The sequence below is a fragment of the Phalacrocorax aristotelis genome, chromosome W, assembly GCF_949628215.1.
Source record: "Phalacrocorax aristotelis chromosome W, bGulAri2.1, whole genome shotgun sequence".
In the NCBI taxonomy this organism is placed as follows: domain Eukaryota; kingdom Metazoa; phylum Chordata; class Aves; order Suliformes; family Phalacrocoracidae; genus Phalacrocorax; species Phalacrocorax aristotelis.
Window position 1 is genome coordinate 15291335 of NC_134310.1, and position 288358 is coordinate 15579692.

At 44.7% G+C, this 288358-nt stretch overlaps 2 protein-coding genes across 22 annotated transcripts; one reads left to right on the forward strand and one right to left on the reverse strand.

The window, feature by feature from the left end:
• Window positions 1-37784: 37784 nt before the first annotated feature.
• Window positions 37785-169169, forward strand: LOC142049874 (adenomatous polyposis coli protein-like). Of its 21 annotated transcripts, none has more exons than XM_075078015.1 (16): window positions 37785-37892; window positions 41106-41258; window positions 58589-58673; window positions 59636-59837; window positions 71058-71166; window positions 77918-78031; window positions 100470-100553; window positions 129082-129186; window positions 134774-134896; window positions 141311-141689; window positions 142966-143061; window positions 143944-144083; window positions 146398-146475; window positions 157379-157495; window positions 158482-158696; window positions 159153-169169. In XM_075078015.1, the coding sequence occupies exons 2-16, from the start codon at window positions 41124-41126 to the stop codon at window positions 165682-165684; spliced, it is 8514 nt and encodes a 2837-aa protein (XP_074934116.1). In that variant the 5' UTR covers window positions 37785-37892; window positions 41106-41123; the 3' UTR covers window positions 165685-169169. The 21 variants fall into 21 exon arrangements, 20 of the variants coding, with proteins under 20 accessions (XP_074934116.1, XP_074934118.1, XP_074934126.1 ...); XM_075078017.1 differs by having other exon boundaries at window positions 134774-134872; XM_075078013.1 differs by having other exon boundaries at window positions 37809-37892; window positions 59606-59837.
• Window positions 169170-236494: 67325 nt separating this feature from the next.
• LOC142049419 (adenomatous polyposis coli protein-like) lies at window positions 236495-245702 on the reverse strand. The gene is made up of 3 exons (XM_075077116.1): window positions 245595-245702; window positions 244394-244608; window positions 236495-243937 (listed from the first exon to the last, which is right to left on the reverse strand). Exons 1-3 carry the CDS (start codon window positions 245619-245621, stop codon window positions 237406-237408), a joined length of 6774 nt encoding a protein of 2257 aa, XP_074933217.1. The 5' UTR covers window positions 245622-245702; the 3' UTR covers window positions 236495-237405.
• Window positions 245703-288358: the final 42656 nt, after the last annotated feature.

The following is a 288358-nucleotide window of genomic DNA, read 5'->3' on the forward strand; positions in this document are numbered from 1 at the left end:
GAAAGCTATGGAAGGAATCCTCCTGGGGGCCATCACAAGTCAAATGAAGCACCTGATTGGGAAAAGCCAACATGGCTTCACTAAAGGCAAATCGTGCTTGACAAACCTGGTGGCCTTCTATGACAAAGTGACTTGCCTGGTTGACATGGGGCGGGCGGTGGACATTGTCTACCTGGACTTCTCCAAGGCCTTTGATAAGGTCCCCCGTAGTCTCTTCCTGGAGAAATTGATGTGTTAAGGCCTAGACAAGTGGTCTGTGCAGTGGGTGGGGAACTGGCTGACAGGCCACACCCAAAGGGTGGTGGTAAATAGCTCTTTCTCAAACTGGCAACCTGTCACTAGTGGAGTCCCCCAAGGATCGATATTGGGCCCATCTTCATAAGTGATCTGGATAATGGCATCAAGTGTAGCCTGATGAAGTCTGCAGATGACACCAAGTTGAGTGGGGAAGTAGACACTCCGGAAGGGAGAGCTGCTCTGCAGGGAGATCTGGATAGGCTGGAGGAGTGGGCCAGCAAGAACCTTATGAAGTTCAACAAGGGGAAGTATAAGGTCATACACCTGGGAAAACATAATATGGGAGTGCAGTACAGACTGGGATCCACCTGGCTGGAGAGCAGCTCTGTGGAAAGGGACCTGGGGGTCCTGGTGGACAGAAAGCTCAACATGAGTGAACAGTGTGCTGCTGCAGACAAGAAGGCCAACGTGATACTGGGTTGCATCAAAAAAGGCATCACCAGCAGAGAGAAAGAAGTCATCATCCTGCTCTACTCAGCGCTTGTCAGGCCACACCTGGAGTACTGTGTGCAGTTCTGGTCCCCGCTATACAAAAAGGATGTGGACAGGCTGGAAGGGGTCCAGAGAAGGGCCACCAAGATGATCAAAGGACTGGGAAGCCTGCCATATGAGGATAGGCTGATAAAGCACCACCTCTGCACATTAAAGAAGGGAAAATATTACGGTCTACCTGGAGAATCAATTATATTGGTCCTTTAAAAACATCTGCTGGGTATAGATATATTCTGACAGGTGTAGAAGTGGAGTCTGGACTTTAAATGGCCACTAAGTGCCGAAAGGCTGATGGTCAAAACACCATCCAAGGCCTTTCCTCATGGTTCTCAATTTTGACTGTTCCTGACTCTATTCAGAGTGATAATGGCTCACATTTTGCTAACAAAGGAGTACAAGAATGGGCAAAACAAGAAGGAATAAAATGGGTGTTCCACACTCCATACTATCCACAATCTAATGGTATGGTTGAATGGGCCAATGGGCTACTGAAAAAATATCTTAAGCCACATGAAGGACAATGGGATGCCGCCTCTCAAAAACCCTACACTAGCTAAACGATAGATATCGTCCCTATGAAAGCCCAGTTACTCAGGCTTTCCTGACGGTTCCTTTAGATAAACTCCTAGATAATGGGCATAGCTGGTCTTCAATGAAACCAGGACAACCCGTCATGGTAAAATGACTGTCTATTGGAACTGTACCGATGACTCTAACTAAACCACGAGGAACAATGGCATGGGAAGCTATTGACAATAGTGGAGCAGAACATAAAATCAGTGCTAGATGGATTTATCCTGTATCATAAAAGGAGTAATCCGTCCGGCCTTCCCCACCAAGACTCTTTCTTTCTTTTACACGAAACGATGAACTACACTAATGACACCATGAGAACAACTATTATACTAGACACCAGCATCTTCACGTCAGCAAGCACAGAAAATGGAACAAAAAACTCTTCTTACAGTCCATCAGGATGGGGAAGAAATACATCAAGTATTGGAAAGAGTTAAAAGGATGGAGAACATCAATGGTGGGAAGTCCTGTTTGGGTGGTCTCCAATGGCAACTGTAGTGCTGAACCTGATATGCTGCACCCCATTGTGATTTTACTCACTCTTTCTATAGTATGTATGTTGTTAAATATTGGTTTATACATCAGAGTTTGGAGAATGGCTAAACAAGTTATACTGTCGCAAGGCCCCCCCACATATATAATGTTGTCTAACCACATTTAATGAAGCTTTAATAGTTATGGAGGTTGATGAAACATGAAAAAAAATCCCTCAATTACAGTTGGAATGCAGCATTGTCCATTTATAGGCACAGAGGCAAGAGGTGACCACATCACCACTTTGTGGAGAGATAGATTGACTTTGGTCACTGTGGTGGTGCAGCCCCCCCCACTCTGCAATCCCGGAATGAGCCCTATTGTGTTGTTATCTTAGTCATAGACTTGAGCGCCAGGCAATCTGTCCACAGCTAGGCTATCTACTGCCTGACTTGGGTACCAGAATTGTGGCCAGAATGTAAAATATTGACCAAAGCCAATCATCTCAATCCTATAAATAGCAATCCAAGAGGGAGACCCTTGGAGCTCTCTGGGACTGCAGGGGGCTGTGTGACCCTGTATCTCCCCCTGAGCTAGGACACCTCTCAGGGTAGATTTCGCAAGGATTGAATGATTGTCTGCTGACGATTTCACGAGGACTCAAAGGCCTGATTTCACAAGTTTTTCCGGCTGTGCGCTGATGAATGCCAGCACGTAAGAGTGAATAATTTACAAAACTCACAAAAAGGGACATTTTAATCACAGGTTAACCTTGGTGTGTGTGTGTGCAATTTGACTATATATATATAATTCCTATTCACTTAAACAGTTGACCAAGTCTGAAACTAAGATTGTACCTAGCCACACCTAGACATCTCTCTGAAAGAAGTTTAAAAAGCAAGGGGGTCTAGTCTGAACCTTGTGACTCAACAGGAGGGCCCTCCTTATCCCCGGCATCCACAGTCCCTTTGAATCATTCTAATTTGAGTATACCTCAATTTCCCTTTGTGCACTTCTTCTATGTAAGTAATAGAGTGAACCTTGCCATTCTTGAATCTTTAACTAAGTTGCTATTGTAACCAAAGTGATGAAACTAATCAACCAGGGATGTTGTTATATTATGGGAACATGGAGTGTACGAATCAGTGTATCTGTTGATCTGTATTTTAGTCCCTAGGTAATCATTAATGTGAACGAAACAATAGACAATGTGCTTCTGTCAGAAAAGGATGACAAAATGTGGTTTCGTGTAGTGGACTGAGAAAGCTGGCCAGGACTGCCAAGATTAAGAGCCCAGTAGGTAGAAGGTAATTCTGGCAGGGGGAGATCGTGACCACTGACTCACGGACCACTGACCCAAGTAATACCACCTACTCAAAAGAAAACAATGAGAAAGGACAACTGAGTCTGCACAATAATTTACATATGAAGCGAGCAAGTTTGTACCAATCACCAAAGAGAATAATATTGAATATGTATGGAGAAAATAAATATGTATATTTTTAATCTATAAATCACATGAGAAGAGTGTGTAAGGTATGCATGTTAGGAGGAGCGATCCCCCGTGCATCCGGCGCCGTGAATAAAGAATGCCTGTTCTTTAATACTAAATTGGTGTTAAAGAGTTGTTTCTGATTTTACTGTGTTTTTCAGTAACACTATGTTGACTGTAGAAAATTCCATCAAATTGCTGTTTTAAACTGGCTAATGCTGTTAAGAATTATAAAACTGTGATCCATCTCAAAAATAATAATAAATCTTAAATTGATAACTAAATCTGTGTAACAAATCATATTCCTGAAAATTTGGTGTAGTTGGCAGGATACACAAGGTGGTATTTGTGACAATTTGGTGTAGTCAGCCATGTCCACAAACCTGTATTTGCAACAGAGGACCATAATATTATTTATCTGTGCAACTAAGCAACACACAGCCGCTCTCTCACTTCCCCCACCCCAGTAGGACGGGGGAGAGAATCAGAAAAGTAAGAAAACTCGTGGGTTGAGATAAGAACAGTTTAATAATTAAAACAGTAATAGTAATAATAATAAAAATAAACATATAATGAAAAGGAAAATAATGAGAGAAAGAGAGAGGCGAAACCTGGGGGGGAGGGATAAAGCACCAACCAAACAACAAGTGATGCAAATGCTCACCACCGCTGAGCGATGCCACCAGTCCCTGAGCTGCGATCACTCCTTCCCCATGCCAACTCATCCCAGTTAATATACCGGGCACGATATCATATGATATGGAACATCGCCCAGGTCACCTAGATCAGCTGTCCTGGCCGTGGCCCCTGCCCACCCGACCTCCTGCACCCCCGACAGAGCACTAGAAGCTGGAAAAGTCCTTGACCAGTATAAGCACCACCTAGCAACACTCAGCAACACTCAGCACCTACTTAGCAACAAGATCAACACCATTCCTACACTAAATCCAAAACATACCCCACTAGCTACAGCAAAGAAAACGAACTCCATCCCAGGCAAAACCATGAAAGTATCCACCCCTTATTCCATACTATTTCTGTCATGCTCAGGTCCCATACTATCCAATACAACCTCAATAACCACCCTCCCTGCTTCCCATCCTTTGATAAAATACAGAGATATCATTCCCTTACTCTATGGACCACCCCTATAAACTGTCTGGAAAATATCCACAAATGACCACAAAATGTCCACTGAGTTCATTTAGTCCATGACTTTGGGCTCCATCTATCATAACAGTCTTTCAGAGCAGGAGGGATGGTGTGTGTAGTGTTGGGTTGCTGCATGCAAGTCAGTCCTTGTTCCATCACCGCTGCACTTGGCTCAGTTTAATCAAAGTTCATTCTCCATTAATTTGGAAGACTCCTACTTTGATACCATTGATATGGCATATAGCAACCATAGTAGAGATTACATACAATATTATACAGCAATTAACAGAATCATAGAATCATTAAGGTTGGAAAAGACCTCTAGGACCAAGTCCAACCATCAACCCAACACTACCATGTCTCCTAAACCATGCCCTGAAGGGGCCACACCTACACATCTTGTAAATACCTCCAGGGATGGTGACTCTACCACCTCTCTGGGCAGTCTGTTCCAATGCCTGACCACTCTTTCAGTAAAGACGTTTTTCCTAATATCCAATCTAAACTTCTTCTGATGCATCTTGAAGCCATTTCCTCTCGTTCCATCACTAATGACCTGGGAGAACAGACCAAAACCCACCTCACTACAACCTCCTTTCAGGTAGTTGTAGAGAGTGATGAGGTCTCCCCTCAGCCTCCTCTTCTCCAGGCTAAACAACCCCAGTACACTCAACCTCTCCTTATAAGACCTGCTCTCCAGACCCTTCACCAGCTGCTTTGCCCTTCTTTGGATGCACTCCAGCACCTCAATGTCCTTATACTGAGGGGCCCAAAACTGAATAAAATATTCAAGGTGTGGCCGCACCAGTGCAGGGGCACAATGACTTCCCAACTCCTGCTGGCCACACTGTTCCTGATACAAGCCAAGATGCTGTTGGCCTTCTTGGCCACCTGGGCACACTGCTGGCTCATGTTCAGCCAGCTGTCGACCAACACCCCCAGGTCCTTCCCTACCAGGCAGCTTTCCAGCCACTCTTCCCCAAGCCTGTAGCTGTCGTGGTTTAGCGGCAGCTCAGCCCCACACAGCCGCTCGCTCACTCCCCCACCGGTAGATGGGGGAGAGAATCAGAAGGGTAACGCTCGTGGGTTGGGATAAGAACAGTTTAATAATTAAAATTAAAAGAAACAACAATAGAAATGCAATGGAAAGGAGAACAACGAGAGGCGCAAAGCCCCGGGGGAGGGGGAAGGGAGGGGAGAGGGGGAACGAACCGCCAAAACGAACCGCACGCGCCGCAGCCGCCCGCCGACCCGATGCCGCGCCACTTCCGAGCCGTAACCTGCCCCCCCTCAATATACTGGCCATGGTGTCACATGGTATGGAATGAACCTGCCATTGGCGAGTCGGGGTCAGCCGCCCCCACCATGGCCCTGCCCCTCCCAGCCCCCCCCCCCCCGCCACGCGGCAGAGCGCGGGAAGCTGGAAAGGTAGCCGACCCCCACAGTGAGGAGAATTAACCCCTTCTCAGCCAAAACCAGCACAGTAGCATTGCATGGGGTTGTGACCAAAGTGCAAAACCCAGCACTTGGCCTTGTTAAACCTCATAAAATTGGCCTGAGTTAGCAATTAAGCACCACACAGATGCTCGCTCACTTACTCCCCCCAACCCAGTGGGATGGGGATGAGAATTGGAAGAGCAAGAGGAAGAAAACTCATGGGTTAAGATAAGAACAGTTTAATAATTAGAAGACAATAGTAACAGTAGTAATAATAATAACAACAATAATCATAGAACTAAAAGGAAAATTACAAGAGAGAGATGTGAAACCTGCGGGAGTGGGGGGTGGGAATTAAAACAGAAACAAAAAAAAAAACCCCAAGTGATGTAACCGCTCACCACCCACCAAGTGCTACCACCAGTCCCCAAGCCACGATTGCTCCTTCCCCCCAGCCAACTCCCCCTAGTTAATATACCGGTGTCATGGTTCAGCCTCAGTTGGCAACTAAACACCACGCAGCTGCTTGCTCACTCCCCCCACCCCTGTGGGACGGGGGAGAGATTTGGAAGAGCAAAAGCACAAAAAAAAACCCTTGAGGGTTGAGATAAGAACAGTTTAATAATTAAAATAAAGTAACAATAATAATAATTATTATTATTATGATAATAATAACAATAATAATAATATAATAAAAAGGAAAAGGGAAAAAGGGAAAAAAACAGAAACACAAACGATACGACTGCTCACCACCTGCCGACCGACGCTGCCCATCCCCAAGCTGCGATTGCCGCTTCCCTCCCCTGGCCAGCTCCTCCCAGTTAACATACTGGGCATGATGTTACATGATATGGAATATCTCTTTGGTCAGTTTGAATCCGCTCTCTTAGCTGTGCCCCCTCCCCTCCCAGCTTCTGGTGCACCTGGCAGAGCATGGGAAGCTAGAAAAGTCCTTGATTATTATAAGCACTACCCAGCAACAACTAAAACACCTGTGTGTTATCAACATTGTTTTCACACTAAGTCCAAAGCACAGCACTATGCCAGCTGCAGTGAAGAAAATAAACTCTGTCCCAGCTAAACCATAACAACTGTGCATGATGTCATATTATATGGATTATTCCCCTTGCCCAGACAGCCCAGATCAGCTGGCCCAGTCATGTTTTCCTTTCCATTGCATTTTTGTTCTTGTTATTTTTCTTATTTTAATTATTAAACTGTTCTTATCCCAACCCACGAGCGCTACCTTTCTGATTCTCTCCCCCGTCCCACCGGTGTGGGAATGAGCGAGCAACTATGTGGGGCTGAGCTGCCGGCTAAACCACAACAGTCTTTTTGGCACCCAACGTGGGGCACAAGGGTTGGAGATAATAACAGCTGCTGGTCACAGCACCATGTTCTCGTTTTTGCAGTTGGTGTTAAAGACTGGTGTTGGTTTGTTTAGCCTGCTGTGTTCTGCTGTGATTAGTAATGTTTTGCCTACAAGATTTGTTATACAAACACTCGTTTTCAGCTTTATCTGGTATTTGGGGTTTTTGCTGAAACCGTTACTGTACTTTGGATACCAACTTGCTGAGGCAATTAGCAATTATACCTCCTCCTCTGAGAGATTTTATATGGAGGAAATACAGAATGGTATCTTTGCAACTTTCTTCTATGAGGTCTCCGCCTTCATTGCAACAACCTTTTTGTATCTTGAACATCCTTGGGTGGTTAAGGTGCACTTATTGTTAGTTTTTGGGCATGTTGTTTTGGTTTTGACTAAGCAACTTAAGAATATCACCCAGAAATCTGCACCGAGGCTTGGTAGTTACGAGTGGCAGGGCATGTGGGAGAGCATGGGCAAATACCTAGGGCAGTGGGCACCCCCAGTGTTTTGGAGTTTCACCCCCGAACAAGTGCAGAATCCTGAAAAACTAGTAGAATATTTGGAGAAAGTATGTTGTTGTGCTGGGAACTCCAGAGAGACACAGATAACTGCAACATGCTGGGGCCGGGCCCATGCGTACCGATCCCTGCTCAAGAGTATTCAGTGCTCCCAAGGGGAAGAGAAGGTCTCTGGATTGAAAGGCAAAGTGACAGGCACTGTGGTCACTCCAGCCCCGACAACAGGCACTGCAGCCACTCACACCCCAGGACAAGCACTGTGGCTACTCAAACCCCCATGACAGATACTGGAGCTGAATCAGAGAATCAGCCCATGCCAGTATCAGTTGCCCCCGTATACAAGAAAAAATCTTGGAGGCAGAAGTCAGCTCGTTTAGAACGGGATGATGAAGAACCAGGGCCATCACGAGGTGAAGAGGAAGAAGAGTAAGAACTCATACAAGAAACAGAAACTACCCGATCCCTGTCCTTGAGTTGCAGGATATGCGAAAAGATTTCAGCCATCGTTCAGGTGAGCACATTGTCACGTGGCTGCTCCGATGCTGGGATAATAGGACCAGCAGTCTGGAATTAGAGGGGAAGGAAGCCAAACAACTGGGATCCCTTTCTAAGGAAGGGAGCATTGACAAACCATTGGAAAAGGGACACAAGCCCTCAGCCTCTGGAGGTGACTCCTGTCCAGAGTGAAGGAAAGGTATCCCTTCAAAGAAGATGTTACATATTGCCTAGGAAAATGGACACCCATGGAGAAAGGAATCCAGTATCTAAGGGAACTAGCTGTGCTTGAGGTGATTTCTGGTGACCTGGATGATCAACGGTCATCCAAAGATCCAGATGAAGCCAAGTGCACACGACCCATGTGGCGGAAGTTCGTATGGAGTGCACCATCCTTGTATGCAAACTCACTGGCAGTAATGTCCTGGAGAGAGGACGAGGCACCAAGGGTGGCAGAGGTGATTGATAGACTCCGGGATTATGAAACAAATCTCTCTTCCTCTCTCGTCTCTGCTATGGAGAAACTATCCCGAGAGGTCCAGCAACTAAAAGATAGGTCCTACTCCCCACCTCCACAGACTAGTGTCTCAGCTGTTAGGAATAAGCGTCCTTTGGCTCAAAGGAGAGGATACACACCACGGGCCACCCTATGGTTCTACCTCTGTGACAATGGAGAGGACATGAGGAGGTGGGATGGCAAGCCTACCTCGTAACTAGAGGCATGGGTACGTGAACAGCAAGGAAGAACAATCACTCAGGGAGGTTATTCCAGGAAATTTCCAGTGAGCAGGTCCCCAGACAGAGGAGTAGAAGTGCTGATTTTATTTCTGAGCTTAATAGAGAGAATCTTGAGTCACATTGACAGGAAGTGAGTTGTGACTACCATGATCAGGACTAGAGGGGCCCTGCCTCCAGCCGGGTGGAGGAAAGGGATAACCGGGCTTACTGGACTGTGTGGATCTGATGGCCGTGTACATCCTACCCACAGGAGTATAAAGCTTTAGTGGACACTGGTGCACAGTGCACCCTCATACAATCAAACTATATAGGGGCAGAACCCATCAGTATTGCTGGAGTGACAGGGGGATCCCAAGAGCTGACTGTATTGGAGGCTGAAGTGAGCCTCACCGGGAATGAGTGGCAGAAGCACCCCATTGTGACTGGCCCAGAGGCTCCGTGCATCCTTGGCATAGACTACCTCAGGAGAGGGTATTTCAAGGACCCAAAAGGGTACAGGTGGGCTTTTGGTGTAGCTGCCTTGGAGACGCAGAGAATTAAAAAGCTGTCTACCTTGCCCGGTCTCTTGAAGGACCCTTCTGTTGTGGGGTTGTTGAAGGTCGAAGAACAACAGGTGCCAATCGCCACCACAACAGTGCACCGGCGGCAATATCGCACCAACAGAGACTCTATGATCCCCATCCATGAGCTCATGCGTCAACTGGAGAGTCAAGGAGTATCCAGGAAGACCCGCTCACCCTTTAACAGTCCCATATGTCCAGTGCGGAAGTCTAATGGAGAGTGGAGACTAACAGTAGACTATCGTGGCCTGAATGAAGTCACTCCACCGTTGAGTGCTGCTGTGCCAGACATGCTAGACCTTCAATACGAACTGGAGTCAAAGGCGGCCAAGTGGTATGCCTCAACTGATATCGCTAATGCATTCTTCTCCATCCCTCTGGCAGCAGAGTGCAGGCCACAGTTTGCTTTTACTTGGAGGGGTGTCCAGTACACCTGGAATCGACTGCCCCAGGGGTGGAAACACAGTCCTACCATTTGCCATGGACTGATTCAGACTGTACTGGAACAGGGAGAAGCTCCGGAACACCTTCAGTACATGCCATTGGCCAGTCGGGGTCAGCCACCGCCACCATGGCCCTGCCCCTCCCAGCCCCCCTCGACATGCGGCAGAGTGCGGGAAGCTGGAAAGGTAGCCGACCCCCACAGTGAGGAAAATTAACCCCTTCTCAGCCAAAACCAGCACACAAGTCCTGTGGCAACATGGCACCCTAGAAAGGACTGAGTTGGGCAACGGGACTCATTTCCGAAATAACCTCATAAACAACTGGGCCAAAGAGCATGGCACTGAGTGGGTGTATCACATCCTCTATCACGCACCAGCCTCTGGAAAATTGGACGGTACAATGGACATTTAAAAACTACACTGAGAGCATTGGGGGGGGTGGGGCATTTAAACACTGGGATACACATTTAGCAAAAGCCACCTGGTTAGTCAACACGGGGGGATCTTCCAATCAAGATGGCCCTGCCCAGTCAGAACCCTTACATACTGTGGAAGGGGATAGAGTCCCTGCAGTGCACGTAAAAAATATACTGGGCAAAACAGTCTGGGTTCTTCCTGCCTCTGGCAAAGGCAAACCCATTTGTGGGATTGCTTTTGCGCGAGGACCTGGGTGCACTTGGTGGGTGATGCGTGAGAATGGAGGAGTCCAATGTGTACCTGAAGAGGATTTGATTTTGGGTGAAAACAGCCAGTGAACTGAATGGCCTGCTGTTAATTGCCATATAATGTTTTATGTCATCACTACTATGGTTGCTGTATGCCATCTCAGGGATATAGTATAAGTCTCCCAATCCATGGAAGATAAACTGTGAAACAAGAAGTGCAGCAGTGATGGAACGATGACTGAGTTGGTATGCAGCAACCCAACGCCACGCACCATCTCTCCCACCCTGAAAGACTGATACGAGAGATGGAGCCCAGAGTCATGGACTGGGTGAACTCAATGGAGATTTTAATGGACATTTTACTGGGAAGGTCCATAGACTAAGGGAATTATGTCTGTGTATTATGTTAAAGGATGGGAAGGGGAGGGGTGGTGGTTGATAAGGTTGTATTGGATGGTATGGGACCTGGGCATGGTGTAAATGGTATGGAATAAGGGGTGGAGAATGGGCTGGTTTTGGCTGAGAACAGGCACTGTGGTGCCTGTGGTGGTTGGGGACCTTTCCAGCTTCCCATGCTCTGCCGCGTCAGTGGGAGGGGCGAGGCCACGGCCAAGACAGCTGACCCCAACTGGCCAAGGAAGGATACTCCACTTCCAGGGAAGGAGACTCCACAACCTCCCTGGGCAGCCTGTCCCACTGCTCTGTCACCCTCACAGGAAAGGAGTTCTTTTCTCATATTGAGGTGGAACTTCCTGTGTTCCAACTTGTGCCCATTGCCCCTTGTCCTGTCATTGGGCACCACTGAAATGAGTCCAGCCCCATCATCCTGACACCCTCCGTTTAGATATTTATAGGTATTGATGAAATCCCACCTCAGTCTTCTCTTGTCCAGGCTGAACAAACCCAAATCTCTCAGCCTTTCCTCGTAAGGGAGATGCTCCAGTCCCCTGATCATCTTGGTAGCTCTCAGCTGGACTTGCTCAAGGAGTTCCCTGTCCTTCTTAAACTGGGGGGGCCCAAAACTGGACACAGTACTCCAAATGTGGTCTCACCAGGGCAGAGTAGAGGGGGAGGATAACCTCTCTCGACCTGCTGGACGCACTCCTTTTAATGCAGCCTAGAATATTGTTGGCCTTCTTGGCCACAAGGGCACGTTGCTGGCTCATGGTCAGATTGCTGTCCACCAGCACTCCCAGGTCCTTCTCAACAGAGCTGCTCTTGTTGAATTTCATCGCGTTCCCCTCGGCCCAGCTCTCCAGCCTGTCCAGGTCTTCCTGGATGGCAGTGCAGCCTTCTGGTGTATCAGCCACTCCTCCCAGCTTGGTATCATCATGCTGAGGTTACACTCTATACTATCATCCAGGTCACTGATGAATATGTTGAACAGGACTGGATCCAGCACAGATCCCTGGGGAAAACCACTAGTGACAGGCCTCCATCCAGACTCTGCTCCATTGATCACGACCCTCTGAGTTCTGTTGTTCAGCCAGTTCTCTATCCACCTCACTGTCCACTCATCCAACCCACACTTCCTTAGCTTGCCTGTGAGGAGGCTATGGGAGACAGTGTCGAATGCCTTACTGAAGTCGAGATAGAGAACATCCACTGCTCTCCCTTCATCGACTCAGCCAGTCACACCATCATAGAAGGCCATCAGGTTGGTCAAGCATGATCTCCCCTTGGTGAATCCATGCTGACTACTTCTGATAACCTTCTTGTCCTCTACATGCCTGGAGATTACCTCCAGGATGAACTGCTCCATCACCTTTCCTCGGGGATGGAGGTGAGGCTGAATGGCCTATAGTTTCCCAGGTCCTCCTTCTTGCCCTTTTTGAAGACTGGAGTGACATTTACTTTCCTCCTGTCCTCAGGCACCTCTCCTGTCCTCCACAACCTTTCAAAGATGATGGAGAATGACTCAGCAAGAACATCCACCAGCTCCCTCAGCACTTGCAGGTGCATCCCATCAGGGCCCATGGATTTGCGAAGATCCAGTTTGCCTAGATGATCTCTAACCCAATCCTCCTCAACCAAGAGGAAGTCCTCCTTCCTCCAGATTTTTTCTCTCTCCTCTAGGGGCTGAGATACCTGAGGGCCAGCCTTAGCAGTGAAGACCGAAGACCAAAGCAAAGATGACATTCAGTAACCCTGCCTTCTCTGCATCCTGTGTCACCAGGGCCCCTTCCTCATTCAGCAGCGGACCCACTGTATCTCCAGTCTTCCTTTTACTGCTCATGTATTTGAAGAAGCCCTTCCTGTTATCTTTGACATCCCTCACCAGATTTAGTTCCAAGTGGGCCTTGGCCTTCCTCGTCGCATCTCTGCATAACCCTGACAACGTTCCTATATTCCTCCCAAGTGGCCAGTCCCTTTTTCCACATACTGTGAACCTCCTTCTTCCATTTGAGTTTCCCTAGAAGCTCTTTGGTCATCCATGAGGGTTTCCTGGCTCCTCTGCCTGAATTCTTCCTCCTAGGGATGCACCGATCTTGAGCTCGGAGGAAGTGGTCCTTGAATACTGTCCAGCACACTTGGAGCCCCCTTCTGCCTAGAGCCCTAGCCCATGGGATTCCTCCAAGCAGGTCTTTGAAGAGGTAAAGTTGGCCCTCTTGAAGTCCAAGGTTGTAATCCTACTTGTCGCCCTGCTTCTACCATGCAGGATCCTGAACTCCACCAGAGTGGCTAAAGTCCCCTATGAGGATCAGGGTCTGCGATTGCGAGGCTACTTCCAGCTGTCTGTAGAAGGCTTCACCAACTTCCTCTTCCTGATCAGGTGGCCTGTAGCAAATGCCCACAATAGTGTTGCCCATATTTGGCTGTCCCTTAATTTTTACCCACAAACTCTCAACTTGTTCTCCTTCCACTCCAAGGCAGAGCTCGATGCATTCCAATTGCTCCCTCACATAAAGAGCGACTCCCCCACCTCGCCTTGCTGGCCTGTCTTTCCTGAAAACCCTGTAGCCATCCACGACCACATTCCAGTCATGCGAGCTATCCCACCATGTCTCTGTAACTACAATGAGCTCATGGCCCTGTGACCACACACAGACCACTAGTTCCTCCTGTTTATACCCCATGCTGCATGCATTGGTGTACAGGCATTTCAGAAAGGTGCTTGAGCATACAGGTTTCCTTGGAGGGGTGCATGAGGATCCACTATAGCCATGCACACCCTTGAGGTGGTTGGTGTCCTGATTGTCATCATGCGAGCCTGCTAAGGCACCTTTAGCACTACTCAGGTTGTCCTGTCTTATTCCTCCATTGTGTGTGATGGCATTAGCATTGCCACTTTGGCCCCCACCCGCCAAGTTCCTCAGTTTAAAGTCCTCCTCACCAAGTTTGCCAGCCTGCTGCCAAAGATTCCCTTACCCTGTCCAGACAGGTGGAGTCCATCCCTCCCTAGCAGCCTATGGTTGTTGAAGAACATCCCATTGTCATAAAAGCTAAAACCCTCACATTGACACCAGCCACGTAACCAGGAGTTGATTTGCATTATTCACCTATTTCTAGTCGCCCATTTTTCTCCAACAGGTGATATGGAGGAGAAGATAACTTGGGCACCAACATTTTTCACTTGCTTCCCCAGGGCTTTATAGTCTTCCTTAGTTCTGCCCAGGCTCTGGCTTGCAGCATCATTTGTGCCCACATGGAAGAGTAGCAGAGGATAGTAACCTGTGCTCTTGACAAGTTGCGGCACACTCTCAGCGATGTCTCGGATCTTAGCTCCCAGAAGGGAGCAAACCTCTCATGACTCCCTGTCAGGTCGGCAGATGGGTGCCTCAGTGCCTTTCAACAGTGTCACTCATCTCTTCTTTTTACGGTATCCACTCTGTGCTGCTGGTACAGTTGCACCTTGCAGACCTTGCTTGTGAGTGTTTGCAGCCACTAAAGCTACAAATCTGTTGGTGGTGGTGATACTAGGAGGTGGGGGCTGAAGCAGAGCCCTGCTTTTACATATCACCAAGGTCCAAGGTGTCTCCTTCTCAGTGGTGTCTGCTAGAGGAACATGGTTCTGAGACCACCTATCTATCCCCACATCAGCTCTACTAATACTATGCAGCCTTCTGTCTCCTGCAACTCAGCCACCTGGCACTTGATTAAGTAATTCACACAGACTAATGGTTTTCAGATGAAAGACTGTGTGTTACATGTATAAAAGACAATTAAAGGGGAGAAACAATGCAGATAAATCAAAAGTTATTAGTCCAAATGTCAGAAGAGCAGGTTATAATTTCTACATTATTCTTGTGTAAATAACAGTAAGTGAATGCTGAAAAGTTTTCAGAATCATTGCAAAAGGAAACAAAAAAATAGTGGGGTAGCAGCAGCAATTCTGGTTTGTTTTGATATTCGTTTTGAAGGTTTTGCTACAGATCCAGAACATGTTTACTGCTTTTCCTCTACTAGATCATGCAGCACTGCAAGTTGTTTATATTGCCTCAGGAGGTCCCTGTCGTGGTTTAGCCCCAGTCAGCAACCAAGCACCACGCAGCTGCTCGCTCACTCCCCCCACAATGGGACGGGGGAGAGAATCAGAAGAGTAAAAGTGAGGAAACTCCTGCGCTGAGTTAAAGACAGTTTAATAGGTAAAGCAAAAGCTGCATGTGCAAACAAAGCAAAAGCCGCATGCGCAAGCAAAGCAAAACAAGGAATTCATTCACTACTTCCTATCAGTAGGCAGGTGTTCAGCCATCTCCAGGAAAGCAGGGCTCTGTCATGTGTAATGGTTACTTGGGGAGACAAATAGCATAACTCCGACCGTTCCCCACCTTCCTTCTTCTTCCCCTCAGCTTTATATACTGAACAAGAAAACTTGTGGGTTGAGACAAGAACAGTTTAATAATTAAAATAAAACAGTAATAGTAATACTAACAATAATAATATAATGAAAAGGATAAGTAACAGGAGAGAGAGAGAGAGGCAAAACCTCGGGGGGGGGACACCAAAAAACAAGTGATGCAACCGCTCACCGACTGCTGCCGATGGTCCCCGAGCCATGATTGCTGCTTCACCGGCCAACTCCCCCCAGTTAATATATTGGGCATGATGTCATATGGTATGGAATATCCCTTTGGCCAGTTTGGATCAGCTGTCTTGGCTGTGCCCCCTCTCCTCCCGGCTTCTTGTGCACCAGGCAGAGCATGGGAGGCTGGAAAAGTCCTTGACTAGTACAAGCACTACCTAGCAACAACCAAAACATCGGTGTGTTATCAATATTATTCTCATACTAAGTCCGAAGCACAGCACTATGCCAGCTGCAGTGAAGAAAATTAACTCTATCCCAGCTAAAACCATGACAGTCCCTCTTTTGTAAAACGTGCATGTTGGAATTGGATCCAAGTCATCACCTGAAGGCTATGTGTTCCTGATAGAAACATCATTCTGTCTTGGTTTTTGAATATAAGAAAATCAGAAGCTCAAATGGGGAGTTGTAATGTAAATAGTTCACTGAGTTAGTGTGCTGGTTTTGGCTGGGGTAGAGTTAATTTTCTTCATAGTAGCTAGTATGGGGCTATGGTTTGGATTTGTGCTGAAAACAGTGTTGATAACACAGAGATGTTTTCGTTACTGCTGAGCAGTGCTTGCACAGAGTCAAGGCCTTTTCCGCTTCTCACACCACCCCACCAGCGAGTAGGCTGGGGGTGCGCAAGAAGTTGGGAGGGGACACAGCTGGGACAGCTGACCCCAACTGACCAAAGGGATATTCCATACGTCATGCTCAGCATATAAAGCTGGGGGAAGAAGGAAGGGAGGTATGTTTGGAGTGATGGTGTTTTGACTTCCCAAGTAACTGTTACACTTGATGGAGCCCTGCTTTCCTGGAGATGGCTGAACACCTGCCTGTGGATGGGAAGTAGTGAATGAATTCTTTGTTTTGCTTTGCTTGTGCACACAGCTTTTGCTTATTAAACTGTCTTTATCTCAGCCCACACATTTTCCTACTCTTACCCTTCTGATTCTCTTCCCCATCCCATTGTGGGGGGAGTGAGCGAGCAGCTGTGTGGTGCTTAGTTGCCAGCCGGGGTTAAACAACAACAGTTAGCTGTAAATACTTTGTAAAATTACTTAAAAAATAATAAAGAAATCAAGATGCTACCAGAAGATTAAATTTGTATCTTCTGCTGAAAATTGTATAGCCCACAATATGAAGAATTTTTTAATACATCCTGTCGTTTAGTCATATCCATATGACTAGCAGCATACCATGCTGCTAGAAACTTATGTCCTAGTTGCCATTCCTGAGACTTGGTGGGATGAATCCCATGAATGGAATGTGGCTATAGGCTGTTCAGAAGGGACAGGTGAGGAAGGAGGGGCAGAGGCATTGCCCTCTACATCAAGAAATTGATACAGTGTGAAGAGCTGACCCTGAAGAATAACCACGAGCAGGTCGAAAGCTTATGGGTAAGAATCAGAGATAGAGGCAACAAAGGGAACCTTGTGGTTGGTGTCTACTACAGGCCGCCTGATCAAGGGGAGCCTACTCACGAAGCGTTCTTCCTCCAACTCCAGGAGGCTTTGTGCTCGCAGGCTCTCGTCCTACTGGGGGACTTCAACCACCCCGACATCTGCTGGAAAAGCAGCACGGTGAGCTGTAGGCAATCCAGGAGATTCCTAGAATGTGTTGAGGATAACTTCTTGAGCCAGATAATAGACAGCCCTACCTGAGGGCATGAAATACTAGACCTGATGGTCACCAATCCAAGTGACCTCATCAGTAACGTCAAAATTGGAGGCAGCCTGGGCTGCAGCAATCACGCATTGGTGGAGTTCACACTCCTGAGAGATATGGGAAAAGCAAGGAGTATAGTCAGGACCCTAAATTTTAGGAAAGCAGACTTCCAGCTCTTCAAGGAGTTAGTCAGCAGGACCCCCTGGGAAACAGTCCTCAGGGGTAAGGGAACAGAAGAGAGCTGGCAGATCTTTAAGGATGTGTTCCATAAAGCACAAGAGCTCTCAGTTCCCAGGTGTAAGAAATCAGGCAAGGAAGGGAAGAGATCAGCATGGCTAATTCAAGACCTGCTGGTCAAACTAAAGAGCAAAAGGGAACTGCACAGGTAGCAGAAGCAAGGACAGGTACCCTGGGAAGAGTATAGCGACACTGCCCAGTTGTGTAGAAATGGGGTCAGGAGGGCCAAGGCGCGGCTGGAGCTGGATTTGGCAAGGGATGCAAAGAATAACAAGAAAGGCTTCTACAGGTACATGAACCAGAAAAGGAAAGTCAAAGAAAGCATACCCTCCCTGATGAACAAGAATGGTGGCCTAGTATCAACAGATGAGGAGAAGGCTGAAGTACTCAACAACTTTTTGCCTCAGTCTTCACTGGTAACCTCTCTCCTCATCCCTCCCAAGCAGATGGACTGCAGGATGGAGACCAGAGGGATAAAGCCCCTCCCACTGTAAGGGAAGATCATGTTCATGACCACCTGAGGAACCTGGATATACATAAGTCTATGGGACCTGATGAGATGCATCCCAGAGTCCTGAGGGAACTGGCTGATGTAGTCACTAAGCCACTCTCCATGATATTTGAGAAGTCATGGCAGTCAGGTGAAGTCCTTGGGGACTGGAAGAAGGGAAACATTGTACCCGTATTTAAAAAGGGTAGAAAGGAGGACCAGGGAAACTACCGACCTGTCAGCCTCACCTCTGTGCCTGGGAGGATCATGGAACAGATCCTCCTAGAAGCTATGCTAAGGCACATGGAGGACAGGGAAGTGATTCAAGGCAGCCAGCATGGCTTCACCAAGGGCAAGTCCTGCCTGACCAACCTAGTGGCCTTCTATGATGGAGTGACTGCATCAGTGGACAAGGGAAGAGCTACGGATGTCATCTATCTGGACTTCTGTAAGGCCTTTGACACAGTCCCCCAAAACATCCTTCTCTCTAAACTGGAGATATATGGATTTGATGGGTGGACTGTTTGGTGGATAAGGCACTGGCTGAATGGTTGCATCCAGAGGGTAGTGGTCAATGGCTCAACGTCCAAATGCAGACCAGTGATGAGTGGTATCCCTCAGGGGTCCATACTGGGACCATTACTGTTTAATATCTTCATCAATGACATAGACAGTGGGATCGAGTGCACCCTCAGCAAGTTTGCAGTTGACACACCAGAAGGACGGAATGTTATCCAGAGAGACCTAGACAAGCTGGAGAGGTTGCCCTGTGAGAACATCATGAGGTTCAACAAGGCCAAGTGCAAGGTCCTGCATCTGGTTTGGGGCAACCGCCTATATCAATACAGGCTGGGGGATGAAGAGATTGAGAGCAGCCCTGTGGAGGAGTTGTGGGTACTGGTGAACGAAAAGCTGGACATGAGCCAACAATGGGCGCTTGCAGCCCAGAATTCCATAATCACGGGTTGGAAGGGACCTCAGGGATCATCTAGTCCAACATTTCTAGGAAGAGCACAGTCTAAACAAGATGTCCCAGCACCCTGTCCAGCTGACTCTTGAAGGTGTCCAACGTGGCCAAGTCAACCACTTCCCTGGGGAGATTATTCCAATGGTTGACTGTCCTCACTGTGAAAAATTTCCCTCTCGTGTCCAATCTGAATCTCCCCAAGAGCAACTTGTGTCCATTCCCCCTTGTCCTCTCCATGTGACTCCATGTAAAAAGGGAGTCTTCGTCTTCTTTGTAGCTACCCCTTAAGTACTGGTACATGGTGACGAGATCCCCTCTGAGCCTCCTTTTCTCAAGGCTGAACAAACCCAGTTCTCCCAGCCTATCCTCATATGGCAGGCTTCCCAGTCCTTTGATCATCCTGGTGGCCCTTCTCTGGACCCCTTCCAGCCTGGCCACATCCTTTTTGTATAGCAGGGACCAGAACTGTACACAGTACTCCAGGTGTGGCCTGACAAGTGCTGAGTAGAGTGGGATGATGACTTCTTTATCTCTGCTGGCAATGCCTTTTTTGATGCAACCCAGCATCCTGTTGGCCTTCTTGTCTGCAGCAGCACACTGTTCGCTCATGTTGAGCTTTCTGTCCACCAGGACCCCCAGGTCCCTTTGCACAGAGCTGCTCTCCAGCCAGGTGGATCCCAGTCTGTGCTGCACTCCCGGATGATGTTTTCCCAGGTGCAAGACCTTACACTTGTCCTTGTTGAACTTCATAAGGTTCTTGTGAAGGCCAGCTGTATCCTGGGCTGCATCCAAAGAAGCATGGCCAGCAGCTCAAGGGAGGTGATTCTGCCCCTCTACTCCGCTCTGGTGAGACCCCACCTGGAGTACTGCATCCAGCTCTGGAGACCTCAGCACAAGAAGGACATGGACCTGTTGGAGCATGTCCAGAGGAAGGCCACAAAAATGATACGAGGGATGGAGCACCTAACCTGTGAAGAAAGGCTGAGAGAGTTGGGGGTTGTTCAGCCTGGAGAAGAGAAGGCTGCAGGAAGACCTTATTGCAGCCTTCCAGTACTTAAAGGGGGACTATAGGAAAGATAGGGGCAATCTCTTTACCAAGGCCTGTTGTGACAGGACAAGGGGTAATGGTTTTAAACTAAAGGAGGGTAGATTTAGACTGGATATAAGGAAAAACATTTTTACAGTGAGGGCGGTGAAGTGCTGGAATGGGTTGCCCAGAGAGGTAGTGGAGGCCTCATCCCTAGAAACTTTCAAGGTCAGGTTGGACGGGGCTCTGAGCAACCTGATCTAGTTGAAGATGTCCCTGCTCACTGCAGTGGGGTTGGACTAGATGACCTCTAAAGGTCTCTTCTAACCTAAACCATTCTATGATCCTATATCTAGTGCTCTGTGCCCCTCCAACCTATAGGAAGCTGAGGGAGGTACTAGAACAATCTTCAACATGGTCCAACAAAATAATGTTTAATTTGCAGAATCTGGAAAATTTACTTTCACGTATTTTATGCCATGCAGAGAGATAGGTAATGCGGGGTGCATTGTAATACACCGAAGTCTAACCCACTAATATAATTGTTTCTTTTTATATTACAGTAGCATCAAAAGCACTAATTCAAGATTGAAGCTATACATGTAAACAGACATGGTTCTTTTCTTTACCTGGTCATATTAAAAGTAAACTTGCCTTTAGTTCACTGAGGAGCAGGAGTGTGGGAGATGAATTTGCAAGTAACTTAGTGCTGTTTGACACGTCCTTGAGCTGAAGCAGCGTGGCAGTAAAAAACAGACAGGAGCGTGGGAATGCCAAGAAAGAATTAAGTAAGCTAAAACAAATGAGGTAACGCAAATAGAACAGCCTATTAGAATGTAGCATAAGGTGCGTGCTTAGAGCTAGCTGACGAATAACAGAAACTGTTTGTGCGCGTGATCGCGTGGAGAATGTGTCGAAAAGATATAAAAGCAGTGAAAAGCTGGCAATAAAGGTCTTCTGAGGAACATCTGTCAGGAGTCCGTGACATTCATCCCTGCAAATGGTGACCCCCGACATGGGAGAGCAATGCTGACGAGCAGCGTCCGCAGGGATCCCAGCCGGACAAATCAAGCTGACGGCAGGACCGCAGCTCTAATCCCGGGACATCACCTTAATATTAAAGGTGAGCGGCTGAGGCAGTAAGCATGGGAGCTAATCTCTCTGCTGAAGAAGAGACGATTGTTAAGTTACTGATTCAGTTATTGAGCAAACGAGGCATTAAATATGATACTTTTAAAGTAAAGTTATTACTGAAATTCCTGCAAAAGCATGGGGCTCCATCAACAGTCTCAGCAGTGTTCGATGTTAAAACATGGGAAGAAGCAGGGACAACAGTATGGGAGGCCGCCTCCTGAGGGGATGAGACTGCCAAGGAGGCGATGACCACCTGGCAGCTTGTGTTGGAAACATTAAAGTCCTGGCAAGTGGAGAAAAGAGTGGAAACCGTTGCTGTGCAGACAGTGACCAGAGGCGTGGATGGGGGCGATGAGACTCCCTGTAGGGAGTCCCTGCCAGAAAATGACTTAGTAGATTTAGACGCAGACACCGAGCCTTTGCTATCACCCCTGTTAAAGCTGACAGCTCTGCCATCCGTACTCTCGTGACTCCCTGTCAGGACGGCAGATGGGTGCCTCAGTGCCTTTCAACAGAGTCACTCGTCTCTTCTTTTTACGGTATCCACTCTGTGCTGCTGGTACAGTTGCACCTTGCAGACCTTGCTCATGAGTGTTTGCAGCCACTAAAGCTACAAATCTGTTGGTGGTGGTGATACTAGGAGGTGGGGGCTGAAGCAGAGCCCTGCTTTTACATATCACCAAGGTCCAAGGTGCCTCCTTCTCAGTGGTGTCTGCTGCAGGAGTGCAGTTCTGAGACCAGCTATCTATCTCTGTCTCAGTTCTACTAATATTACTCAGCCTTCTAACTGTCTCTTGCAACTCAGCCACCTGGCACAGCAGATCATCAACCTGTGCACACCTTGTGCAGGTACTTACCTTCTCACCAGGCAAGGGGTTGGGGCACATGTTGCAACCTACCATCTGTACTGAAGCCTCCTTCCTTACCAGCTCCATCTGGGTGGATGCATCAGACATCTCTGGGCCTTTTGCCATGGGGACACTGGTATTAGCTCTTCAGTGAGTTCTCACCATCCTGGCAGAGACCTAGAAAACTTCCCAGGCTGTGGGCCTACAAGCGGGATGCAGCACCCTCCCTGCTCACTCTGCCTGCGCAAACTGCCGCGCCACACCCTGTCACTCGCGCTCCCTGGGGCCGTTTAAACCTCCCGCGGTTGCTCGCGGCAACGCCCAGTCCGCGTCAGCCTCCCTCGCGAGAGCTGCCGGGCCGCTCTGTGCTTCCTCGGGCTTCCCTGGCTCCGGGAACTCCCTTGTCCTCCCCAATCTAGCGCCCAACCGCGGAACTTACCGTTGCCACCGACTATTCTTTGTCAGGTCAAACAGACACATGTATACTATCAATTGTTTCCTCCAATAGGAAATATTCTGTCTTTATATATTTACATAATGCATGCCAATTATAGCTTATGTAACAAACAATGTATTAGTGGTTATACAAGGTAACCTAAAATCTACAGTTCGATAATTATCTTTAAGAACGTTATACATGTCAATAATTAAAATTAATAATGCTGTGATATTATTTGTAAAACACATCAAGATTTAAAGTATCGCAGCCTTGCATTACATCAGCAATTTTTAAAAAATTATTTAAAAAGAACTTAAAAAAAAAACACCAGTGGACATGAATACCTTAATGGCAATGGATTTCAGTTTATCCAGAACTTTTAACCCTAGTTCTCCTTCAGAAATGTTGATTCTTGAAGACAGCTACTAAGCTTTGAACAATTCTTACAAGTATGTGATGACTCAGAGAGTGGTTATAAAAAAAAGAGCAAAAATAAGTTCTATATAATGTATTAACATCACTGTGCTTGCTCACCTCCACCCTCCACTACCACTCTGGCTAAGTGGGCAACAATGCAAATGATACAGAAGTTATTTGTAATTATTAAGCCATAATAAAAATAAAAATGCTATTTTTTTTCTTGAATGGAAATCTAAGTTAAATTGGACTTTAGAATAGGAGGAACATCTCTCCAGCTCATGTTCTATCTTCTCAAAAAACTATAAGAGGAATAAATCCAATGAAGAACTCCTTAGAACTTGTAACTCAAGACGGAATACAGTGTGTGACGGGGCAAGAATCTGTGACAGCTGGATCACTTTAATAATGTAATAATTTTTCAGCCTTCTAACGCCTATAAAAAGCAGATTGAAAAAAATAAATAAAAAGCATATTTCCAGGGTCTCCCAACACAATTTAAAGTACCATAAAAATCTTGTGTTCAGACAAGCTTCAGCCATTACATGCTTTGGAATTGCCCTGAAGTTCCTCTAACATGCATCAGTGGCCGGCATTGCTCATGAAAACTGTCTTTTCCAACTTCACCTTACAAATTCAGCTGAGCTGGGCCTCTTCATCTAAGAAAGATTGCAGAGGAAGGCATGTGTTGCAAATGTGTAAATAAGTTTTAATTGCACTGCTTTGGGGGGTTGTTCTGACTTGAAAGAAGCCCAATCTCAAAATTCCTCACAAAACAGAAATGTCAGACTTCCAAAAGACCCTTCTCTTAAAAAAAGAGAAAAATGAAAACAAGCATTCTGCAAATTCAACACTCCCGGATTCTGTGAAAAACAATCAAGCATGAAGTAACAAGTACAGAAACTCTGTGAACCAGTGAAAGCATTCACTTAAATGTTCAGACACACTGTAACCAAAGTAAGAGGAACTGTTATAGAAAGAGGAACTGTTATAGAAAACCACCACAACAGTGCACCGGCGGCAATATCACACCAACCGAGACTCCCTGATTCCTATCCATGAGCTCATTCACCGACTGGAGAGCCAAGGAGTCATCAGTAAGACCCACTCACCCTTTAACAGTCCCATATGGCCAGTGCGGAAGTCTAATGGAGAGTGGAGGCTAACAGTAGACTATCGTGGCCTGAATGAAGTCACTCCACCATTGAGTGCTGCCGTGCCAGACATGCTAGAACTTCAATATGAACTGGAGTCAAAGGCGGCCAAGTGGTATGCCACAATTGATATTGCTAATGCATTCTTCTCAATCCCTCTGGCAGCAGAGTGCAGGCCACAGTTTGCTTTCACTTGGAGGGGGGTCCAGTACACCTGGAATCGACTGCCCCAGGGGTGGAAACACAGTCCTACCATTTGCCACAGACTGATCTAGACAGCACTGGAACAAGGTGGAGCTCCAGAACACCTTCAATACATTGATGACATCATTGTGTGGGGCAATACAGCAGAAGAAGTTTTTGAGAAAGGGAAGAAGATAGTTCAAATCCTTCTGAAAACTGGTTTCGCCATAAAACAAAGTAAGGTCAAGGGACCCACACAGGAGAAGCAGTTTTTTAGGAATAAATGGCAAGATGGCCGTCATCAGATTCCAATGGATGTGATCAACAAAATAGCAGCCATGTCTCCACCAACCAGCAAAAAGGAAACACAAGCTTTTATAGGTGTTGTAGGTTTTTGGAGAATGCATATTCCAAATTGCAGTCTGATCGTAAGCCCTCTCTATCAAGTGACCCGGGAGAAGAATGATTTCAAATGGGGCCCTGAGCAATGACAATCCTTTGAACAGATTATACAGGAGATAGTTCATGCAGTAGGCCTTGGGCCAGTCTGGGCAGGAGAAGATGTAAAAGATGTGCTCTACACCGCAGACAGTTTTTTACCCAGCAAGGAGTACACCTGTCCAAGCCATGAGCGGCCAGCTTCTCTAGGAGGATGCTGTGGGAGACAGTATCAAAGCTTTACTAAAGTCCAGGTAGACAACATCCACAGCCTTTCCCTCATCCACTAGGTGAGTCACCCTGGCATAGGAGGAAATCAGGTTGGTCGGGCAGGACCTGCCTTTCATGTACCCATGCTGGCTGGGCGTGATCCCCTGGTTGTTTTGCACATTCCTGGTGAGCTCACTCAAGATGAACCGCTCCATAACCTTCCCCATTACCAAGGTCAGGCTGACAGGCCTGTACTTCCCCGGATCCTCCTTCCAGCCCTTTTTGTAGATGGGCATCGACTCGGCAAGCCTCCAGTCATCTGGGACCTCCCCTGTTAACCAGGCCGGCTGATAAATGATGGAGAGTGGCTTGGCAAGCTCCTCTGCCAGCTCCCTCACTACTCTTGGGTGGATCCCATTCAGCCCCATAGACATGTGACTGTCCAGGTGTAGCAGCAGGTCGTAAACTGCTTCCTCCTAGATTATGGCGGGGGTTTATTCCGCTCCCTGTCCCTGCCTTCCAGCTCAGGGGGCTGAATACCCTTGGGATAACTGGTCTGACTGTTAAAGACTGAGGCAAAGAAGGCATTGAGTACCTCAGCCTTTTTCTCATCCTCAGTGGCAACGTTCCCCTCTGCATCCAACAGAGGTTGGAGATTCTCTTTGGTTCTCTTTTTGTTGTTGATATATCTGTAAACACATTTTTTTGTTATCCCTTACAACAGTGGCAAGGCTGAGTTCTACCTGGGCTTTTGCTTGCCTAATTTTCTCTATGCAAGACTTAACAAGCTCTCTGTACTCTTCTTGTGTAACCTGCCCCTTCTTCCAAAAGCAGTAGATTCTCCTTTTTTTCTTGAGTGTCAGCAGAATCTCCCTGTTCATCCAGGCTGGTCATCTTCCCTACCTGGGAATGTGACGTAACCTTACAACCAGGTTATCTACCCAGGCAGCAATATCTTGCCACAATACTGCAACCTAGATTGGGTTGCCTCTGTGCTACCAGTTGTTCTCCTTCCACTGCTGGTAACCACCCCCACAGGGCATTTGCCACCATCCAGGAATCAGTATAGAGATAGAGCACTGGCCACTTTTCCCGTTCAGCGATGTCAAAGGCCAGCTGGATGGCCTTTACCTCTGCAAACTGGTTTCGATTCACCTTCTCCTTCAGCAGTTTCTGCTACTTGTCGTGTAGGACTCCATACAGCAGCCTTCCATCTCCAGTGCTTTCCCACAAGGCGACAGGACCCATCAATGAACAGGGCATATTGCTTTTCATTTTCTGGCAGTTTGTTATACAGTGGGGCTTCTTCAGCACGTGTCACCTCCTCCTCTGGTGATATTCTGAAATCTTTGCTTTCTGGCCAGTCCATAATCACTTCCAAGATTCCTGGGTGTCGTGGTTCAGCCTCAGCTGGCAACTGAACACCACGCAGCCGCTCGCTCACCCCCCCCCCACCCCTGTGGGATGGGGAAGAGAATCGGACGAGCAAAAGAACTTGTGGGTTGAGATAAGCACAGTTTAATGATTACAATAAAATGATGATGATAAATGATTATGATAATAATGACAATAATGTTAATATAATAAAAGGGAAAAGGAAGGAAAGGGAAAACAGGGGAAAAAACGAAGAAACACGAACGATACAGCCGCTCACCACCCGCCGACCGACGCTGCCCGTCCCCGAGCCGCGATTCCTCCCTCCCTCCCCCGGCCAGCCCCTCCCAGGTAGCATACTGGGCATGACGTTACATGATATGGAATATCCCTTTGGTCAGTTTGAATCCGCTCTCTTAGCTGTGCCCCCTCCCCTCCCAGCTTCTTGTGCACCCAGCAGAGCATGGGAGGCTGGACATGTCCTTGACTAGTATAAGCGCTACCCAGCAACAGCCTAAACATCTGTGTGTTATCTCAACAGGGTTTTTTTCCATGCTAATTTCAAAGCACAGCACTATACCAGCTAGAGTGAAGAAAATTAACTCTATCCCAGCTAAAACCATGACAGTATCCACCCCTTATTCCATATCATTGACATCATGCTCAGGTCCCATACTATTCAGTACAAATTCAATAATCCCTATCCATCTTCTCATCCTTTAACAATATATATATACATCACTATACAGATTTTGATTTATCATTCCACTAGTCTATGGAACACCCCTGTAAAATGCCTGTGAAATGTCCATTGAGTTCATTTAGTCCATGACTTTGGATTTCATCTCTTGTAAGGGTCCTTCAGAGAGGCGGTGTGCGTGGGGTCAGGTTGTTGCATGTCAGTCCTCGTTCCATCACTGCTGCACTGGTAGTTCTTGTTCTCTCACTGCTGCACTTTGCCTGGTTCCATTGAAGGTTCATTTGCTATTATTATTAATTGGGAGATTCCCACCATGATAACATTCCATTGATGCAACCATAGTAGTGATGACATACAACATCATATAGCAATTAACAGCATATTATTCAGTTCATTGGCTGTTTTCACCCAAAATTAAATCCCCCTGAGGTACACACCGGACTCCTCCATCTTCCCACATCACCCACCAAGTGCACCCAGGTCCTCGAGCAAACACAATCCCACGAGTGGGTTTGCTTCTGCTGGAAGCAGGAATAACCCAGACTGTCTTGCCCAGCATATTTTTTATGTGCACTACAGGGACTCTATCCCCTTCCACAGTACGTAAGGATTCTGATTGGGCAGGGCCAGCTCGCCTGCCAGATCCCCTCGTGTTGACTAACCAGGTGGCCTTTGCTAAATGTGTATCCCAGTGTTTAAATGTTCCACCCCCACATTGCTCTCAGTGTCATCTTTAATAGTCCATTGTATCTTTCGATTTTCCCAGAGGCTGGTGCGTGATAGGGGATGTGATACACCCACTCAATGCCGTGCTCTTTGGCCCAGGTGTCTATGAGGTTATTTCGGAAATGAGTCCCATTGTCTGACTCAATTCTCTCTGGGGTGCCATGTCGCCACAGGACTTGTTTTTCGAGACCCAGGATAGTGTTCCGGGCAGTGGCGTGGGGGACAGGATATGTTTCCAGCCAGCCAGTGGTTGCTTCTACCATGGTGAGAACATGGCGCTTGCCTTGGCGGGTCTGTGGGAGTGTGATAGAGTCAATTTGCCAGGCCTCCCCATATTTATATTTCAGCCATCGTCCCCCATACCACAGAGGCTTTACCCGCTTCGCTTGCTTGATTGCAGCACATGTTTCACATTCGTGGATAACCTGCGCAATAACGTCCATGGTCAAGTCCACCCCTCGATCACGAGCCCACCTGTATGTTGCATCTCTCCCTTGATGGCCTGAGGTGTCATGGGCCCACCGAGCTAGAAATACTTCACCCTTATGTTGCCAGTCCAGATCGACCTCAGCCACTTCAATCTTGGCAGCCTGATCTACCTGCTGGTTGTTCCGATGTTCTTCAGTGGCCCCACTCTTGGGGACGTGAGCATCCACATGACATACCTTAACAACCAGGTTCTCTACCCGGGCAGCAATATCTTGCCACAATGTGACGGCCCAGATGGGTTTGCCTCTGCGCTGCCAGTTGCTTTCCTTTCATTGCTGCAGCCAGCCCCACAAGGCATTTGCCACCATCCAGGAGTCAGTATAGAGATAGAGCACTGGCCACTTTTCCTGTTCAGCAATGTCTAAGGCCAGCTGGATGGCCTTTACCTCTGCAAACTGGCTCGATTCACCTTCTCCTTCAGCAGTTTCTGCGACTTGTCGTGTAGGACTCCATACAGCAGCCTTCCATCTCCGGTGCTTTCCCACAAGGCGACAGGACCCATCAGTAAACAGGGCATATTGCTTCTCCTTTTCTGGAAGTGTGTTATACAGTGGGGCTTCTTCAGCACGTGTCACCTCCTCCTCTGGTGATATTCCAAAGTCTTTGCCTTCTGGCTAGTCCATAATCACTTCCAAGATTCCTGGGCGACTGGGGTTTCCTACTCGAGCCTGCTGGGTGATCAGTGCAACCCATTTACTCCACGTAGCATCAGTTGCATGGTGTGTGGAGGGGACGTTCCCTCTGAACATCCAGCCCGGCACTGGCAGTCGGGGTGCCAGGAGCAACTGTGCCTCAGTACCAACCACTTCTGAAGCAGCTCGGACCCCTTCATATGCTGCCAATATCTCTTTTTCAGTTGGAGTATAGCGGGCTTCGGACCCTCTGTATCCCCGACTCCAAAACCCTAGGGGTCGACCTCGGGTCTCCCCACGTGCTTTCTGCCAGAGGCTCCAGGTAGGGTCATTCTCCCCGGCTGCAGTGTAGAGCACATTTTTTATATCTTGTCCTGCCCGGACTGGCCCAACAGCTACTGCATGAACTATTTCTCGTTTAATCTGTTCAAAAGCTTGTTGTTGTTCAGGGCCCCATTTGAAATTATTCTTTTTCCGGGTCACTTGATAGAGAGGGCTTACGATCAGACTGTAGTGTGGAATATGCATTCTCTAAAAACCCACAACACCCAAGAAAGCTTGTGTTTCCTTTTTGCTAGTTGGTGGAGACATGGCTGTTATTTTGTTGATCACATCCATGGGGATCTGACGACGACCATCTTGCCATTTTATTCCCAAGAACTGGATTTCTCGTGCAGGTCCCTTAACATTACTTTGTTTTATGGCGAAACCAGCTTTCAGAAGGATTTGAACTATTTCCTTTCCTTTCTCAAAAACTTCTTCTGCTGTATTGCCCCACACGATGATGTCATCAATGTACTGTAGGTGTTCGGGAGCTCCACCTTGTTCCAAAGCATTATGGATCAGTCCATGGCAAATGGTAGGACTGTGTTTCCACCCCCGGGGCAGTCGATTCCAGGTGTACTGGACCCCCCTCCAAGTAAAAGCAAACTGTGGCCTGCACTCTGCTGCCAGAGGGATTGAGAAGAATGCATTAGCAATATCAGTTGTGGCATACCACTTGGCTGCCTTGGACTCCAGTTCATATTGAAGTTCTAGCATGTCTGGCACAGCAGCACTCAGTGGCGGCGTGACTTCGTTCAGGCCACGGTAGTCTACTGTTAGTCTCCACTCTCCATTAGACTTCCACACTGGCCATATGGGACTGTTAAAGGGTGAGTGGGTTTTACTGATGACTCCTTGGCTCTCCAGTCGACGAATGAGCCCATGGATGGGGATCAGAGAGTCTCTGTTGGTGCGATATTGCCACCAGTGCACTGTTGTGGTGGCGATCGGCACCTGTTGTTCTTTGACCTTCAGCAACCCCACAACAGAAGGGTCCTTCAAGAGACCGGGCAAGGTAGACAGCTTTTTAATTCTCTGCGTCTCCAAGGCAGCTACACCAAAAGCCCACCTGTACCCTTTTGGGTCCTTGAAATACCCTCTCCTGAGGTAGTCTATGCCAAGGATGCACGGAGCCTCTGGGCCAGTCACAATGGGGTGCTTTTGCCGCTCATTCCCAGTGAGGCTCACTTCGGCCTCCAATACAGTCAGCTCTTGGGATCCCCCTGTCACTCCAGCAATGCTGATGGGTTCTGCCCCTATATAGTTTGATGGCATTAAGGTACACTGTGCACCGGTGTCCACTAAAGCTTTATACTCCTGTGGGTCAGATGTGCCAGGCCATCGGATCCACACAGTCTAGTAAACCCGGTTATCCCTTTCCTCCACCTGGCTGGAGGCAGGGCCCCCCTAGTCCTGATCATAGTATTCATCACTCACTTCCGGTAAATATGAATCACGGGTGTCTCTGTTAAGATCAGTCAGGCCATCAGCACTTCTGCTCCTCTGTCTGGAGAATTGCTTACGGGAAACTGGAGCAGCAGCTCTCCTGGAGAAACTCCCCTGAGTAATTGTTCTCCCTTGCAGCTCACGTACCCGTGCCTCTAAGGCTGAGGTAGGTTTTCCATCCCACTTCTTCATGTCCTCTCCGTGATCACGCAGGTAAAACCATAGGGTGCCCCGTCGTGTGTATCCCTTCTCTTGAGCCAAGGGACGATTACTCCTAATGGCTGAGATTCTGGTCCGTACTGGTGGGGAGTAGGACATATCTTCTTTGAGTTGCTGGAACTCTCGGGACAGTTTCTCAACAGCAGAGACGAGCGAGGAAGAGAGATTCGCTTCATATTCCCGGAGTCTATCAATCAACTCAGCCACCGTTGGTGTCTCGTCATCTTTCCAGGACATCACTGCCAATGAGTTTGCATACGAGGATGGTGCGCTCCGTACAAACTTCCGCCACATGGGTCGTGTGCACTCAGCTTCATCTGGATCTTTGGAGGACCGTTGATCGTCCAGGTCACCATAAACCACCTCAAGCACAGCTAATTCCCTTAGATGCTGAATGCCTTTCTCCATGGTCATCTATTTTCCTAGGCGAAATACAATATCTTCTTTGAAGGGATACCTCTCTCTCACCGCGGACAGGAGCCGCCTCCAGAGGCTGAGGGCTTGTGTTCCTTTTCCAATTGCTTTATCAATGCCCCCTTCCCTAGAGAGGGATCCCAGTTGTTTGGCTTCCTTCCCCTCTAATTCCAAACTACTGGCCCCATTATCCCAGCATCGGAGCAGCCAGGTGATAACGTGCTCACCTGAATGACGCCCGAAATCTTTCCGTATATCCCGCAACTCACTCAAGGATAGAGATCGGGTAGTTTCCGTTTCTTGTACACATGGTTCCTCCTCCTCCTCCTCGTCTTCTCTTGATGTCCCTGGTTCCTCGTAATCTCTTTCTAAACGAGTTGACCTTCTCTTCCATGCTTTCTTCTTGCGTATAGGGGCGACTGATACTGGCACAGGTTGGTCCTCTGGTTTAGCTGCAATGCTTGGCACTGGGGTTTGAGTAGCTGCAGTGCCTGTCGTGGGGGTTTGAGTGGCCGCCGTGCTCGTCACCGGGGTTGGAGCAGCTGCAGTATCTGTCGCGGCGGGTTGGGTGGCCGCCGTGCTCGTCACCGGGGTTGGAGCAGCTGCAGTATCTGTCGCGGCGGGTTGGGTGGCCGCAGTGCTTGTCTCTGGGGTTGGAGTAGCTGCAGTATCTGTCGCGGCGGGTTGGGTGGCCGCACTGCTTGTCACCAGGGTTGGAGTAGCTGCAGTATCTGTCGTAGGGGGTTGGGTGGCCACAGTGCTTGTCGCTGGGGTTGGAGTAGCTGCAGAGTCTATCGTGGGGGTTTGAGTGGCCGCAGTGCTTGTCACGGGGGTTGGAGTAGCTCCCTTCTCTTTCCCTTGGGGGTACTGAATAGTGTTAAATAGGGCTCGATAGGCATAAGCCAGACCCCAGCACATTGCAGTGATTTGTATCTCTCTGGAATTGCCAGGGTGACAACATACTTCCTCCAAATGTTCTACTAATTTTTCAGGATTCTGCACTTGTTCAGGGGTGAAGTCCCACACCACGGGGGGTGCCCACCGTCTTAGGCATTTGCCCATACTTTCCCACATACCCTGCCACGCATAGCTATCGAGCCTTGGGACCGATCTCTGGATTATATTCTTAACTTGCTTACTAACCTTAGACAGATCTGATACCACCTGCCAAAGCAATATCAACAGATGTATCTTAACTACACAAGGATGTTCAAGATACTGAAAAGTTGTTGTAATGAAGGAGGAGACATTACATAAGATAGTAGCTACGGTGCCATTCTGTATTTCCTCCATAAAAAACTTCTCAGAGGAGGAGGTATAATTGCTAATTGCCTCCATGAGGTGGTAGCTGTAGTACAGTAACGGCTTCCATGCCAGACCTAAATAACTGATAACAGTCAAGGCCAGTGTTTTAATAACAAGTCTCCTAGGCAAAATATCTCTAATCACTGCAGAGCACAGCAAACTGACACAACCAACAGCAAGTTTTAACATGTACTTTACAATCAGCATGGTAAAGACTGGACAAACTAATACTGCGAGCAGATGAATCAATGCTGTGACCAGCAACTGTTATTATCTCAAACCCTTCGTGCCCCACGTTGGGCGCCAAAAATAGACTGTCGTGGTTCAGCCTCAGCTGGCAACTGAACACCATGCAGCCGCTCGCTCACCCCCCCCCCACCCCTGTGGGATGGGGAAGAGAATCGGACGAGCAAAAGAACTTGTGGGTTGAGATAAGCACAGTTTAATGATTACAATAAAATGATGATGATAAATGATTATGATAATAATGACAATAATGTTAATATAATAAAAGGGAAAAGGAAGGAAAGGGAAAACAGGGGAAAAAACGCAGAAACACGAACGATACAGCCACTCACCACCCGCCGACCGACGCTGCCCGTCCCCGAGCTGCGATTCCTCCCTCCCTCCCCCGGCCAGCCCCTCCCAGGTAACATACTGGGCATGACGTTACATGATATGGAATATCCCTTTGGTCAGTTTGAATCCGCTCTCTTAGCTGTGCCCCCTCCCCTCCCAGCTTCTTGTGCACCCAGCAGAGCATGGGAGGCTGGACATGTCCTTGACTAGTATAAGCGCTACCCAGCAACAGCCTAAACATCTGTGTGTTATCTCAACAGGGTTTTTTTCCATGCTAATTTCAAAGCACAGCACTATACCAGCTAGAGTGAAGAAAATTAACTCTATCCCAGCTAAAACCATGACACTGGGTGACCTGGGTTTCCTATTCGAGCCCGTTGGGTGATCAGTGCGAACCATTTACTCCATGTAGCATCAGTTGTATGATGTCACTGGGTAAAAACATGGCTGAATGGCTGAGCCCCGAGAGTTGTGGTGAATGGAGCTAAATCCAGTTGGCGGCCAGTCACGACCGGGGTTCTCCAGGGCTCACTGGTAGGGCCAGTCTTGTTTAATATCTTTATCAATGATCTGGATGTGGGGATTGACTGTACCCTCAGTAGGTTTGCAGATGAAAGCAAGTTGGGCGGGAGTGTTCAACTTGAGCACAGGAAGGCCCTACAGAGGGACCTGGGCAGGCTGGATCGATGTGCTGAGGCCAATTGTATGAGGTTTAATAAGGCCAAGTGCCGGGTCCTGCACTTGGGTCACAAAAACCCCATGCAGTGCTACAGGCTTGGGGAAGAGTGGCTGGAAAGCTGCGTGGCGGAGAAGGACCTGGAGGTGCTGGTTGACAGCTGGCTGAACATGAGCCAGCAGTGTGCCCAGGTGGCCAAGAAGGCCAACAGCATCCTGGCTTGTATCAGGAACAGTGTGGCCAGCAGGAGTAGGGAAGTGATCGTGCCCCTGTACTCGGCACTGGCGAGGCCACACCTCGAATATTGTGTTCAGTTTTGGGCCCGTCACTACAAGAAGGACATTGAGCTGCTGAAGCATATCCAGAGAAGGGCAACAAAGCTGGTGAAGGGTCTAGAGAGGTCTTACAAGGAGAAGCTGTGGGAACTGGGGTTGTGTGAAGAAGAGGAGGTTGCGGGGAGACCTTATCGCTCTCTACTACTACCTGAAAGGAGGTTGTAGCGAGGTGGGGGTCGCTCTCTTGTCCCAAGTTACTAGCGATAGAATGAGAGGAAATGGCCTCAAGCTGCATCAGGGGAGGTTTAGACTGGATATTAGGAAGAATTTCTTTACTGAAAGAGTGGTCAGGCATTGGAACAGGCTGCCCCGACAGGTGGTAGAGTCACCATCCCTGGCGGTATTTAAAAGACTTGTAGACACGGTACTTCAGGGCATGGTTTAGGAGACATGGTAGTGTTGGGCTGACAATTGGACTTGATGATCACAGAGGTCTTTTCCAACCTTAATGATTCTATGTGGATGCTCACATACCCAAAAGTCGAGCCACTGAAGAACATCCAAACAACCAGCAGGTGGATCAGGTGGATCTGGACTGGCAACATAAGGGTGAACTAGTTATACCTCTGTGGGCCGATGACACCTCAGGCCATCAAGGAAGAGATGCAACATACAGGTGGGCTTGTGATCGAGGGGTGGACTTGACCATGGACGTTATTGCGCAGGTTATCCGTGAATGATAAACATGCGCTGCAATCAAGCAAGCGAAGCGGGTAAAGCCTCCGTGGTATGGGGGACGATGGCTGAAATATAAATATGGGGAGGCCTGGCAAATTGACTATATCACACTCCCACAGTACCGCCAAGGCAAGTGCCATGTGATTACAATGGTGGAAGCAAGCACTGGGTTGCAGGAAACACATCCCGTGCCCCATGCCACTGCCCGGAACACTATCCTGGGTCTCGAAAAACAAGTCCTGTGGTGACAAGGCACCCAAGAGAGAATTGAGTCAGACAAGGGTATTCATTTCCGAAATAACCTCATAGACACCTGGGCCAAAGAGCATGGCATTGAGTGGGTGTATCACATCCCCTATCATGCACCAGCCTCTGGGAAAATTGAACGGTACAATGGACTGTTAAAAACTACACTGAGAGCAATGCGGGGTGGGACATTTAAACACTGGGATACGCATTTAGCAAAAGCCACCTGGTTAATCAACACTAGGGGATCTGCCAATCAATCTGGCCCTGCCCAGTCAGAACCCTTACATACTGTGGAAGGGGATAGAGTCCCTGCAGTGCACGTAAAAAATATACTGGGCAAAACAGTCTGGGTTCTTCCTGCTTCAGGCAAAGGCAAAGGCAAACCCATTCGTGGGATTGCTTTTGCGCGAGGACCTGGGTGCACTTGGTGGGTGATGCGGGAGGATGGAGGAGTCCGATGTGTACCTGAAGGGGATTTGATTTTGGGTGAGAACAGCAATGAACTGAATGGTATGATGTTAATTGCTATATAATATTGTATTTAATCTCTTCTGTGGTTGCTATATGCCATATCAATGAGATCACAGTAGAAATCTCCCAGATCAATGGAGAATGAACTTTGATGAAACCAAGAAAAGTGCAGCGGTGATGGAATCAGGACTAGCTTCGTCACGCAACAGTCCAACAACACACACCATCTCTCCTGCCCTGAATGACTGTGAGGATAAATGGAGCCCAATGTGATGGACTAAATGAAATCAATGGACATTTTTGTGGACGTTTGTGGATATTTTATGGAAATTTTATGGGGTTGTCCATAGAATAAGGGAATGATGTCTGTGTGTTATGTCAAAGAATGGGAAGGGGGGTGGTGGTTGGTGAGGTTGTATTGGATATTATGGGACCTGGGCATGGCATAAATGGTATGGAATAAGGGGTGGAGAATGTGCTGGTTTTGGCTGAGAAGGGGTTAATCCTCTTCACTGTAGCTGGTATAGTGCTGATGGCACATTGATCTTTTGGTTGATTATTCCCCTTTCCCCCCCTCCCCCCGGGTTTTACCTCTCTCTCTTGTTATTTTCCTTTTCATTATATTATTGTTGTTGTTTTCATTATTATTGTTTTAGTTTAATAATTAAGCTGTTCTTATCTCAACCCATGAGCTTTCTCACTTTTACCCTTCTGATTCTCTCCCCCATCCCGCTGGTGGGGGAGTGAGCGTGCAGCTGTGTGGGGCTGAGTTGCTGGCTGGGGCTAAACCGCAACAATGCCGAAATACAGAATTGGACATGCTTTTGCATTTCTGATAACATCTTGCCTGCCCTCTCCATGGTTCAAAACCTACCCAAAAGTCTGGAGTACAAGCATATGTTGTCACTTAGCGCTACAGGGACAGGCAGGTGGTTCTAGGGATTGTTAGCTTATTGTTACACAAAATTTCTAGCAGTTAGCATAGCTTTCATTTAAGCAGAGTTTCTAGTAATCAGCGTAGCTTTCTTACTCTATAGAGTTTTTAGTCACCTAGACTTTTAAGTCACCAGATTGGGTCAAATTCTTAATAAGCAGCGTGTGATACAGTAATCATAATCTAGATTCAGTCTTTACCTAAAAGAACATGGAGTCTCTCAGTCCTTGGAGGAGGAAGAAAATGGTGGAGGCATCCCTGACCACTGGGGGATCATGGGTTTTGCCATCCAACAGCAGTTCTGGTCTAAGTCCCACTTAGGACTTGCAGCTGCTTGATTTTATAGTCAATATCTCACATGCTGTTACGCTTCCCTGTTCCATATCAGGTGGCACCACATCCTGGCAACAGTGCTTGGTAGGCAAATAGTATTGTCCTAATGCTGATGGGGGTTTATCTGTTCTATAACAGGGGTCATCGCATCCTGGTGACAACAACAGTGTTGAAAAGGAGAAGAGAGAAGGGGGTGATATGTGATCAGCACACTTAAATATTATGGCTGTTTGTCTTAGAAAATAGCATTGGTTAAACAAGGAGTACTGGTCACACATGCTTTAATAGAAATCATATTCTGTATTCTGCAATGTGTGTACAGTAGGTGTATTCAGACTGGCAACAGATTTTAGATGGCTTAAGTACTTAGTGGTGTGTCCTTTCCATAGCATTGTAATATTGGTTGAGATTAACACAGCTTTGTTATTCTGGAATGAAAGTGTCTATGCACAGTTATTCAGATGCAAATAGTGCTTTAACTTATCTAGCTTCGTCTGCATTAACTTTCAAGCAGAGGTATACCCTTGGATCCTGCTTTTCACTGTTGCGGCCGAGTGGTGTGGGTTTACTTTTTTACTCCCCCCTCCCTTAACGCTGTGGATGAATCCGCGTTAGAGGAATGCGGTAGCCACTCAGGGTAAGCGCCCTCCTCGTGACAGTGCTGTCCAGTCCGCGCGGCTGCTCGTTAGCCCCTCTGAAGCATTTAATGTCGGTGACGCGCGCTGCGTTTGGCAGGGCTGCTCCCGGTGTCGAGAGCATCAGCTCGCCGTCGTTTCAGCAAGTGCTAAATGCAGCAAAACGTACGTTTTCAGGAAGCGGCTCTCGCCGCAGCCCTCCCGTCTAGGGCGATATCCCGGAGTACGCAACTGTTTTCCAGCGGCGGGGAGGGGTGGGGTGGGGTGGGGTGGGGGGAGGAAGGACGAACGAACGACAATCTCCGGGGTGCACCGCCCCTTGGCTGTGCGGCGGCGCCGGGCGGCACGTGACTGGGGGGGCTGTATTGGTCGTGGCACTAGCGCAGTTGCTGGGTGTGGGTGGGGCTGCTGGTAGCAGGATTGAAGCACAAGCGGTTACAGAGATGGGGTGAGTGTATGCGCGCGTGGCGACACAGAGCCGCCGGATCCTGGTGGCCTTGCTGCGGGGGGAACCGAGGATGGCTCCCTGCGGTGCTCAGCCACGCCTGTGACGGAGGCAGTGGCGCCGGAAAGGGAGAAAAAACGCTTTTGTAGTTAAAATAGGCGGGGGCGGGGAGGAAGAAAAAGGCTTGTTGACATGAAAAGGGGTGGGGGAGGGGAGGAACTGTATCTAAGGAAAGGAGTATCAGATAACGAGGAATGGAAGGGATATATGGCTAGCAGGTCGTCCTGTCCCCTCGCGCTGCCACAGCGGCAGCTGCCGGCGAGGGTCACAAAGCCTCTACCGGTGTGCCCTGCCGCGGCTGTGCCGCCCTGCAGTGATGGGGAGAAGAGGGAGGGGAGGCAGGTATTTCAGGTTGTGCAGCCCTTGCCTGTGGGGTCGGAACATGAACATGTTCCTCTGGGGATGACGCACGTCCCGTTGTGAAACGGTAAGGCGCTCACTTGTGTGTGGCACTAGCCCGGCGTTGTTAGTTACAGGACGCGGCGGCGCCGCCTCGGCGCTTCACTGGAGCAGCTTTTTCTCTTCGCTGGAAAATGAGGGCTGTACTGCTGCACTCAGAAATGCACTGGATAAGTGGCCAACTGCGAGCTATGTAGCAGCAGAAATACTGAGGATTCTTATAAGAGGAATGTTGTATGTTTAACGAACCCTAAAATTCTCTGACTTCTTAAAAATGTATTTAACACTACAAAGATGTGCTTAGATCTGTGCTTTAACCTGAATGCTCTGGGAAATGTTAATGAGTGGGCCCTTTTTCTTTGTCAGATATGCAGCTTTTATTCTAGTAGTTAGGTCATTGCCATCAAAATACACCTTGGTTTTACAAAAACAAGATTTTTTGGAAGACACGTGCTGCCAAATTACTGGATCAGATTTACTATTTGAGTCAAAACTTAATCTCTTCTGTTGACTTAGGTGTAGGACTTTGTGAACTGTAGGGAGTATTTTTCATTTGATAGTTTTTTTCAGTGGATCAGCAAAACTCAGTTTAGACTGGTTTGGATAGACATGTTGAAAGATGCCTTTTAAAGGTGTAGCAGGACATGTACAACTTTAGTTTGTATAGAAGTATTTTTATTGTTGTGCATATATGAATAATACAATATAGATTAATTTAAACTTAAATCCTTTTCCTTTCTCTGTTGTTTGTTCTGTTGAAAGTGCATCTTAATATTTTTATACTTTATTTTTACTATTTAGTTTGCCTTTTTGTTATTTCTAATGCACTTAATTTCTGAATATTTTATCAAAATTACAGTTCTTTGAAAATACATAAATATATGCACTGAAAGTAGTTTCCTGGAGCCAGACTTCTGTATTTTTAAGGAGACTCCAAGAAACTGATAAAACACTTTCCTCCTCCTTAGTTCTGTTAAATGCAACGATGCACAAAAAAGGTTTGACAAAGACAACTCTAACTTACTGAGTTTGCAATGAAGTCCTTGTTACTAAAATGACAAGCTTGTGAATAAGCAAAGAACAGTTTTCAGTGATGGCTGTTTTCTACTCCTTCCCGCATCTCTCTGACTGATGACCTGGGCATGCTTAATACGAGTCTCGTACCTTCAGTTCCTATTCTCGTTCAGTTTGCAACGCTGCTGTTCCATTCATGGACACTCTTATTCCACACTGTTTTCTTAATTCTGTTTAACTATACCCAAAGTCTTAGAGCCCTTTTAGTGTCCTTGTTGTGTCTATGTGCCCACATAATCTAGGTGAGGGGGGAAAAACCAAACCAAACCAAAATAACCTCCCTTCTACTGAGTAGGCATGTTTGGGTTTCAATGCATATAGAGATAGGAAGATAAATAGGTTTACAACAGAAGCTATTTTAGTAAGGCTTAGGCGATACTGGAAAAGGCACAAATATCTTTAATATCTTTGTGCTCTATCTGGAAAGAATCAGGATAATGGGCTTTTATGACCTGAGGAGGATGGAGTATTTTTCAGTGAGTGTACAAGGAGAGTATTAAAACCTGTGAAGGATAAGTATACTATGATAAGTATTTTTAAATTAGCAGGCCTGGAAGACTTGCCCCAAACTGAACTGGATAAGACGTGTAGATGTGGTGCTTAGGGACATGGTTTAGTGGTGGACTTGGTGGTGCTAGGTTAACAGTTGGACTTGATTATCTTAATGGTCTTTCTCAACCTAAACGATTCTATGATCTATTATATCCTTGGTTTCGTATTGTTATAATTAAAGTACTTAAAAGTAAGGATGCTGTCATGGTTTTAGCTAGGAGAGAGTTAATTTTCTTCACTGCAGCTGGCATAGTGCTGTGTTTTGGACTTGGTATGAAAACAATGTTGATAACACACAGATGTTTTAGTTGTTGCTGGGTAGTGCTTGTACTAGTCAAGGACTGTTCTAGCTTCCCATGCTCTGCCGGGTGCACAAGAAGCCGGGAGGGGAGGGGGCACAGCTAAGAGAGCTGATTCAAACTGGCCAAAGGGATATTCATTATCATGTAACGTCATGCCCAGTATGTTAACTGGGAGGAGCTGGCTGGGGGAGGGAGGCAGCAATTGCGGCTTGGGGATGGGTAGCGTCGGTCGGCAGGTGGTGAGCAGTTGTATCGCTTGTGTTTCTGTTATATTCCCTTTTTCCCTTTTCCTTTTTATTATATTATCATCATTATTGTTATTACTCTAATAATCATAATTATTATAATTATTATTCTAATTATTTAACTGTTCTTATCTCAACCCACAAGTTTTCTTTTTTTGCTTTTGCTCTTCCGATTCTCTCCCCCATCCCACAGGGTAGTGGGGGGAGTGAGCAAGCAGCTGCGTGGTGTTTAGTTGGCTGACTGGGGCTGAACCATGACAGATGCTTTTGTATAATGGTATGATTTCCCCTTGTGTATTGTGGCTTCCCCTAATACCTAAAGCAATTATCATCATCTTCCATTTGCTGAATCATGTATCAAATGGAAGCCTACTGAAAAAAAGCTATTGAATTGATGTTAGTTCTAGGCATTAATAGTTTGGTTTAATGGCCTTAAATGAAATGTTTAGTAAGTTGAGTGATAAATGGGAAAGATTGAGGTGTGATTTTATGTTTAGATGTGTATGTTTTTTTGGTTTTTTTTGTTTGGGTTTTGTTTTCTTTTCTAAAACATTTAAATCTAGTATGTTCTCTTACTTTTCCAGGGCTGAGGATAGCCCAGGATGGCTGCAGCTTCATATGAGCAGTTGCTAAAGCAAGTTGAGGTATTAAAGATGGAGAACTCAAGCCTTCGACAAGAGCTAGAGGACAACTCAAATCACCTAACGAAGCTGGAAACTGAGGCATCTAATATGAAGGTATTGCAGCCCATATGTCTGTGTGTATCACCATTTCTGTTATTGCCTTTTGGTTTTGACTATGTATGAATGTTTTAATGGACTGGTATTGCTCAAGAAATTTTATGTGCCTTTTTTTTAGATTCCTACAGAAATATTTTTCCATGCTGTGTAAGGGAAAATTATTAATCAAATCTACTTGATTATGAAAACTGTTTTTTGAAATTTGAAAACTAAAACAACATTTCAAAACAGTTTTTAGATACGCCTTTCCATTTTCATATCTTCTTTTCTGGTCTGTCATGATAAGCCCTACCATTTTACCACTGTTGTACTTCCCAGCAGGAAGTCCAGTCTGTTGACATAGTTTATGACAAAGCGGGCATTGCTCAGCTTTTGAAAACAGTAGAGAGACTAGAGATATTCAGTGTTTTAAGGTAAGTTTTAAAAAAATTTTAGTTTTATTACAATATTTACTTAACATCCCAAAAAGAAAAGCTCATTTTAAAATAATACCACAAGTCTCCAGTCTCTCTCAAGGCCTAAATCTATACTTACTAATTTCACCCAAATGTGTCTGTCTAGTGTTTATTGGCTAGGTGTAAGCCTTTGGAGCCACCTATCCAAGAGGAGACACTAAGCTCAGATGGCGTTTATCTCCCTACTGATCAAAATCCATCTATAGGTGCAGTTGTATTTTGTGTGATACATGGCACTGAACGGGGGAGAGTTTCACAAGCAATGTAGCTGCATTAATGTAGTGCTTTTCCTGAGCTGACAAATCCTGTTTCTTGGTGCTACAGCTGGGAAAACTGGGCTACGTTTGGTACCTAAGCTAACATGACTTAGAAATTGTTGGTATCACTGTATATACTACTGTATAGCGTAGGCATACTCTAAACATTAAACAACATTTGTATGCCCATCTCCTTGCTTTACTGTGTTCATGTGGTAGATTTATTGTTTACTTTATATGAAACGTGCTGATTTGATGAATGTAGCCATTTAAGTGTATATTAAATTGAACTTTCTTTTTCTCTAGCATCTAGATTGAGCTATATATTCATTATAAGAAGAAAATTTTTCTTGTGTTCTGGATTACTGTCATTAGTTATGACAACACTTGAAATAACTACATATTTTTTTAGTTACATTTAATCTTTGCATTCCACTGCAAGATTAAAATTACTCTGCTTTCTGAATTGTAGTGAAATTATTCTTTGCTGGGTAAAAAAAAATGGCTGGATGAGGCCCAGAGAGTTGTGGTGAATGGAGCTAAATCCAGTTGGTGGCCGGTCACAAGTTGTTCCCCAGGGCTCAGTATTTGGGCCAGATCTGTTTAATATCTTTATCAATGATCTGGACGAGGGGATTGAGTGCACCTTCAGTAAGTTTGCAGATGACACAAGTTGGGCGGGAGTGTTGATCTGCTTGAGGGTAGGAAGGCTCTACAGAGGGACCTGGACAGGCTGGATTGATGGGCCCAAGGCCAACGGTATGAGATTCAACAAGGCCAAGTGCCTGGGTCCTGCACTTGGGTCACAACAACCCCATGCAATGCTACAGGCTTGGGGAAGAGTGGCTGGAAAGCAGCCTGGCAGAAAAGGACCTGGGTCAACATCTGGCTGAATCTGAGCTGGCAGTGTGCCCAGGTGGCCAATAGCATCCTGTCTTGTATCAGAAATAGCGTGGCCAGCGCAGGACTAGGGAGGTGATAGTGCCCCTGTACTCGGCACTGGTGAGGCTGCACCTTGGATACTGTGTTCAGTTTTGGGCCCCTCACTACAAGAAGGACATTGAGTTGCTGGAGCGTGTCCAGAGAAGGGCAATGAAGCTGGTGAAGGGTCTGGAGAGCACAAGTCTTGAGGGGCAGCTGAGGGAGCTGGGGTTGTTTAGCCTGGAGAAGAGGAGGCTGTGGGGAGACCTCATCGCTCTCTACAGCTACCTGAAAGGAGGTTGTAGTGAGGTGGGTGTTGGTCTCTTCTCCCAAGTAACAAGTGATAGGATGAGAGGAAACGGCCTCAAGCTGCGCCAGGGGAAGTTTAGGCTGGATATTAGGAAAAACAATTCTTCACCGAAAGGATTGTCAAACATTGGAACAGGCTGCCCAGGGAGGTGGTTCAGTCACCATTCCTGGAGGTATTTATAAGAGGTGTAGATGTGGTGCTTAGGGGCGTGGTTTAGTGGTGGACTTGGCAGTGATAGGTTAATAGTTGGACTTGATCTTAAGGGTCTTTTCCAACCTAAACGATTTTATGATTATAGTCCTTTACACCAGCTACTTGAAGCTACGTTTGGCATTAACAGCTCTGAAAAATATTGCTTGTTTGCTTAACTATGTATCAGAAAATTTGAGCTAGATCTGTCACTTATAGTATTATCTTAAGAAAAACAGTATAACAAATATCAATAATTCTCCCTTTCTCCCTGTCATTGCAGTCTAAAATAAGGGAGTGAAGAGTAGGAGATGTGATTATCTTCCTCATGGTTTGAAAAAGGGACAGAGAAATGTTTGGTGGGTCGTTGTCCTGTGTCCCGTCCCATCTGTCCGTTTCCCCCCCCCCCCCCTTTGTCCCCATATAGTTATCTTTGGGTTTTTTTCTTTTGACTTTTGTGTGTATAATTAAATCTCCAGTGACTTAGAAACAGACCAGCTGTATAAGGTAGTCTCTAGGGCATTAATTTGGGATGTGGGACAGCTTTATGTACTTACTTCATATCTGGCAGATCACCAAACAGAAAGTGATTCTGTCACACTCCACTGAACTGTCTTTATCAGTATACTTTGAGTAGATATTTAATATTTTCTTTTTCTGAAATGCTTTCCCGCACCTGAGGAATGTGTCCTAAAAAACCTCCACCGAACTCAGTATGTTTCTCTTCATTTGGGGTGGAGGGGATTGTTTAGATTAACTTGGGTTTTTTAATTATTTTATTTGTGGGGTTTTTTTGGGTTGGGTTTTTTTTTTAAATCCCTATTCTATAAAAAAATTTCAACCAGCTCTATTCCTCATGAGTGTTTGCTCCTGGACCTGAAGTGAGACACTGTTTCTTCCCTTGTTTGTTTTAGATGCATTTGAAGTGTGTTCAAACCTCGCTTTGCTGTATCTTGAATTTGAAAGATGGTTTAGGAATTATCTTGGGAATTTGAGTCTGTGGGTGAAAAAAAATTGAGATTATTGCAGGATCCTCTTTGGTCAAGAGATAATTTTAGCTTTATAAGCTTTAGGACAAGGCACGTGGTGGCTTTGTTTCACTGAAAGAGACTGCTTGCTTTATGGTTTGTGTAGTTCTAGCGCCATGTTTAAGAACAATTACAAGAAAAGTAATCGGAAGGACTCTCAACTCACTTCTGGTTCTTTAGCTACTGTATAAATAAGTAAAAGTCCAAATACTTTGAAAAACCAATCCTTTGGGATAGCACATAATTATCTCTGAGATGAAATAGAGCCCTAGCAGCCTCTCCCACCCAATACAATTCCAAATATTAATGGGAGAAAGGGAGTTGGTATTGGGGGAGATGAGCTGCGGTTCTATGATGTGTTTATAGCAACATTGTCATTCTTATACCATTTGTTTTGTTCTGTGGGCTAGGGTAGAAACATCTCATGGCGATTCTTTGGACTGTTGATATGTTTACTTGTATCTCCTTTTCTGCCTTATTTCCTTACACAACTAATTAGATAATATACATGGGAAGGGCATTTTAAAGACGATATTGAATATTTCTAAAGAAAGATATTTTGTAAGCAGTAGTGTTAAAAATGTTCTGCAAGTGTGCCTCATTTTAATAATTCCTCTCTCAGAAATGTAAGATAATCGTCCTAGAATTAAAAGCTTAACGTGAGCTCGTCTTGTAGATGCTTTATTATAAACTGCTACTGACCTGTATAAGAATAATGTCTGAATGCTTCATGTTTAAAGCTAAGTTTCATATTTAAAAGTGAAAACTGTCCATTTGCAGACCAGAAGAAATGTTGGGGTAAATGAAGATGGATGCGATATCAGGGGTGCCAAAATGATTAATAAAACAATGTCCACTTTGTTTTTTAATTTGTGTTTTCTCAGGGGTTGACTGTTCAAACAAAAGAAATCCCTTAGAATATTATGACAAACTTGGGAAATGCAGCTGTTGCTATTAGCTTACTGTAGGATGAAATAGTAAGGAAAAAATGTTCTCTTTAAATAAACAGATATGCTATTTTACAGTCAGTGCAACAATGATGCGGGACAATAAATATAGGAGAATTGTTGAAGTCTAGATGTGTAGGTAATGAGAGTAACTACATAAAACACAGACTATGAAGAAATTTAGAAAAAAGATGGAGATAGCAATTTTATTTTTGTTCAAAACCTGTAAAATTCAAAGAGACAAAAATTGGTCCAGTGCTAGTTATATCTACTTTCTGCCTGTAAATGTAGAATTCTTGTCAGAAAGACCTCAATTTTTATATATATAAAATAACAAATGAACACTCTTCTGCTTAGTTTGTGTAACTGACAAGAATTTTTTGTCAGAGCATATATTTCTTTATGTAATATGTAATATATTAATATGAAATAGCTTTTTCCACATGTAAGATCTTGGTGGGAATTAAGTACATGTAATTTAACCTCAGGTATTCAAGAAGCAGCAAAATAATAACTTACGTCATGCTTGATTTCCACATTCACTCTGTCTCTGCTTGGGTTTTACAGTAAAATGAGTAATGTGTTGTCTTGTAAGAAAACAACATAGTACACAGTGTTCTGTGATTAAAAGGCTTTCCCTTTCATCATTATATAATATGTGTAAATTTATATTCTGTATAATATTTTCCAATTAATTTAATTGCCTCTCTATTGTGTCCACATGTATCGATAATAAAATAGGAAGAATGTTATTTGAACTGGTTTTGATTTCTTAAATTATTTGAGAAGCATTCTAATGTATGTCCTAAAGGGAATAAAATCATGTAAGTACAAGCTGCATTTTCTGCTCCCTACAGAAGAGGTTTATGCATTTAACTCTCTGTTCATTCCTCTTTCTCTGCTGTAAGAGCAAAGATAAGCCTTATATTTTGCTCTTTTATGCTGTGAAGCATGCTTGAATAAGTCTTGAGAAAAGTATTGACTGGCTTATTTCTATGATTATATTTCTTACACTGTCCTAAGCCTCACTAATTTTTTTTTAGTGCAGTCTTCATGAGGACATGTTAAAAGTGCCTTGTCACTATTGCTGTTTGGACAATTTTAAACTAATGTTTTGGAGAATACTCCTGGAGAGAATACTTTTTAAAAAAAATTTTTCCTTTTCTGACAGCTACAAATGAACATTTTCAATTTTTTCATTATTTTTAAATATGAATCATGGTTTAGTGTTAAATAAAACCAGTTGAGATTAAGTACTTTTGGTATTCCATTGTGTTAGATAACAGCAAAAATACTTTATGCAGCTATATAAATTCCTTCTGGAAATTTAGGAAAGTCAAACTTCACCAGGAAAAGGTTGTCGGGTTTTTCAGCATCACTGATGAATACACTTTTTGAAGAAGAAAAAAAAAATACTTTGACTATTACAACAGTCGTTGAATAAAAGTCAGTAGTTGAGATGAAAGAATACATAGTATTTCTGCAGTGATTCAGCTTAGCTACTCGTGTTAATTCAGTTAAAAAGCATGACTATAATAGCATATTAATGTTAAAATTATATAATGCTTAGTGGTCTAGAAGACCTCTAGTATATGTTGTGGTAGTTGGCAAAGTAAAAAAAAAAGAAAATAAATTTCAAATACTTATCTGTGGTGGGTTGACCTTGGCTGGCTGCCAGACCCCCACCCAGCTGTGCTCTCACTCCCCCTCCTCAATAGGATAGGGGGAGGAAATAAGATGGAAAAAAAGCTCATGGGTTGAGATACTGTCACAGGCAAAACAGGTTTGACTTGGGGAAAATTAATTTATTGCCACTTAAAAATAGAGTAGGCTGGTGAGAAACAAAGACAAAAAGTAAAACAGCTTTACCCCCACCCCTTTTTTCCAGACTCAACTTCATTCCTTTATTCCCAACTCCTTTATCCCCCGCCTGCGCAGCACATGGGGAACAGTGGGGTTGGGCTACGGTCAGTTCATAAGAATTCCTCTCTGCTGCTGCTTCCTCCTCACACTTTTCCCCTGCTCCAGCGTGGGCCCTTCCCACAGGCTGCAGCTTCCTTCAGGGCACATCCACCTGCTCTGGCTGGGGTCCTCCACAGGCTGCAGGGGAATCTGCTCCTGCACCTGGAGTGCCTCCTCCCCCTCCTTTTTCACTGCCCTTGGTCTCTGCAGGATTGTTTCTTGCAGTGTTTTGGTTGCGGTGGTTTGTTTTGTTTTGTTTTTTTTTCTTTCTTCCCCCACTCTTGCTCTTCTCTTGCACACTACTGCACCTTTTTTTTTTACCCTTTCTGAAATATGTTTTCACGGAGATGCCATCAATATCACTGACTGGTCCAGTTTTGGGCAGTGGTGGGTCTGCTACAGAGCTATCTGTAACTGGCTCTGTCCAGCACCGGGGCAACCTCTGGTGTCCTCTCACAGAGGCCACCCCTGTAGCCCCCCTGCTACCATCTCCTTGCCATCTAAACCCAATACATTATCACAAAGTAGCATTTTAACTTCAAACTCAAAGAGGAAAGGAAGATAGGTTTTAATATAACGTACAGGTGTGGAGTTTTTTGTGGCAGCTATTTTAAAGTAAATTTATTTTGTGCCATTTTGAAGCTGATTTGCATTTTGTGATTTCTTCATTTGATAAGGTAAATTCAACATGAATTGGCTAATTGTCTAGTTCATTTCTTCTTTAGAATACTTGAGATTGAAAAAAAAATCCTTATTTAAATTTTTTAAAGGCAAGAATTTTGGTCACCTGTAGTCTTAAATATACATTCTAAAATCTCCTACTTCAGTGTTTATTTAACTGGTCATGGTCTTAATGTTTTCAGTAGTGTTTTCAATTTTTAATGTTAAAGGTTCATGTTGGTCCATAAAATATGTCAAAATATGTGAGCTGTCTCTTTCTGGTCCAAACACTTTGGTAAGCAGTGATGTAACTTATGTATTTAGCTTTTTGTTCTTTCAGATGCAATTTGTTATTGTCTTGTACAGGATGAATAGATGGAGAAGATCAACAAAAAAAAGATGCAAAAATGGCAAAAGCTTTTTACCTAAATACATGCTGAAATGAAAGCAATGTTTAAACTTTTGTTTTGGGGAAATCATGAGCTGCTTGGTGGTATTTTTATAGTTACTTGGTTTTTAGAGTTTTTTTTAGCAGATCACTGCCCTCAAAGGTTTTAGTTTTAGTAATTTTCTGTGGGATGTGGGGTTTTCATGTTTTGTTTTGTGTGGTGGTTTTTATTTTGGTTTTTTTTTCTTCTTCTTTGATGTCCAAGAATGGTTTATGGTTTATTTTTGGTGTGGATAATGTTTTGTGGGGTGGTTTTTTTTTTGGGTTGTTGGTGTTTTTTTTTCCCCCTGCTAATTAGATGGTAGAGTAACCTTGTGATGCATTGTTATCCTGGATTGGAACGGATTTTGACTAAATACAAAAACAAATGAGAAGATGTCTTGAAGATTGTGAATGTGTTTGTGCAATTTTAAGCAAAGATAAGATAATGTGGTTGGAAATTATTTTAAACCAGTAGAATATAATCTCCTAGATTTATTGCAGTGTCGTATATGCTTCCTGTGGTGTCATGGTTTTAGCTGGGATAGAGTTCATTTTCTTCACTGCAGCTGGCATAGTGCTGTGCTTTGGACTTAGCACGAAAACAATGTTGAGATAACACACAGATGTTTGGGCTGTTGCTGGGTAGTGCTTGTACTAGTCAAGGACTTTTCTAGCTTCCCATGCTCTGCTGGGTGCACAGGAAGCCGGGAGGGGAGGGGGCACAGCTAAGAGAGCTGATTCAAACTGGCCAAAGGGATATTCATTATCATGTAACGTCATGCCCAGTATGTTAACTGGGAGGAGCTGGCTGGGGGAGGAAGGCAGCAATCGCGGCTTGGGAACCAGCAGCGTTGGTCGGTGGGTGGTGAGTGGTTGTATTGTTAATGTTTTCTGGCTTTTTCCCTTCTTCCCTTGTCCTTTTATTATATTATCATTATTGTTATTACTCTAATAATCATAATTTTTATAATTATTCTAATTATTAAACTGTTCCTATCTCAACCCACAAGTGGTTTTTTTTTGTGCTTTTGCTCTTCCTGTTCTCTCCCCCATCCCACAGGGTTGAAGGGAGTGAGCGAGCGGTTGCGTGGTGTTTAGTTGGCCGACTAGGGCTGTACCACGACATGTGGTTGATTTAATTAGTAATTGAATTAGCAGTATTAAAGGTAAGAAGTGTGCTAAAGATGAAAGGCACCATGACATCATCTTGTTTCTGTCACGCTGGGTTTGTGAGAATAAGAAACCTTATTTCTTATTAGAACCGAGTGTGCAAATATAACTTTCTAGAATATCTTTTAATGACTATTTAAGGGGATGAACATACAAATCATAACAGGAATAACAGACTGGCTAGCAATTTAGCATCTTAATGGAACAGAGTAGCTTGGTTGTTTCACTGAAAAGAGAAAAACTTAAAAATAAAAAAAATGTAATACTTCTAGCTTTGAATGTTGTAATGGTTTAGCCCCAGTCAGCAACTAAGCACCACACAGCTGATACCATAAGTCGGCAAATAAAAGAACCCTCTAAAACTCAATTTGTAGTTTTAGAAAGCAGGCATTCTTTATTGCACTGCCAGGCGCACAGGGGATCGCTCCACCTAGTGTGTGCACCAAGTTGCTCTACTACAGGGGTTATATGCAATCAAAAGATACATATTAATTAAATTTCTATGAAATAATTACCATATCCACGCTATTCTTGGAACTCATTAATATATGCAAATGTCCTTAACACACGTGCATTCATGTTCCTTGGTGATCTTCCAGGGTCCTCTGGTGGTCATCGATAGTCTTCCTCACCGTGTCCGCTGGTTGAACTCAGTCTCTGGGCATGCTCAGTTTGTTTTTGGCTTGGTTACACAATTCTTAATGATACTGAACTAGCTTATTCTAGCACATCTCCCTTATTTATTCTACTCAAGGATACAGTGCCTCCAGACTCCCTTCTATATGATCATGTATAGCAAGTTCTAAAGCTGTCTTATTCACAAAGTATTCCAAGTATTTTAAACTTAGCTGTTTTGCTCTGATTAGAGGGGGCTGCATGTTCTTTTGAAGCTGGTATCAGGTATCACAGCCTCTCACTCACTGCCCCACCCCAGTGGGACTGGGAAGAGAATCGCAAGGGCCAAATTAAGAAAACTTGTGGGTTGAGATAAGAAAAGTTTAATAATTAAAATAAAACAGTAATAGTAATACTAACAGTAATAATATAATGAAAAGGAGAATTAACAGGGGGGAGAGTGAGAGAGGCGAAACCTCGGGGGGGGGAACCAAACGAGTGATGCAACCGCTCGCCACCCGCTGACTGCCACCACCGGTCCCGGCTTCTTGTGCACCAGGCAGAGCATGGGAAGCTAGAAAAGTCCTTGACTAGTATAAGCACTACCTAGCAACAACTAAAACATCGGTGTGTTATCAATATTATTCTCATACTAAGTCCAAAGCACAGCACTATGCCAGCTGCAGTGAAGAAAATGAACTCTCTCCCAGCTAAAACCATGACAGTATTTTAGTATAAGTTTGTTTATAAAAATAAAAATTGATGTTCAGAATGTTTCAGGAACGAACTGACTTGCAGTGTTTAGATACTCTGTCATACTTTCTGGACTTGAGGTCTTTGTTAGCCTTGTATGAAAGCAGGACTTAACAGTCTATTTGCCTTAAGAGAACAGTGAATGCTGATCCTTTATTACCAGGTTTTCCAGTGGCTGAATTGCATCCTTTTTTAGAATTTTACCCTTATAGGTACATAAGGTTTCAGATGCTATTGCTACCCTTTATTCTTCTTGCCCAAATGTTAAAGTTTACTTTAACATGACTGCAGAGAAGTGTCTCTTTCAAAACTTGTGACTCCTTTTATCCAGTATCTCCCTGATTAAGTAGGCAGGTGATCAGATTTTCTTTTAACTCACCTTCCCCATTTTATGGCCATTCTCCTGCTTAGCCTGTTCAGTGTTTAAAAAAACCAACAAAAACCCAAACCAAACAAACAACAAAACCCTGCTTTATTCTGATCAGCTGTCTGTTTCTCTGCTCATCAGTGTTTAATGGTCCAGTCCAGGGGACTGGAGCATCTCCCTTATGAGGAAAGGCTGAGAGACCTGGGTTTGTTCAGCCTGGACAAGAGAAGACTGAGGGGGGACTTCATAAATACCTATAAATATCTAAACGGAGGGTGTCAGGATGATGGGGCTGGACTCATTTCAGTGGTGCCCAATGACAGGACAAGGGGCAATGGGCACAAGTTGGAACACAGGAAGTTCCACCTCAATATGCGAAAAGAACTTATTTCCTGTGAGGGTGAAAGAGCAGTGGGACAGGCTGCCCAGGGAGGTTGTGGAGTCTCCTTCCGTGGAGATATTCAAAACCTGCCTGGATACGGTCCTGTGCCCCCTGCTCTAGGTGTGCCTGCTCAGGCAGGGGCGTTGGACAAGATGATCTCCAGAGGACCCTTCCAACCCCTACCATTCTGTGATGCTGTCCTAATTATAATGCACAGAAAGATGACAGGAGATATTTTTGTATCTAGCACAAAACTTAGTTCATTATGTCATGATAAAATACAGCATATAATAATCCACGTGCATGCAAATCAGAATTTGAAGCCTAACATTAAACTAGATACGAAGGGGGAAGGGGATAAAACCAGGCTTGCTAGGGATGAGCCTAGGGGTGGCATGCCTGTGTTGGAGATGAGATCCATAGCTCAACTGAAGTGCATTTACACCAATGCACGCAGCAGGAGGAGCTGGAAGCCATTGCGCACCAGGGAAACTATGATGTGGTCGCCATCATGGAAACATGGTGGGATGACTCGCACAACTGGAGCGCTGCAATGGATGGCTACAAGCTCTTTAGAAGGGACAGGCAAGGAAGGAGAGGTGGAGGGGTAGCCTTGTATGTTAGAGAGTGTTTTGACTGTCTAGAACTCAACAACGGTAATGATAAGGTTGAGTACTTGTGGGTAAGGATCAAGGGGAAGGCCAATAAGGCAGACATTCTGGTGGGAGTCTGTTATAGACCACCCAAACAGGATGAGGAGACAGATGAAGTACTCTACAAGCAGTTGGCTGAAGTCTCACAATCTCTAGCCCTTGTTCTCGTGGGAGACTTCAACTTACCAGATATCTGCTGGAAATACAACACAGCAGAGAGAAAGCAGTCTCGGAGGTTCCTGGAGTGTGTGGGAGATAACTTCCTGACGCAGCTGGTAAGCGAGCCTACCAGGGGAGGTGCCCCGCTGGACCTGCTGTTTACAAACAGAGAAGGCCTGGTGGGTGATATGATGGTCGGAGGCTGTCTTGGGCTCAGCAACCATGACATGACAGACTTTTGATTCTTGGAGAAGTAAGGAAGAGGGTCAGCAAAACCACTGCCCTGAAATTCAGAAGGGCAGATTTTGGATTGTTAAGGAGTCTGGTTAACAGAGTCCTTTGGGAGGCAGTCCTGAAGTGCAAAGGAGTCCAGGAAGGCTGGATGTTATTAAAGAAGGAAGTCTCAAAGGTGCAGGAGCAGGCCGTCCCCATGTGCCGTAAGTCAAGCAGGCGGGAGAGAAGACCGGCTTGGCTGAATAGGGAGCTTTGGCTGGAACTCAAGAAAAAAAGGAGAGCTTACCGCCTTTGGAAGAAGGGGCAGGTGACTCAGGAGGACTACAAGGATGTTGTGAGGTTATGCAGGGAAAAGATTAGGAAGGCAAAGGCCCAGCTGGAACTTAAACTGGCCGCCACCATTAAAGATAACAAAAAATGTTTTTATAAATACATCAGTGACAAAAGGAGGGCCAGGGAGAACCTCCCTCCTTTGTTGGATGTGGAAGGTAACCTTGCCAGGAAAGATGAGGAAAAGGCTGAGGTACTTAATGCTTTCTTTGCCTCAGTCTTTAATAGTCAGACTGGTTGTCCTCGGGGTTGTCAGGCCCCTGTGCTGGGAAATGGAGCTAGTATGCAGAATGAAGTCCCAGTTGTTGAAGAGGTGGCAGTCACAGACCTGCTCCTTCACCTGGATGTTCACAAGTCCATGGGGCTGGATGGGATCCACCCGAGGATACTGAGGGAGCCGGCAGAGGAGCTCGCCAAGCCACCCTCCGTCATTTATCAGCAGTCCTGGTCAACCGGGGAGGTCCCAGATGACTGGAAACTAGCGAATGTGATGTCCCTCTACAAGAAGGGTCGGAAGGAGGATCTGGGGAACTACAGGCCTGTCAGCCTGACCTCGGTGCTGGGAAAGGTCATGGAGCAGATCATCTTGAATGCTATTACGCATCACATGCGGGACAACCAGGGGTTCGGGCTCAGCCAGCACAGGTTTATGAAAGGGAGGTCCTGCCTCACTAACCTGGTCTCCTTCTATGATAAGGTGACCCGCTTAGTGGATGAGGGGAAGGCTGTGGACGTTGCCTACTTGGACTTTAGTAAGGCCTTTGACACTGTCTCCCACAGCATTCTCCTGGAGAAGCTGGCTGCTCACAGCTTTGACGAGTGCACTCTGCACTGGGTTAAAAATTGGCTGGATGGCCGAGCCCAGGGAGTGGTGGTGTATGGAGTCAAATCCAGTTGGTGGCCGGTCACGAGTGGTGCTCCCCAGGGTTCAGTGTTGGGGCTGGTCCTGTTCAATATCTTCATTGATGATCTGGATGAGGGGTTGAGTGCACCCTCGGTAAGTGTGCAAATGGCACCAAGCTGGGTGGAAATGTCAATCTGCTGGAGGGCAGGAAGGCCCTACAGAGGGACCTGGACAGGCTGGATCATTGGGCTGGAGCCAAGGCCAATGGTATGAGATTCAACAAGGCCAAGTGCCCGGTCCTGCACTTGGGTCACAACAACCCCATGCAACGCTACAGGCTTGGGGAGGAGTGGCTGGAAAGCTGCCTGGAGGAAAAGGACCTGGGGGTGTTGGTTCACAGCTGGCTGAACGTGAGCCGGCAGTGTGCTCAGGTGGCTAAGAAGGCCAATGGCATCCTGGCTTGTATCAGGAATAGTGTGGCCAGCAGGAGCAGGGAGGTGATAGTGCCCCTGTACTCGGCACTGGCGAGGCCACACCTCGAGTACTGTGTTCAGTTTTGGGCCCCTCACTACAAGAAGGACATCGAGGTGCTGGAGTGTGTCCAAAGAAGGGCAACGAAGTTGGTGAAGGGTCTAGAGAACAAGTCTTATGAGGAGTGGCTGAGGGAGCTGGGGTTGTTTAGTCTGGAGAAGAGGAGGCTGAGTGGAGACCTTATTGCTCTCTACAACTACCTGAAAGGAGGTTGTAGCGAGGTGGGGGTCGGTCTCTTCTCCCTAGTAACAAGTGATAGGATGAGAGGAGACGGCCTCAAGCTGCGCCAGGGGAAGTTTAGGCTGGATATTAGGAAAAACTTCTTCACCGAAAGGATTGTCAAACATTGGAACAGGCTGCCCAGGGAAGTGGTGGAGTCTCCATCCCTGGAGGTATTTAAAAGAAGGGTAGATGTGGTGCTTGAGGATATGGTTTAGTGGTGGACTTGGCAGTGATAGGTTAGCGGTTGGACTTGATGATCTTAAGGGTCTTTTCCAGCCTTAACAATTCTATGATTCTATGATTTTCAGAGATTCCTGCTACATGGCAAAATTCATAAGCTATATATAGATATGCACACATATACAGTGTATATGCATATATGAGATTCCTCAAGTAGATGGTAGAGGTATGCATTTAATGGAGACCTATTGTACTTTAAGGTACCAGAAACTTGAACAGTTTGCTGGGGGTACTTACTGTGTCAAATAACAGGACTTTTCATTTTTTTTCCAAATGAAGAGTGTGTTTAGCTTTGTCTTGCCTTTTTGCTTTTATCTTTGGAGAAACGATTTTTAGTTGACATCACACACAGTAGAATGTTTCAGCAAGGCATACAGAAATAATGGGTTTTTTGAAGAATGATTTTCATATTACAACATCTTAACATAAAGCATTCAAGACAAGAGAAATGTTTATATTAAATTAGATCTGGAATTGCTATTATTGAATAGGCTGCAGGTACTAAGCCAACTGTGGTGCAACTGAAATGTTTATATTTGAATCTTGAATTTAGTACACTAGTTATTCCTGTGTGCATTCTGTTACACTCTAGGATATTAACATTGTTTCAAAGCTGTCACTGGAAATCTGATTTCCAGGTGATCTGAGATATCAGATATAACTTCTGCTAAGAAATCAAGTCAGATATAGCACAGTGGATTATAGTTTCTTGATGGACCAAAACAATATAGTAAAATCTCTGCAGTAATTGCAGACTTGGAGCTTAGGGATATTTCCGTGCTATAGAGGGAACATGTCTGTTGCCCTGTCTCAAATTTAAGTGTTAACAATAGAAATTTTAGAGCAAAGGGATAAAATAGATATCGTGAAGTGTCAGAAGTAATAGTCATCAAAGTGTTCTAAAGTAACTAGAGTATGAAATTGCTGTACTTTTAACTGTAACATATAACCTGTTCCACCCTCTTCTCTTCAGCAATTGGGAAAAATCCAGGTATGACCCTTTTGGCTTTAAGAAAAAGCAGATTACAGCCTAAGAGAATTCCTTTACTAGAGTAATGAGATTTGGATAATGAAAATCATAGTCATCCTTCTGTCAGCAATCTCATCAGTTCATCAGCCAGTCACATCTTGTTTGTGGATCGTTAAGTTCTTCTGTGATAGGCTCCCTCGCAGCAATTCAAGCAAATATGACTTGTTGGCCATTGGTTCTTTTCTATATAGTCCCCACTATTTCAATTTATTGCTTGAGAGAGATGAGAAATCTTATAACTCTTGGGTACCCCCATACCTGAACTTCTTTGACAAGTTTTCACTTGCTTCCTTAATATATTTTTCTTTTTTTGTTATCTGTTAAACATAAGGGTAATATTATACTGTCAAAAAACAGAATTTAAACTGAATAAAGTTTAGCATTCACTTTCTTATTTTTGCTATTCCACCACACAGATGTCTGCATTACCCAATTTCTGCATATGTAATTTTCCTGCAAGAACTTTTACATATTTAAGTCCTTCGGGTTAAAACAACCACTTGTACATGTCAGACAAAGGTAAAGCTCTAAACCAGAACACATAGCCTAATAACGACATTGTTATCTAAACAGTGTTTCTATGGAAAAGAAATAATGGAGAGTTTTAAGTGTTGACTAAAAATAAAAAAGCATACACGGTTGAAAAAAAGAAGTGGAAAATTTAAAAAATAAAAGTTATAACCCCAACTAATGAATTGTAGCAGAGAAAATTGAGAAATGTGATCTGGTATGCTGATGTTTAGTACTTGCTGTTACCTCATATTCAGAGAGAGCAGTCCTTAGCTACCTGGACATCATTCAGCCATGTAGTTTGGTAACACAGGAAAAGGTGATAGTATTTTTGCTTAGCTGTTAATATTGGCCCTTGAAGCAAGAGGACTCATAATGTAGTAAAGTATCCTGAATATGATCTTTGAAATAGCAGAACTGTCATGCAGAGAGGTGAGAAGATGACTTCTAAGAAGGAAGTGGGAGGAAATGTTGGATGTTTGGGTTGGTTTTGTGTTTGGTTGTTTTGTTGGGTGGGTTTTTTGGGGGTTGGTTGTTTTGGTTTGGTGGGTTTTGGTGTTTTTTTTGTGGGTTTTCTCTTCACTGTCACCTGCGGCTTGTTTTGGTTGTTCATGCCCCCTTCCCCCAACCCCGGGTTTTGCACTTCTCTCATTGTTTTCCTTTCCATTGCATTTTTGTTGTTGTTGTTTTCAGTTTAATTATTAAACTGTTCTTACCTCAACCCATGAGCTTTACCCTTCTGATTCTCTCCCCCATCTACCGGTGGGGGAGTGAGTGAGTGGCTGTGTGGGGCTGAGTTGCTGGCTAAACCACAACAACTAGTAACGACAGTTTGAGTACAGAAAGGCTCAATATTATATCTGTTAAAAATGAAGAGTATCTTGACTTTGTGTAGATGCTGGTTTTGTTCTCTTCGAACAGAGCAAAATGCATTTAAAGTGTACCTGCTGTACAAGCTGCAAGAATTAATAGCATTGACAGTAAGGCATGCTAGTTTCCTAAAAGAACAAGACAGTGTTGTGGAGATTTTTGTAATTACCTAAAATTCATTAGATTTAAGGTCTGAACAGATGATGAACGATTCTAGGTGTAGAGTCTGTGTATGACAAGTATGGAGTATCTCTCATTACTTAGAGTTTTTACTTGACTACTGCTTCTAAAAATATTTTGTTTTCTGTAATATGAAAAATCATATTTTAAATTATAATAAGGGCTTTTTGCCTTGGGGGGCCAGTCTTTTCAATTTATTCTTGCTCAATTTATTTTCCACCTCAGTTTAGGCCACTGAGTATTAGGACCTGGGGACTTACAGGCCCCTTTTAAGCTACTATTAATTATTTACTCTGATTATTTTTATGCATTAGAAGTATTTTCCTTTAGCTGTATAATTTGATCATATGTAGTTTTGATAGCATGCAGGGATATTCTTAGCTTTGAAGCTTTGGCTGCATGAAGGAGTCCTAAATCTTTGCCTCATAGGCATTATGGTAGTAGTAGTAAGCAGAATAATATGACTCCATGAAGGAGCCCTAAATCTGTTCCTCATAGGCATGATAGTAGTAGTAAGGAAAATATGACTCTCTGCTGGCTTACAGTGGTGATAAGGCCTCGCAGGAAGAAAAAAACCCAACACATCAACAACCTACAACAACAAAAAATAAACACCTGGAGAGTGTTTCTCCTGATATCTCTGAGGTCCAAAAAAAATGCACTGTTCAAGACTCTTTAGTAACTTTCAGTTATTTATCCAAATTTTGTATTTACAAGACTAACTTTAGGAACACAGATCAAAGAAATTTGACTGTAGTTTGTGCTTCCATTTCTCCATCTGTAAATTAGAGATATGATACTCACTTTGAGAGGAATTTTTAAATAAGCCGATAAATTGTATTATCAGAGAAGATGATTCATTCAGTATCGACTTTACATTGTGACAGTGTTTGGGGAAATACTGTAGAATATATTTGATGGAAATTAAATTTGTGACACTTGATCACTGCTCACATTAAATAGTTTACATCAGTGTCACAGTAGCTGTTGCATAAATGTGTACTTGAGGGCAGGATAAGATGTATTTAGCTTGGTTTATTACTGTAAGGATTTCTTAATTATGCTTAATTTTTTATAGGAGATGCTGAAACAGCTACAAGGAAGTATCGAAGATGAGACAACGGCATCTTCTGAACAAATTGACTTAATGGAACGACTTAAAGGTAAACTTAGAATTATGCTTTAAGTAGGTTCATTTGTTTCTTAGTTGTTGCTTTAGGATAAAGTTTTCCAACTCAGCTGCATCTTCTTTCCAGTGCTAACTTTGGAAGTTAGGCATAATCTCAGTGTCTGTTATTTTTTGTCAATTATTTTGAGACACATTTTCAAAAAAGAATGTGTTCTTATGTTGCTTTTGTGCTTTTGCTACTGTTACCCCAAGGCTTCATATGAATTGCATTTGATATATCTTACACTTTATTCACTTCATCGTGAAAAAAAACCACCCTAGTTTTAATTGTTTAAATTAGTGGTGGATTAGTTCCACCAATTTTCTGAATTCATTTACATGCCCTGCCCTTTCCCTGTCACGTTACTAGAACTCTATCTGTCATGCTGAAAATTGATGCCCCCCCTTCCATAGAGCGTGTGGTGGAATGTGTACCCATCCTGTTATATGGGATGTGCAGAGCAAGCCCAGATCAATGACTCCCTGCATACATCTGTTATCCCTATCACAGAACCAGAAATATTGTAGAGGATGTCTACATTTAGGCCCCTATGGTGGAAGCACTTATCATTTACATGATGGCAGTGCATCTGTGGGATCCCTGAGAAAGAGGCTATTAGGAAGTGGGACACAAGAGCAATTCATATGATATTTATGTCACACACTGCCCATTTTTTTAAGAAAGTCAGGCATACTGGTGTCATGATACTGTTCTGGTTGGCAGGATTGTAGTTTGGGCATCTCCTCATTTAGAGGATTAGTATTCTCTAACTGTACCATTAAGACTGGTTTTGGTCACATTATGTTCTGTGTATCCCAAAGCAAAACGTTTTAACTGTTTCCATCAAAAAAGTCATGGATATGTTAATGAAATATGAAATTAAGATAGAAATGATCTTTTAGTTTTGTGCTGCTCTTTGTTTTCAGCTCTGAAAATGTCTGCTCTTTATTACCCAGAACTGAACTTGGAAAGTAGTAACTTCCCTGGAGTGAAGTTAAGGCCAAAGGTGTCCATGTGTTCATATGGGAGCTGGGAAGGGTCTGTGTCAAGCCCTTCAGGAGAGTGCAGTCCTGTTCTCATAAGATCGTTTCCAAGAAGAGGATTTATGAATGGAAGCAGAGAAAGCGCTGGTTATTTAGAAGAGCTAGAGAGAGAGAGGTAAACTTCTTCATTTATTCATTCAGTACAGATTGACTTCTAATTTTAACATGAAAATTTACTAATATACCTACTATTTAGCATATGATTTTGATCAATGGTATAGTTATCCTACCAGGCAAGGAAACCAGCATGGGTCCTTTTCCAAGGGATACAGTCTTTCAGGAATGGACTGCTCCAGTGTGGGTCCCCCCACGGGGTCACAAGTCCTGTCAGCAAACCTGCTCCAGCCTGGGTTCCTTTCCACAGGCCACAGTTCCTGCCAGGAGCCTGCTCCAGTGTGGCCCCTCCATGGGCTGCAGCTTCCTTCAGGGCATATCTACCTGCTGTGGTGTGGGGTCCTCCACGGACTGCAGGCTGGATACCTGCTCTGATGTGGTCCTCCATGGGCTGCAGGGGACAACCTGTCTCACCATGGTCTTCTCTGTGGGCTGTAGGGGGATCTCTGCTCCTGCACCTGGAGCACCTCCTCCCCCTCCTTCTTCACTGACCTTGGTGTCTGCAGGGTTGTTTCTCTCCCATTTTCTCACTCCTCTCTCCCAGCTGCTGTGCAGCATTTTTTTTACCCTTTCTTAAATATGTTATCACAGAGGCACTACCAATGTTGCTGATTGGCTCAGCTTTGGCTAGCGGTAGGTCTGTCTCGGAGCTGGCTGGAACCATAATACAAAAACTTGGTGGGTAGCACTTTAGAAACCCCTGCTCTAAAGGGCCTTTCCTGGTGTTTAGTAAAACTTTTGCAATCAAGAGCTGAAAGGGGTACACTTTTCGTCTAAGGTACTATGTCTAGGCCCCTTTCTTTCAGTCCTATCAATGAAATTGAAGCACTTTCCCATGAGTCTGTTCTGATCCTCATCCAGTAGTCATTCAGTTTTTTTCATTTTCCTAGTCAGGGTCACTAATCATGTTTGCTTCCTCTCATAAAATCTAGGTTCATGAAGGGTTGTATGAGACTATCTTCCCTTAATTTAGGAATCTCTTCCCACTTGTTCATTCCAGTCTTTAAGAATCTAATGTGTCTGCCATTTTGAACTAATGGCTATCTTCCCTTCCAGTTTTCCACTGAAATGGTCTTTCTTCGTAGTGCCTAGAGTAGTAGCAAGACTAATGGAACAGAGTTCTCCATGTATGGTATTTCATAGGGACAGGGCACCTTGGTTCTTATTCAGAGTAAGAACCTTGCAGTAGTCTTTGTCCATCTTAACAAAACAGTGTACTTGTTTGTATTTTTTCCAGTGCTGTATTCTACCACATGATAGTAAAATCTTTAGGTGTACTTGGGGCTTTCAGTTAAGCTTCAAATGAACTCCAGGTCACTCAGAACAAGGAGTATTAATTTATAGCAACTGGAGTTTTTCAATGTGGTTAGTACATCTGTTTTATGACCTGTGATCCTTTCCCACTATTGTGGATTCTAAGGTGACAGTTTTTTGGATGTTTTTCTCAATGATAATGACAGCTTAAGCAGTGAACTGATCTTTGTTTAAAATAACCTGGGGAAAAAAAAGGAGAGGGATATTTTAATTTGAGATGAGTTCACTGGTCTGGTTATGAAACACTACACAAGTGGCGTTACTGTCACAGTTCAGGGGGTGAAGATTTGTGCTGCTGAGAACATGATCTGTAGAGACATGGTCAGGTAACATCTGGCTTCGTTATTAGTGAAATGATTAATAATCAAAACTGCCCTATTCATTACGCTGTTTGAGGGGACATGTAAGAACACTTAGGGCATCAGCATGGAACCTGAATAGCCAAAAGAATCAGAATTTGAGGGTGGGGGACACAGGACAGTGCATCTGGAATCACTGATTCCTGAAAGGAAAAGTAACCGCTTATTTTCCTGTGCCCTGTGGTTAAATTTTTTGGCATATTTTAGTAAGTTTCCATGTTTCTAAACATATATTTAACAGATATTTATTTTCTAGTAGATTGTGTTGTTTGTATTGAAAGAGACTTTCAGAGAACTCATGGAATTTGCAAATCTGAATATTAAAACAATTTGGAAAGAAAATGAACATTTTTCAGAGGCCTGAAACGGGAACAGATCCATTGAGGAATCTAATACATTGTCACAATACATGCTGCTTGTGGGCAAACACTTGCGTCCACGTGTTTGGACGAGGACCAAGTCATTTACTGACTGTGTGTGAATTTGGCAAATTCACTAGATGTTTAGCTTGGCCAAAATGGTCTTCTGAAGAGAGGGGGGAAAAAAAAAAAGTATTAAGTTACCAGAATAAATGAAGAAATTGTCTGCATATTTCTCCTTTGCTCATCTCCCCTCTAGTTCCAAAGTGTTTAAAGGGGGGGAAGAGGGTGTATGTGTTTTGGTTACCAGTTTAGAATAGAATTCCTATTAAATGTAGCCTGTTTTCTCTCTAGCTAGTTCCAAATGTATTTGGTTTTACTGAATTAGTGAAGCACGTACCTAATGTGAGTAGCATATATTTTTGTTACCCTTCTTACTGGGAATAATATTGACATATTTATCCAAAAAAGATTTCCAAAAGAAGAAACCACTTTTCTATGATCCTGCATTCATTCAGCTTTACTTATTGTTGTGAGCTTCAAAAAAACCTCACAAACACCAAACCAGCTGGTTTTGGCTGAGAAAGGATTAATTCTTTTCACTGTAGCACCGGCAGTAGTCAGGGACCATTCCCACTTTCCATGCTCTGCCATGTGGGCAGGAGGCCAGGAGGGGTGGGGCCACATCCAAGACAGCTGACCCTGACTGGCCAATGGGATGTTCATTCCATACCATGTGATGCCATGACCAGTATATTAAGGGGGGGCAGTTGTGGCTTGGGGACTGGTGGTATTGGGTCAGTGGGTGGCTGCATTATGTGCAGTTTGTTTTGGTGGTTCATTCCCCCTTCCCCCCGCCCCCCGGGATTCGTGCCTCTCATTGTTTTCCTTCCTATTGCATTATTGTTGCTGCTGTTGTTGTTATTGTTTCAATTATTCAACTGTTCGTACCTCAACCCACAAGTGTTACCCTTCTGATTCTCTCCCCCGTCCCACTGGTGGGGGACTGAGTGAGCGAGCGAGAGGCTGTGTGGGGCTGAGTTGCTGGCTAAACCAAAACAGTCTTTCTTGGTACCAAATGTGGGGCTCAGAGGGTTTGAGATAATAACAGCTGCTGGTCACAGCACCATGTTCTCCTTTTTGCAGTACCTGTTAAAGATGGGTGTTGGTTTGTTTAGTCTGCTGTGTTCTGCTGTGATTAGTGATGTTTTGCCTACAAGATTTGTTATACAAGCATTGGTTTTCAGCTTTATCTGGTATTTGGGGTTTTTGCTGGAACCGTTACTGTACTTTGGATACCACCTTGTTGAGGCAATTAGCAATTATACCTCCTCCTCTGAGAGATTTTATATGGAGGAAATACAGAATGGTATCTTTGCAACTTTCTTCTATGAGGTCTCCACCTTCATTGCAACAACCTTTTTGTATCTTGAACATCCTTGGGTGGTTAAGGTGCACTTATTGTTAGTTTTTGGGCATGTTGTTTTGGTTTTGACTAAGCAACTTAAGAATATCACCCAGAAATCTGCCCCAAGGCTTGATAGTTACGAGTGACAGGGCATGTGGGATAGCATGGGCAACTACCTAGGGCAGTGGGCACCCCCAGTGTTTTGGAGTTTCACCCCCGAACAAGTGCAGTATCCTAAAAAACTAGTAGAATATTTGGAGAAAGTATGTTGTTATGCTGGGAACTCCAGAGAGACACAGATAACTGCAATGTGCTGGGGCCTGGCCCATGCATACCGAGCCCTGCTCAAGAGTATTCAGTGCTCCCAAGGGGAAGAGAATGTCTCTGGACTGAAAGGCAAAGTGACTGGCACTGTGGTCACTCACACCCCAGGACAAGCACTGTGGCTACTCAAACCCCATGACAGATACTGGAGCTGAATCAGAGAATCAGCCCATGCCAGTATCAGTTGCCCCCGTATACAAGAAAAAATCTTGGAGGCAGAAGTCAGCTCGTTTAGAATGGGATGATGAAGAAGTAGGGTCATCACAAGGTGAAGAGGAGGAAGAGTAAGAACTCATACAAGAAACAGAAACTACCCGATCCCTGTCCTTGAGTGAGTTGTGGGATATGTGAAAAGATTATAGCCATCGTTCAGGTGAGCACATTGTCACCTGGCTGCTCCGATGCTGGGATAATAGGACCAGCAGTCTGGAATTAGAGGGGAAGGAAGCCAAACAACTGGGATCCCTTTCTAAGGAAGGGAGCATTGACAAACCATTGGAAAAGGGACACAAGCCCTCAGCCTCTGGAGGTGACTCCTGTCCAGAGTGAAGGAAAGGTATCCTTTCAAAGAAGATGATATATATCACCCATGAAAATGGATGACCATGGAGAAAGGTATCCAGTACCTGAGGGAACTAGCTGTGCTTGAGGTGATTTCTGGTGACCGGGATGATCAACGGTCATCCAAAGATCCAGACGAAGCCGAGTGCACACGACCCATGTGGCGGAAGTTCGTATGGAGTGCACCATCCTTGTATGCAAACTCACTGGCAGCAATGTCCTGGAGAGAGGACGAGGCACCAAGGGTGGCAGAGGTGATTGATAGACTCCGGGATTATGAAACAAATATCTCTTCCTCGCTAGTCTCTGCTGTGGAGAAACTATCCCGAGAGGTCCAGCAACTCAAAGATAGGTCCTGCTCCCCACCTCGACAGAGTAGTGTCTCAGCTGTTAGGAATAAGCGTCCTTTGGCTGAAAGGAGAGGATACACACCGTGGGCTACCCTATGGTTCTACCTGCATGACCACGGAGAGGACATGATGAGGTGGGATGGCAAGCCTACCTTGAACCTAGAGGCATGGGTACATGAACTGCAAGGAAGAACGGTCACTCCGGGAGGTTCTTCCAGGAAAGCTGCTGCTCCAATTGCCAGTGAGCAGGTCCCCAGACAGAGGAGTAGAAGTGCTGATTTTATTTCTGAGCTTAATAGAGAGACTCCTGAGTCACATTTACAGGAAGTGAGTTGCAAATGCCATGATCAGCACTAGAGGGGCCCTGCCTCCAGCCAGGTGGAGGAAAGGGATAACCGGGTTTACTGGACTGTGTGGATCCGATGACCTGGCACATCCAACCCGCAGGAGTATAAAGCTTTAGTGGACACTGGTGCACAGTGCACCTTAATGCTATTAAACTATATAGGGGCAGAACCCATCAGCATTGCTGGAGTGACAGGGGGATCGCAAGAGCTGACTGTGTTGGAGGCCGAAGTGAGCCTAACCTGGAATGAGTGGCAAAAGCACCCCATTGTGACTGTCCCAGAGGCTCCGTGCATCCTTGGCATAGACTATCTCAGGAGAGGGTATTTCAAGGACCCAAAAGGGTACAGGTGGGCTTTTGGTGTAGCTGCCTTGGAGACGCAGAGAATTGAACAGCTGTCTACCTTGCCCGGTCTCTTGAAGGACCCTTCTGTTGTGGGGTTGCTGAAGGTCAAAGAACAACAGGTGCCTATGGCCACCACAACAGTGCATTGGCGGCAATATCGCACCAGCCGAGACTCCCTGATTCCCATACATGAGCTCGTTCCTTCCCATGGGCTGCAGTTGTTCAGGAACTGTAAATTTGGTGAGGAAAATGAATCTGGGAAAGAAATCACAGGTTGGCTGGGGAATATATTTGTATATCAGTCAGACCCAGATATTAAGATATATTTTTCTAAACTTATACCTGGATGGCAGGGCAAAGGATTGTATTAAATAGTCAGCATTTTGATGTTCATGTGTAATGGAAGAAATGAAAGATGGGTGATGGAAAACGAAAAGAACATGAACAGAAAGATAGTCTATTGGCAGCAACATTGAATGGTAATTCTAGACTAAGGGAATGGGGATGTGGAGGTCTTCAAGGCAGAAGCAGAGGGGGAAGTTTTAGGAACAGTGGGGCTGAAGGAACAGGAGGCTGTTGTAATTATTGTGGATAACAAGGTCAGTGGAAATGCGAACGCCCAGTATGACCAAAGGGCTTCCCAAAAGAACCTCTCAATCCTATGGTGCAATCTTTTCCTGTTCTGTGCAATTGGGGCCACTAGGTTTCACCCAGGACTGACAGGAGGGACCTATTGTGCAGTCACTACAGAAGCCTCTGAATACAAAATATTTTCCCCTTCTTATGAGAATCTGGCCTTAAACCTTTTAATGAATGACCCCTATCTAATAGATGCAGGCGCAACTTTTTCTCCCTTAAATCAGTATACCTATTCATCTGGATTCTCAATACCTTTTTGCATTTACTTGGGGAAAGATACAGCTAACATAGGGTTCCCTCAGGGCTTCGCTGGGTCCTCCGCTGGGTCCTCCGCTGTTTTTCTAAAATGTTAGTAAAAGATTTGCAGGATGATGTGTTTAAAAGATTAATCTGTTTTTGATACAGTATGTTGATGATTTATTAGTAGCTAAGGAAAGGAAACCTTACTGTTTGCTTTAGCTGAGAAGGGACATTGAATTTCTTCACATAAGTTACAATTTTTTTTTTATAAGAGAAAAGTGTAAAATATCTGGGTTGCATTCTCCAGCAAGAGAAGTGGCGTTTATCTGAGAACCATATTAAAACCATTCAAAATCTTCTTTGACCAGTTGCTAAAAACGAATGTGAGCCTTTTTAGGAACTGTAGGATTCTCCCCACCCTGGATAGCTGTTTTCGAGGAAATGGCAAAACCACTGATACAGATTACTGCTCAAGATGCTGGAGAACCCATTCACTGGACAGCAGGCAAGGTAAAGCCATTTGAGCTTTTGAAGCAAGCTGCACCTGCTCTGGGGTTGTCAGACTACGGTAAGCCATTTACTTTGTTTGTACATGAAGGGAAAGGAATAGCCTCAGGGATGTTAACTCAAAGCCTTGGGAGATGACAATGTCCAACTGCACATTATTAAGCTTGGTGAGATCTGGTAGCTCAAGGATCCATTGCCTGCACCTGTGTGATAGCTGCTGCAGCACTCTTAGTTGAACAGGGTAAAAATCTAGTGCTCGGACACCCTCCAATGGTACAAGTCCCACACGAAGTTGAAATGCTGCTGTCACAGCACGTTACGCAGGCAATGTCACCACAGCGACTAACTATGAGCCTGTTCTCTTAACAGAAGACATAATGATTAAGCAGCGTAATACACTGAACCCTGCTTCTCTATTCCCTTTACCTGGGTGTCGTGTTTTAGCCCCAGTCAGCAACCAAGCACCACGCAGCCGCTTGCTCACTCCCCCTGCAGTGGGACGGGGTAGAGAATTGGAAGAGTAAAAGTGAGGTAACTCATGGTTTGAGATAAAGACAATTTAATAGGTAAAGCAAAAGCTACATGCGGAAGCAAAGCAAAACAAGGAATTCATTCACTACTTCCCACTGGCAGGCAGGTGTTCAGCCATCTCCAGGAAAGCAGGGCACCATCACGCGTAATGGTTACTTGGGAAGACAAACGCCATCACTCCAAATGTCCCCCCTTCCTTCTTCTTCCCCAGCTTTATATACTGAGCATGACGTCATACAGTATGGAATATCCCATTGGTCAGTTTGGGTCAGCTGTCCCAGATGTGTCCCCTCCCAGCTTCTTGTGCACCCGGCAGAGCATGGGGAGCTGAAAAAGTCCTTGACCAGTGTAACTGCTACTTAGCAACAACTAAAACATCTCCACATTATCACTGCTGTTTCCAGCAAAAATCCAAAACATAGCCCCATACTAGCTACTACGAAGAAATTTAACTCTATCGCAGCTGAAACCAGGACACTGGGGAAGGAACTCCACATCGCGATTATGTAATAACAACCCGTGAAGCCAAAAAGACTCGAAGATTTAACAGATGTGCTGTTTCTAAATCCTGATCTGGAACTCTTTGTAGAGGGGTCCTTGTATTATCAGAATGGCAACTGTATTACAGGTTATTCAGTAACTACTGTGAATGAAGTAGTGGAGGCTTCACTACTCAGTCCAAAGCTGAGTGCACAAGCAGCAGAATTAATTGCATTAACAAAGGCCTGTCAGCTGGACAAAGAAAAGACTGAAAATATTTATACTGATTCTTGATAAGCATTTGGAGTATGCCACACTACTGGGCAGTTCTGGAAGCTGCATGGGTTTATGACTTCTAGTGGAAGTAAAATATCAAATGCTACTCAAATTACGGAACTGTTAAAAGCTATACAATTCCAGAGAAACTTGCTGTCATTCATCAGGCAACTCGTACTGGCGGAAGGACAAAAGAAGAGATAATAAATCATCTAACAGATATTGCTGCTGAAGCTGCAGCATGACTGCTGTACAAACCACTGGGCTTACAAACAGTCCAGTGGTCTGACCTGGTGTTGCCCACTCCTGAAAAGATATGTTTGACTGTTCCTGCTGAAGTAATTGACTCCTGGAAAAGGTATGAAGTGACCAAAGACTCCCAGGGAATATGGAGAGCAGGTATGGAAAATCTTCCCATTTTACCTAAGCAATACCTGATGCATCACCATCTAGGGTGTTTTGGGACTGCTGCACTAGCCCAGACAGTGCTGAAGAATTGGTTTGTGACAGGAATTTATGCTGCAGCCTAATATGTAACCGTCTTGTACACACTACCTTTAGCCTTAATGAACATTTAACAAAGACCTCAGCAAACAACAAAACTGTCTCCCTATGAAATACTATTTGAAAGACTGATACAACTCCCCGGAACTGATGTACCCACTCATGTAACTTTATGAAAATGTGACCCGGTATATTTTACAGGTTCATTAATTATTAAATGCAATCAGGCCCATGCACAGCTAATGCAACCGGTACCTCTAGAAGGGGCTCTGTGCCCCTTCAATCTAGGGAATTATGTTTGGGTAAAAGTACACAAAGGAAAGGATAACTTATCTCCTCAGTGGGAGGGACCATTTTTGGTATTGCTAACCTTTTCAGTAGTAAAGGTGGAAGAACAATAGACTTGAATTCATCACTTCCACCTAAAAGCTGCAGCCAGTCTGGAAGCGGAACCAGGAAACCCTCCTGCCACTAAGGGAACATCCACAACTGCAGAGACTGATTCACCCACAGCTGGGAACTTACGCAGAGCCAGCGGATTGGCTGTGAAACCACTGATCTTGCATAAGAATTGGACAACAGGAAAGTGGAAAGTAATCTGATACTTATGAATTGCAGATGGGCTGAACCATGCCCTTACTTAGAATTAGAGTGCAACCAAGGGATAATTATTTTTGCTATTTGTGTCTGTTTGTTTTTCCTGTTAATAGTGATTTGGAAGCCTAGATCTTAATATGATAGCCTTTTATAATAAGCCTGTGATGGAATATTGATTATATGCATTCATTCCATAATTCGGCCATAGCAACAGTCCAAACTATAGCAGCAGCGGCAAATAAGCCCAACTGTTGGATGTGCATTCAAAGCCTATCCTCTACCGGAAATCAACTCTCCTGTGTTTCTGTCCCATTGAACACTCAGTGGTACAAGGATGGGCATATATGTTATGAATTTTCACTAAAGAAAGGAAGGATACCACCCTTCCACCAAGAAGGATTTGTCACTAGTTTGAAAGGAGACCCCTGGGTACGCTTGGAGAGCAAACCTATTGACAAGCATACTCACTTTGTAGGGGCTGGGAATTGGAAATATATCTTTAAAATCAATAGAATTAATGGAAATGGACAATTCAGATCTTGGGACCACATAGATGAAAGGGGGACTCTTATGCCTGCAGTGTTCCATAGATCTGTTCCTATGCCTGAAGGCAATCAGTATTCCTCCACAGATTCTTCCAAAACCTTACTATATACTACATCCACTGAGTGGGAAGGGAGATTCTCCAAAAGCCCTTACATAAAACCTATCATAATAAGGCATCACGCTGTAGATTTGTTCCTGGATGGAGTTTATCAGATCCTGCAGACTCTGAGACAATGTGGATATTTGCAGATAGATTAACTTGGTATTCTGTAGGAAGCCATAATCAAACTAAAGATAATTATAAAATTTTGTTCTCTGCTACAGGCCTATAGGATCCTGATTGCTCCGAATCCTTTAATCCAGGTCCAAGCTTTACTGGTTTACCTAAACAACCAAACCTGGCGCATGCTAACCCTTTTGCAGGAAATAGTTTACATGACTCAGATTTATTTGAAGATTATGCTACCTTATTTACACGACTACCAGGGCAATATTGGGTATGTGGAGAAAGGGCATTTGAGTGTTTACCCTCAACCTGAGCTGAAAAGAATATTCTAAGTGCATTAATACCATCCGTCCAGGTTAGAACTAGTATCTCTTCTGCCTCTGTAGCTCATAACTACTGATATATATGGGGAAAAGTGTTACAACCCTCTGATAGAATGTGGCACTAAGTTCCACCTGTTAGGGATCATTGAACTAGAAAGAGCTATTGTAAATGTATCAGCAAAAGTAGAAAAAGCTCTTAATGTAACTGCATTAGTAGCCTTACAGGAAGAGATTAAATCATTATCTCAAATGCTAATACAGAATTGATTAACCTTGGACTACCTATTAGCAGCACAGGACAGAGTATGGGCATTATTGAATAATAGTAGTTATAACTACTCAGCTCTGTACTATGCTTATGATGCCCATTTAGAATATGTTAAGCAGCTGTAAATGTATCCTGTATATAACATACAATAGAAAAATACTCTTTGAAAGTGTTCTTAATAATCATGGGTTTATGTGCTTTAACATTGTTTTTTCATGGATGACAGAGTGAGGAGGTACTACAAAGGCAGAAAAGGTAACTGAATTTAGTAATGGGATTCTGAGGTGTATACGCTTCTGTAATATCCAAGCCTTTTCTTAAATAGCAGTTGTAGTTTACTGCATTGTATAAAGCATATTTTTATAAAGCAGCAGGATGCAAGTTAGCACGTGACTAATAACTGCTTAGATTTCACAAAATGCCTCTCAGCTATAGACTTTAAACTGGTTTTATAAAGAGCTATAGGTATTCTTTCTTGTACAGATGTGGATTTGATATACAAGAAGTTAAAGTGACTTGCTTAGCACAGCATAGTTGGATAGTTTGATTAGCTAGGGCCAGAGAACAGAACCCACCTTCTTGACTTCTTGTTAGTTCCGTCTTCATCAAACCTCATTTCTTATTTCACCTTTTATATAGGTTTCAATGCCTATTGCTGTACTTGTATTTGATAATGAAGACTTACTAGTGAGACATTTCTGGCTTTTGTTTTTGATAGATCTCTCTTGCTTGTGGAGCTTGAGAAGGAAGAGAAAGAAAAGGACTGGTATTATGCTCAGCTTCAGGAGCTTACTAAAAGGATTGATGGTATCCCCCTTACTGAAAATGTAAGTAGCTACAGCATGCTCATTTATGTATCTGGTGCTACGATCTCCATTTAGATGCTGTGTATATTTTATGAATTTAGGGACGTTCTCTACTATTGTTTTCATTTAAAGCATTTTTTTGTTCACTATGCAAAGTTAATTCAGACTATATAATGTATTGTTTCCTTTGCAATTCCCTGGTTTTCAGATGTTATTTTAACTGTTAAAGTTTGTACCCATCAGTATGAATGTCAGTGCTAGAGAGAGGAGCATTGAAAAGTTATGACAAATGAGTTATATGTCAGTAGGTTTCTTCTTTAACTGTATCCCCCCCCCAAAGGCCTTTTTTTTCTATCAGTTCTGTTATTTTATGGATTCTTTTAATTTTGAGAGCAATATTAGCCTAAGAAACCATTTACGCAGGAGCTCTTAATTCAGAACAATGAGTAAAGCGGTGCTATAGCCTACACAGATATTAATGCCCCTGCAAAATTTTACCTTGGCATCTCCAAACTATAGTCAAGTCACTGTTTTCTGGGATAATTAAGATCTCTGATATCCTAGATAATACAGGTTTTCCTGCTGTCAGACCTCAGCAGCTTGGATATATTTGCTGTGCATTCTTTAGTACATACAGTTATGGGAAGACTTAGTTGCCCATCTTTACAGAGCCATATCTGTTCAGGAATCAGTTTAGCTGTATTTATGCAGTACTGTCAGAACTAGTGAGCTTCCTGGAAGTAGAAATAGAATATAGAAACACTTCAGTGACTGGGGTGAAACAGCTGGACTTGAGCAAATCTAATATTGAGTCACAGCCAAGTTAATCAGAAAACCAGGAACAAGGGGAGAAAGAAGGAAAAAGGACCTTGAGGAAATGTAATCCATTTCCCAAAGGCATTGTCAGCTGTATCTGTGTCACTCTAAATGTGTCATAGGTTTTAAGGTGAAGTTTCTTCAACTTCATGGGTAATCAATTAACTTACCTCTTCGTATTATTAGAATGTTTTACTTAACATCTATACTAAATCTCTTTTGTGGAAATTTATGTTCATCACTACTTATTCCATCCACAGTGGAAGGATAGATCCCATTCTTTTTTAGCAGTGTTTTACATATTTGTAGACTGTTATATCTCTTGTTAGCTTTCTGAATCAACCTTGGTGAAGTCTTTTGGGAGACCTGCTGTTGGTGACTTGTTTATCTGCAAACTGAATAATTGTCAAAAAACAGTGAAGAGTTGACTTCTAGCAATAATGAAAAAATACATCAGCCAAAACTGAATTTTCTAAGGATAAATAAAACTTTAAAACACTCTCATAGTTTCCTCAAAGTTTCACATTTCTGCCTCTTAGTTAAGCTCATGTTTTTTTTTCATGCTTTGAAGTGCACAACCTTCTCATTTCTGTGCATCTGCCAGAATACAGTTGGGCACTAGGGTTGTGCTTCAAGGTTTATTTTTCTTTTCATATGGCTGTAGCTGAAGGCTTCCTTCTGACCTTTTTAAGACCCTTTTCCAGAACAAAAAAGGGTAATGAATTCTGCCTTCATAAGATCTCAGCATATTATTGGTGGAACAGAGTGATTAATGTATACTGGCTTTGATTTTTCCTCTTTTCATACCAGGAGAACCTCTAAAACAAAGAAGCAAAGGTAATTTCTGTCTTCTGTCAGTGACCATCAATAATGTGGTACTATGGTAACGCCAGAAGGTCTGCCATGTCCCCGTAATACATAGCACTGTTTTAAGATTGATAGTGAAATATAGTAGTGAATTTGGTTTACGTGGCAAGGTTTTTGGGAAGGTGGGCACAGAAGGGGTGGCTTCTGTAAGAAGACCAGAAGCTACCCCCATGTCAGAAAGAGCCAGTTCCAGCCGGCTCAGAGATGTACCTTCTGCTGACAAAAGCTGAACCAGTCAGCAAAGCTGGTGGTGCCTCTATGATAACATACTTAAAGGGTAAAAAATGCTGTGCAACAGCAGCTGTGAGAGAGAGGAGTGAGAAAATGTGAGCGAAACAACTCTGCAGACAAAAAGGTCAGTGAAGAAGGAGGGGGAGGAGGTGTTCCAGGTGCTGGAACAGAGATAACCCTGCAGCCCATGGAGAAGACCGTGATGAGGCAGGTTGTGCCCCTGCAGGAGCAGGTATTCTGGCAGGAACTGTGGTCCATGGGGGATCCATGTTGTTGTGGTTTTGCCAGCAACTCAGCCCCACACAGCTGCTCGCTCACTCCCCCACCGGTGGGATGGGGGAGAGAATCAGAAGGGTAACGCTCGTGGGTTGAGATAAGAACAGCTTAATTAAAACAACAACAATAAAAATGCAATGGAAAGGAAAACAATGAGAGGCACGAAACCTGGGGAGGGGGGGAAGGGGAATGAACCACCAAAATAAACCACATGTGACGCAGCTGCTCACCACTCACCAACCCGACGTCACCAGTCCCTGAGCCGCAACTGCACCCATTAATACACTGGTCATGGCGTCACATGGTATGGAACGAACATCCCATTGGCCAGTTGCGGTCAGCTGCCCTGGCCCATGGCCCTGCCCATCCCAGCCTCCTGCCCACATGGCAGAGCATGGGAAGCTGGAAAGGTCCCTGACTACTACAAGCACTACAGTGAAGAGAATTAACCCCTTCTCAGCCAAAACCAGCACATTCTCCACCCCATATTCCATACCATTTATGCCATGCCCAGGTCCCATACCATCCAATACATCCTTACCAACCACCACTCCCTCCCCTTCCCATCCTCTGACACAAACTAAGGGAATGATGTCTATGTATTATAGACCTTCCCTGTAAAATTTCCATAAAAGTGTCAATTTAAGAGTCGTCTGGACAGGGTGCTGGGCCATCTTGTCTAGACTGTGCTCTTCCCAGAAAGGTTGAACTAGATGATCCCTGAGGTCCCTTCCAACCTGTGATTCTGTGAATTGAGATCACCCAGTCTATGACTCTGGGCTCAATCTGTCGTATCAGTCTTTCAGGGCAGGAGAGATGGTGTGTGTGGCGTTGGGTTGCTGCATACCAAGTCAAGTCATCGTTCCAACACTGCTGCACGTTGCTTGTTTCATGAAAGTTCATCTTCCATGGATTGGGAGGTTTGTACTATGATATCATTGATACAACGCAGAGATGACACACAATATTATATAGCAGTTCGCATTGTACCTTTCAGTTCATTGGCTGTTTTTGCACAAAATCAAATCCCCTTGAGGCTCACATTGGATTTCTCCATCCTCCCGCATCACCCACCAAGTGCACCCAGGTCCTCAAGCAAAAACAATCCCACGAATGGGTTTGCCTTTGCCCGAGGCAGGGAGAACCCAGACTGTTTTGCCCAGCTTACCTTTTACGTGCACTAGAGGAACTCTATCCCCTTCCATGGTATGTAAGATTTCTGACTGGGCACGGCCAGCTCGATTGGCAGCTCCCCTAGTGTTGATTAACCAGGTGGTTTTTACTAAATGTATATCCCAGTGGTTAAATGTTACACCCTGCATTGCTCTTAGCATAGTCTTTAACAGTCCATTGTACCGTTCAGTTTTTCCAGAGGCTGGTGTGTGATAGGGGATGTGAAACACCCACTCAATACCATGCTCTTTGGCCCAGCTGTCTATGAAATTATTTTGGAAACGAGTCCCGTTGTCTCACTCAATTCTCTCTGGGGTGCCATGTTGCCACAGGACTTGTTTTTCGAGACCCAGGATAGTGTTCCGGGCAGTGGCATGGGGAACAGGTTGTTCCAATGGTTTGTCAATGCTCCCTTCCCCAGAAAGGGATCCCAGTTGTTTGGCTTCCTTCCCCTCTAATTCCAGACTACTGGCCCCATTATCCCAGCATCGGAGCAGCCAGGTGACAATGTGCTCACCTGAATGATGGCTGAAATCTTTTCACATATCCCGCAACTCACTCAAGGACAGGGATCGGGTAGTTTCTGTTTCTTGTATGAGTTCTTACTCTTCCTCCTCTTCACCTCGTGATGGCCCTACTTCTTCATCATCCCATTCTAAACGAGCTGACTTCTGCCTCCAAGATTTTTTCTTGTATACGGGGGCAACTGATACTGGCATGGGCTGATTCTCTGATTCAGCTCCAGTATCTGTCATGGGGGTTTGAGTAGCCACAGTGCTTGTCCTGGGGTGTGAGTGGCTGCAGTGCCTGTTGTCGGGGCTGGAGTGACCACAGTGCCTGTCACTTTGCCTTTCAATCCAGAGACCTTCTCTTCCCCTTGGGAGCACTGAATACTCTTGAGCAGGGATTGGTACGTATGGGCCAGGCCCCAGCATGTTGCAGTTATCTGTGTCTCTCTGGAGTTCCCAGGGTAACAACATTCTTTCACCAAATATTCTACTAGTTTTTTAGGATTCTGCACTTGTTCGGGGGTGAAACTCCAAAACACTGGGGGTGCCCACTGCCCTAGGTATTTGCCCATGCTATCCCATGTGCCCTGCCACTCGTAACTATCAAGCCTCGGTGCAGATTTCTGGGTGATATTCTTAAGTTGCTTAGTCAAAACCAAAACAACATGCCCAAAAACTAACAATAAGTGCACCTTAACCACCCAAGGATGTTCAAGATACAAAAAGGTTGTTGCAATGAAGGTGGAGACCTCATAGAAGAAAGTTGCAAAGATACCATTCTGTATTTCCTCCATATAAAATCTCTCAGAGGAGGAGGTATAATTGCTAATTGCCTCAACAAGGTGGTATCCAAAGTACAGTAACGGTTCCAGCAAAAACCCCAAATACCAGATAAAGCTGAAAACCAATGCTTGTATAACAAATCTTGTAGGCAAAACATCACTAATCACAGCAGAACACAGCAGACTAAACAAACCAACACCCATCTTTAACAGGTACTGCAAAAAGGAGAACATGGTGCTGTGACCAGCAGCTGTTGTTATCTCAAACCCTCTGAGCCCCACATTTGGTACCAAGAAAGACTGTTTTGGTTTAGCCAGCAACTCAGCCCCACACAGCCTCTTGCTCGCTCACTCAGTCCCCCACCGGTGGGACGGGGGAGAGAATCAGAAGGGTAAAGCTTGTTCATTAAGATAAGAACAGTTTAATAATTAAAATAAAACAACAAAAAAAATGCAATGGAAAGGAAAAGAATGAGAGGCATGAAACCTGGGGCAGGGGGGAATTAACCATGGAAACAAACTGCACATAACAGCCACCAGCCCACAACTGCCCAAGAACCCCCACACCCCTGCACCAACTGCCCCATTAATATACTGGTCTTGGTGTCATATGGTATGGGATGAACATCCCATTGGCCATTCGGTGTTAGCTGCCTTGGCCGTGGTCCCGCCCCTCCCAGCCTCCTGCCCACGTGGCAGAGTACGGGCAGCTGGAAAGGTGCCTGACTACTACAGGCACTACAGTGAAGGGAATTAACCCCTTCTCAGCCAAAAGCAGCACACCATGCTTGAGCAGTCCATTCCTGATGGACTGTACTCTGTGAACGGACCCACACTGGAGCAGTTCCTGAAGAACTGCAGCCCATGGGAAGTACCCAAGTTCGAGAAGTTCATGAAGGATTGTATCCTGTGTGTGGAACCCCACGCTGGAGCAGGGGAAGAGTGTGAGGAGGAAGTGTGAGGAGAGAGAAAGTGTTATGAACTGACCGCAACCCCCATTCCCCATCCCCCTGTGCTGCTTGGCGGGGGGAGGTAGAGAAATCAGGTGTAAAGTTGAGCCTGGGAAGAAGGGAGGGGTGGGGGGAAGGCGTTTTTAGAAGGTGCGTTTAGTTATTAGTATCTTTTTTGCTGGAGAGTAGACTAGAGAAAAGTCTTCATAAAATTAAGTACAGCTGCCATAATTTGCTTATCACCCCCCTTTTTTTGAAAGAGCTCATGTTGCCCTCTTCCAGAAAGACAGTTCTTGCTCATATTTAAATGATACATCTCCTAATATTCCATGGCATTAATTTCATTTTACTTGCCGCTCCCATATAGCTATTGTATTTTAAACCACTGACCTGACAAGAAATTAAATAGATTCATATTCATCTAGCAAGAACATTTAGAGTGAAAGCTAATCATGTGTATCAAAAGATGGTATCAATTAATTCACTTTTTGAGCAAATATGTTTACTGGACCTGTTACTATTTTCCACATGCTTGAATAACTAACCTGTGTACATATGATGGCATGGTGGAATCTGCCTTGCTGGAAATATTCAAAACTTGTCTTGACTTGGGCCTGGATAATGTAATCGAAGGCCCTGCTTTCAGCAGAAGGTGGGACCAGGTGATCTCCAGAAGTCCCTGTCAGCCTAGACTTTTCTATGTTTCTACAGTCTTTTAAAATAAAGCTTGAGGGAGTTGAACTTTAATCAACTTTCTTGCTCATTTTTAGTATTTTCCCTTAGTTGCAAAGACCTGTTTTTTAAAATAATCATTAAAATTATAAACTAGCTTTCCTGATGCCTTGAAAAATATATTGGTTGGAGTACCTTTCCTTAAGCAACATTGTAGGTTATGAATTCAACAGGTTAGTTAAAAAATGTTAATGAATTATATTGTCTCCATGTTTATATATTGCTTTTAGTTATTTGACAAGACTTGCAGGTAGCCTGTTGGTTTACTAGTATTATGTGTTCATGTTTTTAACAATGTAGTAATATTTTAAGGGTCTATTTTAATGTTTTGTTTATGAAGTTTGGTGTGGAAATATAATTCTTTTGCTTTTGTTCAGAGAAATACATATTTTTTATCAACCTTATTTAAAATGCCTTCTTTGTACTTCAATTTCAGTTCTCCTTGCAAACAGATATGATCAGAAGGCAGTTAGAGTACGAGGCAAGGCAAATCAGAGCTGCAATGGAAGAACAACTAGGTACTTGTCAGGATATGGAGAAGCGAGCACAGGTATAGTTTTTCTTTCATTGGTAGAAGGAATGGGGAAAGGTTTTCCTGTGTTTTAAGTTATTGGTGGTTTATATCTTTAACCTGTGTGTAAGCCCAGTGAATACCTTAGAACATTTATCTAGCCTTTTAAATACAAAAATAAGAATTGAAACACAGAAAATGTCTACTCAGCAAAAAGGACCTTTCTCTCCCTGTTTAAAAGAATGCTTGTGAGTAGGTGGGAGTAGTAGACAATGTTTTGAAAAGAAAGTAATTTTTGATTATTTGGTTGTCATTTATTTCAATTTTAGCTTTGAACAAACATGTAATTGCAACTGCTTTATTTTGTTTGTCGTGTGGTTGTTGAAGTTTGTGCTTTTAAGTTTAGAGTAAATTCCAGTTACTGTTGTTAAGTTTCCTTGACCAGAAAGGAATCAAGGCATAATCTTTGAAAATGAGATATGTCGGCAAAATGTAATTTGCATCCTTACCCATAAATTCTTTATGTATAAAGTATACGTATAATTCTGTATGCAAATCATGTTACACGCATTTGGAAGTATAATTCAGAATGTAATTGTGTGTAAGTGAAATTATCAATTGCATGCTGGCTTTAAAAAATATTCCCCCACAGTAGTAGAGTGAAAATTTGAATTATATATTGCCATCTATTTCCATCGATGTTAAATAGCCAGTTTTGTTATTAATATCCAACTTTTAATAAAAATAGTCTCTTTAGGCTTCATTTTCCTCACCAACTTTACCTCAACACAAAATTCTACATATGAAATATTTCTAATTAATTCTGTTTGTAATTAAAATTTAAAATGGCTTTTTCTAAAGCAAGTAATTTATTAGCACTTTTCAGAAAATTCTTATGGTTATAGTTTTTAGCAAAATATGCATCCTCTAATTGTAGAGCTCACTCTATGAGGTATGTACGTTAAGGCCGTGTAGGGATCTATACTGACGTACTCAGACAGATCAAAGTTCACTCTTGTTTTAAGCTGCTTGGATAACTGGCTCTGATCTGGAAGCCGTATGGCTATGTTATAGAGGTTTATCAGCTATGGTGCTGCCCTGCACTAATACAGCTGTGCTACTTATGTGCAACCAGTTCCAAACGAAGGCAGAACAGACTCAGAATTGTCTGTGCATGTCTGGTTAGCCCTGTTGTAAAAGAAAGTAATGCTGAATCGTCACTAGAGCTTCTGAGCAAGATATCTTCTTACTAACAAGCTGGCTAAACTTTAAGTGCGCTCAGAGAATAAATCAAGTATTTCTAAGATTTGACTGTAGCTATATCGCTATGAAAGTAATTAAGTTGTCCCTAAATGTGTACTTTCCTACACATTCTATTTTATTTTGGGGGTGGTGGTGGTGTGTGGGCACACTACCAAGAGGATGTTGACTTTTTTTATGGTTTTCTGAATTAATGTTTGCATATGGGTTTATCACAACTATTTTATTCCCTATACATATGTATAACACCTATATACTCATGGAAATTAATGTCTACTAGGATTATATAAAGATTATAAAATAGGAAATAACTAATCTGCATTGGTTTTTTTATACTAGGGACAGGTGCCAAAACTGTGTAGAAGTTAATTGTTGTATAAATACATAAAAGTGAATTCCAGATTATTCCACTGTAATGTTCAAATGTGAAAACTGAACTTTTCATATTTGGCAGGTATAGTGAACTTGCTAGTTTTTCAACTGTCATTTTGCTCTGTATTTTTGTTCCCCCATGATTGTGATACAGAATGCAATGCCAAATGAGGAAAAGAAAAGTTGATCTATGTGAAGACTGGCATTTCAGACCACTCTGTATTAATAGTCCTCAAATACTTGTTCTGTGAGAGAGCTGATAACCTGCCGCTGGCCGAGAAATTAATGTACTAGCTGCCCTTTCTCCTGGGCCTTTGGGCCTTAAAATAATAGTAAAATAATAAATAGCCTTCTCCCTCTCTCATCTGTCATCATCGGGGCTTGCTTCCTTTAACCTCCTTCTTCTGAAACACTGTGTACATTAGTTAGCTCACAGCAACTTATTATTTATGCATTATCCTTTATGAAGTTTGTATACAACCACATGCCCAACAGTTATTAAAAAAGATGCATTAGTAGTGTTAGCAATTTATTTTAGCTTATCCATTTAAACTTCACATGGTAGTCCTTGTTTGAAAAAAGAAAAAGATGTAGTTAATCACATTTTATTCTGACTATTCATATATTGTGGTCCAATACTTATAAGCAGAAGTAAAATTTCATTTATGTAAATGTGATGAGTTGACCTCAGCCAGAAGCCAAACACCTACCCAGCCTCTCATTCACTCCCCTCTCCCACAGGATGGGATCAAAGTAGAAGGAAGTTGAAAAGATCCAAATAATGACATTTAATAGGGAAAGCAAAAGCTGCATGTGCAAGCAAAGCAAAAAGAAGAATTCATTCACTACTTCCCATCAGTAAGCAGATGTCCAGCCACTTCCTGAAAAGCAGGGCCTTAGCATATGTAATGGTTGCTTGGGAAGACAAATTCCATAAGCATGAATGTCTCCCCCTTTCTCCTCCTTTCCCTGAACTTTTATTGCTGAGCACAAGGTCTCATGGTATGGAATATCCCTTTGGTCAGTTGGAGTCAGCTGTCCTGGCTGTGTTCCCTCCCAGTCTCTTGTCTACCCTCAGCCTACTTGCTGTCAGGGGAGGGAAGAGAGAGGAAGTCTTGATGCTGTGCAAGCACTGTTCAGTAGTAGCCAAAACATTGGTGTGTTATCAACACTGCTTTAGCCACAAATACAAAGCACAGCACCGTAGGGGCTGCTATAAAGAAAGTTAATGCCATCCCAGCCAAACCCAATACAGTAAAATCTTAAAAAATAAAAAATAAATTCTAATTCAAAGACTTGAAATCATGTTCACATAGAATGTATTTTTCCTTCATGCCAGAACAAAAATGATGTCACTAGGTTTAGAGTTTCTTAAAATGTCTCAGAAAAATTACTGTTCTTGTAGGAATTTATTCCAAGAGCTTTAAAAATTGGCTAAACCAGCAGACCACTAAAGGTTGCAGAAAACTTGCACTGTGGTGCAGTTTGATGCCAGCCAGTAACTAAGCATCCACCAGCCGCTTGCTGACTCCCCTGGCACAGCAGGATGGAGAAGAGAATTGGAAGAGCAGAAGCAAGAAAAACTTGTGGGTCAAGATAAAGTCAGTTTAAGTGAAGGGGAGAAAAAAAAGGGAAAAAAGGCATATGATGCAAAGGCAATCACTCACCACCTCCCACAAGCAGACTGATGCCCAGCCAGTCTCCCAGCAACAGCTACTCTGGAAAGACTACACGCCCCCACCCCCCACCCCCCCCCGGCCCCGAGTTTTATTGCTGAGCATGATGTTATATGGCATGGAATATCCCTTTGGTCATTGGGGTCAGCTGTTCTGGCTGTGTCCCTTCTCAATCTCTTGCCCACCCCCCCCAGCTTACCCACCAGAGAGGGGTAAAGTGAAAAAGAGAAGGCCTTGCGCAAGCACTATTCGGGAATAGCTAAAACACTGGTGTGTTATCAACACTGTTTTGGTCACAAATCTAAAACACAGCACCATATGGGCTGCTAGGAAAAAAAGGTACCGCTACAGATCAATTTTCCTCCTTCTCAGGGTTGACCCCTCCAAACATTCTCACTTGTTTAACCAATTGGGCATAATATTCAGAAGGATGTTTGGCATTTCCTTGCTGGCATTCTTGGACCTTAGCCCAATTCACAGTCTTCCTTCCTGCCAGTTCTGAGGATTTTAACAATTCCCCTCTTGCTCTTTGCAGCATATCTCTATTGGCTGGTAACTTTGGGGGACCAAACTGGGTCACTAGCTGGCCCTGTGCTTCCCCAGCCCACCTGTGATTTGTTTCCCAGATTTTAATTTTTTTCATCAGGAGTAAAAAGTGTCTCAAATAGTTGCTGCATATTAGCCCACGTAGGGTTGCAAATGCAAAAGATGCCACATATACTTTGCATCACCTTCTGCAGATCATCCCACGGTCTGGGCACTTGCTGTTGCCCCAAAACCAAATCAGCAGATGCAAATGGCATGTGGACTGTTGTCACAGAAAACTCTCTAGGTTCCAGTTCTGGCTCTATAATTTTTGTCAGAAAGGTGCTTACAAACCAGAAGCAGTAGCGATAGTTGGAGCAGAAATCAGAGTAAAAGCAGAAAAAAAGAGCAGTAGGATAGGCAGGTAGAGCTAAATGTGGAACATCCCTGATTTTCCCGTTCAGCCAAAGGTTTTACTCAGTTTCTGACCTGAAGTGGAAACTTCTCAGATTGCAAGGGACGCCGGAGCAGTGCGAGGAGCACCAGCAACAGCAAGGGATGCACAAGGGATACACGAGGACAAGAAGAGACTACGACTGAACAGGAGGCATTCCCCAAGCAACTGAGCCCAGACCCACTGATTGGACAAGCCAGCAAGGGGCAGAGCCTGCACCCCACAGTGCAGGAGATGTAAACAGGCTAAAACAATCAGCCCAGCTGATTGCAATGGATGATATTTCTCAGTGGGCAGGTATGTGGCAGTATGGTGACTGCATGACAAAAAGCTGTGTCCTCTGCTTCTCCTGAGCTTCTAGCACCTGGTAGAACCAATGCAGCCACACAGACAGAGCTCCAGTCAAAGCATGCAACCACACAGGTTTCTGGCTGTGGGGTGTGTGCAGGGATATTCCTAGAGATGGAGAGTGACAGCAAGAAAGTCTGTGGGATGTGTGGCCAGGTAGATGAACTGCTCTGCCTGGTGGCCGAGCTGCAGGAAGAGGTGGGCAGACTGAGGAGCATCTGAGAGTCTGAAAAGGAAATTGACCAATGTAGCTGTGCTCTGCCATCTCTGGTACACACAAGCCAACTCAGCTTGTCCACTACAGAGGCAGGTCCAGGATGTGTTTGGTGCCAGGAGGAAGGCAAAGTTACGAGGGACAGGGAGGAGTGGAAGAAGGTTACTGCATGGACCTGTAAGAGAAACCCCTCCTTACCCCCTAAGGTACCCTTACAGAATAGGTATGAAGCGCATAATGAGATTGAGACGGCGCCTAGGCAAGCAGTCTTGCCAAGGTCAGATAGACCAATGCATTGCAACAAGACCTGCATTAAGACCAGCACCAAGAAGAAACAATAGCGAGTTATGGTCATCGGCAACTCCCTCCTGTGTGGAACAGAAGTGCCCATTTGCACACTGGGCCCTTGTTTCAGGGAAGTTTGCTGCCTCCCTGGGGCCTGAATTAGGGATGTCACCAGACAACTGAAAAGCTTAGTACAACCTTCAGACTGCTATCCACTCCTCTTTCATGTGGGTGCTAATGATGTCACAACAAAATGGCTAAGGTCAATCAAAAGCGATTTCAGGGCCCTGGGAAGAATGCTAAAAAATTCAGGAGCACAAGCAGTGTTTTCCTTGATCCTCTCAGTAATAGAGAAAGACCTTGGAAAAAACAGATGAACCTAAGATATCAACACCTGGCTCCAGGATTGGTGCCTCCACCAAAACTTTCGGTTTTATAACCATGGAAGAGTCTTTGAGGCACAAGGTATGCTGGGGCCTGACAGGATTCACCTGTCCCGAAGGGGAAATCACATCTTTGGGCATAAGCTAGTGGGACTGACCGAGAGAGCTTTAAACTAGAATTGATGAGGGAAGGGGGTACCAACAGGATTGCAGTAGGTAAGCCAAGGGCTGGCATAGCATCGTCTGAGGGTGGCAATGCTAGCGGGAACACTTACACTGCTCCTGGGAGCACGGAGGGCTCAGGAGTGTATCTGAAATGCACGCAGTATGAGAAACAATAAGGATGAACTGGAAGTGTTGGCCAGTTCCCAGAGCTATGCTGTCATTGGTATTAGTGAGACTTGGTGGAATAAGTCCCACAATTGGAGTGCTGGGATGGAGGGCTACAGGTTGTTTAGCAGGGGTAGGCAGGGCAGGCGAGGTGGAGGAGTTGCTCTGTATGTAAAGGAGAGGTTTGACTGCACAGCCCTTACAGTAAAGGGATGATGGGGTTGAGAGGGGGATGGAAAACAAGGGACATGTTGCAGTGGGTGTCTACCACTGATCACCCAGCCAGGATGATAGCACTGATGAGTTAGTCTATAGGCAATTAGGAGAAATCTCTGGATCAGTAGACCTTGATCCTTATGGGAGATTTCAACTTCCCATATGTGAAATGGGAATACCATGCTGCTGTGACAAGCAGGTCTTGGAAAGTCTTGGAGTTTGTAGGAGATAATTTCTTGTCACAAGTACTCAGTGAGCCAACTAGTAAAGATGCCGTCCTAGACTTGTTGTCTGTGAATAGAGGACTCATGGGAGATTTGTCACTCCAATCTTCAAAAAGGGCAAGAAGGAGGACATGGGGAACTATAGGCCAGTCAGCTTCACCTCCATCCCCGGAAAGGTGATGGAGCAGTTCATCCTGGAGGCCACCTCCAGGCACGTAGAGGACAAGAAGGTTATCAGAAGTAGTCAGCATGGATTCACCAAGGGAAGATCATGCTTGACCAACCTGATGGCCTTCTATGATGGCGTGACTGGCTGGGTCAACGAAGGGAGAGCAGTGGATGTTGTCTCTCGACTTCAGTAAGGCATTCAACACTGTCTCCCATAACATCCTCACAGGCAAGCTAAGGATGTGTGGGTTGGATGACTGGACAGTGAGGTGGATAGAGAACTGGCTCAACAACAGAACTCAGAGGGTCATGCTCAATGGAGCAGAGTCTGGATGGAGGCCTGCCACTAGCGGTGTTCCCCAGGGATCTGTGCTGGGTCCAGTCCTGTTCAACATATTCATCAATGACCTGGACGATGGGATAGAGTGTACCCTCAGCAAGTTCGCTGATGATACCAAGCTGGGAGGAGTGGCTGATACACCAGAAGGCTGCGCTGCCATCCAGCGAGACCTGGACAGGCTGGAGAGCTGGGCCGAGGGGAACCCGATGAAATTCAAGAAGAGCAAGTGCAAGGTCCTGCACCTGGGGAGGAACAACCCCATGCACCAGTACAGGCTGGGGGCTGACCTGCTGGAAAGCAGCTCTGCTGAGAAGGACCTGGGAGTGCTGGTGGACAGCAGGTAGATTATGAGCCAGCAATGTGTCCTTGTGGTCAAGAAGGCCAACGGTATCCTGGGATGCATTAAAAGGAGTGTGGCCAGCAGATCGAGAGAGGTTATCCTCCCCCTCTACTCTGCCCTGGTGAGACCACATTTGGAGTACTGTGTCCAGTTTTGGGTGTCCCCCCCCCCAGTTTAAAAAGGACAGGGAACTGCTTGAGCAAGTCCAGCTGAGAGCTACCAAGATGATCAGGGGACTGGAGCATCTCCCTTACGAGGAAAGGCTGAGAGATTTGGGTTTGTTCAGCCTGGACAAGAGAAGACTGAGGTGGGATTTCATCAATACCTATAAATATCTAAAGGGTGGGTGTCAGGATGACGGGACTAGGCTCTTTTCAATAGTGCCCAATGACAGGACAAGGGGCAATGGGCACAAGTTGGAACACAGGAAGTTCCACCTCAATATGCGAAAAGAACTTCTTTACTGTGAGGGTGAAAGAGCAGTGGGACAGGCTGCCCAGGGAGGTTGTGGAGTCTCCTTCCCTGGAGACATTCAAAACCCACCTGGATGCGTCCCTGTGCCCCTTGCTCTAGGTGTCCCTGTTCGAGCAAGGGGGTTGGACAAGATGATCTCCAGAGATCTCTTCCAACCCCTATCATTCTGTGATTCTGTGAGATGTGATGGTAGGTGGCTGTCTTGGCCACAGTGACCATGAAATGGTCGAGTTCAACATTTTCAGTGTAGTGAGAAAGAAGGACAGCAGAGTTGCTACCCTGGATGTCAAGAGAGCAAACTTGAAGGTATTCAGGGAGATACTTAGCAGAGTATTCTGGGAATCTGCTTTTGAGGGCTTAGGAGTCCACGAGTGCTGGTCAGTCTTTAAGAACCACCTTTTAAAAGCACAGGAGTAGGCAATCCCATTGTGTCAAAAGTCAAGCAAGTGGGGCAGAAGACCAGCTTGGCTGAACAGGGAACTCCTCTTGGAACTCAGGAGGAAAAAGAAATTGTACGATCTCTGGAAGCAAGGTCAGGCTTTGCAGGAAGATTACAGAGCTGTGGTTCGCATATGCAGGGAGAAGACACGGAAGGCCAAAGCTCAGCTAGAGTTGAAACTGGCCAGTGGTGCATCGGGCAACAAGAAAGGCTTTTTAAAGTACGTTAATAGCAAGAGGAGGTCTAAGGAAAACATTGGACCAGTACTTCTTGAGGATGGTCGCCTGACAAATAGGGATGAAGAAAAAGCGGAGGCATTCAACGCTTTTTTTATTGCCTCAGTCTTTAATAACACTGAGACCTCGGGCTGCCCGGTCCCCTGAGTCAGAGGACTACGAGTGTGGGAACAGTGACTTTCCATTTGCAGGCACTGAAATTGTAAGGGAGCAGCTGTATCAGCTGAATGTTCACAAGTCCATGGGGCCTGATGGGATTCATCCCAGAGTACGGAAGGAGCAGGCGGATGTTACAGCAGGACCCATCTCAATCATCTACCAAAGGTTTTGGGAGTCTGGGGAGGTCCCTGCTGACTGGAAGCTAGCCAATGTTATTCCAAGCCACCAGAAGGACGTGAGGGAAGCCCCAGGAAAACTACAGACCTGTTAGCCTAACCTCAGTACCTGGAAAAACTATGGAGAAGATCATACTGGGTGCTATTGAAAAGCATTTAAAGGACAGTGCAATCATCAGGCACAGTCAACATGGGTTCACAAAGGGAGAGTCCTGCCTAACTAATTTGATATCCTTCTACAATAAGGTCACCCACCTAGTGGATGAAGGGAAGGCGGTGGTTGTAGTTTTTCTGGATTTTAGTAAGGCTTTTGCTACTTACTGTCCCTCACAGCATCCTTCTGGACAAGTTGTCCAACTGTGGGATGAGCAGGCACACGGTGCACTGGGTGAAGAACTGGCTGAAGGGCAGGGCTGAAAGGGTTGTAGAGAATGGGGCTACATCTGGCTGGTGACCGGTCACCAGCGGTGCTCCTCAGGGCTCAATTCTAGGGCCAGTTCTGTTCAATATTTTTATCAATGATCTGGAGGCAGGAGTTGAATGCACCATTAGCAAGTCTGCTGATGATACCAAACTGGGAGGTGCTGTTGACTCCCTCAAGGGGCAAGAGGCCTTGCAGAGGGATCTAGATAGATTGGAGCATTGGGCTGTGATTAATGGGATGAAATTTAACAAGATTCTGCACCTGGGACAGAGTAACACTGGACACAAGTATAGATTGGGAGAGGAGTGGCTGGAGAGCAGCCCTGCAGAAAGGGATCTGGGGATGGTGGTCAACAGTAGGCTCAACATGAGTCAGCAGTGTGCCCTGGCAGCCAGGAGGGCAAACTGCATTCTGGGGTGCATCAAACACAGCATAAGCAGCCGGTCCAAAGAGGTGATTATCCCGCTGTATTCAGCATTGGTGCAGCCTCGCCTTGAGTATTGTGTGCCGTTCTGGGCCCCACAATTTAAGAAGGACGTGAAGGTCCTTGAATGTGTCCAGAGGAGGGCAACAAAGCTGGTGAAAGGGCTGGAAGGCATGTCCTATGAGGAGCGGCTAAGGACGATGGGTTTGTCTAGCTTGGAGAAAAGGAGGCTGAGGGGTGACCTCATTGCTCTCTACAGCTTCCTGAGGAGGGGAAGTGGAGAGGGAGGTGCCGATCTCTTCTCCCTGGTATCCAGTGACAAGACATGTGGGAATGGTTCAAACCTGCGCCAGACGAGGCTTAGACTGGACATTAGGAGGAAGCATTTCTTTACCGAGAGGGTGGTCAAACACTGGAACAGGCTTCCCAGAGAGGTGGTCGATGCCCCGTGCCTGTCAGTGTTTACGAGGCATTTGGACAGCGCCCTTAATAACATGCTTTAACTTTTGGTCAGCCCTGAAGTGATTGGGCAGTTGGACTAGATGATTGTTGTAGGTCCCTTCCAACTGAAATAGTCTTATCTAGTCTATTCTGTTCTGTTCTAAATTTGCATCCCAGTGTTTGAATGTCCCAGCACCCATTGCTCTCAGTATAGTCTTCAAGAGTCTGTCGTATCATTCAGTCTTTCCAGAGGCTTGTGGGAGAATAGGGGATGTGAATGCGATACACCCAAGTCAATGCCATGTTTCTTGGCCCAGGTGTCTACGAAGTTGTTTTGGAAATGAGTCGCGTTGTCTGACTGAATTCTTTCTGGGGTGCTGTGGTGCCATAGAACTTGTTTTTCAAGACCCAGGATGGTGCTTCTGGCAGTGGTATGGGTCGCAGTGGTATGGGTCACAGGGTATGTTTCCAGCCACCCAGTAGTCACTTCCACCATGGTAAGCACATGGCACCTGTCCTGGTGATATAATCGATCTGCCAGGCCTCCCCATACTGGTATCTCAGCCACCATCCTCTGTGGCAGAGAGGCTTTACCTGCTTGACTTAATTATGGTGCATGTTTCACATTCATGGATAACCTGTGCGATAGTGGTGGTGGTCAGGTCCACCTCTCAGTCATGAGCCCATCTGTATGTTGCATCTCTCCTTAGATGTCCTAATGTTTCATGGGCCCACTGAGCTGTGAATAGCTCACCCTTACATTCCTATTCCAGATCTACCTCAGGCACTCCAATTCTGGCAGTCTGGTCTACCTGCTCATTCTTTTGATGTTCTTGGGTGGCGCAGCTCTTGGGCATGTGAGTATCTTCATGACGTACCTTTATAGCGATGTTTTCTTCCCACGCAGTGATGTCTTGCCACAATGCAGCAGCCCAGATGGGTTTATCTCTGTGCTGCCTGTTGGTCATTTTCCACTGCTGTAGCCACCCCCATAGGGCATTTGCCACCATCCATGAGTCAGTACAGAGATAGAGTGCTGGCCACTTTTCCCATTCGGGAAATATCTAGGGCCAGCTGGATGGCTTTCACTTCTGCAAACTGACTTGACTTGCCTTCTCCTTCGACAATTTCTGTGGCTCGTCGCGTGGAACTCCACACAGCAGCATTCCACCTCCGACAGTTTCCCGCAATACGACAGGACTTGTTGGTAAACAGAACATATTGCCTTTCATTTTCTGGTAATGCGTTACACGGTGGGGCCTCTTGGGTACAAGTCACCTCCTCAGGCGATGCCTCTGAAATCTCTGCCTTCTGGCCAGTTCATGAGCTCTTCCAGGATTCCTGGGCGGTTGGGATTACCCATTCGAGCCCATTGCATGATCAACGGCACCCACTTATTCCACGTCATTTCGGTCATGTGATGTGTAGAGGGGACTCTTCCTTTGAACATCCAGCATAGCACAGGCAGTCGCGGTGCCAAGAGGATCTGTACTTCTGTACTGACTACTAATTAAGTGGCCCGAACCAGTTCATATGCTGCTAGTATCCCCTTTTCAGTCCCAGTGTAGTGGGCCTCGGATTCTCGATACCCCCAGCTCCAACATCCTAGAGGTCTGACATCGAGTCTTTCTGGGTGCTTTCTGCCAGAGGTTCCAGGTGAGGCCATGCTCCCTGGCTGCAGTGTAGAGTGTGTTTCTCACATCTGGTCCTGTCCAGACTGTCCCAAGGGCTACTGCACAAGCCATCTCCTGTTTGATCTGTTTGAAGGCCTGTTGCTGCTTGGGGCCCCAGCTGAAACAGTTACTCAGAGAATCATAGAATGTCCTGAGTTGGAAGGGACCCACAAGGATCATTGAGTCCAACTCCTGTCCCTGCATAGGACAACCCTGAAATTCATACCACGTGTCTGAGGGTCCACTCTGAACCTCGTGACTCAACAGGAGGGTCTTCCTTACCCTTTGTGTCTCCGGTCTCTGTGTGAATCATTCTAACACAATTTTCCTTTGTATGTTTCTTCCATGCAGTAATTAATAAGGTGAACCTTGCCATCAGACTTATTGAACCTTGGTAAACCACTATTAAACTTTGTTAAATTCCATCAAATTTATTGAACCCTGTCAAATTATTATTTTACCTCAGAAAAAAACCCACATATTGCTGCTTCTCTCTTTTGAGTGAGGTGCATTCCACTCATCCACGACGGGAGGGGAAATTTTTTTTTTTTGATACCTGATAGACCATAAGACCAGTAATTATCCCAGATATATCAATAGTCCATTTGTAAGGGGAACCAATCCTCCAATTGCTGCCATAAATAGCTCAGCTTAATATCATTAAAAGAACAGGACTGTGGCCATGCTTGGTACACATCACCAAAAGTGGTCACTTCTGGCCAAAGTTCCTGACACAGGGCTCGGGCTTTTGATGACCCAGCTATCCCATCAATAAATTTCCAGTGTTGCAACAATTAATCTAACAGTGACCTCTTCACTATACTTTGTCCGCCTTCCATTATTACAAAAAAAACCCCAAACAAAACAAAACCAACCCCCAAAAAACAAAAAACAAGCAAACGAAAATCACTTCTTTACCACCAAATAAGATCCACAGTTCACTGCCCCCATGCCTGAGTATCTCAAGGTGAAATCACCCACAAGCCAACAATGCAGATCGTCAGGGCTTGGGCAGTAGTGACATGTTGGATCAGGTGAGTCAGCTATGTCTCATCTGGGTCGCTAAAACCATCATGAAAATTTTGCAACTGGCCCATGACGAGTAAGGAGAGAGGCCAGGGTGCAAAGTATAGAATTACAAGAGTAATTCTTTTATTCATACGCCTGAGGTGTCCCATTCAAATCGGAACACAACAAATGCAGTTTTACACAGGGTTCTTACACCTTTCAAGTGTTCAGATACAACATGATTTGACCAATCACTACTTAACACACACACGCTCACATACTACTGTTTTGCAAAGCAACTATAATTCTATGGTGTCATCATCCACCTGCTTCTTTATTGTTCTACATGTCCCTGGAGTCGGTCTTGCTGCAGTTACTTATCTATGATGCCAGATAATGGGAGGGTTTCACAGAGGTGTTAGAGGGGCTAGGATGCTGGCATTATCTCAGTACTTCAGGGGTAATCCTTTATTCTTCAGGGTGCAAGGAAGAGGACAACAGCCCCTAATGAGCTGGGATCCTTTAGTCATGCTGACTTAACCACGACTATGCAGTAAACAATCTACCCTAAGAAACTTCATACAATTTCATACTGTAAAGACTAATTGATACAATAGTTAGGGAATTAGATTTTCCTGTCAACAGCTTCCCTTTTTTCCCCCTCCATGTGTGTCCATGCACTGGATCTGTCCAGATTATGAAATTAAATTTGCAAAAGTATAATTAATTCAATCCTTATAAAAAGTATTTTTATTTGTAAATGCTTTTACTAATGGTATGAGTCAGATTATTCTCATCTGTTGCTGATCATTGCTGGTCATGATTTTGAGGTTAGGAGAGAGTTTAAGGTGGAAGACTTGTTACTGATCAAAGAAAAATTTCAATGGAAATTATTCCATCTTTTTACACCCCAAGATTTTTTATATCACTACTTTCACACTATCAGAATATTCTGTATAATGCAGCAAAGCAAGTGAAGTTGTTTCTTTTTTAACATTATAATGCTTTTATGAGGAAAGAACGTTTTCAATTTGAACTGCTTTTCTACAGGATGAGGATTTCAAAAGACTTGTCTAATGTGTGGGGGGGTGTTGTGGTTTAACCGGCAACTCAGCCCCACACAGCCGCTCACTCACTCCCCCACCGGTGGGATAGGGGAAAGAATCAGAAGGCTAAAGCTCGTGGGTTGACATAAGAACAGTTTAATAATTAAAATGAAAACAGCAGCAGCAGCAACAATAATGCAATGGAGAGGAAAACAATGAAAGAGGCGCGAAACCCGGGGGCAGGGGGAAGGGGGAATGAACCACCAAAACAAACCGCACGTGACACAGCCGCTCACGGCCCGCCAACCCGACACTGCCAGTCCCCGAGCTGCAACTGCCCCCCCTGCACAAGAGATCCAGTTCTTAGGAATAAGATTGCAAGATGGCCGTCGTCAGATCCCAATGGATGTGATCAACAAAATAGCAGCCATGTCTCCAACAACTAGCAAAAAGGAAACAAAAGCATTTTTGGGCGTTGTGAGTTTTTGGAGAATGCATATTCCAGATTACAGTCTGATCGTAAGGCCTCTCTATCCAGTGACCCGGAAAAAGAATGATTTCAAATGGGGTCCTGAGCAATGACAAGCCTTTGAACAATTTAAAGAGGAAATAGTTCATGCAGTAGCTCTTAGGCCAGTCTGGGCAGGACAAGATGTAAAAAATGTGCTCTACACCGCAGCTGGGGAGAATGGCCTTACCTGGAGCCTCTGGCAGAAAGCACCAGGGGAGACCCGAGGTCGACCCCTAGGGTTTTGGAGTCGGGGATACAGAGGGTCCGAAGCCCGCTATACTCCAGCTGAAAAAGAGATATTGGCAGCATATGAAGGGGTCCGAGCTGCTTCAGAAGTGGTTGGTACTGAACGAAGCACAGCTGCTCCTGGCACCCCGACTGCCGGTGCTGGTCTGGATGTTCAAAGGAAAGGTCCCCTCTACACATCTTGCAACGTGGAGTAAATGGGTTGCACTGATCACCCAGCGGCCTCGAGTAGGAAACCCCAGTTGCCCAGGAATCTTGGAAGTGATCATGGACTGGCCAGAAAGCAAGGATTTTGGATTATCACCAGAGGAGGAGGTGACACGTGCTGAAGAATCCCCACTGTATAACAAGCTGCCAGAAGATGAGAAGAAATATGCCCTGTTCACTGATGGGTCCTGTCGCCTTGTGGGAAAGCACCGGAGATGGAAGGCTGCTGTATGGAGTCCTACACGACAAGTAGCAGAAACTGCTGAAGGAGAAGGTGAATCGAGCCAGTTTGCAGAGGTAAAGGCCATCCAGCTGGCCTTAGACATTGCCGAACGGGAAAAGTGGCCAGTGCTCTATCTCTATACTGAGTCCTGGATGGTGGCAAATGCCCTGTGGGGGTGGTTACCAGCAGTGGAAGCAGAACCGGAAGCGCAGAGGCAAACCCATCTGGGCTGCCGCATTGTGGCAAGATATTGCTGCCTGGGTAGGGAACCTGGTTGTAAAGGTACGTCATGTGGATGCTCGCGTCCCCAAGAGTCGGGCCACTGAAGAACATCCAAACAACCAGCAGGTGGATCAGGCTGCCAAGACTGAAGTGGGGAGAAATATGGGGAGGCTTGGCAGATTGATTACATCACACTCCCACAAACCTACCAAGGCAAACGCCACGTACTTACAATGGTGGAAACAAGGACCGACTGGTTAGAAACATATCCCGTGCCCCATGCCACTGCCCGGAACACTATCCTGGGCCTGGAAAAACAAGTCCTGTGGCGACATGGCACCCCAGAGAGAATTGAGTCAGACAACAGGACTCACTTCTGAAATAGCTTCATAGACACCTGGGCCAACAACCACAGCGCTGAGTGGGTGTATCACATCCTCCATCATGCACCAGCCTCTGGAAAACTTGAACGGTACAATGGACTGTTAAAGACTACACTGAGAGCAATGGGGGGTGGAACATTTAAACACTGGGATACACATTTAGCAAAAGCCACCTGGTTAATCAACACTAGGGGAGCTGCCAATCAAGATGGCCGTGCCCAGTCAGAACCCTTATGTACTGTGGAAGGGGATAGAGTCCCTGTAGTGCATGTGAAAAATATGTTGGGGAACAGTCTGGGTTCTTCCTGCCTCAGGCAAAGGCAAACCCATTTGTGGGACTGCTTTTGCGCGAGGACCTGGGTGCACTTGGTGGGTGATGCAGGAGGATGGAGGAGTCCGATGTGTACCCTAAGGGGATTTGATTTTGGGCGAAAACAGCCAATGAACTGACCAGCATAATGCAAACTGCCATGTAATATTGTATGTCATCTCTGTGTTGTGTCAATGGTATCATAGTACAAACCTCCCAATACATGGAAGATGAACTTTGATGAAACAGAAGTGCAGCAGTGATGGAACGAAGACTGACTTGGTATGAAGCGACCCAATACCACACATACCATTTCTCCTGCCCTGAAAGACTGATAGGACAGATGGAGCCCAGAGTCATGCACTGGGTGGACTCAATGGACATTTTTATGGACATTTTACAGGGGAGGTCCATAGGCTAAGGGGATGATGTCTGTGTATTATGTCAAAGGATGGGAAGGGGAGAGGTGCACCAACTGCCCCGGTTAATATACTGATCATGGCGTCACATGGTATGGAATGAACATCCCATTGGCCAGTTGGGGTCAGCTGTCTTGGCTGTGGCCCCGCACCTCCCGGTCTCTTGCCCACGTTGTAGAGCATGGGAAGCTGGAAAGGTTCCTTACTTCTACAGGTGCTACAGTGAAGAGAATTAACCCTTTCTCAGCCAAAACCAGCACATTCTCCACCCCTTATTCTATACCAGCTACACCTTGCCCAGGTCCCACACCATCCAATACAACCTTACCAACCACCACCCCTCCCCTTCACATCCTTTGATATAATACACAGACATCATCCCCTTAGTCTATGGACCTCCCCTTTCATGGACAAAACAGGCTTCTCTTGGGGTAATTAATTTAAATTCTTGCCAATCAAAATCAGAGTAGGATAATGAGAAATAAAACCAAATCTAAAACAATCTTCCCTCTACACCTCCCTTCTTCCCATGCTCAACTTTACACCTGACTTCTCTACCTCCTTCCCCCGAGAGGCACAGTGGGATGGGGAACGGGAGTTGCGGTCAGTTGTTCACACCGTCTCTCTGTTGCTCCTTCCTCCTCACACTCTTCCCCTGCTCCAGTCTGAGGGTCCCACCCATGGGAGACAGTCCTTCATGAACTGCTCCATCATGGGCCCTTTCCACGGGTGTAGTCATTCAGGAACAGACTGCTCCAGCATTGGTCCCCGACAAGGCCACAGTTCCTGCCAGGAAACCTGCTCCACTCTGGGCTCCTCTCCATGGGGGCTGCAGTTCTTGCCAGGAGCCTGCTCCAGCACAGGCTCTCCACAGGGTCATAGCTTCCCTCAGGGCACATCCGCCTGCTCTGGCATGGGGTCCTCCATGTGCTGCAGTGGGGGAATGCCTGCCTCACCATGGTCTTCTACATGGGTTGCAGGGGAATCTCTGCTCCGGTGCCTGGAGCACCTCCTTCCCCTCCTTCTTCACTGACCTTTGTGTCTGCATAGTTGTTTCTCTCTCACATATTCTCACTCTTCTCGCCCGACCGCTGTCGTGCAGCAATTTTTACCCTTTCTTAAATATGTTATCGCAGAGGCACCACCAGCTCCTCTGACTGGTTCAGCTTTGGACAGTGGTAGGTCCGTCTTGGAGCTGGCTGGAACTGGTTCCGTCCGACATGGGGGCAGCTTATCTTCTCACAGAAGCCACCCCTGTAGCCCCCCCACCCGCTACCAAAACCTTCTCAAGCAAACTCCATACAAGACAACTGTAGGGATCCCCCTGGAACTCCAGAAATCCAGATGGCTTCCATGCCCTTATACCCTGATGTCTTAAAGGTACACTGTACACCAGTGTCCACCATAACCTTGTACTCCTTTGGGTCTGATGTTCTAGGCTATTGAATCCACATAGTGGAGTAAACACAGTTCTCCCTTTCCTCTTCCTGGCCAGAGTCAGGGCCTCTCTATTCCCAGTCAGAGCATTCCTTACCTCACTCCTGTAATTGCAAACCAGAAGTCCATTCATTAGGAGCAGAAGCAGGATCAGCCCTTCTACTCTGTCTGGGAAATTGCTCACCATCAAACGGAGCAGTCATCTTCCTGGATGGACTCCTTTTGGATGCTGGGTTTTTGTTTTGTTTTGTTTCTCTTGTAATTCATGTGCACAAGCTTCTAGGATTGAGGTAGGTGCACCGTCCCAATTCCTCATGTCTTCCCTGTGGTCATGCAGATAGAACCACAGAGTGACCCACAGTTCCCTTTCCCTTGAGCAGAAAAAGGCTGATTCCATACAGCATTCTTGAAAGCTAAGACACCACCCTGTAGGGACAAGGAGGAAGACATTCACTTTGAATTGTTGGACCTGTTGGGACAGTTTTTCCATAGCTGTGACGCAGGCCCATAGTGTCAGGGAGGATGAGAGTTCCTCTTTGAATTGCCAGAGCTAGCAGGCCAGTTTATCCACAGTTGGTGCCTCAATGTCTGTCCAGTCCATTATCACCAGGGTGCTGGTGTACAATGTCAGTGTGTTCCGGTACAAACTTCCACCACATGGCCCATGTGCACTAAATTTCATCCAGATTTTTGGAGGCCTGATTGTTGTCCACGTTTCTGTAGATCATCTCTGCCACCACTAATTCCCTCAGATACTGGGCACCTTGCTCAGTGGTGGTCTACTTGCCTTGGTAGTTTACAACATCTTCCTTTGAGGGGTTACCTTGCCTTCATGTTTGACAGGAGCCACCTTCAGAAGCTGCAGATTATTGCCCCTCTTATGATCCCTTTTCTGATTACCCAGTCCCTAGTTAGGGATCCCAGGTGCTGTGCTTCCTTACCCTCTTAATTCCTGACTGTGGGCCCCAGTATCCTAGCATTGGAACAACCAGCTGATAATTCACTCGCCTGGCTGGTGGTTGTAATCTTTTTGCATATCTTGCAGCTCACTCAGGGATAAGGACCAGGTGGTTTCCACCTCTTTTATGATTTCAATCTCTTCCCCCTCCTGTTCTTGTGACTGCTCTGCTGCAGAACAGGCTGCCTCTTCTGATTCTTCCTCATGTTCCGTCTCAGGAGGAGCCTCTTCCTCCCTTACTAACTGGATCAGCCTCCCACCACAGCAGGATGGGGGAGAAAATCAGAAGAGCAGAAGTGAGAAAAGCTCAGAAGTTGAAATAAAGGCAGTAGAGTAAGTCAAGAGGGGGAGGCAAGTGATGCAAAGTCAGTTGTCAGTCTCTGAGCAACGGTGACTTTGGAAAGACTTCCCCCCACCCCCAATTTTATTGCTGAGCATGACATTATATGGCATGGAATATCCCTTTGGTCATTGGGATCAGCTGTCCCAGCTGTGTCCCCTCCCAACTTCTTGCCCATCTCTAGCCTACTCGCTTTGTGGGGGCAGAGTGAGAAACAGAGAAGCCCTTGACGCTGTGTAAGCACTGGTCAGCACTATAGCTAAAACATTGGTGTGTTATCTACACTGTTTTGGTCACAGATCTAAATCACAGCACCGTAGGGGCTGCTATGAACAAAATGAACTCCAGCCCAGCCATATCCAGTACTCCCGGACTCTTGCACAGATCAAGATTTCAGCACTGTTAGATTTCTGCATTTGTCTTGACTGTAAATGTAATACAGACCAACCCATTTATGATTTCCTCACTTTTTATGTTATGTTTTTATTTGAAGAAAATATTATCCATGTTTATAAAACAAAGTATTTTAAAGCAAAATTCTATTCCTTGTTTTTATTTTTAAATAAGTTATTATTTTTCTGTCACTGTGAAGAGAGGATTTTTTTTGTTAGAATTTTTACTATGGCAGTGAAATCCAAATAATTTCTAATTGTAAATGTTAAGATACTTTATCCATAGATCTATGGTGATGATTAATTTAATGAAATGAATAGAAGTGTACTATGAATAAATAGGAATAAAAAGTAATGTTTCTTTTATAGATTTAAAAAGTTAAAACCATTCCTAAATGCATTCAGATACTTGAAAGTTAATTCCTAGTCATGCAAAAGCACAAGTAATCAAATGACATTGTTAACTAATGTAAAAATAGACAGTGTTCACATAATGCAGAGCACAGGTAATGTTTTCTTATTTTATTTAATAATAAATTATTAAATAAAATATTTGTAGATATTATAATTAAAATTATTATTCAATTCTTGTTTATTTAATATTTTTCTTATTATGTAGTTTAGAGCCATTTGTCTTCTGTAATATGAAACTGTTTCACTTTTTAATCATAGAATCATAGAATAGCTTGGGTTGAAAGGGACCTTTAAAAGTCATCTAGTCCAAACCCCCCCTGCAACGAGCATCTTCAACTAGACCAGGTTTCTCAGAGCCCCATCCAACCTGACCTTGAATGTTTCCAGGGATCAGGCATCTCCAACCTCTCTGGACAACCTGTTCCAGTGTTTCACCACCCTCATCATAAAAAATTTCTTCCTTGTATCTAGTCTGAATCTACCCTCTTTTAGTTTAAAACTATTACCCCTTGTCCTATTGCTACAGGCCCTGGTAAAAAGCCTCTCTCCATCTTTCTCATAAGCCCCCTTTAAGTATTGAAAGGCCGCAATATGGTCTCCCTGTAGCCTTCTCTTCTCCAGGCTGAACAACCCCAACTCCCTCAGCCTTTCCTAATAGGAGAGGTGTTGATCATTTTTGTGGCCTTCGAATGGACCTGCTCCAACAGGTCTTTCCTGTACTGAGGACCCCAGAGCTGGATGCCATAATCCAGAGCTGGATGCCATAATCTCACTAGAGCAGAGTAGAGGGGCAGAATCACCTTCCTCGACCTCCTGGCCATGCAAATCTTGTAAGATACTCAGTCATATGGAGATTTTCTTGATGTTTTTGCCTTCCCCTTATCATCTTCAGCTAAGTAAAGCTCAGCATTACTCCTACTGCTGTGCTTTGTTACTTTGTGTTCACGTAGCAAAAAGTATAATTTGTCTTCATTCAGTGATGCTGGAGAGAACTGGAAGAGTAAAAGTGAGGAAACTCCTGGGTTGAGATAAAGACAGTTTAATAGGCAAAGCAAAAGCCGTGTGTGCAAGCAAAGCAAAACAAGGAATTCAATCACTACTTCCCATTGGCAGGCAGGTGTTCAGCCGTCTCCAGGAAAGCAGGGCTCCATCAAGCGTAATGGTTACTTGGGAAGACAAACGCCATTACTCCAAATGTCCCCCCTTCCTTCTTCTTCCCCAGCTTTATATGCTGAGCATGACGTCATATGGTATGGAATATCCCTTTGGTCAGTTGGGGTCAGCTGTCCCAGCTGTGTCCCCTCCCAGCTTCTTGTGCACCCAGCAGAGCATGGGAAGCTGAAAAAGTGCTTGACTAGAGTAAACGCTACGTAGCAACAACTAAAACATCTCTGCATTATCAGCACTGTTTTTAGCACAAATCCAAAACACAGCCCCATACAAGCTACTATGAAGAAAATTAACTCTATCCCAGCTGAAACCAGGACATTTGCTTTACAAATAAATATCTACTTTATATCTTACTATTTGTAACTCCACTAAGTGTTGGTGTTTAGGATGGTTTTCCCACAGCTTATTATCCTGCATGTTTTAAAAATTCATTCTGTTCTTTGTTTCTAAAATGTCTAGATTTTATTGTGTTTCTATTACAATTTACAAATGTATTCTTTGGCATTTGCAGCTTTTTAAAAAGTTTATGTTATTTCCATTTTCAGATTATAAAAATGTTAAATAAGGCTGGTTGTAACGCTGATCCTTGCAGTGTCCACTAGATTCACAAAGCCTTTCCACTTTTAGTATAGCACTGTAAATACTATTCAGGTAAAATGATCAAGATCGTTTTTTTAAACCATGCATTAATTTTTTAAGCTATCCATCATACAAAAATAAATCCTATTTAATCAGTTCAGTGTTTTGTTTCTGTCTTGATATTATTGGGTTAATTATTTTCTGCCCACTTTTAAAGTCAAATAATGTCAATTTATTAGCAAGCTGGTAGAGGGCTAGATATATCACTTATCAAATTCACTTGTGTCACAGAGTCATAATGCATCCTGTGCTCCACAGTACAACTTACACGGAATAGATGCATCCTGTAAAGTTTGGGTTTTTAACTTTCCATTTACTAACCACAGAATGATTGCATTGGGAACTGTCGATATAGCTATAAAAGACTTGCATCAGAAATGTCTAGAAAATCCTAGAGAAACCAAAGAAGCAGTATGTAATTTTCTTTTTACTAACCCTGTAAATTCTTTGAAATCTGTAGGAACAGAAAATATTCAGAGGCTGTGCATAGGCAAATTTCCCAAATCATCATAGTAACTGAAAATAATTGAAAACATTCAGGATTTTATACCTTCAAAACACTCTGCAAATATAAATCTTTCAAATCTCTGTAAGGCAAGTAGAAGTCTAACATTTAAGATGAAATAATTTGCTACAAACCTGCATAGAATGTCAGTTTCAGAAATAGGGAAATTGTGCAAGTTTACTGAAATGTTTTTCTATACCTGGGCTTGTACTGTGTGACAGTCTAATATTATATCCAAATTAGTGTCAGTTTTATTAAAAACCCAACTACCCATTATATTTTCAGTGTTTGCAATCATGCCTGTTTTTTATTGTCAAGAATATTTGTGGAATTACCACATGAACGAAGTAGCTCTATTTTGCAGTCAGCTATATTTGGAATGAACTCTTCTCACTGTCATTCTGTACAATAAGTATAAGGAATTTTTTTAAAAAAAAAATCAAACATGAAAATACATTCATTTCAGGTAAGGGTGATGAGGATTCAACAAATAGAGAAGGACATTCTTTGTATACGACAGTTCCTGCAACCACAAGCAGCTGAAGCAGAGGTTAGTGAGCAATTTCTTGCCTTCTTTTGATTAGAATATGTATCTTTTTTAAAAAAAACAAATCTACTTAAATGAGTATATTGGTGGGCAGCATTATTTGTATCAGCAAGTGATGTCATGGTTCATAAATCAGTCAATATTCATAAGCTGTAGCTGCCCCGGGAATAAAACTTGGTAGCGTGTTACTTGCTCTGTTAGCAATGAACTGAGGGTGGAAAACTTGGAATACTCTTTATGCTACTGTTGAATTTTAATCAATAATTATATATCAGTTAAAAGTTTAACTAGCAATTTCAATGAAAAGGTCAAGGTGCAATGTATTATAAAGGCTGAGCGTTGGGTTTAGCAAATAATTATAACAGTTTTGCATGTATTTCTAGACATGAATCGCTGATAAGCAGCTTCATGGTTTGCTTATCTTTTGAGATAAGAAAAAAATAGAGAATACAGTTTCTGTCAGACTTCATTAGAGAAGACTTGCATGTTTTTAGTGTTTAAGTATTGGGTTCTATATTAAGAAGTACAGGATAATGTTTCCTGTAAATGGCAAAGTCCATAATAATAGTTGTCATTAACAAAACCTGCACTCACAGTGGAAATTAATTTACAAGCTCAAATCTTTCTCATACTTGTAAATTAACTATAAATTGTATGTTGGACCTGAATCACAGAATCACACAATGGTAAGGATTGGAAGGGACCTCTGGAGATCATCTTGTCCAACCCCCCTGCTCGAGCAGTGACACCTAGAGCAAGGGGCACAGGAACACATACAGGCGGGTTTTGAATGTCTCTAGGGAAAGAGACTCCACAACCTCCCTGGGCAGCCTGTCCCACTGCTCTGTCACCCTCACAGGAAAGGAGTTCTTTTCTCATATTGAGGTGGAACTTCCTGTGTTCCAACTTGTGCCCATTGTCCTCTCATTGGGCACCACTGAAAAGAGCCTAGTCCCATCCTCCTGACACCCACCCTTTAGATATTTATAGGTATTGATGAAATCCCACTTCAGTCTTCTCTTGTCCAGGCTGAACAAACCCAAATCTCTCAGCCTTTCCTCGTAAGGGAGATGCTCCAGTCCCCTGATCATCTTGGTAGCTCTCAGCTGGACTTGCTCAAGCAGTTCCCTGTCCTTCTTAAACTGGGGGGGGACACACCCAAAACTGGACACAGTACTCCAAATGTGGTCTCACCAGGGCAGAGTAGAGGGGGAGGATAACCTCTCTCGACCTGCTGGACACACTCCTTTTAATGCATCCCAGGATACTGTTGGCCTTCTTGGCCCCAAGGGCACATTTCTGGCTCATGGTCAGCTTGCTGTCCACCAGCACTCCCAGGTCCTTCTCAACAGAGCCGCTTTCCAGTAGTTCAGCCCCCAGCCTGTACTGGTGCATGGGGTTGTTCCTCCCCAGGTGCAGGACCTTGCACTTATTTTTGTTGAATTTCATCGGGTTCCCCTCGGCCCAACTCTCCAGCCTGTCCAGGTCACTTTTACTGTTTTTCTTTGCCCAAAATAACTACTGTGAAAGTTCAGGGCAACTTTTGTATTATCAGGAGATTGAGATTTTCTCACTGTAGAAAATAAATTATTTCACAGTTCCATTCTTTGGGGGGGAAATCTGGTATTATAAGTGAATCTGACAGTAGTGTGTATAATTAAAGTTGTTCAGTCTTTTGACATGTTAGCCAGTCCAGCTGCAATTCTGTTTGATTTATGCCCTTGATTGCTGCTTTTAAAAATCTCTAAACATTTTGGAGAATTAAATTATCAGTTTCTTTTCCTAACCTTTTCATTTAATTCTGTCAGCATACTTATATTTGCTAAAATATGGATTTGATTTTTTGAAGGAAGTGACTTTTGCTTTCATAGTAAAATGTTTCCTAGTTTGGTTTGTATAAGTCTCCTAAAATCGGAGTAGCAGACTTGCACAGTTGCATTAAGGAACTGAATTAAATTACAATAGCATTGGGTTTGTGGTCCAAAAAGTAATGGAGTCTGGACGTTATAAAGGAAAGCTTTATTGAGGCAGTAGGAAAGATGAACAACACCACACCCATACGGTGACTCACCCAATCACTGACAGCAAGCACAGGATCATAAGCAATGCCCTGGCTCCAGTGAACTGCCAGGGACACTTGGCGTCTGGGTCACCTGGCAGCAACAGCCAATCATGGAAATGCCTTTTGACTGTGGGAAAAGTCATAATGCCTTTTGTCTCCACCAATGGCAGTGTGATTTGAGAGAATTGTACCTTACGTGAATGATGTGGGTGGCATCCTGCCTCTGCTGCCAATGTTGGCAGTCTCTCTATGCTGCCAATTCTGATCAAGGGCAGTGTGTCACTTCCACCCCTTGACTCTCTCAAATCATCACTTGACATGGAGTTATAGGCTAGGGTGTTATTTTTGCGGGTCGATAGCTATATAAAAAGATAGGTGAGTGTCATGGTTTCAGCTGGGATAGAGTTAATTTTCTTCATAGTAGCTTGTATGGGGCTGTTTTGGATTTGTGCTAAAAACAGTGTTGATAATGTGGAGATATATTAGTTGTTGCTAAGTAGTGTTTACAGTAGTCAAGGACTTTTCCAGCTTCCCATGCTCTGCCAGGTGCACAAGAAGCTGGGAGGGGAGGGGACACAGCTGGGACAGCTGATCCAAACTGACCAAAGGAATTTTCCATATCATATGATGTCGTGCCCAGTATATTAACTGGGGGGAGTTGGCCAGGGGAAGGAGTGATCGTGTCTCAGGGGCTGGCGGCATCAGTCGGCAGGTGGTGAGCGGTTGCATCACTTGGGTTATTTTTCCCCTGTGTTTCACCTCTCTCTCTCTTGTTTTTTACCTCTTCTTCATCATCATCATCATCGTCGTCATCGTCATCACTGTTATCATCATCATCATTATTACTATTACTGTTTTATTTTAATTATTAAACTGTTCTTAACTCACGAGTTTTCTTACTTTTGCTTTTCCGATCCTCCCCTCCATCCCACAGGGGTGGGGGGAGTGAGCGAGCAGCTGCGTGGTGTTTAGTTGCTGACTGGGGCTAAAACACAACAGTCCTTTTTGGTGCCCAACGTGGGGCATGTAGGGTTGAGATAATAACAGTTGCTGGTCACAACATTGACACATCTGTTCTCAATATTGGTTTTTCAGATCTGCACCATGCTCTTCTTTTTGCTGTATGTGTTAAAGTTTAGTGTTGGTTTTTGTAGTTTGCTGTGCTCTGCAGTGATTAGTGATGTTTTGCCTAGGAGTTTTGTTATTAAAACACTGGCCTTGCCCGTTATCGGTTATTTGGGTCTTGCATGGAAGCCATTACTGTACTTCAGCTACCACCTCATGGAGACAATTAGCAATTATACCTCCTCCTGTGAGAGGTTTTTTATGGAGGAAATACAGAATGGCACCTTAGCTACCATCTTCTATAATGTCTCCTCCTTCATTACAATAACTTTTCAGTATCTTGAACATCCTTGGGTAGTTAAGATACATCGACTGGTATTTCTTGGGAATATTGTTTCAGTTTTGTCTAAGGTTAATAAGCAATTTAAGAATATCATCCAGAGATCTGCCCCAAGGCTTGATAATTATGAGTGGCAGGGTATCTGGGATAGTATGGGCAAATACCTAGGACGGTGGGCACCCCCAGTGATTTGGGACTTCACCCCTGAACAAGTGCAGAATCCTGAAAACCTAGTAGAATATTTGGAGAAAGGATGTTGTTATGCTGGGAACTCCAGAGAGACACAGATCACTGCAATGTACTGGGGCCTGGCCCATGCCTATTGAGCCCTGTTTAACACTGTTCAGTCCTCCCAAGGGGAAGAGATGGTCTCTGGATCTAAAAAGACAAAGGAAAAATAAAAGCAACAGGCAGTGCGGCCACTCTAACCCTGGTGACAGGTATTGCAGCTGCTCAAACCCCAGTGACAGGCACTGCAGCTGAACCAGTCAAACCAATCCGTGCCGGTATCAGTCGCCCCTATACACAGGAAGTAATCTTGGAAGAGAAAGTCAACTCAGTTATAGAGAGATGATGAAAGAACAGGGCTATCACAAGAACAGGAGGAGGAAGAGGCAGAACTCATAAATGAGATGGAAACCACCCAATCCCTATCTCTGAGTTAGCTGCAAGATATGCAAAAAGATTTCATCCCTCGTCTAGGTGAGCACATTGCCACCTGGCTGCTCCGATGCTGGGATAAGGGGGCCAGTAGCATGGAATTAGAGGGTAAGGAAGCCAAACAACTGGGATCCCTTTCTAGTGAAGGGGGCATTGACAAAGCGATTGGAAAAGGGACACAAGCCCTCAGCCTCTGGAGATGGTTCCTGTCTGGTGTGAAAGAAAGGTATCCCTTCAAGGAAGATGTTATATATTGCCCAGGGAAATGGACCACCATGGAGAAAGGTATCCAGTACCCGAGGGTATTAGCTGTGCTTGAGATGATTTAAGGTGACCTGGAAAATGAACAGTCACTCAAACATCCAGACGAAGCCCAGTGCGCATGACCTATGTGGCAGATGTTTGCACGGAGCACACCATTGTTGCATGCAAACTCATTGGCAATACTGACCTGGAAAGATGAATAGGCACCAACAGTGGGGGATGTGCTTGAACAGAATCCAGGATTATAAAGCAAATATGTTTTCCTCCCTCATCTCTGCTGTGGGGAAATTGTCTCAGAAGGTTCAGCAACTAGAAAAAGATATGTCCTACTCCCCACCTTTACGGAGTAGAGTCTCAGCTTTTAGGGATAAGCATCCCTCTGTTCAAGAGTGGATACACACCACAGGGCCACCCTATGGTTTTACCTGTGGGACCACGGAGAGGACATGAGGAAGTGGGATGGAAAACCTACCTCGACCCCACAGGCATGGGTACACGAGCCGCAAGGGAAAACAGTCACTCAGGGGGGGTTCTTCAAGGAAGGATGCTGCTCCAGTTTCCAGTGAGCAGTTCCCCAGACAGAGGAGTAGAAGCACTGATTTTATTTCTGAGCTTAATAGAGGGAACTTGGATTCACATTTACAGGAAGTGAGTTGTGACTGCCATGATCAGGACTAGAGGGGCCCTGCCTCCAGCCAGGTGGAGGAAAGGGATAACCGGGTTTACTGGACTGTGTGGCTCTGATGGCCTGGCACATCCGACCCACAGGAGTATAAGGCTCTAGTGGACACTGGTGCACAGTGTACCCTAATGCCATCAAACTATATAGGGGCAGAACCCATCAGCATTGCTGGAGTGACAGGGGGATCCCAAGAGCTAACTGTATTGGAGGCCGAAGTGAGCCTAACCAGGAATGAGTGGCAAAAGCACCCCATTGTGACTGGCCCAGAGGCTCCGTGCATCCTTGGCATAGACTACCTCAGGAGAGGGTATTTCAAGGACCCAAAAGGGTACAGGTGGGTTTTTGGTGTAGCTGCCTTGGAGATGGAGGAAATTAAACAGCCGTCTACCTTGCCCGGTCTTTCAAAGGACCCTTCTGTGGTGGGGTTGCTGAGGGTCAAAGAACAACAGGTGCTGATTGCTGCCACAACCAACTGACACTCCCTGGTTCCCATCCATAAGCTCATTCATCGACCGGAGATCCAACTGAGTGCTGCCGTGCCAGATATGCTAGAGCTTTAATACAAATTGGAGTCAAAGGCAGCCAAGTGGTATGCCACAATTGATATCGCTAATGCATTCTTCTCAATCCCTCTGGCAGCAGAGTGCAGGCCACAGATTGCTGGAAACGACTGCCCCAGGGGTGGAAACACAGTCCTGCCATTTGTCATGGACTGATCTAGAATGCACTGGAAGAGGGTGGAGCTCCAGAAAAAACTTCAATACATTGATGACATCATTGTGTGGGGCAACACAGCAGGAGAAGATTTTGAGAAAGGGAAGAAAATAGTCCAAATCCTACTGAAAGCTGGTTTAGCCATAAAACAAAGTAAGTTCAAGGGACTTGCGCAGAAGATACAGTTCTTAGGAATAAAATGGTGAGATGGATGTTGTCAGATCCCAATGAACGTGATCAACAAAATAGCAGCCATGTCTCCACCAGCTAGCAAAAAGGAAACACAAGCTTTATTATGTGTTGTGGGTTTTTGGAGAATGCATATTCCAGATTATAGTCTGATTGTAAGACCTCTCTATCAAGTGACCCAGGAGAAGATTGATTTCAAATGGGGCCCTGAGCAATGACAAGCCTTTGAACAATTTAAAGAGGAAATAGTTCATGCAGTAGCTCTTGGGCCAGTCTGGGCAGAATAAGATGTAAAAAATGTGCTCTACACCGCAGCTGGGGAGAATGGCCTTACCTGGAGCCTCTGGAAGAAAGCACCAGGGGAGACCAGAGGACAACCCCTAGGGTTTTGGAGTCGGGGATACAGAGGGTCTGAAGTATGCTATACTCCAACTGAAAAAGAGATATTGGCAGCATATGAAGGGGTTTGAGCTGCTTCAGAAGTGGTTGGTACAGAACGAAGCACAGCTGCTCCTGGCACCCCGACTGCCGGTGCTGGTCTGGATGTTCAAAGGAAAGGTCCCCTCTACACATCTTGCAACGTGGAGTAAATGGGTTGCACTGATCACCCAGCGGCCTCGAGTAGGAAACCCCAGTTGCCCAGGAATCTTGGAAGTGATCACAGACTGGACAGAAGGGAAGGATTTTGGATTATCACCAGAGGAGGAGGTGACATGTGCTGAAGAGGACCCACTGTATAACACACTGCCAGAAAATGAGAAGAAATATGCCCTGTTCACTGATGGGTCCTGTTGTCTTGTGGGAAAGCACCGGAGATGGAAGGCTGCTGTATGGAGTCCTACACGACAAGTAGCAGAAACTGCTGAAGGAGAAGGTGAATCGAGCCAGTTTGCAGAGGTAAAGGCCATTCAGCTTTCTGTGGACATTGCTGAATGGGAAAAGTGGCCAATGCTCTGTCTATACTGAATCATGTATGGTGGCAAATGCCCTGTGGGGGTGGTTAGAGTAGTGGCGTCAGAGCAACTGGCAGTGCAGAGGCAAACCCATAGATATTGCTGCCCAGGTAGAGAACCTGGTTGTGAAGGTACATCATGTGGATGCTCACGTCCCCAAGAGTCGGGCCACTGAAGAACATCGAAACAACCAGCTGGTGGATCAGGCTGCCAAGACTGAAGTGGCTCAGGTGGAGCTGGACTGGTAAGATAAGGGCCCACCATGACACCTCAGGCCATCAAGGGAGAGATACAACATACAGATGGGCTCGTGTTCGAGGGGTGGACTTGGCCATGGACGCTATTGCACAGTTTATCCATGAATGTGAAACAATGCGCTGCAATCAAGCAAGCTGAGCAGGTATACCTCTGTGGTATGGGGGACGATTGCTGAAATATAAATATGGAGAGGCCCGTCCGATTGATTACATCACACTCCCACAAACCCACCAAAGCAAACGCCATGTGCTTACAATGGTGGAAGCAACCACCAGATGGCTGGAAACATATCCCGTGCCCCATGCCACCTCCCGGAACACTATCCTGGGCCTGGAAAAACAAGTCCTGTGTTAACGTGGCACCCCAGAGGTAATTGAGTCAGACAATGGAACTAGTTTCTGAAACAACCTCATAGACACCTGGGCCAAAGAGCACAGTATTGAATGGGTGTATCACATCCCCTCTCACGCACCAGCCTCTGGGAAAATCAAACAATAGAATGGACTGTTAAAGACTACACTGAGAGCAAGGGGTGGTGGGACATTTATACACTGGGATACACATTTAGCAAAAGCCACCTGGCTATTTAACACTAGGGGATCTGCCTGTCAAGCTGGCCCTGCCCAATCAGAAATCTTACATATTGTGGAAAGGGATAGAGTCCCTGTAGTGCATGTAAAAATATGTTAGGGAAAATAGCCTGATTTATTCCTGTCTCGGACAAAGGCAAACCCACTCGTGGGATTGCTTTTGCTCGAGGACCTGGGTGCACTTGTTGGGTGATGCGGGAGGATGGAGGAGTCCGGTGTGTACCTTAAGGGGATTTGATTTTGGGTGAAAAAAGCCAATTAACTGAATGGTATGATGTTATTTGCTATATAATATTGTATGTCATCTCTTCTGTGGTTGTTATATGCCATATCAATGATAAATACTGTAGGAATCTTCCATATTAATAGAGAATGAACTATGATTAAAGCAAGCCAAGTGCAGCAGTGGTGGAACAAGGACTGGCTTCACTCTGCAACAATGCAACACCACAGACACACCATCTCTCCTGCCCTGAAAGACTGTTGTTATAGATGGAGCCTAAAGTCATGGACTAAATTAACTCAATGGACATTTTATGGATATTTTACAGACATTTTACAGGGGTGGTTCATAGACTAAGGAGTGATATGTGTGTATTATATCTAAGGATGGGAAGGTGGGTGGTTAATGAGGTTGTATTGGATAGCATGAGATCTGAGCATGACGTAAATAGTATGGAATAAGTGGTGGATACTGTCATGGTTTTGGCTGGGATAGTTAGTTTTCTTCATCGTAGCTAGTATGGGGGCTATGTTTTGGATTTGTGCTAAAAACAGTGCTGATAATGTGGAGATGTTTTAGTTGGTTCCAAGTAGTGCTTATACTAGTCGGGGACTGTTCCAGCTTCCCATGCTCTGCCAAGGGCACAAGAAGCCGGGAGGAGAGGGGGCACAGCCAAGACAGGTGATCCAAACTGGCCAAAGGGATATTCCATATCATATGACGTCATGCTCAGTATATTAACTGGTGGGAGTTGGCCTGGGGAAGCAGCAATCGCAGCTCGGGGACTGGTGGCTTTGGTTGCCAGGTGGTGAGCGGTTGTATCACTTGCTTTTTTTTTTCCCCTGGATTTTGCCTCTCTCTCTCTCTCGTTATTTTCCTTTTCATTACATGATATTTATTATTTATTACTATTACTATTTTATTTGAATTATTAAACTGTTCTTATCTCAACCCACAAGTTTTCTTACTTTTACTCTTCCGATTCTCTACCCCATCCCACTGGGGTGGGGGCAGTGAGTGAGTGGCTGTGTGGTGCTTAGTTGCTGACTGGGACTAAACCACAACAGTGAGTTTGGTGTTCCGACACCTGCAGGGTATAAGTTACATAGTCAGAGGTTGAAAGCTGTTACATCACAAGATGGGTTCTATAGAATCACCTCTATCTAGTATCAGTTGTGTGGGCATCCGGGAGGTGATTACTACATCATCTTCCTACTTGCTATGAGAGAGCCTGCAAAGAGAGTACACTTCAGGGTTAGCATCCAATTATATCTAGTGGCCCCTCAACCTGGGTCGGGGAGTGGCTTGACAACGACTGGGAAAATGCTTTACAGCACAGTCTACAACCCCATCCGCTGATACAAAACAAAACATAAACAATTACAATAAGCAAGATAATTACAAAAGATAGAGCTAAAATCTTTTGAAAGCAACCCTGAGATCTTGGAACCAAGAGGTGAGCCCTGACCACAATTTGCCAGTTCCCCACTTGGTATTTTCACTTGTCACCTGATGCAAGGCTTTAGTTGTTCCTGGATTTTCTTAAGGTTGGTCTCAATGTGTTGATCTTGCTTCACATAGACACAGCAGGTAGTATTTACTAACGCGCAAATCCCACCTTGTGTGGCCAGTAAGTAGTCTAAGGCTAGACAATTCTGAGCAGTAGTCTGTGATACTTGAGTGACTTCTTGCTGCAGTGCTTGGATGGCATTGGTTGTTACATTTTCTATATTATCCAGGGTAGCAGAGAGATTGACGGTTGCTTTTCCCAGCTCAGAGACCCTTAGCCAAGGAAGGAGAATCCATGCAAACTGGTGAAATCCAGATCCTCATTTTACCAAAGGGTTAATACCACACCGATGTAACAGGACGTTAGGGTAATTACAGACATGGATCGTGAAGAGTCGTTCTTCAACATGCATCCCAGGCAGTATACATCTGGGTGTGCAGGTCCCCTCTCATCGCTGTGGGAAGGTTCTCATAGCACTGTTGCCACACAGCCAGTATAGGCTGGGGGCACCCGTTGTGCTAAGGTCACAGCAGTCAGTGGTGTCTTTCAGGGAATTGTTGATATTGGCACGGTAGGTTTGCATGGTGTAGGATGGTCTCTGCCGCATGGTTTGTAGTTGATGACAGGACGGATCATAACCCATAAAATTCTGGAGGACATAGAATTCTGATACGTTCTTTACCAAGGTGGCAGTGGATAGTTGGTGGTTGAGAGATTAGCCTGAATGGAGTAATATCTGACAAAAGTTTTTGGTGCATGGCCCCACAATTCCACCAATACCAGAATTCCCACCACAGGAACCCCTTGGTGCCCAGATGAAGGATCTTGTATACAAATCCAACAATTAGTTCCCTTTCTAATATTTTCCAGTGCCCGAGATGTGTGAATTAACAAATTAGAATCCTAACCAGCAAGGCCCTGGTGGACTGTCCCTAAGAATATGTCGTGGTTTAGCCCCAGTTATCAACCAAGCACCATGCAGCCGCTCGCTCACTCCCCCCTGGTGGAATGGGGGAGAGAATCAGAAGAGTAAAAGTGACGCAACTCATGGTTTGAGATACAGACAGTTTAATAGGTAAAGCAAAAGCTGTGCGCAGAAGCAAAGCAAAACAAGGAATTCATTCACTACTTCCCACCGGCAGGCAGGCGGTCAGCCATCCCCAGGAAAGCAGGGCTCCATCACGTGTAATGGTTACTTGGGAAGACAAACGCCATCACTCCAAATGTCCCCCCTTCCTTCTTCTTCCCCAGCTTTATATACAGAGCATGACGTCATATGGTATGGAATATCCCATTGGTCAGTTTGGGTCAGCTGTCCCAGATGTGTCCCCTCCCAGCTTCTTGTGCACACGGCAGAGCATGGGGAGCTGAAAAAGTCCTTGACCAGTGTAACTGCTACTTAGCAACAACTAAAACATCTCCACATTATCACCGCTGTTTCCAGCAAAAATCCAAAACATAGCCCCATACTAGCTACTATGAAGAAATGTAACTCTATCCCAGCTGAAACCAGGACAGTATCCACCCCTTATTCCATACCATTTGCATCATGCTCAGGTTCCACACTATCCAATACAACCTCATTAACTTCCACCCCCGCCCTTCCCATCCTTTGATAAAATACACGGATATCATTTAGTCCACAGCTTTGGGCTCCATCTGTTCTTGTGGTCACTCAGGACAGGAGAGGTGGGGTGTTGCGTGGAGTTACTGGGCACCAAAGCCAGCTCAGGTCGGGTCGCTGCTGCACTTGCACTGCTCCTTGAAAGGCTTGTCCTCCAGTGGTTCAGGTGGTTCCTGCTGTAGTAATTCCTATAACATGCAACTCAAATCACAGGTTACGACAATTTAAAGGTAGAACCATTACAATCTCCACCCCTGGCCCCTTTGGGCCAGGTTATAGGTTTTAACATTGCAATGAACTCCTCCCCTTGCCCTGCTCTGGCTTGGACTTATCCACAGACTGTAGTCCTTTAAGGTTGTACCTGCTCCAAGTGGAGCCTTACCCAGGAGCCACAGTCTCTCCAGGGGCACACCTGCTTCAGCACAGACTTATCCAGAGCCACAGTCGCTTTGACTCAAGTTCACACTGGAGTTCCAGCCTGTCCAGTACAGCAGCACAGAAACAGCAGCTGGGCCCTGGCCATCTGCCAGCCCAGGTGCATCGCCATGGCTGTTATCAGAATGTTCCCAGGCCTGGCAGGGTAAGGTGATAAGCAGTACAGCAAGCAGCAAAAGCAAAAAGTACCACTAATGAGTACTAGATTTTAAGGCATACAGTAAGTCAGGCAAGCCCCATAGCAAGCACAGAAGCCTGCCAATTAATAGCTAAACAGCAATAACCTCTATAAATTCCATCTAGCACATTCCAATCAAATCTGTTGTTATCTCAAACCTTTCATGCCCCACGTTGGGTGCCAAAATGGACTGTCGTGGTTTATCCCCAGTTAGCAACCAAGCACCACGTAGCCGCTCGCTCACTCCCCCCTGGTGGGACAGGGGAGATAATCAGAAGAGTATAAGTGAGGTAAGTCATGGTTTGAGATAAAGACAGTTTAATAGGTAAAGCAAAAGCTACACGCGGAAGCAAAGCAAAACAAGGAATTCATTCACTACTTCCCACTGGCAGGCAGGTGTTCAGCCATCTCCAGGAAAGCAGGGCTCCATCACGTGTAACGGTTACTTGGGAAGACAAACGCCCTCACTCCCAATGTCCCCCTTTCCTTCTTCTTCCCCAGCTTTATATACTGAGCATGACATCATACGGTATGGAATATCCCATTGGTCAGTTTGGGTCAGCTGTCCCGGCTGTGTCCCCTCCCAGTTTCTTGTGCACATGGCAGAGCATGGGGAGCTGAAAAAGTCCTTGACCAGTGTAACTGCTACTTAGCAACAACTAAAACATCTCCACATTATCACCGCTGTTTCCAGCAAAAATCCAAAACATAGCCCCATACTAGCTACTATGAATAAATTTAACTCTATCCCAGCTGAAACCAGGACAGAATAATATCCACAACATTTTCAAAATTGGGGCTTGCACAGAATAACCAACAGTAGTACAAGTAAAATGACTACAGTAAACAGCAGTATAGCAGGAGGATTTTTTCCAAATTGTTTTGGTTGTGATAAAGGCAGTTTAATAGGGAAAGGAAAAGCTGCACAGACAGCAAGGCAAAATAAGGAATTCATTCACTTCTTTCCATCAGCAGGTAGGTGTTTAGCTATTTCCAGGAAAGCAGAGCTTCATCACACGTAACGGTTGCTTGGGAAGACAGATGCTACAACTCAAAATGCTCCCTCCCCCTCTTTCCCTCCGCTTCCCTAGCTTTTCCCCTGCTCCCCCCCCCCCCCCCCCCAAGCCTAGTCACTGGCAGGGCAGTGTGAGAAGCAGAATAGGCCTTGAGGCTGTGTAAGCACTGATCAGTAATAACGAAAACATCCCTGTTATCAACACTGCTTTTATCACAAACCCAAAACATATCACTGTAGGAGCCACCATGAAGAAAATTAACTTTATCCCAGCCAAAACCATTGCACAGATCAGTCCGTCCATCCAGGGTGGTACAGTAGTCAGGGTGAGTTGGCTGCTCAAGGCTCATCATGGAAATTATCACTTGCTAAAATACAAAACTGTTTTTAGGACAGCCTGAAGGCTGTCAACATTGAGATTTGGGCCCCAGTGTCCACAGCAAAGGTGAATGGGTGCCCGGCTATTCACAACAACTTCTAATTGGGGATAGGACATGGGGTAAGCAAAAGGGTCTGCTGGGAAACAGAGCTAGGAGGTGGATCTCTATCCAGTGGCAGAAACCCACCCACCAGTTCTCCAGCAGCACCTCAGAGAGGAAGGAGGGACTGAAGGGTTTAACACCAGAGTGCCGGGAGGTGCTGCAAGGCTCACAGAAAGCAGGGGGATGGGACACAGACAGGACTGGCTGGGACAGGACATGGGGACCTGCCAATGCTTGTTCAAAAGCTGTAAGAAAATGCTGTTTAGCAATTTATCAATTTGTTGGGGGAGTAAACCCCACAAGGCACAGAATCCATTGCCATGGCACCTACCTCTGCAGCCAGGGTGTGCAGATCCTCTGTGTCCTGTACCTATGGTCCCTCTCACTGATGTTAGAGCTGCCTCAGTGTACCAGAGCCTCCTGAACCACTCCACCCAGCCTTCTCCTGGTTTTTTATGAAGCTGGTCACTCAGGGAGCAGAATTATTCCCATGTATATCCCAGGTATAGGCTTGCACACAGTGAGTGCTCAAGGTGGATAGGGGAGGAGCAGGGGTGACTTCCCCTGTAGGGTCAGGAAGAGGGTCAGGGTCAGGGTTGGTCCGGGACCGAAAATGTCCCCGTCCCAATTATCATCCTTATCATCGTCCTGGTGGACAGCAGCCCTAACTTGGGCTGTTGTACTGGGATAATCGCTCTGGGCCTCACGAGCCTCCTGGGCCAAGGGGACTAGCTTATGCTTGTCCCTCTTGGCCCCTTTCTTAGCTTCTCCCTCCCATTTGAGGGTGCCACACAGCTCAGTAATTTCAGCCCAGGCAGTGTTGAGGGCACAACTCAGGAGCCCCATTAAGTCACCTTTGCCCTTTCCCCATTTGCAATGCCTGGCCTTACGCCACTGTTCAAATTCATCCTCAATAGTCTGGAGATCTGTCCAATTATCTCAGACCCAATCCTCCCATTGAGGGGAGCTCCAAACTTGCTCCTTTCCTAAAGCCTCCAGCAGTTGTTGGGAAGACTCCATCCTGTTCATGATGCCGAATAGCGTGGTCTGACTAGTAATGGAGTCAGGCAAGACATTATAAAAGAAAGCTTTATTGAGGCAGTAGGAAAGATGAACAACACCACACCCATACGGTGACTCACCCAATCACTGACAGCAAGCACAGGATCATAAGCAATGCCCTGGCTCCAGTGAACTGCCAGGGACACTTGGCGTCTGGGTCACCTGGCAGCAACAGCCAATCATGGAAATGCCTTTTGACTGTGAGAAAAGTCACACCAGCTTCTCTCCACCAATGGCAGTGTGATTTGAGAGAATCATACCTTATGTGAATAATGTGGGTAGCATCCCGCCTCTGCTGCTGATGTCAGTCAGGGGGCAGGGTGTCAGGAGGCAGCGTATCAGGCTTCCAGTTTCCTAATAAAACTTTTATGTTGTATGGATAGAAATTGTTGCAGAGGTATACAACAACCACAGTGAAGATGCAATCTGGTAGAACTCAGAAATAGGCAATTATAAGATTTAATCTCTAGTTTTGTTATGAAATTAAACTGTACATTTCATAAGTAATTTTTAGCAAAATTGCATATCTTTCCTCCCTTTCTCAAGTAACCTTAATTGAGCAGATACAGTAAATCGCATCTATTAAAGCTTGTTTCTAAAGTAATTAGCTCCTCTATTAGCTATAAACCTTTTTTGAATTAATATATTTAAATGTCAAGTATGTAGTCTGCAGACACCTTTATTCTTCAACCAGAAAAGGAAACTAGGATTCTTATTCTCCAGCAGTCATTTGTCAATGGTTTACAAAAAGTTTTCACATCTTTTTTATTGAGCTGTTTTCTCCATATCTTGGATAATAACCTCTTCCTATTAGCAGACATTATTTTAAGGCAAATCATGCTGATTAGTGCTTTGGATTTTAAAGGTATTTGTTGCTGACCTGGCCAGTGACCAGTGGGGATTGATAAGGTTACCTATGATGGTATTTCTGTTTTCCCAGACAGTGTAAGACATACTTATTTTTACATAAAGCAAAAATATGTTAAAAATAATAAAATTGCTTAGTACTGAAAATTTAGCAGTGTAAAACAACATAGCCTCCTTTAGTGTAAATATGATATACTTGTTAAATACACTTAGTCTTTACTACACAGTATGTAGGACTTGGCTAAATTCAGGGCACTGAATAGAAGGCAAATGGGACAGTGATAAGAAAAGAGAGGATACTCTTCTGTCTTTAAAGCCTTGGACTATAGTCCAGGAAGGTCAGGGTCTTGTCCATGTTCTGCCATGGACTTTTAGTGAGCAATATTATTACAGTATAATTTTTTATTTTCAGACAACTATACAAGACTTTTCTTTGCGTAATGTTTTTTAATTTTCTCTAAAATCAGTGGTACTCTTGTCATGTTACATTTAGACAGAGGTGCCCATCTTTATTTCAGAATGAAAATACATTTCATTTACATTTTTTTGTTCCGCCATTCAATATTAAAGTTGATGCATCTTTTCAATAAGATGAGAGGGAAGCACAGAAATGACCAAGCCAATGTACAGGTTTTCTCTGCACAGAATGTCTGGTTTGTTATTGGGCAGATATAATTAGTATAGCTTTCAAAGCAATTTGAGGATATTTTAAAAAATGTGTTATGAAACCTTTCAAAATGCTTCTGAACAAAAATGTCCAATTTATTATTAGTGGTCTGATTTGTGTTTATTTATTTACTCTAAGTTTAGAGAGAAGTTGGACTTGAAATCTGTAATTAATTCTGATGGGATCATAGTTAGGGATAAGGAAATCAACTATCACCTATGGTGATGACTATGTTGTCACCGTCAGGTGATAAAATTGCCTTTTTACCACCTAACAAACTGTTTCAATCAATGTATAAGGAGGCCACAGTTGACTAAAATGACACTGATACCTTTTGGAGGTAAAATTGTAAAATGAGGCATCTGTGTGTGCACACCACCATGAAAGCAGTTCACTATCATATTATCAAACAGCTGTCAGCTTCCTTAGTAGGGAAACAAAGCAATTCAATAGTTGAAAGCCCTTTCTCTGTCTTTACCACATACTGCCTTACAACCTCCCTGTAGCTGCATTTGAGTGTGCAACAAATACCTCATTCATATCTGCTCCCTTGACATCTCAGATTTCAGTCCAGTAGTGTGGACACAGTTCTGGAAATAATAAAATTTGGTAGAGAAGAGTAAATATTATACCACATAAAGCTAGTCTGATGACGAGTTTCAGAAAAGGGATGGGGATACATTTTGAAGAGCAATTTGGTGGGGACCTGTGTACAGGCACTTAAGAGGTTGTAGGGTAGTGCTGAAAGGAGAAGAATGAGTTGGTCAGCAAACTGAGGAGGTACACAGCCTTAGGGAGAAGGTAATTTACTGGCAGAGAAGTACTATAAGACATGGTACTCTATTTTAAGAGAAGTATTTTACTAATGTTCAGAATTAGTTAAATATGTGTGACATTGTAGTACAAGTGTTATGGACTTAGTCTGAATAGCCTTAAATAATTGACTGCTGTGTTACCATTGCTTTCTCTCATTACAGAATTTTTCTCTCTTATTCTGGAAAAAATATCACAGTATTTTGGACTCACCTCAAGGACTCAAAGAGTAGTTTTTGTCTCAGTTCTTCACTCCAGTTCTTTCTCTTATTTGGTCTTTGAATACATGGAAATTTATAGAATCATAGAATCATTAAGGTTGGAAAAGAACTCTAGTATCATCAAGTCCAACCATCAACCCAACACCAACATGCCTCCTAAACCATGCCCTGAAGGGCCATGTCTACACGTTTTTTGAATACCTCCAGGGATGGTGACTCTACCACCTCTCTGGGCAGCCTGTTCCAATGCCTGACCACTCTTTCAGTAAAGAATTTTTTCCTAATATCCCATCTAAACCTCCCCAATGCAGCTTGAGACCATTTCCTCTTGTCCTATCGTTAGTAACTTGGGAGAAGAGACAAACACCTCGCTACAACCTCCTTTCAGGTAGTTGTAGAGAGCGATAAGGTCATATATTCTTTAAGGTCATATATATTCTTTAATATATAAAAATTTTCTTGTGGTGTATCCTCTCAATAAAGCTTCTGGAAGGGTTGGTTGTACATTTACACATTTTAGGACAGATTTAACAGGATACTGGTGGTTAAGGAGGGAGTAACTACACACCTATTAATACTACATAGCGTGTTTGTAATCATTTTGCCAAAGGATGGCCATCTCCTGTGGGTAGCAACTGGTTCTAGTTCTGAAATTGCCTGGTGGCGAGAAGAAAGTTAGTAGCAGTGAAATTGCAGTGTCCATATAACTGAAAAATATAAACATGAAGCCTTTATGATATTTTTATACTGTGCCTGATATAGTGATACCCAACTTGAATATGCTCTTTAATAATAAATATCATAGCTTGTCTACTGATTCAGTTGTCCACTAATTGTGAGATCTAAGTGCAATATATATTGTAGTATATGACAAAATGTTATACCGTACCATAAAAAATAGCTTTGGGAGATAAATGAGCAGAGAAACATTTTATTATGTCAAAGGATGTGAAGGGGAGGGGTGGTGGTTGGTAAGGTTGTATTGGATGGTGTGGGACCTGGGCATGGTGTAGCTGGTATAGAATAAGGGGTGGAGAATGTGCTGGTTTTGGCTGAGAAAGGGTTAATTCTCTTCACTGTAGCACCTGTAGAAGTAAGGAACCTTTCCAGCTTCCCATGCTCTACAACGTGGGCAAGAGACCGGGAGGTGCGGGGCCACAGCCAAGACAGCTGACCCCAACTGGCCAATGGGATGTTCATTCCATACCATGTGATGCCATGACCAGTATATTAACCGGGGCAGTTGGTGCACCTCTCCCCTTCCCATCCTTTGACATAATACACAGACATCATCCCCTTAGCCTATGGACCTCCCCTGTAAAATGTCCATAAAAATGTCCATTGAGTCCACCCAGTGCATGACTCTGGGCTCCATCTGTCCTATCAGTCTTTCAGGGCAGGAGAAATGGTATGTGTGGTATTGGGTCGCTTCATACCAAGTCAGTCTTCGTTCCATCACTGCTGCACTTCTGTTTCATCAAAGTTCATCTTCCATGTATTGGGAGGTTTGTACTATGATACCATTGACACAACACAGAGATGACATACAATATTACATGGCAGTTTGCATTATGCTGGTCAGTTCATTGGCTGTTTTCGCCCAAAATCAAATCCCCTTAGGGTACACATCGGACTCCTCCATCCTCCTGCATCACCCACCAAGTGCACCCAGGTCCTCGCGCAAAAGCAGTCCCACAAATGGGTTTGCCTTTGCCTGAGGCAGGAAGAACCCAGACTGTTCCCCAACATATTTTTCACATGCACTACAGGGACTCTATCCCCTTCCACAGTACATAAGGGTTCTGACTGGGCACGGCCATCTTGATTGGCAGCTCCCCTAGTGTTGATTAACCAGGTGGCTTTTGCTAAATGTGTATCCCAGTGTTTAAATGTTCCACCCCCCATTGCTCTCAGTGTAGTCTTTAACAGTCCATTGTACCGTTCAAGTTTTCCAGAGGCTGGTGCATGATGGAGGATGTGATACACCCACTCAGCGCTGTGGTTGTTGGCCCAGGTGTCTATGAAGCTATTTCAGAAGTGAGTCCTGTTGTCTGACTCAATTCTCTCTGGGGTGCCATGTCGCCACAGGACTTGTTTTTCCAGGCCCAGGATAGTGTTCCGGGCAGTGGCATGGGGCACGGGATATGTTTCTAACCAGTCGGTCCTTGTTTCCACCATTGTAAGTACGTGGCGTTTGCCTTGGTAGGTTTGTGGGAGTGTGATGTAATCAATCTGCCAAGCCTCCCCATATTTCTCCCCACTTCAGTCTTGGCAGCCTGATCCACCTGCTGGTTGTTTGGATGTTCTTCAGTGGCCCGACTCTTGGGGACGCGAGCATCCACATGACGTACCTTTACAACCAGGTTCCCTACCCAGGCAGCAATATCTTGCCACAATGCGGCAGCCCAGATGGGTTTGCCTCTGCGCTTCCGGTTCTGCTTCCACTGCTGGTAACCACCCCCACAGGGCATTTGCCACCATCCAGGACTCAGTATAGAGATAGAGCACTGGCCACTTTTCCCGTTCGGCAATGTCTAAGGCCAGCTGGATGGCCTTTACCTCTGCAAACTGGCTCGATTCACCTTCTCCTTCAGCAGTTTCTGCTACTTGTCGTGTAGGACTCCATACAGCAGCCTTCCATCTCCGGTGCTTTCCCACAAGGCGACAGGACCCATCAGTGAACAGGGCATATTTCTTCTCATCTTCTGGCAGCTTGTTATACAGTGGGGATTCTTCAGCACGTGTCACCTCCTCCTCTGGTGATAATCCAAAATCCTTGCTTTCTGGCCAGTCCATGATCACTTCCAAGATTCCTGGGCAACTGGGGTTTCCTACTCGAGGCCGCTGGGTGATCAGTGCAACCCATTTACTCCACGTTGCAAGATGTGTAGAGGGGACCTTTCCTTTGAACATCCAGACCAGCACCGGCAGTCGGGGTGCCAGGAGCAGCTGTGCTTCGTTCAGTACCAACCACTTCTGAAGCAGCTCGGACCCCTTCATATGCTGCCAATATCTCTTTTTCAGCTGGAGTATAGCGGGCTTCGGACCCTCTGTATCCCCGACTCCAAAACCCTAGGGGTCGACCTCGGGTCTCCCCTGGTGCTTTCTTCCAGAGGCTCCAGGTAAGGCCATTCTCCCCAGCTGCGGTGTAGAGCACATTTTTTACATCTTGTCCTGCCCAGACTGGCCTAAGAGCTACTGCATGAACTATTTCCTCTTTAAATTGTTCAAAGGCTTGTCATTGCTCAGGACCCCATTTGAAATCATTCTTTTTCCGGGTCACTGGATAGAGAGGCCTTACGATCAGACTGTAATCTGGAATATGCATTCTCCAAAAACTCACAACGCCCAAAAATGCTTTTGTTTCCTTTTTGCTAGTTGTTGGAGACATGGCTGCTATTTTGTTGATCACATCCATTGGGATCTGACGACGGCCATCTTGCAATCTTATTCCTAAGAACTGGATCTCTTGTGCAGGGGGGGCAGTTGCAGCTCGGGGACTGGCAGTGTCGGGTTGGCGGGCCGTGAGCGGCTGTGTCACGTGCGGTTTGTTTTGGTGGTTCATTCCCCCTTCCCCCTGCCCCCGGGTTTCGCGCCTCTTTCATTGTTTTCCTCTCCATTGCATTATTGTTGCTGCTGCTGCTGTTTTCATTTTAATTATTAAACTGTTCTTATGTCAACCCACGAGCTTTAGCCTTCTGATTCTTTCCCCTATCCCACCGGTGGGGGAGTGAGTGAGCGGCTGTGTGGGGCTGAGTTGCCGGTTAAACCACAACACCCCCCCACACATTAGACAAGTCTTTTGAAATCCTCATCCTGTAGAAAAGCAGTTCAAATTGAAAACGTTCTTTCCTCATAAAAGCATTATAATGTTAAAAAAGAAACAACTTCACTTGCTTTGCTGCATTATACAGAATATTCTGATAGTGTGAAAGTAGTGATATAAAAAATCTTGGGGTGTAAAAAGATGGAATAATTTCCATTGAAATTTTTCTTTGATCAGTAACAAGTCTTCCACCTTAAACTCTCTCCTAACCTCAAAATCATGACCAGCAATGATCAGCAACAGATGAGAATAATCTGACTCATACCATTAGTAAAAGCATTTACAAATAAAAATACTTTTTATAAGGATTGAATTAATTATACTTTTGCAAATTTAATTTCATAATCTGGACAGATCCAGTGCATGGACACACATGGAGGGGGAAAAAAGGGAAGCTGTTGACAGGAAAATCTAATTCCCTAACTATTGTATCAATTAGTCTTTACAGTATGAAATTGTATGAAGTTTCTTAGGGTAGATTGTTTACTGCATAGTCGTGGTTAAGTCAGCATGACTAAAGGATCCCAGCTCATTAGGGGCTGTTGTCCTCTTCCTTGCACCCTGAAGAATAAAGGATTACCCCTGAAGTACTGAGATAATGCCAGCATCCTAGCCCCTCTAACACCTCTGTGAAACCCTCCCATTATCTGGCATCATAGATAAGTAACTGCAGCAAGACCGACTCCAGGGACATGTAGAACAATAAAGAAGCAGGTGGATGATGACACCATAGAATTATAGTTGCTTTGCAAAACAGTAGTATGTGAGCGTGTGTGTGTTAAGTAGTGATTGGTCAAATCATGTTGTATCTGAACACTTGAAAGGTGTAAGAACCCTGTGTAAAACTGCATTTGTTGTGTTCCGATTTGAATGGGACACCTCAGGCGTATGAATAAAAGAATTACTCTTGTAATTCTATACTTTGCACCCTGGCCTCTCTCCTTACTCGTCATGGGCCAGTTGCAAAATTTTCATGATGGTTTTAGCGACCCAGATGAGACATAGCTGACTCACCTGATCCAACATGTCACTACTGCCCAAGCCCTGACGATCTGCATTGTTGGCTTGTGGGTGATTTCACCTTGAGATACTCAGGCATGGGGGCAGTGAACTGTGGATCTTATTTGGTGGTAAAGAAGTGATTTTCGTTTGCTTGTTTTTTGTTTTTTGGGGGTTGGTTTTGTTTTGTTTGGGGTTTTTTTTGTAATAATGGAAGGCGGACAAAGTATAGTGAAGAGGTCACTGTTAGATTAATTGTTGCAACACTGGAAATTTATTGATGGGATAGCTGGGTCATCAAAAGCCCGAGCCCTGTGTCAGGAACTTTGGCCAGAAGTGACCACTTTTGGTGATGTGTACCAAGCATGGCCACAGTCCTGTTCTTTTAATGATATTAAGCTGAGCTATTTATGGCAGCAATTGGAGGATTGGTTCCCCTTACAAATGGACTATTGATATATCTGGGATAATTACTGGTCTTATGGTCTATCAGGTATCAAAAAAAAAAAATTTCCCCTCCCGTCGTGGATGAGTGGAATGCACCTCACTCAAAAGAGAGAAGCAGCAATATGTGGGTTTTTTTCTGAGGTAAAATAATAATTTGACAGGGTTCAATAAATTTGATGGAATTTAACAAAGTTTAATAGTGGTTTACCAAGGTTCAATAAGTCTGATGGCAAGGTTCACCTTATTAATTACTGCATGGAAGAAACATACAAAGGAAAATTGTGTTAGAATGATTCACACAGAGACCGGAGACACAAAGGGTAAGGAAGACCCTCCTGTTGAGTCACGAGGTTCAGAGTGGACCCTCAGACACGTGGTATGAATTTCAGGGTTGTCCTATGCAGGGACAGGAGTTGGACTCAATGATCCTTGTGGGTCCCTTCCAACTCAGGACATTCTATGATTCTCTGAGTAACTGTTTCAGCTGGGGCCCCAAGCAGCAACAGGCCTTCAAACAGATCAAACAGGAGATGGCTTGTGCAGTAGCCCTTGGGACAGTCTGGACAGGACCAGATGTGAGAAACGCACTCTACACTGCAGCCAGGGAGCATGGCCTCACCTGGAACCTCTGGCAGAAAGCACCCAGAAAGACTCGATGTCAGACCTCTAGGATGTTGGAGCTGGGGGTATCGAGAATCCGAGGCCCACTACACTGGGACTGAAAAGGGGATACTAGCAGCATATGAACTGGTTCGGGCCACTTAATTAGTAGTCAGTACAGAAGTACAGATCCTCTTGGCACCGCGACTGCCTGTGCTATGCTGGATGTTCAAAGGAAGAGTCCCCTCTACACATCACATGACCGAAATGACGTGGAATAAGTGGGTGCCGTTGATCATGCAATGGGCTCGAATGGGTAATCCCAACCGCCCAGGAATCCTGGAAGAGCTCATGAACTGGCCAGAAGGCAGAGATTTCAGAGGCATCGCCTGAGGAGGTGACTTGTACCCAAGAGGCCCCACCGTGTAACGCATTACCAGAAAATGAAAGGCAATATGTTCTGTTTACCAACAAGTCCTGTCGTATTGCGGGAAACTGTCGGAGGTGGAATGCTGCTGTGTGGAGTTCCACGCGACGAGCCACAGAAATTGTCGAAGGAGAAGGCAAGTCAAGTCAGTTTGCAGAAGTGAAAGCCATCCAGCTGGCCCTAGATATTTCCCGAATGGGAAAAGTGGCCAGCACTCTATCTCTGTACTGACTCATGGATGGTGGCAAATGCCCTATGGGGGTGGCTACAGCAGTGGAAAATGACCAACAGGCAGCACAGAGATAAACCCATCTGGGCTGCTGCATTGTGGCAAGACATCACTGCGTGGGAAGAAAACATCGCTATAAAGGTACGTCATGAAGATACTCACATGCCCAAGAGCTGCGCCACCCAAGAACATCAAAAGAATGAGCAGGTAGACCAGACTGCCAGAATTGGAGTGCCTGAGGTAGATCTGGAATAGGAATGTAAGGGTGAGCTATTCACAGCTCAGTGGGCCCATGAAACATTAGGACATCTAAGGAGAGATGCAACATACAGATGGGCTCATGACTGAGAGGTGGACCTGACCACCACCACTATCGCACAGGTTATCCATGAATGTGAAACATGCACCATAATTAAGTCAAGCAGGTAAAGCCTCTCTGCCACAGAGGATGGTGGCTGAGATACCAGTATGGGGAGGCCTGGCAGATCGATTATATCACCAGGACAGGTGCCATGTGCTTACCATGGTGGAAGTGACTACTGGGTGGCTGGAAACATACCCTGTGACCCATACCACTGCGACCCATACCACTGCCAGAAGCACCATCCTGGGTCTTGAAAAACAAGTTCTATGGCACCACAGCACCCCAGAAAGAATTCAGTCAGACAACGCGACTCATTTCCAAAACAACTTCGTAGACACCTGGGCCAAGAAACATGGCATTGACTTGGGTGTATCGCATTCACATCCCCTATTCTCCCACAAGCCTCTGGAAAGACTGAATGATACGACAGACTCTTGAAGACTATACTGAGAGCAATGGGTGCTGGGACATTCAAACACTGGGATGCAAATTTAGAACAGAACAGAATAGACTAGATAAGACTATTTCAGTTGGAAGGGACCTACAACAATCATCTAGTCCAACTGCCCAATCACTTCAGGGCTGACCAAAAGTTAAAGCATGTTATTAAGGGCGCTGTCCAAATGCCTCGTAAACACTGACAGGCACGGGGCATCGACCACCTCTCTGGGAAGCCTGTTCCAGTGTTTGACCACCCTCTCGGTAAAGAAATGCTTCCTCCTAATGTCCAGTCTAAGCCTCGTCTGGCGCAGGTTTGAACCATTCCCACATGTCTTGTCACTGGATACCAGGGAGAAGAGATCGGCACCTCCCTCTCCACTTCCCCTCCTCAGGAAGCTGTAGAGAGCAATGAGGTCACCCCTCAGCCTCCTTTTCTCCAAGCTAGACAAACCCATCGTCCTTAGCCGCTCCTCATAGGACATGCCTTCCAGCCCTTTCACCAGCTTTGTTGCCCTCCTCTGGACACATTCAAGGACCTTCACGTCCTTCTTAAATTGTGGGGCCCAGAACGGCACACAATACTCAAGGCGAGGCTGCACCAATGCTGAATACAGCGGGATAATCACCTCTTTGGACCGGCTGCTTATGCTGTGTTTGATGCACCCCAGAATGCAGTTTGCCCTCCTGGCTGCCAGGGCACACTGCTGACTCATGTTGAGCCTACTGTTGACCACCATCCCCAGATCCCTTTCTGCAGGGCTGCTCTCCAGCCACTCCTCTCCCAATCTATACTTGTGTCCAGTGTTACTCTGTCCCAGGTGCAGAATCTTGTTAAATTTCATCCCATTAATCACAGCCCAATGCTCCAATCTATCTAGATCCCTCTGCAAGGCCTCTTGCCCCTTGAGGGAGTCAACAGCACCTCCCAGTTTGGTATCATCAGCAGACTTGCTAATGGTGCATTCAACTCCTGCCTCCAGATCATTGATAAAAATATTGAACAGAACTGGCCCTAGAATTGAGCCCTGAGGAGCACCGCTGGTGACCGGTCACCAGCCAGATGTAGCCCCATTCTCTACAACCCTTTCAGCCCTGCCCTTCAGCCAGTTCTTCACCCAGTGCACCGTGTGCCTGCTCATCCCACAGTTGGACAACTTGTCCAGAAGGATGCTGTGAGGGACAGTAAGTAGCAAAAGCCTTACTAAAATCCAGAAAAACTACAACCACCGCCTTCCCTTCATCCACTAGGTGGGTGACCTTATTGTAGAAGGATATCAAATTAGTTAGGCAGGACTCTCCCTTTGTGAACCCATGTTGACTGTGCCTGATGATTGCACTGTCCTTTAAATGCTTTTCAATAGCACCCAGTATGATCTTCTCCATAGTTTTTCCAGGTACTGAGGTTAGGCTAACAGGTCTGTAGTTTTCCTGGGGCTTCCCTTATACCCTTCTTGGAAATTGGAAGGCTTCCAAGACAAATACCAGAAGTACAAGAATCAGTTTTCAATAAATATCAATTTTCTGCTGGCTGTGTGTCATTCTTAGCTCCTTTGGGTTGGTATGCACAAAGTGAACAGCTTATCACTTCAAATTACTTCAGCAATGAAAGCTGTAAAAAGTGTTTTCTGTGAGCTTGAAGGTTTCACATTCAAGCCCTGCTGATGACTCAAGTGACAGTAAAGTACATGCTTGTTTATGCATGTTGTGACTGCAAACATGCATTTAAGCTTAGGTGAACCCTGGTAGTAAATGTAAATAATTTCTTTATAATTATAAATTACTTTGGGTGTTATGTTGACTACTTTTTGTCATGGCGTATTTCTGAGAGCTTTTTCTGGAAATGGGAAGCCACCTCTTTCATAAATAGCATGTATTAAACAAAAAACTTATGTCACTGGGAAGGGAGGGACAGAGAATATAGGAGGGAGTTCTGCATATGTTGTCAGGGCATTAAATGAATCCCTGTTTGTTCTCTAGATGCATCAAAACCATTTAATAAATTACTCCCCCCCACTCCTCAGGCCCCAAACCCGGAACTGTTCTTGGAAGAATAATATATAAATAACATCAACTGGGTGACACAGTAATTCAGAGCCTTGCTAATGAACAGTTCAGCTTTTTGCCTCTAAGTACTTTGAATGCTACTTTCTTCATGGGATTAAAACTTTTTGTTATCTAACAACTGTTTGGAATGTTATGTCCTGTGTTATACTGGTGGCTTAGATCTAGATTTTATTGCAAACTCATCACTTTGCTCTGCTCTACTCTACTTGTGAGACCGTGATAGTCCTTATATGGTATTCAGCATGTAGTACAACAGGGGTTAGCTTGACTGGGTTCTTTAGTCATTGTAATAGCAGCAATAACAATATAATTTCATACGCACTGATAGAGGTGTTAAGTTTTAAAACTACAGATGAGGTTTAAAAGAATAACAACACTGTATCTCCTAAAATATTTTGAGAGTTTTGCCTTGTGGCTATTCATCTTCCATACTTGGAGTATGTGCAGTTGTCAACTTTAGTTGTTGTGTATATACTAATGAAACAGGGAGAATAAATGCAGTCTTAGAGGTTATAAAACAGCAAGTCAACATAGTTAAACAAATGCAGAAGGATGACACGTCTTTAGGGTTTGAAGAAATTTGGTGCTAATTAGTCTCATGTTTACCTGATTAGTCCTGGTTAAAGGAATCATTTCTGTTGTTTTCATTTTAGCTGTATGTATAATTTCCTTTGTAATAGTACTGTGTTATAACTATCACTCCAACCCTTGCTGTAAAAATAGAGAGCTAATATGGTGAGGATTGTAGCTTGTTGGCTAAAAACCCTCAAAAGAAAAGGAGGGATTGATAACTGATATGCCCCCCTCTAATTGGAGCAACACAGCTAAGTTTGAAATACTTGGAATACTTTACAAATAAGATAGTCTTGGAACTTGCTATATGTGATCAGATAGAAGGGAGTCTGGAGGCACTGTATCCTTGAGTAGAATAAATAAGGGAGATGTGCTAGAATAAGCTAGTTCAATATCATTAAGAATTGTGTAACCAAGCCAAAAACAAACTGAGCATGCCCAGAGACTGAGTTCAACCAGCGGACACGGTGAGGAAGATTATGTTGCTCCAAGTAGAGGGGGCTGTATGTTCTTCTGAAGCTGGTATCGGGCATCATTCACCATTTTTTCAAGTAATGAAAGAAGTTTTAGTGTATGTACAGTGAAGAGAAGTATGTTTCTGCTAGATGTTATAGAGGAATTTGCATAAAGCAAGATGAAGCAGACTATGCTGTCATAGGCTGGACTGCTCATAAAAGTTGTAAAGCCCCATAGAAATGGAATTTGATAAACCAGATATAGTTATGCAAATGAAATGAGAGGGATACAAGAGAGTATTGTCTGTTATGGTAGCAGCCTCTGAGACAGAAAAAATGAGGCTTAGTATCAAAACTGATATTATAAGAATAATCCTGCTTTGGAGATAAGGTAATACCTTATGTCCAGTTCCAAGGACAAAGCAGTTTGTGTCATTCTGAAAAACTGGAACATTTTAAACAAATTAGTGGGTGATATTGGGCACTTTACACAGTATTCTAATCAGTTATTCAATTTGCTTTATTAAGGAAATATATAAAGCCCTATTTTTGGTGTTGATCTCATGATCTCTCTGAGTGGATATGACAACAGTTTAATTTTCATGTAGTTGTATCAAAAATTCGATCACCTTGTGAAACTGGAACATGTGTCTGTACTAGGTTGCTGTATCATTTGCTTTCATTTTGATAAAATATGATTAGGTTGATCAATAGCAGATTATTTAAATTTTATTTGCATCAAAGTGGTTACTCCTGCACTGTTTGTCATTAAAATGTATAAAGATTTGTACTATACATGTACCCTTCTGTTCACCCAGAAAGTGTTTGTGTTTGAATGAGAACGTTAACTGTGCTATCTTTGCCTCCAAGTAAATGCACAGATAATGTGACATTGCAAATAAGACAGTTTTTTGCTCCGTCTGTTATGTTTCTGATAGTGATGTGAGCACAGCTGATAGAGAATAATGTTTCTGTGTCTCACAGTAAATCCTTTGTCTTGCAGAACTATAATCCTGAGAGGACATGCTTTGCTTTCATCTTGCAGTTTTTCTAAGACACACTGTCTCAGCTGTTAATTATTGAAATTATTGAGGCTAAGAGTTATGAAATACAAAGCACTACTCAATGGCTTTGTGAAGATTCAGCATTGATGCATTTATAGTTTAGAGAGCTTTGAATGTTAAAATGTACTTCATTTCTGTATATAATTTCATACACACTTGTATTAACAGAGGACACCTCAAAGCAAGCATGATGTGGGTTCCCATGATACAGAGAGGCACAAGGAAAGTCAAGGAATAGCAGAAATCAGCATAGCAACTGCTGGTACTGGTCAGGTAAATTGATTTTCTATGTTGATAGTATAATTAAATACTTGAAATGTACAATGTTTATATTTTGGTATATATCTTATTGTGTTTGTATGCCTGTTCATTTTTAAAAGATTTACACTTTTCTTCATTCCATCTGGAAGTGAGAAAATTTCTTGTATTTATTAGAAAGAAATGTTTTAATAGGATTAAGTGTAAACATTCCATAATGCAAGGAGACATTTTCTTTTATTTAAATTATTAATGAGCCTAATCCTAAGAAACAAAAAGAATGACTATAGAAAATTTATTTTGTTCTAGGTGAACTGTAATATTAGAAGTATGGTTTAATTACAGGAAATTGCTCTAAATTTCACTTGAGAAATTGTCACTGAAATATCAATGATTTAAAAAATGAAAATAGTGAAATGGCAAGTTTATAATTAATATTTTGTTAATACTATTTTAGATAAAACTTTGAAACAGTGTTATCAATGAGATAATCTCCTGGAAGTGTGCTGAAGCATTATATAAATGCTTTTAAATAATCTTTCACTGTCATTCCTTTTACTAGTGAAACACATTAGCACTGTATTTAGAGGGCTATGTTAAATTCTTCTTTGCTTATCTTTCTATATTAATATTTTTGCAAGTTTGGGACCTCTTTCTTTGGCTAAAAATACTTTAATTACTTATCATGCACTAATTAATGTTCATTCACTTTGTAATCTCCAACTGTAGCTGAGACATTCACATTAGTAATTTGGACTCTTAAAACCACACTATAAAATTTTATCGTTTAATTCATGTGTAAAATTTGTGCTACTTCAGTGAAGTAGAATTATTTAAATCCTCCTGAAAGTATCCTGTACAAGAAGACTTATCAGAAAGTATATAAATTGTTTGGCTTGAATGTTTAATTTGATTTAACATTAAGCATGGCCCATATTTGATCACCATTTTGAATTAAGTTCTCTCTGCTATATCCGAACAGTTGCTTGAGATTCGCACTCTAATTCTTATGACAGCTTTATTGCTTGGTGTTGTGGTTTAACCTGGCAGGCAGCTAAACACCACATAGCTGTTCGCTTACTCCCTCCCCAGTGGAATGGGGGAGAGAATCAGAAAAAAGATAAAACTCGTGGGTTGAGATAAAGACAATTTAATAGGACAGAAAAGGAAGGGAAAATAATAATACTAAAAGAATATACAAAACAAGTGATGCACAATGCAGTTGCTCACCACTCACTGACCAATGTCCAGCCAGTTCCCGAGCAGCGGACCCCCGACCACCTTTTCCCCTAGTTTATATACTGAACGTGATGTCATATGGTATGGAATATCCCTTTGGCCAGTCTGGGTCAGCTGTTCCAGCCATGTGTCCCCCCAGCTTCTTGTGCACTCCCAGCCTACTTGCTGGTGGGGCAGTGTGAGAAGCAGGAAAAGGCCCTGACTCCATGTAAGCACTGCTCAGCAATAACTAAAGCATTGGTGTGTTATCAACATTATTCTCATCCTAAATCCAAAACACAGCACTATACCAGCTACTAGGAAGAAAATTAACTCTATCCCAACCAAAACCAGGACACTTGGGAAAAAAATTCAACACTGCTTTGGGGCTGAAAGCTTATATATTTAAATAATTGATGCATTGTGGCTGTATTTTCTTTCTTGATTGTATCAATCAGGAGTTATTTTGGACAACAGATATTTTACATGGAAAGAAGAAGGGATTCTCATATGCCTTGGCACATTATGCAAGTAGACAATGCATTCATGCTTCATTTGAGGTTTTATGTTTAGAATTTGAACAATTTTGAACTTTGCCTCATTAAAATATTTAAAACATTTGTATTCTTTCCTCCTGTAGGTTGATAGATCCAGGGCTCTGAATCTGTGTTCTAAGAGACATCTGGGAATTATTTACTTTTAGGGCAAGTCCAGAGACAGAAGGCTTAATAGATTGGGCATAGCATTTACTTCTGATAAACCAGCTCAATATACCTTGTTTCTTTAAACAATCACTATTAAGTGGAGTGCAAAAAGTTTTAACTTAATAATTTGGGGCTAATTGGTTTTGTAGTCATATGAGCAATGCTAACTGAGAATTTGCCAACTGACGAAATGATTTTTCAGGATTCAGCCATGTCCTTTTCTGTACCATCTTAAAGCTATCTTCTCTTCTGTTCCATAATGCTCACTATTCTGCCACTGTAATGAAATTTATTCAAACACTTATTTTGGAAATGTTATAAAGGAATTCAATAAGGTATTCTACTTTATTAATAAAATATGCCACAAAACAGTGAACACAACCTGATTGACAGAGTAAATAGCAAATATAGTCCAACAAACAAGAAATGAAAGACAGGAAAGTAGAAAAAGAGAAAACAAGATGAAATAGAAGGATAGGAAAAGATTTGGAAAGAGAAGGTTCTACACAAGAAGGGACCATGTACATATCTCTGTCATTTTCCAGTTTCTCAGATGAATGGCTACACACTTCTTATACTACTTTTTTCAGATTAGTCTTTAGGAGTGTCATGGTTTTAGCTGGGATAGAGTTATTCTTCACTCTAGCTGGCATAGTGCTGTGCTTTGAACTTAGCATGAAAACAATGTTGAGCTAACACACAGATGTTTTGGCTGTTGCTGGGTAGCGCTTGTACTAGTCAAGGACTTTTCTAGCTTCCCATGCTCTGCCAGGTGCACAAGACGCTGGGAGGGGAGGGGGCACAGCTAAGAGAGCGGATTCAAACTGACCAAAGGGATATTCCATATCATGTAACGTCATGCCCAGTATGTTACCTGGGAGGGGCTGGCTGGGGGAGGGAGGCAGCAATCGCGGCTCAGAGACAGGCAACGTCAGTCGGCGGGTGGTGAGCGGCTGTATCACTTGTGTCTGTGTTTTTTCTTTTTTTCTTTTCAATTTTATTATATTATCATTATTATCATAATCATTATTATAATTATTTTATTGTAATTATTAAACTGTGCTTATCTCAACCCACAAGTTCTTTTGCCCTTCTGATTCTCTTCCCCATCCCACAGGGGTGGGGGGAGTGAGCGAGCGGCTGCGTGGTGTTTAGTTGCCAACTGAGGCTAAACCACGACAAGGAGCCAGTAAGAAAGGTAATTGCATTTAATTTGCTTCTTCTGGCATCATCAAAATAGTAAGGCCAAAAATGATGGCTTTGAAGGAAATAGTCATTTGGATCAAAGTCGATACTGTTTTTTAGGATCTATAGGAAAAGTATGCTATTTGTGTCTACACTATGCTGGACTTCAATAGGTAGTGCTTCAAACTTGCATCTTTTTTTCCTTCTTGGATAAAATCAGTACATTGAATTTAAGAGTGGAGAATTTTGGCATGTACATATACAAAACCTGTAATCCTCTGAATGTAGTCTGAGGTCAAGATGATATTAAAGGATCAGTCGGTGTGAAAATCTCAGGGTTCTTTCCCGTATTCATAGCACTGAAGATTATTAAAGTGAAATAATTTAGGAATTTTAATATAGTTTTCATTCTGGAGTTTAGGTTTTCCAAATTTTCCCATCCATAACAGCAAAAAGTGCTTGTTTACATAGGAAATATATATTGAAATAAAATAATGTGTGAATTTAAATCATTCTAGTTGTACTTATTTAGTATCCTGTGCTAATACTTATTCTGGAATATGCATTAAATGTTCTGGATTCAAATGGAGAATGAAATGGGTCTGTTTAAATATTCCAGTATAACTAAAATTCTTTTGTTATTTTTTAATAATTTCTACTAGAAATTAAAAGTCAGTGGATTAAAAGACCTGTGTCTAAAATAGTATACATTATTTTGTACATGACCTTTTAAATGTCACTGATATGGTCCAGTAATATTTATGATTTTTGTAGGAGTTTGCTTCTGTGATTCCTTCACAGTTAGTGTTTAACAGTTAGAATATGAAGTAATTTTTCAACTTCCAGAGTTTATTTTTTATTTGGGCTGTTCTGTTAAGAGGACAAACATATTATTCCAGATAAATATTTATCTTATTACCACCTATTTTGATCACAGTGGGTAACATATTCACCTAGGTATATATAAAAGGATTAAGAACTCTTATGAAATTGTCTTTTTTCTATTAGAGCTGATACAGGAAAAAGTCACTTAATACAGTGATATAGGCTCAGGACAATAGAATGTTGGGCAAACTTCGATATAATAAGGCACTCAGCTCAATTTCTAGACAAAATAAAGCTCACCCAGTCAGCAATGAAACAAACAGAACAATTTTCCCTTAAATTGTATACTATTCAAATGTATTTTTAAGTGCCCCAAACTGAATGGAATCTTCTTGTGAGAGAGGAACATAGTAAAGGAAGCTTCACAGGCAGGAAGCAGAGAAAAAGAAAGAACTAAACACACCCCCACACAAAAACACCACTCCAAAGAAGAGTGTGAGAAGATAAAAGGGGGGGATGTAAGTACACAAAATAGATTAATAAAGGGCAAAAGTGTTAATAACTGGGTATTGTTACAATAGGTAGAAACATGCTATCTACTGTAGTTTCTAGAGAAATTGCAGCAAATAATGTCATCATTTTTTATAGCTCTTCATTAAAAAATAGAAGATTCATCCACCTGTGATTTGCTTTTGATAAAGGCAAGTTCAAGTAGGTTACACCTTGTCAAGATGAATCTCTTCTTGTCAATTCCTGCATAACTGATGGTGTTCTGAAGGTAGTATAGGCTTATTCCTACTCACTATATAATCTGACCTAGAAGTAGAGGCTACTTTTTTCTCCTGCTGTAAAAATCATAATTCAGTTTGCCAAGTCCAGTTCTCCTTTTTCTCGATGAAAATAATTATAAAAGACTTTGTCGTGGTTTAGCCGGCAGCTCAGCCCCACACAGTCGCTCACTCACTCCCCCACTGGTAGATGGGGGAGAGAATCACAAGGGTAACGCTTGTGGGTTGGGATAAGAACAGTTTAATAATTAAAATTAAAAGAAACAACAACAGAAATGCAATGTAAAGGAGAACAACGAGAGGCGCAAACCCCCGGGGGAGGGAGGGGAATGAACCGCCGAAACAAACCGCACGCGACGGAACTGCCCGCCGACCCAACGCCGCACCGTGCCCGAGACACAACCTGCCGCCGCCTTCCCCCCCCCTAGTATATGACCAGTATATTGGTATATGACCAGTATATTGGTCATGGTGTCACATGGTATGGAATGAACATGCCATTGGCCAGTCAGGGTGAGCCGCCCCCACCACGGCCCTGCCCCTCCCAGCCCCCCCGCCACGAGGCAGAGCGTGGAAGCTGGAAAGGTAGCCGACCCCCCACGGTGAGGAGAATTAACCCCTTCTCAGCCAAAACCAGCACAGACTTCCATTGAAAATGTAATTTCTTTGAGGTTGAATTTAGGGAAAAATGGATAATAAAACCCAGTTTAACAGTGACATCTAAGTTATGTTGGGGTGGGGAGACCTAACTTAAGCAAAAAACATGCTGACAGTTCATTATTATAAATATGATTTCATCATCCAAGGCTGAAACTGATTTAGGCAATAGTTGGTATTGCAGTTAGACTTTGTGTTATACTGAATTGTTGTTTAAATTTTTAGGGTTCTGCTGCTCAAGTGGACCATGAGACAGCCAATGTTATGAACTCTAGTAATAACTATTCTGTCCCTCGCAGACTGACAAATCATCTGGGTACCAAGGTAACCGAAGATTACAAACCACAGGTTGCTAATGCTACATTTTTACTAATACAATAACCTCATTGTTTCTGCCAGTAGTGCCAATATTAGCTGAATGATCAATAAGGAAAATTTGATTGCAAGAAATTATTTGAGTACCTAAAAAACTTGTGATGTTGATGCATAATCCATTATGAAAACTAACCCTTTTAAAAGCAGTTCTTGGAATACTTTACTGGAGTCTGAGTTGGCAGATGGCATTGCTAAGATATTTAAATAAAGTTTTAAAAAAGTTATGTAAGCCCTTGATGGTAATAAATGTCTGTTCATTGTCTCTATAGTAATTCAGATAATATGACATAGAATAATGGAGAATGGAAAATGCTCATTGTGACTAAAATATTTTAATTGAATGATCATTGAAAATAGGAAATGTGAAGGGACTTTGAGGAGATCATCTAATACATCTCCCAGTAACGCATTAATTTATCAAGAGCATTCTTGACAGCACGTGAAAGCTGTCTAACCTATTGGTAAAAGCTTTAATGAGAAGCAACCTCTATCAGTTTTTCAGTTTTTACTATTAAAATTTTTAATATCTAAACTAAATCTTCTTAGCTGCAATTTCCTTTTCCTCAATGGAAATAGGAGGTACTCTTTCCATCTTTTGAAGTAGCCTTTTATATATCTGCAGTGTATTCTAAAAAGTTACTGAAAAAATAGAGGTGAAGCTTGATATACAGTAGAGAGTGTACTCAAGATATATGGCAGCATGAAGAGAGGAAAAAAGGGCAACTCTGTAACACACAATTGTGTCCCTGAACCACTGAAGTTGATACTATCTCTGACATAAGCAGCAATATAGATATTATCAATGTGGTGCTGATCCCAGTCTTCTGGGAAGCAGGACCTTGATATAGTATTATGCTGGGTCTTAAATCAGTGTTATGTTGTAATTTCTGCCCTTCGTTGTATGTGTACACCAAATGGAGGTGACATTAGTTAGAGTGTCTCTTTGCTACTTCCCATTATAAAGTGTAAAGTAACAAAAGGTGCAGACAAGGGGAGAGCCCTGAATGCAGAGGAAGGGACTGAATGTAGAAGGAAAAAGACAAATATATAGGTCCATCTTAGCGTGCTGTGGGGTAAAAAAAGCTTGACATTAATGCATGAGAAGAAGGGAAAGCAGTAGAGATTTTAAGCATTTACAGATGCAAAAAGAGATGCCTCCATGTGTGGTGTACATATAAAGAATATATGTGTATATTTTAGAGTTTATCCTATACTATATGTGCCACAAATCTGGAGGCCAGATTTTGATGGCTTCTATAGCTTTATTCTCTGACAAAAAACTTCCAAATCTAAATCTAAATAACTGTGGACCAAATCTAAATAACTGTGGACTAAAGCTGCTCTTAAAATGTCTGTCAAGAAGCATGCATAAAACAGACTGAATTCACTCTCATTTAAGAATCCGAGTGGATTGTCTTAAACTGTATTTGATTTTTTTCCCCCGACCAGAAAGTAAGGATCTACAAACTGGGATATTAGGCTGTCATAAAATTAGCTCCAAGAGTATTTCAGTGGATTTTGCATGTGATCATACAATTTTATAAATTTTAAGATTTCTATTGCTTCAGCAATTCTAGTATTTAGAAAGATTCATGGTAACAGACTTATTGCTTAGTCTACCCACTGCTATTCATTTTTTTATAACTTGGTATTTGTACTCATCTTCAGAGACATTAGAACAGTCTCTGAAGAAACCAAAAAAAATAATTCATTAGTCTGGTAACCAGTGCAAAAATGTAGTTATTATTAGAAAACTTTGTATAACAGTCTGCAAGTCCTGTTTCTTCCTTAGTTGGTATATTTTAAAGAAACACGCCCATGGATACTTTGCAATTCACAGAATCATAGAATCACAGAATGGTAGGGGTTAGAAGGGACCTCTGGAGATCATCTTGTCCAACCCCCCTGCTCGAGCAGGGACACAGGGACGCATCCAGGCGGGTTTTGAATGTCTCCAGGGAAAGAGACTCCACAACCTCCCTGGGCAGCCTGTCCCACTGCTCTTTCACCCTCACAGTAAAGAAGTTCTTTTCTCATATTGAGGTGGAACTTCCTGTGTTCCAACTTGTGCCCATTGCCCCTTGTCCTGTCATTGGGCACCACTGAAAAGAGTCCAGCCCCATCATCCTGACACCCACCCTTTAGATCTTTATAAGCACTGATAAGATCCCCCCTCAGTCTTCTCTTGTCCAGGCTGAACAAACCCAGGTCTCTCAGCCTTTCCTCATAAGGGAGATGCTCCACTCCCCGATCATCTTCATAGCTCTCTGCTGGACTTGCTCAAGCAGTTCCCTGTCCTTAAACTGGGGGGCCCAGAACTGAATACAGTACTCCAAATGTGGTCTCACTAGGGCAGAGTAGAGGGGGAGGATAACCTCTCTCGATCTGCTGGCCACACTCCTTTTAATGCATCCCAGGATACCATTGGCCTTCTTGGCCACAAGGGCACAGTGCTGGCTCATGGTCAGCTTGCTGTCTGCCAGCACTCCCAGGTCCTTCTCAGCAGAGCTGCTTTCCAGCAGGTCAACCCCCAGCCTGTACTGGTGCATGGGGTTGTTCCTCCCCAGGTGCAGGACCTTGCACTTGCTCTTCTTGAATTTCATCGGGTTCCCCTCGGCCCAGCTCTCCAGCCTGTCCAGGTCTCGCTGGATGGCAGCACAGCCTTCTGGTGTATCAGCCACTCCTTCCAGCTTGGTATCATCAGCGAACTTGCTGAGGGTACACTCTATCCCATCGTCCAGGTCATTGATGAATATATTGAACAGGACTGGATCCAGCACAGACCCCTGGGGAACACCGCTAGTGACAGGCCTCCATCCAGACTCTGCTCCATTGAGCATGACCCTCTGAGTTCTGTTGTTGAGCCAGTTCTCTATCCACCTCACTGTCCACTCATCTAACCCACACTTCCTTAGCTTGCCTGTGAGGATGTTATGGGAGACAGTGTTGAATGCCTTACTGAGGTCGAGATGGACAATATCCACTGCTCTCCCTTCGTCGACCCAGCCAGTCACGCCATCGTAGAAGGCTATCAGGTTGGTCAAGCATGAGCTTCCCTTGGTGAATCCATGTTGACTACTTCTGATAACCTTCTTGTCCTCTACATGCCTGGAGATGACCTCCAGGATGAACTGTTCCATCACCTTTCCAGGGATGGAGGTGAGGCTGACTGGCCTATAGTTTCCCAGGTCCTCCTTCTTGCCCTTTTTGAAGATTGGAGTGATGTTGGCTTTTCTCCTGTCCTCGGGCACCTCTCCTGTCCTCCATGTCCTTTCAAAGATGATGGAGAGTGGCTTGGCAAGAGCATCCACCAGCTCCCTCAGCACTCATGGGTGAGTTCCGTCAGGGCCCGTGGATTTGCGAGGATCCAGTTTGCATAGGTGATCTCTAACCCAATCCTCCTCATCCAAGGGGAAGTCCTCCTTTCTCCAGATTTTTGTTCTCTCTCCTCTGGGGGCTGATATGCCTGAGGGCCAGCCTTAGCAGTGAAGAACGAAGCAAAGGCAGCATTCAGTAACTCTGCCTTCTCTGCATCCTGTGTCACCAGGGCCCCTTCCTTGTTCAGCAGTGGGCCCACTGTATCCCCAGTCTTCCTTTTACTGCTGATGTATTGGAAGAAGCCCTTCTTGTTATCCTTGACATTCCTTGCCAGGTTTATTTCCAAATGGGCCTTGGCCTTCCTCATTGCATCTCTGCATACCCTGACAACGTTCCTATATTCCTCCCAAGTGGCCAGTCCCTTTTTCCACATACTGTGAACCTCCTTCTTCCATTTGAGTTTCTCTAGAAGCTCTTTGGTCATCCATGCAGATCTCCTGGCTCCTTTGCCTGACTTCTTCCTCCTAAGGATGCACCAATCTTGAGTTCGGAGGAAGTGGTCCTTGAATACTCTCCAGCTCTCTTGGACCCCCCTACCTTCTAGAGCCCTGAGCCATGCAATTCCTCCTAGCAGGTCTTTGAAGAGGCCAAAGTTGGCTCTCTTGAAGTCCAGGGTTGTAATCCTACTTGTTGTCCTGCTTCTACCATGTAGGATCCTGAACTCCACCATCTCATGGTCACTGCAGCCAAGACTACCCCCAACCCTTACATCTTCAAGCAGCCCTTCCTTGTTTGTTAGGATAAGGTCCAGCAGCATATCTCGCCTTGTTGGCTCCTCCACCACCTGCATCCAAAAGTTATCCTCAGTGCTCTGCAGGAATCTCCTGTATTGTGCACACCTCACCGTGTGACCACACACAGATCTCTATTTCCTCCTGTTTATTCCCCGTGCTGCATGCGTTGATGTACAGGTATTTCAGAGATGTAATTGAGCACGCAGGTTTCCCTGGAGGGGTGCATGATGACCCACTATAGCCATGCAGACCCTTGAGGTGGTTGATCTGATTGTCATCTCGTGAAGCAGCTAAGGCACCTTTGTTGCTTCTCTGGTTGGCCTGGCTTATTCCCTGGTTGGGTGTGATGGCATTAGCATTGCTACTTTGGCCCCACCACCACCCGAGTCCTTCAGTTTAAAACCTGCCTCACCAAGTTGGCCAGCCTGCTGCAAAAAATTCCCTTGTCCCTTCTAGACAGATGTATTCCATCCCTCCCTAGCAAGCTATGGTTGCTGAGGAATGTCCCATTATCATAAAGTCCCTTTGATAGTTTCTTTATGTTGTGGTATGATTTTGAAATTTGCTGTATTCTTGACTTTAGGAGTTTGGGTTTTCTAGATAGTATCTAATATTACCTTGTACATCATATTCTACTAAAAGTTCACTAAAAGAACCAAACACATTTCTCAATCTAAAGCTATTACTGAAGAAAATAGAATGCAAAAGAGAAACCAAATAGTGCATTGATCTCTATATTATATGGTAGCCAAAGGAACCCCTCAAAAATGCTATTTTTAAATTTGAAATTTGGTTGTTCTGAGTTAAATGTGTAATGCTGGGGTTTCATGGCTTGATTTAGTTGGACAAATGCTTAGTATTTATACCGTATATATTAAATGAGCATTTGTTTGCTCCATTGGTTTTATCCCTGTAAACTTGCAGGTGTTAAAATAACACTTCAGTTTTTCATTAGCTGTAAATAGTCTGGCCTATATGCAAATCATTCATTATAACAAAAATTCATTGGTTAATTTGAAATAGTTTTAATGGAAAACATTAAAATATATATAAGATTTTTTAGCACAATGTATGTTAAAAATTAATGTAATCAGTCTTATCTTGTCTGGAGTAACTGTATTTAATGCCATACACCAAATAATTTTTCACTGAAGAGCATCTTTTAATGAAAGTATGATTCATAGAGAACATACTCTTCTTAGATAAAATTAATTTTAAATATATTCTTGCATTCCCAAGCTAAAGAACTTTCATTAGTATGTTTCTTTAATCCTTGTGTGCAATGGAAAGTTAGGAATCTTTGCCATTAGTCTTGCAGATTAATACAGTTAGATATAATTACCACCCAGTTATTCTAGCCATTTAACCACCAAGTGAGATTTATTCAGATTATAAATGGTGAATGGTGATTATAAATAGTGCTTATTTAAGTATTTTGAAGCAGTACAAAACTGGGTGATGGATGGGTTGCTAGCAGCCCTGCAGAGAAGGACTTGGGGATATGAGGTAGATGAAAAATTGGATAAGAGCCAGCTATGTGCACTTGCAGCCCAGAAAGCCAGCCATATCCTGTGCTGCCTCAGAAGAAGTGTGACCAGCAGGTTGAAGGAGGTGATTCTCCCCCTCCACTCTACTCTCGTGAGACCCCACCCGGCATATGGCATGCATTTCTGGGGCCCCCAGCACAAAAAAGACATGGACCTGTTGGAGTGGGTCCAGAGGAGGACCACAGAAATTATCAAAGGGCTGGAACACATCTCCTATGAGTAATGGCTGAGAGAGTTGGGGTTGTTCAGCCTGGAGAAGAGAAGGCTCCAGGGAGACCTTATTGCAGACTTTCAATAAATAAAGGGGGCTTATGAGAAAGACAAAGAGAGGCTTTTTACCAGGGCCTGTAGTGACAGAACAAGGGGCAAAGGTTTTAAACTGAAAGAGGGTAGATTTAGATTGGATAAAGAAGAATTTTTTTACAATGAGGGTGAGACACTGGAACAGGTTGCCCGGAGAAGTTGTGAATGCCCCCTCCCTGGCAGTGTTCAAGGTCAGGTTGGACAGGACTGATCTAGTGAAAGATGTCCCTGCCCATGGTAGGGGGGTTGGAACTAGATGGTGTCTTCCAACCCAAACCATTCTATGGTTCTATGATTCTATGAAATTTTTGCACCATTCTATAAATAAATTTTCTTTTTTGCTCATGCATGCTATTGAGAACTTTGTTTTAATTTGATATGTATTTCTAAATGTAATTGTATTTTTAAAATCATTTGACCTGCAGGTGGAAATGGTGTATTCATTACTGTCGATGCTTGGTACCCATGATAAAGATGACATGTCACGAACATTGCTAGCGATGTCTAGCTCCCAAGACAGCTGCATAGCTATGCGTCAGTCTGGATGTCTTCCTCTCCTCATCCAGCTTTTACATGGCAATGATAAAGACTCTGTGTTGTTAGGAAATTCCCGTGGTAGTAAAGAGGCCCGTGCCAGAGCCAGTGCAGCACTGCATAACATCATTCACTCCCAGCCTGACGATAAGCGGGGCAGACGGGAAAGCCGTGTGCTTCACCTCTTGGAGCAAATCCGTGCTTACTGTGAAATGTGTTGGAAATGGCAGGAGGCACATGAAGAAGTCATGGACCAAGAAAAACCCCCAAGTAGGTTCTGTAAACTGTATAAAGATGTTTAAAAGATCTGTTGAAAGCAGTGAATTTACAAAAAAAATCAGCTTTAATCTGACTTCTTGTTGAATGCATGTAAAGTTTCTTTTATTTTTATATTTATTCATTTATTTATGTATATTCAAGTTAAGGTAGTATCAGGAAATAGTATCTATTATAGATATGATATCTCATTTATAAACTTGTTCTTTAAATCATATGCTTTGGTATGCTTTCCAGATATAATTCTAGTGGTTTATATTTATAATCTACAAATTAAACATAACTTTCTACTCATTGCTATTTTACATTTGAATGGATAATGAAATATATCTAAATAAATAATCCCAAATTGCTTTTCATTCAGATGTGTTCAGAAGATAACAATTTCATCTAGGAAAGGGATAGAGGGCACAAATTAAATAATCCCAGTCTATTCAGTATAATGTGAACTATTATTTAGAATGTGATGCCTAAGAAATAGTTCAGTGTTAAAATAACAGAGAAGTGACAATTTAAGTGAATTGGAGTTTTCTCACATAGCAGTTGTTTTTTTTAAAAAAAAGATGTAACCTTCTGGATTACTCAATAACTGCTTTTCTGAAGTAAGGGAGGATTAAAATTGCCATTTTGTAAATACACGCTGTAGACATCTATATCAGAAGTACTACTGAAGTCAGTGGGCTCTGTTTTGGATGTTGGATTTTACTGCAAGAATCACTTTGTATAAGTGGGTCTCTGAATAAGATGTACCAATGCAATTTGTGCTTTAGGGAAAGTCTAGCTCACAAAATTATGAACTTTAAAAGTTCTGTTATGAAACAAAGGGCTTAATTAACCATTCATAAAGATGTAACACCCAAAGAAACTGCTTCACCTTAGGTGTTGTATTATTTAATGCTGCCAGAAAATTTAAACTTACTGATTTGTTTCACTAAGATTATTATTTTTCCAAATTAATTAGATTTTTTTTTGTACTTGAAGTCATATTTTTTACTTAATACATACATTCAGAATTATCCTAAAAGATAGAGTCTTTTCAGCTTCAAGTATATTTCTAGTACATATATGTAATCGTGGTTGTATGTGCCTCTGTGTACTCACATTTATTAGTAATGTTCTTAATTAACTGTCTGTTCTTGAGTTACTGGGAAGATACAAACACTGAAAAAACCTGTACTTTATTTTAAGATTAAATTCTTTTTGGAAAGCTTATGATCCAGACAAAATTATGAACCTAAGAAATACTAATAGTTACCTATTTCTTGATCAGTGCCAGCTCCAGTTGATCATCACATCTGTCCTGCAGCATGTGTTTTGATGAAACTTTCATTTGATGAAGAACACAGGCATGCCATGAATGAGCTTGGTAAGACTAAATGTGCTTCTCTAACTTCCTTTGAGATGCTTCCTGAAAATGTGGACATTCCTTTCTTGTATACCTCACTGAATATGTGGCTTTTGTTTGTTGTTAACCACTAGGTTAAACTCTGATTGATGCAGTTTGAATGAACTTATAGCTAGACTATTTCCTAGTGGACAGATTGTTATGCAAGTTACTCTTATATCTGGCATTAGCTGTGATTTTTGGAAGGGCATTTGTAGCCTGGAAATATTTGCAATTTTAGAAGTATTGGACTTGTAATGGAGACTACTTTCTGAGGGTTTTTTGCATCATGAGTTAAACATATTGATTCCTGTATAACAAACAGCCTGAATACTTTAGTCCATCTTCAGTGAATTCTGTGCGTGCAAGTTTCCTTAATTTGCCACTTTTCATTATCAATGAAAAAATTATATGTATTTTTTTCTGAGATAATAAGATTCAATAATAATTATTAAATTAACAATTATCAGATTTACTGAATAACCTTTTATGTAATTGGTGTGAGTTTATCAGTGAAATGTGATTTTGACTGGGTGGAATTAAAAGATGGGTGTGCTTCTTACCTCTTCATAAATGCTTCTGTTCTCATCTTCCCCCAAAATCTCAACATCATGCTACCATACCTTTCAGTTTGTACTAAGCACACAGTTCAAGATCCAGAGTCAATATTTAACAGTGTATTTAAGAAATTATTATTTACCTTTCTGAGCCTTTTGTTTTTCAGATGTTTGAGAGCTATTCTGTGCATATGAATGCAATTTACTCCTTGATGTGTTTATACTGTATTCTTGATATTACAATTGAAATTTATTAGTAGTATTGTTTATTATTATTATTCATTTTATTATTTATTTATTTTTAAAGGAGGTTTGCAGGCCATTGCAGAACTCTTGCAAGTGGATTGTGAAATGTCTGGGCTTACAAATGACCACTATAGTGTTACATTAAGGAGGTATGCTGGAATGGCTCTGACAAACTTGACTTTTGGAGATGTGGCAAACAAGGTAAAAATAGAATTTCAAACATACAATCATTTCAGTTCATAGTTGTGTTTGACTTGTAGGTCTCAGAAAGGTGATGAAAATCTCTGGGAAAGGATATTGCATTTCTGGGATAGATATTGCATTTTGACTCGACACAGAAATTCCTCCAAAACTTTGCCATTCCATCCTGTTGCTAACACAGAGCACAAACTGAATGTTATATCATAAAAGTATAGTATCAGCTTTTGTATTAAAGTTATTTCTGTTTTGTCACTGAAAGTAAAGATTTTATCTATTGGCTTTATTCTTGTGTAAACAATACACTAGATCTTTCCATAATGTACCAATGATTATGGATAATAGATTTATTCTGAGGATTTTGAACTAAGCCTGTTAATTTAGTAAAATTTTGTAAAGTTATCATTTATTTGCTAATATTATTACTGTATGATAAATTTTTGCAAATCTCTTCAGCCTGGATCCTCTTTCTTAAATGTTTGGAGCATGTCTGGCTCATAATGGGTGCTATTTCATATGACTGGAGAAAATAGATTCCCTAATTTCTACCAAGGACTTAGCTTTCAAAAGATAAAAAGTTTTAATATTTAAGAATTTCTTGCCCCAGAGTTTTCCAAGACATAGATCTTCAAATAACTGCATTCTGACAAGATTTTTATCTTTCTGCTCTAATAGAAGACACTATAAGAGTGAATGAAAATTCCATCCCAACAAGCAGGAAGTCAAGCAAAAATGCCAGGAGGCCTGCATGGATGAACAAAAGAGCTCCTGACAAAACTCAGATATAAAAAGGAAATATACAGATGGTGGAAGCAGAGACAGTAAACCTGAGAGGAATATAGAGACACTGTCTGAGCTTGTAGAGACATGGTTAGGAAACCTGGAGTTGAATCTGGTGAGGGATATCAAAGGCAACAAGAAGGGCTTCTATAAGTACATAGGTGACAAAAAGACTAGGGAAAATGTAGGCCTGCTGCTGAAGGAGACAGGGACCTGGTGACACAGATGATGAAGTATGGGCTGGATGAGCAGTGAGGTGGACTGAGAACTGGCTGAACAGCCAGGCCCAGAGGGTGCTAATCAGTGGCACAAAGTCTAGTTGCAGGCCAGTAACTAGTGATGTACTCCTGTTCTGCACCAGGCGGGGGACTGGGACTGTTTAGCCTGGAGAAGAGACGGCTTGGGGGGGGATCTCATCAATTTATATAAATACCTGAAGGGAGGGTGCAAAGAAGACAGAGCCAGGCTCTTTTCAGTGGTGCCCAGGGGCAGGACAAGAGGCAATGGGCACAAACAGAAACACAGGAGGTTCTCTCTGAACATCAGGAAAAACTTTTTCACTGTGAGGATGACTGAGCACTGGAACGGGTTGCCCAGAGAGGTTGTGGAGTCTCTCTCCTTGGAGGTATTCAGAAGCCATCTGGGCATGGTCTTGGGCAACCGGCTCTATGTGGCCCTGCTTGAGCAGGGGGGTTGGACCAGACGACCTCTGGAGGTCCCTTCCAACCTCAACCATTCTGTGATTCTGCAAAAATAAAACCAGATTTCATACTACTCACTTTTTGCTCCCAGTTTTAAACAGAGTGTAACAAATCCCTCCTACAAATTAAGTGCTTCACAAAATACTGACTCTTAAAACCATCTGATTAGTAATTGCTGTGAGGCTGCAGTTATTGGGTTTATAGCACAAGCTAAAATACTCTGTGATGTAAATGTACGTGTTATCCAGCTAATGAATAATGCATTTCTAACATACATTTGTTTTTTTCAGAAATTTTAATTGTGCTTTGTCACAAACATTTTCTAATGTAAGCCTTACAGTTTTTCAATTACTAGTGTATTCTTAAAAAGTAATTTGGTCTTCAGAAGTCAGGAATGTTGTTGTCTTTGTGTCAGTTTTAAATTGTCACATTACTTTTCATATTATGTAAATTTGAAAGAAAAAGTATGATTTGAGACTCAGTAGACATCAGGTAACAACACATTGCCAGCTTACAGGTGAGTGTCCAGTTTCATATCTGGGACATAGTGAAGAAGGCTTCTAAACTATTAGTGTTCCAGATTTGGTCCTAGACTTGTCAAAAGTATAAAATTTAGCACAATTTCACCACTTATGTATTTCCCAGAATAGAAACTGATATTTATGCTTAACATTTTAATAATTGTAGATCAAATGTCTGTTATTGGAAGTATTTTACTAAGCTTTTTTGAACTTCAGAGATTAATAGCTTAAAATACCAAAGAATTATGCACAAACAAGCCACCTAATGTGTCATTTAATATTCTTTATTTTCTTTTTTCTCCTGATTCCTAACAGGCTACGTTATGTTCTATGAAGGACTGCATGAGAGCACTTGTAGCCCAACTGAAGTCTGAAAGTGAAGACTTGCAGCAGGTACTTCCTTTTGAGATGAAATATTTCCTTGGCTTGCACATTTCCATCATCTTGCATCCCTTCAATTTCATTGAGTTGTATTAAAATGTTGTATTTCTGCTCCCCTTTCTTTCTGCTCATTCGGCCTCTCCATGAGTTATTTTATGCTTAAATTCGTATCTTCTTTCATGACAGCTGGCTGAATATGAGCCAGCAGTGTGCCCAGGTGGCCAAGAAGGCCAACAGCATCCTGGCTTGTATCAGGAACAGTGTGGCCAGCAGGAGTAGGGAAGTGATCGTGCCCCTGTACTCAGCACTGGCGAGGCCACACCTCGAATACTGTGTTCAGTTTTGGGCCCCTCAGTACAAGAAAGACATTGAGCTGCTGGAGCATGTCCAGAGAAGGGCAACAAAGCTGGTGAAGGGTCTAGAGAACAAGTCTTATGAGGAGTGGCTGAGGGAGCTGGGGTTGTTTAGTCCGGAGACAAGGAGGCTGAGGGGAGACCTTATCGCTCTCTACAGCTACCTGAAAGGAGGTTGTAGCGAGGTGGGTGTTGGTCTCTTCTCCCAAGTCACTAGTGATAGGACGAGAGGAAATGGCCTCAAGCTGCTCCAGGGGAGGTTTAGATTGGATATTAGGAAAAAATTATTTACTGAAAGAGTGGTCAGGCATTGGAACAGGCTCCCCAAAGAGGTGGTTGAGTCACCATTCCTGGAGGTGTTTAAAAGAAGTGTAGATGTGGCATTTAGGGCCATGGTTTAATGGTGGACTTGGCAGTGTTAGGTTTATGGTTGGACTTGATCTTAAGGGTCTTTTCCAACCTAAATGATTTTATGATTCTATGATTTGTAGTGCTCTGTTCATAGACCACTTTCTCTTTTTTTAAATTAGGCTCTCTCTGTGAAATGTTCCATCCTTCCCAGTCTGATTCTCTTTTTTTCATACTCACTTATGTTGTCGTCAGCATTAACTTTGATGCAAAGTTTGTATCTGTAGTTGTTCTATAAATTATGAAGTACAACTTTGTGGTTATAAAAATGCTTAACTCTGGGACAAATTCTTTTTTCTCACCAAAGTATATATATATCAGCTATAAAACTCACTTTTATGACCCTGATCTGTTAGTGGATGTCCATTTTTCAAGTTAAGTTTGAGCAATCTGTGATTCGCTGATTTAGTTTACTAGTGATAGTGCTAATGGACTAGGATTACCCTGAGGGTTAATGCAGTATTGTGGCATCTGAGGCTCCTCCTACACTAGCAGAAAATAAATAATGGACTAATAACAGCAGAGAAAGCTCTACTTCAAAGGAGAATCTGTATGACAAGTTTGTTCTCTTAGTACATATATACCTGCTTTTTACACCAGTACCTCCTAGAGGAACTTTGTTCAGGTGTCAGCAAAGTGTTCAGTGTTAAACCAGCGTGTCTCTTCCAGTTTCTCATGCTGTGTAAAGAAAAATATCCTGTAAATAAACAGTCTTTTCTTACATCTTATAAAGTGCTTAGGGTAATGTTGAGAGTTGACAGCACAGAACTGTTCTTCAGTGGTATGGAAATTAAAATTATTAAATATGAAATTCTACTTTAATAAATAGATGATGTAAAGAAATCAAAACAGCTTTTGGGAAGGAAAACCCTGTTTTCTTTGCAGTTTGAGTGAATCATCAGAAAATAGATAAAAGAACAATTTTAAGTAAAATTGACTTTCTGTCTTAAGACACTGTTGACAAAAAGCATTTTCCCACTAGTTGAGTAGATAAGTAATTATGGTTGAGAAAATAGTTAAAATTACAATAAAGGATACTGGGTACAGTCTCTGATTTGTTATCAGGACAGATATTAAGTATATTTAGTACTCTTGAAAAGGAAGTCAAATGCGGGGTGCTAGTGTTGTATAATTATTTAGTTTTATCAAGATTAAAGAGGACTGTGAGGAAGTCCAGAAGTGTATAAAACTTTTTAAAATAAGCAGCACAGGCAATTCATTATTTAAATGGAAAGTACTGTATATTGGAAGAAGTAAATGCAACTGTTCATATGCATTGCTACTTTTCTGAATGGTTGCAGTTCATTTAAAACAAGAGCTTGAAATCACTGTAGTGACAAATCAACAAAAACATCTGCTCAATATGCAGCAAGTGTTTAAAAAGCAAAGAATTATGTTTTATATAATATATAATTATATATAAATATAATTTTATATTATAAATATTGAAAGACAGACTTTTTGTCATAAACAAATGAGGACATGAGAGAGGTAAAACAACATAAGGAATGATGTAACACAGGTAAATTGTGCCAATTACTAATTTTTATCATTGAAATGAAAAATAACAAATTTAAATTAACCATTAAATGTCAAGACCAATAGTTCAGTAATATTTTTAAAAACTTTGTTAGGGAGGTCTGAATTTGGTATCCCAACAGAGGCAAGGCTGTTGCAGCTCCATTGCCCCCAGATCCAACCAGTAGTGAGGCTGAAAATGTATTCCCAGTAGGCACACATACACAGAGGATACGTATACACCACATCTATACGTAAGTACACAGCTGGCCACAAAGATCACAGACAGACATGCAGAGCACTCCCACAAGCACAGCAACAGCCTTATTCTGCTCAGCCAGAGAGGGGAGCAGGATGGAGATCCAGTAGTGAGAATATATATATGCGTATGTGCAAGGTGAAACCCTCCAGCAGCTGGGCTCAGACACTCAGTCTGCCCAGTAGCTGGCTCCTGGATCCCAGTCTCCCCAAATGCTGGCATAGGAGCCCCTGAGACCATAGCCCTACTCCAGTTACTGGTACAGACCCTCTCTCTCGCACGCGCACACACACCCAGAGCTGGCCGGGACTCACCTGGTCCCAATAGCTGAAGCCCCTGTGCTCTTGCCCTTAGAGACACACAGGCACTCACACACAGAGCTGGCCCTTAGAGACCCACTCCCCCCTTGCTCCCAGGCCACTTCACCTATTCACCAGTTAGTCCAGCTTGATACTTGCTAGTGTTCACATGCTGACTTGCATGCCTGTACTCGCTCCTGTTACTGTCATCACAGACACATGGGCCTCTATTGCCCTCACCCAGGGAGTTAGAAAGTTAGAGTTAGAAAGGAATTTAATAAGAAGATAGGACAGATGCAGGAAGAAGAAGATGCTGCATAAGATAGATCAAGTGCAGGGTGTAGCCAGACAATTATACAAACCAACAAACTATATGCAACCAGCCCCTCTTATCCCATTATTTCTCTATTATCCTACACTTGTTTCTCCCCAAATCACCTAGATCTCTCCTTTTCCTCTCCTTTGGTTCCTCCTCTAAACATCCCATAAGTCCTGTGCAATCCTGAAACGCTCTTCCCTTGCATCCCATAATGTGTCCTTTACCCCAGGGCAGTCACTCCTCTCAGTCTGAAAGGTGCTTCAGAGAGTGCTCACCTTGATGGGTTTCACACCTGGATAACGGGGCTGATGGCTCTCCTGGGACAGCCTTGGGAGTGTCCTGGACAGGGGTCCCTTCCTCTGAGTCCTTAATTTGGGTTCCTGCCTGCCATTGTATATCCCTGTGCTCCCCTGGGCTTCTGCAGATGGGCCTGTGATGGGCTGCTGGCTCCTGTGAGGAGCTGGGGCAGGGTATTATTTGGGTCCACCACCTGCCATTGCCTCTCTGAGCTCCTTTGTGGGTGTGCAGATGAGCTTGTATCTCATAACCTAATGAGGTTATACACTTTTGTGACAATGAGAACATCCATAGATAACAGTATTCTATCAAATATATTTTTATGAGGGATATACATGCTTACAGCTGCCCATAAATTGATGGAGTTAAATATTTAATGACTGTCCGCTGTCTTGACAGTTGCACTTTACTTTGAAGCACCTCAGTCCAGCTGCTGCCAAGGACAAGAACCTAGGCTGAATGCCTACCCATCTTTGACGGATAACTATTCTGATTATAAAAGACACAGTGTATTCAAAAAAGCTTGATTAACATTAATAAAGATAATCATACCATACCTCTGAGGGGCAGGTTAGTATGATTGTCCCATTTTACAAGTGGAAAAGCTGAGGAAAAAGATTATATAAATCTCTCTCCTAAGATTGCATAATATGTCTACAGCAGACATCAGAGTAGAGCACAAATCTGAGGTTTTGGTCCAATTTTTCAGACAGTGTGGAAAGCAAAGAACCTGCTTTAAAATCTTCATTTATTTTATACACAAAGGCCAGTACTTCATACTGAAATCTTAGGACAATCTAGCTGGCTGGCAATAGAACAAAAAGTGAATTTCAGGAAAAAAGCTAGTTCAGAGGCTGAACAGTGACACTGTTAATGAACTCTATATTGTTCCAGAAAACCAAGAGGAAATGCAGATAACGTACTGTCGTGGTTTAGCCGGCAACTCAGCCCCACGCAGTCACTCGCTCATTCCCCCACCGTTGGGATGGGGAGAGAATCAGAAGGGTAATGCTTGTGGGTTGAGATAAGAATAGTTAATAATTAAAAAAAAACAAACAACAAAAATGCAATGGAAAGGAAAACAATGGGAGGCGCGAAACCCGGGAGGGGGAAGGGAAAGGGGAGGGGGATGAACCACCAAAACAAACGGCACACAATGCAGCCGCTCACCGCCCGCTGAACCAACACCACACCAACCCAAGCCGCAAACTACCCCCCTTAATATACTGGTCATGGTGTCACATGGTATGGAATGAACATGCCATTGGCCAGTCGAGGTCAGCCACCCCCACCATGGCCCCTCCCAGCCTCACACTAACAGCGGCAGAGCGCGGGAAGCTGGAAAGGTAGCCCACCCCCACAGTGAGGAGAATTAACCCCTTCTCAGCCAAAACCAGCACATTCTCCACCCCTTATTCCATACCATTTACACCATGCCCAGGTCCCATACGATGCAATACAACCGTACCAACCACCACCCCTCCCCTTCCCATCCTTTAACATAATACACAGACATCATTCCCTTAGTTCATGGACCTTCCCTGTATAATGTCCATTAAAATGTCCATTGAGTTCACCCAGTCCATGACTCTGGGCTCCATCTGTCATATCAGTCTTTCAGGGTGGGAGAGATGGTGTGTCTGGTGTTGGGTTGCTGCATACCAACTCAGTCATCGTTCCATCACTGCTGCACTGCTTGTTTCACAGTTTATCTTCTATGGATTTGGAGGCTTGTACTATGATATCATTGATACAACACAGAGATGACACACAATATTATATAGCAGTTCGCATTGTGCCATTCAGTTCAATGGCTGTTTTCAACCAAAATCAAATCCCCTTCAGGTACACACTGGACTCCTCCATCCTCCCGCATCACCCACCAAGTACACCCAGGTCCTCGAGCAAAAGCAGTGCTATGAATGGGTTTGCCTTTGCCTGAGGCAGGAAGAACCCAGACTGTCTTTCGCAGCATACTTTTTGTGTGCACTACAGGGACTCTATCCCTTTCCACAGTATGTAATACTTCTGACTGGGCAGGGCTAGCTTGACTGGCAGATCCCCTTGTGTTGACAAACCACGTGCCTTTTGCTAAGTCTGGATCCCAGTGCTTGAATATTCCACCCCCACATTGCTCTTATCATAGTTTTTAACAGTCCATTGTACCGTTCAGTTTTCCCAGAGGCTGGTGCGTGATAGGGGATGTGATACACCCACTCAATGCCATGCTCTTTGGCCCAGGTGTCTATGAGGCTATTTCGGAAATGAGTCCCCTTGTCTGACTCAGTTACCTCTGGGGTGCCGTGTCGCCACGGGACTTGTTTTTCAAGACTCAGGATAGTGTTCCGGGTGGTGGCATGGGGCATGGGATATGTTTCCAGCCATCCAGTGGTTGCTTCTGTCATTGTAAGCACATGGCGCTTGCCTTGGCTAGTTTGTGGAAGCGTGCTATAATCAATCTGACAAGCCTGCCCGTATTTGTATTTCAGCCATCGTCCCCCATACCACAGAGGCTTTACCCGCTTCGCTTGCTTGATTGCAGCGCACGTTTCACATTCATGGATGGCCTGTGCAATAACATCCATGGCCAAGTCCACACCCTCGATCACGAGCCCACCTGTATGTTGCATCTCTCCCTTGATGGCCTGAGGTGTCATGGGCCCACCGAGCTAGAAATACTTCACCCTTATGTTGCCAGTCCAGATCCACCTCAGCCACTTCAGTCTTGGCAGCCTGATCCACCTGCTGGTTGTTCCGATGTTCTTCAGTGGCCCGACTCTTGGGGACGTGAGCATCCACATGACGTACCTTTACAACCAGGTTCTCTACTCGGGCAGCAATATCTTGCCGCAGTGTGGCAGCCCAGATGGGTTTGCCTCTGCACTGCCAGTTGCTTTGCTTTCACTGCTGTAACCAGCCCCACAGGGCATTTGCCACCATCCAGGACTCAGTATAGAGATAGAGCACTGGCCACTTTTCCCGTTCGGCAATGTCTAAGGCCAGCTGGATGGCCTTTATTTCTGCAAACTGGCTCGATTCACCTTCTCCTTCAGCAGTTTCTGCTACTTGTCGTGTAGGACTCCATACAGCAGCCTTCCATCTCTGATGCTTTCCCACAAGACAACAGGACCCATCAGTGAACAGGGCGTAGTGCTTCTCCTTTTCTGGCAGTGTGTTAAATAGTGGGGCTTCTTTAGCACATGTCACCTCCTCCTCTGGTGACAATCCAAAGTCTTTGCCTTCTGGCCAGTCCATAATCACTTCCAAGATTCCTGGGCGACTGGGGTTTCCTACTCGAGCCTGCTGGGTGATCAGTGCAACCCATTTACTCCACATAGCATCAGTTGCATGGTGTGTAGAGGGGATGTTTCCTTTGAACATCCAGCCCAGTACTGGCAATCAGGGTGCCAGGAGCAGCTGTGCTTCATTCAGTACCAACCGCTTCTGAAGCAGCTGGAACCCCTTCATATGCTGCCAATATCTCTTTTTCAGTTGGAGTATAGCGGGCTTCGGACCCTCTGTATCCATGACTCCAAAACCCTAGGGGTCGACCTCGAGTCTCCCCTGGTGCTTTCTGCCAGAGTCTCCAGGTAGGGCCAATCTCCCCAGCTGCAGTGTAGACACATTTTTTACCTCTTATCCTGCCCGGACTGGCCCAAGAGCTACTGCATGACCTATTTCCTCTTTAATCTGTTCAAAGGCCTGTTGTTGCTCAGGGCCCCATTTGAAATCATTCTTCTTCCGGGTCATTTGATAGAGAGGGCTTACGATCAGACTGTAATGTGGAATACGCATTCTCCAAAAACCCACAACGCCCAAGAAAGCTTGTGTTTCCTTTTTGCTAGTTGGTGGAGACATGTCTGCTATTTTGTTGATCACGTTCATTGGAAATTGACAACGACCATCTTGCCATTTTATTCCTAAGAACTCTATCTTCTGCGCAGGTCCCTTGACCTTACTTTGTTTTATGGCAAAACTGGCCTTAAGAAGGATTTGGACTATTTTCTCTCCTTTCTCAAATACTTCTTCTGCTCTGTTGCCCCACACGATGATGTCATCAATGTATTGAAGGTGTTTTGGAGCACCATCCTGTTCCAGTGCAGTCTGGATCACTCCATGACAAATGGCAGGGCTGTGTTTCCACCCCTGGGGCAGTCGATTCCAGGTGTACTGGACCCCCCTCCAAGTGAAAGAAGCAAACTGTGGCCTGCACTCTGCTGCCAGAGGGATTGAGAAGAATGCATTAGCAATATCAATTGAGGCATACCACTTGGCTGCCTTTGACTCCAGTTCATATTGAAGGTCTAGTATGTCTGGCACAGCAGCACTCAACGGTGGAGTGACTTCATCCAGGCCACCATAGTCTACTGTTAGCCTCCATTCTCCATTAAATTTCCTCACTGGCCATATGGGACTGTTAAAGGGTGAGTGGGTCTTAATGATGACTCCTTGGCTCTTCAGTTGGTGAATGAGCTCATGGATGGGAATCACGGAGTCTCAATTGGTACGATATTGCCGCCAATGCACTGTTGTGGTGGCCATAGGCACCTGTTGTTCTTTGACCCTCGGCAACCCCACAACAGAAGGGTTCTTCGAGAGACCGGGCAAGGTAGACAGCTGTTTAGTTTCCTCCATCTCCAAGGCAGCTACACCAAAAGCCCACTTGTACCCTTTTGGGTCCTTGAAATACCCTCTCCTGAGGTAGTCTATGCCAAGGATGCACAGAGCCTCTGGGCCAGTCACAATGTGGTGCTTTTGCCACTCATTCCCGGTGAGGCTCACTTCGGCCTCCAATACAGTTAGCTCTTGGGATCCCCCCGTCACTCCAGCAATGTTGATCAGTTCTGCCCCTATATATTTTGATGGCAGTAGGGTGCACTGTGCACCAGTGTCCACTAAAGCTTTATACTCCTGTGGGTCGGATGTGCCAGGCCATCGGATCCACACAGTCCAGTAAACCCGGTTATCCCTTTCCTCCACCTGGCTGGAGGCAGGGCCCCTCTAGTCCTGATCATGGCAGTCACAACTCACTTCCTGTAAATGTGACTCAAGAGTCTCTCTATTAAGCTCAGAAATAAAATCAGTGCTTCTACTCCTCTGTCTGTGGACTTGCTCACTGGAAACTGGAGCAGCAGCTTTCCTGGAAGAACCTCCCTGAGTGATTGTTCTTCCTTGCAGTTCACATACCCGTGCCTCTAGGGTCGAGGCAGGCTGCCCATCCCACCTCATCATGTCCTCTCTGTGGTCACGCAGGTAGAAACATAGGGTGGCCCGTGGTGTGTGTCCTCTCCTTTGAGCAAAAGGACACCTATTCCCAACAGCTGAGACACTACTACATACAGGTGGGGAGCAGGACCTATCTTCTTTGAGTTGCTGGACCTCGGGATAGTTTCTCCACAGCAGAGACGAGCGAGGAAGAGATATTTGTTTCGTAATCCCGGAGTCTATCAATCACCACCGCCACTGTTGGTGCCTCATCCTCTCTCCAGGACATTACTGTCAATGAGTTTGCATACGAGGATGGTGCACTCCGTACAAAATTCCGCCACATGGGTCGTGTGCACTTGGCTTCATACGGATCTTTGGATGACCGTTGATCGTCCAGGTCACCATAAGTCATCTCAAGCACAGCTAATTCCCTTAGATACTGGATGCCTTTCTCCATAGTTGTCCATTGTCCTAGGCGATAGGTAACATCTTCTTTGAAGGGATACCTTTCTCTCACTCCGGACAGGAGTCGCCTCCAGAGGCGGAGGGCTTGTGGGTTTTTTCCAATTGCTTTGTCAACGCCCCCTTCCCCAGAAAGGGATCCCAGTTTTTTGGCTTCTTTTCCCTCTAGTTCCAGGCTACTGGCCCCGTTACCCTAGCATCGGAGCAGCCAGGTGACAATGTGCTCACCTGAACGACAGCTATAATCTTTTCGCATATCTCGCAACTCGCTCAAGGACAGGGATCGGGTAGTTTCTATTTCATTTATGACTTCTTCCTCCTCTCTTCGTGACGGCCCTGCTTTTTCATCACCCTGTTCTAAACGAGTTGATGTCTGCTTGCAATATTTTTTGTTGTGTATGGGGACAGCTCATACTGGCACGGGTTGATTCTCTGAGTCAGCTCCAGTACTTGTCATGGGGGTTTGAGTAGCCACAGTGCTTGTCCTGGCGGTTGGAGTGGCCGTAGTGCCTGTCACTTTGCCTTTCAATCCAGAGACATTCTCTTCCCCTTGGGAGCACTGAATACTCTTGAGCAGAGCTCGGTATGCATGGGCCAGGCCCCAGCATGTTGCAGTTATCTGTGTCTCTCTGGAGTTCCCAGCACAACAACATACTTTCTCCAAATATTCTACTAGTTTTTCAGGATTCTGCACTTGTTCGGGGGTGAAACTCCAAAACACTGGGGGTGCCCACTGCCCTAGGTATTTGCCCATGCTATCCCACATGCTCTGCCACTCATAGCTATCAAGCCTTGGGGCAGATTTCTGGGTGATATTCTTAAGTTGCTTAGTCAAAACCAAAACAACATGCCCAAAAACTAACAATAAGTGCACCTTAACCACCCAAGGATGTTCAAGATACAAAAAGGTGGTTGTAATAGAGGCAGAGACCTCATAGAAGAAAGTTGCAAAGGTACTATTCTGTATTTCCTCCATATAAAATCTCTCTGAGGAGGAGGTATAATTGCTAATTGCCTCAACAAGGTGGTATGTAAAGTACAGTAACGGTTTCAGCAAAAACCCCAAATACCAGATAAAGCTGAAAACGAATGTTTATATAACAAATCTTGCAGGCAAAACGTTACTAATCACAGCAGAACACAGCAGACTCAACAAACCAACACCAATCTTTAACACAAACTGCAAAAACGAGAACATGGTGCTGTGACCAGCAGCTGTTATTATCTCCAACCCTCTGAGCCCCACATTGGGCGCCAAAAAGACTGTCGTGGTTTAGTGGCAGCTCAGCCCCACACAGTCGCTCGCTCACTCCCCCACCGGTAGATGGCGGAGAGAATCAGAAGGGTAATGCTCATGGGTTGAGATAAGAACAGTTTAATAATTAAAATAAGAAAAGAAACAACAACAAAAATGCAATGGAAAGGAAAACAACGAGAATCGCGAAACCCGGGGGTGGCAGGGAGGGAGTGGGATGACCCACCAAAACAAACCGCACCCGACGCAGCCACTCACTGCCCACCGACCCACCTCCCCGAGCCGCAAACTGCCCCCCCTTAATATACTGGTCATGGTGTCACATGGTATGGAATGAACATGCCATTGCCCAGTCGGGGTCAGCCGCCCCAGCCATGGCCCCGCCCCTCCGAGCCTCCTGCTGATGAGGCAGAGCGCAGGAAGGTGGAAAGGTACCCCACCGTTGTGAGGAGAATTAACCCCTTCTCAGCCAAAACAAGCACACCACTAAAGGAATAGCTGTTTTGAGTTACGTTATTTTTCTTTCATGCTTTGCAGGTCATTGCAAGTGTTTTAAGGAATTTGTCCTGGCGAGCAGATGTAAACAGTAAAAAGACTCTCCGTGAAGTTGGAAGTGTGAAAGCATTGATGGCATGTGCTTTAGAAGTTAAGAAGGTATATATAAATGATTATGAGAAATTTTTGAGATATTGCATTAATGTTACTCAAAATACCAATATTGTTATCCTTTTTTGATATAAGCAGTTAGTCAAATATTTGCGGTGTTTCAGGTACTTTCCTTTGAGGAAGAGAATTGCTTTGAGTTAACTGGGCAGCAGATCACAACACAGCAATGACATCTGAGAACTACTAGTGTTTCTGTAATTTTATTTACAAGGGTTGATAGCTTTCACTCTTCAGTTTCATGAGCTGTGCTGTTCCAATATAATTTTGGAGTTTTAATAAAACCATCTTCTGATTTTGTGAATTTGTCATTCTAGAGATGTCTACTTGATATCCCAACAGGATTATAGTCCATCCCAGTGTCCCCTGCCAGCTAATCTACATACTTTTTACTGTTATGGCAGCTGACAAGTATTGTGGTGCATACTTCTGAAACTTTCTGGCAAGCAATAGCAAATCCATAGCTGAGGGAAGGAGAGAGAAGCAAACAAAAGTAGTTATGTATGCACTGCTGCTTGCCTCTGGTTTATCAGCACAGAAAGCAGAGCCCGAAACACACTTAATTCTCATTTGTGAAGAAAAGCTAGAGAAATAGTGGCATATGCAGTAAAACAGAAAGCAAAACATTGGTCATCAACATACAACACAATAGAGATTTCATGCCAATCAGAAATCAAATTCTGCAGCGAACTGGACAAAAGCTAAATTCCATGGTGGATGAATTCTGTTATTTGCAAATCTGGATTAGAATAAGTGAGGCAGTTTGCGCCTCTGAGCTCTATTTTTAGACTGTGTGCAGGTTCAGCAGGAATTATTTCTTCAGGTTATTCTTGGTTCACATTTTCAAAGCTATCTTTGCATCCATGAGAGCTAGAAAAACAAGTTTTACACTGCCTCCTTGAAGCTAACTTACATACTTCTGAGGGTTTATGATCAATAGCTGAAAACTCCCTAATTCTGTCATTTTATTGTTCTAGGAATCCACCCTAAAAAGCATTTTGAGTGCCTTATGGAATTTGTCAGCACACTGTACTGAGAACAAAGGTGATATATGTGCTGTTGATGGTGCTCTTGCATTTCTAGTTGGTACACTGACATACCGGAGCCAAACAAACACTTTAGCCATCATAGAAAGTGGAGGAGGAATATTAAGAAATGTTTCTAGCTTAATTGCTACTAATGAGGACCACAGGTGAATATATTTTCTATTTTTCTGGGAATCAGTAGTGGTACCAAAAGTATGTTTAATAGTTCGTATGACTAAGTCTTAATATGAATGCATGTTTTAAGTATAGTAATTAAGCATTCATTTTTTAATGGATTTGATAAGGCAAGTATTTAATTTAGATAACAGGTATATGCAGAAGAATTAATATATGCTGCTTGTTAAAGCAGTTATTATCAGCCATAGGAAACCACCTGGAACGGTTTATATGGAAAGGATAGTGTGGGAGCAAACTGTTCGTATTTGTATAGGATTTGATTAACATTCAGATGAAAAAATAATATAAATTTGCACTGAAGAATTCATAATTATCATTACTATGGATTTAACTTACCTATAGCATAACAGGTTTTTGTTTTGCTTTGTCTCTTATCCTTTTGAAATGCCACTTACTCATTTTTGTTTTCAATCACTCAATACCAGGCAAATCTTACGAGAGAACAGCTGCTTACAAACCTTGTTACAGCATTTGAAGTCACACAGTTTGACAATAGTCAGTAATGCATGTGGGACCCTGTGGAATCTTTCTGCACGAAATGCAAAAGATCAGGAGGCGCTGTGGGACATGGGAGCAGTGAGCATGCTCAAAAATCTCATTCACTCAAAACACAAAATGATAGCAATGGGCAGTGCTGCAGCTCTAAGAAACCTGATGGCAAATAAGCCAGCAAAATATAAGGATGCCAACATCATGTCTCTGGGATCAAGCTTACCATCTCTTCATGTTAGAAAACAAAAGGCACTGGAAGCAGAATTAGATACTCAGCATTTATCAGAGACTTTTGACAACATAGATAATTTAAGCCCAAAAGCATCTCACCATAATAAGCAGAGACATAAGCAAAATATATACAATGAGTATGTTTTGGATTCCAGTCAGCATGATGATGAGAATTCCAGATCAGAGAGTTTTAATGCTGGTCATATGACTGTACTTTCACCATATTTAAATGCTACAGTATTGCCTGGCTCCTCTTCCTCTAGTAGAGGAAACATAGAAAACTCTCGATCTGAGAAAGACAGAAGTCTCGATAGGGATGGAGCAGTAGGTTTAAATAGCTATCATCCAGCTACAGAGAATACTGGAAACTCCTCTAAGAGAATAGGAATGCAGATTACTGCTGCAGCTCAGATTGCCAAAGTTATAGAAGAAGTAACAAGCATGCATATTCCACAAGCCGACAGAAATTCTTGTTCCACTTCTGAAATGCACTGTTTGACAGAAGACAGAAATGTCCCAAGAACAGCTGCTGCCCATACTCACTCAAATACATACTTTCCTAAATCTGAGAATTCAAACAGGACATGTCCTATGCTTTATACAAAAATGGAATACAAGAGAGCTTCAAATGATAGTTTAAATAGTGTCGGCAGTAGTGATGGCTATGGTAGAAGAGGCCAAATGAAACCTTCCATTGAATCTTACTCGGAAGATGATGAAAGTAAATTTCGTAGTTATGGTCAATACCCAGCTGACTTGGCACACAAGATACATAGTGCAAATCATATGGAAGACAATGACGAAGAGCTAGACACTCCTATTAATTATAGTCTTAAATATTCGGATGAACAGTTAAATTCTGGAAGCCAAAGTCCCTCTCAAAATGAAAGATGGGCAAGGCCTAAGCATATAATAGATGATGAAATAAAACAAAATGAACAAAGGCAGTTAAGGAGCCAAAATGCAACTTATTCCATGTACACTGAAAGTGGAGATGATAAGCACGTGAAATATCAGTCACCTTTTGGACAGCAAGAGTGTGTTTCTTTTAGATCAAGAGGATCCAATGGTTCAGAGCAGGGCAGAGTAGGCTCAGCTCTTGGAATGAATCAGAAAGTAAACCAGTCCTTGCGCCAGGTTGATGATTATGACAATGATAAGCTAACCAACTATAGTGACCGCTACTCTGAGGAGGAACAGCACAAAGAGGAAGAAGACAGACCAACCAATTACAGCATAAAGTACAATGAAGAGGAACATCATGTTGAACAGCCTATTGATTATAGTCTAAAATATTCAACAGAAGTTCCTCCCTCTTCTCAGAACCCATCTTTTACTTTTTCAAACAGTTCATCAGTGCAAAGCACTAAAACTGACCATATTTCCTCAAGCTGTGGGAACATATCAACCCCTTCAGGTAATTCAGAGAGACAGAATCAGCTTTACCCAAGTTCTGCACAGAGTAGAAGCAGTCATGCTCAAAAGACTGCCTCCTGTAAGACTCCCTCTATTAATCAGGAAACTATACAAACTTACTGTGTGGAAGATACACCAATATGTTTTTCAAGGTGTAGCTCTTTGTCATCTTTGTCATCGGCTGAAGATGAAATAGGATGTGATCAATCCACACATGTGACGGATGCTAACAACACATTACAGATATCAGAATTAAAGGAAAACAATGAGATTCTGTCTACAGAAGGTGCAGTAAGTGAAGTTGCATCAGCATCTCAGCACATCAGAACAAAATCTAGTAGACTTCAGACTCCTAGTTTATCTCCTGACTCTTCTAGACATAAAGCTGTTGATTTTTCTTCAGGTGCCAAATCTCCCTCAAAGAACGGTGCACACACTCCTAAAAGTCCACCAGAACATTATGTGCAGGAGACTCCACTCATGTTTAGCAGATGTACTTCTGTAAGTTCCCTGGATAGTTTTGAAAGCCATTCAATTGCTAGTTCAGTTCAAAGTGAGCCTTGCAGTGGAATGGTAAGTGGTATTATAAGTCCCAGTGATCTTCCAGATAGCCCTGGACAAACAATGCCTCCAAGCAGAAGTAAAACTCCACCCCCTGCTCAAGGAGCTCAAGTAAAGAGGGAAGTTACTAAAGGCAAAGTACCTAATACAGAAAAGAGAGCATCTGGTCCTAGACAGGTAGCTATAAATGAAGCTGTTCAAAGAGTTCAGGTACTGCCAGATGCCGATACATTATTACATTTTGCCACAGAAAGTACACCAGATGGATTTTCTTGCTCTTCTAGCCTAAGTGGTCTGAGTCTTGATGAACCATTTATACAGAAAGATGTAGAGTTAAGAATGCCTCCTGTACATGAAAATGAACATGGAAATGAAGCAGAACCTGAACAGCCAGATGATATAAAGCATAACCGAGAGAAGAAAGCAGAGAAGCCTACTGAAGCAGAAAAAGACATTATGGATCATTCCGATGATGATGATGATATTGAAATATTGGAAGAATGTATTATTTCTGCAATGCCAACAAAATCTTCATGTAAAGCCAAAAAGCCTTCTCAAGCATCTGCTTCAAAAATACCTCCTCCTGTAACCAGGAAGCCAAAACTGCCAGTTTACAAACTTTTGCCTTCACAAACTGGATTGCAATCCCCAAAGCATGTGAGTTTTACACCTGGAGATGATATGCCATGGGTATATTTTGTTGAGGATACACCAATAAATTTCTCAACAGCTACATCTTTGAGTGACCTCACAATAGAATTGCTACCGAATGAGTTCGCCAATGTAGAGAATGTGGGTACAAGGGCAGAGTCAGGGGACTTTGAAAAGAGAGGCACAGAAGGTATAAGTACAGATGATGCTCGGAGAGCAAAAAGCTCAACTAGGACTGTCCCAGGACTGGATTATGACAAAACAGAAGAGGGTGATATTCTGGCCGAATGTATTAACTCAGCTATGCCAAAAGGAAAAAGTCACAAACCTTTTAGAGTGAAGAAGTTAATGGATCAAATTCAACAATCATCTTTATCTGTAAGTAACAAAAATCAGTCAGAATGTGATAAAAAGAAGCCAACATCACCAGTAAAGCCCATTCCTCAAAATAATGAATATAGAGCACGTGTAAGAAAAAACACAGAGCCTAAAAGCAATATTAATAATGAAAGAAGCTATTCAGAGAACAGAGACACAAAGAAACAGACTCTTCAAAATAATTCAAGATATTTTAATGACAAACTTCCAAATAATGAAGAGCGTGTAAAAGGAAGCTTTTCATTTGATTCCCCTCATCATTACACACCTATTGAGGGAACTCCTTATTGTTTTTCACGGAATGATTCCCTAAGTTCTTTAGATTTTGATGATGATGACATTGACCTTTCAAGGGAGAAGGCAGAATTGCAAAAAGGAAAAGCAAAGGAAACAGAAACTGAAGACTGCACTAATACAGAACAGTCTTCAAATCAGCAACCAAGTAATAGGACACAAGTTTGTAAAAAATACCCAACAGGCAGAAGCCAACCTAAAACTTTCTCTCAGTCAACTAAAGATATTCCAGAAAGAGGAGCAGCTACAGATGAGAAAATGCAGAATTTTGCTATTGAGAACACACCTGTATGTTTTTCTCGCAATTCATCTCTTAGTTCTCTCAGTGATATTGATCAAGAAAACAAAAACAAAGAAAGTGAACCTGCAAAACAAACTGAGGCTCCTGATTCACAGGTAGAATCAAATAGACCACAGACTTCTGGTTATGCACCTAAATCATTTCATGTTGAAGATACTCCTGTATGTTTCTCTAGAAATAGTTCTCTGAGTTCTCTTAGTATTGACTCAGAAGACGATCTGTTGCAGGAGTGCATTAGTTCTGCTATGCCTAAAAAGAAAAAACCCTCAAAAGTAATGAGTGAAAATGAAAAAAATTCCAGAAATATGGGTGATATATTGGCAGAAGATTTGACACTGGATTTGAGAAAGATACAGAGGCCGGATTCAGAACATGGTTTCTCACCTGATTCAGAGAACTTTGATTGGAAAGCTATACAAGAAGGTGCAAATTCTATAGTTAGTAGCTTGCATCAAGCTGCGGCTGCTGCATCACTGGCTAGACAAGCTTCATCAGACTCTGACTCTATTCTTTCATTAAAATCTGGTATTTCTCTAGGGTCACCATTTCATCTTACCCCAGACCAAGAAGAAAAGCCTTTTACTAGTAATAAAGGTCCAAGAATTCTTAAGCTAGGGGAGAAGAGTACATTGGAGTCTAAAAAAGTAGAATCTGAAAGTAAGGGAATCAAAGGAGGAAAAAAAGTATATAAAAGTATAATTACAGGAAAAGCTTGCTCCAATTCAGAAGTTTCAAGCCAGTTAAAGCAACCACAACAAACAAGTATGACTTCAGTTTCACGTGGTAGGACAATGATTCATATTCCGGGAGTTCGAAATAGTTCCTCAAATACTAGTCCTGTTTCCAAAAAAGGTCCCCCACTAAAAAACACAAACTCCAAGAGTCTCAGTGAAGGCCGAAGTTCCATTATTTCTCCAAGAGGAGTCAAGTCATCAGTGAAACCCGAGTCAGCTCCTGTAACTAGGCAACCATCTCAACAGAGTGGATCAAGTAAAGGACCTTCTAGATCAGGATCTAGAGACTCCACTCCTAGACCTCAACAGCAGCCATTAAGCAGGCCTCTGCAATCTCCCTGCCAAAACTCAGTTTCCCTAGGAAGAAATGGTATAAGTCCTCCCAACAAACTGTCTCAGTTGCCGAGGACATCATCTCCTAGTACAGCTTCAACTAAATCTTCAAGTTCAGGAAGAATGTTGTATACAGCACCAGGCAGGCAGATGAGCCAGCAAAACCTTACAAAGCAAACTGCCTTACCTAAGAGTACCAGTGGCATTCCCAGAAGTGAGTTTGAAGCATCAAAAGGATTAAACCAAATTCTCAATAGTGGTGGATCAAAAAAAAAGGCTGAACTATCCAGAATGTCATCCACAAAATCTAGCGGAAGTGAATCTGACAGAACCGAAAGACCTGTTCTGGTTCGTCAGTCAACTTTTATTAAAGAAGCTTCGAGTCCAACTCTAAGACAGAAATTAGAAGAGTTTGCTTCATTTGAATCTCTGTCTCCTTACAGGTCAGGATCTCCCACTAGGTCCCAAATACAGACTCCAGTTTTAAGTCCATCTCTTCCTGATATGTCTTTATCCACGCATTTAACTGGCCAGACTAGTGGTTGGCAAAATTTACCCCCTAATCTGAGTCCTTCTGTAGAATTTGATGGGAGACCAGCAAAACGTCATGACATAGCTCGTTCTCATTCTGAGAGTCCATCTAGATTGCCAATCAGTAGATCAGGAACATGGAAGTGTGAACATAGCAAGCATTCCTCATCACTTCCTCATGTAAGCACTTGGCGAAGAACTGGAAGTTCTTCCTCAATTCTGTCAGCTTCTTCAGAATCCAGTGAAAAGGAAAAAAGTAAAGATGAAAAGCAACATGGAAGTTCTGTTTCTAGACACAAACAAAGTAAAGAAAGTCAAGCACCAGCAAAAGGTACTTGGAGAAAAATAAAAGAAAATGAAATTCCTCAAATAATGAATGATCCTCAGTATTCTTCCTCAGGTGCAACAAATGACTCTGATTCCAAAACTCTAATTTATCAGATGGCACCGGCTGTCTCTAAGACAGAGGACGTGTGGGTGAGGATAGAGGACTGCCCTATTAATAATCCTCGATCTGGAAGATCCCCAACTGGAAATATTCCCCCTGTTATTGACAGTGTTTCAGAGAAAGGGAGTATGAATGATAAAGATTCTAAAGAGATTAATGATAAACAAAATCCAGGGAATGGAAGTGTTCCTGTTCATACCATTGGTTTAGAAAATTGTCCAAACTCTTTCTTTCAGATAGACAGTCCAGCCAAGAAAGGAACGGAAACAAAATCTGTAAAGAATAATCCTGTTCCTGCACCAGAAAATAATGAAAGTACTGTTAGCGAGCGTACACCATTCAGTTCCAGTAGCTCAAGCAAACATAACTCCCCCAGCAGTACTGTTGCAGCAAGAGTGACTCCTTTCAACTACAGTCCAAGTCCCAGGAAGAGTAGTGCAGACAACAGTTCTTCTCGGCCATCACAAATACCAACGCCAATAAATAACAGCACAAAGAAACATGACTCGAAGACTGAAAATACAGACTCCAGCAGAACTGAGAGTCCTAAACGTCATTCTGGCTCTTACCTGGTGACTTCTGTTTAAGTACATTAAAAAATAAATGCAATTGATGTATTATATACAGCAGCTATTTAGAAATTTTGTTTCAAATGAAACTTTAAAAGACTGGGTGTTGATTTTATTTGTTGTTTTTATCTTTTGTAAATAGGTTTGATTCTTGCTAGAAGGTCCTTGTTCTGGAAGCCATATTTGATAGTATACTTTGTCTTCACCAGTAATATTTTGGAGGAATGCCTAACTGACAGCTTGGAACAAAATTGCTACTGCAATTATGTTTGTACAGTATGTTTATCATATTTAATTAGCATCCCTTTAAACATTGCTTGTCTTGAAATCATGAGCATTACAGATAGAGATGATACAGTCATATTGCTTTATGAATTGTTTATGGATTACAGACTGACTAAACTACATCAGGGAAGAATTGGTATTATTTATGCAAAAAAGTAATTCAGTTTTAGTATTTGTTAGTCCTTCTAACACAATAATTAATCATGTGGCTGTGAAATTCACAGTACTATGGTTTCTGCTGAACAAGCTTTCCCAGCCTGCTTTTCTGCATGAATAGAACTGATGGTTCATTTTCTGAAGTAATGATTAACATTTCTGTGGTCACATAATGTGCATAGATAGTTATGGTGTAACAATTTAAACTTTCTTTGTGCTCCACAAAAAACAGACAACTGTGTAACTGTCAAACCTTGAACAAAATTATTTTACCTGAACTAGATTTTATCTTAAAGTAGAATTTTTTTTGCTGTGCTGTAACTTGTTATATATTCTGGTACTTGAGGTGAGGTGGCTGCTCTTCTATTAATGAGACATGGGTGATGTCTCAACAGAGACTAAAATGAGCATTTCAGAATAAATTATTTCTTTATGTAAATTGTATGTGTTAATTCTGCATTACATAAAAACACAGTGTTTTATTTTGAGATGTCACCTTATAATGTGCTGTATAATGCACTTACACTTAAGGCCTGATCCAGCAGAATCTTGCACCACCAGTATTCACTCTTCTTTATCACTGACAAATGGCTGTTGTAGGATGCTTATAACCATTGCAGGATCAGGCCCTAGGTCTTCTGTACTATATTTGTAATTGAGACAGTTTCACACATCTCAGGTTAATTCTATTTGAAATCTTACTGCATCATTTATTTATTTTTAAAATACGATCAGGGAAAATTATTGCAAAAATCCTATGACAAAAAATGTGTTATCATAGTAGAAAAAGTTTTATATGGAAACCAGGACATTTGCTGCCTCAGGCCTTTAGTATGTGAATATGGTTTCTGCTAAAACCTTTAAAAATATAGCCTGAATTTAGATGAGATTTGGTTGAAGGTATAAACACTTAGGAGAGAACATAACATTTGCCTTTTCATGCATGATTAAATGAACCATGAAATGGTATCTCAGTTTTGTTGTATCTTAACTTGACTATTCTAAAGTTAGCATTCTAAATAATTGGTAATCAGGAGTCAAAATGCCGTGATTTCAGGAAGCACTGAAATAGAGCAATTTAACTTTATGGTATCTTTAACACAGTTGCAGACTGTACCACATCTGTGGCTTTTGTACTTCACCTGATATTGAAATGAATCTATTTTTATCTTAAATTCAGCATGTCATGTACTGTTTATGAACAGAAATGAGATGCTATCAACAAACAGAAATCAATTTAAATTGGTTTAAAAGCTAATACCAAAATATCTTTTTGGAGAAGTGCTATCTTATTTGCTCTTTTGTGCTTTGTCTCCTGTCAAATTTGCTTATAGACATGCCATACTTCTGTATCATCTGGTGAATCTGTAAACAAACAGCACCCATCATGTTAGCATTTAAAATATTTTCTATATAGTAGTCCTCACAAAACCTTTGATATGAATGTTATCATCCTTTTAAAGATGAAACAGAGACAGAGAGAGATTATGTGATTTGTTCAAAGTCAAAGCTTTGCATTGGAGTAGAATACAGAGCACCATCCCTGTGTTTAAAATGCAAGAAAGTCTTTCTTATAAATGATGTGATTTTTTTTGTACTGGATTTTTAACTATTAATTTGAAAGTATACCACATAATCCAGGATTGTCAGTTGACATCAGCTTTACATCTACATCCTGTTAATTTAAGAGTTTAAAGTCAAATTGAATCCATATAAAGAAATTCTGATTTCAGTTTTATAACTAAATAATTGTATGTGTATCAGACACCAGAATGTCTTTGAAAATTATAATGGCTTCTCTAGGTAGTCTTGGAGGTACTTCATGATCATTATAATTGGGAAGTTTCTCTTAATATCCTCATAACTAGCCTATATTTGTAGCAAAGATAGGTAAGATGAATTTTCCGACTATAAGGGTAGTGAAACACTAAAATATGCTTCCCATGGGAGTTGTTAAAGTTTCATTATAGAAATTTTAAGAAGAGGTTTAGCAAACATCTCTCAGGGATGGACTTTAGTATATTTCATATTGCCTGTATGCAGAGAGATGGGCTTAGGTGACCTTTTGAAATCTCTTCCAGACCTACATTTCTCTGATTCTATATCTAAAATGCTTAGTACCTATTAAAAGCCTTTTTGAATATTTAAGGACATCCATGACATTTGATTTATGTTAGTGATTAGGATACGAAGTTATATTCTAAGCATAACTATAAAAATGGATGCTGGAAATACAAAATCAGAAAAATGGAAAATGGCTGTAATAAATATATTTGGTTCTTGGCTTTTGTTAATGATGCCTAAGATTAATGATAGCCATATTTCATTTATACTGCTAAAGATTTACTCTTCTTCCTCAGTTTTATTTCTCTGAAGTCACCACAGCAGGTAACGGGACATTATTCATGTCAAGGCAAAAGAAGGAAAAGCAAGGAACTAAGGAAACCAAGACTTGTTTTGCTGTTCTTCTGAGATGCACTGCCTTTATTTCTCTAGATTTTGGTAGAACTTTTGTGATTTGTATGTAGACCTTTAGTTGTCCTTACCATTTCCAGTACATATCAAACTTGTACTTATATTTTTCATGTGCAGTTCTCTATCAGAATATTTCCCCCTATGAAAGCTTAAATATAGTTCTCAAAGCTCTTTGTCAGAGATGTCATCTTAGATGCCAGGATTTCCTGACATGACTGGAATACTGTTTCAAGCAAGACTTGGCTTCAGAATACAAATATAGTTTATACTGTATTCTTCAATGTGGACTATCTCTGATGGCTTTGGGGAAGTTAATTGTTGTGCCTTGGGCAAAGGGGAGAAAATGAAACTGATAATTTCAGAGACTGTCAGCCATACTTCCCCAGGGATATACATTCATATCTTCCCCAGTAAACTGCATAGGAAGGAGAATATTTGTCTGCAAATTAATGAGATTTTATTTTGAAAGTATACTAGTAGGCCATGAAACTGAAAAACTTATGTTAATCAGACAGCTGAATTCTTTGATCTTCATTTCAGAATATTTCTTACCTGTCCATCTGCCCCCCCCCACCCCATCAGAGACAAGAGAAATGGGGATTACCCAGAAGATAGTGAACAGTTTATTAATAGATGTCTTCATTCTTTTTTAAGGGTAAAGGCTGCATGTTAAGTCTGAACTGAAGTAACAGCTTGCACTGTTGAAAGGAGAAGTTTCCTTCTCCCTTCCCATGCTTCTGGCTGCTCATCTGACCCTTCAGTGGGCAAATTGAACTCTTACCTGGCAGGATTGGCAGGGGAATAAGATTAGTGCTGCTTTAGTGTGTTGAATCAGATCAGTGCAGAGTCAGGCAAGTGCCGTGTGAGCCAGCAGAGAGAATTTCAAACAGCTAGGACCAGTGGGAGAAGAGGGTAGAATCATAGAATGCCCTGAGTTGGAAGGCACCCACAAGGATCATCAAGTCCAACTCCTGTCCCTGCACAGGACAACCCCAAATTTACACCATATCTCTGAGGGGATCGTCCAAGTGCTTCTTGAATAGTGTCGGGCTTGGTGCCGTGAATACCTCCCTGGGAAGCCTGGTCCAGTGCTCCACCACCCTCTGGGTGAAGAACCTTTTCCTAATATTCAACCTAAACCTCCCCTGGCGCATCTCCCTGCCATTCCCTCGGGTCCTATCATTGGTCACCAGAGAGAAGAGATCAGTGCCTGCCCCTCCTCCTCCCCTTGTGAGGAAGCTGTAGACCATGATGAGGTCTCCCCTCAGTCTCCAGGGTGGGATAGCTTCCTTTATGGGTGGTAAGTGTTATATTGGATCAAACCATTACATGAAATTTTAAACTGGTATGCCAAGTTTCAGAACTGTTCTTCACCCTTTTTGAGACAGCAAAAACAAATTCAAGTTTTGGACTCTCTCTGTTGTTCACTCTGAACTGCCTAATATCCCCAAGCACTTTGCATTTAAACATATTATGTTCCAGAAAAGTCTTTATCCTGGAAACTCTGACAAGTTTCTGCAGAAGTATTATGTTAGTCTATAGTTTGTGTTCATAGAAAATAATTTTTGTTCATCAAAACTTTCCAAAGAGCCAATTTTTCTACTATATATAAACTTCTGGATGACAAATTTTAAATTTGGAATATTGCATTAAATAAAAAGATTTACTGCAACTAGTTGTTTTCTCAAAAAGGCTTGAAGGGGGAAAAACATGATTTGGAAAATGTTTAGGTAAGCTCTTGTATTCTCTTTTTACTAGATACCTCCCAAACTTTTTTCTCACCTAGCTCTCATTAAATAATATGAACAGCCCTAAGAGCATCTCTAAAATCCCATGAGGACTTCCACCTAAACATATACCTACTGTAATGTCTTGCAGTCTCATCCACCTGACAGCTTTGTTCTTGATGAGATGTGTGATCTAGATAAAGCTGTGAATTAGAAGTGAATTGTCAGTCAATAAGCAGCCTGACTTCCTCCACATGCTTACAACTTTGAGGACTTTCTTGATACCAAATCACCCAAATGTGTTCACTTTTTGCTTCCACAGCCATCTCCTTTGCACTTTTAAGTATAACCAGAAAAAATGCTTATGCTTTTTTTTTTTCATTTCATATCACATTAGAAACTTAATTCCTGCTTCATAGTTTCCTGTATGCAGAATAATAGATTGTATCTGTAAATGTGTTTATAGAGAATGTTAATGTAGTTGAGTTTTTGGTCAAAGTGGTAAGTTGGTTGGTTATGTGTTGTGTTTGGTTACATATTGGAAGTGCAAGGGAATTTGGTATGGGGTTGAAGAGCTTAAGAGTTTACAACAGTACTGTAGGTGTCTGAATGAATTGGTAATGTTCAGATGAATATAAGATGTGTTCTTAATACCTAGGTTTTCTGTTGTCAACTTTCAGTCTACCAGATGTGCTGTTTACTTATTGGAAGACTGGGTAATGCTCCCCTAGCAAAGTTTTGCAAGTGATCTACTTCTCATGAAATTTCCAAACAGTTCTGGGTTTATAATTTATGAATTTCTATCACGTCAAGGTTTTAAGAAACTCTTCTAATTTTGCTGTTTATGCAAGCATTCTTTGCCTGAGTGGCTGTGGAATTGCAATTAGGATATTATGAAGATTTAGAGGGATCTTGGTCACTCAGTGAAATGCACTTCTGTCCAGAGTACAAGACCTATGTCCAAACCGAATCTCTCTTATGCCCTACTTTTTGATGGGATTTAAGATGCATAAAGCTTGTGCTAGTTCTCTGCAAAGACTTAAATTAGCATCCTCTGAATTTGGATGCATTTTCCCACCTGTAAATGTTGCTTCTCTTTAACAACTTGGCCCACAATTCTTTCCTTTGGTTTTGTTGTTTGCTTCTGCCTGAGATGCATTACTGTTTATATCCTAACTCTGTAAATAATTCTTCTTTCAACTATTATAATGTATTTTGTTTCACAGTATACTAATTCTGAATTTAGTCTTGCTATGCATAACTTATTTATTACTTGCAGTGTGTAGCTGTACGCTTCTACGGGAGAACTTATCTTGGGCCGCATATCTCCGGGACACAGGGCTCTACCCACCCTGGGGACAGTGATGCACAGACATCAATATGATGGATACAAAATATCCGTTTATTTAGCTGCGTCACACGCTTATATAGCTCTTGCGCTTCCTGTTCCTGCCACTCCTATGGGGAGGAGTCTATCTTTCCGTCACAGCCCGTGATCTTCCGGTCGCCGATCCCTGTCTATTCCCCCTACACAGTGTTATATAAAATACCCTCTTGATTGCACCTTGTCATTCTTTTCTTGGCTACTACTAAAAGTTATGTGTTGTTTTGCTGTATTAAAATACAATTTAATTAAAAAGGAAGTTGCTGTTAAGGTACTTAGGCAATGATAGAGCGTATCAGAACTATTACTTTTATTACTATTACTTACTTTTATCACTATTATTTTCCCTTCCTTTTCTGTCCTGTTAAATTGTCTTTATCTCAACCTATGAGTTTTACATTTTTTTTCCAATTGTCTCCCCCATCCCACTGGGGGGGAGTGAGCAAATGGCTGTGTGTTTGTGCTGGTTTTGGCTGAGAAAGGGTTAATTCTCTTCACTGTGGTGCTTGTGGTGGCCGGGGACCTTTCCAGCTTCCCGCGCTCTGCCGCGTGGCGGGGGGGGGCTGGGAGGGGCAGGGCCATGGTGGGGGCGGCTGACCCCGACTGGCCAATGGCAGGTTCATTCCATACCATGTGACACCATGAACAGTATATTGAGGGGGGGCAGGTTGCGGCTCAGGGAGGCATGGTGTCGGGTTGGCAGGTGGTGAGTGGCTGCATTGCGTGTGGTTTGTTTCGGTGGTTCACCCCCCTCCCCCCTCCCCACAGGGTTTTGCACCTCTCATTTTTCCTTTCCATTGCATTTTTGTTGTTTTTTTAATTATTATTATTTTAATTATTAAACTGTTCTTATCTCAACCCACGAGCGTTACCCTTCTGATTCTCTCCCCCATCTACTGGTGGGGGAGTGAGCGAGCGACTGTGTGGGGCTGAGTTGCCAGCTAAACCACGACAGTGGTGTTTAGCTGCCTGCTGGGTTAAACCATGACAGTCCCTTTTGGTGCCCAATGTGGGTCTTGAAGGGTTGAGATAACAACAGATCTAACCATAGCAAGTTAAAACAAATTTGTTATAAGCATTCATTTTTAAGTTAACGTTGCTGGTCGCAATGTTGATTTATTTGCTCTGAGTTGTGTTATGCGACACCTTACTTGCAGTATATGTTCACTGTTATGCTGTTTATCACCTCTGAGGGCTGGATTAAGGTTACCACTTTGCTGTACTGGGTAACAGTGGCTTATGATATGACAAAAATACTGGTCATGAGACTAATCTGGTATTTCTACTCAGTGTTGCAGTCATCCCCATACTTTGGGAACCGTCTCTCAGAACTATTAATAATTACACTTTACCTTTTCTCCTCGGAGAACCAATTTATGGGGGAGACAGGGGACGACACTGTTCCCTGCTCCTTCACCTTCCCTTTCTCATTCAGGCTAGTTAAAACAGCTCTTCAGAATTGTGAATATCCTTGGGATGTTCAAACCAGCATGTTCCTATTACTATGTCTCCTGAATGTGTTTCAGGTCTTGTTTAGGGTTAAACAAATATTTAAGGATATCATCCAGAGATCAGCCCTGAGGCTGGATATTTCAGTAGCAGGGTATGTGGGATATTATGGGCAAATGCCTAGGATGGTGGGCACATCCACTGTTTTGGAACTTCACCCCTGAACAAGTGCAGAATCCTGAAAAACTAGTAGAATGTTGGTATGTTGTCACCCCAGCAACTCCAGAGAGACGCAGATCATGGCCCATGCCTACTGAGCCCTGTTCAACAGTATTCACTAACCCCCAAGGGGAAAAGAAGGCCTCTGGATCTGTCCACAAAATGACAGGCCCTGTGGCTACTGCAGCTCTGGCAACAGGCACTGTAGCTGAACCAGAGAACCAATCCATGCTGGTATCAGTCACCTCTATACACAAGAAAAAACCCTGGAAGTGAAAGTCAGCTCGTTTAGTAAGGGAAAAAACTCCTATTAAGAAAGGGAAGGAGGAACAAGTGGATGAGGCAGGCTACTCTGAAGTAGGGCCATCATGAAAAGAGGAGGAAGATGCAGAACTCATAAATGAGGTAATAACCACCTGGTCCCTGTCCTTGAGTGAGTTGTGAGATATGCAAAAAGATTTCGGCCATCGTCTAGGTAAGCACATTGCCACCTGGCTGCTCTGATGCTGGGGTAACAGGGCCAGTAGCCTGGAATTAGAGAGGAAGGAAGTAAATCAGCTGGCATCCCTTTCTAGGGAAGGGGGCATTAACAATGCGATTGTAAAAGGGGCACAAGCCCTCAGCCTCTGGAGGCAACTCCTGTCTGGTGTGAAAGGTAGGTATCCCTTAAAGGAAGATGTTATGTATCGTCCAGGCAAATGGACCACCATGGAGAGGTATCCAGTACCTGAGAGAATTAGCCATGCTTGAGGTGCTTTATGATGACCTGGACAACAAGCAGTTATCCAAAGATCCATATGAAGCCCAGTGCACATGACCTATGTGGCAGAAGTTTGTACAGAGCACACCATCATTGCATGTAAACTCATTGGCAGTAATGACCTAGAAAGCCATAGAGGAACCAACGGTGGATGAATTGGCTGTCCAACCCTGGCAATATGAAGAAAGTCTCTTTTCCTCCCTATGGGTATGCGTCTCAGCTGTGGAGAAACTTTCCTAGGAGTTTCAGCAATTCAAAGAGGGTATGGTTTACTCCCTGCCTGTACAGAACAGTATCTCAGCCATTAGGAGTAAGTGTTCCTCTGCTCAAGAGAGCGTATATAGTGGGTAGACACCACAGGCCACCCTATGATTTTATCTGCGTGACTATGGAGAGAACATGAAGTGGGATGGAAAACCTACCTCAGCTGTAGAGGCATGGATACATGAGTGGGAAGTGAAAACAGTCACTCAGAGGGGTTCTTCCAAGAAAGTGGCTGCTCCAGGTTCCAGTAAGCAGTTCCCCAGGCAGAGTAGAAGGGCAGATCTTACACCTGCTCTTAATAGAAGGACTTTTGATTTGCATTCACAGGAAGTGAGTAGCAAATGCTATGATCAGGACTAGAGGGGCCCTGCATGCAGCCGGGTGGAGGAAAGGGATAACCAGGTTTAGTGGACTGTGTGGCTCCAATGGCCTGGCACATCACACCCACAGGAGTATAAGGGTTTATTGGACATGGGTGCACAGTGCACCCTAATGCCATCAAGCTATATAGGGGAAGGGCCCATCAATATTGCTGGAGTGACAGGGGGATCCCAAGAGCTAACTGTGTTGGAGGCTGAAGTGAGCCTAACCGGGAATGAGTGGCAAAAGCACCCCATTGTGACTGGCCCAGAGGCTCCGTGCATCCTTGGCATAGACTACCTCAGGAGAGGGTATTTCAAGGACCTAAAAGTGGTCCTTACCTTGGAGACGGAGGGAGTGAAACAGCTGTCTACCTTGCCCAGTCTCTTAAAGGACCCTTCTGTTGTGGGGTTGCCGAGGGTCAAAGAACAACAGGTGCCGATCGCCACCACAACAGTGCACCAGCGGCAATATCGCACCAACCAAGACTCCCTGATTCCCATCCATGAGCTCATTCACCAACTGAAGAGCCAAGGAGTCATCAGTAAGACCCCCTCACCCTTTAACAGTCCCATATGGCCAGTCCGGAAGTCTAATGGAGAGTGGAGACTAACAGTAGACTATCGTGGCCTGAATGAAGTCACTCCACTGTTGAGTGCTGCTGTGCCAGACATGCTAGAACTTCAATACGAACTGGAATCAAAGGCAGCCAAGTGGCATGCCACAATTGATAGTGGTTTGGGTTTTTTTATCCCTTTGGCAGCAGAGTGCGGGTCACAGTGTGCTTTCACTTGGAGGGGCATTCAGTATACCTGGAATTGACTGTCCCAGTCTAATCTAAGAAGGGCTGCCTGTCGTGGTTTAGCCCCAGTCGGCAACTAAACACCACGCAGCCTATCGCTCACACTCCTGTGGGATAGGGGAGAGAATCAGAAGAGCAAAAGCAAAACTCATGGGTTGAGATAAGAACAGTTTAATTAAAATAAATATAAATAAAATAAAATAAAATAAAATAAAATAAAATAGTAATTATAACGTGGGGCACGAAAGGTTTGAGATAATGACAGATTTTATTGGAATGTGCTAGATGGAATTTATAGCGGTTATTGCTGTTTAGCTATTAATTGGCAGGCTTCTGTGCTTTCTATGGGGCTTGCCTGACTTACTGTATGCCTTAAAATCTAGTGCTCATTAGTGGTGCTTTTTGCTTTTGCTGCTTATTATACTGCTTATCACCTTACCCTGCATTGCCTGGGAACATTCTGATAACAGCCATGGCCAGGTGCCTGGGCTGGCAGATGGCCGTGGCCTCGCTGCTGTTTCTGTGCTGCTGCACTGGACAGGCTGGAACTCCAGTGTGAACTCAAGTCAAAGGGACTGTGACCTGTGGATGAGTCCATGTGGGAGCAGGATACCCCAAAGTGTCGGTGGCTGTGTTTAAGCCCATGCCAGAGCAGGTATATCTCGAAGCATCTATGGCCTTGGTTATGTCTGTGCCACAGCAGGTATACCTCTGAGGCAACTGTGGCCCAAGGATATATCCATCTTGGCGAAGGTACACCTCAAAGTGTCTGTGGCTGTAGATAAGTCTGTGCTGCAGCAGGTACACCTTGAAGCATCAGTGGCTGTGCATGAGGTCATGCCAGAGCACCTCAAAGTGCGTGGCCATGGATAAGCCCACAATGGAGCAGGTTGACTTCTGGAGGGACTGCAGCCATGGGCAAGGCCATGTTGGAGCAGGTATAGCTCTGAAAGCATTGAGGGCCATGCTGGAACAGGCACATGTCAAAGCGGCTGTGGCTCTGGATGAGTCTATGCTGCAGCAGGTGTACCCCTGGAGAGACTGTAGCTCCTGGGTAAGGCTCCACTTGGAGCAGGTACAACCCTAAAGGACTACAGTCTGTGGATAAGTCCAAGCCAGAGCAGGGCAAGGGGAGGAGTGTTAAACCTGATGGTCTGATCCAAACGGACCAGGGGTGGAGATTGTAATGGAAATACCTTTAAATTGTTCTAACCCGGGATTTGAGTTGCATGTTATAGGAATTACCAGAGCAGGAACCACCCGAACCAATGGAGGACAAGCCTTTCAAGGAGCAGTGCAAGTGCAGCAGCGACCCGACCTGAGCTGGCTTTGGTGCCCAGTAACTCCATGCAACACACCACCTCTCCTGTCCTGCGTGACCACAAGAACAGATGGAGCCCAAAGCCGTGGACTAAATGATATCTGTGTATTTTATCAAAGGATGGGAAGGGCGGGGGTGGAGGTTAATGAGGTTGTATTGGATAGTGTGGAACCTGAGCATGATGCAAATGGTATGGAATAAGGGGTGGATACTGTCCTGGTTTCAGCTGGGATAGAGTTACATTTCTTCATAGTAGCTAGTATGGGGCTATGTTTTGGATTTGTGCTGGAAACAGTGGTGATAATGTGCAGTTTTTTTGGCTGTTGCTAAGTAGCACTTACACTGGTCAAGGACTTTTTCAGCTCCCCGTGCTCTGCCGGGTGCACAAGAAGCTGGGAGGGGACACATCTGGGACAGCTGACCCAAACTGACCAATGGGATATTCCATACTGTATGACATCATGCTCAGTATATAAAGCTGGGGGAAGAAAGAGGAAGGGGGTACGTTTGGAGTAATGGCGTTTGTCTTCCAAAGTAACCATTATGCATGATGGAGCCCTGCTTTCCTGGAGACGGCTGAACACCTGCCTGCCCATGGGAAGTAGTGAATGAATTCCTTGTTTTGCTTTGCTTCCGCGTGCAGCTTTTGCTTTACCTATTAAACTGTCTTTATCTCAAACCATGAGTTGCGTCACTTTTACTCTTCTGATTCTCTCCCCCATTCCACCAGGGGGGAGTGAGCAAGTGGCTGCGTGGTGCTTGGTTGCTGACTGGGTTTAAGCCACGACACTACGTCATCCTCAGGTCCCATAATATCCAATACAACTTCAATAACCACTACCCACCTTCTCATCCTTTTGTAGAATATACAGATATCGTTTATCATTTTCCTGGACTATAGTCCACCCCTGTAAAATGCCTTTAAAATATCCACAAATGACCACAAAAATGTCCATGAAGTTCATTTAGTTCATGACTTTGAGCTCCATCTATCGTAACAGTCTTTCAGGTCAGGGAAAATGGTGTGTTTGGTGTCAGATTGTTGCATGCTGAAGTCAGCCCTTATTCCATCACCGTTGCATTTTGCTTCGTTCAATCAAAGTTCATCCTTCATTAATTTGGGAGATTCCTACTATGATACCACTGATATGGTATATAGCCAACATAAAAATAACATACAATATTATATAGCAATTAACATCATACCATTCAGTTCATGGGCTGTTTTCACCCAAAAGCAAATCCCCCTGAGGTACACACTGGACTCCTCCATCCTTCTGCATCACCCACCAAGTGCACCCAGGCCCTTGAGCAAAATCAAATCCACAAATGGGTTTCCCTTTGCCTGAGACAGGAATAACCTAGAGTGTTTTCCCCAGCATATTTTTAATATGGACTACAGTATGTAATAGTTCTGACTGGGCAGGGCCAGCTCGATTGGCAGATCCCCTCGTGTTGACTAACCAGTTGGCTTTTTCTAAATGTGTATCCCAGTGTTTAAATATACCACCCCCCATTGCTCTTAGCATAGTCTTTAACAGTCCATTGTGTTGGTCGACTTTCCCAGAGGCTGGTGCGTGATAGGGGATGTGATACACCCACTCAATGCTGAGCTCTCTGGCCCAGGTGTCTATGAGGTTATTTCAGAAATGAGTCCCCTTGTCTGACTCAATTCTCTCTGGGGTGCCATGTTGCCATAAGACTTGATTTTCGAGACCCAGGATAGTGTTCCGGGTGGTGGCATGGGGCATGGGATATGTTTCCAGCCATCCAGTGGTTGCTTCTGTCATTGTAAGCACATGGCGCTTGCCTTGGCTAGTTTGTGGAAGCGTGCTATAATCAATCTGACAAGCCTGCCCGTATTTGTATTTCAGCCATCGTCCCCCATACCACAGAGGCTTTACCCACTTGGCTTACTTGATTGCAGCGCACGTTTCACATTCATGGAAAACCTGTGCAATAGCGTCCATGGTCAAGTCCACACCTTGATCATGACCCATCTGTATGTTGCATCTCTTCCTTGATGGCCTGAAGTGTCATGGGCCCACCGAGCTAGAAATACTTCACCCTTATGTTGCCAGTCCAGATCCACCTCAGCCACTTCAATCTTGGCAGACTGATCTGCCTGCTGGCTGTTCCGCTGTTCTTCAGTGGCCCGATTCTTGGGGTACTTTCACAGTCAGGTCCTCTACCCGGGCAGCAATATCTTGCCACAGTGCGGCAGCCCAGATGGGTTTACCTCTGCACTGCCAGTTGCTTTGCTTCCACTGCTGTATCCACCCCCACAGGGCATTTGCTACTATCCAGGAGTCAGTATAGTGATAGAGCACTGGCCACTTTTCCCATTCAGCAATGTCTAAGGCCAGCTGGATGGCCTTTACTTCTGCAAACTGGCTCGATTCACCTTCTCCTTCAGCAGTTTCTGCGACTTGTCATGTAGGACTCCATACAGCAGCCTTCCATCTCCGATGCTTTCCCACAAGGCGACAGGACCCATCAGTGAACAGGGCATACTGCTTTTCATCTTCTGGCAGTTTGTTATACAGTGGGGCTTCTTCAGCATGTGTCACCTCCTCCTCTGGAGATATTCCTAAATCTTTGCCTTCTGGCCCATCCATGATCACTTCCAAAATTCCTGGGTGAGTGGGCTTTCTTCCTATTCGAGCCCGCTGGGTGATCAGTGCAACCCATTTACTCCACGTAGCATCAGTTGCATGATGTGTAGAGGGGACCTTCCCTTTGAACATCCAGCTCAGCACCGGCAGTCAGGGTGCCAGGAGCAACTGTGCTTCAGTACCAACCACTTCTGAAGCAGCTCGGACCCCTTCATATGCTGCCAATATCTCTTTTTCAGTTGGAGTATAGCGGGCTTCAGACCCTCTGTATCCACGACTCCAAAACCCTAGGGGTCGACCTCGAGTCTCCCCTGGTGCTTTCTGCCAGAGTCTCCAGGTAGGGCCAATCTCCCCAGCTGCAGTGTAGAGCACATTTTTTACCTCTTGTCCTGCCCAGACTGGCCCAAGAGCTACTGCATGACCTATTTCCTGTTTAATCTGTTCAAAGGCCTGTTGTTGGTCTAGGGGCCCATCTGAAATCATTCTTCTACCGGGTCACTTGATAGAGAGGGATTATGATCATACTTTAATTTGGAATATGCATTCTCCAAACACCTGTAACGCTTAAAAAAAGCTTATGATTCCTTTTTGCTAGTTGGTGGAGACATGGCTACTGTTTTGTTGATCACATCCATTGTAATCTGACAACGTCCATCTTGCCATTTTATTCCTAAGAACTGGATCTCCTGTGTGGGTCCCTTGAACTTAATTTGGTTTATGGCAAAACCAGCTTTCAGAAGGATTTGGACTATTTTCTTCCCTTTCTGGGGCGGTCGATTCCAAGTGTACTGGGCGCCCCTCCAAGTGAAAGCACACTGTGACCTGCACTCTGCTGCCAGAGGGATTGAGAAGAATGCATTAGCAATATCAGTTGAGGCATACCACTTGGCTGCCTTGGACTCCACTTCAAATTGAAGTTCTAGGATGTCCGGCATGGCAGCACTCAGTGGCAGAGTGACTTAGTTCAGGCCACGATAGTCTAATGGTAGCCTCCACTGTCCATTAGACTTCCGCACTGACCATATGGGACTGTTAAAGGGTGAGTGGGTCTTACTGATGACTCCTTGGCTCTCCAGTCGACAAATGAGCTCATGGATGGGAATCAGGGAGTCTCGGTTGGTGGGATATTGCCGCCGGTGAACTGTTGTGGCGGCGATTGGCACCTGTTGTTCTTTGACCTTCAGCAACCCCACAACAGAAGGGTCCTTCAAGAGGCCGGGCAAGGTAGACAGCTGTTTAGTTTCCTCCATCTCCAAGGCAGCTACACCAAAAGCCCACTTGTACCCTTTTGGGTCCTTGAAATACCCTCTCCTGAGGTAGTCTATGCCAAGGATGCACGGAGCCTCTGGGCCAGTCACAATGGGGTGCTTTTGCCACTCATTCCCGGTTAGGCTCACTTCGGCCTCCAACACAGTCAGCTCTTGGGATTCCCCTGTCATTCCAGCAATACTGATCAGTTCTGCCCCTATATAGTTAGTTTATAGGGCGCGCTGTGCACCAGTGTCCACTAGAGCCTTATACTCCTGTGGGTGTGATGTGCCAGGCTATCGGATCCACACAGTCCAATAAACCCAGTTATCCCTTTCCTCCACCTGGCTGGAGGCAGGGCCCCGCCATTCCTGATCATAGTATTCATCACTCATTTCCTGTAAATACGAATCACAAGTGTCTCTATTAATATCAGAAAGAAAATCAGCGCTTCTGCTCCTCTGTCTGGGGAGTTGCTTACTGGAAACTGGAGCAGCAGCTTTCCTGGAGAAACACCCCCGACTGACTGTTTTTCCTTGTAGCTCACATACCCGTGCCTCTAGGGTGGAGGTAGGTTTTTCCATCCCACTTCTTCATGTCCTCTCCGTGGTCACGCAGGTAAAACCATAGGGTGCCCCGTCGTGTGTATCCTCTCTCTTGAGCAAAGGGACGCTTAGTCCTAATGGCTGAGACGCTGGTCTGGTACTGGTGGGGAGTAGGACCTATCTTCTTTCAGTTGCTGGAACTCCCAGGACAGTTTCTCAACAGCTGAGACGAGGGAGGAAGAGAGATTTGCTTCGTACTCCCAGAGTTTATCAATCACCTCTGCCACCATTGGTGCCTCGTCATCATTCCAGGACATTACTGCCAATGAGTTCCCATGCATCGATGGTGCACTCTGTACAAATGTCCACCACATGGGTCGTGTGCACTGGGCTTCATCCGGCTCTTTGGATGACTGTTGATCGTCTAGGTCACCATAAATCACCTCAAGCACGGCTAGTTCCCTCAGGTACTGGATACCTTTCTCCATGGTCATCCATTTTCCTAGGCAAAATACAATATCTTCCTTCCTACCTTCAAGGGGTACCTTTCTCTCACACCGGACAGGAGTCGCCTCCAGAGGCTGAGGGCTTGTGTCCCTTTTCCAATTGCTTTGTCAGTGGCCCCTTCCCTACAAAGGGATCCCAGTTGCTTGGCTTCCTTCCCCTCTAATTCCAGACCGCTGGCCCCGTTATCCCAGCATCGGAGCAGCCAGGTGATAATGTGCTCACCTGAACGACGGCCGAAATCTTTTCGCATATCCTGCAACTCACTCAAGGATAGGGATCGAGTAGTTTCCATTTCTTGTATGAGTTCTTCCTCTTCCTCCTCCTCTTCTCTTGATGGCCCTTCTTCTTCATCATCTCTTTCTAAACGAGTTGACTTTCTCTTCCAGGATTTCTTCTTGAGTATCGGAGTGACTGATACTGGCACGGGAAGGTCCTCTGATTCAGCTGCAACACTTGTCACCGGGGTTGGAGTAGCAGCAGTGTCTGTCAGGGTTTGAGTGGCCCCAGTGCTTGTCACTGTGGTTGGAGTAGCTGCAGTACCTGTCATGGGGGTTTGAGTGGCCACAGCGCTTGTCACTTTCCTAGTCTTTGTCTTTTTAGATCCAGAGGCCTTCTCTTCCCCTTGGGGGTACTGAATAGTGTTAAACAGGGCTCGATAGGCATGGGCCAGGCCTCAGCACATTGCAGCGATTTGTATCTCTCTGGAATTGCCAGGGTGACAACATACTTCCTCCAAATATTCTACTCATTTTTCTGGATTCTGCACTTGTTCAGGGGTGAAGTCCCACACCACGGGGGGTGCCCACCATCTTGGGCATTTGCCCATACTATCCCACATATCCTGCCACACATAGCTATTGAGCCTTGGGGCAGATCTCTGGATGATATTCTTAAATTGCTTATTAACCTTAGACAGAGCTGAAATGGTCTGCCAAAGCAATATCAACAGATGTATCTTAACTACCCAAGGATGTTCAAGATACTGAAAAGTTGTTGTAATGAAGGAGGAGACATTATAGAAGATGGTAGCTAAGGTGCCATTCTGTATTTCCTCCATAAAAAACCTCTCTCAGGAGGAGGTATAATTGCTAATTGTCTCCATGAGGTGGTAGCTGAAGTACAGTAACGGCTTCCATGCAAGACCCAAATAACCGATAACGGGCAAAGCCAGTGTTTTAATAACAAATCTCCTAGGCAAATCATCTCTAATCACTGCAGAGCACAGCAAACTACAAAAACCAACAGTCATTTTTAACGTGTACTTCAAAAGCAGCATGGTATAGACTGGACAAACTAATATTGAGAACAGATGAATCAATGCTGTGACCAGCAAGTGTTATTATCTCAAACCCTTCGTGCCCCACGTTGGGCGCCAAAATGGACTGTCGTGGTTCAGTCTCAGTCAGCAGCTAAACACCACGCAGCCGCTCGCTCACTCCCCCCACCCCTGTGGGACGAGGGAGAGAATCGGAAGAGCAAAAGCAAAAAAAGAAAACTTGTGGGTTGAGATAAGAACAGTTTAATAATTACAATTGAATAATAATTACTATAATAATGATTATTTTAATAATAACAATAACAATAATGATAGTATAATCAAAAGGAAAAGGGAACAAGAGGAAAAAACAGAAAGACAAACGATACAACTGCCCACTACCCGCCGACCGACGCTGCCCGTCCCTGCGCCGCAATTGCTGCTTCCCTCCCCCGGCCAGCTCCTTCCAGTTAACATACTGGGCGTGATGTTACATGATAATGAATATCCCTTTGGCCAGTTTGAATCCGCTCTCTTAGCTGTGCCCCCTCCCCTCCCGGCTTCCTGTGCACCCGGCAGAGCACGGGAAGCTAGAAAAGTCCTTGACTAGTACAAGCACTACCCAGCAACAACCAAAACATCGGTGTGTTATCAACATTGTTTTCATGCTAAGTCCAAAGCGCAGCACTATGCCAGCTACTGTGAAGAAAATTGACTCTATCCCAGCTAAATCCATGACACTATCTCACAGAATCTACCTGTCTAACTGCCCATCTGACAGATTTGATCTGCCTATCTACCTACCTGTCTGAATGAATCAATCTACCTTATGGAATCGGTCTACCTTTCTTGTGGGATTGATGAATCTATCTACCAACCGATCCGACCTGATCAACGGATTCATATACCAACCTATCTGATGGAATCAATCTACTGACCTGACAGAATTGATCGATCTGATGGAATCTTTCTTTTGACCTGTCTACCTCTCTATCTCGCTACTGATCTGGCAGAATCTATCAGTCTATCTGCCTACCTCTCTGGCAGAATCAATCTAGCTGACAGAATCTATCTGCCCATCTGATGGAATCTCCCTCCCTCCCTCTTGGGCAGAATCTATCTACCTCTCTGGATCAATCTGTCTACCTACCTATATGATAGGCAGATTGATTCTACCTGATGGAATTGATATATCTGAGGGAATCTATCCATCTACCTCTCTTAGGGAATCTATCTATCTACCTTTTTGACAGAATTGATGGATGCGCAGATGGATCTGTCTATCTATATGCCTGCCTACCTATCTGACAGAATCTGCCTACCTGCTGGAATCTGTCTGTGGGATATCTGGAAAGCCAAGGACACGTAGTGAACAATCCAGACTCAGACCGTGTGGACTTAATCTGCCTGTAAACAAGAAGGCCTCAAGGACGTCGTCAAGGTCAACTGCGGTTTTAAAGGCATGAAGCAAGCAGGAAAAGGGGAAGTAACCACCGACTAGCGGAACTAAAAGCAGGATACGGGCAGATCAGGCTGTACGTGTGGATTAAGGGTATAAACAAATCAAAATATAGCTAACAGCGCGTGGCCAAACTCAGCTAACCAAGTAACAATAGACTTGTGCGTGATAAGGTGGTTAAAGAGCTATATTAACCGTGATGTGTCTGCAATAAATTGACATCTGCTTGATCATATTGATCGTGTGCTGTGTCCGTGACTTCCGCGTCAGCGTCTGTCTACCTATCTGATGGGATTGATGTACCGACATATCTGACTAGATTGATTGATCAATCTGTCTGTCTCATGGAATCCATTGACCGATAGATCAATCAATCTAGCTATCTGACAGTCTTCTATCTGTCTACCTACCTATCTAATGGAATCTATTGACCTATTTACCTATCTGATGGAATCAAGTGATCTGATAGACTGATCCCATCTACCTACCTATCTGACAATCTACCGTCCCATCTCACAGAATCTATCTGCCTATCTACTTACCTGTTAGAATATATCAATCCATCTGATGGAACCTATCTACCTGTGATGGGTGTGCTCAACCCCTTGACCAGACTGGTGGTGGTTTGGGGCAGGCTCTGGAAGAGGTAAAGGCCTGAGCTGTAGTTGGGCTGTGAACTCCTGGAGTTTCAATCTGTTCTCTGGAAACTCACAAAGGAGCAGAGTGACACAGTGAGCATCAATGCATATGAGCTTGGAACACCAATTGTGACTAACAGATGAATAGCAGGTGGCTTTTCCAAGACTCATTTATCAAGGAACAAAGTTGTGGGTACAAGGAGTCTCATGTGTACCTCTTCTGTCGCATGTAATTTGACTATGAGCCAACCACTTTATCCCATAAATTGCCGAATAAGTTGCTTTTTTGCCTCAGTCTTCAAAACTGATGGTGGGCACAGGGACCCCCAGAGCCCTGGCCTAGAGAACCATGACTGTGGGAATGATAAGCTCCTAATCAACCCTGAACTTGTGCAGGACTTGCTGGTCCAACTAGATCCCTATAAGTCAATGGGGCCTGATGGGATTCATCCAAGGGTACTTAAAGAGCTGGCTGATGTCATAGCGAGGCCTCTCTCAATGATTTTTCAATGCTCTTGGGATTCTGGAGAGGTCCCAGTTGACTGGAAGCTGGCAAACGTTGTCCCAATCTTCAAGAAGGGCAACAGGGATGACCCCGGTAACTACAGGCCAGTCAGTCTTACTTCTGTGCCTGGCAAAATTATGGAGAAGATTATTCTGGGAGTTATTGAAAAACACCTGAAAGACAACGCAGTCATTGGTCCTAGCCAGCACGGGTTCATGAAGGGAAAGCCCTGCTTAACAAATTTGGTTTCCTTCTATGACAATGTTACTCACCTAGTTGACCAAGGGAAGCCAGTCGATGTGATCTTTTAGGATTTCAGTAAAGTTTTCGATACTGTCTCTCACAGTATTCTCCTGGACAAAATGTCCAGCATACAGCTGGATAAACACATAATGCAGTGGGTGAACAATTGGCTGATGGGTCGGGGCTATAGTAAATGGGGTTACATCGGGCTGGTGGCCAGTCACTAGTGGGGTTCTGCAGGGATCCATCTTGGGGCCAGTACTCTTTAATCTCTTTGTAAATGACTTGGATGCAGGACTTGAAAGAATACTGATTAAGTTTGCTGATGACACTCTCGAGGGCAGAGAGGCCCTGCAGAGGGATCTGGACAGACTGGAGAGCTGGGCAATCACCAACCGTATGAAGTTTAACAAGGGCAAGTGCTGGATTTTACACCTGGGGCACGGCAACCCTGGATGTACATACAGGCTGGGGAACGAGAGGCTGGAGAGCAGCTCTGCAGAGAGGGACCTGGGGGTTCTGGTCGATGGCAAGCTGAACGTGAGCCAACAGTGTGCCCTGGCAGCCAAGAGGGCCAACCGTGTCCTGGGGTGCATCGAGCACTGTATTGCAGCCGGTCGAGGGAGGTGATTGTCCCGCTCTACTTGGTGCTGGTGCAGCCTCACCTTGAGTACTGTGTGCAGTTTTGGGCACCACAGTACATTAAGGATATAAAGCTACTAGAGAGTGTCCAGAGAAGGGCCACGAAGTTGGTGAAGGGTTTAGAGGGGAAACTGTATGAGGAGCGGCTAAAGTCACTTGGTTTGTTCAGCCTAGAGAAGAGGAGACTGAGGGGAGACCTCATTGCGGTCTACAGCTTCCTCACAAGGGGAAGAGGAGGGGAAGACGCTGATCTCTTCTCTCTGGTGACCAATGATAGGACCCGAGGGAATGGCAGGAAGATGTGCCAGGGCAGGTTTAGGTTGAATATTAGGAAAAGGTTCTTCACCCAGAGGGTGGTGGAGCACTGGACCAGGCTTCCCAGGGAGGTATTCATGGCACCAAGCCCGACACTATTCAAGAAGCACCTGGCCAACACCCTCAAAGATATGGTGTGAATTTGGGGTTATCCTGTGCAGGGACAGGAGTTGGACTTGATGATCCTTGTGGGTCCCTTCCAACTCAGAACATTCTATGATTCTAAATATGACAGCCTAAGTGAGCCTTCTTTGAGCTCTCCCTGCTAGGCAGCGTGGCTGCATGTCGGTGATCTCCCCTTGAGCTGGGACACCTCTCAAGGTTGCTCCTCCAGGCAGAGAGACCTTTTACCAACAGCAGATCTTTGGTAAGCGAACGATATAGCACATAACTTTGCACTACGGCAACTTTGATTTTTGTCTTGGTAACTTTGATTGCATGCTGAATTTACGCTAATGAAACATTACATAAATTTTCATAGAATCATAGAATCGTTAAGGTTGGAAAAGACCTCTGAGATCGTCAAGTCCAACTTCATCACCTCTCTGGGGAGCCTGTTCCAATGCCTGACCACTCTCTCAGTAAATAATTTTTTCCTAATATCCAATCTAAACCTCCCCTGGCGCAGCTTGAGGCCGTTTCCTCTTGTCCTATCACTAGTGACTTGGGAGAAGAGACCAACACCCACCTCACTACAACCTCCTTTCAGGTAGTTGTAGAGAGCGATAAGGTCTCCCCTCAGCCTCCTCGTCTCCGGACTAAACAACCCCAGCTCCCTCAGCTGCCCCTCATAAGACTTGTTCTCTAGACCCTCCACCAACTTCGCTGCCCTTCTCTGGACACGCTCCAGCAGCTCAATGTCTTTCTTGTACTGAGGGGCCCAAAACTGAACACAGTATTCGAGGTGTGGCCTCGCCAGTGCCAAGTACAGGGGCACGATCACTTCCCTACTCCTGCTGGCCACACTGTTCCTGATACAAGCCAGGATGCTGTCGGCCTTCTTGGCCACCTGGGCACACTGCTGGCTCATATTCAGCCAGCTGTCAACCAGCACCCCCAGGTCCTTCGCCACCACGCAGCTTTCCAGCCATTGTTCCCCAAGCCTGTAGCATTGCATGGGGTTGTTGTGACCCAAGTGCAGGACCCGGCACTTGGCCTTGTTAAGCCTCGTACTATTGACCTTGGCCTATAGATCCAGATCCCTCTGCAGAGCCTTCCTACTCTCAAGCAGATCAACACTCCTGCCCAATTTGGTGTCATCTGCAATTTTGCTTATATAATCCCTTAGACATAAACTGTTGACCAAGTCTTAGACTAGGTTTGGACCTAGCTGCACCTAGAGTCCTCTCTGAGGAAGTTCAGAAAGCAAGGGGGTCCACTCTGACTCTCATGACTCAACAGGAGGGTCCTCCTTACCTTTCACACCCCCGGTCTCTCTGTGAATCATTCTAACTTGAGCGTAACTCAATTTTCCTTTGCATGTTTCTTCCATGCAGTAATTAATAAGGTGAAGCTTGCCATCAAACTTTCTTAAGTTGTACTTTTACAACATCATATTAAAACCACTTTTGCTAATACCTTTGACAGTGATTCCTTAAGTGAGCTAAATCACTCATTCGTGGCAAATTGGCATAGTCGGCAGGATCCTAAATCAGGATTCATGACACTACCAATCTGATCAACCTATCTATCCATCTATCTGACAGAATCTATCTGCCTGTCTGACAAAATCAATGTATCTATCTACCTCTCTGACGGAATCGATCAATGTCTCTATAGAAGTGACGGAATCTATCTACCTACCTGATGGGATCGATCTACCTATCTTCTTGCCTATCTGAAAGAATCTCTCTACCCATCTAATGGGATTGATGGATGGATTTACTGACCTATCTGACGGGATTGATGGATCCATGTACCAACAAATCTGATGGAATCAATCGATCCACCAAACTACCTGACAGAATTGGTCAGTCTGATGGAAGCTTTCTATCTATCTACCTATCTGATGGAATCTATCTATTTACCTATCTGTAGCTGTACGCTTCTACGGGAGAACTTATCTTGGGCCGCATATCTCCGGGACACAGGGCTCTACCCACCCTGGGGACAGTGATGCACAGACATCAATATGATGGATACAAAATGTCCGTTTATTTAGCTGCGTCACACGCTTATATAGCTCTTGCGCTTCCTGTTCCTGCCACTCCTATAGGGAGGAGTCTATCTTTCCGTCACATCCCGTGATCTTCCGGTCGCCGATCCCTGTCTATTCCCCTACATCTCCCCCTCCCCATGCTACTAAAATTCTACAAAGCTACTTGCGTAAGCGGATACATATTGCGGTCAGGTCTATATTCATGTAACTCTTGCAGGCGCTCTTTGATTTGTCTTATAACACAGCATAACAATGGCAGCCCACAAGTAACCATGGTTACTACACACAACAAGATCCCCCCAATTATTACTATCCAGTCCCAGTTCATATCTCTCTTTTGCCGCCCTTTCCCAGTGTCGCTCTCGTTGCAATATTGCTTGCGATCTTGTCAAGGAGCTCATTTCTTTTCCCAATGGTACGGCTAGCATGAGGATCCATGTCAGCAGACCCTGCAAAGAGACAACTCAGAAAGGGATTATTCATTGTACATCCTTGCACAGTTCTGCTTTCACACACTTTGCAGGCACCCACTCTATGCGCCCTTCATTCTCAACCGCAGCGTAGCCCCTCCCCAGGCATCTCAGTTTCCATCCTCTCTCCCATTGCTCACTGCCTGGGAACCTTACTCGTACCTGCGGATAGCGCTCGCCTGCTTGAGCTTTGCCAAAGTGCTTCTCCACTGCTGTAACTTGCTCCTGCCCGCGTATAAAATGATTAAGCGAATATAATGCATGCAGTAAAATAGTTTGCTGAGCTGCTATGGGTATAGCTCCCTTATACCCCTCCCCCTCCCCAAGCTGTATTATTTTTGGTTTCAAGGTGCAATGAGCGCGTTCAACTATTGCCTGCCCCGTGCTATTGTAAGCAATGCCGTGTTTTAATACAATATTCCAAGCTTTACACCATTCTTCGGTACTTCGAGCCCGAAAGCATGGTCCATCGCCTGTTTTTATCTCGGTAGGCTTTCCAAGCCACACCATTACCGTGGTCCAATGCGCAGTCAAATGCGTTGCGGTCTGCTTCCGATGTTGAGTAACCATGATGACTCCACTATATGTATCAATTGTAATTGCCAGGTGCCGTCCGGGGGCCAACTGTGGACATTCAGTAAAGTCAGTCTGCCAGATAGCATTTGCTTCCAGTCCTCGAGGGTTGACTCCTGCCTCCCACAATGGCGAGTGCTGACAGTAAGGACAGGTGGCTACTACTTCTCTTGCTGCTCTTATTGAGATGCCACACTCCTTTGCCAAGGCTTTAGCACCGAGGTGCAGTTGTTCATGCAGTTTCTTTGCCTCCGTCAATGTCCAGACTCCCGCGGCTGCCTCATCAGCCATGCGATTCCCCTCAATCAGTGGTCCAGGCCCCGTCTGATGACTGCGAATGTGAATTACTGTCACAGTTGCTCCTCGCTGCGATAAAGCAACCTCTAGCATCAAGGCAATTTCCGTGTGTGGTACACCCTCTCGTTTCATGGACATGACTAGTTTATACACATATAAGGAGTCCGTGCACACATTGATATGCCGATCTATATCCTTTCGCAGGGCCATCTCTAGCGCTTTTGCTTCTAGCCACTGCACACTTTTACCCTGCTCCTCATACGTCTGGCGCATCCAACTATTCTCTTGTTTCCACGCTACCGCCGCTCTGTTCGTCTTCGAGGAAGCGTCTGTGAAATATGTTGGTCCTGGGTGAGGGGTATCCAAAACTCAACTATCCACACTCAAATCCACCACTTTGGCTGTCTCGGCCCACCTCTGTACCGTGCCTGTGACGATTTTCCCTGGGTACGAGTATACTGCCAATTGTATATCCTCTTCACTCTCTACCACCTTCCGCCATTTCTCCCCATTCCACGGCACTGTGAGCTTATCTGGCTCCTTCCCAAAGATTCCCTTGCTTTCCCGTCGCAGACGCCAAATCATTCCCCCGGCTACCTTGACTTTTGTGGAGAATGCATCCTTGGGAACCTTCTGATATACCCATCGCAGTGGTTTTTCTTCCCCTGTCCGTATTTGATATAGCAATCCTAATCCTCCACCGGCGGTCAGAATCCAACCTGCGATTAATTCCTCCTGAGGGTCCCACCGCCATACTCCTTCCTTTTGCATTCAACGTTCTATCATCTGCAATTGCTCGACTGCCTCAGCGTCTAAAGTCCTGGGCTCCCATGGGTCGGTCCCTTTCAGCAACGCATAGAAAGGTTGCATCTCCTCACCGGTGACGCGCACGAATGTCCGCAACCACTGCAGTGCTCCTACCAGCTTCTGTACGTCGTGTAAATTTTTAACCCTAGGTGTAAGTTTAATAGGCTGAGCTTGTATGGAATCCCCTTGTATTCTAGCACCCAGAAATCCACACACTGGTCCTCGCTGTACCTTTGCCTCAGCTACCTTGAGGCCCTGTCCCGCAAGGCCCCTTTGGGTGTCTGAAAAGACTTGTTCACACAACGCCTCGGTGGGCGCAGCTATGAGGACGTCATCCATGTAGTGGATCATGTAGATTCTCTCCTGATACTGTCGCCTTACTTGCTGCAATGCAGAAGCCACATACCTCTGGCAGATCGCTGGAGAATTTTTCATCCCCTGCGGAAGTACTGTCCACTGCCATCTACTACCTGGTTCTGCGCGGTTCACCGCAGGCAGAGTAAAGGCAAATCTCTTTCTATCATCTGGATGTAGCGGAATGCTGAAGAAGCAGTCTTTGATATCTAAAACAATGACTCGCCATCCTTTCGGGACAGCACTCAGATCTGGTAGGCTAGGTTGGAGAGGCCCCATGTCCTCCATTTGCTGATTTACTGCTCTAAGGTCATGCAGCATCCTCCATTGGTTTTTATCTTTCTTTTTTATAGCAAATATAGGGGTGTTCCACGGGCTCATCGAGGGCTCTAGGTGCCCTGCTTCGTGCTCTCGTTTTACTATAGCTCTTACAGCCTCTGTTTTCTCTGTTGTCAGGGGCCACTGCTCCACCCAGACGGGCTGTTCGGTTTTCCACACTAACTTGTGCTGACGAAGCCCCTCTGAGGCAGTGGCCCTTATGCTAAATTTTTCAACGCGATCCCCATCTGGGCAAGGGCGTCTCGCCCTAACAAGGGGCTTGCTACCCCATCTGCTACTAGTATGGTCACTACGGCCGTGAGGAGCTTCCCTGCCTCCTCGTCCATGACTTCGAGTTTCACAGGGCAAGTACTAGTCCTCGTTCGTTGTTCTCCTCCTACCCCTATTATACGTTTTCCCATGGCGAGGGGCCAAGTTGGTGGCCACCGTTCGAGTGGCATCACTGTGACATCTGCCCCGGTATCCACTAACAATCCCAGGCATATCCGTGCCGGGCAACTCGGCTCTTGCGGGGTAATCATCACCGCCGCCATGGGTCTCTCGTCACAGCCTATGACCAAGGCCACGCGGGGGCTGTAACCTGCAAATCTTGCTGGTTCTGCTCCCCTGCCTGAAGGTTCACTCCCCCTTGGCCTGCTACGGTGGGCCAAGCTCCTGGCACTGGCACCATGATGGGGGCCATTTGACTCACAGGAGGCGCGAATCCCCCTCGCTTCGCCCTCCTTTGGCCGTTTCCCGGCTTCGTAGTTGGACAATCTCTTGCCAGGTGTCCTGGCTTCCCACACACCCAGCACCTCCCTACTGGGCGCGCTCCTCCTCCATTACGTCCTCCCCTTTCCGCTAGCGGGCACCCAGCTTTAAAGTGCCCTTGCCGTCCACACAAGTGACATCTCGGCCCCGCCCCGGCCGCTTGCACCATCACCCTTTCTTCGCTTCCACAGTCAGGGTTCTGGCAGATGTGCGCTCCCGCACCGCCATGCTGGTTCAACGCCTCCTGGCGCAAGACATGCCTAATGGTTTGACCCAATGAAGCCCCCACTGCCAGGGTGCGGAGGATATCTTGTGTTTGCGGATTTGCTTGATTTTGGAGGCAATCCATAAGGACTGCCTCCTTGGCTGCTGGTGGCAATTCTGATTCTATAATAGCCTTCTGCAACCTGTCACAAAACGTTGTAAATGGCTCTGCTAGTCCTTGCTGTATCTTTTGCCAAGGTTCTGCTTTTTTCTCATACCTGCCCACTTCGCTATACGCTTTGCGGGAACTCTCCGTTACCGCTTGCAGCTCCCTGCCCCTTAATTCTGCTGCTTGCAACTGCGGGGTTTCCAGTCCTTGACTTCTGCCAGTGAGCCGGTCAAGGGTGGTCCCTCTCAGTGGGTGGCCCGGAACTGCCGCCGCTTGCTGTACGAGGGCATGGCAGGCACTGTGCATTGCCTCCTTCCAAAGTATGTACATTGTGGGAGCCAATATTGCTTTCGCCAACTGCTTAGCATCAGAGGGGGTCAACGGCGCTGCATGCGCAGCGTCCAGCAGCAATCCTACTCCTTCGTCTTTCAGCCCCTTTTCTCTAATTTCTCGCCATAAACTTCGCACTAGCTTGGCATCTATCGGCGTTCACTCCACCCCTCCTCCTGGAGCTAGTCGGACAGGGAAGATCCCGGGCATCTCTATCCTTACTCCATCGAGGCTACAATCTCTAGCTATCAGCCGCCAGTTAGGTAACTCGACTGACTGTCGCTGGGGCGCCCCCTTCGTTAAGAGTCCTGTCTGCCGCCGAGTTACTTCCCCTAGTGCGCGCATAACCTGCTGCAGCTGCCGCAGCACGTCCTCCGCGGACCCCTCCGGAGCTGCAGCGCTTCGGACCTCCCCTTTTGGCGGTCCCTCTCCTCCCTCCTTCTGATTGGTCCTCCGAGTCCCTGCTGCCTTATGCCTCTTTTTTGCGTGCTGCAGGCAAGCTGCTCCCTCTTCCCACATGTGGGCATCGGTTTCTCCCCCAATTTCTGATTCGCTGCTACTCGAGGTTGTCCTATACCCCCCCTGTCCTCCCCTCCAGGCACCCCAATCCCCCTCCTCGTCCGACTCCCATCTCAAGCGTTGCCCCGGGAGCCAGTCTCGAGGGTCGGGCAGAGGGCGGTGCCGCTGCCGGCGCTGCTTCCGGCACTGATCATCTTTCTCCTTCCGCTCCGTCACTTCCGCTGCGTCCGCTGCCACGTCCCCCTCCCCGCGCGCAGGTACCCGCGCCTGTGCCAAATTATCCCAGGGGTATGCGGGGGGGGGGGCATTCCAAAGGTCCTGCTGGCTCAACAGGGAACACCGCCGCTTCCCGATCCACCTCCTTGGGAGCCTCAGACTGAGTCGCTGGCCAGGCTACTCCGTCCGAACTCTCCCCTTCTTCCCCATCCCCCGCGATGCTTGCCCCTGCCTGTGTCCCCACTGCTGATCCTGGGTCTATTTCCGGGCTACTGTCGCCTGTAGCACCGTGCAGGCACCGCCGCGCCTGCCGCCACGTCTCCTGATCATCCCGAGCTTTCAATAGTAATCGGTGTATCTTTCCCCAGAGCTGTATGTACTGGGTTTTTCCCATCATAGCCCTTTCGGCTAACTCCTCTTTAATTCTCACCCACTTATCCTTACTAAATATGTCTGCGGGACTCCGTATGAGCCCCTGCGTAATCATCCATTGGATGGCCTTTGAGGTAGGCGCCTTCGATATCGAAGTACCATATTCCTTCCCCAATCCCTTCAGTACCTTTACGACTGATTCCATGGCGCGCCCGCCGACCTGCGGCTCCCCGTCCCACCCCTGCGTGCCTCAAGCTATCTTTTCCCCCCGGCGAACTTGCCGTGTCGCCCCGCCGATCACGTCGGGGTCACCACTTGTAGCTGCACGCTTCTACGGGAGAACTTATCTTGGGCCGCATATCTCCGGGACACAGGGCTCTACCCACCCTGGGGACAGTGATGCACAGACATCAATATGATGGATACAAAATGTCCGTTTATTTGGCTGCGTCACACGCTTATATAGCTCTTGCGCTTCCTGTTCCTGCCACTCCTATGGGGAGGAGTCTATCTTTCTGTCACATCCCGTGATCTTCCGGTCGCCGATCCCTGTCTATTCCCCTACACCTATCTGAATAAATCAACCTACCTATCTGACAGAATCTATCTACCTATTTATCTGACTTTCTGATATAATCTATCAATCTGTCTACTTATCTTATGGAATCTATTGATCTGCCTACCTACCTGTCTGAATCGATCTATCTGATGGGATCTATATGTCTACCTACCTATATGATGGAATACTATTTACCTAGCTACCTACCTGAACTAATCAATCTACCTATCTGACAGTATCGATCTATCTGTCTACCTATTTGATGGAACCTATCTTCCTCTCTGATGAAATCTATCTGCCTACATATCTGTCAGAATCTACCTGTCTACCAACCTATGTGACAAATCTGTCTACCTATGTATTTACCCATCTGATGAAATCTATTGGCCTATCTGATGGGAATGATGGATGGATCGATCTACCGACCTATCTGATACAATTGATGGACCTATTTGACAGAATATACCTACCTATTGGACAGTATCTATCTGACTGTCTACCTGTCTATTGGACGGAATTGTTCTAACTGACAGAATCTATCTAACAACCTATCTGATGAAGTCAACCTATCTACTGATCTATCTGATGGGAAGGATGGATTGATCTGCCAACCTATTTGACACGATCGATGGACCTATCTGATGCAATATATCTACCTATCTATTTGCCTGCTGGACAGAATCTATCTACCAATCTCATGGAATCTATCTGCTTATCCACCTAGCCATATGATGGAATTGATCTAACTGACAGAATCTGTCTACCTACCTATCTGATGGAATCAATCTATATCATTACCTATCTGAAGGAATCTATCTATGTACCTGCCTGACAGAGTCAATCTATTTATCTACCTGTCTGATGGAATTGATCTACCTATGTAGCTAGATACCTGATGGAATCTAGCTAGCTATGTGGAAGTATTTATCTGATTAAATTCATCTATGTGACAGAATCTATCTGATGGAAAATTTCTATCTATCTGCCTGATGGAAATATTCTGAATGTATCTATCTGGCATAAGTTATGTATCTGTCTGTCTATCTGACGGAATGTGTCTATGTGACAGAATCTATCTACCTACCTACCAGACAGAATCTACCTACCTGTCAGTCTATCTCTTCAGATTGTTTCTGTCTACATAACCGATAGATCTATCTGACAGAATCTGTCTGTGTGACATTAATCTATGTATCTATCTATCAATCTGATGCAATTCATCCGTCTGATGGAATTCGTCCATCCATCTGATGGAATCCAGCTGTCTAACGGAATCCGTGTCCATCCATCCATCCGTATGAAAGAATCTGTCCTTCTGTCTGACGGAATCTGTCATCCATCTGCCTGTCTGACAGAATCCATGCATCTCTCGGACGGAATCCATCCATCCATCTGTCTGACAGAACCTGTCCATCCATCCATCTGTCTGAAAGAATCCGTCCATCTGTCTGACAGAATCTGTCCGTACATCCATGTGTCTGACAGAATCCATCTACCTGTCTAATGGAATCCATCCATCTAGCAATCTCTCTGGTGTATCTATCTATCTGTCTATCTATCTATGTCTGTGTCTGATGCAATCCAGCCGTCTGATGGAATTTGTCCATCCATCCACCTATCTGATGGAATCTATCCATCTGTCTGGCTGTATACATCCATCCATCCATCCATCCATCCATCCATCCATCCATCCATCCGTCTGTCAAAATCCATCCTTTTGTCTATCTGTCTGATGGAATCCCTCCACGTGTCTGATGGAATCCATCCATCTGTCCATCTGTCTTAAAGAACCTGCCCATCCATCCATCCATCCGTCTGACAGAATCCATCCATCCGTCTGATGGAATTCCTCCATCCATCCGTCTGATGGAATCTGTCCATCCATCCATCTCTCTGACAGATTCTGTCCAGGCTGCCACCAATCTTTACCTCTCTAATGAGTTCATCTGTGTTGGTAAGCAACAGGTCCAATAACGCTTCTCCTCTGGTTGGACTGTCTATCACCTGGACTAGGAAATTATCCTCGACACACCCCAAGGGCCCCCTGGACTGCTTACAGCTTGCTGTGCTGCTTTTCCAGCAGATGTCAGGGTGATTGAAGTGCCCCAGCAGGATCAGAGCCTGTGAGTGTGATGCTTCCTGTAGTTGAAGTAAGAATGCTTCGTCAACAGCCTCCTCTTGGTCAGGTGGCCTGTAGTAACCACCAACCACAAGGTTTCCTTTGTTGGCTTGGCCCCTAATTTTTCCCCATAAGCTCTCAACCTGTTCATTGCTGTTTTTCAAAGACAGCTCTGTGCAGTCAATCCATTTTTTTACATAGCGGGCAACCCCCTGGTCCCTTCTTCCTTGCCTGTCCCTTCTGAACAGTTTATAGCCATCGATTGCAGCACTCCAGTTGTGTGATTAGTCCCACCAAGTTTCAGTGATTGTAACTTTCTACCTGCACACTGGCTTCCAACTCCTCCTGCTTGTTACCCATGCTGCGTGCATTGGTATAGAGGCACTTCAGCTGGGCTATCAATCTTGTCACCTTTTCAAAGGAACAAACCCTAATTCCTTTGAGGCATTTCACAGGTGTTTTCCTGTTGGTTCCTAATACAACAGCAGCTCCTGGATCTTCTCTGTACTCAAAACTCCGTCCCCTTCCCCCACTAAGTCTAGTTTAAAGCTCTCCTTATAAGTCTGGCCGGCTTGGTGGTGAAGACACTCTTGCCTCACTTGGTTAGGTGAATCCTATCAGCTCCCAACAGACCTGGCTTCTCAAAGGTAGATCCATGATCATAGAAGCCAAAACCTTGAATGTGGCACCACCCACGCAACCAGGCATTTACCTGTTCAATTCATCTCCTCCTTCTAGAACCCCTTCCTCTGACTGGGAGGACAGTGGAGAACATGTTGCGTTAATAGTAGGAGTCTGAGGAGTGGCTAGGGGGACACTTTACCGTTGAGTCGTGAGGTTCAGGCAGGACCCCCTTGCTTTTTAAACTCCTTCCCAGAGAGGAGTCTAGGTGCGGCTAAGTCCAGTCTTAGTCTCAGTCTCAGACTTGGTCAACGGTTTATTTTCTAAGGACTGTAGATGTAACGACCCATCAGAGTATTTGTTGTTAGTAACTAATTTGGCAGCTGCCCAGGCCGGTCGCGTTCAATGAGAACGATCACGGCTAGATTAACGTATAGTACAATTTATTAAAGCAACAGATACATGGGTTCTTTGGATTACCGGTGATCGAATTGCTGGTTACAGGACACACACAAATACTAAGAAAATTAGTAACACTGCTAGGCTACAGGTGCATTAGGCAAATATGAAGCGACTCTAATGCATTGGAGATTTAAAGTGAAGCTATAGAGAGGTCTATAAGTTTTCCCGGGGAAACACTTGGTATAACCAAGTGCTCAAATCTTACCCAAAGGCATCCTAATGGGGGGGAAGAGAGGCTCAGCCCGTCGACTGGTCCCAGAAGTCAGAGTGGTACACGATGGTATCTTCCCTAACACCCTTTTTCTCTTAACCTATTTTATACTATTTTTTACTTTTCAAGTGGAGCTTGAGTGACTCTAGTCATACATACCTTTATTATGATTGGTGTAAAATTTCCCCGCTTTGCTTTTAAAGGTGTAGACTAGAAAAATTCAAAGCGCATGCCCAGTGAGGGGTGGTTGCACCTTAGAGGCAGGTAGCTTTTGGGATGGAGGTGTGCTTTGGTATTATAATGAGCAAAGTTCCCCAAAAGGACAGCATTTTGTCAAAAGCATGACAGACTGTTGGCTCAGGGCAGCATATGTGCAGTGTACCAGCTCCATGGTACCTTGAGTTCCCATTTATCACAGAGCCCGGCCAAACGTGCAGTGTACCAGCTCCATGGTCACAGAGCCTGGCCGCGGTGTCTCCACACTGCTCCACCCTCCAGACAAATCCTCTCAGAGTCAGTACACCAAGTTCTCCTGGCATTGCTGACATCTAAGGTTACAAGCCTAGGGGACTTCAGTGGAATGGATTTCTCACCTGTCAGCTGCACTCTACCCTGAAAGCTTCTTCCATGCTGTACCTTTTCTAAAAACATAAGTTTAATTTCTAAGTCACCTCCAGCGATTATTCCACAGAACAACACTTGTGCTCCTGATCCTTTTAACGTTGCCCTGAGGGACATATAGTCCCTTTTGATGGTTCTGAGTTGTCTCATCGCAGTATCTTTAGGCCCTATGTGGAATAGTAGGAATGGATGATGATCTGTAGGATTCACCAGGCTCGTAATGTCACAAATATGAGCTCCTGGTGGACAGCAGACTTCTCTAGAGAAATCGTCTGATTGACAAAAGGGTACTTCGGTGCCTCTCAGTAAGAACACTAATACTTTATGTGCTTTTCAAGCGTTACTGGTTCGAATGTGGGTGGGTGGTTGTGTTTTCCCAAAAAGTGGGTTCATTCACCCAGTGTGCAAAACACCAAAATACACACAGAGCAAATGCATTTTATTCATTTAATTTCTGCGCAAAGATGGGTGCTAGGTGGTAACTCTACAAAGCTAGCACACCGCACCAAGAAACTACAAGGTATTTATACAGTTATATGTGTCAGTAACAGCTAATATTCACACCCCCCAGCTAATCATTGATTAGTTTCTTTCTCACTTCATCTTAAAGGTACAGCTTCCTTTAAGTTTGCCACGCATGCTCAGAGAGTAAAGGGGCTTATTTGAGTAGAGGGTTTTCTGGACTATGGGCGTGATTTTTAGTATTATCAATTTGTCTAATTGATCATCCAGATTTTCAGTAATGTTTGAGATGTGAACACAACAATCCTTATAATTTACATTTATATACCCACAAAACCCATGATCATGTAATAACATCCAAATACAATTACTTTACCTCCTGTTACTGGCTTATTAGCTATCAAGTTTTCAAAGGTTCGATTTAAGCATGGGAAGCTGAAAAAGTCCTTGACTAGTGTAAGCACTACTTAGCAACAACTAAAACATGTTTGCATTATCAACACTGTTTTTAGCACAAATCCAAAACATGGCCCCATACTAGCTACTATGAAGAAAATTAACTCTATCCCAGCTGAAACCAGGACACTATCAGAGCCAGGGCTGTGTATGTGCAATACTTCAAACGCTGCGAGGGTTTGGAAAACCATATATGGGTGTGCATTTAAAATGAAAGTATCTGTGCATCTGCTCAAAAAGGGGGACCACATCAGGGTGTCTAGAACAAAAGAGAGATTTGAGAAAGGTTATGAGCAGACATTCACAGATTAATTTTCATAGTAGCTGAAACTGTGAAAAATGGGACAGATACCTGTGTACTGATTAAGAGACTATGATCATGGAGCTTGCAGAGCACCAGTTTGTCAGAGACTTTGCCTTTCCTTTATTGTGCTGTGTTCCGACCAGCGGTAATAACAATGAGATCATAACAGTGACATATGGTAAGCCATACTACATGCTGGTAAACCACGAGCACATTGACATGATTAACATTGAAATAAAGACTGACCAGAAAAAGGGTGTCTCATTTCACTCTGGGAAGGTGATTGTGAAGCTGCATCTTCTGCCCTGGAAGCCTCTGATATTCTAAGAAACTGTGCCAAAATGGTAGTGGTAAAAAATTACTGGGAGCTGTCCTTGTATGTGAATTATTACGGAGCCCAGACTGGCAATGGTCTTCCTGGTTTTCAAGGCATTGCTGTGATGTACAGTGTGGATATTGGAGGCATATTCCATAGTCTGTTTAGAAAGGCCATCACATTTTTGAAAAGGGGGTTGGAAATTGGTAAGCCACACATGAAAAGCACTAGTCAAGATATTGCAAAAAATGTGGTTTGACGTGTTTCTAAGGTTGTCATGGACAAGTTGGAAATGCCATCAAATCGGGAGGGCTCGGGACATGCCTATATTCAAAGAAAAAGCCTTAAAAGAAAGAGTGCCATGTCACACTCCCAGAGGGAAGGGCCACCCTAGCCCTTCAAAAGAAAAAGCAAGGGGGGCATCAGCCAACAGTCTGACCAGGAAAAGATGAAGAAAAAGTACTGCAAGCCAGGTTGAACATGTCAAAAGAAACAGAAAACCCAGAGGAAGAGGTCCTGTTGTACCACTAGAAAAGGAATATCCACATTTCATAAAAGTTAACTTCCAGAGTGGAATGCAGTTGGCATTCTGGAAATTGGTTCAGTGATCGTTCCCTAAGCAACCCCACCTGCACTCTTAGATGTTGGGAACACTGAGGGACCTCAGTGTCCTAATCTAAGGGAGATAACTGGAGGAGGGAGTGAAGTGAAGGCTTCATGGCCAAACTCATCCATAAATCACTGCAGATATGGGGGCTGGATGGAACCACGGAACCATGCCCGGACATCATGTCCTGTGGGTGGACTTTGCTCATTATAGCCTCATTATAGTACTAAAATACACACCTCCATCCCAAAGTTACCTGCCTCCAAGGTACAACCACCCCTCACTGAGCGTGCGCTCTGAATTTCTCTTAGTCTATACCTTTAAATCAAAGCGAGGAATTTCTACACCAATCAATAACAAAATTATGCATGACTAGAGTCACTCAAGCTCCACCTAAAACATAAAATAGTATAAAAATGACCCCAAGAGAGAGGGACGTTAGGGAAGATACCATCACGGATGTCATGGTTTTAGCTGGGATAGAGTCAATTTTCTTCACTGTAGCTGGCATAGTGCTGTGCTTTGGACTTAGCATGAAAACAATGTTGATAACACACAGATGTTTTGGGCTGTTGCTGGGTAGCGCTTATACTAGTCAAGGACATGTCCAGCCTCCCATGCTCTGCCGGGTGCACAGGAAGCTGGGAGGGGAGGGGGCACAGCTAAGAGAGCGGATTCAAACTGACTAAAGGGATATTCATTATCATGTAACGTCATGCCCAGTATGTTAACTGGATGGAGCTGGCCGGGGGAGGGAAGCGGTAATCGCAGCTCAGGTACCGGCAGCATCGGTCGGCGGGTGGTGAGCAGTTGTATCGTTTGTGTTTCTGATTTTTTCCCTTTTTCCTTTTTATTATATTATCATTATTGTTATTACTATAATATTAATCATTATTATTATTTTATTGTAATTATTAAACTGTTCTTATCTCAACCCACAAGGTTTTTTTTTTGCTTTTGCTCTTCCAGTTCCCTCCCCCATCCCACAGGGGTGGGGGGAGCGAGCGAGTGGCTGTGTGGTGTTTAGTTGGCCGACTGGGGCTGAACCGCAACAACGGAGTACTGGGATCAGTCGACGGGCTGAACCTCTCTTCTCCCCCATAGGGAGGCCTATTGGGTGTCGTGGTTTAGCCGGCAGCTCAGCCCCACACAGTCGCCCGCTCACTCCCCCACCGGTAGATGGGGGAGAGAATCAGAAGGGTAACGCTCGTGGGTTGAGATAAGAACAGTTTAATAATTCAAATTAAAAGAAACAACAACAGAAATGCAATGTAAAGGAGAACAATGAGAGGCGCAAAGCTCCGGGGGAGGGGGGAAGGGAGGGGAGAGGGGGAACAAACCGCCGAAACAAACCGCACGCGACGCAGCCGCTCACCGCCCGCCAACCCGACGCCGCGCTGCTCCCGAGCCGCAAACTACCCCCCCTCCAATATACTGGTCATGGTGTCACATGGTATGGAACGAACATGCCATTGGCCAGTCGGGGTCAGCCGCCACCACCATGGCCCTGCCCCTCCCAGTCCCCCGCCACGCGGCAGAGCGCGGGAAGCTGGAAAGGTAGCCGACCCCCACAGTGAGGAGAATTAACCCCTTCCCAGGCAAAACCAGCACATTGGGTAAGACTCGAACACTTGGTTATACCAAGTGATCCCCTGGGAAATTTAGAGAACAAACTTGTTATTTTGTGTTTGGTGTTTTAGCACTTTATACTTGTACGTGCTTTGCAGACAGTGTATTTATCACCGGCAATCCGATAAGAACCTGTATTTCTGTTGCTTCAATAAACCGCACTGTTAGTGAATCTGGCCGTGAAGCGTTATTTGGCATGACTAGATTGATAGTGATCGTCCTGTTAGTGAAGCCCTCACGGACTAACAGTGCTGAATTGGGTATCACTCAGAATCTAAGCCCAGCCGCCCCCAGCCCCTCCGACTTCTGAGGACCAGCTGGATTGCAAAGGGGTTTGTTTTCTGCCAAATTTATTCACCTATTAACACAACAGATGGTGAGAAACAAAGGCTAAAAACTAAAACACCTCCCCCTTCTCCTTTTTCCAAGGCTCAACTTCACTCCTTCATTCCAGGCTCATCTACTTCCTCCTTCCCCTGCACCCCCCCACCCCAGCAGCACAGAGGGGACAGGGAATGGGGGACTGTGGTCAGTTCATGATAGTTCCTCTCTGCTGCTCCTTCATCTTCACATTTTCCCCCTGCTCCAGTGTGGGTCCTTCCCATGGGCTGCAATTCTTCAAGAACTGCTCTGCTCCAGTATGGGCCCTCTCCACAGGCTGCAGTCATTCAGGATAAACCTGCTCTGTCATGTGGGTCCTCCATGGGCTGCAGTTCCTGGCAGAACCTGCTCCAGTGTGGGCTCTCCACAGCATGCAGCTTCCTTCGGGGAATATCCACCTGCTCTGGTGTGGGCTCCTCCATGGGTTGCAGCGTGGATATTTGCTCCAGCATGGTCCTCTCTACAGGGTGCAAGGGAATATCTGCTCTGCGCCTGGAGCACCTCCTCCCCTTTCTTCTTCTCTGACCTTGGTGTTTGTACTGCTGTCTCTCACTGTTTTTTTTTCCTCACTCCTCTTTGCTCTTCTGGTGTTTGTGCCCTTTCTTAAACATGTTTCCACAGAGGTGTCACCAGCTTTGGTCTGCGATGGGTCTGTGGTAGAGTCAGCTGGAACGGGCTGTGTCCAGCACAGGGGCAGCCCCATGCCTCTTCTCACAGAAGCCACCCCCACAGCCCCCTCTCCAAACCTTGCCACTTAAACCCAATACCATATACTGTATATAACTATATGTAACATGGTTTAAAAAGGTGAGGGATGCTTTCTAATACACTTTTGTAGAAATCATCAACTTTATCACAAAGTTACCACTAGATTTCCTTACAGATCCTCTAAATTTTGTATAACCTAATTGAATGTTCATGATTAGACATGCTTTTCCCACACAATGACTTACTTTTTGATTGCTGCTATAGAAAGCCTTCAGACACCTCATTGCTAAATATTTTCATTTTACAAAGTGAAAAGTGATCCCTGTTCTATCTCATCACTTGGTTATATGTCATGACAACTCCTTACCCATAATCTTGTGGTTTCCCTACTCTTATGACCACATTTGGAGAGTTTCCAAACTTTTGAAGATATAAATCATATCTACTTCACCAACTTCCTGCTACGCTTATTAAGATGATGATTTTTTCCCCCTGAACCTCATTATCCCCCTTAAAACTTGCCAGCTGAGATCTCATTAAAATTAACAAGTTGAGTAGGGCTTGGCCTGATCAGTGTTGGGGAATTTATACTGTACCCCTTGAGGCAAATTAAACACACATTTGTGCTTAAATATAAAAAAAAATAAACAAACAATGCACTGGTATTGTGGTTTAGCTGGCAACTCAGCCCCACACAGCCACTCGCTCACTCCCACACACCGGTGGGACAGGGGAGAGAATCAGAAGGGTAAAGCTCATGGGTTGAGATAACAACAGTTTAATAATTAAAATAATGATAATTAAAAAAAACCCAAACAACAACAACAAAAATGCAATGGAAAGGAAAACAATGAGAGGCACAAAACCCAGGGCAGTGAGGGGAAATAACCACCAAAACAACCCACACATGACACAGCCACCCAACAGCACTAGTCCCCAAAGCACAACCCCTGCATGCCGACTGCCCCGTTAATATACTGGTCATGGTGTCACATGGTATGGAATGAACATCCCATTGGCCATTTGTGTGTGTCCTGTAACCAGCAATTCGATCACCGGTAATCCAAAGAACCCATGTATCTGTTGCTTTAATAAATTGTACTATACGTTAATCTAGCCGTGATCGTTCTCATTGAACGCGACCGGCCTGGGCAGCTGCCAAATTAGTTACTAACAACAAATACTCTGATGGGTCGTTACATCTACAGTCCTTAGAAAATAAACCGTTGACCAAGTCTGAGACTGAGACTAAGACTGGACTTAGCCGCACCTAGACTCCTCTCTGGGAAGGAGTTTAAAAAGCAAGGGGGTCCTGCCTGAACCTCACGACTCAACGGTAAAGTGTCCCCCTAGCCACTCCTCAGACTCCTACTATTAACGCAACATGTTCTCCACTGTCCTCCCAGTCAGAGGAAGGGGTTCTAGAAGGAGGAGATGAATTGAACAGGTAAATGCCTGGTTGCGTGGGTGGTGCCACATTCAAGGTTTTGGCTTCTATGATCATGGATCTACCTTTGAGAAGCCAGGTCTGTTGGGAGCTGATAGGATTCACCTAACCAAGTGAGGCAAGAGTGTCTTCACCACCAAGCCGGCCAGACTTATAAGGAGAGCTTTAAACTAGACTTAGTGGGGGAAGGGGACGGAGTTTTGAGTACAGAGAAGATCCAGGAGCTGCTGTTGTATTAGGAACCAACAGGAAAACACCTGTGAAATGCCTCAAAGGAATTAGGGTTTGTTCCTTTGAAAAGGTGACAAGATTGATAGCCCAGCTGAAGTGCCTCTATACCAATGCACGCAGCATGGGTAACAAGCAGGAGGAGTTGGAAGCCAGTGTGCAGGTAGAAAGTTACAATCACTGAAACTTGGTGGGACTAATCACACAACTGGAGTGCTGCAATCGATGGCTATAAACTGTTCAGAAGGGACAGGCAAGGAAGAAGGGACCAGGGGGTTGCCCGCTATGTAAAAAAATGGATTGACTGCACAGAGCTGTCTTTGAAAAACAGCAATGAACAGGTTGAGAGCTTATGGGGAAAAATTAGGGGCCAAGCCAACAAAGGAAACCTTGTGGTTGGTGGTTACTACAGGCCACCTGACCAAGAGGAGGCTGTTGACGAAGCATTCTTACTTCAACTACAGGAAGCATCACACTCACAGGCTCTGATCCTGCTGGGGCACTTCAATCACCCTGACATCTGCTGGAAAAGCAGCACAGCAAGCTGTAAGCAGTCCAGGGGGCCCTTGGGGTGTGTCGAGGATAATTTCCTAGTCCAGGTGATAGACAGTCCAACCAGAGGAGAAGCGTTATTGGACCTGTTGCTTACCAACACAGATGAACTCATTAGAGAGGTAAAGATTGGTGGCAGCCTGGACAGAATCTGTCAGAGAGATGGATGGATGGACAGATTCCATCAGACGGATGGATGGAGGAATTCCATCAGACGGATGGATGGATTCTGTCAGACGGATGGATGGATGGATGGGCAGGTTCTTTAAGACAGATGGACAGATGGATGGATTCCATCAGACACGTGGAGGGATTCCATCAGACAGATAGACAAAAGGATGGATTTTGACAGACGGATGGATGGATGGATGGATGGATGGATGGATGGATGGATGGATGTATACAGCCAGACAGATGGATAGATTCCATCAGATAGGTGGATGGATGGACAAATTCCATCAGACGGCTGGATTGCATCAGACACAGACATAGATAGATAGACAGATAGATAGATACACCAGAGAGATTGCTAGATGGATGGATTCCATTAGACAGGTAGATGGATTCTGTCAGACACATGGATGTACGGACAGATTCTGTCAGACAGATGGACGGATTCTTTCAGACAGATGGATGGATGGACAGGTTCTGTCAGACAGATGGATGGATGGATTCCGTCCGAGAGATGCATGGATTCTGTCAGACAGGCAGATGGATGACAGATTCCGTCAGACAGAAGGACAGATTCTTTCATACGGATGGATGGATGGACACGGATTCCGTTAGACAGCTGGATTCCATCAGATGGATGGACGAATTCCATCAGACGGATGAATTGCATCAGATTGATAGATAGATACATAGATTAATGTCACACAGACAGATTCTGTCAGATAGATCTATCGGTTATGTAGACAGAAACAATCTGAAGAGATAGACTGACAGGTAGGTAGATTCTGTCTGGTAGGTAGGTAGATAGATTCTGTCACATAGACACATTCCGTCAGATAGACAGACAGATACATAACTTATGCCAGATAGATACATTCAGAATATTTCCATCAGGCAGATAGATAGAAATTTTCCATCAGATAGATTCTGTCACATAGATGAATTTAATCAGATAAATACTTCCACATAGCTAGCTAGATTCCATCAGGTATCTAGCTACATAGGTAGATCAATTCCATCAGACAGGTAGATAAATAGATTGACTCTGTCAGGCAGGTACATAGATAGATTCCTTCAGATAGGTAATGATATAGATTGATTCCATCAGATAGGTAGGTAGACAGATTCTGTCAGTTAGATCAATTCCATCATATGGCTAGGTGGATAAGCAGATAGATTCCATGAGATTGGTAGATAGATTCTGTCCAGCAGGCAAATAGATAGGTAGATATATTGCATCAGATAGGTCCATCGATCGTGTCAAATAGGTTGGCAGATCAATCCATCCTTCCCATCAGATAGATCAGTAGATAGGTTGACTTCATCAGATAGGTTGTTAGATAGATTCTGTCAGTTAGAACAATTCCGTCCAATAGACAGGTAGACAGTCAGATAGATACTGTCCAATAGGTAGGTATATTCTGTCAAATAGGTCCATCAATTGTATCAGATAGGTCGGTAGATCGATCCATCCATCATTCCCATCAGATAGGCCAATAGATTTCATCAGATGGGTAAATACATAGGTAGACAGATTTGTCACATAGGTTGGTAGACAGGTAGATTCTGACAGATATGTAGGCAGATAGATTTCATCAGAGAGGAAGATAGGTTCCATCAAATAGGTAGACAGATAGATCGATACTGTCAGATAGGTAGATTGATTAGTTCAGGTAGGTAGCTAGGTAAATAGTATTCCATCATATAGGTAGGTAGACATATAGATCCCATCAGATAGATCGATTCAGACAGGTAGGTAGGCAGATCAATAGATTCCATAAGATAAGTAGACAGATTGATAGATTATATCAGAAAGTCAGATAAATAGGTAGATAGATTCTGTCAGATAGGTAGGTTGATTTATTCAGATAGGTGTAGGGGAATAGACAGGGATCGGCGACCGGAAGATCACGGGATGTGACAGAAAGATAGACTCCTCCCCATAGGAGTGGCAGGAACAGGAAGCGCAAGAGCTATATAAGCGTGTGACGCAGCCAAATAAACGGACATTTTGTATCCATCATATTGATGTCTGTGCATCACTGTCCCCAGGGTGGGTAGAGCCCTGTGTCCCGGAGATATGCGGCCCAAGATAAGTTCTCCCGTAGAAGCGTGCAGCTACAAGTGGTGACCCCGACGTGATCGGCGGGGCGACACGGCAAGTTCGCCGGGGGGAAAAGATAGCTTGAGGCACGCAGGGGTGGGACGGGGAGCCGCAGGTCGGCGGGCGCGCCATGGAATCAGTCGTAAAGGTACTGAAGGGATTGGGGAAGGAATATGGTACTTCGATATCGAAGGCGCCTACCTCAAAGGCCATCCAATGGATGATTACGCAGGGGCTCATACGGAGTCCCGCAGACATATTTAGTAAGGATAAGTGGGTGAGAATTAAAGAGGAGTTAGCCGAAAGGGCTATGATGGGAAAAACCCAGTACATACAGCTCTGGGGAAAGATACACCGATTACTATTGAAAGCTCGGGATGATCAGGAGACGTGGCGGCAGGCGCGGCGGTGCCTGCACGGTGCTACAGGCGACAGTAGCCCGGAAATAGACCCAGGATCAGCAGTGGGGACACAGGCAGGGGCAAGCATCGCGGGGGATGGGGAAGAAGGGGAGAGTTCGGACGGAGTAGCCTGGCCAGCGACTCAGTCTGAGGCTCCCAAGGAGGTGGATCGGGAAGCGGCGGTGTTCCCTGTTGAGCCAGCAGGACCTTTGGAATGCCCCCCCCCCCGCATACCCCTGGGATAATTTGGCACAGGCGCGGGTACCTGCGCGCGGGGAGGGGGACGTGGCAGCGGACGCAGCGGAAGTGACGGAGCGGAAGGAGAAAGATGATCAGTGCCGGAAGCAGCGCCGGCAGCGGCACCGCCCTCTGCCCGACCCTCGAGACTGGCTCCCGGGGCAACGCTTGAGATGGGAGTCGGACGAGGAGGGGGATTGGGGTGCCTGGAGGGGAGGACAGGGGGGGTATAGGACAACCTCGAGTAGCAGCGAATCAGAAATTGGGGGAGAAACCGATGCCCACATGTGGGAAGAGGGAGCAGCTTGCCTGCAGCACGCAAAAAAGAGGCATAAGGCAGCAGGGACTCGGAGGACCAATCAGAAGGAGGGAGGAGAGGGACCGCCAAAAGGGGAGGTCCGAAGCGCTGCAGCTCCGGAGGGGTCCGCGGAGGACGTGCTGCGGCAGCTGCAGCAGGTTATGCGCGCACTAGGGGAAGTAACTCGGCGGCAGACAGGACTCTTAACGAAGGGGGCGCCCCAGCGACAGTCAGTCGAGTTACCTAACTGGCGGCTGATAGCTAGAGATTGTAGCCTCGATGGAGTAAGGATAGAGATGCCCGGGATCTTCCCTGTCCGACTAGCTCCAGGAGGAGGGGTGGAGTGAACGCCGATAGATGCCAAGCTAGTGCGAAGTTTATGGCGAGAAATTAGAGAAAAGGGGCTGAAAGACGAAGGAGTAGGATTGCTGCTGGACGCTGCGCATGCAGCGCCGTTGACCCCCTCTGATGCTAAGCAGTTGGCGAAAGCAATATTGGCTCCCACAATGTACATACTTTGGAAGGAGGCAATGCACAGTGCCTGCCATGCCCTCGTACAGCAAGCGGCGGCAGTTCCGGGCCACCCACTGAGAGGGACCACCCTTGACCGGCTCACTGGCAGAAGTCAAGGACTGGAAACCCCGCAGTTGCAAGCAGCAGAATTAAGGGGCAGGGAGCTGCAAGCGGTAACGGAGAGTTCCCGCAAAGCGTATAGCGAAGTGGGCAGGTATGAGAAAAAAGCAGAACCTTGGCAAAAGATACAGCAAGGACTAGCAGAGCCATTTACAACGTTTTGTGACAGGTTGCAGAAGGCTATTATAGAATCAGAATTGCCACCAGCAGCCAAGGAGGCAGTCCTTATGGATTGCCTCCAAAATCAAGCAAATCCGCAAACACAAGATATCCTCCGCACCCTGGCAGTGGGGGCTTCATTGGGTCAAACCATTAGGCATGTCTTGCGCCAGGAGGCGTTGAACCAGCATGGCGGTGCGGGAGCGCACATCTGCCAGAACCCTGACTGTGGAAGCGAAGAAAGGGTGATGGTGCAAGCGGCCGGGGCGGGGCCGAGATGTCACTTGTGTGGACGGCAAGGGCACTTTAAAGCTGGGTGCCCGCTAGCGGAAAGGGGAGGACGTAATGGAGGAGGAGCGCGCCCAGTAGGGAGGTGCTGGGTGTGTGGGAAGCCAGGACACCTGGCAAGAGATTGTCCAACTACGAAGCCGGGAAACGGCCAAAGGAGGGCGAAGCGAGGGGGATTCGCGCCTCCTGTGAGTCAAATGGCCCCCATCATGGTGCCAGTGCCAGGAGCTTGGCCCACCGTAGCAGGCCAAGGGGGAGTGAAACTTCAGGCAGGGGAGCAGAACCAGCAAGATTTGCAGGTTACAGCCCCCGCGTGGCCTTGGTCATAGGCTGTGACGAGAGACCCATGGCGGCGGTGATGATTACCCCGCAAGAGCCGAGTTGCCCGGCACGGATATGCCTGGGATTGTTAGTGGATACCGGGGCAGATGTCACAGTGATGCCACTCGAACGGTGGCCACCAACTTGGCCCCTCGCCATGGGAAAACGTATAATAGGGGTAGGAGGAGAACAACGAACGAGGACTAGTACTTGCCCTGTGAAACTCGAAGTCATGGACGAGGAGGCAGGGAAGCTCCTCACGGCCGTAGTGACCATACTAGTAGCAGATGGGGTAGCAAGCCCCTTGTTAGGGCGAGACGCCCTTGCCCAGATGGGGATCGCGTTGAAAAATTTAGCATAAGGGCCACTGCCTCAGAGGGGCTTCGTCAGCACAAGTTAGTGTGGAAAACCGAACAGCCCGTCTGGGTGGAGCAGTGGCCCCTGACAACAGAGAAAACAGAGGCTGTAAGAGCTATAGTAAAACGAGAGCACGAAGCAGGGCACCTAGAGCCCTCGATGAGCCCGTGGAACACCCCTATATTTGCTATAAAAAAGAAAGATAAAAACCAATGGAGGATGCTGCATGACCTTAGAGCAGTAAATCAGCAAATGGAGGACATGGGGCCTCTCCAACCTAGCCTACCAGATCTGAGTGCTGTCCCGAAAGGATGGCGAGTCATTGTTTTAGATATCAAAGACTGCTTCTTCAGCATTCCGCTACATCCAGATGATAGAAAGAGATTTGCCTTTACTCTGCCTGCGGTGAACCGCGCAGAACCAGGTAGTAGATGGCAGTGGACAGTACTTCCGCAGGGGATGAAAAATTCTCCAGCGATCTGCCAGAGGTATGTGGCTTCTGCATTGCAGCAAGTAAGGCGACAGTATCAGGAGAGAATCTACATGATCCACTACATGGATGACGTCCTCATAGCTGCGCCCACCGAGGCGTTGTGTGAACAAGTCTTTTCAGACACCCAAAGGGGCCTTGCGGGACAGGGCCTCAAGGTAGCTGAGGCAAAGGTACAGCGAGGACCAGTGTGTGGATTTCTGGGTGCTAGAATACAAGGGGATTCCATACAAGCTCAGCCTATTAAACTTACACCTAGGGTTAAAAATTTACACGACGTACAGAAGCTGGTAGGAGCACTGCAGTGGTTGCAGACATTCGTGCGCGTCACCGGTGAGGAGATGCAACCTTTCTATGCGTTGCTGAAAGGGACCGACCCATGGGAGCCCAGGACTTTAGACGCTGAGGCAGTCGAGCAATTGCAGATGATAGAACGTTGAATGCAAAAGGAAGGAGTATGGCGGTGGGACCCTCAGGAGGAATTAATCGCAGGTTGGATTCTGACCGCCGGTGGAGGATTAGGATTGCTATATCAAATACGGACAGGGGAAGAAAAACCACTGCGATGGGTATATCAGAAGGTTCCCAAGGATGCATTCTCCACAAAAGTCAAGGTAGCCGGGGGAATGATTTGGCGTCTGCGACGGGAAAGCAAGGGAATCTTTGGGAAGGAGCCAGATAAGCTCACAGTGCCGTGGAATGGGGAGAAATGGCGGAAGGTGGTAGAGAGTGAAGAGGATATACAATTGGCAGTATACTCGTACCCAGGGAAAATCGTCACAGGCACGGTACAGAGGTGGGCCGAGACAGCCAAAGTGGTGGATTTGAGTGTGGATAGTTGAGTTTTGGATACCCCTCACCCAGGACCAACATATTTCACAGACGCTTCCTCGAAGACGAACAGAGCGGCGGTAGCGTGGAAACAAGAGAATAGTTGGATGCGCCAGACGTATGAGGAGCAGGGTAAAAGTGTGCAGTGGCTAGAAGCAAAAGCGCTAGAGATGGCCCTGCGAAAGGATATAGATCGGCATATCAATGTGTGCACGGACTCCTTATATGTGTATAAACTAGTCATGTCCATGAAACGAGAGGGTGTACCACACACGGAAATTGCCTTGATGCTAGAGGTTGCTTTATCGCAGCGAGGAGCAACTGTGACAGTAATTCACATTCGCAGTCATCAGACGGGGCCTGGACCACTGATTGAGGGGAATCGCATGGCTGATGAGGCAGCCGCGGGAGTCTGGACATTGACGGAGGCAAAGAAACTGCATGAACAACTGCACCTCGGTGCTAAAGCCTTGGCAAAGGAGTGTGGCATCTCAATAAGAGCAGCAAGAGAAGTAGTAGCCACCTGTCCTTACTGTCAGCACTCGCCATTGTGGGAGGCAGGAGTCAACCCTCGAGGACTGGAAGCAAATGCTATCTGGCAGACTGACTTTACTGAATGTCCACAGTTGGCCCCCGGACGGCACCTGGCAATTACAATTGATACATATAGTGGAGTCATCATGGTTACTCAACATCGGAAGCAGACCGCAACGCATTTGACTGCGCATTGGACCACGGTAATGGTGTGGCTTGGAAAGCCTACCGAGATAAAAACAGGCGATGGACCATGCTTTCGGGCTCGAAGTACCGAAGAATGGTGTAAAGCTTGGAATATTGTATTAAAACACGGCATTGCTTACAATAGCACGGGGCAGGCAATAGTTGAACGCGCTCATTGCACCTTGAAACCAAAAATAATACAGCTTGGGGAGGGGGAGGGGTATAAGGGAGCTATACCCATAGCAGCTCAGCAAACTATTTTAATGCATGCATTATATTCGCTTAATCATTTTATACGCGGGCAGGAGCAAGTTACAGCAGTGGAGAAGCACTTTGGCAAAGCTCAAGCAGGCGAGCGCTATCCGCAGGTACGAGTAAGGTTCCCAGGCAGTGAGCAATGGGAGAGAGGATGGAAACTGAGATGCCTGGGGAGGGGCTACGCTGCGGTTGAGAATGAAGGGCGCATAGAGTGGGTGCCTGCAAAGTGTGTGAAAGCAGAACTGTGCAAGGATGTACAATGAATAATCCCTTTCTGAGTTGTCTCTTTGCAGGGTCTGCTGACATGGATCCTCATGCTAGCCGTACCATTGGGAAAAGAAATGAGCTCCTTGACAAGATCGCAAGCAATATTGCAACGAGAGCGACACTGGGAAAGGGCGGCAAAAGAGAGATATGAACTGGGACTGGATAGTAATAATTGGGGGGATCTTGTTGTGTGTAGTAACCATGGTTACTTGTGGGCTGCCATTGTTATGCTGTGTTATAAGACAAATCAAAGAGCGCCTGCAAGAGTTACATGAATATAGACCTGACCGCAATATGTATCCGCTTACGCAAGTAGCTTTGTAGAATTTTAGTAGCATGGGGAGGGGGAGATGTAGGGGAATAGACAGGGATCGGCGACCGGAAGATCACGGGATGTGACGGAAAGATAGACTCCTCCCTATAGGAGTGGCAGGAACAGGAAGCGCAAGAGCTATATAAGCGTGTGACGCAGCTAAATAAACGGACATTTTGTATCCATCATATTGATGTCTGTGCATCACTGTCCCCAGGGTGGGTAGAGCCCTGTGTCCCGGAGATATGCGGCCCAAGATAAGTTCTCCCGTAGAAGCGTACAGCTACAGATAGGTAAATAGATAGATTCCATCAGATAGGTAGATAGATAGAAAGCTTCCATCAGACTGACCAATTCTGTCAGGTAGTTTGGTGGATCGATTGATTCCATCAGATTTGTTGGTACATGGATCCATCAATCCCGTCAGATAGGTCAGTAAATCCATCCATCAATCCCATTAGATGGGTAGAGAGATTCTTTCAGATAGGCAAGAAGATAGGTAGATCGATCCCATCAGGTAGGTAGATAGATTCCGTCACTTCTATAGAGACATTGATCGATTCCGTCAGAGAGGTAGATAGATACATTGATTTTGTCAGACAGGCAGATAGATTCTGTCAGATAGATGGATAGATAGGTTGATCAGATTGGTAGTGTCATGAATCCTGATTTAGGATCCTGCCGACTATGCCAATTTGCCACGAATGAGTGATTTAGCTCACTTAAGGAATCACTGTCAAAGGTATTAGCAAAAGTGGTTTTAATATGATGTTGTAAAAGTACAACTTAAGAAAGTTTGATGGCAAGCTTCACCTTATTAATTACTGCATGGAAGAAACATGCAAAGGAAAATTGAGTTACGCTCAAGTTAGAATGATTCACAGAGAGACCGGGGGTGTGAAAGGTAAGGAGGACCCTCCTGTTGAGTCATGAGAGTCAGAGTGGACCCCCTTGCTTTCTGAACTTCCTCAGAGAGGACTCTAGGTGCAGCTAGGTCCAAACCTAGTCTAAGACTTGGTCAACAGTTTATGTCTAAGGGATTATATAAGCAAAATTGCAGATGACACCAAATTGGGCAGGAGTGTTGATCTGCTTGAGAGTAGGAAGGCTCTGCAGAGGGATCTGGATCTATAGGCCAAGGTCAATAGTACGAGGCTTAACAAGGCCAAGTGCCGGGTCCTGCACTTGGGTCACAACAACCCCATGCAATGCTACAGGCTTGGGGAACAATGGCTGGAAAGCTGCGTGGTGGCGAAGGACCTGGGGGTGCTGGTTGACAGCTGGCTGAATATGAGCCAGCAGTGTGCCCAGGTGGCCAAGAAGGCCGACAGCATCCTGGCTTGTATCAGGAACAGTGTGGCCAGCAGGAGTAGGGAAGTGATCGTGCCCCTGTACTTGGCACTGGCGAGGCCACACCTCGAATACTGTGTTCAGTTTTGGGCCCCTCAGTACAAGAAAGACATTGAGCTGCTGGAGCGTGTCCAGAGAAGGGCAGCGAAGTTGGTGGAGGGTCTAGAGAACAAGTCTTATGAGGGGCAGCTGAGGGAGCTGGGGTTGTTTAGTCCGGAGACGAGGAGGCTGAGGGGAGACCTTATCGCTCTCTACAACTACCTGAAAGGAGGTTGTAGTGAGGTGGGTGTTGGTCTCTTCTCCCAAGTCACTAGTGATAGGACAAGAGGAAACGGCCTCAAGCTGCGCCAGGGGAGGTTTAGATTGGATATTAGGAAAAAATTATTTACTGAGAGAGTGGTCAGGCATTGGAACAGGCTCCCCAGAGAGGTGATGAAGTTGGACTTGACGATCTCAGAGGTCTTTTCCAACCTTAACGATTCTATGATTCTATGAAAATTTATGTAATGTTTCATTAGCGTAAATTCAGCATGCAATCAAAGTTACCAAGACAAAAATCAAAGTTGCCGTAGTGCAAAGTTATGTGCTATATCGTTCGCTTACCAAAGATCTGCTGTTGGTAAAAGGTCTCTCTGCCTGGAGGAGCAACCTTGAGAGGTGTCCCAGCTCAAGGGGAGATCACCGACATGCAGCCACGCTGCCTAGCAGGGAGAGCTCAAAGAAGGCTCACTTAGGCTGTCATATTTAGAATCATAGAATGTTCTGAGTTGGAAGGGACCCACAAGGATCATCAAGTCCAACTCCTGTCCCTGCACAGGATAACCCCAAATTCACACCATATCTTTGAGGGTGTTGGCCAGGTGCTTCTTGAATAGTGTCGGGCTTGGTGCCATGAATACCTCCCTGGGAAGCCTGGTCCAGTGCTCCACCACCCTCTGGGTGAAGAACCTTTTCCTAATATTCAACCTAAACCTGCCCTGGCACATCTTCCTGCCATTCCCTCGGGTCCTATCATTGGTCACCAGAGAGAAGAGATCAGCGTCTTCCCCTCCTCTTCCCCTTGTGAGGAAGCTGTAGACCGCAATGAGGTCTCCCCTCAGTCTCCTCTTCTCTAGGCTGAACAAACCAAGTGACTTTAGCCGCTCCTCATACAGTTTCCCCTCTAAACCCTTCACCAACTTCGTGGCCCTTCTCTGGACACTCTCTAGTAGCTTTATATCCTTAATGTACTGTGGTGCCCAAAACTGCACACAGTACTCAAGGTGAGGCTGCACCAGCACCAAGTAGAGCGGGACAATCACCTCCCTCGACCGGCTGCAATACAGTGCTCGATGCACCCCAGGACACGGTTGGCCCTCTTGGCTGCCAGGGCACACTGTTGGCTCACGTTCAGCTTGCCATCGACCAGAACCCCCAGGTCCCTCTCTGCAGAGCTGCTCTCCAGCCTCTCGTTCCCCAGCCTGTATGTACATCCAGGGTTGCCGTGCCCCAGGTGTAAAATCCAGCACTTGCCCTTGTTAAACTTCATACGGTTGGTGATTGCCCAGCTCTCCAGTCTGTCCAGATCCCTCTGCAGGGCCTCTCTGCCCTCGAGAGTGTCATCAGCAAACTTAATCAGTATTCTTTCAAGTCCTGCATCCAAGTCATTTACAAAGAGATTAAAGAGTACTGGCCCCAAGATGGATCCCTGCAGAACCCCACTAGTGACTGGCCACCAGCCCGATGTAACCCCATTTACTATAGCCCCGACCCATCAGCCAATTGTTCACCCACTGCATTATGTGTTTATCCAGCTGTATGCTGGACATTTTGTCCAGGAGAATACTGTGAGAGACAGTATCGAAAACTTTACTGAAATCCTAAAAGATCACATCGACTGGCTTCCCTTGGTCAACTAGGTGAGTAACATTGTCATAGAAGGAAACCAAATTTGTTAAGCAGGGCTTTCCCTTCATGAACCCGTGCTGGCTAGGACCAATGACTGCGTTGTCTTTCAGGTGTTTTTCAATAACTCCCAGAATAATCTTCTCCATAATTTTGCCAGGCACAGAAGTAAGACTGACTGGCCTGTAGTTACCGGGGTCATCCCTGTTGCCCTTCTTGAAGATTGGGACAACGTTTGCCAGCTTCCAGTCAACTGGGACCTCTCCAGAATCCCAAGAGCATTGAAAAATCATTGAGAGAGGCCTCGCTATGACATCAGCCAGCTCTTTAAGTACCCTTGGATGAATCCCATCAGGCCCCATTGACTTATAGGGATCTAGTTGGACCAGCAAGTCCTGCACAAGTTCAGGGTTGATTAGGAGCTTATCATTCCCACAGTCATGGTTCTCTAGGCCAGGGCTCTGGGGGTCCCTGTGCCCACCATCAGTTTTGAAGACTGAGGCAAAAAAGCAACTTATTCGGCAATTTATGGGATAAAGTGGTTGGCTCATAGTCAAATTACATGCGACAGAAGAGGTACACATGAGACTCCTTGTACCCACAACTTTGTTCCTTGATAAATGAGTCTTGGAAAAGCCACCTGCTATTCATCTGTTAGTCACAATTGGTGTTCCAAGCTCATATGCATTGATGCTCACTGTGTCACTCTGCTCCTTTGTGAGTTTCCAGAGAACAGATTGAAACTCCAGGAGTTCACAGCCCAACTACAGCTCAGGCCTTTACCTCTTCCAGAGCCTGCCCCAAACCACCACCAGTCTGGTCAAGGGGTTGAGCACACCCATCACAGGTAGATAGGTTCCATCAGATGGATTGATATATTCTAACAGGTAAGTAGATAGGCAGATAGATTCTGTGAGATGGGACGGTAGATTGTCAGATAGGTAGGTAGATGGGATCAGTCTATCAGATCACTTGATTCCATCAGATAGGTAAATAGGTCAATAGATTCCATTAGATAGGTAGGTAGACAGATAGAAGACTGTCAGATAGCTAGATTGATTGATCTATCGGTCAATGGATTCCATGAGACAGACAGATTGATCAATCAATCTAGTCAGATATGTCGGTACATCAATCCCATCAGATAGGTAGACAGACGCTGACGCGGAAGTCACGGACACAGCACACGATCAATATGATCAAGCAGATGTCAATTTATTGCAGACACATCACGGTTAATATAGCTCTTTAACCACCTTATCACGCACAAGTCTATTGTTACTTGGTTAGCTGAGTTTGGCCACGCGCTGTTAGCTATATTTTGATTTGTTTATACCCTTAATCCACACGTACAGCCTGATCTGCCCGTATCCTGCTTTTAGTTCCGCTAGTCGGTGGTTACTTCCCCTTTTCCTGCTTGCTTCATGCCTTTAAAACCGCAGTTGACCTTGACGACGTCCTTGAGGCCTTCTTGTTTACAGGCAGATTAAGTCCACACGGTCTGAGTCTGGATTGTTCACTACGTGTCCTTGGCTTTCCAGATATCCCACAGACAGATTCCAGCAGGTAGGCAGATTCTGTCAGATAGGTAGGCAGGCATATAGATAGACAGATCCATCTGCGCATCCATCAATTCTGTCAAAAAGGTAGATAGATAGATTCCCTAAGAGAGGTAGATGGATAGATTCCCTCAGATATATCAATTCCATCAGGTAGAATCAATCTGCCTATCATATAGGTAGGTAGACAGATTGATCCAGAGAGGTAGATAGATTCTGCCCAAGAGGGAGGGAGGGAGATTCCATCAGATGGGCAGATAGATTCTGTCAGCTAGATTGATTCTGCCAGAGAGGTAGGCAGATAGACTGATAGATTCTGCCAGATCAGTAGCGAGATAGAGAGGTAGACAGGTCAAAAGAAAGATTCCATCAGATCGATCAATTCTGTCAGGTCAGTAGATTGATTCCATCAGATAGGTTGGTATATGAATCCGTTGATCAGGTCGGATCGGTTGGTAGATAGATTCATCAATCCCACAAGAAAGGTAGACCGATTCCATAAGGTAGATTGATTCATTCAGACAGGTAGGTAGATAGGCAGATCAAATCTGTCAGATGGGCAGTTAGACAGGTAGATTCTGTGAGATAGTGTCATGGATTTAGCTGGGATAGAGTCAATTTTCTTCACAGTAGCTGGCATAGTGCTGCGCTTTGGACTTAGCATGAAAACAATGTTGATAACACACCGATGTTTTGGTTGTTGCTGGGTAGTGCTTGTACTAGTCAAGGACTTTTCTAGCTTCCCGTGCTCTGCCGGGTGCACAGGAAGCCGGGAGGGGAGGGGGCACAGCTAAGAGAGCGGATTCAAACTGGCCAAAGGGATATTCATTATCATGTAACATCACGCCCAGTATGTTAACTGGAAGGAGCTGGCCGGGGGAGGGAAGCAGCAATTGCGGCGCAGGGACGGGCAGCGTCGGTCGGCGGGTAGTGGGCAGTTGTATCGTTTGTCTTTCTGTTTTTTCCTCTTGTTCCCTTTTCCTTTTGATTATACTATCATTATTGTTATTGTTATTATTAAAATAATCATTATTATAGTAATTATTATTCAATTGTAATTATTAAACTGTTCTTATCTCAACCCACAAGTTTTCTTTTTTTGCTTTTGCTCTTCCGATTCTCTCCCTCGTCCCACAGGGGTGGGGGGAGTGAGCGAGCGGCTGCGTGGTGTTTAGCTGCTGACTGAGACTGAACCACGACAGTCCATTTTGGCGCCCAACGTGGGGCACGAAGGGTTTGAGATAATAACACTTGCTGGTCACAGCATTGATTCATCTGTTCTCAATATTAGTTTGTCCAGTCTATACCATGCTGCTTTTGAAGTACACGTTAAAAATGACTGTTGGTTTTTGTAGTTTGCTGTGCTCTGCAGTGATTAGAGATGATTTGCCTAGGAGATTTGTTATTAAAACACTGGCTTTGCCCGTTATCGGTTATTTGGGTCTTGCATGGAAGCCGTTACTGTACTTCAGCTACCACCTCATGGAGACAATTAGCAATTATACCTCCTCCTGAGAGAGGTTTTTTATGGAGGAAATACAGAATGGCACCTTAGCTACCATCTTCTATAATGTCTCCTCCTTCATTACAACAACTTTTCAGTATCTTGAACATCCTTGGGTAGTTAAGATACATCTGTTGATATTGCTTTGGCAGACCATTTCAGCTCTGTCTAAGGTTAATAAGCAATTTAAGAATATCATCCAGAGATCTGCCCCAAGGCTCAATAGCTATGTGTGGCAGGATATGTGGGATAGTATGGGCAAATGCCCAAGATGGTGGGCACCCCCCGTGGTGTGGGACTTCACCCCTGAACAAGTGCAGAATCCAGAAAAATGAGTAGAATATTTGGAGGAAGTATGTTGTCACCCTGGCAATTCCAGAGAGATACAAATCGCTGCAATGTGCTGAGGCCTGGCCCATGCCTATCGAGCCCTGTTTAACACTATTCAGTACCCCCAAGGGGAAGAGAAGGCCTCTGGATCTAAAAAGACAAAGACTAGGAAAGTGACAAGCGCTGTGGCCACTCAAACCCCCATGACAGGTACTGCAGCTACTCCAACCACAGTGACAAGCACTGGGGCCACTCAAACCCTGACAGACACTGCTGCTACTCCAACCCCGGTGACAAGTGTTGCAGCTGAATCAGAGGACCTTCCCGTGCCAGTATCAGTCACTCCGATACTCAAGAAGAAATCCTGGAAGAGAAAGTCAACTCGTTTAGAAAGAGATGATGAAGAAGAAGGGCCATCAAGAGAAGAGGAGGAGGAAGAGGAAGAACTCATACAAGAAATGGAAACTACTCGATCCCTATCCTTGAGTGAGTTGCAGGATATGCGAAAAGATTTCGGCCGTCGTTCAGGTGAGCACATTATCACCTGGCTGCTCCGATGCTGGGATAACGGGGCCAGCGGTCTGGAATTAGAGGGGAAGGAAGCCAAGCAACTGGGATCCCTTTGTAGGGAAGGGGCCACTGACAAAGCAATTGGAAAAGGGACACAAGCCCTCAGCCTCTGGAGGCGACTCCTGTCCGGTGTGAGAGAAAGGTACCCCTTGAAGGTAGGAAGGAAGATATTGTATTTTGCCTAGGAAAATGGATGACCATGGAGAAAGGTATCCAGTACCTGAGGGAACTAGCCGTGCTTGAGGTGATTTATGGTGACCTAGACGATCAACAGTCATCCAAAGAGCCGGATGAAGCCCAGTGCACACGACCCATGTGGTGGACATTTGTACAGAGTGCACCATCGATGCATGGGAACTCATTGGCAGTAATGTCCTGGAATGATGACGAGGCACCAATGGTGGCAGAGGTGATTGATAAACTCTGGGAGTACGAAGCAAATCTCTCTTCCTCCCTCGTCTCAGCTGTTGAGAAACTGTCCTGGGAGTTCCAGCAACTGAAAGAAGATAGGTCCTACTCCCCACCAGTACCAGACCAGCGTCTCAGCCATTAGGACTAAGCGTCCCTTTGCTCAAGAGAGAGGATACACACGACGGGGCACCCTATGGTTTTACCTGCGTGACCACGGAGAGGACATGAAGAAGTGGGATGGAAAAACCTACCTCCACCCTAGAGGCACGGGTATGTGAGCTACAAGGAAAAACAGTCAGTCGGGGGTGTTTCTCCAGGAAAGCTGCTGCTCCAGTTTCCAGTAAGCAACTCCCCAGACAGAGGAGCAGAAGCGCTGATTTTCTTTCTGATATTAATAGAGACACTTGTGATTCGTATTTACAGGAAATGAGTGATGAATACTATGATCAGGAATGGCGGGGCCCTGCCTCCAGCCAGGTGGAGGAAAGGGATAACTGGGTTTATTGGACTGTGTGGATCCGATAGCCTGGCACATCACACCCACAGGAGTATAAGGCTCTAGTGGACACTGGTGCACAGCGCGCCCTATAAACTAACTATATAGGGGCAGAACTGATCAGTATTGCTGGAATGACAGGGGAATCCCAAGAGCTGACTGTGTTGGAGGCCGAAGTGAGCCTAACCGGGAATGAGTGGCAAAAGCACCCCATTGTGACTGGCCCAGAGGCTCCGTGCATCCTTGGCATAGACTACCTCAGGAGAGGGTATTTCAAGGACCCAAAAGGGTACAAGTGGGCTTTTGGTGTAGCTGCCTTGGAGATGGAGGAAACTAAACAGCTGTCTACCTTGCCTGGCCTCTTGAAGGACCCTTCTGTTGTGGGGTTGCTGAAGGTCAAAGAACAACAGGTGCCAATCGCCGCCACAACAGTTCACCGGCGGCAATATCCCACCAACCGAGACTCCCTGATTCCCATCCATGAGCTCATTTGTCGACTGGAGAGCCAAGGAGTCATCAGTAAGACCCACTCACCCTTTAACAGTCCCATATGGTCAGTGCGGAAGTCTAATGGACAGTGGAGGCTACCATTAGACTATCGTGGCCTGAACTAAGTCACTCTGCCACTGAGTGCTGCCATGCCGGACATCCTAGAACTTCAATTTGAAGTGGAGTCCAAGGCAGCCAAGTGGTATGCCTCAACTGATATTGCTAATGCATTCTTCTCAATCCCTCTGGCAGCAGAGTGCAGGTCACAGTGTGCTTTCACTTGGAGGGGCGCCCAGTACACTTGGAATCGACCGCCCCAGAAAGGGAAGAAAATAGTCCAAATCCTTCTGAAAGCTGGTTTTGCCATAAACCAAATTAAGTTCAAGGGACCCACACAGGAGATCCAGTTCTTAGGAATAAAATGGCAAGATGGACGTTGTCAGATTACAATGGATGTGATCAACAAAACAGTAGCCATGTCTCCACCAACTAGCAAAAAGGAATCATAAGCTTTTTTTAAGCGTTACAGGTGTTTGGAGAATGCATATTCCAAATTAAAGTATGATCATAATCCCTCTCTATCAAGTGACCCGGTAGAAGAATGATTTCAGATGGGCCCCTAGACCAACAACAGGCCTTTGAACAGATTAAACAGGAAATAGGTCATGCAGTAGCTCTTGGGCCAGTCTGGGCAGGACAAGAGGTAAAAAATGTGCTCTACACTGCAGCTGGGGAGATTGGCCCTACCTGGAGACTCTGGCAGAAAGCACCAGGGGAGACTCGAGGTCGACCCCTAGGGTTTTGGAGTCGTGGATACAGAGGGTCTGAAGCCCGCTATACTCCAACTGAAAAAGAGATATTGGCAGCATATGAAGGGGTCCGAGCTGCTTCAGAAGTGGTTGGTACTGAAGCACAGTTGCTCCTGGCACCCTGACTGCCGGTGCTGAGCTGGATGTTCAAAGGGAAGGTCCCCTCTACACATCATGCAACTGATGCTACGTGGAGTAAATGGGTTGCACTGATCACCCAGCGGGCTCGAATAGGAAGAAAGCCCACTCACCCAGGAATTTTGGAAGTGATCATGGATGGGCCAGAAGGCAAAGATTTAGGAATATCTCCAGAGGAGGAGGTGACACATGCTGAAGAAGCCCCACTGTATAACAAACTGCCAGAAGATGAAAAGCAGTATGCCCTGTTCACTGATGGGTCCTGTCGCCTTGTGGGAAAGCATCGGAGATGGAAGGCTGCTGTATGGAGTCCTACATGACAAGTCGCAGAAACTGCTGAAGGAGAAGGTGAATCGAGCCAGTTTGCAGAAGTAAAGGCCATCCAGCTGGCCTTAGACATTGCTGAATGGGAAAAGTGGCCAGTGCTCTATCACTATACTGACTCCTGGATAGTAGCAAATGCCCTGTGGGGGTGGATACAGCAGTGGAAGCAAAGCAACTGGCAGTGCAGAGGTAAACCCATCTGGGCTGCCGCACTGTGGCAAGATATTGCTGCCCGGGTAGAGGACCTGACTGTGAAAGTACCCCAAGAATCGGGCCACTGAAGAACAGCGGAACAGCCAGCAGGCAGATCAGTCTGCCAAGATTGAAGTGGCTGAGGTGGATCTGGACTGGCAACATAAGGGTGAAGTATTTCTAGCTCGGTGGGCCCATGACACTTCAGGCCATCAAGGAAGAGATGCAACATACAGATGGGTCATGATCAAGGTGTGGACTTGACCATGGACGCTATTGCACAGGTTTTCCATGAATGTGAAACGTGCGCTGCAATCAAGTAAGCCAAGTGGGTAAAGCCTCTGTGGTATGGGGGACGATGGCTGAAATACAAATACGGGCAGGCTTGTCAGATTGATTATAGCACGCTTCCACAAACTAGCCAAGGCAAGCGCCATGTGCTTACAATGACAGAAGCAACCACTGGATGGCTGGAAACATATCCCATGCCCCATGCCACCACCCGGAACACTATCCTGGGTCTCGAAAATCAAGTCTTATGGCAACATGGCACCCCAGAGAGAATTGAGTCAGACAAGGGGACTCATTTCTGAAATAACCTCATAGACACCTGGGCCAGAGAGCTCAGCATTGAGTGGGTGTATCACATCCCCTATCACGCACCAGCCTCTGGGAAAGTCGACCAACACAATGGACTGTTAAAGACTATGCTAAGAGCAATGGGGGGTGGTATATTTAAACACTGGGATACACATTTAGAAAAAGCCAACTGGTTAGTCAACACGAGGGGATCTGCCAATCGAGCTGGCCCTGCCCAGTCAGAACTATTACATACTGTAGTCCATATTAAAAATATGCTGGGGAAAACACTCTAGGTTATTCCTGTCTCAGGCAAAGGGAAACCCATTTGTGGATTTGATTTTGCTCAAGGGCCTGGGTGCACTTGGTGGGTGATGCAGAAGGATGGAGGAGTCCAGTGTGTACCTCAGGGGGATTTGCTTTTGGGTGAAAACAGCCCATGAACTGAATGGTATGATGTTAATTGCTATATAATATTGTATGTTATTTTTATGTTGGCTATATACCATATCAGTGGTATCATAGTAGGAATCTCCCAAATTAATGAAGGATGAACTTTGATTGAACGAAGCAAAATGCAACGGTGATGGAATAAGGGCTGACTTCAGCATGCAACAATCTGACACCAAACACACCATTTTCCCTGACCTGAAAGACTGTTACGATAGATGGAGCTCAAAGTCATGAACTAAATGAACTTCATGGACATTTTTGTGGTCATTTGTGGATATTTTAAAGGCATTTTACAGGGGTGGACTATAGTCCAGGAAAATTATAAACGATATCTGTATATTCTACAAAAGGATGAGAAGGTGGGTAGTGGTTATTGAAGTTGTATTGGATATTATGGGACCTGAGGATGACGTAGTGTCGTGGCTTAAACCCAGTCAGCAACCAAGCACCACGCAGCCACTTGCTCACTCCCCCCTGGTGGAATGGGGGAGAGAATCAGAAGAGTAAAAGTGACGCAACTCATGGTTTGAGATAAAGACAGTTTAATAGGTAAAGCAAAAGCTGCACGCGGAAGCAAAGCAAAACAAGGAATTCATTCACTACTTCCCATGGGCAGGCAGGTGTTCAGCCGTCTCCAGGAAAGCAGGGCTCCATCATGCATAATGGTTACTTTGGAAGACAAACGCCATTACTCCAAACGTACCCCCTTCCTCTTTCTTCCCCCAGCTTTATATACTGAGCATGATGTCATACAGTATGGAATATCCCATTGGTCAGTTTGGGTCAGCTGTCCCAGATGTGTCCCCTCCCAGCTTCTTGTGCACCCGGCAGAGCACGGGGAGCTGAAAAAGTCCTTGACCAGTGTAAGTGCTACTTAGCAACAGCCAAAAAAACTGCACATTATCACCACTGTTTCCAGCACAAATCCAAAACATAGCCCCATACTAGCTACTATGAAGAAATGTAACTCTATCCCAGCTGAAACCAGGACAGTATCCACCCCTTATTCCATACCATTTGCATCATGCTCAGGTTCCACACTATCCAATACAACCTCATTAACCTCCACCCCCGCCCTTCCCATCCTTTGATAAAATACACAGATATCATTTAGTCCACGGCTTTGGGCTCCATCTGTTCTTGTGGTCACGCAGGACAGGAGAGGTGGTGTGTTGCATGGAGTTACTGGGCACCAAAGCCAGCTCAGGTCGGGTCGCTGCTGCACTTGCACTGCTCCTTGAAAGGCTTGTCCTCCATTGGTTCGGGTGGTTCCTGCTCTGGTAATTCCTATAACATGCAACTCAAATCCCGGGTTAGAACAATTTAAAGGTATTTCCATTACAATCTCCACCCCTGGTCCGTTTGGATCAGACCATCAGGTTTAACACTCCTCCCCTTGCCCTGCTCTGGCTTGGACTTATCCACAGACTGTAGTCCTTTAGGGTTGTACCTGCTCCAAGTGGAGCCTTACCCAGGAGCTACAGTCTCTCCAGGGGTACACCTGCTGCAGCATAGACTCATCCAGAGCCACAGCCGCTTTGACATGTGCCTGTTCCAGCATGGCCCTCAATGCTTTCAGAGCTATACCTGCTCCAACATGGCCTTGCCCATGGCTGCAGTCCCTCCAGAAGTCAACCTGCTCCATTGTGGGCTTATCCATGGCCACGCACTTTGAGGTGCTCTGGCATGACCTCATGCACAGCCACTGATGCTTCAAGGTGTACCTGCTGCAGCACAGACTTATCTACAGCCACAGACACTTTGAGGTGTACCTTCGCCAAGATGGATATATCCTTGGGCCACAGTTGCCTCAGAGGTATACCTGCTGTGGCACAGACATAACCAAGGCCATAGATGCTTCGAGATATACCTGCTCTGGCATGGGCTTAAACACAGCCACCGACACTTTGGGGTATCCTGCTCCCACATGGACTCATCCACAGGTCACAGTCCCTTTGACTTGAGTTCACACTGGAGTTCCAGCCTGTCCAGTGCAGCAGCACAGAAACAGCAGCGAGGCCACGGCCATCTGCCAGCCCAGGCACCTGGCCATGGCTGTTATCAGAATGTTCCCAGGCAATGCAGGGTAAGGTGATAAGCAGTATAATAAGCAGCAAAAGCAAAAAGCACCACTAATGAGCACTAGATTTTAAGGCATACAGTAAGTCAGGCAAGCCCCATAGAAAGCACAGAAGCCTGCCAATTAATAGCTAAACAGCAATAACCGCTATAAATTCCATCTAGCACATTCCAATAAAATCTGTCATTATCTCAAACCTTTCGTGCCCCACGTTATAATTACTATTTTATTTTATTTTATTTTATTTTATTTTATTTATATTTATTTTAATTAAACTGTTCTTATCTCAACCCATGAGTTTTGCTTTTGCTCTTCTGATTCTCTCCCCTATCCCACAGGAGTGTGAGCGATAGGCTGCGTGGTGTTTAGTTGCCGACTGGGGCTAAACCACGACAGGCAGCCCTTCTTAGATTAGACTGGGACAGTCAATTCCAGGTATACTGAATGCCCCTCCAAGTGAAAGCACACTGTGACCCGCACTCTGCTGCCAAAGGGATAAAAAAACCCAAACCACTATCAATTGTGGCATGCCACTTGGCTGCCTTTGATTCCAGTTCGTATTGAAGTTCTAGCATGTCTGGCACAGCAGCACTCAACAGTGGAGTGACTTCATTCAGGCCACGATAGTCTACTGTTAGTCTCCACTCTCCATTAGACTTCCGGACTGGCCATATGGGACTGTTAAAGGGTGAGGGGGTCTTACTGATGACTCCTTGGCTCTTCAGTTGGTGAATGAGCTCATGGATGGGAATCAGGGAGTCTTGGTTGGTGCGATATTGCCGCTGGTGCACTGTTGTGGTGGCGATCGGCACCTGTTGTTCTTTGACCCTCGGCAACCCCACAACAGAAGGGTCCTTTAAGAGACTGGGCAAGGTAGACAGCTGTTTCACTCCCTCCGTCTCCAAGGTAAGGACCACTTTTAGGTCCTTGAAATACCCTCTCCTGAGGTAGTCTATGCCAAGGATGCACGGAGCCTCTGGGCCAGTCACAATGGGGTGCTTTTGCCACTCATTCCCGGTTAGGCTCACTTCAGCCTCCAACACAGTTAGCTCTTGGGATCCCCCTGTCACTCCAGCAATATTGATGGGCCCTTCCCCTATATAGCTTGATGGCATTAGGGTGCACTGTGCACCCATGTCCAATAAACCCTTATACTCCTGTGGGTGTGATGTGCCAGGCCATTGGAGCCACACAGTCCACTAAACCTGGTTATCCCTTTCCTCCACCCGGCTGCATGCAGGGCCCCTCTAGTCCTGATCATAGCATTTGCTACTCACTTCCTGTGAATGCAAATCAAAAGTCCTTCTATTAAGAGCAGGTGTAAGATCTGCCCTTCTACTCTGCCTGGGGAACTGCTTACTGGAACCTGGAGCAGCCACTTTCTTGGAAGAACCCCTCTGAGTGACTGTTTTCACTTCCCACTCATGTATCCATGCCTCTACAGCTGAGGTAGGTTTTCCATCCCACTTCATGTTCTCTCCATAGTCACGCAGATAAAATCATAGGGTGGCCTGTGGTGTCTACCCACTATATACGCTCTCTTGAGCAGAGGAACACTTACTCCTAATGGCTGAGATACTGTTCTGTACAGGCAGGGAGTAAACCATACCCTCTTTGAATTGCTGAAACTCCTAGGAAAGTTTCTCCACAGCTGAGACGCATACCCATAGGGAGGAAAAGAGACTTTCTTCATATTGCCAGGGTTGGACAGCCAATTCATCCACCGTTGGTTCCTCTATGGCTTTCTAGGTCATTACTGCCAATGAGTTTACATGCAATGATGGTGTGCTCTGTACAAACTTCTGCCACATAGGTCATGTGCACTGGGCTTCATATGGATCTTTGGATAACTGCTTGTTGTCCAGGTCATCATAAAGCACCTCAAGCATGGCTAATTCTCTCAGGTACTGGATACCTCTCCATGGTGGTCCATTTGCCTGGACGATACATAACATCTTCCTTTAAGGGATACCTACCTTTCACACCAGACAGGAGTTGCCTCCAGAGGCTGAGGGCTTGTGCCCCTTTTACAATCGCATTGTTAATGCCCCCTTCCCTAGAAAGGGATGCCAGCTGATTTACTTCCTTCCTCTCTAATTCCAGGCTACTGGCCCTGTTACCCCAGCATCAGAGCAGCCAGGTGGCAATGTGCTTACCTAGACGATGGCCGAAATCTTTTTGCATATCTCACAACTCACTCAAGGACAGGGACCAGGTGGTTATTACCTCATTTATGAGTTCTGCATCTTCCTCCTCTTTTCATGATGGCCCTACTTCAGAGTAGCCTGCCTCATCCACTTGTTCCTCCTTCCCTTTCTTAATAGGAGTTTTTTCCCTTACTAAACGAGCTGACTTTCACTTCCAGGGTTTTTTCTTGTGTATAGAGGTGACTGATACCAGCATGGATTGGTTCTCTGGTTCAGCTACAGTGCCTGTTGCCAGAGCTGCAGTAGCCACAGGGCCTGTCATTTTGTGGACAGATCCAGAGGCCTTCTTTTCCCCTTGGGGGTTAGTGAATACTGTTGAACAGGGCTCAGTAGGCATGGGCCATGATCTGCGTCTCTCTGGAGTTGCTGGGGTGACAACATACCAACATTCTACTAGTTTTTCAGGATTCTGCACTTGTTCAGGGGTGAAGTTCCAAAACAGTGGATGTGCCCACCATCCTAGGCATTTGCCCATAATATCCCACATACCCTGCTACTGAAATATCCAGCCTCAGGGCTGATCTCTGGATGATATCCTTAAATATTTGTTTAACCCTAAACAAGACCTGAAACACATTCAGGAGACATAGTAATAGGAACATGCTGGTTTGAACATCCCAAGGATATTCACAATTCTGAAGAGCTGTTTTAACTAGCCTGAATGAGAAAGGGAAGGTGAAGGAGCAGGGAACAGTGTCGTCCCCTGTCTCCCCCATAAATTGGTTCTCCGAGGAGAAAAGGTAAAGTGTAATTATTAATAGTTCTGAGAGACGGTTCCCAAAGTATGGGGATGACTGCAACACTGAGTAGAAATACCAGATTAGTCTCATGACCAGTATTTTTGTCATATCATAAGCCACTGTTACCCAGTACAGCAAAGTGGTAACCTTAATCCAGCCCTCAGAGGTGATAAACAGCATAACAGTGAACATATACTGCAAGTAAGGTGTCGCATAACACAACTCAGAGCAAATAAATCAACATTGCGACCAGCAACGTTAACTTAAAAATGAATGCTTATAACAAATTTGTTTTAACTTGCTATGGTTAGATCTGTTGTTATCTCAACCCTTCAAGACCCACATTGGGCACCAAAAGGGACTGTCATGGTTTAACCCAGCAGGCAGCTAAACACCACTGTCGTGGTTTAGCTGGCAACTCAGCCCCACACAGTCGCTCGCTCACTCCCCCACCAGTAGATGGGGGAGAGAATCAGAAGGGTAACGCTCGTGGGTTGAGATAAGAACAGTTTAATAATTAAAATAATAATAATTAAAAAAACAACAAAAATGCAATGGAAAGGAAAAATGAGAGGTGCAAAACCCTGTGGGGAGGGGGGAGGGGGGTGAACCACCGAAACAAACCACACGCAATGCAGCCACTCACCACCTGCCAACCCGACACCATGCCTCCCTGAGCCGCAACCTGCCCCCCCTCAATATACTGTTCATGGTGTCACATGGTATGGAATGAACCTGCCATTGGCCAGTCGGGGTCAGCCGCCCCCACCATGGCCCTGCCCCTCCCAGCCCCCCCCCGCCACGCGGCAGAGCGCGGGAAGCTGGAAAGGTCCCCGGCCACCACAAGCACCACAGTGAAGAGAATTAACCCTTTCTCAGCCAAAACCAGCACAAACACACAGCCATTTGCTCACTCCCCCCCAGTGGGATGGGGGAGACAATTGGAAAAAAAATGTAAAACTCATAGGTTGAGATAAAGACAATTTAACAGGACAGAAAAGGAAGGGAAAATAATAGTGATAAAAGTAAGTAATAGTAATAAAAGTAATAGTTCTGATACGCTCTATCATTGCCTAAGTACCTTAACAGCAACTTCCTTTTTAATTAAATTGTATTTTAATACAGCAAAACAACACATAACTTTTAGTAGTAGCCAAGAAAAGAATGACAAGGTGCAATCAAGAGGGTATTTTATATAACACTGTGTAGGGGGAATAGACAGGGATCGGCGACCGGAAGATCACGGGCTGTGACGGAAAGATAGACTCCTCCCCATAGGAGTGGCAGGAACAGGAAGCGCAAGAGCTATATAAGCGTGTGACGCAGCTAAATAAACGGATATTTTGTATCCATCATATTGATGTCTGTGCATCACTGTCCCCAGGGTGGGTAGAGCCCTGTGTCCCGGAGATATGCGGCCCAAGATAAGTTCTCCCGTAGAAGCGTACAGCTACACACTGCAAGTAATAAATAAGTTATGCATAGCAAGACTAAATTCAGAATTAGTATACTGTGAAACAAAATACATTATAATAGTTGAAAGAAGAATTATTTACAGAGTTAGGATATAAACAGTAATGCATCTCAGGCAGAAGCAAACAACAAAACCAAAGGAAAGAATTGTGGGCCAAGTTGTTAAAGAGAAGCAACATTTACAGGTGGGAAAATGCATCCAAATTCAGAGGATGCTAATTTAAGTCTTTGCAGAGAACTAGCACAAGCTTTATGCATCTTAAATCCCATCAAAAAGTAGGGCATAAGAGAGATTCGGTTTGGACATAGGTCTTGTACTCTGGACAGAAGTGCATTTCACTGAGTGACCAAGATCCCTCTAAATCTTCATAATATCCTAATTGCAATTCCACAGCCACTCAGGCAAAGAATGCTTGCACAAACAGCAAAATTAGAAGAGTTTCTTAAAACCTTGACGTGATAGAAATTCATAAATTATAAACCCAGAACTGTTTGGAAATTTCATGAGAAGTAGATCACTTGCAAAACTTTGCTAGGGGAGCATTACCCAGTCTTCCAATAAGTAAACAGCACATCTGGTAGACTGAAAGTTGACAACAGAAAACCTAGGTATTAAGAACACATCTTATATTCATCTGAACATTACCAATTCATTCAGACACCTACAGTACTGTTGTAAACTCTTAAGCTCTTCAACCCCATACCAAATTCCCTTGCACTTCCAATATGTAACCAAACACAACACATAACCAACCAACTTACCACTTTGACCAAAAACTCAACTACATTAACATTCTCTATAAACACATTTACAGATACAATCTATTATTCTGCATACAGGAAACTATGAAGCAGGAATTAAGTTTCTAATGTGATATGAAATGAAAAAAAAAAAGCATAAGCATTTTTTCTGGTTATACTTAAAAGTGCAAAGGAGATGGCTGTGGAAGCAAAAAGTGAACACATTTGGGTGATTTGGTATCAAGAAAGTCCTCAAAGTTGTAAGCATGTGGAGGAAGTCAGGCTGCTTATTGACTGACAATTCACTTCTAATTCACAGCTTTATCTAGATCACACATCTCATCAAGAACAAAGCTGTCAGGTGGATGAGACTGCAAGACATTACAGTAGGTATATGTTTAGGTGGAAGTCCTCATGGGATTTTAGAGATGCTCTTAGGGCTGTTCATATTATTTAATGAGAGCTAGGTGAGAAAAAAGTTTGGGAGGTATCTAGTAAAAAGAGAATACAAGAGCTTACCTAAACATTTTCCAAATCATGTTTTTCCCCCTTCAAGCCTTTTTGAGAAAACAACTAGTTGCAGTAAATCTTTTTATTTAATGCAATATTCCAAATTTAAAATTTGTCATCCAGAAGTTTATATATAGTAGAAAAATTGGCTCTTTGGAAAGTTTTGATGAACAAAAATTATTTTCTATGAACACAAACTATAGACTAACATAATACTTCTGCAGAAACTTGTCAGAGTTTCCAGGATAAAGACTTTTCTGGAACATAATATGTTTAAATGCAAAGTGCTTGGGGATATTAGGCAGTTCAGAGTGAACAACAGAGAGAGTCCAAAACTTGAATTTGTTTTTGCTGTCTCAAAAAGGGTGAAGAACAGTTCTGAAACTTGGCATACCAGTTTAAAATTTCATGTAATGGTTTGATCCAATATAACACTTACCACCCATAAAGGAAGCTATCCCACCCTGGAGACTGAGGGGAGACCTCATCATGGTCTACAGCTTCCTCACAAGGGGAGGAGGAGGGGCAGGCACTGATCTCTTCTCTCTGGTGACCAATGATAGGACCCGAGGGAATGGCAGGGAGATGCGCCAGGGGAGGTTTAGGTTGAATATTAGGAAAAGGTTCTTCACCCAGAGGGTGGTGGAGCACTGGACCAGGCTTCCCAGGGAGGTATTCACGGCACCAAGCCCGACACTATTCAAGAAGCACTTGGACGATCCCCTCAGAGATATGGTGTAAATTTGGGGTTGTCCTGTGCAGGGACAGGAGTTGGACTTGATGATCCTTGTGGGTGCCTTCCAACTCAGGGCATTCTATGATTCTACCCTCTTCTCCCACTGGTCCTAGCTGTTTGAAATTCTCTCTGCTGGCTCACACGGCACTTGCCTGACTCTGCACTGATCTGATTCAACACACTAAAGCAGCACTAATCTTATTCCCCTGCCAATCCTGCCAGGTAAGAGTTCAATTTGCCCACTGAAGGGTCAGATGAGCAGCCAGAAGCATGGGAAGGGAGAAGGAAACTTCTCCTTTCAACAGTGCAAGCTGTTACTTCAGTTCAGACTTAACATGCAGCCTTTACCCTTAAAAAAGAATGAAGACATCTATTAATAAACTGTTCACTATCTTCTGGGTAATCCCCATTTCTCTTGTCTCTGATGGGGTGGGGGGGGGCAGATGGACAGGTAAGAAATATTCTGAAATGAAGATCAAAGAATTCAGCTGTCTGATTAACATAAGTTTTTCAGTTTCATGGCCTACTAGTATACTTTCAAAATAAAATCTCATTAATTTGCAGACAAATATTCTCCTTCCTATGCAGTTTACTGGGGAAGATATGAATGTATATCCCTGGGGAAGTATGGCTGACAGTCTCTGAAATTATCAGTTTCATTTTCTCCCCTTTGCCCAAGGCACAACAATTAACTTCCCCAAAGCCATCAGAGATAGTCCACATTGAAGAATACAGTATAAACTATATTTGTATTCTGAAGCCAAGTCTTGCTTGAAACAGTATTCCAGTCATGTCAGGAAATCCTGGCATCTAAGATGACATCTCTGACAAAGAGCTTTGAGAACTATATTTAAGCTTTCATAGGGGGAAATATTCTGATAGAGAACTGCACATGAAAAATATAAGTACAAGTTTGATATGTACTGGAAATGGTAAGGACAACTAAAGGTCTACATACAAATCACAAAAGTTCTACCAAAATCTAGAGAAATAAAGGCAGTGCATCTCAGAAGAACAGCAAAACAAGTCTTGGTTTCCTTAGTTCCTTGCTTTTCCTTCTTTTGCCTTGACATGAATAATGTCCCGTTACCTGCTGTGGTGACTTCAGAGAAATAAAACTGAGGAAGAAGAGTAAATCTTTAGCAGTATAAATGAAATATGGCTATCATTAATCTTAGGCATCATTAACAAAAGCCAAGAACCAAATATATTTATTACAGCCATTTTCCATTTTTCTGATTTTGTATTTCCAGCATCCATTTTTATAGTTATGCTTAGAATATAACTTCGTATCCTAATCACTAACATAAATCAAATGTCATGGATGTCCTTAAATATTCAAAAAGGCTTTTAATAGGTACTAAGCATTTTAGATATAGAATCAGAGAAATGTAGGTCTGGAAGAGATTTCAAAAGGTCACCTAAGCCCATCTCTCTGCATACAGGCAATATGAAATATACTAAAGTCCATCCCTGAGAGATGTTTGCTAAACCTCTTCTTAAAATTTCTATAATGAAACTTTAACAACTCCCATGGGAAGCATATTTTAGTGTTTCACTACCCTTATAGTCGGAAAATTCATCTTACCTATCTTTGCTACAAATATAGGCTAGTTATGAGGATATTAAGAGAAACTTCCCAATTATAATGATCATGAAGTACCTCCAAGACTACCTAGAGAAGCCATTATAATTTTCAAAGACATTCTGGTGTCTGATACACATACAATTATTTAGTTATAAAACTGAAATCAGAATTTCTTTATATGGATTCAATTTGACTTTAAACTCTTAAATTAACAGGATGTAGATGTAAAGCTGATGTCAACTGACAATCCTGGATTATGTGGTATACTTTCAAATTAATAGTTAAAAATCCAGTACAAAAAAAATCACATCATTTATAAGAAAGACTTTCTTGCATTTTAAACACAGGGATGGTGCTCTGTATTCTACTCCAATGCAAAGCTTTGACTTTGAACAAATCACATAATCTCTCTCTGTCTCTGTTTCATCTTTAAAAGGATGATAACATTCATATCAAAGGTTTTGTGAGGACTACTATATAGAAAATATTTTAAATGCTAACATGATGGGTGCTGTTTGTTTACAGATTCACCAGATGATACAGAAGTATGGCATGTCTATAAGCAAATTTGACAGGAGACAAAGCACAAAAGAGCAAATAAGATAGCACTTCTCCAAAAAGATATTTTGGTATTAGCTTTTAAACCAATTTAAATTGATTTCTGTTTGTTGATAGCATCTCATTTCTGTTCATAAACAGTACATGACATGCTGAATTTAAGATAAAAATAGATTCATTTCAATATCAGGTGAAGTACAAAAGCCACAGATGTGGTACAGTCTGCAACTGTGTTAAAGATACCATAAAGTTAAATTGCTCTATTTCAGTGCTTCCTGAAATCACGGCATTTTGACTCCTGATTACCAATTATTTAGAATGCTAACTTTAGAATAGTCAAGTTAAGATACAACAAAACTGAGATACCATTTCATGGTTCATTTAATCATGCATGAAAAGGCAAATGTTATGTTCTCTCCTAAGTGTTTATACCTTCAACCAAATCTCATCTAAATTCAGGCTATATTTTTAAAGGTTTTAGCAGAAACCATATTCACATACTAAAGGCCTGAGGCAGCAAATGTCCTGGTTTCCATATAAAACTTTTTCTACTATGATAACACATTTTTTGTCATAGGATTTTTGCAATAATTTTCCCTAATCGTATTTTAAAAATAAATAAATGATGCAGTAAGATTTCAAATAGAATTAACCTGAGATGTGTGAAACTGTCTCAATTACAAATATAGTACAGAAGACCTAGGGCCTGATCCTGCAATGGTTATAAGCATCCTACAACAGCCATTTGTCAGTGATAAAGAAGAGTGAATACTGGTGGTGCAAGATTCTGCTGGATCAGGCCTTAAGTGTAAGTGCATTATACAGCACATTATAAGGTGACATCTCAAAATAAAACACTGTGTTTTTATGTAATGCAGAATTAACACATACAATTTACATAAAGAAATAATTTATTCTGAAATGCTCATTTTAGTCTCTGTTGAGACATCACCCATGTCTCATTAATAGAAGAGCAGCCACCTCACCTCAAGTACCAGAATATATAACAAGTTACAGCACAGCAAAAAAAATTCTACTTTAAGATAAAATCTAGTTCAGGTAAAATAATTTTGTTCAAGGTTTTACAGTTACACAGTTGTCTGTTTTTTGTGGAGCACAAAGAAAGTTTAAATTGTTACACCATAACTATCTATGCACATTATGTGACCACAGAAATGTTAATCATTACTTCAGAAAATGAACCATCAGTTCTATTCATGCAGAAAAGCAGGCTGGGAAAGCTTGTTCAGCAGAAACCATAGTACTGTGAATTTCACAGCCACATGATTAATTATTGTGTTAGAAGGACTAACAAATACTAAAACTGAATTACTTTTTTGCATAAATAATACCAATTCTTCCCTGATGTAGTTTAGTCAGTCTGTAATCCATAAACAATTCATAAAGCAATATGACTGTATCATCTCTATCTGTAATGCTCATGATTTCAAGACAAGCAATGTTTAAAGGGATGCTAATTAAATATGATAAACATACTGTACAAACATAATTGCAGTAGCAATTTTGTTCCAAGCTGTCAGTTAGGCATTCCTCCAAAATATTACTGGTGAAGACAAAGTATACTATCAAATATGGCTTCCAGAACAAGGACCTTCTAGCAAGAATCAAACCTATTTACAAAAGATAAAAACAACAAATAAAATCAACACCCAGTCTTTTAAAGTTTCATTTGAAACAAAATTTCTAAATAGCTGCTGTATATAATACATCAATTGCATTTATTTTTTAATGTACTTAAACAGAAGTCACCAGGTAAGAGCCAGAATGACGTTTAGGACTCTCAGTTCTGCTGGAGTCTGTATTTTCAGTCTTCGAGTCATGTTTCTTTGTGCTGTTATTTATTGGCGTTGGTATTTGTGATGGCCGAGAAGAACTGTTGTCTGCACTACTCTTCCTGGGACTTGGACTGTAGTTGAAAGGAGTCACTCTTGCTGCAACAGTACTGCTGGGGGAGTTATGTTTGCTTGAGCTACTGGAACTGAATGGTGTACGCTCGCTAACAGTACTTTCATTATTTTCTGGTGCAGGAACAGGATTATTCTTTACAGATTTTGTTTCCGTTCCTTTCTTGGCTGGACTGTCTATCTGAAAGAAAGAGTTTGGACAATTTTCTAAACCAATGGTATGAACAGGAACACTTCCATTCCCTGGATTTTGTTTATCATTAATCTCTTTAGAATCTTTATCATTCATACTCCCTTTCTCTGAAACACTGTCAATAACAGGGGGAATATTTCCAGTTGGGGATCTTCCAGATCGAGGATTATTAATAGGGCAGTCCTCTATCCTCACCCACACGTCCTCTGTCTTAGAGACAGCCGGTGCCATCTGATAAATTAGAGTTTTGGAATCAGAGTCATTTGTTGCACCTGAGGAAGAATACTGAGGATCATTCATTATTTGAGGAATTTCATTTTCTTTTATTTTTCTCCAAGTACCTTTTGCTGGTGCTTGACTTTCTTTACTTTGTTTGTGTCTAGAAACAGAACTTCCATGTTGCTTTTCATCTTTACTTTTTTCCTTTTCACTGGATTCTGAAGAAGCTGACAGAATTGAGGAAGAACTTCCAGTTCTTCGCCAAGTGCTTACATGAGGAAGTGATGAGGAATGCTTGCTATGTTCACACTTCCATGTTCCTGATCTACTGATTGGCAATCTAGATGGACTCTCAGAATGAGAACGAGCTATGTCATGACGTTTTGCTGGTCTCCCATCAAATTCTACAGAAGGACTCAGATTAGGGGGTAAATTTTGCCAACCACTAGTCTGGCCAGTTAAATGCGTGGATAAAGACATATCAGGAAGAGATGGACTTAAAACTGGAGTCTGTATTTGGGACCTAGTGGGAGATCCTGACCTGTAAGGAGACAGAGATTCAAATGAAGCAAACTCTTCTAATTTCTGTCTTAGAGTTGGACTCGAAGCTTCTTTAATAAAAGTTGACTGACGAACCAGAACAGGTCTTTCGGTTCTGTCAGATTCACTTCCGCTAGATTTTGTGGATGACATTCTGGATAGTTCAGCCTTTTTTTTTGATCCACCACTATTGAGAATTTGGTTTAATCCTTTTGATGCTTCAAACTCACTTCTGGGAATGCCACTGGTACTCTTAGGTAAGGCAGTTTGCTTTGTAAGGTTTTGCTGGCTCATCTGCCTGCCTGGTGCTGTATACAACATTCTTCCTGAACTTGAAGATTTAGTTGAAGCTGTACTAGGAGATGATGTCCTCGGCAACTGAGACAGTTTGTTGGGAGGACTTATACCATTTCTTCCTAGGGAAACTGAGTTTTGGCAGGGAGATTGCAGAGGCCTGCTTAATGGCTGCTGTTGAGGTCTAGGAGTGGAGTCTCTAGATCCTGATCTAGAAGGTCCTTTACTTGATCCACTCTGTTGAGATGGTTGCCTAGTTACAGGAGCTGACTCGGGTTTCACTGATGACTTGACTCCTCTTGGAGAAATAATGGAACTTCGGCCTTCACTGAGACTCTTGGAGTTTGTGTTTTTTAGTGGGGGACCTTTTTTGGAAACAGGACTAGTATTTGAGGAACTATTTCGAACTCCCGGAATATGAATCATTGTCCTACCACGTGAAACTGAAGTCATACTTGTTTGTTGTGGTTGCTTTAACTGGCTTGAAACTTCTGAATTGGAGCAAGCTTTTCCTGTAATTATACTTTTATATACTTTTTTTCCTCCTTTGATTCCCTTACTTTCAGATTCTACTTTTTTAGACTCCAATGTACTCTTCTCCCCTAGCTTAAGAATTCTTGGACCTTTATTACTAGTAAAAGGCTTTTCTTCTTGGTCTGGGGTAAGATGAAATGGTGACCCTAGAGAAATACCAGATTTTAATGAAAGAATAGAGTCAGAGTCTGATGAAGCTTGTCTAGCCAGTGATGCAGCAGCCGCAGCTTGATGCAAGCTACTAACTATAGAATTTGCACCTTCTTGTATAGCTTTCCAATCAAAGTTCTCTGAATCAGGTGAGAAACCATGTTCTGAATCCGGCCTCTGTATCTTTCTCAAATCCAGTGTCAAATCTTCTGCCAATATATCACCCATATTTCTGGAATTTTTTTCATTTTCACTCATTACTTTTGAGGGTTTTTTCTTTTTAGGCATAGCAGAACTAATGCACTCCTGCAACAGATCGTCTTCTGAGTCAATACTAAGAGAACTCAGAGAACTATTTCTAGAGAAACATACAGGAGTATCTTCAACATGAAATGATTTAGGTGCATAACCAGAAGTCTGTGGTCTATTTGATTCTACCTGTGAATCAGGAGCCTCAGTTTGTTTTGCAGGTTCACTTTCTTTGTTTTTGTTTTCTTGATCAATATCACTGAGAGAACTAAGAGATGAATTGCGAGAAAAACATACAGGTGTGTTCTCAATAGCAAAATTCTGCATTTTCTCATCTGTAGCTGCTCCTCTTTCTGGAATATCTTTAGTTGACTGAGAGAAAGTTTTAGGTTGGCTTCTGCCTGTTGGGTATTTTTTACAAACTTGTGTCCTATTACTTGGTTGCTGATTTGAAGACTGTTCTGTATTAGTGCAGTCTTCAGTTTCTGTTTCCTTTGCTTTTCCTTTTTGCAATTCTGCCTTCTCCCTTGAAAGGTCAATGTCATCATCATCAAAATCTAAAGAACTTAGGGAATCATTCCGTGAAAAACAATAAGGAGTTCCCTCAATAGGTGTGTAATGATGAGGGGAATCAAATGAAAAGCTTCCTTTTACACGCTCTTCATTATTTGGAAGTTTGTCATTAAAATATCTTGAATTATTTTGAAGAGTCTGTTTCTTTGTGTCTCTGTTCTCTGAATAGCTTCTTTCATTATTAATATTGCTTTTAGGCTCTGTGTTTTTTCTTACACGTGCTCTATATTCATTATTTTGAGGAATGGGCTTTACTGGTGATGTTGGCTTCTTTTTATCACATTCTGACTGATTTTTGTTACTTACAGATAAAGATGATTGTTGAATTTGATCCATTAACTTCTTCACTCTAAAAGGTTTGTGACTTTTTCCTTTTGGCATAGCTGAGTTAATACATTCGGCCAGAATATCACCCTCTTCTGTTTTGTCATAATCCAGTCCTGGGACAGTCCTAGTTGAGCTTTTTGCTCTCCGAGCATCATCTGTACTTATACCTTCTGTGCCTCTCTTTTCAAAGTCCCCTGACTCTGCCCTTGTACCCACATTCTCTACATTGGCGAACTCATTCGGTAGCAATTCTATTGTGAGGTCACTCAAAGATGTAGCTGTTGAGAAATTTATTGGTGTATCCTCAACAAAATATACCCATGGCATATCATCTCCAGGTGTAAAACTCACATGCTTTGGGGATTGCAATCCAGTTTGTGAAGGCAAAAGTTTGTAAACTGGCAGTTTTGGCTTCCTGGTTACAGGAGGAGGTATTTTTGAAGCAGATGCTTGAGAAGGCTTTTTGGCTTTACATGAAGATTTTGTTGGCATTGCAGAAATAATACATTCTTCCAATATTTCAATATCATCATCATCATCGGAATGATCCATAATGTCTTTTTCTGCTTCAGTAGGCTTCTCTGCTTTCTTCTCTCGGTTATGCTTTATATCATCTGGCTGTTCAGGTTCTGCTTCATTTCCATGTTCATTTTCATGTACAGGAGGCATTCTTAACTCTACATCTTTCTGTATAAATGGTTCATCAAGACTCAGACCACTTAGGCTAGAAGAGCAAGAAAATCCATCTGGTGTACTTTCTGTGGCAAAATGTAATAATGTATCGGCATCTGGCAGTACCTGAACTCTTTGAACAGCTTCATTTATAGCTACCTGTCTAGGACCAGATGCTCTCTTTTCTGTATTAGGTACTTTGCCTTTAGTAACTTCCCTCTTTACTTGAGCTCCTTGAGCAGGGGGTGGAGTTTTACTTCTGCTTGGAGGCATTGTTTGTCCAGGGCTATCTGGAAGATCACTGGGACTTATAATACCACTTACCATTCCACTGCAAGGCTCACTTTGAACTGAACTAGCAATTGAATGGCTTTCAAAACTATCCAGGGAACTTACAGAAGTACATCTGCTAAACATGAGTGGAGTCTCCTGCACATAATGTTCTGGTGGACTTTTAGGAGTGTGTGCACCGTTCTTTGAGGGAGATTTGGCACCTGAAGAAAAATCAACAGCTTTATGTCTAGAAGAGTCAGGAGATAAACTAGGAGTCTGAAGTCTACTAGATTTTGTTCTGATGTGCTGAGATGCTGATGCAACTTCACTTACTGCACCTTCTGTAGACAGAATCTCATTGTTTTCCTTTAATTCTGATATCTGTAATGTGTTGTTAGCATCCGTCACATGTGTGGATTGATCACATCCTATTTCATCTTCAGCCGATGACAAAGATGACAAAGAGCTACACCTTGAAAAACATATTGGTGTATCTTCCACACAGTAAGTTTGTATAGTTTCCTGATTAATAGAGGGAGTCTTACAGGAGGCAGTCTTTTGAGCATGACTGCTTCTACTCTGTGCAGAACTTGGGTAAAGCTGATTCTGTCTCTCTGAATTACCTGAAGGGGTTGATATGTTCCCACAGCTTGAGGAAATATGGTCAGTTTTAGTGCTTTGCACTGATGAACTGTTTGAAAAAGTAAAAGATGGGTTCTGAGAAGAGGGAGGAACTTCTGTTGAATATTTTAGACTATAATCAATAGGCTGTTCAACATGATGTTCCTCTTCATTGTACTTTATGCTGTAATTGGTTGGTCTGTCTTCTTCCTCTTTGTGCTGTTCCTCCTCAGAGTAGCGGTCACTATAGTTGGTTAGCTTATCATTGTCATAATCATCAACCTGGCGCAAGGACTGGTTTACTTTCTGATTCATTCCAAGAGCTGAGCCTACTCTGCCCTGCTCTGAACCATTGGATCCTCTTGATCTAAAAGAAACACACTCTTGCTGTCCAAAAGGTGACTGATATTTCACGTGCTTATCATCTCCACTTTCAGTGTACATGGAATAAGTTGCATTTTGGCTCCTTAACTGCCTTTGTTCATTTTGTTTTATTTCATCATCTATTATATGCTTAGGCCTTGCCCATCTTTCATTTTGAGAGGGACTTTGGCTTCCAGAATTTAACTGTTCATCCGAATATTTAAGACTATAATTAATAGGAGTGTCTAGCTCTTCGTCATTGTCTTCCATATGATTTGCACTATGTATCTTGTGTGCCAAGTCAGCTGGGTATTGACCATAACTACGAAATTTACTTTCATCATCTTCCGAGTAAGATTCAATGGAAGGTTTCATTTGGCCTCTTCTACCATAGCCATCACTACTGCCGACACTATTTAAACTATCATTTGAAGCTCTCTTGTATTCCATTTTTGTATAAAGCATAGGACATGTCCTGTTTGAATTCTCAGATTTAGGAAAGTATGTATTTGAGTGAGTATGGGCAGCAGCTGTTCTTGGGACATTTCTGTCTTCTGTCAAACAGTGCATTTCAGAAGTGGAACAAGAATTTCTGTCGGCTTGTGGAATATGCATGCTTGTTACTTCTTCTATAACTTTGGCAATCTGAGCTGCAGCAGTAATCTGCATTCCTATTCTCTTAGAGGAGTTTCCAGTATTCTCTGTAGCTGGATGATAGCTATTTAAACCTACTGCTCCATCCCTATCGAGACTTCTGTCTTTCTCAGATCGAGAGTTTTCTATGTTTCCTCTACTAGAGGAAGAGGAGCCAGGCAATACTGTAGCATTTAAATATGGTGAAAGTACAGTCATATGACCAGCATTAAAACTCTCTGATCTGGAATTCTCATCATCATGCTGACTGGAATCCAAAACATACTCATTGTATATATTTTGCTTATGTCTCTGCTTATTATGGTGAGATGCTTTTGGGCTTAAATTATCTATGTTGTCAAAAGTCTCTGATAAATGCTGAGTATCTAATTCTGCTTCCAGTGCCTTTTGTTTTCTAACATGAAGAGATGGTAAGCTTGATCCCAGAGACATGATGTTGGCATCCTTATATTTTGCTGGCTTATTTGCCATCAGGTTTCTTAGAGCTGCAGCACTGCCCATTGCTATCATTTTGTGTTTTGAGTGAATGAGATTTTTGAGCATGCTCACTGCTCCCATGTCCCACAGCGCCTCCTGATCTTTTGCATTTCGTGCAGAAAGATTCCACAGGGTCCCACATGCATTACTGACTATTGTCAAACTGTGTGACTTCAAATGCTGTAACAAGGTTTGTAAGCAGCTGTTCTCTCGTAAGATTTGCCTGGTATTGAGTGATTGAAAACAAAAATGAGTAAGTGGCATTTCAAAAGGATAAGAGACAAAGCAAAACAAAAACCTGTTATGCTATAGGTAAGTTAAATCCATAGTAATGATAATTATGAATTCTTCAGTGCAAATTTATATTATTTTTTCATCTGAATGTTAATCAAATCCTATACAAATACGAACAGTTTGCTCCCACACTATCCTTTCCATATAAACCGTTCCAGGTGGTTTCCTATGGCTGATAATAACTGCTTTAACAAGCAGCATATATTAATTCTTCTGCATATACCTGTTATCTAAATTAAATACTTGCCTTATCAAATCCATTAAAAAATGAATGCTTAATTACTATACTTAAAACATGCATTCATATTAAGACTTAGTCATACGAACTATTAAACATACTTTTGGTACCACTACTGATTCCCAGAAAAATAGAAAATATATTCACCTGTGGTCCTCATTAGTAGCAATTAAGCTAGAAACATTTCTTAATATTCCTCCTCCACTTTCTATGATGGCTAAAGTGTTTGTTTGGCTCCGGTATGTCAGTGTACCAACTAGAAATGCAAGAGCACCATCAACAGCACATATATCACCTTTGTTCTCAGTACAGTGTGCTGACAAATTCCATAAGGCACTCAAAATGCTTTTTAGGGTGGATTCCTAGAACAATAAAATGACAGAATTAGGGAGTTTTCAGCTATTGATCATAAACCCTCAGAAGTATGTAAGTTAGCTTCAAGGAGGCAGTGTAAAACTTGTTTTTCTAGCTCTCATGGATGCAAAGATAGCTTTGAAAATGTGAACCAAGAATAACCTGAAGAAATAATTCCTGCTGAACCTGCACACAGTCTAAAAATAGAGCTCAGAGGCGCAAACTGCTTCACTTATTCTAATCCAGATTTGCAAATAACAGAATTCATCCACCATGGAATTTAGCTTTTGTCCAGTTCGCTGCAGAATTTGATTTCTGATTGGCATGAAATCTCTATTGTGTTGTATGTTGATGACCAATGTTTTGCTTTCTGTTTTACTGCATATGCCACTATTTCTCTAGCTTTTCTTCACAAATGAGAATTAAGTGTGTTTCGGGCTCTGCTTTCTGTGCTGATAAACCAGAGGCAAGCAGCAGTGCATACATAACTACTTTTGTTTGCTTCTCTCTCCTTCCCTCAGCTATGGATTTGCTATTGCTTGCCAGAAAGTTTCAGAAGTATGCACCACAATACTTGTCAGCTGCCATAACAGTAAAAAGTATGTAGATTAGCTGGCAGGGGACACTGGGATGGACTATAATCCTGTTGGGATATCAAGTAGACATCTCTAGAATGACAAATTCACAAAATCAGAAGATGGTTTTATTAAAACTCCAAAATTATATTGGAACAGCACAGCTCATGAAACTGAAGAGTGAAAGCTATCAACCCTTGTAAATAAAATTACAGAAACACTAGTAGTTCTCAGATGTCATTGCTGTGTTGTGATCTGCTGCCCAGTTAACTCAAAGCAATTCTCTTCCTCAAAGGAAAGTACCTGAAACACCGCAAATATTTGACTAACTGCTTATATCAAAAAAGGATAACAATATTGGTATTTTGAGTAACATTAATGCAATATCTCAAAAATTTCTCATAATCATTTATATATACCTTCTTAACTTCTAAAGCACATGCCATCAATGCTTTCACACTTCCAACTTCACGGAGAGTCTTTTTACTGTTTACATCTGCTCGCCAGGACAAATTCCTTAAAACACTTGCAATGACCTGCAAAGCATGAAAGAAAAATAACGTAACTCAAAACAGCTATTCCTTTAGTGGTGTGCTTGTTTTGGCTGAGAAGGGGTTAATTCTCCTCACAACGGTGGGGTACCTTTCCACCTTCCTGCGCTCTGCCTCATCAGCAGGAGGCTCGGAGGGGCGGGGCCATGGCTGGGGCGGCTGACCCCGACTGGGCAATGGCATGTTCATTCCATACCATGTGACACCATGACCAGTATATTAAGGGGGGGCAGTTTGCGGCTCGGGGAGGTGGGTCGGTGGGCAGTGAGTGGCTGCGTCGGGTGCGGTTTGTTTTGGTGGGTCATCCCACTCCCTCCCTGCCACCCCCGGGTTTCGCGATTCTCGTTGTTTTCCTTTCCATTGCATTTTTGTTGTTGTTTCTTTTCTTATTTTAATTATTAAACTGTTCTTATCTCAACCCATGAGCATTACCCTTCTGATTCTCTCCGCCATCTACCGGTGGGGGAGTGAGCGAGCGACTGTGTGGGGCTGAGCTGCCACTAAACCACGACAGTCTTTTTGGCGCCCAATGTGGGGCTCAGAGGGTTGGAGATAATAACAGCTGCTGGTCACAGCACCATGTTCTCGTTTTTGCAGTTTGTGTTAAAGATTGGTGTTGGTTTGTTGAGTCTGCTGTGTTCTGCTGTGATTAGTAACATTTTGCCTGCAAGATTTGTTATATAAACATTCGTTTTCAGCTTTATCTGGTATTTGGGGTTTTTGCTGAAACCGTTACTGTACTTTACATACCACCTTGTTGAGGCAATTAGCAATTATACCTCCTCCTCAGAGAGATTTTATATGGAGGAAATACAGAATAGTACCTTTGCAACTTTCTTCTATGAGGTCTCTGCCTCTATTACAACCACCTTTTTGTATCTTGAACATCCTTGGGTGGTTAAGGTGCACTTATTGTTAGTTTTTGGGCATGTTGTTTTGGTTTTGACTAAGCAACTTAAGAATATCACCCAGAAATCTGCCCCAAGGCTTGATAGCTATGAGTGGCAGAGCATGTGGGATAGCATGGGCAAATACCTAGGGCAGTGGGCACCCCCAGTGTTTTGGAGTTTCACCCCCGAACAAGTGCAGAATCCTGAAAAACTAGTAGAATATTTGGAGAAAGTATGTTGTTGTGCTGGGAACTCCAGAGAGACACAGATAACTGCAACATGCTGGGGCCTGGCCCATGCATACCGAGCTCTGCTCAAGAGTATTCAGTGCTCCCAAGGGGAAGAGAATGTCTCTGGATTGAAAGGCAAAGTGACAGGCACTACGGCCACTCCAACCGCCAGGACAAGCACTGTGGCTACTCAAACCCCCATGACAAGTACTGGAGCTGACTCAGAGAATCAACCCGTGCCAGTATGAGCTGTCCCCATACACAACAAAAAATATTGCAAGCAGACATCAACTCGTTTAGAACAGGGTGATGAAAAAGCAGGGCCGTCACGAAGAGAGGAGGAAGAAGTCATAAATGAAATAGAAACTACCCGATCCCTGTCCTTGAGCGAGTTGCGAGATATGCGAAAAGATTATAGCTGTCGTTCAGGTGAGCACATTGTCACCTGGCTGCTCCGATGCTAGGGTAACGGGGCCAGTAGCCTGGAACTAGAGGGAAAAGAAGCCAAAAAACTGGGATCCCTTTCTGGGGAAGGGGGCGTTGACAAAGCAATTGGAAAAAACCCACAAGCCCTCCGCCTCTGGAGGCGACTCCTGTCCGGAGTGAGAGAAAGGTATCCCTTCAAAGAAGATGTTACCTATCGCCTAGGACAATGGACAACTATGGAGAAAGGCATCCAGTATCTAAGGGAATTAGCTGTGCTTGAGATGACTTATGGTGACCTGGACGATCAACGGTCATCCAAAGATCCGTATGAAGCCAAGTGCACACGACCCATGTGGCGGAATTTTGTACGGAGTGCACCATCCTCGTATGCAAACTCATTGACAGTAATGTCCTGGAGAGAGGATGAGGCACCAACAGTGGCGGTGGTGATTGATAGACTCCGGGATTACGAAACAAATATCTCTTCCTCGCTCGTCTCTGCTGTGGAGAAACTATCCCGAGGTCCAGCAACTCAAAGAAGATAGGTCCTGCTCCCCACCTGTATGTAGTAGTGTCTCAGCTGTTGGGAATAGGTGTCCTTTTGCTCAAAGGAGAGGACACACACCACGGGCCACCCTATGTTTCTACCTGCGTGACCACAGAGAGGACATGATGAGGTGGGATGGGCAGCCTGCCTCGACCCTAGAGGCACGGGTATGTGAACTGCAAGGAAGAACAATCACTCAGGGAGGTTCTTCCAGGAAAGCTGCTGCTCCAGTTTCCAGTGAGCAAGTCCCCAGACAGAGGAGTAGAAGCACTGATTTTATTTCTGAGCTTAATAGAGAGACTCTTGAGTCACATTTACAGGAAGTGAGTTGTGACTGCCATGATCAGGACTAGAGGGGCCCTGCCTCCAGCCAGGTGGAGGAAAGGGATAACCGGGTTTACTGGACTGTGTGGATCCGATGGCCTGGCACATCCGACCCACAGGAGTATAAAGCTTTAGTGGACACTGGTGCACAGTGCACCCTACTGCCATCAAAATATATAGGGGCAGAACTGATCAACATTGCTGGAGTGACGGGGGGATCCCAAGAGCTAACTGTATTGGAGGCCGAAGTGAGCCTCACCGGGAATGAGTGGCAAAAGCACCACATTGTGACTGGCCCAGAGGCTCCGTGCATCCTTGGCATAGACTGCCTCAGGAGAGGGTATTTCAAGGACCCAAAAGGGTACAAGTGGGCTTTTGGTGTAGCTGCCTTGGAGATGGAGGAAACTGAACAGCTGTCTACCTTGCCTGGCCTCTCGAAGGACCCTTCTGTTGTGGGGTTGCCGAGGGTCAAAGAACAACAGGTGCCAATCGCCACCACAACAGTGCACCGGTGGCAATATTGCACCAACAGAGACTCTCTGATCCCCATCCATGAACTCATTCACCAACTGAGGAGCCAAGGAGTCATCAGTAAGACCGGCTCACCCTTTAACAGTCCCATATGGCCAGTGTGGAAGTCTAATGGAGAGTGGAGACTAACAGTGGACTATGGTGGCCTGGATGAAGTCACTCCACCGTTGAGTGCTGCTGTGCCAGACATGCTAGACCTTCAATATGAACTGGAGTCAAAGGCAGCCAAGTGGTATGCCACAATTGATATCGCTAATGCATTCTTCTCAATCCCTCTGGCAGCAGAGTGCAGGCCACAGTTTGCTTTCACATGGAGGGGTGTCCAGTACACCTGGAATCGACTGCCCCAGGGGTGGAAACACAGTCCTACCATTTGCCATGGACTGATTCAGACTGTACTGGAAGAGGGAGAAGCTCCAGAACACCTTCAATACATTGATGACATCATTGTGTGGGGCAACACAGCGGAAGAATTTTTTGAGAAAGGAGAGAAAATAGTCCAAATCCTTCTGAAAGCTGGTTTTGCCATAAAACAAAAGTGAAGGGACCCACACAAGAGATCCAGTTCTTAGGAATCAAATGGCAAGATGGACGTCGTCAGATTCCAATGGATGTGATCAACAAAATAGCAGCCATGTCTCCACCAACTAGCAAAAAGGAAACACAAGCTTTCTTGGGCACTGTGGGTTTTTGGAGAATGCATATTCCAAATTACAGTATGATTGTAAGCCCCCTCTATCAAGTGACCCGGAAGAAGAATTATTTCAAATGGGGCCCTGAGCAACGACAAGCCTTTGAACAGATTAAACGAGAAATAGTTCATGCAGTAGCTCTTGGGCCAGTCCGGGCAGGACAAGATGTAAAAAATGTGCTCTACACCACAGCTGGAGAGAATGGCCCTACCTGGAGCCTCTGGCAGAAAGCACCAGGGGAGACCCGAGGTCGACCCCTAGGGCTTTGTAGTCGGGGATACAGAGGGTCCGAAGCCCGCTATACTCCAACTGAAAAAGAGATATTGGCTGGAGAAAATTACCTTGCCAAGAAATCCCCAACCTGTGATAGAAATATACCCTCTGCACCAGAGTGTAAGTTAGCTGATTTGACAGAATCCCAACCAAAAACCTTCCGCTCCCGGGGAGGGCAGTGAGCCACCCTGCTCGGCAGGTTCTAGCAATTCAATGGCTCTCTGATAAATGCTCTGAACCCACCATCGCAATTCCTGTTGGACCCCAGAAAATAACGGTAGATTTTCTTATTGATACCAGAGCCCAGATGTCAGTAATTACTAAAAAAACAGAAGAAACCCTTGGCATACAACCTGGACCACACAGGGTTAAATACACAGGAATTGAGGGTGTGATACAGGAATGCCCCACTGCAAAAATCACTCTCTGGTTACCAGGGGAACAAAGACTAACCGAGGCAGAGATATTAGTTGGTGCAGCACACACTGACATTCTGAGATTTGATATACTGCATGGATAGGTGTGGAAACTCCCAGACAGGACAGTGTGGAGTTTTGCAGGAAATTAAATAGGGTCAGACTTAGTGAGATTAAAGCTCTTAGAAACATCTATACCCTTACCCCCGTCTCATACCACCAATGTCCAGCAATACCCATTACCAGCAGCAGCACTTACAGGTACTGATGGGGTGGTAACAGAATTAGAGGAAAGAGGCATCATCAAAAGAACTCATTCCCCTTATAATTCACCAGCGTGGCCAGTAAAGAAACCGACTGGGCAATGGTGTTTTATGGTGAATTACCGACAGTTAAATGCTAATACTGCACCTTTAACTGCTGCATTTCCAAACATTGCCAAGATCGTGACGCTGATACAAGGACCTGCCCACCCTTGGATGGCTGCCCTAGATGTTAAAGACATGTTTTTTATGATTTCTCTCCTCGAGCAGGATAAAGCACAATTTACTTTTATGTGGAAGGGAATCCAGTATACTTTTAACAGACCTGCAAGGGTATAAACATTCCCCCACTATTGCTCACAATGCTCTGGCCAAGGTTTTAGCAAAGATTTCTGTTCCACCTGACAATACAGTATATCAGTATATTGATAGGGGGAGAAAACCAAGGAAGTGTAAAAACTACTATGAAAATCATTTGGGAAACCTTAATCAGATTGGGATTGGAAATTCCAGAATCAAAGTGCCCGGGACCAGCACAGGAGATTAAGTTCCTGGGAGCCTGGTGGATTAAAGGAGCCACTTCTGTTCCCCAGGTCACCCTAGAAAAAATAGGACATGGGCAAAATCCATCTAGTGTAAAGGAGCTGCAACAAGTTTTGGGAACCTTAGGATATTGGTGTAAACATATTTCAGGCTTGTCCCTTATACGATCTACTCAAAAGGGGAAAAGCATGGGAATGGACTGACCAACATTCGAATGCTTTAGATTGCTTAATAAAAGAATTGAGGCTATTCCAGCAACTTGGTCCTATACAGCCAACTGAACCTATTCAGTGAACACCGTTCTCATTGTAACCTGTGGCAAAAGGGGCCAGATGGGCCAGAAAGGCCTCTGGAATTCTGCTCTCACTCTTTTAATGATACTGAAACAAGATATTCAGACCTTGAGAAAGGTCTGCTGTCTTTGATGTGAACAGTAAAACAGGCAGAACGGATAAGGAGAGGAGAAAGTGTGATCATTTGGGGACCTTTTCACCTCCTAGATGTACTCCATAAAGGAACGGCGCCACCGGCCAGCATTGCCCAAAAGCCTACGGTTCGCAAATGGTATGCCTATCTGGAAGGCATTTATGAAATCATGCCAATTACTGAGGGTAGTGTCAAGATCTCTAAACTACAGAAGGACGTAGATGGTACTCTGTTCCAATCTACACAGACTTTCTCCAATCCAGGAAGCACCCCCTCTAAAGGAAGACAGTGATCTCATGGGGCTATGGTTTACTGATGCATCATCTCATAGAGTGAATAATAAATGGAAATATAAAGCTGTAGCTCTGGAAGTAGCAACAGGCGAAAGGCTAACAGAAACAGGAGAAGGTAGTGCACAGGTAGGGGAACTTAGAGCAGTCCTATTGGCTGCACAACACAATGCCAGCCATATCTACACTGATTCATATGCTGTTTTTAAAGGAGCAACCGAATGGATAAGCCACTGGGCTGCCAATGACTGGCAAGTAAACCGAGTCCCAGTCTGGCAAACTGCTAGTTGGAAACAACTATTAGAAATAGGAGAACAAAGAGTGCTACACATTGGCTAGGTAAAAGGACATGATCGTTCAAACTTGATCACTGCTCAGTTTAACCAACAGGTAGATAGCCTCACATGGTTGCAACAGATTGATGTGAATGATGATCAAGGATGGGAACACCTACTCAAATGTTAACTGAGGCCACACCAGACAAGCCAATTTATATCGGGAAGGCATTGCCTGAGGATGGCCCATATCACTTAAATTATGCAACCAAGTAGTGACCGCCTGTTCGCAATGCCGTTTACGACTTAACAGGGACCATCTGAGTAAGGTGCCTTCTCTACACATTTGGGTCAAGAAAACATTGTGGCACACCTGGCAGATCGACTATATTGACCCATTACGACCTCAACAACAACATGCCACTCAAATAATACATTACAACAATTTAAAGGCATGTCCACTACAAACATAGAATCATAGAATGGTTTGGGTTGGAAGGGACTTTTAGAGGTCACCTTGTCCAACACCCCTGCAGTGACCAGGGATATCTTCAACTAGATCAAGTTGCTCAGAGCCCCATCCAACCTCACCTTGAATGTTTCTAGGGATGGGGCCTCCACTACCTCTCTGGGCAACCTGTCCCAGTGTTTCACCACCCTCATCGTAAAATATTTCTTCCTTATACCCAGTCTGAATCTACCCTCCTTTAGTTTAAAACCATTACCCCTTGCCCTGTCACAACAGGCCTTGCTAAAGAGATTGCCCCCATCTTTCCTGTAGTCCCCCTTTAAGTACTGAAAGGCTGCAGTAAGGTCTCCCCGCAGCCTTCTCTTCTCCAGGCTGAACAACCCCAACTCACTCGGCCTGTCCTCATAGGAGAGGTGCTTCAGCCCTCGGATCTTTTTTGTGGCCCTCCTCTGGACCCGCTCCAACAGTTCCATGCCCTTCTTGTGCTGAGGGCTCCAGAGCTGGACGCAGTACTCCAGGTGGGGTCTCACCAGAGCAGAGGGGCAGAATCACCTCCCTTCACCTGCTGGCCATGCTTCTTTTGATGCAGCCCAGGACACAGTTGGTCTTCTGAGCTGCAAGTGCACATTGTTGGCTCATGTCCAGCTTTTTGCTCACCAGTACCTCCAAGTCCTTCTCCACAGGGCTGCTCTCAATCTCTTCATTCCCCAGCCTGTATTGATATCGGGGGTTGCCCTGACCCAGGTGCAGGACCTTGCACTTGGCCTTGTTGAACCTCATGAGGTTCTCACAGGCCCACCTCTCCAGCTTGTCCAGGTCTCTTTGGATGACATCCCATCCTTCTGGCATGTTAACTGCACCGCTCAGCTTGGTGTCATCTGCAAACTTGCTGAGGGTGCACACAATCCTACTGTCTATGTCATTGATGAAGATATTAAACAGCACTGGACCCAGTAAGAACCCTTGAGGGAGACCACTCGTCACCGGTCTCCATCTGGACATTGAGTCATTGACCACTACCCTCTGGATGTGACCATCCAACCAATTCCTTATCCACCGAACAATCCACCCATCAAATACGTATCTCTCCATTTTAGAGAGAAGGATGTTGTGGGGGACAGTGTCAACGGCCTTACAGAAGTCCAGATAGAGGACATCCATAGCTCTTCCCTTGTCCACTGATGTAGTCACTCCATCATAGAAGGCCACTAGGTTGGTCAGGCAGGACTTGCCCTTGGTGAAGCCATGCTGGCTGCCTCAAATCACCAAGGATATTGGTGATTCATCATTGGTGATTTATCATTGGACATGCATTTCCCCAATGCCCCTTTTCCTTGCAAAGAGCACACTGATCTTGTTCCTATGCTACAAGCAGAACAACACCGCGAAAGCTTTTTCAAGTCATCCATCATCATTAATACATTTGAATCAGATATCAACAATTTACATTTCTTCCTGGTTTCATGATCATTTCTTAAAGTAAAGAACAAATCCACATATGAAATCTCATCCCATTTATCCTGCCTTTTACAAAACAGCATGAGTTGCAAGATTGTATTATAATTCAAAGACCCCATTTCTGGCCATTTTTCCTCATCTTCCAATTTATACTTTGGCCACCATTGAGTGCAATATTCTTTTAATTTCATTTTTGTTAGAGGATCCCCGCCAAACTTATTCCAGTGTTTCTGGATGCATCCTAATGGGGAGCAAGGGGAAACCTCTGCAGATTGTCTTGCCCCCGTCCTGCTCCCATACTGTTGTCTAAAAAGAATGTTTTTACCAACCATGCTTTCATGCACTCCAATCCTCAATGTCCAAATGTATACAAAACATTACAAAACATTTTTACCTTTACCTGTTGTTTTATGCACTCCAGTTGTCACTGTCCAAATGTGCACAGAACTTCAGAAAACACTTTTACCTTTTACATATTGTTACCCCATGCAATGTCTCTTTATCATTTAAGGAACTGTGGGCTGGATGAGTGGACAGTGAGGTGGATTGAGAACTGGCTCAACAACAGAACTCAGAGGGTCATGATCAATGGAGCAGAGTCTATATAGAGGCCTGTAACTAGTGGTGTTCCCCAGGGGCATGTGCTGGGTCCAGTCCTGTTCAACATATTCATCAATGACCTGGACAAAGGGACAGAGTGTACCCTCAGCAAGTTTGCTGATGACACCAAGCTGGGAGGAGTGGCTGATACACCAGAAGGCTGCACTGCCATCCAGCGAGACCTGGACAGGCTGGAGAGCTGGGCCGAGGGGAACCCGATGAAATACAAGAGCAAGTACAAGGTCCTGCACCTGGGGAGGAACAACCCCATGCACCGGTACAGGTTGGGGGCTGAACTACTGGAAAGTGGCTCTGTTGAGAAGGATCTGGGAGTGCTGGTGGACAACAAGTTGACCATGAGTCAGCAACGTGCCCTTGTGGCCAAGAAGGCCAATGATATCCTGGGCTGCATTAAAAGGAGTGTGGCCAGCAGGTCGAGAGAGGTTATCCTCCCCCTCTACTCTGCCCTGGTGAGACCACATTTGGAGTACTGTGTCCAGTTTTGGGCCCCCCAGTTTTAGAAGGACAGGGAACTGCTGATGGAAGTCCAGCAGAGATCTACCAAGATGATCAGGGGACTGGAGCATCTCCCTTATGAGGAAAGGCTGAGAGACTTGTGTTTGTTCAGCCTGGAGAAGAAAAGACTGAGGGGGGATGTCATAAATACCTATAAATATCTAAACGGAGGGTGTCAGGATGATGGGACTAGGCTCTTTTCAGTGGTGCACAATGATAGGACAAGGGGCAATGGGCACAAGTTGGAACACAGGAAGTTCCACCTCAATATGAGAAAAAACTCCTTTACTGTGAGGGTGAAAGAGCAGTGGGACAGGCTGCCCAGAGAGGTTGTGGAGTCTCCTTCCCTGGAGGCATTCAAAACCCGCTTGGACACGTTCCTATGTCCCCAGCTCTAGGTGTCCCTGCTCGAGCAAGGGGGTTGGACAAGATGATCTCCAGAGGTCCCTTCAAATTCCTACCATTCTGTGTAGGGATGGGAAATATAGCTAAGAGTATTATGAAGAAGTGTGAAATCTGCCAGTGAAACAATCTTTGAACTCAGCCTAGACCTCCACCTGGGAAAACTAAGAAAGGAAATACTCCTGGCGATTATTGGCAAATAGACTTTTCAGAACTTCCCAGGCAGAATGGGTATCGGTATTTATTGATATTGGTGGATGCTGCTTCTGGATGGCCAGAAGCCTTTCCCTGTTGCACCAATCAGGCTAGAGAAGTAGTTAAAGTATTATTGAAATAAATAATCCCTTGTTTTGGGATTCCAACTGGAACTTCCTCAGACCAAGGACCCCATTTCGTGGCAAAAGTAATTCAGTCATTGCTAAGAATATTAGAAATAAAGTGGGATTTACATAAACCATGGAGACCGCAGTCTAGTGGGAAAGTAGAATCATAGGATCATTAAGGTTGGAAAAGACCTCTAGGATCATCAAGTCCAACCAGCAATCCAACACTACCATGTCTCCTAAACCATGCCCTGAATTGCCACATCTACACATTTTTTAAATACCCCCAGGGATGGTGACTCCACCACCTCTCTGGGCAGCCTCTTCCAATGCCTGACCACTCTTTCAGTAAAGAAATTCTTCCTAATATCCAGTCTAAACCTCCCCTGATGCAGCTTGAGGCCATTTCCTCTCATTCTATTGTTAGTAACTTGGGAGAAGAGATCAACACCCACCTCACTACAACCTCCTTTCAGGTAGTTGTAGAGAGCAATAAGGTCTCCCCTCAGCCGCCTCTTCTCCAGGCAAGAAAGAATGAATCAAATGATTAAAAGGCAACTGAATAAAATTTGTCAAGAAGCACAGTTAAAATGGCCAGATGCTCTCACATTAGCATTGTTGAGAGCAAGGACTACACCAAGATCCAGAGAAAAGGTCAGTCCTTTTGAAATACTATATGGGAGACCATATCAAAGTATAAATCATAAGCCAGGATCTACAGAATTAATAGGGAAAACAGTATCTTAAAGAATATATGACTCCTCTAGGGAAGGTTTTGTCTTCTCTTAACAGGTATCTACAATTGAGAACACTGTTGGGCCTGGATATTGCAGTTCACGAATTTCAGCCAGGAGATTGGGTCTATCTAAGACCTTGGAACGACGAACCTCTGAAAGAACATTGGAAAGGACCCTTTCAGGTCCTCCTGACTACATATACTGCAGTCAAGCTTGATGGACAAGGGCCATGGCTTCATCACACATAGATTAAGAAAGGACTCCCACCAGATAAGTGGACTGAGGAGAAACAGAACAAAAGCCATTTATGACTGAGATATAAGAGGGGCAATTCATGAATTGCCCTTGGGGTCAAGGCATTGCTTATGCCGATTTAGATTTGTGCTGGTTTTGGCTGAGAAGGGGTTAATTCTCTTCACTGTGGTGCCTGTGGTGGCCGGGGACCTTTCCAGCTTCCCGCATCGGCGGGAGGCTGGGAGGGGCGGGGCCACGGCTGGGGCGGCTGACCCCAACTGGCCAATGGGATGTTCATTCCATACTGTGTGACACCATGACCAGTATATTAATGGGGGCAGTTGCGGCTTGGGAAGGCGTGGTGTTGGGTCGGCAAGTGGTGAGCGGCTGCATCCCATGTGGTTGGTTTCTGTGGTTCATCCCCCTCCCCCCTCCCCCATCGGGTTTTGTTCCTTTTGTTGTTTTCCTTTCCATTGCATTTCTGTTGTTGTTTCTTTTAATTTTAATTATTAAACTGTTCTTATCTCAACCCATGAGTGTTACCCTTCTGATTCTCTCCCCCATCCCACTGGTGGGGGAGTGAGCAAGTGACTGTGTGGGGCTGAGTTGCCAGCTAAACCACGACAAGACTGTACACAAGGTATATTCTTATGAAAAAATTTACAGTAACTACAAATGATTTTGACAAAGATATGGAGTCCAAAATTCTAGTTATTGTAATGATGTTAGCAGAAACTGAAGGATTAGGGAACAATTTGGTCTTAAAACTAGTTCAAGGGTTCGGGAAGCTACAAAACACCTTGAGTACTACTACTTCTGTACCCCAGCCACATTCAAGCAGAAATCCAATAAAATGGGGTATCCTGACACTACTGGAAGCTTATGGAAGTCTCAAATGAAATATTTGAAACTTCCAAAGGGGGGGAACTTTTGCCTCAAATGCATATATTTTTCTTTGATGAAATGGAATAGTGCAGGAATTATTAGCCTTTAAGAGAGGATCATATTTCAAGGTAGTAAATAATGCTTAGACCAGATAAGAGGGTATTAGCAGTGCATGCCTCACTAACGAGAACCTCCTCAAAAGAATAGAAATCAGTAGAACTTCAAGGACTGACAGTGGAAACATCCTGCTACAAAGAAGGGTGTGAAGATAAGGGAAAGCCACAGATGTGAAGTCGCCAGCAGGCAAGATGTTCCCTTTTACCCCAGAAGGCGCCGAAGCACGAAGCAGAAGCACAGCACAGTAACTGGGGGAAGGGTAATTCCAGCAGGGGGAGATTACGACCACCAACTCACTTGAGGGATGAAGGGACCACCGCCGCCGCCGCCGCCGCCGCCGCCACCACCACCACCACCACCACCACCACCACCACCACCACCACCACCACCACCACCACCACCACCACCACCACCACCACCACCACCACCACCACCACCACCACCACCACCACCACCACCACCACCACCACCACCACCACCACCACCACCACCACCACCACCACCACCACCACCACCACCACCACCACCACCACCACCACCACCACCACCACCACTACCACTACCACTACCACTACCACTACCACTACCACTACCACTACCACTACCACTACCACTACCACTACCACTACCACTACCACTACCACTACCTCCTCCTTCTCCTTTTGAGCATGTGCAGTGAATTAAAATCTCACTGTAGCTTTAAATTTAACTGAGGATGATACAGACCAATGGAAGAAGAGGATGCTCAGTCAGGTCACTGATTATGTATTACATAGGTGTGGTGTGTTAACTATCATGTATAAATGTCAAAGTGAAGTCCAGTAGGTGTGCTTGATTTGTGGAAATATTCCACCTTGCACCCTGCGCAGAGTAAAACAATATCTCCTCTCTAAACATACTTCATGTGTTTCGGGAGTTATTTAAATTATAGGTAACATCAGGAAGGATATTGGAGCCTGGGGAAACAGCTTGCTGCTGTTTAGGCAAATATCTGTTGATCATTTCACAGCTTTGGTAACAGCAGCAGACAGTGGAGGAGAGCATCCTAGCTGGCAGAGTCCTGTGGAGATAGTTCACCTTCTTATTAAGAGTGGCCTCAACAGTGTACAAGAGCACTGTAAAGGACAGCAGACTGCCCTCTGGGTTCAAGCTAAGTGCTGGATGCAGAAGCAAGTGACTGTCTCAAAGTTCCAGGTGAAGCTGAACAATATTTTGATGAGCTGAGTGCAGTGTTTGGTAACAGGTTAGTATAACAAAGTCCCTGTCCTTAAAGCTTTCCTTTCTTTAGTCTAATCTCATTAGGTCAGGTTAAGCAGAGAAAAGAAACTTGGGTCAACTGCATTATGATTTTTTTTTGTTGTAAGTTCATGGTCTTTAAAATACTTAGACCATATAAAGAAGTGATATTTTTTTAGAAATATCTTTTCTATATTGCTCTACTTAGAAATGTAACATGGAGATCTCTCAACTGTGAAATCTATTTGAATTACATAGTGGTTTGTTTTTTTTTTCCTGTAAATAGGGCTTGTCAGTAACAGAATTGCCTGCTCCTTTACTGCTTGGAAAGCAGTTTCCAGCTTAGCATTTATGAAGCAACATTCTTGTTTAAATGTTCTGCTCTAAATGTATGAAACAGCTGACTGATTTCTGATTGTTAAATGAATATAGGAATAAGAAGGAAACAGGTTTAGAATTTGAGATTGACTTGTTTTAATGTTGCAATGAGTGGTGTTTTCTAATATTTCAAAGGGAGGAGCTCTTTAAAGTATTGCTAGAGTAATTGATGACAATTAAGTTTTATTGCAAATCACATTACCATTTACCTTAAAATAAAAATGTGCTTGACTTCATAATTTGTAGTGAACCATAAAAGATGTCAATTAAGCAAAATCTAGAAATACAGGGTTCCCAACTGATCTTCAAAAACAATCACTTCTACTGATAAACCCCATTTATTTCACATCCTTTATAAAAAGATTGATGCAGGCATGAACTGTAGTATAGGAGTATAAAGCAAATTGTACCGACTTGGCCTCCTACGGTCTACTGATCTGCAGTACCTATGACCAAAAGTCACAGTGGGATTTGTCAGCATCTCTGGATTTCAGCGCACAGAGCAAAGTGGGGAGTTTACGTGAGGAGTTACTATTGGCGGTAATGGATAGTATAGCAAGAAATTGAAAGATTCAAACTGTAACTTAATTGAATTAATAAGGTTTATAACTAGATGATGGATGAGTAAGAAATAATAACTAAGGGATGAATTTTTTTATCTGAATCCTGTCTCTATGCTGTCACTGCTACAAGAAAATTAGTGTATAGTCTTGATATTTGTAAATATGATTTAAAGAGATTATTCAGTGTTGTGGTTTAACCAGGCAGGCAGCTAAACACCACAGCCACTTGCTCACACACTCAGTGGGATGTGGAGAGAAGGGGGAGGGCAAAAGTAAGAAAACTTGTGGGTTGAGATAAAAACAGATAAATAAAAAAAATAATGATCATAAAAAAAATAAATTCTAATGAAAAGGAAAACAACCCCAGAGAGAGATAAACAAAACATGGGAAAAAACAAGCGATATAACTGCTCACCACCTGCTGACTGACACCCAGCCAGTCCTTGACCAGTGATTGCTGCCTTCCAGCCAACTCCCCGCAGTTTATACTGAGGATGACATCATATGGTATGGTGTATCCTTTTGGCCAGTTTGGTTCAGCTGTGTCAGCTGTGCCCCCTCCCCTCCCACCTTCTTGTGCACCTGGCAGAGCACAGGAAGCTGAAAAGTCCTTGAGTACTAAAAACACCATGACTATACCTTAAGGTATACATCAGATTTTCCCAGTCTTCTGCATCACTCACCAAATACACCCAGGTCCTTGAGTGAACTCAGTTCCAAGAATGGGTTTGACAATACCTGAGGCAGGAATAACCCAGAGTGTTTTCCCCAGCATATTTTTAATGTGCACTACAGGGACTCTATCCCTTTCCACAGTACATAAGAATGGGCAGGGCCACCTCCATTAGAAGATTCCCCTCTTGTTGACTAACCAGATGGCTTTTGCTAAATGTGTATCCCAGTTTTTAAATGCCCCACCACCCACTGCTATCACTGTAGTCTTTAACAGTCCATTGTATTGTTCAATTGTTCCGGGAAGCTGGTGCATGACAGGGGATGTGATACACCCACTCAAGGCCATGCTCTTTGGCCCAGGTGTCTATGAGGTGGTTTTGGAAATGAGTCTCGTTGTCTGACTCAATTCTCTCTGGGGTGCCATGTTGCCATAAGACTTGTTTTTCCAGGCCCAGGATAGCATTCCAGGCAGTGGCATGGGGCACGGGACATGTTTCCATACATGCGGTTGTTACTTCCACCATTGTAAGCACATGGTGCTTGACTTGGCGGGTTTGTGGGAGTGTAACATAATCGATCTGCCAGGCCTCCCCATATTTATACTTCAGCCATCGTCCCCCATACCACAGAGGCTTTACCCGCCTCGCTTGCTTGATTGCAGCGCATGTTTCACATTCATGGATAACCTGCGCAATAACGTCCATGGTCAAGTCCACCCCTCGATCACGAGCCCATCTGTATGTTGCATCTCTCCCTTGATGGCCTGAGGTGTCATGGGCCCACCCAGCTAGAAATAGTTCACCCTTGTGTTGCCAGTCCAGATCCACCTCAGCCACTTCAATCTTGGCAGCCTGATCTACCTGCTGGTTGTTCCGATGTTCTTCAGTGGCCCGACTCTTGGGGACGTGAGCATCCACATGATGTACCTTTACAACCAGTTTCTCTACCCAGGCAGCAATATCTTGCCACAATGTGGCAGCCCAGATGGGTTTGCCTCTGTGCTGCCAGTTGCTCTGCTTCCACTGCTGTAGCCAGCCCCACAGGGCATTTGCCACCATCCAGGAGTCAGTATAGAGATAGAGCACTGGCCACTTTTCCCGTTCAGCAATGTCTAAGGCCAGCTGGATGGCCTTTACCTCTGCAAACTGGCTTGATTCACCTTCTCCTTCAGCAGTTTCTGTGACTTGATGTGTACGACTCCATACAGCAGCCTTCCATCTCCGGTGCTTTCCCACAAGGCGACAGGACCCATCAGTGAACAGGGCACATTGCTTCTCATTTTCTGGTAGTTTGTTATACAGTGGGTACTTTTCAGCATGTGTCACCTCCTCCTCTGGTGATATTCCAAAGTCTTTGCCTTCTGGCCAGTCCATAATCACTTCCAAGATCCCTGGGCGACTGGGGTTTCCTACTCGAGCCCGCTGGGTGATCAGTGCAACCCATTTACTCCACGTAGCGTCAGTTGCATGGTGTGTAGAGGGGACCTTCCCTTTGAACATCCAGCCCAGCACTGGCAGTCGGGGTGCCAGGAGCAACTGTGCCTCAGTACCAACCACTTCTGAAGCGGCTCAGACCCCTTCATATGCTGGCAATATCTCTTTTTCAGTTGGAGTATAGCGGGCTTCGGACCCTCTGTATCCCCGACTCCAAAACCCTAGGGGTTGTCCTCAGGTCTCCCCTGGTACTTTCTGCCAGAGTCTCCAGGTAGGGCCATTCTCCCTGGCTGCGGTGTAAACCACATTTTTTATATCTTGTCCTGCCCGGACTGGCCCAAGAGCTACTGCATGAACTATTTCCTGTTGAGTTTTGGAGAAAGGAGGATTTCCTCTTAGCTGAGAAGGATTGGGTCAGAGATCACCTATGCAAAACGGATCCTTGCAAATCCATGGGCCCCAATGGGATGCACCCAAGAGTGTTGAGGAAGCTGGTGGATGTTCTTGCCATGCACCTGTCCATCATCTTTGAAAGGTCATGGAGGACAGGAGAGGTGCCTGAGGACAGGAGAAAAGCCAACATCACTCCAATCGTCAAAAAGGGCAAGAAGGAGGACCCAGGAAACTATAGGCCAGTCAGCCTCACCTCCATCCCTGGAAAGGTGATGGAACAGTTCATCCTGGAGGTCACCTCCAGGCATGTAGAGGACAAGAAGGTTATCAGAAGTAGTCAACATGGATTCACCCGGGGAGATCATGCTGGACCACTCTGATAGCCTTCTATGATGGCATGACTGGCTGGGTTGACGAAGGGAGAGCAGTGGATGTTTCTTGTCTTGACTTCAGTGAGGCGTTTGATGCTGTCTCCCATAACATCCTCACAGGCAAGCTAAGGAAGTGTGGGTTAGATGAGAGGACAGTGAGCTGGACTGAGAACTGGCTGAATAACCAGGCTCAGAGGGTCGTGATCAATGGAGCAGAGTCTGGATGGAGGCCTGTCACTAGCGGTGTTCCCCAGGGGTCTGTGCTGGGTCCAGTCCTGTTCAACATATTCATCAATGACCTGGGCAAAGGGACAGAGTGTACCCTCAGCAAGTTTGCTGATGACACCAAGCTGGGAGGAGTGGCTGATACACCAGAAGGCTGCACTGCCATCCAGCGAGACCTGGACAGGCTGGAGAGCTGGGCCGAGGGGAACCCGATGAAATTCAACAAGAGCATGTGTATGGACCTGCACCTGGGGAGGAACAACCCCATGCACCGGTACAGGCTGGGGGCTGAACTATTGGAAAGCGGCTCTGTTGAGAAGGACCCTGGAGTGCTGGTGGAGAACAAGTTGACCATGAGCCAGCAAAGTGACCTTGTGGCCACGAAGGCCAATGGTATCCTGGGCTGCATTAAAAGGAGTGTGGCCAGCAGTTCAAGGGAGGTTATACTCCCTCTCTATTCCGCCCTGGTGAGACCACATATGGAATACTGTGTCCAGTTTTTGGCCCCCCCACTTTAAGAATGATGTGGAACTGCTGATGGAAGTCCAGCAGAGATCTACCAAGATGATCAGGGGACTGGAGCATCTCCCTTATGAGGAAATGCTGAGAGACACTGGTTTGTTCAGCCTGAAGAAGAAAAGACTGAGGGGGGATGTCATCAATACTTATAAATATCTGAAGGGCAGCTGTCAAGAGGATGGGACTGGAATCTATTCAGTGGTACTGAACGACAGGACAAGGGGCAGTGGGCTGAAGTTGGAACACAGGAAGTTCCACATAAACATGAGGAAAAACTTCTTTACTGTGAGGGTGACAGAGCAGTGGAACAGGCTGCCCAGAGAGGTTGTGGAGTCTCCTTCTCTGGAGATATTCAAAATTCACCTGCATGCAGTCCTGTGGCCCCTGCTCTAGGTGTCCCTGCTCAAGCAGGGGTGTTGGACAAGATGATCTCCAGAGGTCCCTTGTCGTGGTTCAGCCTCAGGTGGCAACTGAACACCACGCAGCCGCTCGCTCACCCCCCACCCCTGTGGGATGGGGAAGAGAATCGAACGAGCAAAAGAACTTGTGGGTTGAGATAAGCACAGTTTAATGATTACAATAAAATGATAATGATAAATGATTATGATAATAATTACAATAATGTTAATATAATAAAAGGGAAAAGGAAGGGAAAGGGAAAACAGGGAAAAAAACCACAGAAACACAAACGATACAACCGCTCACCACATGCCGACCGACGCTGCCCGTCCCCAAGCCACGATTGCTCCCCCCTCCCCTGGCCAGCCCCTCCCAGGTAGCATACTGGGCATGACGTTACATGATATGGAATATCCCTTTGGTCAGTTTCAATCCACTCTCTTAGCTGTGCTACCTCCCCTCCCAGCTTCTTGTGCACCCAGCAGAGCATGGGAGGCTAGACATGTCCTTGACTAGTACAAGCGCTACCCAGCAACAGCCTAAACATCTGTGTGTTATCTCAACAGGTTTTTTTTTTCCATGCTAATTTCAAAGCACAGCACTATACCAGCTAGAGTGAAGAAAATTAACTCTATCCCAGCTAAAACCATGACAGTATCCACCCCTTATTCCATATCATTGACATCATGCTCAGGTCCCATACTATTCAGTACAAATTCAATAATCCCTGTGCATCTTCTCATCCATTAACTATATATATATATATATACACAGATTTTTCATTTATCATTCCCCTAGTCTATGGAACACCCCTGTAAAATGCCTGTGAAATGTCCATTGAGTTCATTTAGTCCATGACTTTGGGTTCCATCTCTTGTAAGGGTCCTTCAGAGAGGCGGTGTGTGGGGGGTCAGATTGTTGCATGTCAGTCCTTGTTCCATTACAGCTGCACTGGTAGTTCTTGTTCTCTCACTGCTGCACTTTGCTCGGTTCCATTGAAAGTTCATTTGCTATTATTATTAATTGGGAGATTCCCACCATGATACCATTCCATTGATATGGCATATAGCAACCATAGTAGTGATGACATACAACATCATATAGCAATTAACAGCATATTATTCAGTTCATTGGCTGTTTTCACCCAAAATTAAATCCCCCTGAGGTACACACCGGACCCCTCCATCCTCCCGCATCACCCACCAAGTGCACCCAGGTCCTCGAGCAAACGCAATCCCACGAGTGGGTTTGCCTCTGCCTGAAGCAGGAATAACCCAGACTGTCTTGCCCAAAATATTTTTTTATGTGCACTACAGGGACTCTATCCCCTTCCACAGTACATAAGGATTCTGATCGGGCAGGGCCAGCTCGCCTGGCAGATCCCCTCGTGTTGACTAACCAGGTGGCTTTTGCTAAACGTGTATCCCAGTGTTTAAATGTTCCACCCCCCATTGATCTCAGTGTCGTCTTTAATAGTCCATTGTATCTTTCGATTTTCCCAGAGGCTGGTGCGTGATAGGGGATGTGATACACCCACTCAATGCCGTGCTCTTTGGCCCAGGTGTCTATGAGGTTATTGCAGAAATGAGTCCCATTGTCTGACTCAGTTCTCTCTGGGGTGCCATGTCGCCACAGGACTTGTTTTTCAAGACCCAGGATAGTGTTCCGGGTAGTGGCGTGGGGGACAGGATATGTTTCCAGCCAGCCAGTGGTTGCTTCTACCATGGTGAGAACATGGCGCTTGCCTTGGCAGGTCTGTGGGAGTGTGATAGAGTCAATTTGCCAGGCCTCCCCATATTTATATTTCAGCCATCGTCCCCCATACCACAGAGGCTTTACCCACTTCGCTTGCTTGATTGCAGCACATGTTTCACATTCGTGGATAACCTGCGCAATAACGTCCATGGTCAAGTCCACCCCTCGATCACGAGCCCACCTGTATGTTGCATCTCTCCCTTGATGGCCTGAAGTGTCATGGGCCCATCGAGCTAGAAATAGTTCACCCTTATGTTGCCAGTCCAGATCCACCTGAGCCACTTCAATCTTGGCAGCCTGATCTACCTGCTGGTTGTTCCGATGTTCTTCAGTGGCCCGACTCTTGGGGATGTGAGCATCCACATGACGTACCTTTACAACCAGTTTCTCTACCTGGGCAGCAATATCTTGCCACAATGTGGCAGCCCAGATGGGTTTGCCTCTGTGCTGCCAGTTGCTCTGCTTCCACTGCTGCAGCCAGCCCCACAAGGCATTTGCCACCATTCAGGAATCAGTATAGAGATAGAGCACTGGCCACTTTTCCCGTTCAGCAATGTCTAAGGCCAGCTGGATGGCCTTTACCTCTGCAAACTGGCTTGATTCACCTTCTCCTTCAGCAGTTTCTGCTACTTGTCGTGTAGGACTCCATACAGCAGCCTTCCATCTCCGGTGCTTTCCCACAAGGCGACAGGACCCATCAGTGAACAGGGCATACTGCTTCTCCTTTTCTGGCAGTGTGTTATACAGTGGGGCTTCTTCAGCACGTGTCACCTCCTCCTCTGGTGATATTCCAAAGTCTTTGCTTTCTGGCCAGTCCATAATCACTTCCAAGATTCCTGGGTGACTGGGGTTTCCTACTCGAGCCCGCTGGGTGATCAGTGCAACCCATTTACTCCACGTAGCATCAGTTGCATGGTGTGTAGAGGGGACGTTCCCTCTGAACATCCAGCCCAGCGCTGGCAGTCGGGGTGCCAGGAGCAACTGTGCCTCAGTACCAACCACTTCTGAAGCAGCTCGGACCCCTTCATATGCTGCCAATATCTCTTTTTCAGTTGGAGTATAGCAGGCTTCAGACCCTCTGTATCCCCGACTCCAAAACCCTAAGGGTCGACCTCAGGTCTCCCCTGGTGCCTTCTGCCAGAGGCTCCAGGTAGGGCCATTCTCCCCGGCTGCAGTGTAGAGCACATTTTTTATATCTTGTCCTGCCCGGACTGGCCCAAGAGCTACTGCATGAACTATTTCTCGTTTAATCTGTTCAAAGGCTTGTCATTGCTCAGGGCCCCATTTGAAATCATTCTTTTTCCGGGTCACTTGATAGAGAGGGCTTACGATCAGACTGTAGTGTGGAATATGCATTCTCCAAAAACCCACAACGCCTAAGAAAGCTTGTGTTTCCTTTTTGCTGGTTGGTGGAGACATGGCTGCTATTTTGTTGATCACATCCATTGGAATCTGACGACGACCATCTTGCCATTTGATTCCTAAGAACTGGATTTCTCGTGCGGGTCCCTTAACTTTACTTTGTTTTATGGCGAAACCAGCTTTCAGGAGGATTTGAACTATTTTCTCTGCTTTCTCAAAAACTTCTTCCACTGTGTTGCCCCACACAATGATGTCATCAATGTATTGTAGGTGTTCGGGAGCTCCACCCTGTTCCAAAGCATTATGGATCAGTCCATGGCAAATGGTAGGGCTGTGTTTCCAACCCTGGGGCAGTCGATTCCAGGTGCACTGGACACCCCTCCAAGTAAAAGCAAACTGTGGCCTGCACTCTGCTGCCAGAGGGACTGAGAAGAATGCATTAGCGGTATCAATTGTGGCATACCACTTGGCCGCCTTTGACTCCAGTTCGTATTGAAGTTCTAGCATGTCTGGCACAGCAGCACTCAATGGTGGAGTGACTTCGTTCAGGCCACGGTAATCTACCGTTAGTCTCCACTCTCCATTAGACTTCTGCACTGGCCATATGGGACTGTTAAAGGGTGAGTGAGTTTTACTGATGACTCCTTGGCTCTCCAGTCGATGAATGAGCCCATGGATGGGGATCAGAGAGTCTCTGTTGGTGCGATATTGCCGCCGGTGCACTGTTGTGGTGGCGATCGGCACCTGTTGTTCTTTGACCTTCAGCAACCCCACAACAGAAGGGTCCTTCGAGAGACCGGGCAAGGTAGACAGCTGTTTAATTTCCGCCGTCTCCAAGGCGGCTACACCAAAAGCCCACTTGTAACCTTTTGGGTCCTTGAAATACCCTCTCCTGAGGTAGTCTATGCCAAGGATGCATGGAGCCTCTGGGACAGTCACGATGGGGTGCTTCTGCCACTCATTCCAGGTTAGGCTCACTTTGGCCTCCAATACAGTTAGCTCTTGGGATCCCCCTGTCACTCCAGCAATGCTGATGGGTTCTGCCCCTATATAGTTTGATGGCATTAAGGTACACTGTGCGCCGGTGTCCACTAAAGCTCTATACTCCTGTGGGTCAGATGTGCCAGGCCATCGGATCCACACAGTCCAGTAAACCCGGTTATCCCTTTCCTCCACCTGGCTGGAGGCAGGGCCCCTCTAGTCCTGATCATAGTATTCATCACTCACTTCCGGTAAATATGAATCACGGGTGTCTCTGTTAAGATCAGTCAGGACATCAGCACTTCTGATCCTCTGTCTGGAGAATTGCTTACGGGAAACTGGGGCAGCAGCTCTCCTGGAGAAACTCCCCTGAGTAATTGTTCTCCCTTGCAGCTCACGTACCCGTGCCTCTAAGGCTGAGGTAGGTTTTCCATCCCACTTCTCGATGTCCTCTCCATGATCACGCAGGTAAAACCATAGGGTGCCCCGTCGTGTGTATCCCTTCTCTTGAGCCAAGGGACGATTACTCCTAATGGCTGAGATACTGGTCCGTACTGGTGGGGAGTAGGACCTATCTTCTTTGAGTTGCTGGACCTCTCGGGACAGTTTCTCAACAGCAGAGACGAGCGAGGAAGAGAGATTCGCTTCATATTCCCGGAGTTTATCAATCAACTCAGCCACCGTTGGTGTCTCGTCATCTTTCCAGGACATCACTGCCAATGAGTTTGCATACGAGGATGGTGCACTCCGTACAAACTTCCACCACATGGGTCGTGTGCACTCAGCTTCATCTGGATCTTTGGATGACCGTTGATCGTCCAGGTCACCATAAACCACCTCAAGCACGGCTAATTCCCTTAGATGCTGAATGCCTTTCTCCATGGTCATCTATTTTCCTAGGCGAAATACAATATCTTCTTTGAAGGGATACCTCTCTCTCACCGCGGACAGGAGCCGCCTCCAGAGGCTGAGGGCTTGTGTTCCTTTTCCAATTGCTTTATCAATGCCCCCTTCCCTAGAGAGGGATCCCAGTTGTTTGGCTTCCTTCCCCTCTAATTCCAAACTACTGGCCCCATTATCCCAGCATCGGAGCAGCCAGGTGATAATGTGCTCACCTGAATGACTCCCGAAATCTTTCCGTATATCCCACAACTCACTCAAGGATAGAGATCGGGTAGTTTCCGTTTCTTTTACACATTCTTCCTCTTCCTCCTCCTCTTCTCGTGATGGCCCTGGTTCCTCGTAATCTCTTTCTAAACGAGTTGACCTTCTCTTCCATGATTTCTTCTTGCGTATAGGGGCGACTGATACTGGCACAGGTTGGTCCTCTGGTTTAGCTGCAATGCTTGGCACTGGGGTTTGAGTAGCTGCAGTGCCTGTCGTGGGGGTTTGAGTGGCTGCAGTGCTCGTCACTGGGGTTGGAGTAGCTGCAGTATCTGTTGTGGCGGGTTGGGTGGCCGCAGTGCTTGTCACTGGGGTTGGAGTAGCTGCAGTATCTGTCATGGCGGGTTGGGTGGCCGCACTGCTTGTCACTGGGGTTGGAGTAGCTGCAGTATCTGTCATAGGGGGTTTGAGTGGCCGCAGTGCTTGTCACGGGGGTTGGAGTAGCTTCCTTCTCTTTCCCTTGGGGGTACTGAATAGTGTTAAATAGGGCTCGATAGGCATAAGCCAGACCCCAGCACATTGCAGTGATTTGTATCTCTCTGGAATTGCCAGGGTGACAACATACTTCCTCCAAATGTTCTACTAATTTTTCAGGATTCTGCACTTGTTCAGGGGTGAAGTCCCACACCACGGGGGGTGCCCACCGTCTTAGGCATTTGCCCATACTTTCCCACATACCCTGCCACCCATAGCTATCGAGCCTTGGGACAGATCTCTGGATTATATTCTTAACTTGCTTACTAACCTTAGACAGATCTGATACCACCTGCCAAAGCAATATCAACAGATGTTTCTTAACTACACAAGGATGTTCAAGATACTGAAAAGTTGTTGTAATGAAGGAGGAGACATTATAGAAGATGGTAGCTACGGTGCCATTCTGTATTTCCTCCATAAAAAACTTCTCAGAGGAGGAGGTATAATTGCTAATTGCCTCCATGAGGTGGTAGCTGTAGTACAGTAACGGCTTCCATGCCAGACCTAAATAACCGATAACAGTCAAGGCCAGTGTTTTAATAACAAGTCTCCTAGGCAAAATATCTCTAATCACTGCAGAGCACAGCAAACTGACAAAACCAACAGCAAGTTTTAACATGTACTTTACAATCAGCATGGTAAAGACTGGATAAACTAATACTGCGAGCAGATGAATCAATGCTGTGACCAGCAACTGTTATTATCTCAAACCCTTCGTGCCCCACGTTGGGCGCCAAAAAATAGACTGTCGTGGTTCAGCCTCAGCTGGCAACTGAACACCACACAGCCGCTCGCTCACCCCCCCACCCCTGTGGGATGGGGAAGAGAATCGGACGAGCAAAAGAACTTGTGGGTTGAGATAAGCACAGTTTAATGATTACAATAAAATGATAATGATAAATGATTATGATAATAATTACAATAATGTTAATATAATAAAAGGGAAAAGGAAGGGAAAGGGAAAACAGGGAAAAAAACCACGGAAACACAAACGATACAACCGCTCACCACCTGCCGACCGATGCTGCCCGTCCCCGAGCCGCGATTGCTCCCCCCTCCCCCGGCCAGCCCCTCCCAGGTAGCATACTGGGCATGACATTACATGATATGGAATATCCCTTTGGTCAGTTTGAATCCGCTCTCTTAGCTGTGCCCCCTCCCCTCCCGGCTTCTTGTGCACCCGGCAGAGCATGGGAAGCTAGACATGTCCTTGACTAGTATAAGCGCTACCCAGCAACAGCCTAAACATCTGTGTGTTATCTCAACAGGTTTTTTTTTTCCATGCTAATTTCAAAGCACAGTACTATACCAGCTAGAGTGAAGAAAATTAACTCTATCCCAGCTAAAACCATGACACCCTTCAAATTCCTACCATTCTGTGATTCTCTGAATCTGTTCAAAGGTCTGGCATTGCTCAGGGCCCCATTTGCAATCGTTCTTCTCCCAAGTCACTTGATAGAGAGGGCTTACAATCAGACTGTAATTTGGAATATGCATTCTCCAAAAACCCACAACACCCAAAAAACCTTGTGTTTCCTTTTTGGTATTTGGTGGAGACATGGCTGTTATTTTGTTGATCACATCCATGGGGATCTGATGACATCCATCTTGCCATTTGATTCCTAAGAACTGGATCTCCTGTGTGGGTCCCTTGACCTGTCGTGGTTTAGCCCCAGTCAGCAACCAAGCACCACGCAGCTGCTTGCTCACTCCCCCCTGGTGGGACGGGGGAGAGAATCAGAAGAGTAAAAGTGAGGTAACTCATGGTTTGAGATAAAGACAGTTTAATAGGTAAAGCAAAAGCTGTGCACAGAAGCAAAGCAAAACAAGGAATTCATTCACTACTTCCCATGGGCAGGCAGGTGTTCAGCCATCTCCAGGAAAACAGGGCTCCATCCCGCGTAGCGGTTACTTGGGAAGACAGCCACCATCACTCCCAATGTCCCCCCTTCCTTCTTCTTCCCCAGCTTTATATACTGAGCATGATGTCATATGGTATGGAATATCCCATTGGTCAGTTTGGGTCAGCTGTCCTGCTGTGTCCCCTCCCAGCTTCTTGTGCACCCGGCAGAGCATGTGGAGCTGAAAAAGTCCTTGACTAGTGTAAGCACTACTTAGCAACAACTAAAACGTCTCCACATTATCACCGCTGTTTCCAGCAAAAATCTAAAACATAGTCCCATACTAGCTACTACAAAGAAATTTAACTCTATCCCAGCTGAAACCAGGACAGACCTTAATCTGGTTTATGGCAAAACCAGCCTTCAGAAGGATTTGGACTATTTTCTCTCCTTTCTCAAATACTTTTTCTGCTGTGTTGCCCCACACGATGATGTCATCAATGTATTGAAGGTGTTCTGGAGCTTCTCCCTGTTCCAGTACAGTCTGAATCAGTCCATGGCAAATGGTAGGACTGTGTTTCCACCCCTGGGGCAGTCGATTCCAGGTGTACTGGACGCCCCTCCATGTGAAAGCAAACTGTGGCCTGCACTCTGCTGCCAGAGGGATTGAGAAGAATGCATTAGCGATATCAATTGTGGCATACCACTTGGCTGCCTTGGACTCCAGTTCATATTGAGGTTCTAGCATGTCTGGCATGGCAGTGCTCAGTGGCGGCGTGACTTCGTTCCGGCCACGATAATCTACTGGTAGCCTTCACTCTCCATTAGACTTCTGCACTGGCCATATGGGACTGTTAAAGGGTGAGTGGGTTTTACTGATGACTCCTTGGCTCCTCAGTTGGTGAATGAGTTCATGGATGGGGATCAGAGAGTCTCTGTTGGTGCGATATTGCCACCGGTGCACTGTTGTGGTGGCGATTGGCACCTGTTGTTCTTTGACCTTCAGCAACCCCACAACAGAAGGGTCCTTCGAGAGGCCAGGCAAGGTAGACAGCTGTTTAATTCTCTGCGTCTCCAAGGCAGCTACACCAAAAGCCCACTTGTACCCTTTTGGGTCCTTGAAATACCCTCTCCTGAGGTAGTCTATGCCAAGGATGCACGGAGCCTCTGGGCCAGTCACAATGGGGTGCTTCTGCCACTCATTCCCAGTTAGGCTCACTTTGGCCTCCAATACAGTTAGCTCTTGGGATCCCCCTGTCACTCCAGCAATGCTGATGGGTTCTGCCCCTATATAATTTGATGGCATTAAGGTGCACTGTGCACCGGTGTCCACTAAAGCTTTATACTCCTGTGGGTCGGACGTGCCAGGCCATCGGATCCACACAGGCCAGTAAACCCGGTTGTTCCTTTCCTCCACGGTTGTTCCTTTCCTCCACCTGGCTGGAGGCAGTTCCGATCATGGCATTCACAGCTCACTTCCTGTAAATGCGAATCAGGAGTCTCTCTATTAAGCGTTTGAGGAGCTGCATATTAGTATGGCTCTTCAGACTGCTACACGTAGTGATGGGCACAGTGAGCCACACTTGAACTGTTTTTACAGAAATGCATGCAGCATGAGGAACAAGGAAGAGGAGCTAGAAGCCTTGTCCCAGTCCCAGAGATATGGCAGCATTGTCATAAGTGAAACCTGGTGGGATGACTCCTGCAGCTGGTGTGCCATGATGGATGTTTACAGGCTCTTTAGAAAGGATAGGCGGGGCAGGCGAGGTGGCGGGGAGGGGCATTGTGTGTAGTGGAGGAGCTGGAATGCATGGAGCTTGCAGTTGGCAATGGCACAGTTGAGAGCCTCTGGGTAAGGATTAAGGGACAGACACATAAAGTGGATGTTCTCGTGGGAGCCTACCCAGACCACCCAGCCAGGAGGATGACACTGATGAGTTATTCTTTAAGAAACTAAGGGAAGCCTATAAGCCATCCTCCCTTGTCCTTATGGGGGAGTTCAACTTGCCAGACGTCAACTGGGAATACCACACAGATGGGACAAACAGGTCCAGAAGATTCCTAAAACATCTGGATGATAACTTCTTGGTACAGGTACTAAGGAAATCGACCAGGACAGGTGCCTTCCTCGATTTGTTGCTTACTAACAGAGAGGGTCTTGTGGGTGAAGTAGGGATTGTTGGCTGCCTTGGCCATAGTGACCATGAAGCAGTCAAGTTTAGACTCTACAGTAACAGGAGGAAAACTGCCACCAAGACCTCAGCTCTGGATATGAGGAGAACAGACTTCAGGTTGCTCAGGGAACTGCTTAGTAAGGTCCTCTGTGAAAACCTTTTGAAGGTGCTGGTCGCTTTTTAAGTACCACCTCCTAAAATCACAGGAGCAGGCAATTCCAAAGTGTAGGAAGTCAAGCAGGTGAGGCAGAAGGATGGCTTGGCTGACCAGGAATGATCTAGAAATAAGGATAAAAAAGAAAGTATATGGCCAGTGGAAGCAAGGTCAGGCAACGTGGGAGGACTATTGGGATGCTGTTCACTGCTGCAGGGAGGAAATACCTGTGGCCACAAAGCTCAATTAGAGTTGAAGGTGGCCAGTACCATGAAGGACAGTAAGAAGGGCTTTTTGAAATACATTAATGGCAAAAGGCAAGCCAGAAATAACCTAGGCCCGTTGCTTGATGAGAACAGTCACCCTGCAGACAGGGACATAGACAAGACAGACATTTAATGCTTTCTTTGTCTCGGTCTCCAACACCGACAGTGGGCTCTGGGACTCCCAGAGCCCTGGGCTAGAGAACTATGACTGTGGGAATGATAAACTCCCAATCAACCCTGAACTTGTGCAGGACTTGCTGGTCCAACTAGATCCCTATAAGTCAATGGGGCCTGATGGGATTCATCCAAGGGTACTTAAAGAGCTGGCTGATGTCATAACGAGGCCTCTCTCAATGATTTTTCAATGCTCTTGGGATTCTGGAGAGGTCCCAGTTGACTGGAAGCTGGCAAACGTTGTCCCAATCTTCAAGGAGGGCAACAGGGATGACCCCGGTAACTACAGGCCAGTCAGTCTTACTTCTGTGCCTGGCAAAATTATGGAGAAGATTATTCTGGGAGTTATTGAAAAACACCTGAAAGACAATGCAGTCATTGGTCCTAGCCAGCATGGGTTCATGAAGGGAAAGTCCTGCTTAACAAACTTAATTTCCTTCTATGACAAGGTTACCCACCTAGCTGACCAAGGAAAGCCAGTTGATGTAATCTTTTTGGATTTCAGTAAAGCTTTTGATAGTGTCATGGTTTTAGCTGGGATAGAGTTCATTTTCTTCACTCTAGCTGGCATAGTGCTATGCTTTGAACTTAGCCTGAAAACAATGCTGAGATAACACACAGATGTTTTGGCTGTTGCTGGGCAGCACTTGTACTAGTCAAGGACTTTTCTAGCTTCCCATGCTTTGCCAGGTGCACAAGAAGCCAGGAGGGGAGGGGGCACTGCTAAAAGAGCGGATTCAAACTGACCAAAGGGATATTCCATATCATGTAACATCATGCCCAGTATGTTAACTGGGAGGGGCTGGCCAGGGGGGGGGAGGCAGCAATCACGGCTTGGGGACAGGCAGCATCGGTCAGCAGGTGATGAGTGGCTGTATCGTTTGTGTTTCTGTTTTTTTTTCTTTTCAATTTTATTATATTATCATTATTGTCATTATAATAATAATTATTATAATTATTATTTTATTGTAATTATTAAACTGTGCTTATCTCAACCCACAAGATCTTTTGCTCTTCTGATTCTCTTCCCCATCCCACAGGGGTGGGGGGAGTGAGCAAGCGGCTGCGTGGTGTTTAGTTGCCAACTGAGGCTGAACCACGACAGATAGTCTCTCACAGTATCTTCCTGGACAAAATGTCCAGCATACAGCTGGATAAACACATAATGCAGTGGGTGAAAAATTGGCTGACAGGTCAGGCTCAAATGGTCATAGTAAATGGGGTTACATCGGGCTGGTGGCCAGTCACTAGAGGGGTTCTGCATGGATCCATCTTAGGGCCAGTACTCTCTAATCTCTTTGTAAATTACTTGGATGCAGGATTTGAAAGAATACTAATTAAGTTTACTGATGACACTCTCGAGGGCAGAGAGATCTAGACAAATTAGAGATCTGGGCAATCACCAACTGTATGAAGTTTAACAAGGGCAAGTGCCGGATTTTGCACCTGGGGCACAGCAACCCTGGATATACATACAGACTGGAGAATGAGAGGCTGGAGAGCAGCTCTGCAGAGAGGGACCTGGGGGTTCTGGTCAACAGCAAGTTGAACATGAACCAACAGTGTGCCCTGGCAGCCAAGAGGGCCAACCGAGTCCTGGGGTGCATCAAGCACTGTATTGCAGCCGGTCGAGGGAGGTGATTGTCCCGCTCTACTCTGCGCTGGTGCGGCCTCACCTCCAGTACTGTGTGCAGTTTTGGGCGCCACAGTACATTAAGGATATAAAGCTACTAGAGAGTGTCCAGGAGGGCCGCGAAGGTCGTGAAGGGTTTAGAGGGGAAACTGTATGAGGAGCGGCTAAAGTCACTTGGTTTGTTCAGCCTAGAGAAGAGGAGACTGAGGGTGTTGTCCAAAAAGCAGATTTGTCACCCAGTGTGCAATGAGTCAATAATCACACACTCAGGAGAGACATTGCTAATCTATTTCAGGGTTGCGCAAACCTGGGTGCTCAGTGGTTTTCCATAAATCAAGCACACTAAAGCTGCCAACCTCATTATATTTATACAGTAAGTCCATACATATTCTACCTATCATCTAATACGTATTAATTCTAATCTACATAGGTTGCATAATGGCATTAAGTCACTCCTCTTGGCTATGCTTCAGATCCTTCTGCACGTGCCTTCCTCTCTTTGGGGGTCCTTGGTGGTCTTTACAGATGAAGTACCCTAACCCTTTTTACCCATATAGGGTCACGTGTTATGCAAGGACAAAGTAAGGCTATTTTTTCTTGCCAACTTTCCTTAATTTTCTTCTAAAAGGAATGCTTGTACTTGATTAAGTGGATAATTGCTGATGGTCAAAATATCCCGTCCCTAAGCTTAGGTTAAATATTAAAGGAGTCTAGATTCACACTAATTAAACATATACAATACTTGTTATTTCCAAGGAGGGGTTGTTCTCTTATATCATCTCCCCCCTTTTTGAGGCTTGAGGTGTCTTAACATCTCTAAGTCTCAAACCATTCCTTTATATCTCCTTAGGGTACACTGAATAAGACAACAAGTAGTTATGATTATTAATACAATTAATAATATAATTCCCATCCAAATTATCAGAACACCTACAACTATCAACCATTATTAGTTTCACAAATAATTATCCAATATCATATAAAACTATTTTCCCTGGATACAATCTTATTCAAATAATTCAATACTGGATTATTTCTGTTACAAAATAGGGTCCCCTGTCTGATGAAAACCCCTCAGGGACTCCACATCTGGGTATTATTTCCTTTAAAAGCACTTTTACTACCTCTCTGGCTTTGTTGGTGCAACACGGGAAAGCCTCTGGCCAGCCTGAAAAGGTATCAACAGTTACCAATAAATACTTATATCCTTTACACTTTGGTAATTCTGAAAAATCAATTTGCCAATAACTCCCGGGTAGAGAGTCTCTTTTTACCTCTCCTGGTAAGGGTCTCTTTTGAATTTTTGGATCATTCCTTAAACAAGTCTCACATCCTTCTGTAATACCTTTGGCGATTTTTAGCATATTAATGCCTATTGCGTATGTTTTTGTCATTTCTGCTAATGCCTCAACTCCCATATGAGTGGCAGCATGTGGGTTTTTTTCATAATTTCTCTCATTATTTGAGGAGTAACTACACATTGTCCATCTGGAGTTTTCCACCATCCTTCAGAGGCCTTGATACAATTTAGAAACTCAGCCAGTTTATTTTCCTTCTCTGAATATTCAGGAACATTAATAACAAAAGTTCTTTCAGGGGCTAAGGCCGCTCTCCTTGTAAATGTGCATGTATTACCCCAAATGCATATTTTGAGTCCGTATAGATGTTAGCTCGCTTCCAATATTTCCAAGGCTCGAATCAGTGCAATTAATTCAGCTTTGCGTGCAGAAGTGTTCACTGGTTTCATATAAGAGTTTGGCCATTAATCCGAAATTAGGAATCCACAAACAACACCATCCAGCCATTCCTAAAAATGTTCTAAGTTCTCTCTTTGATGGGATGTGTGTGCAACCTGGCATATTGCTTCTTTTCTTTCAGTCCCTAGCTTTCTCTCTCCCTGGGAAATATCGAACCCCAGATATGTCACATTTGTCTGAACATCTTGTGCCTTTTTCCTTGACGCTCTATATCCTGCTAGTCCCAGAAAGTTCAATAAACTTATGGTTGCTTTCTTGCATTCCTCAGCTGTGTCTGCCCCCAACAGTATATCATCCACATACTGTAGCAAGGTAACGTTAGTTCCTTTACCTTGCCATTGTTCCAATACTTATTACCAAAAATCGTGGGGCTGTTCTTGAATCCTTGGGGGGAGCACTGTCCAGCACAACTGCATCTTGCATCCTGTTGTTGGGCTTTCCCATTTGAAGGCAAACAGCTTCTGACTTTGTTCTTCCAATGGAATGCAAAAGAAGGCATCCTTTAAGTCCAATACTGTAAAATAGACATTTGAATCAATTATCGTTGTTAACAAAGTATAAGGATTGGGTACCACTGGGTGTACATCAATCGCTATTTGATTAATAGCTCTTAGATCTTGTACTAAACAGTATTCCTGTGAATGTGGCTTTTTAACAGGTAAAATCAGGCTATTATATTCCAATTGACATTCTCATAACAGTCCATATTTTAGAAAGTTATTAATCATAGGCTCCAGTCTGATACAGGCCTCCATTTTTATGGGATATTGTTTTCCTCTTACCAGTTTAACTCCCTGCTTTAATTCTGTTTTTACCAGTTCGGCCAATTTCGCTCTTCCAGGACTCTCGGTTGCCCATACAAAAGGGGTTACAGCGCCTTCTATCTCCCAAAAGGGGTTGTTTGGTCCCTCCTCATTGCCTTCCACTGTCTCAAGTAATTCCTGTAATACATATACTTGTGCTTCCCAGGCATTATTTTGTGGGATATGGACTCTTATTTTGTTTTTGTCAAAGGTTATCTGTGCCCCTAATTTATTTAACAAGTCCCTTCCTATTAGAGGTATCGGGCATTCTGGCATGTATAAAAATTCGTGTTCAAACATCTTGTTGCCAATTTTATATTTAATTGGTTGGGAAAAAGGTCTAACCTCCCGCTTTCCCATTGCACCAACCATGGCCATAGAATATTTACTCATGGGTGCCTTGCAACTATTCAATACAGAGTAGGTTGCTCCTGTGTCAACTAGAAATCTAACTACATCATTCCCCAGCTTAACATCAACCAGGAGTTCAGCTGGGGATTTAATTTCCTCGACCCTTGGTCCCCATCAGTCCAAGTCCTCTTCCATGATCCCGATCAATTCCCCGGGTACCCTGTGTATCTTGGTGTTCCCCTCTTTCAGACATTCATTTTTCCAGCGTCCCTTTTCCTTGCAAAGAGCACACTGATCTTTTTCCAATGGAATTCTAATTCCTGATCCTCTCCCTGTCCCTTGACCCCTTCCTCATCCTGGTCCCCCTCTTGAAACCTCAACCTCTAAATGGAGCCTGTACCTCAACAAAGGCAACTGCCAATATTGCTGCATTCTGCCTCCTAGCTTTTAATTTATCTTTTTCACTTTCTTTTCAACTTCCTCCCTATTATTATAGACTTTATACGCCATTTCAATTAACTGAGATATGGTCATTCCTTACAGTCCATCTAGTTTCTGTAATTTCCTCCTAATATTAGGTGCTGATTGTCCTACAAACAAGGTGGTAAAAGTAATTCTATTTGCCTCATCTTCAGGGTCCAAATCTGTCCATCTTCGAGTTACTTCACACAACCGCTCGTAGAAGGCGGAGGGGTCTTCTGTTTTACCTTGTATTACTTGATACAGTTTGTCAAGATTCTTTGAGTTTGATATTCCATTTTTTATTCCATACAAAATCAGTTGCTGATATTGTTTAATCATTAATCTCCCTGTGCTTAAATTCTGGTTCCAATTGGGTTCCTGAGTTGGCATAAACCGCTCAGGACCATCCCTGGCATTTAGCCGCTCATTTTCTTCCCTTGCTTTTTCTATAACCATTCTTTTTTTCTTCTGCTGTAAACAAATTATTTAACAATACTTGAATATCCTGCCAATCTGGATTATGATTTTCAATGATCATCCTAAAAGACTGATACATCCTGTCAGGATTATCCTGATAGGATCCTGCAGACTCCTTCCAGTTCATCAAATCTGATGTAAAAAAAGGCACTTTTAGATATACTGGGGAACCATCTGGACCCACTGCATGATGAAGGGGAGCCTGTATTACAGGGTGATGATGTGCTCAAGTTCTCTCTGCCTCCGGGCTAAAGGTCTCACTGCCCCTATCTCCCCCTTCTATTCCACTAGTAACACTTTCTCTGGTCTGGAGCTATCAACATTTGAACATCCTCTTCCAGTTTTAAGCATCTTTTCCCTATGCTACAAGCAGAACAACACCGCGAAAGCTTTTTCAAGTCATCCATCATCATTAATACATTTGAATCAGATATCAACAATTTACATTTCTTCCTGGTTTCATGATCATTTCTTAAAGTAAAGAACAAATCCACATATGAAATCTCATCCCATTTATCCTGCCTTTTACAAAACAGCATGAGTTGCAAGATTGTATTATAATTCAAAGACCCCATTTCTGGCCATTTTTCCTCATCTTCCAATTTATACTTTGGCCACCATTGAGTGCAATATTCTTTTAATTTCATTTTTGTTAGAGGATCCCCGCCAAACTTATCCTAATGGGGAGCAAGGGGAAGCCTCTGCAGATTGTCCTGCTCCCATGATGTTATCGAAAAGAATGTTTTTGCCAACCACGCTTTCATACGCTCCAGTTGTCACTGTCCAAACATACACAAAGTTCACAAAATACCTTTTTTTACCCTTTTGCTTTTACCCATTAGTTTATGCACTCCAGTCATCACTGTCCAATCATACACAAAACTTTACAAACACTTTTAAAACTTTTACCTTTACCTATTGTTACCCATGCACTGTCTCTTTACCATGCATTGCACCTTTGAGCCACTTACCTGCTCCAGATGGGGAGATCACTCACGGAGTCCTCCAAACAACAGGTCAGTGCACACTTGGAGTCCAAAGAGCAGCTTCTCCCCACCAGCAGCCAGCAAGACTATCCGGACAAGGCTTCACAGCTGTCCCATCTGGGTTGCCAAAAACTTGTCCAAAAAGCGGATTCGTCGCCCAGTGTGCAATGAGTCAATAATCACACACTCAGGAGAGACATTGCTAATCTATTTCAGGGTTGCGCAAACCTGGGTGCTCAGTGGTTTTCCATAAATCAAGCACACTAAAGCTGCCAACCTCATTATATTTATACAGTAAGTCCATACATATTCTACCTATCATCTAATACGTATTAATTCTAATCTACATAGGTTGCATAATGGCATTAAGTCACTCCTCTTGGCTATGCTTCAGATCCTTCTGCACGTGCCTTCCTCTCTTTGGGGGTCCTTGGTGGTCTTTACAGATGAAGTACCCTAACCCTTTTTACCCATATAGGGTCACGTGTTATGCAAGGACAAAGTAAGGCTATTTTTTCTTGCCAACTTTCCTTAATTTTCTTCTAAAAGGAATGCTTGTACTTGATTAAGTGGATAATTGCTATATGGTCAAGATATCCCGACCCTAGGCTTAGGTTAAATATTAAAGGAGTCTAGATTCACACTAATTAAACATATACAATACCTGTTATTTCCAAAGAGGGGTTGTTCTCTTACATTAAGGGGAGACCTCACCGTGGTCTACAGCTTCCTCACAAGGGGAAGAGGAGGGGAAGACGCTGATCTCTTCTCTCTGGTGACCAATTGTCGTGGTTCAGCCTCAGCTGGCAACTGAACACCACGCAGCTGCTCGCTCACTTCCCCCCACCACCCCTGTGGGATGGGGAAGAGAATTGGACGAGCAAAAGAACTTGTGGGTTGAGATAAGCACAGTTTAATGATTACAATAAAATGATAATAATAGTACCAATGATTATGATAATAATGACAATAATGTTAATATAATAAAATGGAAAAGGAAGGGAAAGGGAAAAAAAGGAAAAAAAAGAAAAAAAACATGGAAACACAAACGATACAACTGCTCACCACATGCCGACCGACACTGCCCGTCCCTGAGCCGCGATTGCTGCCTCCCTCCCCCAGCCAGCCCCTCCCAGGTAACATACTGGGCATGACGTTACATGATATGGAATATCCCTTTGGTCAGTTTCAATCCACTCTCTTAGCTGTGCCCCCTCCCCTCCCGGCTTCTTGTGCACCCAGCAGAGCATGGGAGGCTGGACATGTCCTTGACTAGTACAAGCGCTACCCAGCAACAGCCTAAACATCTGTGTGTTATCTCAACAGGTTTTTTTTTTTCCATGCTAAGTTCAAAGCACAGCACTATACCAGCTAGAGTGAAGAAAATTAACTCTATCCCAGCTAAAACCATGACAGTATCCACCCCTTATTCCATATCATTGACATCATGCTCAGGTCCCATACTATCCGATACAATTTCAATAATCCCTATCCATCTTCTCATCCTTTAACAGTATATACAGATTTCTCATTTATCATTCCCCTAGTCTATGGACCACCCCTGTAAAATGCCTGTGAAATGTCCATTGAGTTCATTTAGTCCATGACTTTGGGTTCCATCTATTGTAAGAGTCTTTCAGAGAGGTGCTGTGTGTGGGATCAGATTGTTGCATGTCAGTCCTTTTTCCATCACCGCTGCACTGGTAGTTCTTGTTCTCTCACTGCTGCACTTTGCTCGGTTCCACTGAAAGTTCATTTGCTATTATTATTAATTGGGAGATTCCCACCATGATACCATTCCATTAATGCAACCATAGTACTGATGACATACAACATCATATAGCAATTAACAGCATATTATTCAGTTCACTGGCTGTTTTCACCCAAAATTAAATCCCCCTGAGGTACACACCGGACCCCTCCATCCTCCCGCATCACCCACCAAGTGCACCCAGGTCCTCGAGCAAACGCAACCCCACGAGTGGGTTTGCCTCTGTCTGAAGCAGGAATAACCCAGACTGTCTTGCCCAACATATTTTTTATGTGCACTACAGGGACTCTATCCCCTTCCACAGTACATAAGGATTCTGATTGGGCAGGGCCAGCTTGCCTGGCAGATCCCCTCGTGTTGACTAACCAGGTGGCTTTTACTAAATGTGTATCGCAGTGTTTAAATGTTCCACCCCCCCATTGATCTCAGTGTCATCTTTAATAGTCCATTGTATCTTTCAATTTTCCCAGAGGCTGGTGCGTGATAGGGGATGTGATACACCCACTCAATGCCGTGCTCTTTGGCCCAGGTGTCTATGAGGCTATTTCAGAAATGAGTCCCGTTGTCTGACTCATTTCTCTCTGGGGTGCCATGTCGCCACAGGACTTGTTTTTCGAGACCCAGGATAGTGTTCTGGGCAGCGCTGTGGGGGACAGGATATGTTTCCAGCCAGCCAGTGGTTGCTTCTACCATGGTGAGAACATGGCGCTTGCCTTGACATGTCTGTGGGAGTGTGATAGAGTCAATTTGCCAGGCCTCCCCATATTTATATTTCAGCCATCGTCCCCCATACCACAGAGGCTTTACCCGCTTCGCTTGCTTGATTGCAGCACATGTTTCACATTCGTGGATAACCTGCGCAATAGCGTCCATGGTCAAGTCCACCCCTCGATCACGAGCCCACCTGTATGTTGCATCTCTCCCTTGATGGCCTGAGGTGTCATGGGCCCATCGAGCTAGAAATAGTTCACCCTTATGTTGCCAGTCCAGATCCACCTCAGCCACTTCAGTCTTGGCAGCCTGATCTACCTGCTTGTTTGTTTCGATGTTCTTCAGTGGCTCGACTCTTGGGGACGTGAGCATCCATGTGACGTACTTTCACAACCAGGTTCTCTACCTGGGCAGCAATATCTTGCCACAATGTGGCAGCCCAGATGGGTTTGCTCTGCGCTGCCAGTTGCTTTGCTTCCACTGCTGCAGCCAGCCCCACAGGGCATTTGCCACCATCCAGGAGTCAGTATAGGGATAGAGCACTGGTCACTTTTCCCGTTCGGCAATGTCTAAGGCCAGCTGGATGGCCTTTACCTCTGCAAACTGGCTCGATTCACCTTCTCCTTCAGCAGTTTCTGCTACTTGTCGTGTAGGACTCCATACAGCAGCCTTCCATCTCCGGTGCTTTCCCACAAGGCGACAGGACCCATCGGTGAACAGGGCATACTGCTTCTCCTTTTCTGGCAGTGTGTTATACAGTGGGTACTTTTCAGCATATGTCACCTCCTCCTCTGGTGATATTCCAAAGCCTTTGCCTTCTGGCCAGTCCATGATCACTTCCAAGATTCCTGGGCGACTGGGGTTTCCTACTCGAGCCTGCTGGGTGATCAGTGCAACCCATTTACTCCACGTAGCATCAGTTGCATGGTGTGTGGAGGGGACGTTCCCATTGAACATCCAGCCCAGCACTGGCAGTCGGGGTGCCAGGAGCAACTGTGCCTCAGTACCAACCACTTCTGAAGCAGCTCGGACCCCTTCATATGCTGCCAATATCTCTTTTTCAGTTGGAGTATAGCGGGCTTCGGACCCTCTGTATCCCCGACTCCAAAACCCTAGGGGTCGACCTCGGGTCTCCCCATGTGCTTTCTGCCAGAGGCTCCAGGTAGGGCCATTCTCCCTGGCTGCAGTGTAGAGCACATTATCTACATCTTATCCTGCCCGGACTGGCCCAAGAGCTACTGCATGGACTATTTCTCGTTTAATCTGTTCAAAGGCTTGTTGTTGCTCAGGGCCCCATTTGAAATCATTCTTCTTACGGGTCACTTGATAGAGAGGGCTTACGATCAGACTGTAATTTGGAATATGCATTCTCCAGAAACCCACAACGCCCAAGAAAGCTTGTGTTTCCTGTTTGCTAGTTGGTGGAGACATGGCTGCTATTTTGTTGATCACATCCATTGGAATCTGATGACGACCATCTTGCCGTTTGATTCCTAGAACTGGATCTCTTGTGCGGGTCCCTTCACTTTTGTTTTATGGCAAAACCAGCTTTCAGAAGGATTTGGACTATTCTCTCTCCTTTCTCAAATACTTTTTCTGCTGTGTTGCCCCACACGATGATGTCATCAATGTATTGAAGGTGTTCTGGAGCTTCTCCCTGTTCCAGTACAGTCTGAATCAGTCCATGGCAAATGGTAGGACTGTGTTTCCACCCCTGGGGCAGTCGATTCCAGGTGTACTGGACACCCCTCCATGTGAAAGCAAACTGTGGCCTGCACTCTGCTGCCAGAGGGATTGAGAAGAATGCATTAGTGATATCAATTGTGGAATACCCCTTGGCTGCCTTTGACTCCAGTTTGTATTGAAGTTCTAGCATGTCTGGCACAGCAGCACTCAATGGTGGAGTGACTTAGTTCAGGCCACGATAGTCTGCTGTTAGCCTCCACGCTCCATTAGACTTCCGCACTGGCCATATGGGACTGTTAAAGGGTGAGTGGGTCTTACTGATGACTCCTTGGCTCCTCAGTTGGTGAATGAGCCCATGGATGGGGATCAGAGAGTCTCGGTTGGTGCGATATTGCCGCCGGTGCACTGTTGTGGTGGCGATTGGCACCTGTTGTTCTTTGACCTTCAGCAACCCCACAACAGAAGGGTCCTTTGAGAGACCGGGCAAGGTAGACAGCTGTTTAGTTTCCTCCGTCTCCAAGGTTTATACTCCTATGGGTCGGACGTGCCAGGCCATTGGATCCACACAGTCCAGTAAGGCTGGTTATCCCTTTCCTCCACCTGGCTGGAGGCAGGGCTCCTCTAGTCCTGATCATGGCAGTCACAACTCACTTCCTGTCAATGTGAATCAGGAGTCCCTCTATTACGCTTAGAAATGAAATCAGCACTTCTACTCCTCTGTCTGGGGACTTGCTCACTGGAAACTGGAGCAGCAGCTTTCCTAGAAGAACCTCCCTGAATGACTGTTCTTCCTTGCAGTTCATGTACTCGTGCCTGTTAGGGTCAAGGTAGGCTTGCCATCCCACCTCCTCATGTACTCTCCGTGGTCACGCAGGTAGAACCATAGGGTGGCCCATGGTGTGTATCCCCTCCTTTGAGCCAAAGGACCCTTATACCTAACAGCTGAGACACTACTCTGTCGAGGTGGGGAGTAGGACAGATCTTCTTTGAGTTGCTGGACCTCTCGGGATAGTTTTTCCACAGCAGAGACGAGCGAGGAAGAGAGATTTGTGTCGTAATCCCGGAGTCTATCAATCACCTCTGCCACCGTTGGTGTCTCATCATCTTTCCAGGACATTACTGCCAATGAGTTTGCATGTGAAGATGGTGCGCTCCGTACAAACTTCTGCCACATGGGTCGTGTGCACTCGGCTTCATCTGGATTTTGGATGACTGTTGATCATCCAGGTCACCATCAATCACCTCAAGCACAGCTAATTCCCTTAGATACTGGATGCCTTTCTCCATAGTTGTCCATTTTCCTGGGCGATATGTAACATCTTCTTTAAAGGGATACCTTTCCTTCACTCCGGACAGGAGTCGCCTCCAAAGGCTGAGGGCTTGTGGTTTTTTTCCAATTGCTTTGTCAACACCCCCTTCCCCAGAAAGGGATCCCAATTGTTTGGCTTCTTTTCCCTCTAGTTCCAGGCTACTGGCCCCATTATCGCAGCATCAGAGCAGCCAGGTGGCAATGTGCTCACCTGAACGACAGCTATAATCGTTTCGCATATCTCACAACTCACTTAAGGACAGGGATCGGGTGGTCTCTATTTCATTTATGACTTCTTCCTCCTCTCCCCGCAATGGCCCTGGTTCTTCGTCATCCCGTTCTAAACGAGTTGATGTCCGCTTCCAATATTTCGTCTTGTGTATGGGGGCAACTGATACTGGTACGGGTTTATTTTCTGAGCTAGCTCCGGTACTTGTTGTGGGGGTTTGAGTGGCTGCAGTGCCTGTTGTCAGGGCTGGATTGTCTACATTCCAGTCACTTTGCCTTTCAATCCAGAGACCTTCTCTTCCCCCTGGGGGCACTGAATACTCTTGAGCAGGGATCGGTATGCATGGGCCAGGCCCCAGCACGTTGCAGATATCTGTGTCTCTCTGGAGTTCCCAGCATAACAACATACTTTCTCCAAATATTCTACTAGTTTTTTAGGATTCTGCACTTGTTCGGGGGTGAAACTCCAAAACACTGGGGGTGTCCACTGCCCTAGGTATTTGCCCATGCTATCCCACATGCTCTGCCACTCGTAACTATCAAGCCTCGGGGCAGATTTCTGGGTGATATTCTTAAGTTGCTTAGTCAAAACCAAAACAACATGCCCAAAAACTAACAATAAGTGCACCTTAACCACCCAAGGATGTTCAAGATACAAAAAGGTGGTTGTAATAGAGGCAGAGACCTCATAGAAGAAAGTTGCAAAGGTACTATTCTGTATTTCCTCCATATAAAATCTCTCCGAGGAGGAGGTATAATTGCTAATTGCCTCAACAAGGTGGTATCCGAAGTACAGTAACGGTTTCAGCAAAAACCCCAAATACCAGATAAAGCTGAAAACGAGTGTTTGTATAACAAATCTCGTAGGCAAAACATTACTAATCACAGCAGAACACAGCAGACTCAACAAACCAACACCGATCTTTAACACCAACTGCAAAAATGACAACATGGTGCTGTGACCAGCAGCTGTTATTATCTCCAACCCTTGAGCCCCACGTTGGGCGCCAAAAAGACTGTCGTGGTTTAGCGGCAGCTCAGCCCCACACAGCCGCTCGCTCACTCCCCCACCGGTAGATGGGGGAGAGAATCAGAAGGGTAACGCTCGTGGGTTGGGATAAGAACAGTTTAATAATTAAAATTAAAAGAAACAACAATAGAAATGCAATGTAAAGGAGAACAACGAGAGGCGCAAAGCCCCGGGGGAGGGGGAGGGGAGAGGGGGAACGAACCGCCGGAACGAACCGCACGCGCCGCAGCCGCCCGCCGACCCGACGCCGCGCCGCCCCCGCGCTGCCACTGCCCCCCCTCAATGTACTGGTCATGGTGTCACATGGTATGGAATGAACCTGCCATTGGCCAGTCGGGGTCAGCCGCCCCCACCATGGCCCTGCCCCTCCCAACCCTCCCCCCGCCACGCGGCAGAGCGCGGGAAGCTGGAAAGGTAGCCGACCCCCACAGTGAGGAGAATTAACCCCTTCTCAGCCAAAACCAGCACAAGGACGAGCGAGGAAGAGAGATTTGTTTTGTAATCCTGGAGTCTATAAATCACCTCCACCACCATTGGTGTCTCGTCCCCTTTCCAGGACATTACTGCCAATGAGTTTGCATGCGAAGATGGTGCGCTCCGTACAAACCTCCGCCACATGGGTCGTGTGCACTCGGCTTCATCTGGATTTTGGATGACTGTTGATCGTCCAGGACACCATCAATCACCTCAAGCACAGCTAATTCCCTTAGATACTGGATGCCTTTCTCCATAGTTGTCCATTTTCCTGGGCGATAGGTAACATCTTCTTTAAAGGGATACTGTTGCTGTACGCTTCTACGGGAGAACTTATTTTGGGCCTCATATCTCCGGGACACAGAGCTCTACCCACCCTGGGGACAGTGATGTACAGACATCAATATGATGGATACAAAATGTCCATTTATTTAACTGCGTCACATGCTTATATAGCTCTTGCGCTTCCTGTTCCTGCCACTCCTATGGGGAGGAGTCTATCTTTCCGTCACATCCCATGATCTTCCAGTCGCCAATCCCTGTCTAT

Excerpts from the sequence above, each read along its gene's own strand:
- LOC142049419 (XM_075077116.1), bottom strand. The coding sequence starts at position 245,621 with ATGGCATGTGCTTTAGAAGTTAAGAAG. Across the intron at positions 244,609-245,594 it reads GTGCTTTAGAAGTTAAGAAG|GAATCCACCCTAAAAAGCAT; the intron begins GTATATATAAAT and ends TTATTGTTCTAG. Across the intron at positions 243,938-244,393 it reads GCTACTAATGAGGACCACAG|GCAAATCTTACGAGAGAACA; the intron begins GTGAATATATTT and ends ACTCAATACCAG.
- LOC142049874 (XM_075078013.1), top strand. The coding sequence starts at position 41,124 with ATGGCTGCAGCTTCATATGAGCAGTTGCTAAAGCAAGTTGAGGTATTA. Across the intron at positions 59,838-71,057 it reads GAAGAGCTAGAGAGAGAGAG|ATCTCTCTTGCTTGTGGAGC; the intron begins GTAAACTTCTTC and ends TGTTTTTGATAG. Across the intron at positions 100,554-129,081 it reads CACAAGCAGCTGAAGCAGAG|AGGACACCTCAAAGCAAGCA; the intron begins GTTAGTGAGCAA and ends TTGTATTAACAG.